This window comes from Symphalangus syndactylus, chromosome 10, assembly GCF_028878055.3.
Source record: "Symphalangus syndactylus isolate Jambi chromosome 10, NHGRI_mSymSyn1-v2.1_pri, whole genome shotgun sequence".
NCBI lineage: Eukaryota > Metazoa > Chordata > Mammalia > Primates > Hylobatidae > Symphalangus > Symphalangus syndactylus.
This window is the reverse complement of record NC_072432.2, coordinates 75188339-75476696: the sequence shown is the minus strand read 5'-3', so window position 1 is coordinate 75476696 and position 288358 is coordinate 75188339. Positions and strand designations below refer to the sequence as shown.

The 288358-nt window shown below is 35.1% G+C and overlaps 1 protein-coding gene, 1 non-coding gene and 1 pseudogene across 4 annotated transcripts; 2 read left to right on the top strand and 1 right to left on the bottom strand.

Annotated features, from left to right (window-relative positions):
* The first annotated feature begins 55630 nt into the window (after window positions 1-55630).
* LOC129492336 (U6 spliceosomal RNA) lies at window positions 55631-55737 on the top strand. Its single transcript, XR_008660799.1, has one exon. It is a non-coding gene; the product is annotated as a U6 spliceosomal RNA (small nuclear RNA).
* A 9026-nt stretch (window positions 55738-64763) lies between these two features.
* TECRL (trans-2,3-enoyl-CoA reductase like) lies at window positions 64764-210759 on the bottom strand. Of its 3 annotated transcripts, none has more exons than XM_055297469.1 (12): window positions 210417-210759; window positions 173003-173054; window positions 124236-124280; window positions 118431-118534; window positions 108901-109016; window positions 104375-104480; window positions 99748-99820; window positions 94565-94608; window positions 84343-84400; window positions 76137-76222; window positions 75711-75756; window positions 64764-65508 (listed from the first exon to the last, which is right to left on the bottom strand). In XM_055297469.1, the coding sequence occupies exons 1-12, from the start codon at window positions 210648-210650 to the stop codon at window positions 65492-65494; spliced, it is 981 nt and encodes a 326-aa protein (XP_055153444.1). In that variant the 5' UTR covers window positions 210651-210759; the 3' UTR covers window positions 64764-65491. The 3 variants fall into 3 exon arrangements, with proteins under 3 accessions (XP_055153444.1, XP_055153443.1, XP_055153445.1); XM_055297468.2 differs by lacking the exon at window positions 64764-65508 and adding an exon at window positions 73039-74863 and having other exon boundaries at window positions 210417-210650; XM_055297470.2 differs by lacking the exons at window positions 64764-65508; window positions 210417-210759 and adding exons at window positions 73039-74863; window positions 198476-198877 and having other exon boundaries at window positions 84343-84442.
* Window positions 210760-256029: 45270 nt separating this feature from the next.
* On the top strand, window positions 256030-276561 carry LOC129492321 (small ribosomal subunit protein uS19-like; annotated as a pseudogene).
* The last annotated feature ends 11797 nt before the right edge of the window (window positions 276562-288358 follow it).

Genomic DNA, 288358 nt, shown 5'->3' with positions numbered 1-288358 from the left:
ATTTTCATGTGCTTATTTGCCAACTGTGTATTCTCAGTGTAATATGTGTTTATATCTTTGTCTCATTTTTAACTGTAATGACTGTTTTTCACTATTGAGTTTTGAAGTTCTTTATATATTAGTCCTTGTCAGATTTGGTAAATATTTTCTCCCAATTTGCACCTTGTCTTTTCATCTTACTTAGAGGATCTTTTGCAGAGCAAAAGTTGAAAGTTTTGATGAGGCTCAGCTCACCAATTTTTTATTTTATGAATTATACTTTTCATGTCAAGTTTAACAACACCTTTCCTAACTTTGACCCAAAGATTATCTATTATTTCCTTTTTATAGTTTTGTATCTTACATTTAAGTCTGTGAACCATATTAAATTAATTTTTGTGCGAGGTATAAAGTTTATGCCAATGTTTATTTTCTGGCCTATAGATATGTAATGCTATAGCATTTTTAGTTGAAAGGCTACTCTTCCACTACTAATTATTTTGCACAGTGTCAAAAATCAGGTAGGCATGTTTGTATGAGTCTATTTTGAGGGATTTTCATTCTTTTTTATTGATATGTTGTATCTTTCCCCCTGTTAACACCACACAGTCTTAATTGCTATATCTATATAAGTTTGGTAGTACTGTTGAGTAGTGATTCTTCTAACCTTTAGTCTCCTCTTTCAAAATTGTAATGCTTTTATATTTCCATAATGTTATGGAATGTTTCTGTCTTCTCAAAATTCAGGTATTGAAGCCCTAATTTCAAATATGGTGGTATTTGAAGGTGGAGGTTTTAAGAGATTTTGAGGTTTGGATTAGGTCATGAGAGAGGAGCTCCAAGATGAGGTAGTCTCCTCATAAGAAGAAGAAAATAAATCAGAGCTCTTTCTTTCTCTGCCATATGATTACACAGTAACAGGGCAGCCATCTGCAAGCCAGGAAGAGAGCCTGCTCTATCTGAATGTATGTGTCTCTCCAAAATTAATATGTTGGAACTTAAACCCCATGGTGATGGTATCAAAAGGTGGGGCTTTTGGGTGGTAATTAGGGCATGCGGGCCTAATTATTTCATTATTAATGAAATTAATACCTTTCAAATAAAACTGGAAGGAACTAGCTAAGCCCTTTTGCCTTTCTTATTTCCATCATGTGAAGATGCAGCCGTGATGTGTCATCCTGGAAGGAGAGAGCGAATCCTCACCAGACCCTGAATCTATTGATGCCTGGCTATTTGATGTCCCAGCTTCCAGAGTGTCAGAAATAAATTTCTATTATTTATAAATTACCCAGTGTGTGGTATTTTGGATAGCAGCACAAGTAGACTAAAACAGAAATTGCTACTGAGAAGTAGGGTGTTGCTATAACAAATACTGAAATATGTGATGGTGACCTGGGGACTGGGTAACTGTCAACTATTAGAGGGTGGAACACAAAGCACTATTCTGGTGTAAGCTCAGAAGATGAGGAGAGCTGTAGAGAGAACCTTAATCTTCTTAAAAATAGTGTAAGTGGTCTCGAACAGAATGTAGTGAAATATGAACAGTAAAGGCCATTTTGATGAGATTTTAGATAAAAATGGGAAACACATCACTGAAAACTGAGAGAAAAAAGTCATTGTGGTTATAGAGTGGCTGAATTGTGTTCTTGACCTAGAGCTTTGTGGAAGGTAGAAGTAAAAATTGATGAACTAGGATATTTGACAGAAGAAATCTCTAAGCAGTGTTCAGGGTGCTTCATAGCCTTTCTTGATATATATTTTTTTTTTTTTGCAGTAACAATAAGACAGAAACAAACTACGGTGGAATTTGTAATCAAGGAGGAAATAGAATGTAAAGATTTGGAAAATTTCCAGTCTGGTCGGATTATACAGGATAAAAACCTGTGTTCAGGAGAGACTACCAAAGGTGTGCCCAATCAAATGTTTGGTGAGATTAGTATGGCTATCAGGAAGCCAGATGCTATTCATCAAGACAATGGAAGAATAATTTTCAGATAACAATTCCATCACAGGCCCAGAGTGCCAGTAATTTGGGGGCAGAATGTATTCAAAGGAGGGCCTCAGGTTATCCACGGAAACTTGGGGCTCACTGCCCCATACCACCTCAATCTTCTGTTCCCTTAATTCCCATGCAGCACTACTTGGCCGCCCCAGCTGTGGCTTACGTGGTTCCAGTCGCAACTTGGGCCATTGTCCATCCAGAAGTCACAAATGGTAACCTTTGGCAGCATCTGCATGGTGTCAATTCAGCAGGTGCACAGAGTGTAACAGCTGTGGAGGCGTGGTTACCTTAATCTACATTTCAAAGGAAGCCTTGGAGAGCCTCAGGATCCAGGCAGAGAACTGCCCCAGAGACACAGCCACTGCAAAGACACCACACTAGGGAAATGCCCCGTCGAGGCAATACAGTTTGGCCCACCAAAGAGAGGGCCCACTAGGACAATGACCAGCAGAACCACAGGGTTGGGGCCACCCCAGACAACCCCTACTAGTGAGGGAGAAGAAAAGGAAAAATCAGTTGGGTAGACAGCTAAGGCTAGTCCTCAGAGAGGCAGCCTGCCTGAAAAATCACAGCTACCGGCAACTGTAGAACAGCCTGGGGAAAACTCAGACTGCATCTGTGAGATAAGGATGCAAGGTCCAGCACAGAGGTCTTTTGTTCTTTGTGTGAGTAACAGTCTCCCAGAAAAAAGTTTTCTCCCTTTTTCAGGCATGTACAGGGTGGGCTCTGTAGGAACTTGCACAGGGAGGAGGTGGGGACTTCCCTAAAACAAACCCACAGTTACACAAATAAGAAAAACTGCACTTTGCGTGTCCACAACTACATAGGTAAGGAGAGTTACACAGACAAATTTACAGGTAAGAGAAGTTACTCAAACAGCTACAGAAATGTAAGGAGTTTCCTATAAAAGCTTTTCAATTTGACTGTAAAAATGGCTACCAACTCAGGCTCCCCTCTCTTCTGAGCAGAGCTTTTTTCTTTAGCTTAATAAACTTTTGCTCCAACCCCATCCTTTGCATCCACAATCCTTAATTTTCTTGGTTGTGAGACAACAAAGCTTGGATAACACTTTAGCCGGTATGGCCATTGACCCTGACCTGTTTCACTAGGGCATGCTTAATAAGTCCTAGAGACAGAGTTGCCTCTGAGACACCAAAACAGTAGAGCCACCAGTGTTCAAAACCAGCCTGGGAGAGTCACAAGCACTTCAACTTCTGAAAGCTACTGTTTGGGCTACACCCAGTGAAGCCATGGAGGCAGGATCACCTAGGACCTCAGGGGCCCAAACCCTGTCCCATTGTGTCTGGAGGGTGAGACAGGGAGTCAAAGAAGATTTTTCTTCAGCCTGAAGATAATGTTAGTTGCCTTATTAGATTTTGGAGTTACTGGGCATCTATTACCCCTTTACTCTTTCCTATTTCTCTCCTTTGAAACAGGGATGTCTATTCTATTCCTGTCCCTCCATCGTATTTTGAAAGCACATAACTTTTTTGATTTCATAGACTCATAAATGGAGGGGAAAATTACCTCAGGATGAATCATACCTTGAGTCTCACCCATATCTGATTTAGATGTTATTAAGATCAGACTTTGTAATTAGACTTTAAAGTTGATGCTGGAATGAGTGAAGTAATTTGGGGATATTGGAATAGAATGAATGTATGTTGTATGTGAAACAATCACAGATTTTATGGGCCAGGGGAATAACATATGTGTTCCTCCAAAATTTCTATGTTGGAACATAAACCACAAGATGACGGTATTAGTTCGGACCTTTGGTTGGTAATTGGGTCATAAATGGGATTGATGCTTTTATAAAGGGACTGGAGGGAACAAACAAGAACCCCTTGCCCTTCTACCTTCCACCATGTGAGCACATAGCAACAAGTTACCATCTTTGAAGCATAGAGTGAGCCCTCATCAAACACTTAATGTGCCTATGCTTTGATCTTGGACTTCCCAGCCTCCAGAACTGGATAAATAAATTTCTATTATTTGTAAATTACCCAGTTTCTGGTAACTTGTTATTACCATGAACGGACCCAGTAGTTAGTAAGAATGATTCTTAGGAGCAGAGATCTTTCTCATGTTTAATATCTTTTATTTGTTGTTTTATTTTTATGTTTTGAGACAGAGTCTCACTCTGTCACCCAGGCTGGAGTACAGTGGTATGATTTCAGCTCACTGCAACCTCTGCTGCCCAGGTTCAAGCAATTCTCATGCTTCAGCCTCCCACTAGCTGGGATTACAGGTGAGCACCACCACACCCGGCTATTTTTTGTTTGTTTGTTTGTTTTATGTAGAGATGGGATTTCACCATGTTGGCCAGGCTGGTCTCGAACTCCTGGCCTCAAATGATCTGCCCGCCTTGGCCTCCCAAATTGCTAGAATTACAGGTATGAACCACTGTGCCCTGCCATGTTTTTATTTTAGGCAGACAACATTCAGTTTTTTATTATTATGATATTAGATGTAGGGTTTTTGAGAAGTTTCTTAACAAGTTAAGGATGTGCACCACTATCTCTACTGTTCTGAGCATTTTTATCATAAATGTGTGTCAGATTTTGTTATTTTTTTTTGTATCAATTGATATGATCATTTGGTTTTTCTTCTTAAGCCTGTTGATACTGTAAGTTACATAGATTTCCAAATATGAAAATACCTTTGAATAGCTTCAGTAAATCCCACTTGATGATGGTATACAATTCATTAAATAGATTGCCGGGTTTGATGTGCTGTTGTTAACTTGTTGAAGAATTTTGAGTTTAAATTCATAGGCAATATTAATTATTAGTGTTTTTAAAACTATACTTTCTAGTTTCAGTATCAGGGTAATTCTGATCTTACATAGAGTTTAAAAGTATTCTCTTATTTTATATTTTTCTGGAAGATATAGTGTAAAATTGGTGTTAATTAGTTTTAAGAAATCTATTAGATTATTGAGTGATTGGAGATTTTAAGCTATAAATTCAAATACTTTAAGGTTAATAAGACTTCAGATTATGCATTTTGTCTTTATGTCACTTTGATTGTGATTGTTGGGGAATGGATCTATACATTCTAAGCTGTTGGATTTATAAGTGCAAGGTTTTTTTCTAGTATTGTAGTATTACCATTTAACAGCTACAGGATCTTTATGTATACATTATCCACTTTCAGTTCTGGTGTTGGTGATTTGTTTCTTTACTCTTTTTATTTATTATTCTCTTGCTGGACATTTATCAATTTTGTTGATCTTTTTGGGGAAACAGACTTATTTCAATGCTTTTCTCTGTTTAACTGTTTCCAAATTCATTGATTTCCATTCTTGTCTTTTTTCTTTCTTTTTTCTGCTTGCTTTGAGAACATTTTGCTTTGCTTTCCTCATTTCTTGAGCAAAGAATTTTGATTATTTACGTTAGACATTTTTATTCCTAAATTAAGTGTTTTGTGTTATAAATTACCTTCTCAGCACAGTTCAGATGCATTGCACATATGCTACACATTGTATTTAAATTTCCTTCAGTTCTATGTGCTTTTAATTACTTAAAATATTCTTTTTGTCTCATTTTATTAATAAATGTTTTATATAATTTCCAAGTAATTTGAGACATTCTTTTATCTTTCTATAATTGATCTTCTATTTGATTTTGTTATGGTCATAGAATATACTCTATGTGTACTCCATTATTTTGAGTATGTTTATGTTTATTTTAAGGGCTATGATTTAGAACCCATTGGTTGATTGGATTCAGATAACGCTGTTGATTTTCTCTCTATCACTTCTATCAGTTGCTGAGAGAAGGACAATGATGCTCCCAATAATAACTGTGGAAAAGTCTATGCTTCTTTCAGCTTCACATATTCTGAGTCTCTGCTATTTGGAGAATATTCATTTAGAATTACTGTTTTTTGGTGAATTCACCCTTTTATCACAATGTAATGTCCATCTTTGCATCTAGTAATTTTCTTTGCTCTTAGTTTACTTTATCTTGCATTATTATACCCATGCTTTCTTATATAGACTAATGTTTGCATGGTCAATATTTTTCCATTATTTTACTTCCTTTTTATTATTATTATTACTATTTTGAGACAGAGTCTTTCTCTGTCTCCTAGGCTGGAGTTTCATGGCATGATCTTGGCACACATCAACCTCCACCTCCTGAGTTCAAACAATTCTCGTGCCTCAGCCTCCCAACTAGCTAGGATTACAGGTACACGCCACCATGCCCAGCTAATTTTTGTGTGTTTAGTAGAGACAAGGTTTCCCCATGTTGGCCAGGCTGGTCTCAAACTCCTGACCTCAAGTGATCCACCAGCCTTGACCTACCAAAGTGCTGCGATTACAGGTATGAGCCACTGTGCCTGGTCCCATTCTTTTACTTTCAAATTACCTATGTCATTGAATTTGAAGTAAGTTTCTGGGAAATAGTTTTGTTGCTGGGTCATTTGGAAAAAAATCTCTGCAAATATTTGTCTTACTGGTAATTATAATATTTATATTTTCACATTTTAGATAATTTTGGTAAGTTACAGCTCAAGTCTGTCATTTTGTTTGGGTTTTATTTTCCCTATGTCCAGTAGATAGTGGTAAGTCACATATTTTAATATCCAGAGAATCACTATAAAGCTATATAAGTTATATACCTTAAAAATCATTAATAAAGATGAATTCTTAAAAATGTCTCGGTAACTCACAGAAAGGCAGTAAAAATGAAACAGAAGAATGAGGAAAATGTGATGAAATATAATCAGCAAAGAGGGTTCAGCTGCTCACTGCTTGTAGCACAAAGTCAAAATAACAAGAATGAGGTGTGATAAAAAGAGCACACTTTGTTATATGCTAGCAAAGATGGAGAATGGGTAGAATTCTTTCCAAAAATTCTCACTTTCCAATCTGTGGAGGGAATACATGAATGTTTAAGGAGAAGGGTTAGGAATGCATGAAAGGCAGCAGGGCTAAAAGGTGTGAGCACAGCGTCAAGTGGTGTGAACTGCTCTGACAGTTTGTCTTGAATTATTGTTCTATCTGGTGAAGAAGCTGGTGCCATCATGGCCTCAACCAGGTTACAAATCAATAGCAGTCAATTTTGCAGTCAATCTCCAGCAGGGAGTGAGTTCTGGCCTTGAAGTAATCTTTTACTGGGGAGGAATTCCAGAGGTGTCTGGTCGGTATCAGGATTCTGCCCCTGAAGCTTCTAAGGAAATATACGACCAGATAAGTGAGCATGATGTGTGCTTAACAAGCATTTAAAGTAAATAAATGTGCATAAGGCATGGGAGCATGAAGTGGGAAGGGGAAAGGAGTGAAGCACACACCCAGACTGCATTTCAAGACAAAAGAAAACACATTTGTAGTTTTTCTCAAAGATACATCTTGAAACTGGGGAGAAAGGAGGAAAAATTTATTTTAGGCTGTAAAACACTTTTGTAGTTTATCTCATAGCTACATATCAAAACTGGGGAGAAGGTAGGAAAGGAAAAAACAGATTTAAAATGTGGTTTGAAGCTAAACTGCTTGGTTAATAAAATAATACTTTACCTCTGTGGTCTTCCACCAAAAATATATCCCTTCGTTCTAATCATGAGAAACACTTCAGACAAATCCTAACTGAAGAAATTTCTGCAAAATACCTAACCAGTACCCCTCAAAACTATGAAGATCTTTAAAGAATAAAAAGGAAAAGTCAAAAAGTTGTCACAACCAACAAAAGCCTAAGTTGATATAATGAGTAAATATAATGTGGTATCTCGGATGAGATCTTGGAACAAAAAAAGGCATCAAATAAGCATCAAATAAGGAAATCTGAGTAAATTGTACACTTTACTTGATAATAATTTATGGATAAGATCTCATTAATTGCCAGGCATAATGGCTCATGCCCGTGGTCCCAACAGTTTTCGAGGTCAAGTCGGGTGGATTTCGTGAGCCCAGGAGTGTGAGACCAGCCTGGGCAACATGGTGAAACCCCATGTCTACAAAAATACAAAAATTAGCTGGGCATGTTGGTGCAAGCCTATGGTCCCAGCTACTTGGGAGGCTGAGTTTAGAGGGTCATTTGAGACTGAGAGGTAGGAGCTGCAGTGAGCCAAGATCGTACCACTGCACTCCAGGCTGTGTGACAGTCTGAGTCCTTGTCTAAAAGAAAAAAAAAAACAAAAGAATGCATTAATTGTACCACAAAAATGTAAGATATTAATGCTTGAAGAAACTGGGTGCTGGGTATATGGAATCTTTGTGTACTACCATAAAACTTTTTCTGTAAATATAAAAATGTTCTGAAAATAAACTTTAAAGAAATTTTTAAAAGTTTCTTTTGATTGTAATATGGAGAATGAAGACAGGAATTAGCATGCTGTTGAAGTAATTCATATGGCAGATGATATGACCTTTCCCAGAAAAATGTCAATAAGGATGAAGGGCTGTTAAACATTTTCCAAAAATATTTAGGAATTAGAGTAAAAATGACTAATTATTGACCTGGGTATAATAGCACAATGTCAAGGAGGCAAGGATTATATAAGTTTCGGTGACAACAAATAGTGATAACATCATTGGATATATAAAACAGGAAGAGAATTACTGGGAGCGGAATGTGTAATGAGTTAAGTTTTAGACAGTTTCCTAGTTTTCATGTACACACACACACACACACACGCACACATATATATATAATAAATGAGGTCTTATGAATCTTCCACATGATTTAAGAAGTAAGTGCATTCAAACATTTTTCTTAACATTAGGCAAGTTAAGCTGAAAAACAAATTAGTGTACTTGGCCAAGGCCTTTGGATTTGTAATGTGTTTACACTAGATTTACCTCTGTCATGAACACAGACTCAAATGAAAAATAATTTTTCACAACTGTTTTTCTCTGTTGAGATGCCTGGCATCAATTGTCTTCCCATTTAAATGTACATACATGGTTTCAATTTTTGAAACTTTCAGATAATAAAATAAAAATAATGCAAATGGGACATAATTTTTTAAATTGAGTCTTGGAGACACTGTTGATATTTATTATGGGCTTTATATGAGACCAAAATAATAAATGATTAAGGTGACAATTGTCTTCCACCTTCCCTCTAGTTTAAGGTGGATAAATCCTGAACTGGAAATAAAACAAATACTTACCTCCAGTAATATAAGGATGCACACCCCTTGCTACAAAAAATTTGATTTATTTTTTAGAATCTTATTTATTGGTACATAATATATATACATGTTTTGGGGGTATATGTGATCATTTGATACATTCATATTATGTGATCAAGTCAGGGTAATTGAGATATCTATCACCTTAAATATTTATGTCTTATAAATGCTTGTTATAAACAGCAAAATAGCTAATATTTCAGTCCATTTTTCACACACACACACATACACATACGCAGGCTTAAAAATCCAGCTATACTAAATTGCAATGTAAAATCTATTTTAGGAGGAAAACATCTTGAGAATATTATTAGAAGTCACAGACATAAGGTACATTTTTCTGACCCAAACAAAATGATCATAACCAAACATAAAATGATTTTATTGTAAATTAAATGACTGTTCGATTAATTATTGGAATCTCAATTCATGCTAAATTAGCTTTTGTCATTAGGTATCTCTTGCACAGAATTAGTGAAAATATGAAAAGTGTTATGATGAGAGAAAAAAAAAAAAAACCTAAAGCAGATAATACCATTAAAGGCATGGCTCTCATTTCCTGAGGTTTACACTATTTTGTTTTACAGTTTTAGGGAAATGTGCAACATCAACTGTGCAACATCAATAATTTCTGTCATGAGTCTTAGACAATGGACCTGCAGATGTGTTTCTTGATGACACATTTTTTTTTTTATTTAGGGAGTAATAGGTTCTGCTGTGAAGCTGATGTCAGCAAACTCTACAACTTTGATCTTCATAAGGTTATGCTTTGGAAATTAATGGGACAGCTGTATATGAAATCAAAATCAATTTACTATTTTCCACAGTGGAGAAAGAATGAATTATGCAATATAAAGTGTGGAGCACTATAATGGCTGCAATCTCATCTCACTATTCTTATGTTTTTTAATAAACTGTTCACGCTTTATTCTTGTAGTTTATGACATCAAAGGGACTCTTCTGTAAAATTACAGCAATAAATTTCACCTTATGCTGGACAGATTTTACTTCTTTTCTGTCTATCTGTCATCCTGTTTCACAAATAATCAAGACATGACAAAATTGATTAAAGATTTATCTTGCCTTCATGAAATAGAATAGCTGCCTTACTTAGCTGAAACATGGCAATGTAAAAGCAGAGCTAAGTTTAGACCAAGTTGCTACCATTTAACACCACTCAAAAGACAAGTGATATTCAGGTAAACCTGATACTGTTGACTTATTATCACTGAATATTTAATTCCTTGTAGTCCAAGTTAAAGTAGATTTCATTATTTACCACTGGCATTTGGCAAAAATTGTTAATCAGTTATAAAAAAAATGCATTGTTTACTACCATCTGCTGTCACATCTGTTTCACAAATAAATGATTCTAAAGAGAATATGTAGAGATTTAATACAGAACAGATATTTCTAGATATATTTTTAAATGTTAAACATTGACTTTGTTCCAAAATATTATACATTTGAATTGTAAAATATTCCTATACATATTTAGGGCCAGGTTTTCTCTACTTCTCCCCTATAACAATAGTTAGTTCTCTGTAAACCTCCCATTCTCATTTTAACTGTTTACTACACACACACACACATGCACTGCTCACTTCCTTTTCATGCTTGCATATCTTATAACAGTTATGCTTACTCTCTTGCAAATTTCTGTCCTATTTTATATTGTAGAGTTCACCAACAAAGAAAGATTTAATCAACATCCTTCACTCACCTGTCAGCCATATTGGGTTACAATACCTGCTGTAAATATATGTGGTATACAGCAACTTTTAAAAATAACATCCACTGTTGTACCTGATATGTCTTTTAACCAGCGCTTTGTGTAACATAATGCTAAGATACAGAAGAGTAGTTTTCTGTAATTCACTCTGCCAGAGCAAGAAACTAAAAGCCACAGAGTAATGATACACAAGTAAGTCAAGAACTGAATATGCTGTAAACACTCTCTTATTAAGCAGATCTATTAAAAATATAAACAAGAAATTTTATAAATTGGACAATTTTCCTCAGGATTTAAGAGAGGGCAATGCAGTGCTGAGCTCTGCCCTCTTTGCATTCTGCCTGTCCTATAGGAACACACCTGCCCCTGCGGCACTACCAAATATTAGCTGTTCCTGAATCTCTATCATATTTCCTAGAGGTTAAGTATGGTCCTCTTTACTCTTCATTGCTACTTTCAAAACATCTCAGAGGTGAAAAGATAGGAGCTAAAGTAGGTAATAGTTAAGTGATTCATATTTAGGATGATAATAAAACTTTCTAAATATTATTCATATTTAGAATAATATAGAAAGTAATAATTATAACTCTGTTAATAATTTATGAAGGAATAATTCAAATATTATCAAATGCTATTTTGCCCTTTGCAAGAAATCTTAAACACAAAAATAGATAATCATAGCTTTAATCTGTTTTACAAAAAATCCCTGCAATGCCTGTGCTTGTCAACAAATCTGCCTATTGAAAAATTCCAATGAACTCTACTAGTATTCCTCAACGTTTTTAAGGTTTCTTATTGAAATTAACCATTATGTAATATAGTGACTTCTTATAAGTAATAAAAATGTTTAAATAACATGAATGCTTCAACAGAAATGCTATGGAATTTAAAATTATCTTTTTATGTCTAAATATTCAAAGGCCCTCAAATTAAGAACCAATTTAAAATGTGTAGTTCTCTTGAGGCTTTACAGTAGCAGGAAGTTTTATAAAATGCACAATGTAAATTGAAGATTCACATGTCTGTAAAACTCATTATGGGAATAGGCATTATGGGAAAAGCAGCGCCCGCTTTTGTTTAAGTTCTGATTTGTGAGTAAGTTTAATCTATTGCACAACTAATCCAGTTACATGCATTTGTATGAAATATAATACATAAAAACTAATCATGGAAAGTTTTGACACAACTATTCCTGTTCTGTTAACCTTTGCCTTTCATTCTCAAGCAAGTATGTTGCGGATAGAATGCTTATCAAAAAACATAATGTTTCATGAAGTTTGTATATTAAAAAGAAATTTTACGGTTTTTTTTTATTTTTATTTTGAAAAACATTTTAAAAACAAAATAAGGAGATGATAATCTGAACATAATTGACAGGATTATATACCACATTAAAAGTAGACGGAGAAAAGTGAAAAAAAATCCAATAACCCAACTTAAAATTATGGATTGTTCCTAAATATAGTAAGCATTTCTATCCAAATAAAAATTGATGAGCACAACTGTTTTTAAATACAGCCCTACTCTATACAGGAATCTGAGTTCCTAGAAAACAGAGAAAGTTATATATAACTGACAGAATTTTAAAGATTAAACAAGACACCCTGTTTGTGCAGCCTGGGCTATATTTAGTGTTTAAAATGTGCGTATGTAATACTTTCCCTTAAATTATTAATTTTCATGTAAAGACATACACATTCTACAAAAATAGGTTGAAGTATGATTTGATAATAAAATGTTTTTCTCAATTTAAATGACGCACTTTTTTGGGCTAGAATGTCATTTTAGATTAAATCATTGATGATATATTTCTAATGACAACATGTCATTCTGGTTCATTTTTAATATTTTGCAAACATGTTCTTTTAATAATTTCCAAATGTACATTTGAAGTAGAGATTACAATGAACCCCAATGAAGTAGAGATTACAACTAACCCCCATGTTAGTGCTTTCTGCTGCAGTAACAAATGATCCACTAATCTCATCCTAATGTCTATATTAGTTTTGACATTCATTCTGAAACCACATTGAGGGATAAAGTTTCCATCTCAGTTTTGAAGCAGAATTTGGAAGGAGCATGGCGAAACCACAGGGAATCTCCTCAACTTTCTCTGCGAAGTGGCACAGCTCAATTTTTCTTACTTTTTTTGGCCAAAGCTGGTGGCCAAAGATGGCCATGTTCAACTCAGTAGGCACAGAAGTATCCTCCCTCAGTGAAGCACTGCAAGTCCTGTGGCAATATTTGGGATGTATTAATTCTTTTCCAGGAAGCACAGTGAATAAATTATAAATTTGTCAGTTGGCTTGCAGAAGAGTGACATTATTTTTTTTCCTGAAAAGAGTCTTCCTATCCAAGGGCATGGCATTTATTTTCAATTTGTTCAAGTCCACTTTGTGTATCTTGGGAAGTTTTCTCATTTATGTTGCAAAACAAAAAAAAAACCTATATATATATATATATATATACTGTTATATATATATATGTATATATATATACTGTTATATATATGTATATATACTGTTACATATATAAACAATATATATATATATATACTGTTTAGATAACTTATCTTTTTTATTATTATGTCAGATAGGACCTTTCTCCTATTGAGTTTTGAATTTAAACCATTTTTATTTTATTGTTATTATTAACTTTTTAATGACAACCTATTTTTTAAAGACACCAAGCGGTCTGAGAGGCAATATAAAATGTGCAAAATAAGTAAGTATGTGTTCCTGTTTTTAAGCAGCTCATAATTATAAAAGACATAAGATATATCTGGGTAGTGACACTTCTAATACTACTTAAAATAGTAGGTAACAAATATATAAAATGGTTTGACTATGAATGTGATTGATTTAGACATATGTTCCTCCATTGAGCAATTTATTTAATTGAACTGAATAGGTTAACACTGTATGGCTCCTTATTGCTCCCTAAATATCTCTCCTGAACCAGAAAATATTATTCAATAATATAAATACACATGTGAAAAAACATTTTTCTGACCAGTGGCATGAAACTTATAGATCTTTTAAATAAATATGAAGTATATACAGGATGCTGTGGAACAGATAAATAATTGATTTAATTCTTTTGTCATAGAGGCTAAAGTTTAATGCAAAATTTTTCATTTTAAATTATCTTTGGACACAGTGTGGGGAACATCACACACCGGGCCCTGTCGTGGGGTGGGGGGAGGGAGGAGGGATAGCATTAGGAGACATACCTAATGTAAATGACGAGTTAATGGGTGCAGCACACCAGCATGACACATGTATACATATGTAACAAACCTGCACATTGTGCACATGTACCCTAGAAATTAAAGTATAATAAAATAAATAAATACATAAATAAATTATCTGAAGATAAGAAATCAATAGTATTGGACATTATTAGAGTAGATCTCAATCATTGGCACTAAAGCACCAGTGATTGAGTTCTACTCTAAAAATTACACATGGTTTAACATGCTTCAGTATAGGTGCTTGATCAAAATTATGATTATTGCTATTCATTAAATATTTTGTTAAAAAAATGGAATTCCTTAGCATTTGATCTTAGTTTAATACTTGAGAGTCATAAAAACTACAATCCAGAAGAAAAATTTTGACAATAATAACTACTACTAAATTATAATATATATCAACCATTGTGTGAAGTATTTTATATACATCATCTAATTTTAATTCAATAATATCTTACAAAGTAGGAGTAATTAATTCATGTTGCAGATGAGAAATATGAGGCACAGAGAGTCTGTATAATTGATCCAGAGTCAAAATTCGAGAAGAAAGGGCTTCAATTCTGGTCAGCGTCTTCCAAACGCTATACCATAGTTTAGAAAAACTCCTCTAAAAAAACCTCCTAAACACTATACCATGGTTTAGAAAAAAAAGAACTTACCTTTTAGTGTTAGTTGTGTGTTGAATAGTTTGAAAGATGGACTGGAGGTTTGGGAAATGGCTATCAAGAAATAATAATATTTAAGAAATCATGTGGTAACCTGAGTTATTTTCAGTGAGATATTGCTTAAAGCCTTAAAAGTGAGTAAATTTCTGAGATGAACAATATTCAATATTTAAAATTGTGCTTTAGCACTACTATTGTAAACAGATGCCAAGCATAGATTTTATTTACAAGCAGCATTGTTTTATACAGCCAGAAAGTTAGTTTAAAAATCATCCAAGAAAAATATAAGATAACAACATTCTGGAATTACAAATATCATGTTAACAAATTTTCAAGTGATGTTAATTATTGACACACATATAATGAATTAAATGGTGGAAATTATAGCAAAAGTAGATATTGACTTCTTTCTTGGTAAATTCCAATAAGTTATGCTTTTTATATTGATTTGATATGATTATATTGCATAACTAGTATCAAGGAAATAACATTTTTTCTAACTGTGGCTTTCCATTTTAATTTTAGATTATTTCTAACTTGAAGGCATGCTTCAGACAATACTGGGTTTATAATTGCAAATATGTAAATAAAACAAAAAGTAATCCTATATTTGAATAAAAAGTAAACAGATTGTTAAAGTAGGAGTGCATCATACAGTTTTCTTTTTGCTTTAATGACACTAAAAGTTAAGAAAAATAAAATGATAAGGCTTTACCTCGTCAAATAATATTATTTAAGAAATACAAATAAAAAGTTAAAAAAATTGTGTCAATACAGTACACAAAGTATGATTTCATATACTAAAATTTTAATTAAAACATTTTAAAGTGAAGATTTAAAAAGTGATTAAACAACACATACTATAGATAATGTATCAACTTTAAGAATAACACTAAAATAATTAAAAAGTTGGAAAAATTAATAACTGACCCTTGAATGGCACATGAGAATTATTTTATTTAGCAAAAATTTCAGTGAACACGTATTCATTGATATTATTTTTGTAGACACTGTTCTAGATATAGATACTAGGAATACCACAGTTAACAAAATGGAAAAGTGATTCCTGCTCATTTGGCTCTTTTATTGTAATACTATCATTACTACTCCAACACATTTATATCACGCACAAAAAATCTCATCCTCATACTTTATTTAAAATCAAATTATGAAACGTGCTCCCCCCATTTTATTCTGTTTTTATTGGCTGTTAATAACTTGTGATCATAAATTGGAAATAACTGAAAAAATCCCGTGTATATTCATGCAATAACCTCCTGAACTGAGAAAGATCAGTAGCCTCTTCTGTAATATTGCATGTGTGCTAAGCTTAGGCAACTTCGCTTTCCTCTATCCCACTTTAATAAGAGCCAATAAGATGCAGGTAATTGAAGGTCAAATGAGAAGAAAAGAGGAGTGAAAGAACAATGGTGTCACTCTCCACTGCCTTTATGCTATCACAGCATTAAGATAGAATCTGCAATAATCTTTGTAATCATTTTCAAGAAGATTATGCATAAAGATAAATATAATGTAGAACTAATGGCTTCCCTTAAAATAATAATTAGCGGTGATAGACCTCCATCTTTTGAATACTTCTTTTGTTACACGGTGATGTAAAATTTAATCACAAAAATAATGTAAACACATAGAGTTTTTAACAAAGGAGCCCCAACCTTGACTGACATTCTGTGTTTTCTGTTCTTCCAGAAGAAAGCCTACTCTCGAACATCAATTTTCTCCAGGGGTCTTGGGTGAAGGCTGCTACAATTGAAAAAATAATTATCTCTCATGGGCTTATTTCCTTCCTAAGCCTGAGGGGAAAAGTAGGAAAGTATTTATTGGCTTTTTCTTACTTGAAAGAAAATTTGGTACAAATTTTAAAAAGATAAAATACCGTTTTTACCAGATCCTGATGACAAGTCAACATTTTCTTAGCAAATATTTTTACGGCAACATATGTAATTTATGCAAAGGAAAAAATTATAACAATATTTATTAAGGACATTTTCATAAACATAGTGACAATTACTTTACATTTTTGTTATTTCCCAAGTTTAAAGAGCAACAGAGAATATTTTAAGAAATTTCTGTGAAACTAGTTACTTTGTTTTTAATTTTTTTTTTTTTTTGAGACAGAGTTTTGCCCTCGTTGCCCAGGCTGGAGTGCAATGGTGAGATCTCAGCTCACCGCAACCTCTGCCTCCTGGGTTCAAGCGATTCTCCTGCCTCAGCCTCCTGAGTAGCTGAGATTACAGCCATGGGCCACCACACCTATCTAATTTTGTATTTTTAGTAAAGATGGGTTTCTCCATGTTGGTCAGGCTGGTTTCGAACTCCCGACCTCAGGCAATCTGCCCTCCTCAGCTTCCCAAAGGGCTGGGATTACAGGTGTGAGCTACCATGCCCGGCCTTGTTTTTAAGTTTTAAAAATTTTATTTAACATTAGGATAAAAACTTTTAATCCTGCTTTATAGAAAAAGGGCAGAATAGCCCCTGTTTATTTGTAGTTTTGATCTCCAGGTTTCAGTTACCCACAATGAACTCTGGTCTAAAAATATTAAGTAAAAAATTTCAGAAATAAAGAATTCATAAGTTTTACATTGTGCACCACTGGAATCACCATGATGAAATCTCACACAGTCCTATTCCATGTTATTCTATTCTGCCTGGGACACACATCTTCCCCTTGTCCAGATGTTTATGTTGCATATCCACACTGTATATGCTACCCACCACTTTAGTCATCAGTATCCTCTGCTCCTGTTATTCAACCATCAACATTGTCATGACTTGATAATCCAGGTCACTCAAAGCAGATAATCTGCCTTTTGACATATTGTCACAAGGTATATAGTAGTCTAACACTGTCACCTTACTTCATCTGACCATAGGCAGCTGTATTAGTAAGTTTTCGCATTGCTATAAAGAAATACCTGAGATTGGGTAATTTATAAACAGAAGAGGTTTAATTGACTCACACTTCCAGATGGCTGGTGAAACCTCATGAAACTTACAATCATGGCATAAGGTGAAAGGGAAGAGAGGCATGTCTTTACAAAACAGCAGGAAAGAGAGAGAGCTAGAGAAGGGGAAGTGCCACACTTTTAAATCATTAGATATCATGAGAACTCAATCACCATCAGGAGAACAGCATGGGGGAACGTCCCCATAATCCAATCACCTCCCACCAGGTTCCTTCCTCCACATGTGGGGATTACAACTTGAGATGAGATTTGAGGGAGTACACAGAACCAAACCATCTCAGCATTTTGTTATCTCAGATCATCACAGGAAAAAGGATGAATACAGTACAATAAGGTATTTTGAGAGACAGAGAGAGAGAGAGACCACATTCACATAACTTTTATTACACTAGATTGTTATAATTGTTCTATTTTATTATTAGTTGTTAACTTCGTAATGTAACTATAAACTTTGTTATAACTATGTATGTATAGGAAAAAACATTATATATAGGGTTAAGTATTATACATGGTTTCAGGCATCCACAGAGAGTCTTAGGATATATTCCTTATAAAAAAGGTAGGCTACTGTATTTCATAATTTGATATTTTACATAATTTTATGCAAATAAAGAAAATTTTATTTTTTAATATTATTCATCAACTATGTAAACCAATGATGATTTTACTATAAGCTGGTTACTGTTATTCACATATTATTCAAGGACATAGTTTTAAATCAGTGATAATTTGGGATAGTTTTGCCATTAAATATTGTGATTTTCTACACTTATTTTTGCTTTTAAAACTCATAAGAAGAGTAACGTCTTACATAATATTATACATTTCAATTGCCTTAAAATCTAGTATTAAAATTTAATTATTAGTGAAAAAATACTATACAATAAAATAGATGGTTTTAGAATTTCTGTTAATATTTTATTCTAAATGTTCAGATATAAAGAATACTGCGTGATAAGAAAAAAGATGTTAGGATGAATCCCTGAGAAATAAGGAAATAAAAAATAAAACTATCTATACATAATGCTCAAGCTATTGTATCAAACTGTTCATGGTAAAAGGAGAGGTCATTTTCATACATACTTTCTGACAGAATGAGGACATTCCTGTTATCCCTGATTAGTTGAATAATGTCCTATGGCATTTTCTCCGTTGATGCAACATGGCAATGACAGTCTCATTTGCTGTTTACCCTGACCTTCTTTTTCTCCTCTTATTATATCCCTCTCCTTTCATAAACAGATTTAAAGTAATAAGTATGTTCCAAACTCCAAAAATAAAATTCAATGTGTTTCTCGCTTACAATTCAAAAGTAAGATAATTCCCATTAACATTCCCACTTACATTTTGCTTTCAAAATGTGCACTTAAAAAAAAAAAAAGAAAAGCTCTGGATTCTTATAAAAATTACTATCCAATTAGGTAAGACTGGGTTTGAATAACAATTCAATCAGAAATGTACTTTATTTGTATTAAATTTTTGTGTATACAAACTGGATCTATGTCTATTATTTGTGTAATTCCACTATATTTATACAATGTAATCTATAAAGAGCAAACAGGCTTTGAGGTATATTTGTAAAAAATATGTGAAATAAATACACAAAATAACATCATGTGTTTTAATTTTCTATTTGCATCATCTGAAATTAATTATCAGAAGTATTAAAAGTAACATTGAAAATCTTATATTTACGTAATAAAAGTGAAACCATTGTTTTCACTCACAAACAAATACAATAATTGTAGTCTGCTTAGTCCCTACTTCAGCTAGGTCTAAGTTCTTGTCCCGCGACCAAGAAGAAAGAGCCAAGTGGACACCCAAGAGTGAGTATAATTGAATTTATTAAGCAAAAGGAAAGCTCTTAACAAAGAGAGGGGATATAAAAGCAGCTTACCAGAAATGGAGCTGAGTTCTGGGTCTTTTAAGAGTTCCAAAGACAAGGAATTCCTCTGTGGGTTCTGCCCAAATGGGAGTGGTAGAATTTCCTCCTAGAGGTATTACATTTGTGCATGCCTGGGATTGGCCAGAATGACTTCATCTTGGTTATTACCCATGAGTGCCTAAGTTAAACCCATGAGGGTGCTAAAACCACAATGCTAATATCATGCTAATGACTTTATAATGAGCTGGGTCAAGTTAATGACATTTAGGGGTTGATTTATTGTACCTGTACCTAAGTTGTGACTGTCCCTTTTGAGCAACATCTTGGCACAAGGGGAAGTTCTTAACCATGGTTCTTCGTATTAGCTGCAGAGGTGGTTTAAGTGCTGTCCCGTGGTTGTTCGCATGAACATTGCCTTTCTCTGTCCTTCTCCCTAGACCCTCCTTCTCTATCTGCCTAATCAGCCCCTACCTGCCTCCTCTTTCCTTCTCCGCTCTGGATTGATGACCCTAACTGCCATTAGGGGATAAGGGGAGATGACCACTCTCGCTTATTCAAGCTGTGAGAGTGTTGCTTGTGTGGCAATCAGGGATCCTCCAGAGGGCAGTCTAGAAGGCCTCAGAAAAAGGACTTCTTCATGCGTGGTTCCGCTTACGTCATCCATCTGGAATTTAATGACTAGGTGAAAAGAAACAAATTTTACAAGAAGGTTTAATATGCAGGTTCCAAAAAGTAGAGCTAACAATCATTATAGAGGTCCTATTAAGGGGAGAAACTATGACATTGAAACATTGAAAGGAGATACCTTTTAATGGTATTCCATGTATCTCCAGCTAAATGGATCTTAGTGTCTCTGAGTCATTTAGCTCTATGAAGTAGCAGGTTGGCTCTAAACTTAACCTCTCCTGAGGGGTTAACATAAAAGCAACAAGAAGTATTTGCTATAGCACATACCCCTCCTTTTTCTGCTGAGGAAAAATCAAGGGCTATTCTATTATCCATTACCTGGTTAACAAGTGAGTCTGATGACGTTTGAGGGCCTTAAGACCTTGACTAGGATCTTCAGCATTTTGTACAGTTAAACTTGATCCATTCTGGATTGTATATGCATTGTAAACAATTCCTCTCACCTAGCTGCCTGTGGATGTAACTGCTGTTATTACATCAAAGGCTGTAAGACCTACTCTTTATTTCTGTCAAGTATATTCCTGAAGGGAAGGGACAATGAGAAGATCCTGGTATATTTGTAGGGAACCCTCCACGAGTAACACTCATCCCAGTGAATACATTCCTCTTAACACTGTGAGGTCTAGGAAATTCAAGGCCCGTAATTTTTGCTACTGGTCTGCACAAACGAACCATAGTCCCTGAGGTCCACAAATGGTAGTGGTGTTACTGAGTAAATTCACTCACTTTCATAAGTCCTGGCTGAATGTTCAGTTTGGGACATTTGATCCAGTTCATAAAGGACACCAAGAATTGCCAGTCCATGCTCTTGTTTTTTGTAAGGCAAAGTGGTTTGTTAAGTTGCTATCAATTGAATTTGCCCACATATGTTGAATGTAGGCATTAACTGTCTAAACTGTTTTGTTCTGACATGTTTTAATACGTCTACTTCCATTAAACATTTGATAAGCAAAATCTGGGAAGGAATCAAAATTTTAAGTAAAGATCCCTGCCCTATGATATATGGTGTTTCATGTTGTTGTTTGTATCCAGGTGGGAACACAAGGTATTGAGGAGTACTAGGGAAATTATCTCTTATCAAGGAGGGTGGACCCCCTGTCTTTGTACCAGACTAGTAGTTTGAATGGTTGGATTTCTGGAACTGCTCTTACATTTCCAGAAAAGTGTCGGAAACATTTAGGAAAATGAGTGGTATTTTTAAATTGTATTTGGCTTCTCAAAGCATTTCTAGTAAATGTGCCAGAAGTGCAAGATATACTTCCTGTGGTAAATGTGGTAATAAAAAAGTTTAATTCTTTACTACATGTATAATTTGTGACATTCCAAAGGGGGTCTTTGCTTTCTTGAGTGTGGCCCCTATCCCCAGTGGTGGACTTCTTATAGATTGTATAAATGGAGGGGCTGAAATGAAAGGAATGTAGAAGCACTGTGGCCACCCTGGAGTTTGTGGTGCCTGCTTGTAAGGATGGTAGACCTTTTAGTAGTCTTTATAATGTATTGCTGCCTCTTCCCATGGAAGGAAAACTGAGGATAATAGTCTGTCAAATTCCTAGTGGTATTTAAGGGGAGACTCATTAGCTATGAAGAAAGATCTCTCTTTCCAGATAGTGGCATGGGCATAGAGGACTAAGAAAGCATACTTAAGAGTCAACATAAATGTTAACTGCTTTCCCTATGCTTAATTCAAGCACCCTTGTGAGAGTAATTAGCTCAGCTGGTTGAGCGTGTGTGCCTGGTGAGAGAGGCAGATTCTTAATAATGTCATTCAGGGTGAACTACTGCATATCCTGCTTTACGGAATTTTTGCTCTACGAGGCGTTTCTGTCCATAAAGAGAATCTAGTCTGGGTTTTCTAAGGGAGTTTCTTTGAGGTCCCCCTTGACCACATAGGTTTGCACCACTAGCTGTGCACAGTCATGCTCAGGCTCTCTAGCTTTTGGGGGGAGGAAGGTGGCTGGGTTTAGACAGGGACAGGGTTTTAACCGGACCGTAGAGCCCTCTAACAGCAAAGCCTGATATTTGAGGAGGCAGTTGTCTGTTAGCCAGAGACTCCTTTTAGAAAGACTGCAGTCCTGCCACATTATTGGTTAAATAACAGGACAGTTATTCCCATAGTTAATTTCATAGCCTCTGGCACCTGCAAGGCTACTGCTGCAAGTGCCCAGAAGCAGGCTGGCCATCCCTTAGCCACCAAATCAAGCTCCTTTCTTAGGCAGCCCATGAGCTGGACCTTGGGCCTGGGTTGGAACTCCTGGGGCCATTCCTTTCATTTCTGATACAAAAAGATTTAATGTCTTCTCTATGGGAAGACTAAGAGCTGGTGCCTTAAGCAAGGCTTGCTTTAATTGGTCAAAGACTCTTTTAGCCTCTGCTTCCTCTCTTTGTCCTGGGTCTCCTCCTGGTCCCTATTGTAAAGGGCCAAGTTTGCTACCTTCAGGAGGTTTTCTAAGGTGCTATTTGATCTTATGGACTGTTCTGTAGCTTCCTCCTGTTATGTTCAAATAGCATGTATGTTGTTATGTCCTTAACAACTGAAAATGAATTTTCTTCATTCAAGGAAACATCCAGCCTTTATAATCGTATTTAAAAAACACTTCAACATGCCTTTAAGTAAATATTTTTTAAAAGAATGGAGGGATATAGAAACTTAATATGACAGAGTGTTAGAAAAAAAGATTCTGCCATAATTATTTTGAATCTTGACTTACACAATATTTGCCTGGCTGGAATAGAGAATACATGAAACTAAACATAGTGGTAGATGCCAAGTCAAATAGTTTTTCAATTATAAGCCTTCTAATATGAGCTATATTTTGCTTACTTTTCAAAAAACTAAACCATAAGCAATCTCAATGTTCTGTAATCTAAAGTTTCCTTGGAAGTTTATATCATATTGCTATTCATTTGACATAAAAATATTAGGGACAATTTTATATTTTCTTCTCTATACACATCACTATATTTGGTTATGTTTACATATTTGCAATTACAGTTAGAGATATTATTTAGATTTATATACACTACATTTCCATATATTTACTTTGAAACAGAGGTATTTTGGTTTTTTTTTCAACATATCTCTTCACACACCTCTCTCTTCCCTGACATGTTCTGACCAACTAATCTTGATAACCGTATAATTACGCATATTTCCTTGCTCACTGAAAATATAGTTAGAGGGATTTCTGAGAAGGAAGATCATGGGGAATAGTTTTTGAATCTCTAGAAATATACTCACATACAGCAACAGAACAGCTAGGGTGGCAAAGCAACATGCGTACAGATGCACACACAGACACTATCTAACAAAGTATCCCTATAACCTCCAAATATATCTTGTTAGGGGCAAACCTCCCACTAAAGCATGACTCCTAATACACCATCATGGGATTAGCAACTGCAGGAGTAGCAGAGAGAGCCCTAAAACCTGAATCTCAAAACTCTCAAAACAACCACTCACTTGCAATAGGAGAGGCCTCTATTGTAATTGAAATCTTAAGTAAACAGGTCAGAGGAAAAAAAAAAATTAACTCTCCCAAGTTAAATGGAATTCAATTGAATACTTAACACCCACAGTGCATCATGAACAGAATATTTTCAAAGAAATTTCACACGATAAGATGCAAATTTTTTCAGTAGAATATTATACAGCAATAAAAATGACCAAACTCCTGCAACACAAAACAGTATGCTTACAGCCCTCAGAAAAATGTCTGAGCAAATGAAATCAAATACAAAATTATATTCAATATGATCCATCCATTATAAAAAAGTTTAAAAGCAGGCAAACCTAATAAATGGTGAAAGAACTTTCAAGAGCAATTTGAGTGTAGAGAATGACATAATACAGGCTTCTGAGAGGCAGACAAATAATAATTTATATCATAATCCATGGAATGGTTATGAGAATATTTTCACTATGTAAAACACCATCAAATGTACACTTATGATTTAATTAAGCTTCAATAGTTTACTTGAAAATAAATGCATGAGATGATCAAACTGAGTCAGTATAGGCATACTTCACTTCATTGGGCTTCATTTTATTGCATTTTACAGATATTGCATGTTTTACCAAATGTGTTTTATGGCAAGTTGTGTTGCCAAGTCCATCGACTGAATTTGTGCAACAGCATTTGTCTCTGTGTCACATTTGGATAATTCTCACTATATTTTTGACTTTTTCATTATCGATATCTGTTATGGTGATCTGTGATCAGTGAGCTTAAATGTGGCGATTGTAATTATTGTAATTACATTTAACCAATTTTCTTCTATACCTTTTCTTTCGCATTCATGACTTGGCTGTTTGACACAGGAGACGTAGCTTTTGACCTGTCTCCGCTTTCAAGGTGCCTTCCTCACTAAGCTTAATAATTTCTGAATTTTTATTTAAAATGAGAGACATGCAATTCTTGGTTTCACTTGAACACTTAGAGGCCATTGTAGAGTTATCAATTTGCCTAATTTAAATATTGTTGGCTCTTAGGGAATAGGGAGGCCCAAGTGTAGGAAGACAGATACAGAAACTGATGATCAGTTAAAAAATTAGAACAAACACAACGTTCATTGATTAAGTTTACCATCTTCTACGGTTGCAGCTAATCCTTTCCCAAAATAATTGTAAGTGCTATTCCAGCAAACATATGAATGATAAAAAAGCAAAACAGCATTATTGCTAATATAAAGTTTTAGTGGTCTGGATAGAGATCAAACCAGCCACAATATCCCCAATTAACCAATTCTTGATTATTCCAATTCCTGGTTATATAATATTTTCCCCTTTTTTTTGATGTCCTTTTCAATTTCTTTCATCAGTGTTTTACAGTTTTCATTATAAAGATTCTTCACTTCTTTGGTTAATTCCTGTGCTTAATTTATGTGTGGATATTATAAATAGGATTACTTTTCATTTTTTTACACTGTTCACTTATAGAAACTCTACTGATTTTCATATGTTGATTTTGTATACTGAAACTACGGAATTTGTTTTTCCATTCTAATAGTTTTCCTTTGGAGTCTTCAGGTTTTTCAAAATATCAGATCCCATCATCTGCAAACAAGTGTTCTAGTTTTTTCTTTCCCATTTGGATGCACTTTGTATCTTTCTCTTGTCTCATTGCTCTAACTATGACTTTCAGTACTATGTGAAATAAAAGGGGTTACAGTGGGCACCCTTTTATTGTTTCAGATCTCATTGGGAAAGCTTTCTCTTTATCCCTATTCAGTATAATACTTGCTGTGAGTCTGTCATATATGGCTTTTATTATGATAGAAGGAAGATATGTCCCTTCTAATCTGTAAGATTAATAATCTCTTATTGGCATGACCTAATAGGAAAATAAACATGGACAATCAATTTATGTAAAATTTGTACTGCCAAGTAATGGGAGAAAAAATAAAAGATTAGTATATGATGTTGGGAAAAATGCCTAAATATAAGGAGAAAATCAAAACAATAAAAACATTAAGTCCTTCCAGACAATACACGTATATATGTGAAATGCATGTGAATTAAGATAGTAGCCTAAATGTAAAATTAAATACAGTGAAATCTTCAAAATTATTTTTGCAACATAGATGCACAAAACTGCTTTATAATAATACTGCATTTGCCATGGCAAAAATAAGCCTTTTAATATAGTAGATTTATTTAATAAATAATATAATTTAGCAAATTTTGTGATTTATATTTATTTAAGGACACAGTAAATAGAGCTAATGAGCATATGCCTCATACAGAAAATAATTGCAAAGTGTGAAAATGACAAAGACGCATTATCTAAAATGTCTGAAAATAGTCAAGTGATGTAAAGGCAACAGAGTGCAACCAAATAGAGCATTTGAAATCTTTACAACAAAAGAAAAACAGCAAACTAAAGATAATATAAAACACTGCTCAAACTAATGGGTAATCAGAGAAATATAAGAATGTAACATCACTTATTAGGCTGAAAAATATTATAAAGCACAATTAATGCTGACATAGAGATTTCCTAGAGCACCTCCTAAAGATGTTATCTTTTTAAAAAAATTGTTTGCCATTTCTTTTAAGGGACATAAAGATACACTTTAGAGTGAAGAACAATAATAGCTGAAGGTTAGGAGGCAAGAAAGAATTTTAATAAGCAAATAGAGTGTCTACTCATACATATTTAAACGAGATGCTGTATAAAAAGGTAATAATAAGTTTAATTATTTTGGCAGTTTTAAAGGAAGAATTTAATTCCTGGAAAAAAGAGCATGTGGCTGAAGGGAACACAGTAAAATTAATGGACTCGCAGGTAACTTAGTTATATTACAATATCACCCATCTAGTTTCTCAAGCCAAAGAAATTAAAGTTTTCCTAAATCGCTCTTTTTTTTCTCATACCCAATCCTCTACACAAGGATGTTCTATTAACTCTGTCTTCAAAATATACTCAGAACCTGACCACTCTTCACTGTCCTCATTTCCAGCACCTTAGTTTTAGTCACCATCTTTTCTGCCTGGATTCCTCTGCTTGTCTCATAATTTCTTCCTTCCTCCAATTCTAATCTCAACAGAGTCGGGAGAGTGAGTCCATTAAAATAACAGACAGGTTATGTTATGGCTCATTATTTTACTCAAGTAAAATCCGAAATCTTACAACACAGCCTAGTTCCATGTTTGTTCTTTGGCTTTCTTAGCCACTACTTTTACTCAGGTGTGATTACTTCACTGCAGCCATGTCAATCTCAAAAGGGCCAAGAGTGCTCCCAAATAAGGGAATTTGTATTGGCTCTTCACTCTGACTGAAAATCATATCCATCTGGCTCAGTACCTCTCATCTATGCCATCTGTGCACAAAAGGTGCCTTTCAAAGAGGCCAAACCTAATCATGTATATAGCTTTGCAGTTGCGATCTATCAATTCTGCCATGCCAGAAAATGTTAATCATACCTATTACCTCATTTTCTCCCCTGCAATTTATCGTTTTTACATTTATTTTTTTATTTAATTATTATGCTGCTCATTTCTCGTGTTTTTAAAATGCCAACTCATTGAAACCAGAATTCTTGTTCATTCTTTTCATTCACATTTCCCAGGCACATAGACCAAGGCTCAGGATATAAAAGGTGCCAATACATGACTTAGATGACTAAGATTATACTGAATAATTAACACAATTGATCTATTGTAATTATTTTTAAAAATAAAATTAACAACTAAAAACTACAAATTCTTTTTAAGCATACTAAAGATATATAAAGTAAAAGCAAACTGGATCATTAAATAAGTTTTATAAATTTAAATAATTGATATTAACAGAATTTGATAGATGTTAATAATGAGCAATAATAAATTTAAACATAATTTTAAATTTGGAAATTTGTAAACATAATTGTAAATACTACATAAATCAAATAAAGTATAGCAATCAAATTGTAAAAATTCATAAGCTATGCTGAAAGAACTTTATAGTTCTGAATATTCACATTCTAAAATATTGCATAATCCAAAGAAGAAGCAATAGTCACAAATCAGATTTTAAAATAATTTGAGATGTTCTACACAGGAAATGTACAGCCTTGAGTGATTATATGAAAAAACTAGAAAGGCTAAAAATAAAACAATTATATTTCCTTATTAGGAAGTTAAAAAAATGTAAGAATTATAAAAAGTGGCAAATTTCATTTACCAAAGGTTGCTGAACTAATAACATTATTTCAACAATGTGACTGACTTTCTTCTCAAAAGAAGCCGTACTCTTTATTTACTCCTCTTCAATCTGGGAAGAAGTGTGTGACTATTTGAAACTGGCCCAATTGTCCCAAAGAAATGATGTTTATGATTTCCTTTGAAAAACCACAGAGATTGACCCTTACAGTCTTAAATGTAAGTTGAGAAAGTTACGTTTGTCTTATCTGAGTTCTTTTCTCAAGAAATCCATCTTCCTGCCTCTCAGATAATATCAGTGAACTAAAACTGCATCCAGACAATGAGATGCAAGACCCCTCATTTGTCATAATTGCTTCACTACCCCTCTCTAATTTGTTTTTCTACCTGACCACCTGCTTCCTGTTTACCAGTTTCTCTTTTTTACCTCTCTCTAATTCCTGTTTTTCTGCATGTAGCTACATTCCTTCCTTGCTATATAAACCTTTAATTTTAGTTGGTCAGAAAGATGGGTTTGAGACTGATCTCCCATCCTCTCAGCTGCAGCACCTGGATAAAGCCTTCTTTTCTGCCAATACTCATGGTCTCAGTGGTTGGGTTTCTCTGCGGGCAGAAGTAGGACCTAGACTAAACCCCTGGTGTTTTGGTAACAGCTTCATTTTAATAAAGGATGACAGAATGAAGCTAAGTCACTTCTGAAAGTTGCTCATAAAAAGGATAGCACTTCCATGTGACTTCTCATCCTCTTAGGTTAGGTGCTATGTAAGCCCTCAGCTTAATGTAAGATATCCAAATACCATAAAATCTCCATGATAGACAAAACACATGTAGAGACTATATAAACAGGAGATGTTCCAGAGCTTCGGCTCTCCCAGTCCTTAACTCTCTGACTTTTCCCAGCACTAAGCACGAGACTTATAAATGAGTATTTGTTGAGGTGGTTTCATCTGCTGGTTATCCAGCTAAAACATATTATGCCAGGTGGAGCAGAGAAAAATCTTCCCTGCTGTTTCCTTTCCTAATGAATGCCTTACAGGATCTGTGAGCATAATAAACAGTTGCCAAGTTGGCCCACACTGGAAATTATCTTTTTCTGAATTCCTCTCTCATGTCTTCACCAAAATAAAAAAGTAAATAAGAGCTGAAAGGTAGAAATAAAGAAGAGGTCATTATTATCAAAAATCTCAGAAACCAAACAGATTGAGAGAAAGACATAGAGGTTTCCAGTTTTGTCCAAAATCCAGATGATCTTTCAAACTACTGATCCTGGCGGCCAGCAGTGAACCCAACCCAAGAGCCAAGCTCTTTGCTCAAGTTGCCTCAAAGATAGCAACTTACATAGATCTGTCCAGCAGTTTTCATTTCATGGTTTTATTTTGAGTGACAGGCATACAGAGGTTCCAAAATTTTCCTTAAAACTCAAATCTGCCCAACTACTGCAGTGACTCAGGCTTTTGCTTACATTTTTCCTCCAATAAATAAATGAGGTTGTTGACTTTGTCTTTCAATTCTCATCTTTCTGACTTTCACTTAGTCAATTCTTTCCACATTTGGTCATATAATGTTTTCAATAGTTCTACTGTTCTAATTAAATACTGGATAATACAAGTATAAATGTATCACTATATAAAATATATATAGCAAATATAAACCTGCTGTTTACTCTCTAGCTAATATTAGAAGATACATAATTGGGTATGAAAGCTTGAACATAATAAATCCACAAAGCAAACAAGGCATATTTAATCTTCAGTCATTTTCCTACCTGTAGATTAGGGATCAGCAATTTTTTATGGGGACAAATAATAAATATTTTATAGTATTTAAAAATGGACCATATGTCTCTCTTACAACTACTCAACTCTGCTGATGCAGTGTAAAATTAGTTATGAATAATACATAAATAAATGACTTTGGCTGTGTTCCAATAAAACTTTATTTATAAAGAACAGTTTGTAGACTAGAATGATCTATTAACTGTATTTTGCTAAATCATGGTCTATAGAATTACAATCTCTTCCATGCTAGACCCTACTCTATTTCAACATATAAAATTGCTATGTATAAAATACATATTTTATTATACTTTTCTACCTCATTCATTACTTCTTAATTTCTATCACATATATATTTTCCTTTTGACAGTATGTAACTTAGATACTATGCTTCAGCTTTTCACATACTCAACACATTTTAAATTAATATCTAATTCCACATAACTACTGCCAAATTATTTTGACTTATGCTCTCACATTCTCTTGTCCATCAGCTAATCATATTACATATCCTCTTGTATTCATGATGGGAATCTGGTAAATGTGTGGGATCTCTTTATGGTAAAGTGAGAAGGGAAATAGTGGCACATGAAATACAAATTGATGGAGTCCCATGGTACTGAAATTTAGTTTGTCAAACAAATTTAAGGATTTATATTCCCTTTGCTTCTGCTAATAATATAATACTTAAGGGCTGAAAAACAAGAAGAATAAATGAAACTAGTGTTCAAAGAGCCTGAAGAATTTGTTAAAATTCTTGGACTTCACCTCTTTCAGGAGATGGAATCAGATTTATTTGGTGGCTCTTAAAAGAAAATAAATTACTGTGACATTCCTGAAACATTTGTAATTGTATCTATAGACAGATGTAAAGCCTTCTTTTCATAAAGCTTTGCATTCTGTAGCTGTTGTTGTCTGTTAAAGTCAGAGTAAACACTACTGACAGCCAGCTGTTCCTTTCTTATAACATGTCCAAACTGCTTAAAGTGGATCATTTGTTGGCTTAAATCCACACACATTATGTATGCCACTCAAAACATAAAAATCTTTATCAGCAAATATTACTAATGTGAGTTTTAAATATTATATTTCTCTGAAGGGAGAATTACTTTTGCACTTACAAAATCCATTCTTTTTTATACAAGTTAAAATATTATTAAATATTTATATCACTATGATTTGACTTTGAACAGTGACTGATTAGAGGAATTTTTTCCTTCTTATGACATGGCATTATTAAAAATGTTAAAGCACTATCGGCTACAGAGGTTGGTTGTCTAAGTACATTGAGAATAAATTTTAGACATTTAAAGTGAATGTCAGCCTCCTTCCTAAGTAAATAATAATATTTTCCACTTAGAAATTTATTCAGAAAATTACTTTGAGTTTAAGTTTCAATGAGATACATGGACATATCTTATCATCCTCAAATTCCTTAAAATGACATGCCTAATTGGGCATGTAACTGTTTTTCTGGTAGTAAAAATGTATATGCATATCCATATATTAAAAAATGGAATCCCAGCACTTCGGGAGACTGAGGCGGGCAGATCACAAGGTCAGGAGATCGAGACCATCCTGGCTAACACGGTGAAACTCCGTCTCTACTAAAAATACAAAAAAAAAATTAGCCAGGCATGGTGGCGGGCGCCTGTAGTCCCAGCCACTTGGGAGGCTGAGGCAGGAGAATGGTGTGAACCCGTGAGGCAGAGCTTGCAGTGAGCCGAAATAACGCCACTGCAGTCCGGCTTGGGCGAAAAGAGCAAGATCTGTCTCAAAAAAAAAATATGGAACCATGAGTCAAAATAAATATTGATAGAAGAATAATTGCTATGATATTAGTATGAAAAATATAACTTTCTTTTTTTTTACTTCATGTAACAGTAACAAGGAAACAACAACATGAAGAGATTTAATTTTATTTTGGTAACTTGAACTTTAAAAATTGTTGTTTTTGAATTGTAAGTCTTTAAGTGTTAGACAAACAATGTTCATGTCACATGAAGAAAGACATTGAATAGAATTTATGAGAAATAACAGAATTATATTTTGACATTAATTAATAAATTATATTTTGTGATGAATAAAATTAATGTAAAACAGAATTTTCTATTATGTTTCTAATAATGACCTGTGATCCTATGGTCCAAGACAGCTGCAAAAACTTTTTTTCAGTGTTGTGATGTCATCAAATTTTCCAAAAGTATTTGCCAAATAGCAAGTATCTTTCACTATGCCATTTGTGAAAGCCCCAATTAAATTTTTGCTGGTTGCTTAATTTTGTTGTTTAGATGATTTTTCCCTTAAACTGTTATTAAAGCACAAACCCAAGCCTTTGCAATATGTTCAACTAGCAAATTGGTCTGGGCTACACAGCGGAAAACTAATAGGGCATATTTCTAATTATCTTTACATAACATTCAGGTTAAAATAGAATGCAGTTTCAGAAGAGTGAATAAAAGAAAAGACATTTAACCTTTCTGTATCTTTAGTTTTATTAATCGAAAATCTCTTCTAGCTTGAAAATTTTATGATTTCAGTTTCAAGGAAAGTCTAGCAAATGAACCATAAAAGCAATACTGCATTGATCAGGATAATGGATTGAATAGGATATAATGAGCATTAGTGATACTTTTATATTCTTGCAGAGAAACCAAGCTATTAAAAACCTAAGGTCAATTTCAGCCATTAGCTACTCATAGATATTTTCACTCCTGCCACCAGGTAGATTTCTTTCAGCAGAACCTGGACCTGTGTACTTGAATCAATAATGTTGTACAATGAATACACTTAGTTACAGTATCTCATGCTAATGAGGCAGACAGCCAATCTTTTCCTCTAGGCTTATTAAATTGGCCTGACAACAATACTTGTTAAATATTATAATTGGGTGTATGATCCACTCTTTACTACCACAGGGCAGGACAAAAATAAAGTTTAGTGGAGATACATTAGAGTGATGAATCTTCTCAAGTGAAATAAATATGTGAGTATTTCCATAACAAGACAGTCTTTTGAAAAAGAACTACAGTGAAACACTTGGCTGCATATTCAATATTGAAACGTGAAGGGTGTTTTACATATGAAAGTTCATTTTTCTTTTGTTTATATGCTTCATACCAGAAAAATTGATCCCCTCCTTTTTCAGTGAAATGGCACAATTAATTCACATTTAGAACCATAATATACAGCTTACAATTATTAACACATTAAAAGCAGGTTTAAGGATGATGATAAGATATTGCATCTACCAAAATAATCTGAAAATAAATGAGCAATTAAAATTAAGAAATATGAGCATATAAAACATCCAGAAAAAAATAAATAATGAGATAGAAATAACGATGACATCCCATCTTTGTCATTATTTATGGTTAATTAGAATGTGCTTTTAGATCTCATTTGCCAAAATAGCTTTAGAATATTTTTGTCTTAATATTATTCTTTAAGACCTTTGAGCATTTTATTTTAACTTTGTGAGGAAGAAGATATGAGTATTGAACATATAAATGACCATATAAACTGAACATATACACTGATTAATGTTTTAAAATCTTACATCTGTTTATATTTTAATAACACATCCAGAATATAAACACACAAATTATAGTAACATTTTTATTAGAGAAACTATAATTTTAAATAGGCCTTTGAAAAGATAAATGAATGAAAGGGATATTTCAGTGCTTTTGCTTTTCACTCTAGCATGCATTTCTAGATTTTATGACCTTTTAAGGAAACTGAAAATATTTTAATTATTTTTATAATATCTTTATAGGTGTCTGTTTTGAGACTTTCAGTAAAGAAAACTGTGAAAAATTGCCCATATAATTGCATATTTTAATTCAGATTGCTAAGAGTTGCCTGAGGTTTTGTTGGAAAAAAAGGAACTTCCTCTTTAAAAACTAATTATTTAGTTCAAAAGCCTCACTTTATATGAGAAAACAGAGGTTCAATAATTGTCTTGTTGTAGAACAAAGTTATTTAACTAAAATGAAAATTCTTCCTTCGAGTTCAGTGTTTTTCCCTAATTTCCAGGTTACATGTAACTAAGAATTTGACACTTAGGAAGCAGGAAGTGTTATAATGTAAAGTACAACGCCCTATAAATTTTGTTTAGATTACCTTGATGATTTTCACATGAGACTAAATTAGCTTGAAATACAAATATATTTGACATAAAATATGTCTTCAGTGTTTTCTTATATGGAGAGGACATTATTTAATTAAACCAGGTGGGATTAGTTGCATGACTTACCAGGTTCTCTTGGCAGAAAAGCAGAAGAATGTGGAAGTTGAAGTTTGGGAGTTGTAGTGACATTTATTATGTGGTGCATTATGGTGTAGGTTGAGACATTCTATTTGGTTAATCCAACACTCAATGTTTCAACAAGCAAATTGCAACTTTCTAGCACTATGGGTTCAATAAATACTTTTATTAACACATTAGGGCTACACATCCAGGCAAAATTTCAAAACCAAAAGAAAATGAAAATGAAGAATAAATAAATATAATGTTGATTAAATGATTTAGAAACAAACTGTGGGGTTGAAGAGGAAAGATTGAAGCCGACTGGGCTAAAGCCCTAAAAATTTATCAATTGGCAAGCTTAAGTGAGAATAATTAAAAAGTAATTAGTGTTATTAAGTACCTATTATGTGGCAGGTGCTTTAGGCATATAAATCTGATTTTATTTAATCTGATAATATTACCATAAATTTGATATGTTAATTCCCATTTTTATAAAATAAACATTTGAAATTCTGACTTAGAGATTATATAAGCTGATTAAAATCAGAGTACTTAAACTCTCATTCAGGGATCAACTTCCTTTTGATTATGATTTGCATATATCTTGTTTTTTATTCTTTCACTATGAATCTGTTTGTATTTTTGGATTTAAAGTGAGTCCCTTGTAGACAGCATACTCCAAGATTACCTTTTAAAATGTGTTCTGCCAAACTCTTTCTTTTGATTGAAGAGGTTAACCCATTTACATTTCAAATAATTACTGATGAAAGGGGACTTCAGTCATTTTTCTATTTGTTTTTCATATTAACTTATAACATTTTTGGCCCTAGTATTTGGCATTACTATCCCTTTTGCATTTGGTTGATATTGAAGTAAAACTAATTTCTTTTTGTGTATTCTATATTGTGTATGTCCTCATGTCTTTTTGTATATATTCTATGTATTATTCGTGGATACCATGGAGATTGCATTTAAATTCTAAAATTATAGTGCTCTAAATTGATATTGTACCAGTTTAAGTTCAATAACACATAAAATCTTCTCATTTAATCCTTTGTATTCATTGATGTCACAAATTGCATCTTTGTACATTGGCGTCTCAAATTATAAACCACAAATTTTTAACATGTCAGTGTCTTACTTATGTAGAAAACAAAACATAAAGTTACAAATCAAAGTCACAATAATAATGGCTTTTAGATTAATAATCTAATAATTTTAATAATGTATTTATCTCTTAAGTTATGTAAAAACAAAAAATGTAGTTACAAAGCATTGCTACAATAATTGTACTTTTTATAATTATAAATTTATTTACATTTATTGGGATTTTTATTTCTATATTTGTCTGTGAGTTTCTGTCTAGTCTCCTTTCATTCCAACTGGCAGGGTTCTAGACTCTCCTGCAAGACAGATCTTTTGACAACAAACTCTCTCTGCTTTCGTAGAGCTGAGAATGTCTTAATTTTTCTCTCGCTTTTGGAGAACATTGTTGGTAAATTAATATTTTTGATTGGTAGGGCTTTCCCCCATTAACACTTTGAATATATCATCCAAATGCCTTTAGTTTTTCAAAGTTTCTAATGAGAAATTCACTGACAATTTTTTAGAGGATCCCTTGTATATGATGACTCTCTTCTCCCTTGCTTTTTTTTGAGACGGAGTCTCGCTCCATCACCCAGGCTGGAGTGCAGTGGCGCAATCTCTGCTCACTGCAAGCTCCGCCTCCCAAGTTCATGCCATGTTCCTGCATCAGCCTCCTGAGTAGCTGGGACTACAGGCGCCCACCACCATGCCCAGCTAATGTTTTTTGTACTTTTAGTAGAGACGGGGTTTCACCATGTTCGCCAGGATGGTCTCAATCTCTTGACCTTGTGATCAGCCCACGTCAGCCTCCCAAAGTGCTGGGATTACAGGTGTGAGCCACCACGCCCAGCCATCCCTTGCATTTTAGAAACATTGTTTCTTTGTCTTTGGCCTTCAAAATTTGATTATAATGTGCCTTACTATGGGTCTTTTTGAACTCATCCTATTTGAAGTTCATGGAGCTTTTTGAATGTTTATATTCTTGTCTTTTATTATATTTTTGTAATAAATTTTAAATGCTACTGCATTTTAAATTATATTTCTTTGAAAATTTATAAAATTAAATATGTTTACATTTGTCTCTTATTAATATTATTTTGAATTTTAAATGTCTACTTCAGAAACCTTCTGATTCAGTGTATTAAAGGGAGAATTTATCAATCCAGGACCGTAGAATTTTTAATGCACACATAACTTGCCAATAAAACAATGTGTGAATTTTACCTTTACATTTTCAGCACCATTTTGGAGGGAAAACATCAAGTTATAATTCCATGAAATACAACAATCAAATGACTTTAAAAATACACAATGCAGATAAACTTTCTGAAATGAAATCTTACTTTAATCACTGATAGACTAGAACTACATATAAATGTATTTCTAGTTAAATTACTACATCACTGTTTTCTGAATGTAAATGTTGATTTGGCAAATATATTGGTGTGTAATTTTGATTCAGTATGGCCTAACACTTTTAGTTCAATGCCACATACATGTATTAGTGTTTTGACACCTTTCAGCAAACTACCTAGTATATTACTAACTCATTAATTTAATTAATTAATCAAATAGCACCACATATTACTATTCTCCTTTGTCAACTTTTCTGATTCTGTAATTGTTTCTGTGTTATAAGCAGTCTACAGATTGTATATGTCAATGATATATTTGAGTGCTCTGAGAAATAGAATTGTATTTCCATTTTCAAAGTATTTCTGAAAAATGCATTATTCACAAAAGATAGCATAGAAGCAGTGTGATCATCCATTATATTCACTCTAACAATGTAAAAATTTAAGATATTTTCTCACATGATATATTTTTATAGTCCACAGGACATAAAACTGCTTGCTTTGATCAGCATTCTCGAATAGCCTATTGTACTTGTCCAGATTTAGTGGCCTTAAATAGACTGAGTTCAAGTAGATGAAAATGATCACTTTTCTAAATACCTACTGAATAACAGTTCAGTTGTCAGTTGCTTAAAATTGAACTTTTCCTCATGTAGCGCTTGCCAGAAAAAAAAAATTATCTGAATTATACTATTGTAGAACAGAAACTGATTTTGCCTTAGTAACTTTTATTTCAACATTCCAAGTTAAAAATAAAAGTAGAAGGAAAGAGCCCTAAAACTAAACTCTTATAGTTATGTCATCTGTAGATTAAACCCTTGTAATATTCTGGAATATTTGCTCATTATAGCAGATACAAAGATCATTAAGACTTAATTCATGCCTTCAACAAATGCACAGTGTACACTATCCACTAAGGCAGACAGATAAGAAGCACATATAATGTTATATATGGTGTATGAACTGCTATAAAAGTACATTTGAATATAATGAAGTGAGTATATTTGAGAGCCCAGAAAAAGTAACAACCATCACTTGCTGAAAAGATGAGGCATATAAAGAATCACACTGGGAAAGTTTTATCGAAAACCTGACACTAGCTCACCTTTAAAGATGATTTTGTAGCTTTATGGTTTTGCTCCTTTGGGGATAAAGACAAACACACACACACACACACACACACACACACAAATTTAATTTCTATGATGACTGGTGAAAGTTAGATTAGACAAATGTCTTCAGTGAACATTTTGAATATTAAAATTTGGCCTCATATATTGCTACTCAGTTGGCTTAGAGATTGGTATTACCAGAAGGCAGATTATCTTTTTCACTTACACTTGAATTTATCTTAAATCCATGTTAATTCAGTTGGACATTCTTAATAAATAGTGACAAGTAATTATAATCAGAGTCATAGCATTTAAAAGTATACATGTACTGATTCAACTGTAATAGGACACATTTATTTAAATCAGAGGGGTAGGTTATCAACTCACAGGAGAAAACTCTTATTTAAAATAAAATATGTAAAATCATAAAATAGCTAAAAGAAAAAATTGTTTTTATTAATTTTGTTTTGCTGTTGCTTTTCCTAACTTGTTTTGGATAGTGAAGTCATTACACTAATAGAGATTATATATATTAAAATGCTGAAAGTGCACCAAAAAATTAGTTAATAGAATATTTTCTGGACAAGTAGAGGATAAACTGGGGAGAAATTTGGAAATGTTTCAGTAGATGCAAGTGCCTTGAGTATGAAGAAATGAGAAATTAGGCTCTAAGTAAGAGCTGCTGTTGTAATGGAACAACTTTATACACTAACAACAAGTTCTCAATTTCCAACCCAGATTTAAAGCTCAGTTTGGCAGGATAATCTGTAACAATATTGAAAGTGGCCTCAGGTATATAAATAACTTTTTAATTATGGCATCAAAAGCCAAGATATAATTGCATAGTGCTACCAACTTAGAATGTCATTTTCACTAAACACTCACGGTGTGCCTATTGATGGTATTTGTGAAATATGTAGTTTGGGGAATTTTTCCAAATGAAGAATTCATGGATACTAATGTATTTCCCCCATGAAATTTTAAACACAATTTTGATATGGTTTTGGATAACTATTAAATACACATAAATATTTTAAAACCTGAAATGATTGATTTTGTTTTGTTTGTTTTCTTATGTACATTGTAAATAATTTGAGGATAGTTGGAACCAGTTCACTACTTCCTAATTGACAAAGTGCTACATACCAAAGTAAACAGATGAGTAATTATAATATAGATGGAGAACCACTTTAAATATGGGAGACATACGTCCAGATTTGATGTGTCTCTTTATCTATCTTGCTGCAATAATGCCTATATCAATCATGAGTTGTTTTAATAATGCCACAAAATGTGAAAGTTATTAAACTAAAGGTAATAGAGTAGAGCAATTTATAACATACCTTTAAAAATATGTTTTGACATATATTTTTGTAAGTAAAGCTTATTGCAGTCTACTAATTATTGACAATGTGATTTTGGACAAAGGTAACTATTGTACATATCAGGGATTTTTGATATTGACACTATTCGTATCTTTTATTTGATGAAATCACTCCTGTTGGAGAACTGCTGTTGTATACCCTCTCTAAACCTCAATATCTTCAACAGTTACATGGGGATCTTAAACAGAACTAGGTGGTTGGGAATATAAAATGAAAACACATTGTTCCTGATTGTCAATAAATGTTAGCTATTCATGTTATTTTTATTTTATTTATTTGTTTGTTTTGAGATGATATATTGCTCTGTTGCCCAGGCTGGGGTGCAGTGGTGTGATCTCAGCTCACTGCAACCTCTGTCTCCCAGGTTCAAGCAATTCTCCTGCCTCAGCCTCCCAATTAACTGGGATTACAGACATTTGCTACCATGCCCAGTTAATTTTTGTATTTTTATAAGAGGCAGGGTTTCACCATGCCTCTTATAGACAGAAGAAGACATGGTTAACTCAAGTCAATAGATACAACTGTGTGTTTTAAGATAATGGATAAAGCAAAGCCCTAAGAGGAAACAGGATTTATTGTGAAATTTGAAGTCTTTGGATAGTACTATTAAATAAAGAGATGGCAATTAGATTAATTCAAATAACTAATAAATGTGAGGTACCAGCCCAGTAGGTCTCAGCCTTATTTTATCCAGCCCCTTAAAGATGGAGTTGCACTGGTTCAAATGCCTCTGACATTTCCCTCCTCTTTTTTAAGAGAATTCTTAATCCTAGGGGTTACAGAGAGATGAATATCCATCTTCTGTAACTTCTTCAGGCTGAATAGGGGCAATGATATTCCTGCCTAACTAGTAGGGTCTATTGTATTCTGGGTAGAGAAGAAAGCATTGATATGTCCAGGGCCATTCATAAGTCTGAGTTCTGACGAAAGGTAACATCTAGAAGATTAATAAGTATTTAATTTCAGAAAACTTTATTCCTACACAAAAAGTACAACAGCAATTTATTCCACAACAGTAAAGTAAAATTATTGCAAGTAAACTAAGTAAGAAATGCTTTCATGCACTGGGCAACTGTTGGAACCAAGATGCTATAGGGTTGCTAGCTGATTCTAATACATGCCAAGAATTAGAATATTAATCCAGATTTTTACATCACTCATCCATCTTGTTTCTTCTAAGCTGCAGCTAGAGATCACTACTTGTTTACGGGAACAAGCAGTTAATCTAAACTGCACGAGAAGATTATAAAACAATGAGAATAGAATCTAATAACAATTTAACCATAGTTCTTGAAACATAATTATTCTCCATCCAGTTTCCCATTTTTACAAAAGACAAATCATGGTAATGAGAGGTGACAGCATGCTGGCAGTCGTCACAGCCCTCGCTTGCTCTGGGCACCTCCCTCTGCCTGGGCTCCCACTTTGGTGGCACTTGAGGAGCCCTTCAGCCACCGCTGCACTGTGGGGGCCCGTTTCTGGGCTGGCCAAGGCGGGAGCCGGCTCCCTCAGCTTGCAGGGAGTGTGGAGGGAGAGGCGCGAGCGGAAACCGGGGCTGTGCGCAGCACTTGCGGGCCGGCTGGAGTTCCGGGTGGGCGTGGGCTTGGCGGGCCCCTCACTCAGAGCAGCCAGCGGGCCCTGCCCGCCTGGGGCAATGAGGGACTTAGCACCTGGGCCAGGGGCTGCGGAGGGTGTACTGAGTCCCACAGCAGTACCAGCCCACGGGCGCTGCGCTCGATTTCTCACCGGGCCTTAGCTGCCTTCCCGCGGGGCAGGGTTCGGGACCTGCAGCCGCCATGCCTGAGCCTCCCACCCCCTCCATGGGCTCCTGTGCGGCCGGAGCCTCCCCGATGAGCACCGCAGCCTGCTCCACGGCGCCCAGTCCCATCAACCACCCAAGGGCTGAGGAGTGCGAACGCACGGCACGGGACTGGCAGGCAGCTCCAACTGCAGCCCCGGTGCAGGATCCACTGAGTGAAGCCAGCTGGGCTCCTGAGTCTGGTGGAGACGTGGAGAACCTTTATGTCTAGCTCAGGGATGGTAAACGCACCAATCAGCGCCCTGTCAGAACAGACCACTTGGCTCTACCAATCAGCAGGACGTGGGTGGGGCCAGATAGAATAAAAGCAGGCTGCCCGAGCCAGCAGTGACAATCCGCTCGGGTCTCCTTCTGCGGAAACGTTGTTCTTTCGCTCTTTGCAATAAATCTTGCTACTGCTCATTCTTCGGGTCCACGCTGCTTTTATGAGCTGTAATACTCAGGGCGAAGGTCTGCAGCTTCACTCCTGAAGCCAGTGAGACCACGAGCCCACCGGGAGGAACGAACAACTCCAGACGCGCCGCCTTAAGAGCTGTAACACACCATGAAGGTCTGCAGCTTCACTCCTGAGCCAGCGAGACCACGAACCCACCAGAAGGAGGAAACTCCGAACACATCTGAACAGCAGAAGGAACGAACAACTCCAGACGCGCCACCTTAAGAGCTGTAACACTCACCGCGAGAGTCCGTGGCTTCATTCTTGAAGTCAGTGAGACCAGGAACCCACCAATTCCGCACACAGTAAGACAAGTTTACTTTATTATACTTGGCCTGAAGATTTGTATGCAATACAGCAGGAATAATTATTTTTTACATAGGCCTTTAAAATTGGCTTCAGTGGAACTCTGTTCCATAGAAGAAATTTCAGATAAGACTTTTTTTTTTAAAGCTGAGACCCTCCATGGATTTGGACCCTCAAATACCTATGAGCTGGGTAAATTCCTCTCCTATTGAGGTTCCAGGATAAGTTGGGGCTCCTTGGCCTGTTAGAAAGTGACGTTCTTTACTTACCACACTTCAGAAATGCTGCACGGTAACTCCGTAGACAAGGTATGAGGCCAGTTTTCCCAAGGGGCTTTTTATTGGGTTTATAAATCAAATTTGATTTCTTAAAGCCTCGGTAAAATAATCAGTTTCTCCAATTGTGTCTTGTTGCAAAAGAAAACAGATTCCTGTACTTATGCAAATAACTATATTGACATAAGTTAATAATATGCACAACTAATTCCAAATTCTGGAGAAATCAGGTACAGAGAAGCAAATATCCTCCAAATTTTGCTCACAGAAACATACTTTACTCAATTGCTATAAACTGTAAATAGCTCAAAGTAAAAGTTTTGACTTTTTAAAACAAAACAAAGATCAGCAATGTATTAAGCCAAGTCACAAGGATTACTTTAGTCTTCTGTTGATTTGGTTCATGCAGTGAACTCCTGTTCTGCTTGATAGTCATGAACATTTCAGCTTTTCATGAGTCCTGAAATTGTTTTTCTCTATTTTATTGTCACAATTCCCAAAATTATAAGAAACCTGCATTTAAGAGTACCTGGGAAAGTCCTATAGCTGATTATAAACCACCTTTTGAAGAGAATTAAAAAAAGACAACAATTATCTGTGAATTAGAAAATCTGTTAGGACATCTAGAGTGAAAAACACAACTGACAAAGAACTTTGGTTACCTCTGTGGCATACAATGATTTCACATGACAATTATAACTATTAATAACATATATGTTACATTAGAATTATAGGCGTTTTCCATAATTTTGAACACATACCAAAAACATATTTATACAAATACAGCCCAAAGAAAGCCAAATACCATTTTATATTTGACAATAGTTTCTGTATAATTTTTATACCAAATAAGCCAAATTTTATCTTTGCATTAGTGTAGTATTAATGAGAAACCCAATTATTAATAAAAACTTATAGACAAATCTATCCAATTTTAACATCTGGGACCATAAGGTAGTATTTTTCATTAACCTTTTATAACTCTTTACAAATTTTTGTTAAAAAGCAGATCAGTGCTGTAAGAAAAAACTGTTCAATCTATGGAAAAACTGAATATTACCATTTAGCTACTATATTCATACACAAAATTTATTTTGCAAGATTAATCCTTTACACATTGTCCCGCAACTTGCTCAAACCTTCAGCTTTATCTTATTTAACTTAAAACAATCCTTTAACCCTTTATTCTAGTCCAAAAAATCATATTCCCATGCCTTCTTATAATCTTTTACCAAAAGCATATTCTATTTTAATTGCACACCTTACATGCAGAACTGTATTTATTTCCAAAGTTTACTAAAGTCACATGAACTAAAAGGCATTATACTTTTTACTTTTCTAACAATATTTGATTTAAGCACCTACTATTTTTAAACCAATTAAAGCTCTTTTATATGTAAAAAATTACACACACAACACCTATAATACAAAGAAAGACAGAAGAGCCTGTAGTTGTAAGGTTTTTCATTTGCCAGTTTTGAAGTTTCCTTTTAAAGCATGCAGTTTTTATGGTCAAATAAGCAGGCACAGCTGGAAGGCAAAACAGATCCCCAAAATTAAGGGTACTGTTTTTATACCAGATCTTAGATCCCAAAAGCAGGGAATCAGCCCATCCCATGGAAGCCGCATCTCTCAGTGCAGGGTGGGAACATCTCCATACTGTCTAGGTGGCCAAGAGCATGTTTCTCTGATCCAAACATGCAGAGCTGAGTATTTCCCTGGAACTGCCATTAGTTGTTCCCAAAAGTATATTTCCTACCTATTTATTACACATCAAAGTTCTCTCATAATGTGAAGTAATTTCTGATACCCCCCAAAGTTAAAAACTTCAGATTATGCCATGCAAAACAGAACAGAGCCTTAGATTTTGAGAGGGATCTCTCCACTTTTAATTCCTGGGGATTTATAAAGAAAACAGAGGGTTTTTTTTTTTTTTTCCCAAAACAGGGTCTGTGGTTCCACCTCTGTTTTTTTCAAGGAATCCCAAGCTATCAAAACTTGAATATTTGCTTCTAATTAAGCTGACTGTTAACTATAACATTCTAAAAAAAAAAAAGTCAGTATTTCTGGCTTTTGAACTTTACCAAATGTAACCTCCCAGGTGCTCAGAGAAAAGAAAATTCAAGATGATTCTTGGAGGGGAAGAGCATCAACAAATGAAAAAGTTCACACAGATATAAACCCAGAAGGGACTCATTCCCTAAGCTAGGAATTGAACCCAGGCCATCATTACAAAATGACAAAGACTTAGCTGCCAAGCTACAGCATTGGTAGTTTCCACTGCTCTTCCTAGAAGGAGCCTAAGCAGCCAGTTTTGAGCTTGCAAAGGCTTTTAACTGATCAAGATAAATTTTAGAGCTAAATATGACACAAATCCCAAACTTCCTGTTCCCTAGACAATGGAGACCAAGAGAAAGTACCACCAAGGGGTTACAAGGTCAAGCTCCCAAGGACGTAACTGACCAGTTTGTTGGGTTGTCTTGAACAGCAGGCTTACAGGTGTCCTGGGCCCACATTCTAACCTAAAGTACCTCTCTTTCTGATAGAAAGATACAGAAAGACAAATTTATAGTACAGAGTACAACAGATTCACTACAGCTTAAGACTAGCCCCACAATTTTTTTTCCAATAAATCAAAACTTTAAAGAGGAGATAAACTGTGATTCTTAACATTCATTTAACCAGTTTGCATAGAGAGAGAAGGAAAGAGAAGGGAGAAAACCATTGCCTGGGGTGGGGTGAAAAAGGTGAAATGCTCAGGGAGGCCAGAGAAAGATTCACCATTACAGTGACATTGAATTAAAAGTTCAGGCACCTGCTTCTTGGTCGCTAAGGGATGTTTTCCAGCAGTCCCATCAGCCCTCAAGTTTTCCCCTTTTAGGGAGAAAAAGGTCCCAATGTTTCATAATCCTACTTATGCCTAATGCTGTCACCCACAGCCAACAGCAAGGAGTGCAAGGCAGATTAATTCAAAGAGAATAGTGGTTAACATCCCATAGCACCAGATCAGTTCTTAGCAGAGAATGACTTTACTGAGAGAGAGGCCTCTAACCCCCTAAATCATAGGAAGAACTCTAAACTTCCCAAGTTTTGGGCCTTGAACCCAGGTTTGGTCAAGAGTTCTTGCCTTTTACCGAGAGGAGCCTTTAACCCTCTCTGTTTCAGGAGAGACTCTAACTCCCCTAAGGTGGGCCTCTAACCGAATCTCATTCTTTATCTGGGTAAAAAAGCACCCCACTTACACAAAGTTGGCCAATTGGTATGCATAAATGATTCCCTTTTGGCTTTGGGGTCTGTATTACTCTGTTTTCACACTGCTGACAAAGACATAGCCGAGAATGGGCAATTTACAAAAGAAGAAGTTTAATGAACTCACAGTTCCATGTGGTTGGGGAGGCCTAACAATTATGGTGGAAGGTAGAAGCCACCTCTCACATAGTAGTAGACAAGAGAAGAATAAGAGTCAAGTGAAAGGGGTTTCCCCTTATAAAACCGTCAGATCTCGTGAGACTTATTCACTATCATGAGAACAGTCTGGGGGAAACCACTCCCATGATTTAATTATCTCCCGCAGGGTTACTCCCACAACATGACAGAATTGTGGAAGTTACAATTCAAGATGAGATTTGGATAGGGACACAGCGCCAAACCATATTATTCTGCCCCGGCCCCTCCCAAATCTCATGTTCTCACATTTCAAAACCAATCAAGCCTTCCCAACAGTCCCCCAAAGCCTTAACTTATCTCAGCATTAACTCAAAGTCCACAGTCCAAAGTCTCATCCAAGACAAGGCAAGTCGCTTCTGCCTATGCGTCTGTAAAATCTAAAGCAAGTTAGTTACTTCTGAGATACAATAGGGGTACAGGCATTGGGTAAATACAGCTGTACCAAGTGGGAGAAATTGATTAAAACAAAGGGGTTACAGGCTCCATGAAAGTCTGAAATCCAGCAGGGCAGTCAAATCTTAAATTTCCAAAATGATCTTCTTTGACTCCATGTCTTTCGTCTGGGTCATGCTGATGCAAGAGGTGGGTTCCCATGGTGTTGGGCAGCTCCACCCCTGTGGCTTTGCAGAGTATAGCCTCCCTCCTGTCTGCTTTCACAGGCTGGCATTGTGTGTCTGTGGCTTTTCCAGGTGCATGGTGCAAGCTATAGGTACATCTACCTTTCTGGGGTCTTGAGGACAGTAGCCCTATTCCCCTCTTCTCACAGCTCCAGTAGACAGCACCCCAGTAGACACTCTGTGTTTGTGTGCCCACCCTGCATTTCCCTTTCCCACTTCCCTAGTAGAGGTTCTCCATGAGAGCTCCACCCCTGCAGCAAACTATTGGCTGTACAACAAGGCATTTCCATACATCTTCGAAATCTAGGCAGAGGTTCCCAAAACTCAATTCTTGACTTATAGGCACTCACAGGCTAAACACCACATGGAGGCTGCCAAGGCTTGGGGCTTGCACTCTCTGAAGCTATGGCTTGAGCTGTACCTTGGCCACTTTTAGTCATGGCTAGAGTGGCTGAGACACAGGGCACCAAGTCCCTAGGCTGCACACAGCCGAGAGACACTTGGCCCCATCCAAGAAACCATTTTTTCTCCTAGACCTCCAGGCATGTGTTGGGAGGGGCTGCCACAAAGATCTCGAACATGCCCTGGAGACATTTTCCCCTTTGTCTTAGTGATTAACATTCAGCTCCTCTTCAAATATGCAAATTTCTGCAGCTGACTTGAGTTACTCCTCAGAAAATGAAATTTCATTTTCTATCACATTGTCAGGCTGCAAATTTTCTGAACTTTTATGCTCTGTTACCCTTTTAAAACTGAATGCCTTTAGCAGCACCCAAATCAACTCTTGAACCCTTTGCTGCTTAGAAATTTCTTCTGCCAGATACCCTAAATCATCTCTCTCAAGTTCAATGTTACACAAATCTCTAGGGCAGGGGCAAAATGCTTCCAGTTTCTTTTCTAAATCATAATGAGTCACCTTTGCTTCAGTTCCCAACAAGTTCCTCATCTCCATTTGAGACCACCTCAGCTTGGATTTCATTGTCCATATTAGCATTTTAGTCAAAGGCACTCAAAAAGTCTCTAGGGAGTTCCAAACTTTCCCACATTTTTCTGTCTTCTTCTGAGCCCTCCAAACTGTTTCACTCTCTGCCTGGTACCCAGTTCCAAAGTCACTTCCATATTTTCAGGTGTCTTTTCAGAAGCACCTCACTCCCAGTACCAATTTACTGTATTAGTCTGTTTTCACACTGGTGATAAAGACATAGCCGGGACTGGGCAATTTACAAAAGAAAGAGGTTTAATGGACTCACATTTCCACATGGCAGGGGAGGCTTCACAATCATGGTGGAAGGTGAAAGGCATGTCTTATATGGTGGCCGATAAAATAAAAATGAGAGTCAAGTGAAAGGGGTTATAAAACTGTCAGATCTCATGAAACTTTTTCACTGTCATAAGAACATTATGGGGGAAACCACCCCTATGATTCAGTTATCTCCCACTAGGTCACTCCCACAATACAAGGGAATTGTGGGAGCTACAATTCTAGATGAGATTTGGGTGGGGACACATCCAAATTATATCACGGTCTCTTGAGTATTGTTTTTTTGGGGGCGTTGTCAGAAAGATGTTACTGGAAAAGGGTCCCGGTCCAGGCCTCAAAAAGGGCTGTTGGATTTCACCCAAGAGATAATTCAGGGTGAGTTTGTGGAGTAAAGTTGAAGCAAGTTTATTAAAAAGTAAAGAAATAAAGGAATGGCTACTCCATAGGCAGAGCGGCCCCAAGAACTGCTGGTTGCCCATTTTTATGGTTATTTCTTGGTTATTTCTTCATTATGTGCTAACTAAACAAGCAGTAGAATATTCATGCCTCCATTTTTAGATGATATAGGGTAAATTTCTGATGTCATCATGGCATTTGTAAATTGTCATGGCACTGGTGGGAGTGTAGCAGTGAGGGTGACCAGAGATCACTCTCATCACCATCTTGGTTTTGGTGGGTTTGGGACAGCTTCTTTACTGCAACCAGTTTTATCAGCAAGGTCTTTGTGACCTGTATTTTGTGCTGAATTCCTATCTCATCCTGTGACTTAGAATGCCTCACTGTCTGAGAATGCAGCCCAGTATGTCTTAGCCTTATTTTACGCAGCCTTTATTAAAGATGGGATTTCTCCGGTTTAAACACCTCTGACAAATGCATGATATATCAAAACTTATGGGATGAAACAAAAGCTGTGTTTAGTAGAATATTTATTATAAAATAAAAAATCATAAATGTTAAAAATTAATGATTATTTGTGCTTCATACCAAGAAAGTTAGGGGGAAAAAAAAAAAGACAAAAAAAAAAAAAACAGCAAATAAACCCTAAAGAAAACAAAGGGAAAGAAAGGAGATAGTGAAATAGTAGAGATCAATGGGGTAGAAAAATTAAATATATCATATACAACAATTAAAAATACTATGCATAGCCCTATGAACAATACTAATCTCACATGCTTAGAAAAAAGGAGAAAATAAATACAGGAGCAAACACTTTATTGTGTTTTTTGCAACACAAAACTTTCAAAATTAATCTATAATGTACTATTAGAAGTCACCATCATTTTTGAAGGATTTTAATGACCACAAGGTAGCAAGAGGCAGGGGACTCTTTAGGATGCTGGAAATTTTTTGTTTCTGAAATAATCTGGATAGGCTTAGGTTATAAAAAATATTTTATAATGTTAATGGAAAAACAAACTCTGTAAATATTTCTAAGAGGTTTATTCTGAGCCAATGTGAGTGACCATTTTCAGGGAACAGTCTCAAGAGGTTCTGAGAAAGTGTGTGTGAGGCACTCTGGTTACAATTTGGTTTTATAAATTATAGAAAAACAGAAATTGTAGGTAAAATAATAAATCAATACATGAAAGGTATACATTGGTTCAGCCTAAAGAAGGGGAATATGTTGATGTGGGGGCTTACAGGTCACAGATTGATTCAAAGATTCTGATTGGTAATTGGTTAACAGAAATAAGCTTTATCTAAAGACTTGAAGTCAGTAGAAAGAAATGCTTGAGTTAAGATAAGGGGAGTTGGGGAGGCCAAAGCCCTTCTTATGCAGATGAAGTGCCATAAAGCCATCAAGCTCTCTGTTAATCTCTCCTAAGCATAGAAAGGGAAGACCTGGCTGCAATAATGGAGATTCTCTACTAACGCAATTTTCTCCCACAAAAGAGGACCTTGTAGGACTTTTCAAAGTATGTCAAAAAGATATACTCTCGGGTAAAATATTTTTATTTCCTTCAAGGTCTGCTGTCATGTGATGCTATACCAGAGTCAGGTTAGAAAGCAAGCCACATTACACCAGAATAATTTTAAAAAATTTTTAATGAAATTGTATGGTTTTTAGGGTATGACTTAACCCTTGCCATGCATTGCCTTAGGATTTGTTTATAAATAGGTACCTTATTTCCATAAATAGTCTGTTTTGTCCATCTTATTATTTCTACATTGACGTAAACTCCAAAAGGGAGGGAATGTAACGAGGCATGTCTGGGAACCCTTTTTCCATCAGGCCAGGAATTCAGTTTTTTAAGTCACTCTGAGGTCCTTGAGGCCAGGAGAGGACCTGTTCAGTCAGTTAGGGATCCTGAGAATTGTATTTTTGGTGTACAATATTTATAAAAATATATAATATTTGATATGTATTTTATATATGAAGCTGAATTTTTTTTTTTTTTTGAGACAGTCTTGCTCTATCACCAAGCTGGAGAGCAGTGGTGCGATCTCAGCTTACTGCAACCTCTGCCTCCTGGGTTCAAGTGATTCTTATGCCTCAGCCTCCTGAATAGCTGGGACTACAGGTGCACGCCACCACACACAGCTAATTTTTATTTTTAGTAGAGACAGGGTCTCATCATGTTGGCCAGGATGGTCTCAATTTCTTGACCTCATGATTCACCTGCCTTGGCCTCCCAAAGTGCTGGGATTACAGGTATGAGCAGCTGTGCCCAGCCATGAAGCTGAATTTTAATATATTTTTTAAAACTCTTAAAGAATGCTTAAATTGTAGAGTGAAGAACATATGTAGAAACTTAGCTGTATAAAATAACGAGGTGTCCAATACATATTAAGTCGATCTGTATTTCTTGAACACAGGAAGTATGAGAAAATATGTTTGAAGATAATACCAGGGGAAAAATATAGGAGACAGTTCATAGAGTCTGGTGGGTTTAATAATTTTTTTCAAACCTTATAGTGGAATAGATTATACTTTTACATGGAAATTCTAGAAAGCATAGAACAGTAGAAAGAAAAAATATATTTTTAATACTCCCAGCCCCAAACAATTGTATATTTTTGGTTATGTCTTTTGTGTGATTCTCTTTTTTACATTATACAATTAATATAAATAACCCTGCTTTTTTTTTCTTTGGTAGTATTATGGTACATAGTCAGACATGAACAGGGCAGGAGAGCCAAATCCCCCAGGAGCATCAGGCAACCGTAAGGTGATGGTCAGGCAGTTGTTACGACTGTCTGTCTAAAATAATAGTTAGTTGCAGCCAGTGCTAGGGAAAGGCGGTCTCCCAATAGATAGCAACATCGAAACTGGTGATCAGCAGCTTCCTGATAAGGTCTCAGGAGCTGGGCGAGTGCATTCGAGCATGCTAACTAACAGAAAAAATGGGAGCGTTCAACTGGCATATGATCTCCCCATAGAAACACTCAACTGGTGAGGACAGAACACCTCAAGTGATTTTATATTAAATAAATATTTTTCATAGAATTTAAACATTGGCTTTATAATATATAATTTTAGAAGTAATGAAAATTGACAACTATTTAAATCTACAATTATTTCTGTAAAAATAGAGAAAAAGTATTATAAGTTATCTAAACATCTTGCTTTACAGATAAGAAAACTCATTTCTAAACAGGTAAACATAGTTATCCAGTGTCAGATAGTTTAGGATAAACCAGTTATATTTCCTAAATAACTTATTTTCTGAGACCCTTACCTTCTTCTTAAAGTAAAAGTACTTAGATTTAAAAGAAAATCTTATTTGAATTATATATCCAACTGTACTCTATTGTATGAGTCAATATAGGTGATTAGATAAAGCACAACAATTTTTTCTGCTTGGAGACTCTGTGAGGAAGTTTGAGAAAGCTTTTGGAAAATGAACCATATGAAGAATTGGTAGTAAGTAGATCATTGATGGAGGAGGAAGGAATTGTGAATATTAGTTTATCAAAGAAATGAGAGCGGCAGGAGGCAAATTCCTAGGCAAATAGGGGCAGGTTTCCCGTGAAACCCCACCTTCTGGCTGAGGACAGCCTGAAATCTGAACCCCAGGCTGCCAGTTCTGTGTAGAATCCACACCCAGAGTGAAAACTTCCTTGATGCCTGTTAGCCAGTCAAATGATGCTTTTTCCAGGCCCACTCACGGACCACTCAGCACACACTTCCTCCTTCCCATAGACCAATGAGCATGTACTTCATTCTGAGCCCATAAAAACCCCCAGACAGCCAGACTTGGACAGACATCAGGAGTGCCCCCCAGCGGGTAGGAGCTACCCACTTTGGGTCTCTTCTCTGCTAAGAGCTGTTCTGTCACTGGGTAAAAGTCTTCTGCCACGCTCACCCTCCAGTTGTTGGTGTAACCTCATTCTTTCTGGATGTGGACAAGAGCTTGGGCCCCACCAAATGGCAGAGGCTGAAAAGGCTGTAACACTTTCCTGGCCTTCTTGCTGAGCTGTGGGCAGGCCTGCAAAGGGCTGTAACACATTCCTGGCCAGCTCGCCCAGCTGTGGGTGGTGACACCATCCCGATCATCGGACTGTGAAAGTGAAGAGGGCCAACACTTCTGGGGGCCCAGACCTCATCAGGATTCCCCAAGCCAGAGCTGTAACACTATAGCCCTCGGTGGCCACACCATGTGATGGGAAGTGATGGGCAGGGCTGAGATAACCAGGGAGTTCTAGGTGGGAGCAAGGTGGCAGGACTAAAAAAGCCGTTATAATCTTAGTCACTTAAGAAACATTTATTGGCACCTTTTATATCCTAAGCCTTGGTCTATGTCCCTGGGAAATATGAATGAAAAGAATGAACAAGAATACGGTTTCAATGAGTTAGCATTTTAAAAACACGAGAAATGATCAGCATAATAATTAACCAACTAAATAAATAAATGTAATTTAAACATGATAAATTCCTGAGATGCCGGCTGTGGGAATGAGAGAGTTGTAGCACCCCGCCCCCCTTGGGGTTCTGCAGTTGCTGGCGTCTCCACCTTTTTCTGTGCCACCACGTTCCCCACATTCCCCTCATCCAGACCCCAGCGCCTGCAGCAGAAACTGCTTGCTGTACGCCTGGTCCAGCCGCAGCCTTATACAACACTGGCACCTGTGCAGGCACCTGGAGCTGCCCGCTGCACCACAGCAGCCACAGCGCCTTGTTGTGCCCAGTGGCTGGATCCTGCACTTGCTCGCTTAACACCCCTCGTAGCCCCGCACTTGGCTCACTCTCAGCAGGCGTGGGTTCCAGGCTGTTAGCGGGAGCCAAGTGCAACCTGCTGGTCCGAGTTGGGGGAACAAGCTCTGCCGGTGCGAACAACACTCAAGCAGAGTCACCACCAGCCACAGAGGTTTCTGGCTGGCAAAAAGTGACACCCAAAGTATCCTGTGACATAAACGACTCTCGCTTACAAGCTGACAGAACAATGGGATAAACCAGAAATTATGTACTGAGATTATTGAGAGTACTTCTTATATTTTTAATAGTTTTATTTCTGGCAACAGACTACGGGATTTCATTTCCCAAACACATGGTATGAAAATGTCTTCTATATTCTCAATAAAATCAATAATTATGCATTTGTTTTGTAAATATTTCTGAACGACTTTTTTTCTCACATTTCAAGAACCATTAGCAAACTAAAGTTAAAAACCCAAATCCCATTTTAGCAGGAACTTTTATCTCAGGAAATGCTGCTGTCTATTTTCACAATCAAACCTCCTCTGAAGGAGGCCTAATTACAGGCTTCATTATGCACCTGGTGAAAATTAACTTTTAAGCAGCCTTTAAAATAAGTTTTTAAATTATCATTATGCAAAAGCTGCAAAAATACCTGTAATTGTATTTACAAGGCAAAATTGTTATAATCACCTCTAACATTCAGGAGCAAACTCAGGATTTTAAATTTTTTAATAAAAATTAAAATAACCCTCATTATTGATTCATGAACTTTTTTTATGAGCACAAATGTTATCATTGACATATGTCAGCTGCTAAAATTTAACATGTACTGAATGCTAGTTCCTTAAAATTGAACTTAAATATCTTGGAAATATGTTTAACTACTGGAATAAAGGTAAAGGTCATATATAAAATAATTAAATATCATTATGAATTTTACTATTTTCTTAGGGTTAGATTTTGGAAATAGTATTTTTAGAGAAATAAAATTGAACATACACATTTTAAAAATGAGACTATTTTCATTTTGTATGCTTCATTTAAGGAGTAATGTTTAAAATTGATCTGTGTGTGTGTCTGTGTATGAGTCAGAGATTAACATTTTTTTCCACCAGTGTTGCTAACAAACAAAATGCACTGCAGTCTATTTTGAGTCACAGTTAGCCAAAAACTAAAAATGCACACATATAGTCACACAGAATTTTTTTTTTTTTTTTTTTTTTTTGAGACCCACTTTCCCTCTTGTTGCCCAGGCTGGAGTACAATGGAACGATCTCGGCTTACTGCAACCTCCACCTCCCGGATTCAAGTGATTCTCCTGCCTCAGCCTCCTGAGTAGCTGGAATTACAGGCATGTGCCACCATGCCTGGCTAATTTTGTATTTTTAGTAGAGACGAGGGTTCTCCATGTTTGTCAGGCTGGTCTCGAACTCCTGACCTCAGGTGATCCACCCACCTCGGGCTCCCAAAGTGCTGGGATTACAGGTGTGAGCCACCATGCCCAGCCCAGAATGCATTTTAAAAGTAACAACTAGAGGTAGAGAAAGTAGAAATTGGAGATAGAAGGGTTAGGCACTGGAAGCAGTTATGCAGTAATTGATGTGTAGCTGCAGCTGATGCATCTCTTTGTTTTGTTTTGTTTTTCTCTCTCCAGCTATTTTTATGAAAATACTGGGAAAGACAAAGATGTGGCATTTTAAAAACACTGGGTTTTTTTTTGACAAATTGTCTTGGGATAGAGAATTAAATCAAACAATTTTTCTAAAAGGAACTACTAGAATAATAATTAAAGGAACTGTTGATTTTTTAAAAATTACGTTATCAAAATCTAGTATTAGAAAACTCTGAGGTTATCAAATCTCATATTTCTTACTATGCTCATAAATTTAAATATTTAAATTACTGGTTACTAGTCTTAAACTCCAAATGGGATGTGCAAAGCTATAGTTTGGCAAGAGACCTCCTGTTTATATTTTCCCACTTTTGCTTGAGATTATTATCAATCTTTGTTTTAAGTGAGACTCATTTCCCAACCTGGTCCAGTCTTTATTTTAGCAGTTTCATCTTCCTTAAGACCCTCTGAACTGACCTATCTTTGGATATGTACAAGAATTGCTAAACACCAAGAAAAACAATGGATAATCTGTGAAGATATCATGGGGCATGAATTTACAGAACTATGCATTTATCTGAAGAAAGGCTTATAACCAGTAATGGTGTATTTTTAGTTTTTAGAGTTTTGTTTGCTTTGTTTTGTTTTAATAAACGACATATTCGGCAAAAGTTATAGAAAAGAAGAGCAAATACAGTCTAAGAAATTATAATAGAGAAAGGGCCTTAGGGAAGACTGAAAATGGGAAACAGATTCATAATTCCATGATTTTTAAAGAAGCATTTACAGGTTGAGGTTATGTCAATCCCTTTATACCCCATGTAACCCAAAGAATAAAAGAACAAAATATGGATACAACTTAATATTGCTTTTAATACACATATTCTAATTGATTTTAATTAATTCTAATTTTTTTCTAAACATTTATATTTTTTTCATATTAAAACTGTTTAGGATATGTAAGCCAGCCAGACTTTGATACCTGTGTTTAAAAAATGAACTGATTTCTACATTACAATAATGCAAATTGTTGATTTGATTCTAATTCAAGGTTTACAGTGTCCTGAGGAAGAGGACAATTTATGGTTTTGGAGGTAAAAGCATGCATACCAAATTAGTTTGATGACAATTATAATTGTATTTCTTTAGGCACAATTACTGAAAAACACTTTTTAAGGACATCTGTCATCTAACAATTATAAATTTGGCAATGGTTACAACAAAACAACAAAAGCTCCAGAATGTTTAAAATAAATATAAGAAGCAGAGGGATACTTCCAAGTGTCAAAAAGAAATATGGGATGGTTTGAGAAAAGCAAAAGTCTTGTGATGAGGCTGACTAAAATGTCCCTCATCATGGGAAAAGTTTCACGCTCAGACTTCTTAATTTTATTTTTTTATTTATTTATTTTTTTATTTTTCTTTTTAAAGGTAGTCAGTGCGTTTACTCAGAACATGCAGAAATGTCAGAGACCCAAAGAGAATTGTCTACTAACACAAATAAGAGGGTACAACTGGTTCAAAGGAGAAGTCAAAGCAAACACATATACAGGCAATCAGAGATGCTGAAATGAATTTACAATTAGAGGCACAACTGGTCAATATGTATAGGGCAGTCAATTGCATCACCACCAGGCACTATTTGCATTTTTATGTATTAATACTAGAATCATTTACGTTAGTATCATTTTTCTACAACATAGCTCAAAGACAATGACAGGTGACGATAACCTATAAAGGTACAACTACAAGACATTTTTGCCCATTTCAAAGTCTTTCACATATGCTTACTTCAGCAGCACATATACTAAAATTAGAACGATACAGAGAAAATTAGCATGGACCCTGCACAAGGATTGCATGCAAATTCGTGAAGCATTCCATATTTTTATGGATTGGATTAAGAAAATATGGCACCCGCACACCATGAAACACTACACAGCCACAAAAAAAAGAACAAAATAATGTCCTTTGCAGCAGCATGGAGGCAGCCGGAGGCCATTACCCTAAGCAAATTAACACAAGAACAGAAAACCAAATATGACATGTTCTCACTTAGAAGTGGGAGCTAAACATTGGGTACTCATGAACATAAAGATGGCAACAAGCTCAGGTGTGGTGGCTCACACCTGTAATACCAGCAACTGGGAGGCCAAGGAGGGACGATATCTTAAGACTAGGAGTTCGAGACCAACCTGGGCAATGTGGCAAATCCCCATCTCTACAAAGAATACAATAATTAGCTGGGCCTGGTGGTGTGTGCCTGTGGTCCCAGCTATTTGGGAGGCTAAGGTAGGAAGATTGCTTGAGCCCAAGAGTTCAAGGCTGCAGTGAGCAGTGATTGTGCCACTGCACTCCAGCCTTCCAGCCTGGATGACAAAGTGAGACCCTGTCTCAAAAAAAAAAAGGTCAGGAATGTAGGGCAGAGAAAGGGGCAGTGGTTAGAGTTAAGTTTTAAATAGGATGGTCAGGGTGGCCTCAATGAGAAGGTGAAATTCAAAGAAAGACTTGAAGGAAGTGAGGAAATTTATCATGGGGAGAGATAAAGGGCAATCCAGGAAGAGAGAGCAGCCAGTGCAAAAGTCCTGAGGCAGGCTCATGCCTTACTTGCCGAAGGAACAGCAAGGAAACCAGTGTGCTGGAGTAGAGTGAGTGGAGCAACAGAGGAAGAAGTAGAAGGTGGTATCAAGGTTGTGTTGAGTGCCAGATAATATAGGGCCTTAGAGATTTTTGAAGGACTTCGGCTTTTACTCTGTGTGTCATGGGAGGTCATTGCCCAGTTTTAAGCAGAAGAATGACAGTGATTTGACCTAGGTTTAAAAAGGATCCCTTTGACTGACATGTTGGAAATAGACCATGGCTGGGTGGAGAGGTCAGGGGGGAAAGTGAGTACAAGCGTAGAAGCAGGTAGACTAGTTGGAAGGTTATTTTGGTAATCCAGATGAGAGAGGATGGTTGACGATGGCTCAGACCAAGATGGCAGCAGTATCACTGAACCGAACCTCACCCAGCACGGTAAAGCCAAACATCTACACTGAAGTTTGCAATGAGAGAAAGGAGGGCGTTTATTTGCAGGGTGCCAAGCAAGGAGAAATAGACAGTTTACACCGAAGATCCGACCTCCTGGATGGCTTACAAGCAAGGGTTTTTAAAGGCAGGGGTACATTTTAGGAAAGTAGAAGTTATAGGCAAAATCATAGGTCAATCCATGGAAACTATACCTTGGTTTGGACCCTGAAATTGGGATATCTTGAAGATCGGGGGCCTTACAGGTGGATTTAGAGATTCTTTGATTCGTAATTGGTAAAGAAAAAAAAAGGGAGGCTTTTTCAAAAACTTGAGGTCAGCAGGAAGGAGTGTTAAGATTTGGCCTGTGGGCGTGACTCTCTCTAGGCCTCTTAGGAAAAGATTTATAATCAAGGGCAGTGGTCAGAGTTGGGTCCTCAGTTCTCCCTTATCTGAAGTCTACTCAATGGTGGTCAGCATTTTCCATCTGGTGGATTCTGGGTTTCTGAAACCAACTCAGGGACATATGTTAAGATGTTATCTTTAGTTTCTATAGGGAGCCAAACATCCTGTGGCTCTAACCTCCTTGGGTGGCTATTATTTTAAGGTATTTTTACATTCCTGTTTATTAAGTTCTTCAGTTACTTCTCAAGGCTAGCTAGGTGCCTGGTATTTCTCTTGAAGGGACTCAAGAGAATCCTTTATTTCCATGTTTGGGGGCGGTGGGCAGAAGCCTCCTGAGACAGGGTGCCTGCTCTGTCTCTGCAGTGATGAGATGTGGCCAATCCTATTCTAATATATTTTGAAGGTTGAACAGCTGATGGGTTGGCCATAGGGTATAATAAAAGAGAAGAGTCAAGGATGCCTCCAGGGCTTTCTACCTGAGCAACTGGAAGGATGGAGATGCCACAACTGAGATGCGGAAAGTGTAGGTGGAGCAACTTTGGGGGACACTCACCCTCTCTGAGTCTTGCCTGTTAAATGGCTGGTTCAGATAGGGTGTGTGAATCAATTTGGACTGCTATAACAGAATACCTTAGACTGGGTAACTTAGAAACAACAGAAATTTATTTCTGTCGGTCCTGGGAGCTGGGAAGTCTAAGATCAAGGCGTCAGTAGATTCAGTGTCTGGGGAGAGCTCTCTGCTTTATAGACAGCATCTTGTTGTGGCATCCTCACATGATAAAAGGGGTAAACACTGTGTCCTCAGATGGCATAAGGGCTGGGGAGCTCCCTTCAACCTCTTTTTTTTTTTTTTTTTTTTATTATTATACTTTAGGGTTTTAGGGTACATGTGCAGGTTTGTTACATATGTATCCATGTGCCACGTTGATTTCCTGCACCCATTAACTCGTCATTTAGCATTAGGTGTATCTCCTAATGCTGTCCCTCCCCACTTCCCCCACCCCACAACAGTCCCCGGAGTGTGATGTTCCCCTTCCTGTGTCCATGAGTTCTTATTGTTCAATTCCCACCTATCAGTGAGAATATGCGATATTTGGTTTTTTGTCCTTGTGACAGTTTACTGAGAATGATGTTTTCCAGTTTCATCCATGTCCCTACAAAGGACACGAACTCATCATTTTTTATGGCTGCATAGTATTCCATGGTGTACATGTGCCACACCCTCTCAATCCAGTCTATCATTGTTGGACATTTGGGTTGGTTCCAACTCTTTGCTATTGTGAATAGTGCCGCAATAAACATACGTGTGCATGTGTCTTTATAGCAGCATGATTTATAGTCCTTTGGGTATATACCCAGTAATGGGATGGCTGGGTCAAATGGTATTTCTAGTTCGAGGTCCCTGAGGAATCGCCACACTGACTTCCACAATGGTTGAACTAGTTTACAGTCCCATCAACAGTGTAAAAGTGTTCCTATTTCTCCACATCCTCTCCAGCACCTGTTGTTTCCTGATTTTTTAATGATGGCCATTCTAACTGGTGTGAGATGGTATCTCACTGTGGTTTTGATTTGCATTTCTCTGATGGCCAGTGATGATGAGCATTTCTTCATGTGTTTTTTGGCTGCATAAATGTCTTCTTTTGAGAAGTGTCTATTCATGTCCTTTGCCCACTTTTTGATGGGGTTGTTTGTTTTTTTCTTGTAAATTTGTTTGAGTTCATTGTAGATTCTGGATATTAGCCCTTTGTCAGATGAGTAGGTTGCAAAAATTTTCTCCCATTGTGTAGGTTGCCTGTTCACTCTGATGATAGTTTCTTTTGCTGTGCAGAAGCTCTTTAGTTTAATGAGATCCCATTTGTCGATTTTGGCTTTTGTTGCCATTGCTTTTGGTGTTTTAGACATGAAGTCCTTGCCCACGCCTACGTCCTGAATGGTATTGCCTAGGTTTTCTTGTAGGATTTTAATGGTTTTAGGTCTAACATATAAGTCTTTAATCCATCTTGAATTAATTTTTGTACAAGGTGTAAGGAAGGGATCCAGTTGCAGCTTTCTACATATGGCTAGCCAGTTTTCCCAGCACCATTTATTAAATAGGGAATCCTTTCCCCATTGCTTGTTTTTGTCAGGTTTGTCAAAGATCAGATAGTTATAGATATGCGGCATCATTTCTGAGGGCTCTGTTCTGTTCCATTGATCTATGTCTCTGTTGTGGTACCAGTACCATGCTGTTTTGGTTACTGTAGCCTTGTAGTATAGTTTAAAGTCAGCTGGCGTGATGCCTCCAGCTTTGTTCTTTTGGCTTAGGATTGACTTGGCGATGCGGGCTCTTTTTTGGTTCCATATGAACTTGAAAGTAGTTTTTTCCAATTCTGTGAAGAAAGTCATTGGTAGCTTGATGGGGATGGCATTGAATCTATAAATTACCTTGGGCAGTATGACCATTTTCACGATATTGATTCTTCCAACCCATGAGCATGGAATGTTCTTCCATTTGTTTGTATCCTCTTTTATTTCATTGAGCAGTGGTTTGTAGTTCTCCTTGAAAAGGTCCTTCACATCCCTTGAAAGTTGGATTCCTAGGTATTTTATTCCCTTTGAAGCGATTGTGAATGGGAGTTCACTCATGATTTGGCTCTCTGTTTGTCTGTTATTGGTGTACAAGAATGCTTGTGATTTTTGTACATTAATTTTGTATCCTGAGACTTTGCTGAAGTTGCTAATCAGCTTAAGGAGATTTTGGGCTGAGACAATGGGGTTTTCTAGATATACAATCATGTCATCTGCAAACAGGGACAATTTGACTACCTCTTTTCCTAATTGAATACCCTTTATTTCCTTCTCCTGCCTGATTGCTCTGGCCAGAACTTCCAGCACTATGTTGAATAGGAGTGGTGAGAGAGGGCATCCCTGTCTTGTGCCAGTTTTCAGAGGGAATGCTTCCAGTTTTTGCCCATTCAGTATGATATTGGCTGTGGGTTTGTCGTAGATAGCTCTTATTATTTTGAGATATGTCCCATCAATACCTAATTTATTGAGAGTTTTTAGCATGAAGGGTTGTTGAATTTTTGTCAAAGGCCTTTTCTGCATCTATTGAGATCATCATGTGGTTTTTGTCTTTGGTTCTGTTTATATGCTGGATTACATTTATTGATTTGCATATGTTGAACCAGCCTTGCATCCCAGGGATGAAGCCCACTTGATCATGGTGGATAAGCTTTTTGATGTGCTGCTGGATTCGGTTTGCCAGTATTTTATTGAGGATTTTTGCATCGATGTTCATCAAGGATATTGGTCTGAAATTCTCTTTTTTGGTTATGTCTCTGCCAGGTTTTGGTATCAGGACGATGCTGGCTTCATAAAATGAGTTAGGGAGGATTCCCTCTTTTTCTATCGATTGGAATAGTTTCAGAAGGAATGGTACCAGTTCCTCCTTGTACCTCTGGTAGAATTCAGCTGTGAATCCATCAGGTCCTGGACTCTTTTTGGTTGGTAAGCTATTGATTATTGCCACAATTTCAGAATCTGTTATTGGTCTATTCAGAGATTCAACTTCTTCCTGGTTTAGTCTTGGGAGGGTGTATTTGTCGAGGAATTTATCCATTTCTTCTAGATTTTCTAGTTTATTTGCATAGAGGTGTTTGTAGTATTCTCTGATGGTAGATTGTATTTCTGTGGGATCGGTGGTGATGTCCCCTTTTTCGTTTTTTATTGCATCTATTTGATTCTTCTCTCTTTTCTTCTTTATTAGTCTTGCTAGCGGTCCATCAATTTTGTTGATCTTTTCAAAAAACCAGCTCCTGGATTCATTAATTTTTTGAAGGGTTTTTTGTGTCTCTATTTCCTTCAGTTCTGCTCTGATTTTAGTTATTTCTAGCCTTCTGCTAGCTTTTGAATGTGTTTGCTCTTGCTTTTCTAGTTCTTTTAATTGTGATGTTAGGGTGTCAATTTTGGATCTTTCCTGCTTTCTCTTGTGGGCATTTAGTGCTATAAATTTCCCTCTACACACTGCTTTGAATGTGTCCCAGAGATTCTGGTATGTTGTGTCTTTGTTCTCGTTGGTTTCAAAGAACATCTTTATTTCTGCCTTCATTTCATTACGTACCCAATAGTCATTCAGGAGCAGGTTGTTCAGTTTCCATGTAGTTGAGCAGTTTTGAGTGAGTTTCTTAATCCTGAGTTCTAGTTTGATTGCACTGTGGTCTGAGAGACAGTTTGTTCTAATTTCTGTTCTTTTACATTTGCTGAGGAGAGCTTTACTTCCAACTATGTGGTCAATTTTGGAATAGGTGTGGTGTGGTGCTGAAAAAAATGTATATTCTGTTGACTTGGGGTGGAGAGTTCTGTAGATGTCTATTAGGTCCACTTTATGTAGAGCTGAGTTCAATTCCTGGATATCCTTGTTAACTTTCTGTCTCATTGATCTGTCTAATGCTGACAGTGGGGTGTTAAAATCTCCCATTATTATTGTGAGGGAGTTTAAGTCCCTTTGTAGGTCACTGAGGACTTGCTTTATGAATCTGGGTGCTCCTGTGTTGGGTGCATATATATTTAGGATAGTTAGCTCTTCTTGTTGAATTGATCCCTTTACCATTATGTAATGGCCTTCTTTGTCTCTTTTGATCTTTGTTGGTTTAAAGTCTATTTTATCAGAGACTAGGATTGCAACCCCTGCCTTTTTTTGTTTTCCATTTGCTTGATAGATCTTCCTCCATCCCTTTATTTTGAGTCTATGTGTGTCTCTGCACGTGAGATGGGTTTCCTGAATACAGCACACTGATGGGTCCTGACTCCTTATCCAGTTTGCCAGTCTGTGTCTTTTCATTGGAGCATTTAGCCCATTTACATTTAACGTGAATATTGTTATGTGTGAATCTGATCCTGTCATTATGATGTTAGTTGGTTATTTTGCTCGTTAGTTGCTATAGTTTCTTCCTAGCCTCGATGGTCTTTACAATTTGGCATGTTTTTGCAGTGGCTGGTACCGGTTGTTCCTTTCCATGTTTAGTGCTTCCTTCAGGAGCTCTTTTAGGGCAGGCCTGGTGGTGACAAAATCACTCAGCGTTTGCTTGTCTGTAAAGTATTTTATTTCTCCTTCACTTATGAAGCTTAGTTTGGTGGGATAGGAAATTCTTGGTTGAAAATTCTTTTCTTTAAGAATGTTGAATATCGGCCCCCACTCTCTTCTGGCTTGTAGAGTTTCTGCTGAGAGATCAGTTGTTAGTCTGATGGGCTTCCCTTTGTGGGTAACCCGACCTTTCTCTCTGGCTGCCCTTAACATTTTTTCCTTCATTTCAACTTTGGTGAATCTGACAATTATGTGTCTTGGAGTTGCCCTTCTCGAGGAGTATCTTTGTGGCGTTCTCTGTATTTCCTGAATCTGAATGCTGGCCTGCCTTGCTAGATTGGGGAAGTTCTCCTGGATAATATCTTGCAGAGTGTTTTCCAACTTGGTTCCATTCTCCCCATCATTTTCAGGTACACCAATCAGACATAGGTTTGGTCTTTTCACATAGTCCCAAATTTCTTGGAGGCTTTGTTCATTTCTTTTTATTCTTTTTTCTCTAAACTTCCCTTCTCTCTTCATTTCATTCATTTCATCTTCCATCAGCGATACCCTTTCTTCCAGTTGATCGCATCTGCTACTGAGGCTTCTGCAATCTTCACGTAGTTCTCGAAACTTGGCTTTCAGCTCCATCATCTCCTTTAAGCCCTTCTCTCCATTGGTTATTCTAGTTATCCATTCTTCTAATTTTTTTTCAAAGTTTTTTACTTCTTTGCTATTGTTTTGAATTTCCTCTCGTAGCTCAGAGTAGTTTGATCTTCTGAAGCCTTCTTCTCTCAACTCATCAAAGTCATCCTCCATCCAGCTTTGTTCCGTTGCTGGTGAGTAGCTGCGCTCCTTTGGAGGAGGAGAGGTGCTCTGTTTTTTAGAGTTTCCAGTTTTTTTGTTCTGTTTTTTCCCCATCTTTGTGGTTTTATCTACTTTTTGTCTTTGATGATGGTGATGTACAGATGGGTTTTTGGTGTGGATGTCCTTTCTGTTTGTTAGTTTTCTTTCTACCAGACAGGACCCTCAGCTGCAGGTCTGTTGGAGTTTACTAGAGGTCCACTCCAGACCCTGTTTGGCTGGGTGTCAGCAGCAGTGGCTGCAGAACAGCGGATTTTCGTGAGACCACAAATTCAGCTGTCTGATAGTTCCTCTGAAAGTTTTGTCTCAGAGGAGTACCCGGTTGAATGAGGTGTCAGTCTGCCCCTACTGGGGGGGTGCCTCCCAGTTAGGCTGCTCAGGGGTGAGGGACCCACTTTAGGAGGCAGTCTGTCCGTTCTCAGATCTCCAGCTGCGTGCTGGGAGAACCACTACTCTCTTCAAAGCTGTCAGTCAGACAGGGACATTTAAGTCTGTGGTGGTTCTTGCTGAGTTTTTGTTTGTCTGTGCCCTGCCCCCAGAGGTGGAGCCTACAGAGGCAGGCAGGCCTCCTTGAGCTGTGGTGGGCTCCACCCAGTTCGAGCTTCCTGGCTGCTTTGTTTACCTAAGCAAGCCTGGGCAATGGCGGGCGCCCCTCCCCCAGCCTCGCTGCTGCCTTGCAGCTTGATCTCAGACTGCTGTGCTAGCAATCAGCGAGACTCCGTGGGCATAGGACCCTCTGAGCCAGGTGCGGGACACAATCTCCTAATGTGCCGTTTTCCAGGGCCGTTGGAAAAGCGCAGTATTAAGATGGGACTGACCCGATATTCCAGGTGCCGTCTGTTTCCCCTTTCTTTGACTAGGAAAGGGAACTCTCTGACCCCTTGCGCTTCCCGAGTGAGGCAATGCCTCGCTCTGCTTCGGCTCGCGCACAGTGCACTTCACCTACTGTCCTGCACCCACTGTTAGGCACTCCCTAGTGAGATGAAACCGGTACCTCAAGCAGAAATGCAGAAATCACCGGTCTTCTGTGTCGCTGGGGCTGGGAGCTGGAGACCGGAGCTGTTCCTATTCCGCCATCTTGGCTCCTATCCGACTTCTTAATTTTTATTTCATGTTCAAAGACATGCTTATTAGAATATTTAAGGTTTAACAGAGTAATTAAGCAAGCAAATATGCAATATTTCAATTAAACTTGAACTTGTTTTGTCTTAAACAAGCAAACTATCTAAAAAGTAGAGGCTGCCTTGTACCTGTTTCCTCTCTCACTGATTAGTTGCCACATCTGAATCTCAATCTCATAAACAAATCCATCAATATATAGAGTATAAAATTTGCATGTGAAATGGAAGTATTTTAGAAATGTTCTCCAGTTAATATGGCTTATAACAGCATCAAATGCGTGCCTTTCACAGATGGCAAAACTTCTTGGCCAAACCCTGTATTGCTTTTATGAAAATATCAAACATATACATACCTTATTAAATTAGAAATGAGGCCTATATGTCTCAAAGCATAGAATTTAAAAGTTGCTAATATTATCATAATATTTATCTTGACATAAAAATAACAACTGTAGGAATTCCACACACAAGAATTTTAGAATTTGAAAATATATCTTTTATTTATAGGATGAGAGTGTTAACTCTGAGAGAACATGGTATAACGAAACATATTTAGGACAGCATATTACTTCAATAAGTAACTGGTAGTAATGTTATAGTTAATTTGTGTAGTGTGTGTATATATTTTTCTGCATTTAAATTTTTCATTAATGTTTTTCCTATGAATATGATCAAATCATGACATCTATCATAAATAAATGTCATATTTTATTTATTTTAATTTTATATTTAAATGTTTTATTTTTCATCTTCTTTCCCCACCAAATACACTGATATGTAAATGTAACTGAGACACCTACAACTAATCTATGCAGTGTTGAATGCTGCTCCTGCAAAATACTCCATAAGCTAAAATTAAGTTACTTAGATATGTGGCAAAAAAACCATGAATATGTGAGATTATATAGATTTGTTTTATATTAAAAGAAATGCACAATTTTTTAGTCAGCAATGCAAACTTATTATTTACATAAATCTTATATATTAGTATCATTAAAGTTTGTAAGTGTGCACATTTACACACCCACCCATATACATAGGCATATGTGTACATACTTATGAATAGTAACTCCTAAAACCTATAAATGAAGGTTAGGTTTTAAAGGCTAAAAATGTGTACATGGCTGCTGCAGGATTATACCTGTAGCATTACTATTGATAACAATATGGTGTAAATTTGTCAGGTTTTTCTTTTGATGTCTTAGGCAGTGAGACCACCTGGAAATAAAAACGAGAAATAAATTTAAAAAACACATTTCATAATTAAGGTATCCTTTAACTAAGGTATGTCTGCCAACAGTAAGGGAATAACTGATATAAAAAACATATGGTGGAGCAACTGGCATAAGGGAATGTAGCATAATGGGAAGAAAAATGTCTGTCATATAGGTACTCCATACTTAAAGACCTTCTAGTCCTACAAGAATGTGCAAACTTCCTAGGTTACTATTTGTCAGGATCCAGTTACAAAAACAGAAACTATTCATAGTCTTTCAAAAAAGGGACATTTATCACAACTAGTTGATCATATAGCTGCATTAGGTATATGTGATTTAATGCATTGACATTTCTTTTTAAGATCGTTAAATGACATCATACAATTTAGCTGAATAGATATTAGGGAGTGAGAATTTTATTGTTATTGTTTCCTCCTTAGAAATTTTAATAGTATGCTTTGGGAATTATAAGGCTTTTAAAGGGCTTTTTGTTATTTCTTTAGTGGCCACATATGTTAGTAATAAACAGCCCCTGCCCAGTGCATATAGACTTACTTTACAATATATTGTCCTATATATATATAGTCATATATGTATACGTTGTCATATATTTATATATTGTCATAGATGCATATAATCTAAGAGCTTTAATGAACATATTTTATTACATATGTATAATCTGAGAATTGAAAATGCTCCACAGACTAACAAATCTAAAGAATCACAATTTAAAAATGAAGCAACTGAAATTTCTTAAATAATGTGTACTTTGATTTATATACATCATCTGTCAAGTATATAAGCACGCTCACATACAAACTCATACACACACACACACATACACATAGGCTTTCAGAGAAGATAAGTATTTTTTTTCTTCTTTTTCCTTTTTCTATTTTTTTATTATTATACTTTAGGTTTTAGGGTACATGTGCACAATGTGCAGGTTTGTTACATATGTATCCATGTGCCATGTTGTTTTGCTGCACCCATTAACTCGTCATTTAGCATTAGGTATATCTCCTAATGCTGCCCCTCGCCCCTCCCCCAACCCCACAACAGTCCCCAGAGTGTGATGTTCCCCTTCCTGTGTCCATGAGTTCTCATTGTTAAATTCCCACCTATGAGTGAGAACATGCGGTGTTTGGTTTTTTGTCCCTGTGATAGTTTACTGAGAATGATGGTTTCCAGTTTCATCCATGTGCCTACAAAGGACATGAACTCATCATTTTTTATGGCTGCATAGTATTCCATGGTGTATATGTGCCACATTTTCTTAATCCAATCAATCGTTGGACATTTGGGTTGGTTCCAACTCTTTACTATTGTGAATAGTGCCACAATAAACATATGTGTGCATGTGTCTTTATAGCAGCATGATTTATAGTCCTTTGGGTATATACCCAGTAATGGGATGGCTGGGTCAAATGGTATTTCTAGTTCTAGATCCCCGAGGAACCACCTCACTGACTTCCACAATGGTTGAACTAGTTTACAGTCCCACCAACAGTGTAAAAGTGTTCCTATTTCTCCACATCCTCTCCAGCACCCGTTGTTTCCTGACTTTTTAATGATGGCCATTCTAACTGGTGTGAGATGGTATCTCACTGTGGTTTTGATTTGCATTTCTCTGATGGCCAGTGATGATGAGCATTTTTTCATGTGTTTTTTGGCTCCATACATATCTTCTTTTCAGAAGTGTCTGTTCACGTCCTTTGCCCACTTTTTGATGGGGTTGTTTGTTTTTTTCTTGTAAATTTGTTTGAGTTCATTGTAGATTCTGGATATTAGCCCTTTGTCAGATGAGTAGGTTGCAAAAATTTTCTCCCATTCTGTAGGTTGTCTGTTCACTCTGATGGTAGTTTCTTTTGCTGTGCAGAAGCTCTTTAGTTTAATGAGATCCCATTTGTCAATTTTGGCTTTTGTTGCCATTGCTTTTAGTGTTTTAGACATGAAGTCCTTGCCCACACCTATGTCCTGAATGGTATTGCCTAGGTTTTCTTGTAGGATTTTAATAGCTTTAGGTCTAACATTTAAGTCTTTAATCCATCTTGAATTAATTTTTGTATAAGGTGTAAGGAAGGGATCCAGTTTCAGCTTTCTACATATGGCTAGCCAGTTTTCCCAGCACCATTTATTAAATAGGGATTCCTTTCCCCATTTCTTGTTTTTGTCAGGTTTGTCAAAGATCAGATAGTTGTAGATATGCGGCATTGTTTCTGAGGGTTCTGTTCTGTTCCATTGATTTATGTCTCTGTTGTGGTACCAGTACCATGCTGTTTTGGTTACTGTAGCCTTGTAGTATAGTTCGAAGTCAGGTAGCGTGATGCCTCCAGCTTTGTTCTTTTGGCTTAGGATTGACTTGGCAATGCAGGCTCTTTTTTGGTTCCATATGAACTTTAAATTAGTTTTTTCCAATTCTGTGAAGAAAGTCATTGGTAGCTTGATAGGGCTGGCATTGAATCTATAAATTTCCTTGGGTAATATGGCCATTTTCACCATATTGATTCTTCCAACCCATGAGCATGGAATGTTCTTCCATTTGTTTGTATCCTCTTTTATTTCATTGAGCAGTGGTTTGTAGTTCTCCTTGAAGAGGTCCTTCACATCCCTTGTAAGTTGGATTCCTAGGTATTTTATTCTCTTTGAAGCAATTGTGAATGGGAGTGCACTCATGATTTGGCTCTCTGTTTGTCTGTGATTGGTGTACAAGAATACTTGTGATTTTTGGACATTGATTTTGTATCCTGAGGCTGCTGAAGTTGCTAATCAGCTTAAGGAGATTTTGGGCTGAGACAATGGGGTTTTCTAGATATACAATCATGTCATCTGCAAACAGGGACAATTTGACTTCCTCTTTTCCTAATTGAATACCCTTTATTTCCTTCTCCTGCCTGATTGCTCTGGCCAGAACTTCCAGCACTATGTTGAATAGGAGTGGTGAGAGAGGGCATCCCTGTCTTGTGCCAATTTTCAAAGGGAATGCTCCCAGTTTTTGCCCATTCAATATGATATTTGCTGTGGGTTTGTCATAGATAGCTCTTATTATTTTGAGATACGTCCCATCAATACCTAATTTATTGAGAGTTTTTAGCATGAAGGGTTGTTGAATTTTGTCAAAGGCTTTTTCTGCATCTATTGAGATAATCATGTGGTTTTTGTCTTTGGTTCTGTTTATATGCTGGATTACATTTATTGATTTCCGTATGTTGAACCAGCCTTGCATCCCAGGGATGAAGCCCACTTGATCATGGTGTATAAGCTTTTTGATGTGCTACTGGATTTGGTTTGCCAGTATTTTATTGAGGATTTTTGCATCGATGTTCGTCAAGGATATTGGTATGAAATTCTCTTTTTTGGTTATGTCTCTGCCAGGCTTTGGTATCAGGACGATGCTGGCCTCATAAAATGTGTTAGGGGGGATTCCCTCTTTTTCTATCGATTGGAATAGTTTCAGAAGGAATGGTACCAGTTCCTCCTTGTACCTCTTGTAGAATTCGGCTGTGAATCCATCAGGTCCTGGACTCTTTTTGGTTGGTAAGCTATTGATTATTGCCGTAATTTCAGAGTCTGTTATTGGTCTATTCAGAGATTCAACTTCTTCCTGGTTTAGTCTTGGGAGGGTGTATGTGTCGAGGAATTTATCCATTTCTTCTAGATTTTCTAGTTTATTTGCATAGAGTTGTTTGTAGTATTCTCTGATGGTAGATTGTATTTCTGTGGGATGGGTGGTGATATCCCCTTTTTCATTTTTTGTTGCATCTATTTGATTCTTCTCTCTTTTCTTCTTTATTAGTCTTGCTAGCGGTCTATCAATTTTGTTGATCTTTTCAAAAAACCAGCTCCTGGATTCATTAATTTTTTGAAGGGTTTTTTGTGTCTCTATTTCCTTCAGTTCTGCTCTGATTTTAGTTATTTCTAGCCTTCTGCTAGCTTTTGAATGTGTTTGCTCTTGCTTTTCTAGTTCTTTTAATTGTGATGTTAGGGTGTCAATTTTGGATCTTTCCTGCTTTCTCTTGTGGGCATTTAGTGCTATAAATTTCCCTCTACACACCGCTTTGAATGTGTCCCAGAGATTCTGGTATGTTGTGTCTTTGTTCTCGTTGGTTTCAAAGAACATCTTTATTTCTGCCTTCATTTCATTATGTACCCAATAGTCATTCAGGACCAGGTTGTTCAGTTTCCATGTAGTTGAGCAGTTTTGAGTGAGTTTCTTAATCCTGAGTTCTAGTTTGATTGCACTGTGGTCTGACAGAGAGTTTGTTCTAATTTCTGTTCTTTTACATTTGCTGAGGAGAGCTTTAGTTCCAACTATGTGATCAATTTTGTAATAGGTGGGGTGTGGTGCTGAAAAAAATGTATATTCTGTTGATTTGGGGTGGAGAGTTCTGTAGATGTCTATTAGGTCCACTTTGTGCAGAGCTGAGTTCAATTCCTGGATATCCTTATTAACTTTCTGTCTCGTTGATCTGTGTAATGTTGACAGTGGGGTGTTAAGATCTCCCATTATTATTGTGTGGGAGTTTAAGTCCCTTTGTAGGTCACTGAGGACTTGCTTTATGAATCTGGGTGCTCCTGTATTGGGTGCATATATATTTAGGATAGTTAGCTCTTCTTGTTGAATTGATCCCTTTACCATTATGTAATGGCCTTCTTTGTCTCTTTTGATCTTTGTTGGTTTAAAGTCTATTTTATCAGAGACTAGGATTGCAACCCCTGCCTTTTTTTGTTTTCCATTTGCTTGATAGACTTCCTCCATCCCTTTATTTTGAGTCTATGTGTGTCTCTGCACATGAGATGGGTTTCCTGAATGCAGCACACTGATGGGTCCTGACTCCTTATCCAGTTTGCCAGTCTGTGTCTTTTCATTGGAGCATTTAGCCCATTTACATTTAAAGTTAATAATGTTATGTGTGAATCTGATCCTGTCATTATGATGTTAGTTGGTTATTTTGCTCGTTAGTTGATGCAGTTTCTTCCTAGCCTTGATGGTCTTTACAATTTGGCATGTTTTTGCAGTGGCTGGTACCGGTTGTTCCTTTCCATGTTTAGTGCTTCCTTCAGGAGCTCTTTTAGGGCAGGCCTGGTGGTGACAAAATCACTCAGCATTTGCTTGTTTGTGAAGTATTTTATTTCTCCTTCACTTATGAAGCTTAGTTTGGCTGGATATGAAATTCTAGGTTGAAAATTTTGTTCTTTAAGAATGTTGAATATCGGCCCCCACTCTCTTCTGGCTTGTAGAGTTTCTGCTGAGAGATCAGCTGTTAGTCTGATGGGCTTCCCTTTGTGGGTAACCCGACCTTTCTCTCTGGCTGCCCTTAACATTTTTTCCTTCATTTCAACTTTGGTGAATCTGACAATTATGTGTCTTGGAGTTGCTCTTCTCGAGGAGTACCTTTGTGGCGTTCTCTGTATTTCCTGAATCTGAATGTTGGCCTGCCTTGCTAGATTGGGGAAGTTCTCCTGGATAATATCTTGCAGAGTGTTTTCCAATTTGGTTCCATTCTCCCCGTCATTTTCAGGTACACCAATCAGACGTAGGTTTGGTCTTTTCACATAGTCCCAAATTTCTTGGAGGCTTTGTTCATTTCTTTTTATTCTTTTTTCTCTAAACTTCCCTTCTCTCTTCATTTCATTCATTTCATCTTCCATCAGCGATACCCTTTCTTCCAGTTGATCGCATCTGCTACCGAGGCTTCTTCAATCTTCACGTAGTTCTCGAAACTTGGCTTTCAGCTCCATCAGCTCCTTTAAGCCCTTCTCTCCATTGGTTATTGTAGTTATCCATTTGTCTAATTCTTTTTCAAACTTTCTAACTTCTTTGCTATTGTTTTGAATTTCCTCCCGTAGCTTGGAGTAGTTTGATCGTCTGAAGCCTTCTTCTCTCAACTCGTCAAAGTCATCCTCTGTCCAGCTTTGTTCCGTTGCTGGTGAGGAACTGTGTTCCTTTGGAGTAGGAGAGGTGCTCTGCTTTTTAGAGTTTCCAGTTTTTCTACTCTGTTTTTTCCCCATCTTTGTGGTTTTATCTACTTTTGGTCTTTGATGGTGGTGATGTACAGATGGGTTTTTGGTGTGGATGTCCTTTCTGTTTGTTAGTTTTCCTTCTACAAGGCAGGACCCTCAGCTGCAGGTCTGTTGGAATTTACTAGAGGTCCACTCCAGACCCTGTTTGGCTGGGTGTCAGCAGCGGTGGCTGCAGAACAGCAGATTTTCGTGAGACCACAAATTCAGCTGTCTGATAGTTCCTCTGGAAGTTTTGTCTCAGAGGAGTACCCGGCCGAGTGAGGTGTCAGTCTATCCCTACTGGGGGGTGCCTCCCAGTTAGGCTGCTTGGGGGTGAGGGACCCACTTTAGGAGGCAGTCTGTCCGTTCTCAGATCTCTAGCTGCGTGCTGGGAGAACCACTACTCTCATCAAAGCTGTCAGTCAGACAGGGACATTTAAGTCTGCAGAGGTTCCTGCTGAGTTTTTGTCTGTGCCCTGCCCCCAGAGGTGGAGCCTACAGAGGCAGGCAGGCCTCCTTGAGCTGTGGTGGGCTCCACCCAGTTCGAGCTTCCTGGCTGCTTTGTTTACCTAAGCAAGCCTGGGCAATGGCGGGCGCCCCTCCCCCAGCCTCGCTGCCGCCTTGCAGTTTGATCTCAGACTGCTGTGCTAGCAATCGGGGAGACTCCGTCGGTATAGGACCCTCTGAGCCATGTGCGGGACACAATCTCCTAGTGTGCCATTTTCCAGGCCCGTTGGAAAAGCGCAGTATTAGGGTGGGACTACCCGATTTTCCAGGTGCCGTCTGTTACCCCTTTCTTTGACTAGGAAAGGGAACTCCCTGACCCCTTGCGGTTCCGGAGTGAGGCAATGCCTCGCCCTGCTTCGGCTCGTGCACAGTGCGCTTTACCGACTGTCCTGCGCCCACTGTTTGGTACTCCCTAGTGAGATGAAACAGGTACCTCAAACAGAAATGCAGAAATCACCTGTCTTCCTGTGTCACTCAGGCTGGGAGCTGTAGACAGGAGCTGTTCCTATTTGGCCATCTTGGCTCCACCCCATTTTTTTTTTTTAAGATAAGTATTTAAAGATTTAAAAATAAAACAAATTTTTTCCACTCTTAATATCCCCAAATTACCAATGTACTTTCACTTTGTAAGTGCATACAATCCATTTGAAATATATATATATATTTGCGTATGTGTATATATATACACACATATGCACATGTACACACATATTTTGAAATATATTTCAGCAGATGTATAAATATAATTTACATATAAATATAAATAATCTATATCTCAAAATATATATTCCAAATGATTATCAAATACTGTACAGAAAATATTTTAATTGTAAATTCCAGTATGATAGAATACAATGTCTATATTATTAATAAATAAGGTACAGAACTAAATACAAATATTACATTTTTAATACAGGTATAATTTCCACAAGAATTTGAACTAATGACATAATACCTATGACACATCTCACTAACAGATTGAACACTAAAATAATTATATTATTGTCAAAATAATGTGGCATTCAAGTAATTTAAATGTCAAAACTTTTAAAAATATTTACTTTAAAAATCAGATGCTTTTTAAATTAATTTTTATTTTTTAAGCGACATAAGAATTGAACATATTTGGGAGATACATAATAATGTTTCAATACATATAATTTATAGAGATCAGATCAGAGAAATTAGAGTATCCATGGTTTCAAATATTTATCATTTCTTTGTGTTGGAGACAAAACCTCCTTTTAGCTATTTGAAACTAAATAGAGTATAATGTTCTTGACTATAGTCATCCTACAGTGGTATAGAACACCAGAAATTATTCCTCCTACCAAGCTGTAACTTCGTATCCTTTAACAAATCTCTCTCTAGTCTCCCTTTGCTGCAGCTTTCCCAGCCTGTAGTATCCTCCGTTTTATTTTTTACTTCTATGATATCAATTTTTTTAGCTTCCATGTATAAGTAATAACATGCAATGTTTAACTTTCTGTTCCTGGCTTGTTTCACTTAACATATGCCCTCCAATTCCATCCATGTTGTCCTGAATGATAGGAATTCTCTTTTTATGGCTGCATAGTATTCTATTGTGTATATATACCACATTTTCTTTATCCATTCATCTGTTGTTGGACACCTAGGTTGCTTCTATATCTTAGCTATTGTGAATAGTGCTGCAGTAAACATAGGGTACAAATGTCTCTTTAATATACATATTTCCTTTTTCCAGTAATGGTATTGCTGGATCATATGACAGTTCTATTTGTAATTTTTGAAGAAACTCTATATTGTTCTCCACAGTGGCTGCTCTAGTTTACATTCCCACCAGCAGTGTCTAAGAGTTTTTTTCTGCATCTTCACCAATATGTTTTTTATATTTTATTTTATTTTTATTTTATTTTATTATTTTATTTTATATTTTATTTTGAGGCAGTCTTACTCTGTCACCCAGGCTGGAGTGCTTTGATTTAATCATGGCTCTCTGTAGCCTTGAACTCCTAAGCTGGAGCAATCTCGAGTAACTGGGACTACCTACTGGCATGTGCCACCATGCCTAGCTAATTTTTACTTTTCAAAATTTTTTGTAGCGACAGAATCTTGATATGCTTTTTAGAGACAGAGTCTCGATATGTTGCCCCGATCTCAAACTTCTGGACTCAAGCATTTCTCCTGCCTTGGCCTGTCAAAGTGTTAGGATTACAGACATGAGCCACCACGGCTGTCATATTTTTTGTCTTTTTGAAAACAGTCACCCTAATTAGGATGAGAAGATATCTTATTGTGGTTTTGATTTGCATTTCCGTTATGAATAGTTAATGCTGAGCATTTTAAAAATATACTTATTGGCCATGTATATGTCGTCTTTTGGGAAATGTCTGTTCAGATCACTTTTTCATTTTTTAATCAGATTTTTTTTCCTGTGATATTTTGTCTTATGCAAATAGTATTGTAAAGTATTAATGAAGTAAGACAATTTTATTCAAGGACCAATCCCATGCAAATACATTCAGAGCTGTTCTTAGTTAATTGCATTTATAATTTATACTTTTTATTACCATGTGCATTACTCTAAATTTAGTGAAATTTTACTATTTTATATTTTTACTCAGCGTATATACTGTTGCTCATGAATTGTTGGAGTATAACAGTTAACTGTCCTTAACTAAGTCTTATTTATTGAATTTATATATTGCCGTTTTCTATAGGAGATAAGATTTTTTTTTACAATATGAATGGAATCATTGCTGATTTTCTATGAATACATGGATTGAATTTTCTCAGATAAATCTTATGTTTCTTTTGTGCCCACAAAGACATCTGGATACTCATCAGAAGTGTAAAAATTCCAACTAGAAGAAAAAAGAAATAATTATTATTTCTTTCTTATTTCTATGAAATAAGTTATATTAGGAAAAGTATCACTAGCATGTTTAGCTTTTAAGACGTTTCTCAAATGTTGCATAATTTCTTATCAATTTTCATTATTCATACCCATTCCCTAGCAATAGCCAATCAATATCACGTGAATGAGTAAACACAGAAAATACATTACAAAATTAAAAATGAATCTACATTTTTTATATACCATTGCCACAAAATACTCCCAAATAAGGATTTATTTCTGAATTTAAAAATTTTCAATAATAGTTACCTATACGCAAATAATACTCCTCTACATGCACATAATATAATAAACCACATTAATTGTGATTCAAAACTCTTGTAAAATATAACAAAATGGATAAAATGGACATTACATATGTCCCTTCTACTACATGGAAATCATGCAATTCAACTTTTTAGTGTGTGTTAAAATGCTCAGTATTCAAGATGAACTCTCATACACCTCAACTCTTCCTTTGAAGACAAAACACATAAACATGCCTGTGCACATGCACAAGAAGAATTTTCAAGCGAAATGCATTGTTATCAAAACTTCTTCTAAACAAAACTTCATTGCTTAATAAATACATTTGGATTACAATTCCTGGCTTGGATTAAGCAACAATTATACAGAGATAAAGAGCAAAAGTACTTCAGGATATTTTAATACTGCTAAAAATCAAACTCAATATGAAACTATAAAATCGTTTTACAATCATGCTATACTTTAGTACTATAATAACTTTTTCTCAGAAACCATTTATCCTAAAGATGCATTTATTTTGATTAATTGTCAGTAAATCTAGGTCTTACCTGGCAGTGTTTGGGTCATGACTGTGAAACTAATCCATGATCCAATCTGTTATATTAAAACTTAAATTAGCATATACATAAATGGAATCTAGTAATTTGTTCACTTGTGGCTTTAATAGGTAATTTTAAGGCTTAAAATATTAGAATACTTATAGATAGGAATACATTTTCAAGAAATAATTTAATTTTTACATATAAAGTCATATGCAATCTCATAAAATGGGATCATATTTATAAGAAAATGAAAGACTTTAATATTTGAAAAAATTGTGATTGAAATGTTCTATTTTGTTATACCATGATCTATGGATAAGACCTCTGTATTTTTCCTGTATATATCAATTTATAATACATGTAAATACATAAGCACATGCATTTAGTATATCATGAATAGGATTCAAGTATTTACATACATAAATTACATACCTCATAGGTGTAGTTAGGACATGAAACCAGGAAAAACATCCATGTGAAGGGGTTATAATTTGGACTTGGGAAACAGGCATTGCTTCCTTTTTCAAAGGAAAGTAAAATGTCAATGATGCTACATATTGCAAATCTGATCATATGCTTATTATATAATACTAAGTTCCCCAAAATAACTGTGTACCACATGAAATGTCATCACATATTTATAGCAACCTATTTCGCAAGTTACTCAGAAGAGACCCAGCTTGAAATGTTATAACCTTTTGACTCAAATAAAATAGCTGTGATTTTCATACCATGTCTAGGGCTATGTTGCTGTAACATTGCAGAGTACATAAGGATAATCAATTCTTTAAGATCTTAAATATATATAAATTATTTTTACATTATAATAGTTGAAATAGTACTACATACTGAAATTATAAAGTGTTTTAACATTTGCCCACCTCTTCACATTCCCCTTTACTATCAAAGAAGATATATTTGTTTGAGATGATTAAATACCTCAAGATTCCCTGTATTAAGTTGGTGAAAGTCATAAGGAACTTTATAAAGATGTCATTTATACCAGAAATGTATGTACACCTCTAATAAAAGGATTACACTGAATATCAGTATAGTTAATATTCTGAGATACTACATTTCTGTTCAGCAGTCAGGATTGATATTTACATCTCTCATTATACTTCACATATTGTCACTTTATTTTTGTTAATTATTTTTCCCCTTTCAATTGTTTTTAAGAAACATTTTAGATAACAAATTTTTAATGATTTCAGGTTGAACTTGGAGCTGTGACATTTGTAAAAGTAAATATGAATTATAAAATTACTGTTTTATTCTCCATACCAGGATTTAATCAGATAACAAATCAGCTAAACTCTTTTACTTATAACTCTAAAGTCATAATAAAATGTCAGTGTGTTGTTTCCAAAATTGTAACAATTGCTGAAATATCAAAGTTAAAAATTATGCTAAGTATTGTGCAGATTTTACAACTGTTCATAAAAATACATATGTAGGCCTTTCGTCGTTACTGATTTTTACAGCATTTATGTAGACACCTTTGTGTAATGTCATATATTAATCAAAAAAGATAATTGAGGAATCTACCAAGTTATAGTCACTGAATTTCAGAGGCAGAAGGTTCAGGGAATCGTCTGCTTCAGAGCCTGTAGTTTGTGAGTGTTCAGCCCCTAGAGGTGGGGAATGATCAAGGGTCTACAAATCTACATTTTTTCCAGATCTAGTTTGTAGATTAAATAATGGATATGCTTTATGACACAGAAAAATATATGTATATAGATAATATTGTTTCAAGTATACACAGTTGCTGTTAACTGTAATATTAAATAAGTTTAGGAGTTACTAATTTAATACTTACATTCTTCATAAATGTTCTCTCAACCTATAGTTATTATAATAGAGCTTCTATTAAATTAAAGTCAGGAGGTTTTTTACATTAAAATGCTGCACCACCAGATTCTTCTTTAGGCATATAAGGTTTATTTCATTGCTTCAGGGAGTGCTACTGGCAGAGAACCTTCAACTTTCAGTACTCCCTATAGCTGGAAGCAACCTCACCCAAGGTCACACTCACTGATTTAGCCTTAATATGGTATTCGATCAATAATGAAAATTGATTAACTCGATTCAGGAGAACATGGATTGTTCATCCCAGTTTTAGAATGTCCCATGCAATCACTGGAGACTTGTTCAGACTATAGTGCTCTCAATTTCCTACCTAAATACAATCTATTTCTTCAATCCATAAAACGATGCCTTAACAATCCTCCTGAGTGTTAATCTCCATCCTAGCATTTGCATTCCAGAAAACCCAGCTTACACAGTTGGCACCAGGAATGGCTCAAAAGGCAGATGTTGGAATGGCATTTTAGAGTTGAATGACTTACCAAAAGGTCTGCAATGAGTACTCCATAGCTGATGGTAGGTGCAGCCAGATAGCTACTGGTACAGGGTAACAATCCACGTGTAAAAACCTTTTACTACTGGTATATTGTTATGTTATAGTGGTTAAAAACAATATTCTAGCTCGTCTAATATTACAAGTGGGATTGAATGGCTAAACAAACACATCTAAAACAAACTGCTAATTGGCAATTAAAAGCCAGTTGTGAAAGTTAGAGGTCCACCTAGATAGTATGCAAAGAGGCTCGAAGAGGGCAGAGAAAGCTAAGGAACAGGTCCAGGTCTTAATTGCAAAAGTAGTAAAACTCTAAAGAATGTACAACTCCAGTCCAATGCAGATCTGTTAAGTCAAGTTTGTTTGCCGCAAAATCTTGGAATGTCTAGGTTTTCATAAATTCCTTGAGCCTGCAGAGGTGGCCCACTCTTCCCTATGAAAGTTGAGCACATCCTTCCTTAAAAGCAACACAGAAGGCACTACACTACAAGAATACCCCCCTTGAAGATCTCCCCTACCTTTTCTTCTAGCCACTACAGCTAGGGTTATATCACAATATAAACTACCTGAGGCTGTTCTGGGGCTGACAGAGAACAAAAAAGATCATGCCCCAAAGGAGCTGCAGGACCTAGCCAGCATGAACCAACAGATTATAGGAGAATACACATGGGATTGGAATCTGAGGGTGTTTGAAAAGAGGGGTAAAGTATAAAATTGAATAAAGATTCGTTTATGTTTTTAGAGCACTGTCCTGGAATATAGGAGTAAATATCCCGCTAAGATTGTACAAACACACTACTGATTTGCACCTGGAAGCGTGAACGAAGCAATGGCCCACAATAAGCACAGAAGAAATGTTAGAATTTCCATGGCAGGCTGGGAAAGAAGGTGCTAAATGCCTTAGAGAAATAGGAATTCTAGAGCAGACAGTCTATGCAAGGCTGAAAAGAGTGCTTCTTTCTATGCAAGGAATTTTTCCCCGTTTCGTGTTCTCAGGTTTTTTTTCTTACGTTCCACGGGAGAGCCAATAGGATGCACCACTTTTCAAAAACACAAGGAATATGGTAGTTAAAGGAACACCATCATCACTAAGATTCGCGTTGGCTCTTTGCTGTATCAGGCTTACTGTAAGTGAAATCATCTTAGAACTGAGATGAACAGTAGTGAATGCGATTAAAGGACCCTTTCCCACACCACTCCCTAGAAAATCAAGGCAGTTCCAAATACAGTACTTAATTATTCATGAGCCAAAATGAGTGGCCTGTTCATAGGAGGCTTGACCCGCAGAAAGTTATGTTTGGCTAGTAGAACACAATGTCTCTAGAAGCTAGATAGTTGGATACCCAACAATGCTATTGCTAAATTTAGACAAACAAAATAAATTATAGATGAATAGTTAAGAGACTTGAGACAGCTGGCGCAATGTCAGATCTACTATTCCTTTCCCAGTATTGGAACATGAATCAGTTCTAAGACTCCAAACTCACTGAGGGAAGAATAGTCTGGGAGGAAAGATACTGTAACACCAAAACAAATGCACATGATAATGATTTCAGTGATCTTTCTTTACTAAAAGGACTTCATTGATTCACGGAAACATATACTAGAAAAAGTGGCATTTTCACATTTTAAGTAATGTTAGACAAAGTGGGTTCACAAAGGTGGTAATTTATCCAGATCATAAATAAATAATAATTGGAATATATATACTTTGTAGTTTGCACAATATCTACATTTGCTGAAGCTTTCTTTCAACTGTCATACCCTCTGAAAAAATGGCCTTGACTAAAGGGAACTGCCTTACAAAGTCTTTTTCTTCCCCAGGTAGACTCACATCCAACTTATCTGTCTCCAGTCATTCCAACTCTTGACACTTCTACAGGGTTATGGTAGCTTCAGATACCCAATAGAGTTGACTGAGTCCATTCTTGTGACTACATCACAGCTCAACTTCCCCTTTGGCATAGTTCTCATTCCTTGCCTCTTTTCCATAATTCCTAATAACCTTCTTTTATACCAATTTCTGCCACCTGAGAATATGACTCATGACACTTTGTACAATCAATATTAAATGGTTCCCTTCTAGACATAACCCATGCCTAAAGCACATCTAATAGATATTACAACAAACTCCAATTAATATGTAAGTGAGGGAATAAAAATTCAAGAGTAGGAGACACCAATTTAGAGCTGACACAGGAACTGATAAAGATTTTATGTAAGGAAAAATAATGCATTGAGTATGTAGCTATTAAGAATTCATAATGAGAAGATGAGAGTTCCCTTTGAGAAAAGATCTGGGACCTGATAGATCAGAACCCTGGATAGGGAGAAATTGAATACAATTATCTGAAATTAATTGAGGCCAGAGGCTGTCATCTTGGAAGACATTGTTTCCAAGAAAGTAAATGATGCCCAGAGAAGTTTGCTCAGAGAGGGAAGGCATCATGTGGAAGCTTAGAAGGGAAGGGAAAGAAGGAAGCATGTTCTGGGATTCAAGGAATTTAGAAAACAAGGATGTTCGAGGATGAGAAGACACAATGAAAAACTTCCTCTGTTTCCAGAACACACTTTGTTTTGTAGAGATTTCTGTAACCTCATCTGTAAAAAACTTATTTTTTTTCAAAGTCAATTCACACATTTAATAATAAATGTAAATCAATCAGCATTTACATGATGCTTCTGTGTCAATAAACTAGAAAGTGTTTTTGTTTGCACACAAAAACTAACCCCCCACAAGGAAAACAAAAAAAAATTTACAGAACACACACAAACACAATTACCAAAGAATGTAACCTTAAGAAATCCCAAAACTGAAAATAGATATGGAAAAAAAACAAGAAGACATAATACAAAATAAGAGTTGATTGTACTCAAGAAATAGTGGACAAAGAAGAAACTTTCCCAGTAATACGAAATACATTTTCAATTGCTTAAGAATGTAATATTCAACAGAACAGAGGATATTAAGCAGATAAAAAGAATAGCCAAAAAAGGGACAAAGATAGTCAAAGAGAAAGTGATAGAGAAGCTAGAGACAGAAGAAGGAACATAAGTACAGTGTAACCCCCCTAATACTCCACAATGTAATAAAACTAATTTTAAAATTGTAATTTGAGGAAATTTTTTAGAACTTAAAAAAAAAACATGGATTAACCTACTAGAAGAGTACCAAGTGATCTGGGGAAATTGGTTGGGAATCATCAACCCTTAGACACTCCCTCAAAATTCATAGACTTTTATAATAAAAAAGTCACCTGCGCATCAAAGCAAAAAAAATCATCATTTGACAAAAGAGAGAGAATTAGGTTGGCATTTGATTCCTCAAGAGCAATATACAAAGCAAGATAAAGAGTGAACATCAAAAGAGGGCGGCCTTCTTACATGAACAATTTCAAAATTACTAGATGACTTAAAATTTTCATTTTCAAATGATGACACCATATTCCAGATAAGAAGCTTGAGTTAATTACATTGCTAGTCACCTAGATAAGACTAAAATTTGTGATATTTCTAACTTTGGCAATGCTAGCATTTTATTAGATTATATTGTGTTTTGCTTCTCTACTAAAAAAATTTAGACTCTCAGATATTTTTCACTTGTGGTTCACATGCATCCAAACAAAATTCAATGTATCTGTGAATTTGGATCAGATAAAAATGGCATTCAATCTCTTAATGAAATATAGGCTTCACTCCATTGCAAATGAGGACCACAAACTACAACAGTATTGGCCTTACGTGTAATTTTTTTTCACCAAGATAAAGCACAGGTATTTTTAAGTCACAGTACACTTCTTTTTAAATCTGCGTATACATAATTTATCACCAATACTCAAAAAGTTGAGTACTCATCACAATATTATGTAATGTGTAATAACAAACATATGCTTATATTATAGCTTTTTCATATATCCACAATTGTTCTAATATAATAATTTTCCGTTGTAAATATATGTATTTTATTTTACACAACAACTATTCTGGAAAATGTTTTATATGTTTCACTAGCCTGCCAGAAGCGTGGAAGGCAAGAAAATGTTAAGAAATTCAAGTTGATGTTGAATGTTTATCATTTCTATTTGAATTTACAGTTAAATTATATATAGGGTTAGCAGTTGGGAATCCCTACATATAATTGAGCCTAAATGAGATGACTGATTTACCAAAAATATCTTTAAATAATGGAGACTCTGTAAACTTTTTCAAATGTATAAGTGAGTATAGAAGTAATTTAGTTTTTGCATTGTTGAAATTTGCTGTTTTATATTGGAATACATTATTAAATAAATGTGGTTATGTTATACAACATTTTATTGGGCATTTCTCACTTTATGTTTTTTGCTAGTGACTTATTTCTTGCTGGTATTTTATGTTTATTTTAGTCTATGGAAATGATGTTAGATAAAAAGCAAATTGGAGCAATTTTCTTAATTGAGTTCAAAATGGGCCATGGGCCAGGCAAGGTGGCTCATGTCTGTAATCCCAGCACTTTGGGAGGCCGAGGCAGGCAGATCACCTGAGGTCAGGAGTTTGAGACCAGCCTGGGCAACATGGCGAAACCCTGTCTCTACAAAAATACAAAATTAGCTGGGCATGGTGGTGTGCACCTGTAATCCCAGCTACTCAGGAGGCTGAGGCAGGAGAATCGCTTGAAACTGGGAAGGCCGAAGTTGCAGTGAGGCAAGACCACACCATTGCACTCCAGCCTGTGCTACAAGAGCGAGACTCCATCTAAAAAAAAAAAAAATACAAAATGGGTCATGAAGCAGTGGAGACAACTCACAACATCAACAAGACATTTGGCCCAGGAACTGCTAATGAACACACAATGCAGTGGTGGTTTAAGAAGTTTTGTGAGAGCCTTGAAAATGAGGAGCATAGTGACTGGCCATCAGAAGTTGACATTGACAAATTAAGATGAATCATCAAAGCTGATCCTCTTAACAACTACAGGAGAAGTTGCTGAAGAACTCAACATCGATCATTCTACAGTCCTTTGGCATTTGAAACAGACTGGAAAGGTCAAAAAGCTCGGTAAGTCAGTTCCTCACAAGCTGATCGAAAATATATATAAAAAAAGTCATTTTGAAGTGTTGTCTTTTCTTATTCTATGTAAGAACAATGAACCATTTCTTGATTGGAATTTAACGTGCAACAAAAAGTGGATTTTATATAACTGGTGATGACCAGCTCAGTGGTTGGACTGAGAAGAAGCTCCAAAGCACTTTCCAAAGCCAAACTTGCCACCCCCCAAAAAAGGTCATGGTCACTGTTTGGTGGTCTGCTGCCAGTCTGATCCACTGCAGCTTTCTGAATCCTAGCAAAACCAGTATATCTGAGAAATATGTTCAGCAAATCAATGAGATGCATTGAAAACTGCAATGTCTGCAGCCAACGTTGGTCAACAGAAAGGACCCAATTCTTCTCCATGACAGTGTCTGACTGTACGTCACACAACCAACACTTTAAAAGTTGAATGAATTAGGTTACAAAGTTTTGCCTCATCCACCATATTCACCTGACCTCTCACTAACTGACTGTACCACTTCTTCAAGCATCTGGACAAGGTTTTGCAGGGAAAATGCTTCCACTATCAGCAGGGGGCAGAAAATGTTTTCAAGAGTTTGTTGAATTCTGAAGCATGGATTTTTATACTACAAGAATAAACTATTTTTCACTGGCAAAAATGTGTTGATTATAATGGTTCCTATTTTGATTAATAAAGATGTGTATGAGACTAGTTATAATGATTTAAAATTCATGGTCCAAAACCAGTTACTTCTGCACCAACCTAAATATACTACTAACTTTGAAATGTCCTCCCAGGCATTGATATTTCAGTGCCATTGTGTTTTTCAATGAAAGATTACCATCATTACAAAAAACAAAACTAAAGGTAATTTAAAATAGTAGGACTGTAGCAAATATTGTACAAATGAGATCAATATTGAGAGTTTAGTAATTTGGATATTCATCAAGTGATTTTGTACTGCTTTTGTTCTTATTCATTAGTTCATTTATTTACATATTTAAGTGATATTGTTGTTTAGTGTATGTGGGGAGGGTGACAGTGTGCATGCACACTTCATTTTAGAGAAATCATTGTTAGAGAATATGACTTGGTTCAAATATTTGGAAAAACTAGACATAAAAGGGAAAATGTGGCATACGTATTTCCGACTATTGATATTTTGATTTTTAAAGATTTTTTGAAGTAAGATTATAAAAATAATTGTTAACATAATTCACTCTAAAGAAAAGAAAAAAACAACTAACCTGTGTGACTGGGATGAGACAACATTACATTGATGAAATGATTCCCAGCTTCACAAATCTGCAAAACATTTTCAACATTTTCAGTGTGATACACCTCTGCCTATTTTTAAAAAAAACATATTCTAGAGTTATATAAAATTTGTATTGTACATTAATCCCAAAGATTCAAAAGATATATATTTTATTCTAATCATAAAGAGAAGTATTTTTTTAATTACAACAATGGAAGAAGCTGTTGCTGGCACATATTGAATAAAAATAATTAGTCACAACAAGTTGGAAATTCTGAAGATATTTTCACACTGTTTGATAATCAAGTTTAAATTGTCTTGTTAATCAGCTTTGTACTTGTTACTGTGGGGAGACTTCCAGGTCATACAGAGACAACTCTTGCTGAAGACCAATTTGGCATAGCTTTATATTAATCTCAGTTCATTAACAGTAAAAATATTTCTAGTGAAATGGTGATTGTTTGATTTCCAGCTAGTTTCAGCTCAGTTTAGAAAACCTACTGTGAGCAGTGCTGCCACCCAAAGAAACCTGCTGCTTATCTGTCATCATGACCTCTTGATCATATGCACTCTACTAGCTGTCCCTGTTAATAGGCCACTATGTCCCTCCAAGATCAAAGGCTCACCACCATCGCCTGCGACTAATAATGTTCCCAGTTTGCAACATGTGTCCTGTGAGGGGAAGACCCTTCCTTTGTCTGCCATGTATACCTTATCTGATTTAACATCAGGTATGTATTTGACATATGATTACTATGTTACTGATAACAGAATATGTTATTCAAAATCGTTATTGTTTGAAGTCATTCAACTTGTAATATATCCCAAAAGTTGAGCACCCATTAAACTCAGTGCCTTTAATGTTATTAATCTCACAAAATATATCTGATTTTGTTCTTTTCAACCATTTCTGTATGCATTTTTCATATATAATAATAGTTCTATGGACTTTAATTTCTGGATGTTTCTCGCAATAAATAACTGGTATATATTTCAACACTTTCCAAATTTTAGGAAAAAATAGATTGAAAGAGAAAATTTAAATCCATTTTCAACATCTAGAACTGTTAGGTAAAAATGCTACTTAAAATAATCAACTTGAATAAATTAATTCACCCAGGACATAATGTAAATAAATACACCAAATATATTAAATCTGTATTTAAAGATCCAGAAAACAATACAAATACAAATTTTGTATCAACATAACTATACAAAATAATTATAGAAAAGGCTTTTGGTTTCTTAAGTTATTAGAAAGACAAAGTGGAATTTTGAATTTTCAGGTAATACTTTTTAAGTTGAAATTTTTACATGTAAATGTGGATAAGTGTATGGGCTTTTGTGGCATGAACCTGCATTCACATGCCACATATTTCATTTACTATGTATGAGAGATTAAGTGAATTTCACATTTGGAATTCCATTTCTTCACCTAAATGCAAATATTAATTTCTGTCTCTAGAGAATTCATGACAATTGAATGAAGTCAAGTACCCTGCACATCCTATTTGCTCAATAAAATTATTGTGATAATTTTAGTTATCAATTTAATCAATAAAAACTTCCACAGATTAACCTACAGTAATCTCACTTCTCTGGACTTCATTCTACCAAATCGTTAGCACTATAAAACCCATAATTACTAAAATAATGGTTTGTTACATTTCTGTTTAGTCTTCGTATCTTTTGTACATCTTTCAACTCAGACAGCTTGTCATATTTGTTTTCCATCACTCACAGTGCCAAACACAAAAATAGAAAATATTGTAAAATATTTATTAAAAAGCAAGTTGTTACCAAAATTTGTGAAAAAAAAATGTTTTATAAATTATAATTCTTCTAATGAAACTGTTTTGAGATTATTAATATTTTCATACTCATTCAAACATCAAAATATTTTCTTCTTCCTGCTTATTTATCACAACAAAACTAAATATTGGAACGTCAATTGTTTAACCAAATAATAAGCCATGAAAAAAATACCATGTAGGTTTAGTTAGAGACTGGATAGATTTATAATAACACCAAATTTATCATTAGGTGAATCATTACGTGCCCCTAGAAGAAAACAGAATTATATACTAAAACAAAAAATATGAGAGAGAAAGGCAGAAAAAAAAAGTGAAGAAGCCAGCTTTTCCATTTTGCTATCTACTGATGAAATGCTTACATGGTAAGAGTGGGGAGAAAAAACAACTATATCTGTATGCCTAGAGATTCTTAAATATCAATTTAGCAACTTCTTAAGGATTTTAAAGAGCAATAATAACTAGTAATTTCAATTTTAAGCACTGGCTTTTACACCTTCAAGTGAATCCAATACAGTTTGCGATGCTAACTTAATTAGATAAAACTGGTGATATAATTTCCTTTTAGGTAAAGGCTAAGCAAGATCAAGAAGCTCAGTCAGTGCTGTAAAGCTCAATGTATTGTTCTATTACTGATTGTAATTGCAGAGCCAATTAAATGTGAAACACCGTAATAGTTCTCAGCATGACACATATTTCTCCTGGATTGATGTTTATCTAAATATATCTTCATTTGGCATACAGTAAGTTTAAAAAGAAATTTCATAAACAAAGTTTGGGGCAGATGCTATAAAGAAGTTTGATTTTACATTATTAAAAGTTAAAATTATCTTACATAATAAAACATGAGATGCTACATATTACCTATGTGTGGCCCTTACGTGACACAGATGTTCAAGATATTCTAGACAATAAACACACAGTAACTTAATAAAAATACTAAGAAAACATTGCCCAGATAAATTCAGAAAGAAATAGTACTTGAACACTACATGTAACAGGCAGCATCATTTTCCTACATTATTATAGTATAATGAATTAAGAATATTAAATGGCTTAATCATTCACAATTAAAAATTTTCAATAATTGTACTTCTAGTCAAAAAGTTTAACCTATCAGATAAAAATGTTTACATTTTCTAAGCACACTCAAAGAACTGTAAGCAACCCAGGGACACTGCGGGAACTGCTTCTGTTGTCAAGAACAAGATGGCCTAGATTGATTTAATGAAAAGTAACCAGGTGCTTGTTACTCTACAGTGTGATTATATTGAACACTAATAAGGTGTTCACTAAAATGGTTAAGACGGTAAATAGTATGGAATGTGCTTTTTCCCCATAATTAATAAAAAATCCACTAGGTGCTAGTGTTTTAAGTAATAATGAACTTTAGGATGATAAATTAAAAAAATTTAAATGAACCTTACATTTTTATGCACAGGTGTGGCTTAAAGCAAATTTAAAAATATTTCTTAGTAGTTACATCATATAATCTTTATTGAGTAATTTGAATACTTCTTGCTTCAAACTAGTATTCATTTGAATAATAGCAGAATGTTAACGAAAGAATAATCCATTCTATTTTCTAGAGCTATCATTATAAGGATAAATATAAAATAAATTGTCAACTAATACAATATTGAAGAATCAGTGTCTACACACAAAAATAATCTTTTGCTTAAATAAATACTTTGATCAAGAAAGTAAATAAAAACACTTACTTTTTCAGGACCTTCTATACTCTCATTTCTCTGACCTATTAATTTCATTTTTAATCAGTACTTCCAAATATTTAACAAAGTTCAGTGTAGGGCAGTATCAAATTAATAACCTACAAAGGACTTTTGTTAATGTATATTATTAGAAGTGATGTATTATGCAGCATACTGTGCTCTACAATTTTTTTTTTTAAATACACCCTGTTAAATCTCACTCTCAGTTTGAAAGACACAATTGAATTATAATATATGGGATTTCAGCAATAAAGTTGTTCATCTTTTACTGTTAAGCATTGTGTCTTGGTCAGTACCTGCTGTCATTGTGGAATGATACCAATTACCAATGACTAAAGCAAGGGGTCGAGGGAGGACAGCTTGCAATGATCCACTTTTACAATATTTAAATACTGTTAATTTTTTACAGGCCTCATCAAGTTGATCATTCTCTTCCTTAAATAAATGAAAATGATGTATCAATAGAACAAAACTCACATGTCCTAATATAGAATTGGTAGCCATCAGTCAGGCTCTGTCATTTTGTGTTAGTAAAATCCTTTTTGTTTCCACAATAAAAATAATCCTAATACTGTGATCTCATAATATTTTCATAGGAATTAAAATGATTTGTTTTATCTTTTAATGTAACTGTTCTCACTTTTATATGCACTGATATTGTTTGTTAATATCATTTTTAATTTTTGGCAGGTGATATATATATATATATATATATATATATATATATATATATATATATATTTTGGAGATGGAATCTTGCTCTGTTACTCAGGCTAGAGTGCAGTGGCATGATCTTGGCTCACTACAACCTCTGCCTCCCGGGCTCAAGCAATTTTCCTGCCTCAGCCTCCCGAGTAACTGGGATTACAGGTGCATGCCACCACGCCCACCTAATTTTTGTATTTTTAGTAAAGACGGGGTTTCACCATGTTGGCCAGACTGTTCTCAAACTCCTGACCTCAAGTGAACCACCCCACTTCAGCCTAGCAAAGAGCTGGGATTACAGGCATGAGCCACCGCGCCCGGCCGGCAGGTGCAATATCTTATAATTTCACCATTGGAGCAATAAGTAATAGTCATTGTATTAATTTAATTGAAATATAGACATTGCTAAAATGTTCCTAACACTACTACTTTTCATCTTTTTCCTTTGCCAAACATTTATTCACTGAAAGAAAATAGGTTATGATGCATCTTTGGCAAAGCATACTTGTATTTTCCTGTTATAGCTAGACATGAAAATATGTCCTAATAGGTACCAATGAGGAAACATGTTGTAATAATATACTCATGGTTTGCTTACACAGGTGTTTCTCTAATAAACATTTGCCTTCACGGACAAAAAAAAAAAGCGTCTGATGAATCTCCAAGAAAGCACACTTACATGTCTTCCAAAACTGGAATTGTAAATCTGTGTAGTATGAACCAATGTAGAAAGAAACGTGGTAATAACATATGCTCAGTTTGTTTAGAGTTTCAGTTATTATTATTTTATCTATAGCAACAATAATAGTAATAATAATTATTATTATATCTTATGTTTTATTTATTTTACCTGAATCAATATTTCAAAACCAAGGATAATTGTAGCTAAATATATTATTACAAAGTTTCACTTAGGAAATTTATTAACTATTCTGATAGTGGACAATTTAATTTCTGCTTTAATAGATAATGCATATCCACAAAGAATTAAGTGCTTTTGACAATATAAGCCAGTATCACAATGCTTCAGCATTTATAAATATTTTATCTTATGATAAAATTATAGGCCTTTTTTTCAATTTGTACTTTCTGCACTTTTATTATGAAGCTCGTTCATACACATTTCTATCTTTAATACAGACATAAGGATAACATGTATTGTGCTTTAAAAGAAATACATTGAGTGTAAATTTTGGGTTTAACCAAAAATACATATACTAACCAATATATTTTCAGTTTTCAAAATAAATAATGTTAAGACTCTAAATAAAAGTTCAGATATTGCATTTATATTATTACATAATGTGAAATATATATTTATATTTTATGAATTTATTTTTTTGCATGAAACAATTATTTTATTGCAAAAACTTTGATATAGGAGATGATGCTATTATCAATCAATAAAAATAATACAAATCATTTGATTTTGGAATTTGCTTAAGGCTTAAAATTATTTCATCTCTACTATGATGGTCCATCTCATTATCACAACCTTGGAAATATCAGAATTATTTTTTAATTTATAGAGCTCTCATGCAATATCGTATAACATAAAAGTATGAAAATATAGCATAAAAATACCACCATAAAGTAAATATCTTCTGAAAGAAAGTTAGTTTACATACACTAACTCTGAAGTAAATGATGATTGAAAACATACACGATTTTTTCACAGGAGTTCTTTTTACATTAAATTTGATATCACATATTCTAACAAATGAAATCTTTATAGTTTTATAATCACTGCTAATTTTGATTTAAATCATTACTCATATTTCTGCAGTTTGGAGTAAGTTAGTCGTAGCTCAAAATAGACAATTATTATAAATTATAATGAAATGAGTGAAGCACAATATCACCATTAATTTTATATCTTTAATTAGTCAACTAGTTTGCAAAATAAATTTTTAATAAGTAGTGATCCCCAAAAATTTAAGTACAAAAATTGATTCCTATGTATGTTATTCTTTATATCAGATGCTTCAGGAAATTTGAGATGAAAGCAAAATGGCAAATGATGAAAACACACAGAGTACTAGACTTTGTTTTCAGTCAATAAGTATAAATCCTTTTACTGGTACCTATCAATGGTAGGTAAGTGACCAGAAAATTTGTCATAACCAAATCTCAGTAGACTGCTGAGAATGAAAGCACTGAACTTTGGCACCCTTTTTTCTTTCATGCATCTTATCCATAAATGCCAAATTTCATAAGCAGTTTCTTGACCTTTCTGTGGTTTATATAGTAGGGCCTTGCTCTCCTGTTTTAAAAGCTATGATACGTTGTTCCCAGCATCCTCTTCACTAATCAATGACCACTTCTGTACACGAGGTTCTTTTCAGCTAAATATTACAAAAAGAGGTGTACCTACTTGATAAAAGCATATTTTTTTTTCTTCTCCAAGACCATTTGCATTTTAGGGATAATTTTAAAACACCTAAGTGACTGAATAATTAATGAGAACACTGAAGACACAGAGGCAAAACTGGGGAAAATAGTTATTTTAATTACTTGGTAAGCCATATTTTATATGTTATTATCAATTTCTTCCATTTCCTTCATTTTTGAAGACATTAAAAAAGGCAAGAAAAAGAGTTCCTTTTTGGTAAAATCCTCATTCTGCAAAGAATTGGCAAACTTTAATTGCTTCTGGAGAGTAAAAATAAAGTTAAGGGGACAAGAAGATAAAATAGGAAGGTTCTTTATGTAAAGTATATTTTGTTTTGTAATTGTGATTTTGGTATTTTTATTTGTTGGCTTTTGGGTGGAATTGGATTCAGAGGATGAGGTGGGGTCATGGAAATATAAAGAGTCTAAATTATAAAATGTATTCACAATATTTACATCAGACAACAAGATAGCATCCAAAATTTGTGTGGAAAGTTATTCTGATGTCTTCATAAATTTGCCTGTATTTGATTCTCCTTAATTTTCCCTGTAGATTTGTGATACCTGAACATATCTGAGGGATCAAACTTGTGTTGAAAGTTAGAAATAATTTAAACCAAGGGAGAGGTGATAGACTATTTATTTGGCTATAATAGAGATAGAAAAAACCTCACCAAAATCAAAGAATATTCCACGAAATAGGAATCTGATTTTACAACATATTATGTACACATTGTAAATTATTTTGTTTTCCTTACAATATATTTTGCTTAATATGTTAGGAAACTCAGAATAGTAGTAGAAAAAATCAGAGGGAGATGAAAATAAATTTATAACCAGTAATAGTCTACAAAATAGATGAATCTGAGATGGGTAATCGAGAATTAACTACAACTCTATTCAACATGGTTCTATTATCTTCTTACTAGGTGATAATCTGATTTTATATAACAACAGGGGCAAAATCAATTTAAGTGAATAATACTTTCTTCATCTTATATTAAAAGAGTACATAGGTCAAAAATAAGAATAAGTTTTGTTAATATAACATTTCATCAGCAAAAAAATAGCATTTAGAATTAAGATAAGTATTTTCTGGTTGAACTGCATATTATATAAGATTGATCCATTAATTTCTCCTTTGTTCTTCTGTACAATATGGATTGCACTATCTACTGTTAGTTTATATTACAATAAACAGTATGTAGTAGAATATAATTTCAAATGCATTGGACTTGACATATGCTGACTATTCCTTCCAAATCATTTGCACATATAGTACTTATAATAACTTTCAAACATACATACACATATATTCAGTTATTATAAATTGAAGAATAGACTTTAAATTGCAGAGTGTTATGCTTTCAATGAATAGCAGGCCTCTTTATGTTTATAGGCAAACTCAATCAACTAATTTGTTTTTGTTTTTATGTCTTATATTGGATTCAGTTTCCTAACACTAATATCTTAATTTCATATATTATTTGTGAAAGTTAAATATGTCTTAACAGTAAACACTACTAAGAAATTTCAGGACTAACAGGTCTTCTTTATTTCTTATGACAATTTATGTGTGTAAAAGAGTCACAGTGGCCACTCTTATTTCTAAATTTTGCTTTTCTATGGAATATAACCGCATTCAATTTTTTCACTTTTAAGTAAGGTTTTCACCTATACTTAATATGATACTATCTATAGTTAAAAGCACAGGTTTTAATTATATTACTTTCAATATTTAAAAAATAAATCTAAAGATTATAGAAATTTAAAGTTTATCAAATTGTTAAATATGTGATTGAAACACAATGCTTGTTATGTGCTTAAATGTGGAATTAAAGTTATCACATTTAGCTACTTCATCTCTATTGGACATAGTCTATTACACCATCTGTCAGTGTTTGTCTAATTTAGCATCTTGTGGTTTATTAATTTTTGCCTGGGGCTCTATGAAATATACTTGATTAATAAAGTGATATGTTAAGAGGAAAAACCAGTAGCTTAATAAGAAAGCAGAATTTTTAAGTCTCTGGGGGAAAAAAGTATAATTGCAAGCTATTAGAATTTTGCTTATGTCTAATTATGCCAATTAACATTTTAAGAAAAATATTATAACATATTTGTAGTAACATAACTTTTTTAAATAAAAGAAATGACTTATTAAAGGTTTTTATAGTATTGTCATACACATTTGAAAAGAGGGAATAAATACACAGCCATATTATATTTGAGAAAAGGGAAGAAATCAATAATATTATAAGAAAAGGGAGTTGTCTTAATTACACAGAAAAAAATTATAACCTATAATTTTTTTGAAAAAGTGGGCAACATCATGAGGAGAAAAAAAGAATAATAATCAGATATTAATCTAAAACATACTGACATTACTAACTAATAAGCGGCTATTATTTTGTTTATCCATGAATTTATTCTTCTCTTCCCTCAGATTTACTGAGTAGTTAATGTCAGAACATTAGTCTTAATACAACAGGGGTTATGGTATGCTGTATACAATGTTGCATAACGCTGTTACAGCACGTGAACCACAGAATTCCTCTCCTTGAACAGTAGGCACAACTGGAAAATTACAAGGCTGTGATACGTTTTCAACATATTGTTGAAGAAATTCCAAATCCATAAATAATCTGTGCCATTTATTCAAACAAGTAATGAGTTCCTGCTATGCCAAACTATATGCTGAAAAGACAAAATAAAGATCTGCCCTTTTCAAAGCCAACACAGTGGAGGATATTCTTACCTAAACTAATAACTAAAGATATGTAGAGAGAGAGAAAGCAAGAGGGGGTCATGTGAGAGCCCCTTACAAAGTGTGGCGGGTGATTTATGACTTGTATAAAATGGTTAGAAATAAGTTGTTGAACACAAACTTTGCAAGAAATACGAACTTGTAGATGAATCATAGGAGTTAACTAATTTATCCATGACAGGGATGAAAGGAGAACATGAACACAGAATGAAAGCGATGAGTTATAGAGCTTATAAACACTAAAAAAAAGTGTCAAATGAAATAATGCATTTTAGAAATAATCAAGAGTCTTGTGTGCCAGATTGATTTTCACACAATTTTAGCTACGTATATGTTTATTTACATAGAACAATCTAAAGAAATTGAATGAGAACAATTTAGAAAGAGCCAGGTTTTATTAAAAAGGCAAACTCTGTGTTCATCTTGAATTAGTTAAATTAACAATTATGCCAAAGTGTTTTTGGGGTGTTTGCCTGTAAGATTTGCAAAAAATTTTTGCTCTTTATAGGTTGGTAAATGTGCATACAGTAGGATCAGTGAGTATATATTTTTCAAATATTTATTGTACTTCAAATAATTCTAATCAACCTTTAGAGATGACTACAACATTTTGATTATAAAATTTAGAGAGCTAAAGACTTGATTATAGAAAGTTATATTATTTACTTCATTTTATATCATTATGTATATTATATAAATATATATCATATTTTCTACATGGCAAATCTTCAGATGCAGTTTGTTTTTCTTCTTAATAATACCAAAATTAGAGCATGAATAGCAAAATATATATATGATACATACCAGAAAATTGATAGCAGATACTGTGATTTGCCTGTTTCCAAATGCTGGAGAGTAGAAAAAAAATATGTCATGCAGGTACTCATAGTTTGGATTGTCAAATATATAGACATAATTCAGGTAGTATTTATTGGGTATAATTATTCTATAATCAATAGAACTGTCTAGTATATAATTCACCTTTTGGGATGATAAATTTTGCAATCTAAAGTGTTGACTTTTTTCACATGTACTTTTTTTATTAACATAATGATATTTAAATTACAAATGGAATATATTATTAATTTGTATTATTAAACTCCTTGAAGGCAGATTTAGTATTTGTCCCATTTTAAAAGCACACTTAAGTATGGCCAAGCATATAATGGCACCACAAAATAACTCTCATTTTTAGTGTTTAACAATAAAAAGAAAAATGCTGATTATAGTCATTTGTTTTCTACATTGATGTTTTGTAACAGGTAGAATTATAAGTATTTTATATTTTTATTATAACAAATATATGATGTATTACTTGTCTGACTTTAAAATAAAGTAAAATATAGGTTAAGTTCCAAAGGGCAGATAAAGAATAATGTAGAAAACACCATTTAAAGCAATGTTCTAAAGGGAGGGTTGCTCACTGTGGAAAAGTTGGAATACTCAATAATAATAAAAATAGAATTATTTGATAAACCTATCATCATGTTTATTAACAGTTGCATTCCTATCTTCTTGTTTTATGTATGTGAGCATATAAATTGTATTTATATAAACATATTTACATCTACACATAAAACTATTATCCCTCATTTTAAAGTGTGCATTTTTTCACCCAATGATATATTTAAAGATTTTTCAATATTAAACACTCATTGTCATAACTGTAATTGAATCTTCATAATAATGCAAGATGTGGCTAGCTCTTAAAACATTAATTATAGAATGGCTGAAAAGGTCACTTTAATTTTATGTGTGATAAATAATACTGCTTTGAACATCTTTATGTATAAATCTTTTACTAAATTTTGTTTTCTTGGGCTAGAAATTCAAAAGCACATTTTAGTTAAAGGTTATATAAGAATTTTGCATAGATATATATTCATAGAATATATATATACAAACCATATGTACATGAATTGGAAGTTTTGTTTTTATGAAGTTTATATATCTAATAGTAAAATAAAATATATTAACAGAGAATATTTAGGAAATAGAGAAAAGTAGTAAGAGAAAAGAAAATGGACTAAAATCTCATCAACCATAGAAAACCAGTGAATATTAGGATTTTCCCCTTTGACATATTCATATATGTTGCACATTTTTATAATATTTGATAATGTTATAACTTACTTTTCTCTTAACATAATGTTATACCAATTTTGCCATATAATTAAACATTCTGCTCTTGCCAAATCACAATTGGTTGATATGCATCTGTATCAGCCATAATTCTTTTATTTATACCTACTATTCATTGTAACTTTACTCATTCAGCTATAGTTATCAAGAATTCTCATGACAGGCACTGAGCTGTGTGCTTGTGATAAAGTACAGAGAAAGCCAAAGAAAATCTTAATTGAACTTACAGTCTGACCTGGAAAAGTACTAATCACATGATAACAAATGGAAGTTTGCAAAATTGGTAAGTGCTACTGTACAGATCTATGTAATATTTAAAAAAATAACTGAAAAGGATATTTTGTAATCTGGGAGATCAGGGAAGATTCTTTTGAGTACACAATTAAGCTTTGATTTATAAAAATGAATAGGCATTAGTATAGAGAAGAGAGGGTTCAGAGCACATTAGACAGAGGGCAGTAAACATGCCTTATTCTTATTTTTAAGTGAAAATGAATAATGATGTGATAAAAACAAGTAACGAGTGAAGAGTCTAATATTTTTCATATTTATTTCCAAAAAAATAAAGTTATAGGTAGTATAAAGAGAAATAAACTTTCTCTTTACATTAGTCACTATAACACTTATTAAAATGTTTAATAATATTTTATAATTTTTATAATGTTTCACATTTAGATAGGTAAAAATAACCTAATAGGCCATTATTCTTTGATTGTGTTGATAGTAGACATTTATATATTAAGATTTTTGAACATATACATTCTGATTTGGGTATATTAAAATGTTCCTGCCATTGGGCAGTTTTACAATTTTGATAATGTATTTCATTTAGTTGTATTTAACTATTATTCAGGAAGTATGGAAAATAAACTCTCTAGTAGAATATATGTTGGAAATATGTATAGAACATGTTGTTCTTCAATTAAGTTAGCTTTTGTGTATTAACATACAGATGCTATTAACTTTATGCAGCCAGATTTGATGAGAATAGATGGTGGTGAGAATTGTGATGAAAGTCAAACACTGTTACCGCAGAGAATTCCAAAAGAAGTGGGAAAAAGACCACTTGGCATAGAGCACAAAAACAGCAGTGTCAACTATGACAAAAAAACAACAACAGAAAACCAGAAAAAATAATAATCATGGCAGTAATGTAAGAAAAAAATCCTGAATTAAAGACTTAATTTTGTATGTTGAAAGAGCATATCTTATATAAGGTGAAAGTACAGAGTATGTGATTAAAGAGTAAACAGGTAAAGTCCAAAAGTCCAATAACTTTTTTTTCCAATTTTGAGGGTAAAATGAGGGAGACTGTGTTGAAAGCATGCATAATTTAATGAACATTTTCAAGAGGAACAATATAAAAATTGGATCCATTGTCTGTTTTGTAACCTTAAGCAGATGGATTTAACGCGGCAAAGTAAGATACATTAAAACAAAAATTAAAAGAATTACTGATTTGTTTAATTGAAGTGTTTCATCTTCTTTAAATATGATTATTTATTAAGATTATACCTGCTTTGCTGAAAACAGCTTTAATATGTACAATTTTCTTTTCTGTTACCTTGTCATAGTTTCTCTGAAATTATTATTATATCTTTTACTATTAAAATAATTTAGGAAGTGTTTTTAAATATCACCTTATTTTGTTTTTTAAGAATTTTTTTGTGCTTATATCATACTTTTAAGGTTTATTTTATCTCACCTAAAGATAATGTAGTTTGTGCTATTTCTGCTTTGTGAGTACAGAACTGAATTTTTATGAGGTAATAATCAATTTTTAAAATTAAAATAAATCTATTAATTATAATCAAAGTTTTGAAATGGGAAAATATTCTACTAAAGTCTTAGAAAGTGATAAGAAATGAAAGGGAAGGTTTTTTGCAGCATATAGAAAAGAGTGAAATTTTACAGAAAAAACAATAAATGGCATAAGCATGGAACAAATTAGAGACAGTCTCTGCGTCCTGTCATTTGTCAACAATGTGTGTTAGGTATCCTAAGCCCATATAACTAACAGTTTAAGGAATAGGAGCCTCTACTACCTGGATCAAAACTCAAGATAAGGGTGAGATGCTTATTTTTGTGAAGGGGGTCTCCATGATGATGTCTATATTTATGTGTCTGGCTGGCTGTGGATTGGCTAACCTCTTGCACAGTTTACTGTCATCTGTATCTATGCTATAGATTATTTTCCAGTTATTTGCTGAGTAAATTTGGAAAATCGGCCTACATTTTCTAAAGTTTAGATATTCATCTGTAAAGTGGGAATACAAACAGTATAATTTTCATGAGGATTCAATGAGACAAAATGTGCCTACTGTTTAGCATTGTACCTAATAGGAAGCCTTAATAAAAGTTAATTTATGCTTTCTCTATTAAAGGAAAAAGCAACTTATTCTATCATATACTGTTTTAGAAGTCACATTATTATTTAGCATGATTTAACTAAAGCATAATAGCTGTATCTCATGTATATTACAACCATGTTAAGTGTGGACTTCCTAGGCAAGATCTTCATTTTCTACTTGTCATCAGTATTAAATTGCTATAATATGTTTTCACAGAATTTGAGTCCTACTTATATCTTATGCATTTAAAGATCTTGAGCATAGTGAAGTTATCTTTTCATGGCATCATTTTTCTAGCCTTCAATGGGGAATATTAAAGCCACAAAATAATGTTTTTAATTAAAAATAAATAGCATATTTACAGTTATTAACAAATATTCAGTTTTCAATAAATGTTTTACACATATTAACAAAAGTAACTACTATTATTGTTTTGTATCCAATATGGAAATGAAGCACTTTTCCAAAGCATATCTTATTAACATAGTCTGGAGCAATACTTCTATGTGCTAACGTTGTAAAGATAATATCTTATAAAAGATTTGAAAAATCAGAAGATATAAGAAATTTTCACTTTCAATATTCATAGTTAAATGTTAGTATTAAGACCAGCTGAAGTTTTAATCATTGAAATCAATGACTCTTCACTTCCTAGACTGTTTTTGGCAAAGACCCTGAACAATGTAATTCTCTATATTAAAACTTCAGCCAAGAAATAAAAGGAAGTTTAAGTTATTTTCTAAAATTTAAAATAAAGTTTGAATATACCATTTATTTCCATTTATTTTAAACTTTGTAAAAACCAGAAATAGCCTGCAAAAATAATTGTCAAACAAATGAGAAACCATTTAATTATTGAGCTTTACATTGCATTCCTTATGTGCTAGAGTAAAAGCTGAAGAGAGAAAAGTCTACATTGAAGGAAGAAAGGAAATTCCTTGATCAGGGCAAACTTTTTTCTTGAAGACTAAGAACCAGGGAATTAGGTTTCATCCAGTGTACATTCAACCAAATTGTTCATCTGAGTCAAGAGCCATGATATTTTAGTAAATCAAATCATAAATAGAAACTAATATGTCACAGAAAAATTGGCCCCTATTTTTTGTTGAATTATATTTAAAAGAATAATTAAATGTTTATCATTTACTTGTAAAATATCTGATAGCTGATTAGTATATTATTGTATAATTGATAATTTTATCTTTAATTGTTGTTTTTTCATTTTATTAGCTGTTTTTTTGGAGGTTTACAACCTACTAATATTTTTGGTGGTTCGTGTAGAAACTAAATAAATAAAAATATATGAGTCAAATTGGTCTTTTAGGCCTACATAAACATTTAAAGAAATATGATATGAAAGCAATTTAAAAATGAATTGTTTCATTTTTTACTTATTCCTTTATGTGCTGCTGTTCATATTATGTATGTCATTTAGAATAGAGTTTTTAGGTTGGTCGTTTAGTATAGGGTAGGTTAAGAAGAAACCCTACATACATGGTGGTGTATATAGTGGATGATTAATGTAGTAGGCAATCCAAGAAGTAAATCCCCAGTAAAAGGCACAACTCTGCAAACAAAACAAAACAAAATAAAAGTTAGGAAAAATATGTAATATATATTTCAATTGTGACATACATTTATATTATATGCATGCCACAATTTGAAACCACTGCACACATTTATATTAGACACTGCAGCATTTATATGTAAAATGGTACAAATTGTCTAAGCTAAATAAATGGAATATTTCTTTACCCAATGTAATAGTGAGAGAGGAGCCATGTAGGGGCTGGTTAGGCAGGCAGAGAGGGAGGGTCTCAGAAGAGGGCCAACACCTGTGGGACTGTGCCTGCACTGCCCCTGTTATGTAGTTAGCAGAAGAAAATATGGTTAAGAATTTCCTGTTATACCAAGATGTTTGCTCAGAAGGGATCTTCCAGCTACTCACAGAGGACAAGGACCGAGGGTGTCCTAAAATGATCCTGACCACATTATAATGCTATTAGCATTGTGCTTTAACCCTCCCTGCTCCATGGGTTTCGCTTAGGCACTCATGAGTAATAACCAAGATGGAGTAGCTATAGCCAACCCCAGGCATGCACAGATGCAACCCCCCCCAGGGGGAATTTTACCCCTCCCCTTAGGGTAGAACCCACAAAAGACTTCCTTGTCTTTGCCACATAAAAGACTGAGGACTCAGCCCCATTTCTTACAACCCTCTTCAGGTCCCCTGTTGCTGCTGAGAGCATTTCTATTGCTTAATAAATGCTACTCTGCCTTACGCCCTCTCCGGTGTCCATGTTCCTTATTCTTCTTGGTCATGGGACAAGCATTTGGACCTCACTGAACTAAGGAATAAGGAGACTGCAACATTTTGGGGGACTGCTTGGGATTGTGGGAAGGGTGAGTAAGAGCAGACTTCTTTTACTTTCATTTTCAAGAGCTCTTGGCTCTCTTTATTATATGAAACCAAACAAAACACTGGGCCTCTGTCAGCCAGTTAAGAGTAGATAGCATGGCTGTCGCTCCTACAAGACTCAGAAGACAAGCGTACAATGAGGACTTTGTCAAAACCTCTTCATCCGTGGGTGTTGGGAATGTTTATTCTGTTCCAATCCAGTTTCCCTTCATGGAGCTGTAGCCATTGTGTGGGACTTAGAAGGATGTCCTGGGGCAACTGAAGGTATCTGGCTGAGGCTACATCTTGGTGTTACACAAAGGCCCTTGGACTGGCTCCAGTCCCTGACACCCCATTAGGGTGTTGGTTAAAGATTTCCAGTATTTTCTATCATATTTTCTTTCTTTTGAGACTATCATGGTTGCTCTCCCTTCTTTATGTTCAATGTTATGAATGTTTTTGCAACCAGGAGAGATAATATTATTGGGAAAATTGAGTACCTTGCTTACTCATCAGAAGTGTAACCCAGAACAATGTTGCTTTCACCTGTTCTTAGAACAAGGGATATACAAAGATTTAGAGTTTCCTTTTTCTAGTCAAGGAGACCCACCGGCACTGTACAGGAGGCTATTTCTCCCTGGGTGACTATTCTCCTCTCCATCTAGGCTGCTTCTTATTTCCATGAGAGAAGCTAGCACTGGTCAGCAAGTATAGAAGTGTGCACTATGTGAGAAATCAATTTTCTTCTCCCAGGAGGCTTATTTTGTGGGATGCCCACCAAGGACCAAACTCCTCTCTTTCAAACCTCTGTCTGAAAAGAATTTGGACAAAAAGTTACAGGCTAACATTCCAAACTTTGTCAAGGTGCCTGACAAGGCAAGGATTTGTTTCTGTGGGGAGCTCGATAGGTCCTATGTCTGGGGAAGCCCTAATTGCCTGGCTACTAGCACACAGAATTAGCCAAGCCAACACCTACATTTTCAAAGACACCTATTCTTCCTCCAAGTTTAACAACCCCTGGGCAGGAAGAAGGGGCTAGTTTTGGAGGTCAGTCACTTTTATTTCCTTGAATGCTATGATCTGGCTCTGTCCATTACCTATCAGTCAAGGGATGCTCTTTAAAGATTTAAGGACAACCCCCTCCATTAATGTTTCTTGCCCCAGTTCAATCACTTCAAGGTATTTTCCAAGTTTCAAGTGGGAAGCTTTGGGTATGAAGCTCAAAAGAAGAAATAGATCTGAGGGACCCCAAAGGTGGTCAACACCGGAGAGCTGGGGTGCAGCATAGGTAAATGTGACTATTCCTACCTTCCAGCCCTCCTGGTCTGTTGTTGGAGGTCACACTTGCATCCACAGGTGACACCTATAAAGGTTGCTGGGACCCAGAGGATACAAGGAGGAGGAGAGGAGAAAGGAGATGCCTTTTCTCTCTCTCTCCCCATCCAAGTTCACCCTAAAAGTGGAAGACAGACTAAAGAATGCCTTTTCTCCCCTCTCCATATGTGTAACAATCCATCGTCAGCTTGCACTCCCCTTAAGAACAACCTGATCACTGGGACTCCTTTTACCCTCAGACCCTAATGTTCACTCTGGGAAAGCTCCAACACCACTCATTTATAGAGGCTTTCCAGAAAGGATGATATGTTACTCTTACTCTTAAATCAAACTCTGACCACTGCTGAGAAACAGGCAGCCTTGCAAGCAGTAAAGAAATTCGGATATGAGCTTCGTATCTCATATAACACCAGAGACAGGGGAAGGCCTTATCCAGTTGGAAAGACAGCAGTACCACTGAACGACCCTAAATAGGATCCTAATGATAATATGGGAGAATGGAGGAGAAAACACTTTCAAATGTGCATACTGGAGGGCTTATGAAGGACTAGAGTTAGGACCATATGAGAATCCCTCTGCGTTTCCAGAACAACACTCTCTCACAGCCTGAAAAAGCCAGAGCAGTTATCTCCCCGTTCCTCCTAATGGCAGTTACGGTTAACATTCCAGAGTGGGGAATGAGAGAGGAGGTAGGTAGGGGCTGATTAGGCAGACAGAGATGGAGGGTCTTGCAAGAGGGACAATGCCTACAAGAACACACCTGAACCACCCATTATGTTATGTAGCTGGCAGAAGGAAATGTGGTTAAGAATTTCCTCTTATATCAAGATGCTTACTCAGAAGAAACTCTCCAGCCACCCGCGCAGATGCAGACAAGAACGGAGATGCATAACTAAATTGATCCTGATCCTGAACTCATAGTGCCATTAGCATTGTGGCTTAACCTTCCCCCATCCACAGGTTTTCATTAGGCACTCATGGGTAATAGCTAAGATGGAGTATCTATGGCCAACCCCAGGCATATGCTGATGCAACAACCCCAGGGGGAACTCTACCCCTCGCCTTATGGTGTAAGCCACAGAAGGCTTCCCTGTCTTTGCCACATAAAAGACCCAGAATTTAGCCCCATTTCTGGCAACCCTCTTCAGGCACCCTCCAGCTGCTGAGAGCTTTTATGTTGTTTAATAAATCCTACTCCGCCCTAATCACTGTCTGGTGGCCATGTGTCTTAATTCTTCTTGGTTTTGAGACAAGAACTCAGACCTCACTAAACTAAAGCATAAGGAGATGGTAACAGTAGCATTTTACGAATACTATTTTGATATCACTAAGAAAATGCATTTCTTTGCTCCACTTGTACTAATATTAATGGATATTTGTGATATATGTCAAGTTAACAGAATATTTTAGAAAAATTTGGTGAGAATTATTTTGTCTAGCAAGTAGTAAATATAAATGAATTACTAAAAATAAAACATAAATTATCAATTGCATAAGATACACTAATATTTTTCCAATAATTAGTGAATTTAAAAAATAAATTATTTGATAATTGGTAGTAACACATGTTGATTGACTGGAATGGAAATGGCTCGGATTTAGGAGCTGTAGTCTGTAATGGTGATCTTGAACTGATTTGATTAATTGTAATATCTTCTATTAAAAAAGCAGTCCTAAATGACTTCTGAGGTCTCCGAATTTCAGAGTTTACTGCTTTATTGCAGTGACAACAATAGAATGGCTGTTCTTTTGCAATATTACAAAGCAGATATTTGACAAAAAACAGGACCCTTTTTGTACAGACAAACCTTTTTTTGAAAATAGATTTTAAATTGAAAAATAAAATTTAGCTTAAATTGAAAACTGAGTTTCAACATGTTGTCTAATGTACTTTTCCATGTCAATATTTTACATATTTTTTCATGTTTTGGTAGTTATTTGATAGTTGATAACTGTCGCATTCACAATTTCTAGAAGAGCAAACACACTAGCATCATATTGACAACTGCCGTAATAATGGAATATAGTATCACCATTTTAATCCCACACAGATATATATTTGTAGGAACGTTCTTATATGATATTCTTCTCTTCAAGTGGCACTCAAAGAATCTGAATTCAATGCTTAATATTACCAAAATTAAAAGATTCCTAGGAGTATCTAGCTTGTCTTGTAATATGAGGTAATGACAAATCTTTCTATAGGGTTAAGTTCAAATTAAATATATCACGCAAAAAATGGCATTTTAGGAAAAGAATGTTTAAGATATGCTTATACAATTAAACATGAAAATCTAAGTTTCGGAAGGAAACAATGATTCAATATTTTTCAAAGGACCCAACATATAAAATGTCTCAATCACTACTAAAAATACAAAGCATCCTCACCATTATCAAATTTTTCAAAGGTGTGTGTCCTGCAGAAACTTTGTGAACAAATAAGGTTTCCAAAAGGTATCGGATGTAGTGTATACAATGACAGAAGCAAGCCAAGCTGGAAAAAAAATAAAACATAAGCATGAAAATCTTTTTGAAATTCTGGCTTGCCTCATGCATGACACATTTTAATTTTTTTAGTTTAACATGCTAGCTATTAGGAAACATTGTTTCTGGTAGCTAAAACACAAATGCTTGCTTTAATATCTTATTTTCACAATTTTCTAAATTTAGTAAAAAAGTAACTGTTATAAGTCTCTATAAATTTACTTCTGATGACATTAGAAATATTTTATAATGCCAGTCATAAACTGTTATGCTCACACCTGTCCCAGGAGTGGGTATAAATATAATAATTGCAAATATGTTCATATCAAAATGCCTCGACTGAAACAGACAATTTACAAGTTTTAAAAATATCCAAAGCCTACTTGGAATGTATTTGACATTTTATAATATTCAGAATAACTTTTTAATTGTCTGGTTGTCCTTTAGCAAGTACTAAGGTTGAGAAAATTTAAATTTCATTTTCTGTGCAGTAATAATGTAGCTTTGTGCTTTGTTTTTGTTTTGTTTGTTTTTTCCTACCTAATATTGTAATATTTTGTCTCTGTGTGTTTGTGTTGCTGTACTTTAAGTTACCACCTCTTCTTATCATTTTTATATAATTACTATCTTAAAAGTAAATGTAAAATGTGATTGATTTACAGCAGTATATTTTTCTGGATATATTATAAACAATGTATTTTTCATTAAGATTTGTACTTATTTTGTTATATATAAAAATGTGAAATTTCAAAAACTTTGGTTGCTATTAAAGAAATCAATACGGATCAAAGAAGACCTACTTTTTGTGTGTTGTTTGTTTTGTTGTTAGAGACAGGATCTTGCTCTGCTGTCCAGGCTTCAGGGCAGTGGCATGATCACGGCTTAAACTCTCAGGCTCCAGCAATCCTCCCACCTCAGCTTCCTGAGTAACTAGACTACAGGACCATGACACCATGCCTGGCTAATTTTTTTGTATTTTTTGTAGAAACGGGTTAAACCTTGTTGCCCAGGCTAGTCTCAAACTCCTGGGCTCACATAATCAACTTGCCTGGGGCTCCCCAAGTGCTCGGATTACAGGCATGAGACACCACATCTGACTGATGACATACTTTAACCAGTAAAGGTTGAGCATAAAAATTAGCATATCATTTACTCTATATAATAATAAAATCAGACATTGAGTTTATAAGTTTGGGAGTTGATTTTAGTGGAAATGATTTCTGGTATGAGTAGGGTGACTTTAGGAAAAAAACAAATAATTAAATAAACACTAACCTGGTTAAGTCAGCAGCAAATTTATCATTATTCATTAATTCATAAAAACAAAATTGTGTACCCGTTATGTAACATAAATGTTTTATGTGGTGCAGATACCTGTAAGTACAATGGCAGACAAACTCTGAAAAAGGTGAGAGCAAGCAACATGAGTATCTGGGGGAAGAGCTTTCTGGAAAGTCAGACAAACAAAAGCAAAAGTCCAGATACAAGAAGCTGCCTTGTGAGTACACAGGGTAGGTAAGGAAATTGGTATCTCTCCTCATTTTATTGTTCTTTTGTAGAAGTAGTTACAAAAACCCTTGAGTAATAAATTTTTTTTTTTTGTTTTATAAAAAAGCAGCAATGTAGCAGAGCCCTAAGTGAGAAATTTTGGTTCAAGCTATGATTTCTCAAAATTAGTACATTCACTTATTTCATATTATACCATGGGAGCATAGAAATCCCCATAGAATGTACAGATAGAAACTTAGTTTATATATATGCCACCATGCACATCACTGCTAACTCACCAAGTTTGATTTTATTTCAAAATATTATTATTATATTTAATTATGTTTAACTTCCAAATACTGATTATTTTTTGTGGATTGCTAAATTAACTGTAAAACCATAAATAGGCATGAATCCAATTCTTTTCCCCAACCAGAGTCTTGATAAAATCTTATTTATTTTAAATCAAGTAAGGTTCAGGATATGAGGGCACAGCACAGAAAAGCGCAGCTTCAACTTTACAAATAGCAAGGGAGGCAATGGCGCTACACCAGGTTTCTGGTTTCTGTTGAAGAAGACAAGGAAATTGTTCGGGTAACAGGTTCATAAGATACTTGATGCGGATACAGTTCCTACAGGAGATATGCCTTTACTCCCAGTGCGTGAGGTTTCTAAGTGATCTGAAGAACTTTGTGGTGGTTGGGTCACATATAGAAATCTGCCTTCTATAGGAACTTAGCAGAAAATTATTTTGACATTATAATATGATTCAAAGCAATTTTGGAGACAACATTTTACTGTGTTTCAATTGGATGTGGCATTTAAGAATTCATCTTAAAACAACATCATCCTGAAAATTAGGTGACAGAAGCCCTGTGATCAGTTTCTAAATCTAGATACCTAAATCTAGGTACCTAAAATTAGATACCTAAACTTCAAAAGTAGTTTGTGTATCTGCTGTGGAATTACTTTATATAAACTTTACATATTTGTTATTTGGGAACAATGTGGCACAAACACATTCATCACTGAGATACTACCAAACATGCTGTATTTTTCTTTAAGGATAGTAAGGTTGGTGCAGTGGTGCATGCCTATAATCCAAGCACTTTGGGAGACTGAGGCAGGAGGATCCCTTGAGCCCAGGAGTTCAAGAACAGCCTGGGCAACATAATGAGACTTCATCTCTAAAACTTTTTTTAAACATTAGCTGGTTGTGATGGTGTACACCTATAGTCTCAGCTACTTAGGGGGCTGAGGTGGGAAGATGGCTTGAGCCCTGAAGAGTGAGGCTGCAATGAGCCATAATTTGAGCTACCGCACTCTCGCCTGGGCTACAGAGCAAGACCCTGTCTCAAAAAAAAAAAAAAAAAAAAAAAGGCAAATATGAGTCAGTTCCTTTGAGAATAACACTGAAGAAAACTTCTTTTTTCATGCTCTGCTACATATCTGGTATATATTACAAATTTAGCCTAAAAAAATGAATGCTTTTAGATTCTCCTTCCAATCTCTTTATCCCAGCCTCTTTTAAAAATAATTAGTCATTCCTTTCACTTACGAAAACGTGAAGAGGTACTTTCTGCCATAATTGTAAGTTTCTTGAGGCCTCCCCAGCCTTGCGGAACTGTGAGTCAATTAAATATTTTTTTCTTTATAAATTACTCAGGCTTGGGTATTTCTTCATAGCAACATGAGAACGAACTAACACAGTAGCTAATCAGGACAAGAAAGGAGGTCAGTGTGGCTGGAGTACTGTAATTAAAGGTAGACAAAACTTGATTCGAGGTAAGACAGTTAGGATGAAATTAGTTCTCTATCTTTTAGTATCCATATGACCTAAATATTTACAATTTGCTTCTTAATTCACTTGGAGTTTATTTAATGCATAAAATTTGTTCAGGTCTTTTTTTTTTTTTCAACAAATTTCTCTCCCCAGATCCCACTATGGCATCCTGAATAAATATTCTCTTTTGATTTAATTTGGCATATATTTCTTACAGAGAGACAAAGAGAGAGAGAGATTATTTTCACAATATGCTAAACACCACAATTATATAGAATACTTTATTGCCTTACTCTTTTTTTGTCATATTCAAAATGGTATTTAATTTTGGATTTTGACATGTAAAAACTAACTTGTGGCCGGGTGTGGTGGCTCATGACTGTAATCCCAGCACTTTGGGAAGCCAAGGCGGGTGGATCACGAGGTCAGGAGATTGAGACCACCCTGGCTAACACCGTGAAACCACGTCTCTACTAAAAATACAAAAAAAAAAAAAAAAAAAAAAATCAGCCGGGCATGTTGTCGGGCACCTGTAGTCCCAGCTACTCGGGAGGCTGAGGCAGGAGAATAGCGTGAACCCATGAGGCAGAGCTTGCAGTGAGCCGAGATCACACCACTGCACTCCAGCCTGGGTGACCGAGCGAAATTCTGTCTCAAAAAATAATACTAATAATAAAATAAAACAAACAAACAAAAAAAGTAACTTGTAAACTTTTTTCTTCCTGTTCATTACTTAGGTCATTATTTCTTTCCCATGCAACATTGCTAAACAAATAAATACATTTTTAGGGAAGAATTTGTATTTTATGTCCTATACATGGTCCCTCAATTTTATAATTGTAAACATCTTTTAACTATATTTCTGAATTTCGCAGTTTCTCTTGACAGCTGTGATCATTGTTAACACAAATTACCTCTATTTTAAGGTATACCTAATAGTTCTTAGTTTACAAATTTGGAAGCTGGTGTACATACACTATTTGTGGCTATCTAAAATACATTTCCATAAAATTATATCCACTTTAATCGCGTTTACTAACAACCTTTATTAATATTTTACCTGCTTACTAGTTCATCTTCCCTTAACTTGCATGTTGTGTGTGTGTGTGTGTGTGTGTGTGTGTGTGTGTGTGTGTGTGTGTGTCTGTGTATCACTTACTGTACCACCGGGTGGCGTAATCTTCTAGCACTCTGTTTTCCATCATATATACACGGGATCCTCAAATAAAAGAGGAGGTATATTAGCAGAGGTCCTGTGTATTCAGCCAAAAATACCTGAAAATAAAACATGATTTAGATTAAACAATAAAAATAGATGTTTTTAAGGTTCATTTGTGTCTATGAGTATTAGCCTACTGCATAAATTGGTGAAACAGGTAAATTATTTTGCAACTAGATTAAGTGATATTGCAAATAACAACTTCCTTGGAAGAACCAGGGAGAGAAAGCCTAATATATGTATAGTTAATTTGGAATAAAAATAAATATTGAACTTAATAAACTGGTTTCTTTCTTCAGATATGGTAAAAAGGAAATTTTATTTTCATAAACAAACCATTATTAATATATTTTTCTGTGTATTTGCCCAGTCCAATACACACTTAATCTTATGTATAAGCTGTCCCTGCCAATAAATTGAATGAGCTAGAGTATCTTTTTTCTTTTCCTTTTTCTCATTCTTTTCTTCCCTACCCTACCTTCCATGGGCCTGTCAGCTTGAATCCATTGATTTGACTCTAATTCAAATGGAAACAATTCAGTCTTCTCTATTAGAAATTTTATACTTTAATTCTAATGAGTCTGGTTGTGTGGTTAAAAGAATTAACTTTTGAGTGCTTGAGCTGAGTGGGGGTAACCATATTTGAACTATAGAGAGACACTAACAATATTTGGAAAGGTAATTGAAAACAAGACCAAGTGATTGCAAAAGATTAATTGGCTAACTGGTGTAAATTTGGTAACTGTTTGATTTTTTAGTGCTAAAATCATGTTAAATTTCCTCTGAAGTATTTAGACAGAGAAGGGAAAGTAATTTGCTTTGGAGTGTTCAAAGAGAAAAAAAATACAATTTAACAATAATAAATTTGACTGCCATTAACTATTTTGTCTTCATCTGCTACCATTTTTTTAAGAAAAAATTTGAATCTGCACGTTTTGCTCAAAAATGCAGTTAGCTGTGCACATTGATTAGAAATCATATTCACAGCTCTGTTGAGAAGATTGTTTGAATAATATATATATGCATGGTTTCATATATATTCATATACATATGTGTGTAATTATTTAAAGGTTATATATATATATATATCATTACACACAAATACATAAATAGTAATTTACATATGGAGGTTTCTTCAGTTATAATTCTGCCTTTCAGAAATATATATATTTTCTCATGTGCCAAGAAAGATTTGTGTGTGAGAAGTAAAAACAATGCAACTTCTGATCAATTCATTATAAAAAGCAATCTCATTTGAGAGACTGTAGTAATTTATGGCTTACAAAATACCTCATTATTCAGATATAAAGAAAATGTTTGCCACTTGTGAATGTGTCATGATAGAATGCCAAAACTCTGGAATAATGAAGACGGTAATTGTTTTAGTACAATAAAAGTTTAAAATAGTTATTTCAACACCAATTGATCTAGTGAAGTCAAATTTGAGCAATTCTCTAAGAATATATCAGGAATATAAAATGTTGTGTACAATAGTTAACTTAGACCAAGTGTCAATCTTTATTAACTTAATAAAAATGCTAACACAGATCTGAAGTTTCTTTGGATGAGAGGAAATTAAACTATAATCTTATCTCAATCATCTCTCAGAAATAATTCAAGAGAGCCTACTAGTATATAAAATATGTTTTAGAAGGCTTAATATTTTATAAAGAATATTTTTCTGCTAGAATATGGAGGGTTATGAATAATATGTCCTGAAAGCACTAGAGAATGATAAGTGACTTTTGGAGAATGCATTTAAAAAATTATTTCAATGCAAATAGAAGAAAGGAGAAAAGATGATTTATTAAACTTAGAAAGTAATCAGAATATAGTTCAAGATGAAGAAAACAAGGGCTAGATAGACAAATATTAATATGGTCTTCTGAAAATGGAACTGGTCTTTTCTACTAAATAAAGGGAAATAAAATCAAAACCAAATACAATCACGTAAACAGATAAGCAGGCATATACAAACCAAGTACATCACAAGAACTTACAAAGACTAGAAACTCCCCTATAATACAAAATTATACTGAAGACTCTATATTCTAAAGAGGCAGATACACCTTCTCCTTATTTTGAAGATAAACACTATATGGAAATTTCAATTTATTTCTATTATCAAATCATATTTATATTTCCTCTTTCAAAAAGTTAACTGTATTAAACTAATCTTTTGTTTTGAATACAAAATTCACTATTTGTACTAGGCAAGCAAGGAAATTGAGAATCTTTGAAACCTCAGTGGAATCTTCAATGTGATATATGTATAAATTGAAAAAGGTAATAATCGGCCGGGCGCGGTGGCTCACGCCTGTAATCCCAGCACTTTGGGAGGCCGAGGCGGGCGGATCTCAAGGTCAGGAGATAGAGACCATCCTGGCTAACACGGTGAAACCCTGTCTCTATTAAAAATATAAAAAATTAGCTGGGCATGGTGGCGGGCGCCTGTAGTCCCAGCTACTCGGGAGGCAGAGGCAGGAGAATGGCGTGAGCCCAGGAGGCGGAGCTTGCAGTGAGCAGAGATCACGCCATTGCACTCCAGGCTGGGTGACAGAGCGAGACTCTGTCTCCAAAAAAAAAAAAAAAAAAAAAAAGAAAAAGGTAATAATCTGCTTAAAAAATACATTGAAACATGAGGCTGCAATTGTGAATTGGTTAGAGCCCATGTGCTTAAACTGTGCTTAATGCATTTCATGTTGTCTTGAAAAAAATATTAGTGCTATCATTATTAGGGCATTATTGGATTTACTATCTCTTTTTCTAAAATTGCTATCAGCAGTTTAAAAATTGTATATTTCAGAATTGTTGAAAATCAAATAAAGTAGTTTTAACCTTAACCTCCTATAGATAAGGGTGTTACATAAAGTTTTGGGAACATTTATCAGTTGTAATACAGTAATATCACTTTGTACTTAATGAATACTGTTGAAGTTAGTATCATGCTATATAAAGATTGTGTTTTTTTCTAGTTTGTCAAATAAATAACATATAATGGAGATTTCTATTCTAGCTAATTCAAACACAGAATACTAATGAGTCTAGTGAGAAAAACTGATCAAAATATTCTAAAAAAGCTTTTTTCAGCCTTCAGAGATTTAATGTCATTGAGGAATTAGAAGGTCAAGAATTTTGAAATGGGTGATCCAGAGAAGAGTTTGAACCTTTCATAAGAAGCCTCATATGAGCCTGATAAGAACAGATTTTTGATGGGGCATGGGAATGAAAAAAACAAAACCAGTTGTTCATCATCTCCAAAGCATGAAGGTGGCCTCATAAAACTGTCTCCACGGATTCTAAAGCTCAACCTAAAACCATTTCAGTCATTGATTGGATCAAGATGACTTGGACCCAATAATCAATTCATTCATTTGGAAGATGGTAACTTATCTTTGAAAGAAGATAAAAATCACCCTAGGTCTCAGCTATCATTAAAATTTTTCACATACATTTTCTGTACTTAGAAATATGCAGGTATACAAAGACCAAACAGACTGTGAGCAAAACCAAGAGAAATAGCAAAAATAAAAAAAAAAAATTGAAGATGCACGCGACAGGAATATCAGACACAAACTTTAACAAAAACTATCTTTTATGTGTTAAATGAACGATAAGGTTGAGATTTTCAGATACGTAAAAACTTTGAAAAGAAAAATACTGAAATGTAATGTAAAATTTAAAAGAAGAATTGAAAGAGAATAATGGAAAAGCAATAGTTGAATAGATAATGGTAGCTAGTTTTTCAAATTGTATGCATGTATGTGTGTGCCCATGAACACATGAAACCACCAACTCAGATAAAACTAAAGCAAGATAAATAAAAATATGATTATAATTGTGCATATCATAGTCAAATTGCTGATAACAAAACCAAACAAGAATTGTTTAGAAAAGACACATTACTTTCAAAGGAGTAAAGCTGACTTTTCAACAGAAACAATGGAATTCAGAAATTAAAAAAATAAAATATTCTAAAGTGAAGAAAAGAGAACTGCCAACATAAACTTATTTTTATGTAAAAATATTCTTTAACAATAAAAGTTAATAAGGACATGTTAAGATAAACAAGAATGGAGATAATTCATCAATGACAGAACTACAATAAAATACTAAAGATGTTCTTCAAGGAAAGGGAGACCAGACGTAAGCTCAGCATTAGAAGAAATAACTAAATTGCAGCAAAAAGGATAAATCTAAAGGATAAGGTATTTGTTAGATAAAATTTTAGTAAAGTATTTGTATTTAAGATATATGGAAAATTATATTATACCAAAACCATGAAAAATGAGTCAGGAGGAGCTCAAATATAAAGTCATTCAACTTTATATTCAATATTTATGAAGTATTTTTACATTAGTAAAAATGTATATTAGCATTTAGTATCTCAAGGGTTCACTCTGTAATCTCTTTGGTAACCCCTAGAATTAGTAAAATAGAAGATATAAATACCAAAATAACACAAAGGTAATAAAAAAGACAGCACTACAATTAATTCAAAATAAGGTAAGAAAAAAAAAGAAAAAAGCGTTATAGAACACCTGAGACAAATTGAAGAAAATTAGATTTAGAGATTAAAAATGTGGAATTTACAATAAAAATAGACTATCATTACAGTGTAAAACATAAAACTATTAAACTCATAAGAAAACACAGGAGAGAAACTCCAGGACCTAGAACTAAGTTGAAGGATTCTTATATATGAAAGTAAAAGTGTAATCTTTAAAGAAAACCTTGATAAATTAGACTGCATTAAAATTGAAAATAATTCTTTCAGTGAAAAGTTCTGCTAAGATGATGAAAAGACAAGTTAAAGAATGAGAGAAAATATTTCCAAACCACATATACAAGGACTCGTATCTACATTATATAAAGAATTCTCAAGACTCAACACTGTATCCCAGATAATTTTTTAAAAAGTTCATACAAATACCCCTAATATTCACTGAAGCTTTATTTGTAATAGCAAAATACTGAAAACCACCCAAATGTAATTCAAAGAGTAAATGGTTAAACTAAGCCCATTACATCCATATAACTGAATACTACTCACCAATGTAAAGGAACCGATTATTGATACAAACAAAAATCAGGATGGATTTCAAGGACACTATGCTTACAGGAAAATAAACATAAATCTCAGAATATTGTTTGAATCCTTTTAGAGAGCATTCTCCACATGACAAAAGTAGGGAGATGAAGAACACATCAGTGGTTACTCCAGGATAGGAAAAATTGTATGTAACTATGCAAAGATAGCAGAAAGTTCCTTCTTAAGGATGAAGCAATTCTCTATCTTGACATTGGTGTTAGATACATGAATTTATACAAGGGATGAATTGCATAGAATTACACATTAACACATAAATATATGAATTAATACAAAAATGGTAAAAACTGCATAACTTTAATTAACAGTATTCATATAATGAGAAATGTTATATTATCATATTAATCTTTTATCCTAAGTTTTTTAGTAAGTCAAATGAAGCAAGATTTTACTCAATATTTTGTAACATACTGTTAGTTGGAGAAAAATATTAAAATCTTAATTTTAACCTTGCTAAATTAGATTATTTCCCCAAAAATCTATGAAATGTTTTATTATAGGAACACATTTTCATATTTTTCAATGAACAAGAATGTCATATGTGGTAAAACATTACTTTTGTTGCATAATTTAGTGGATACAAAATAGGTGTAATTGCAATGTAATGTGTATATTTTTAGCATTTAATAGAACGGACTCATTTGGAGCAAAAGGATGTGTCATCCATGGGGTTGATTTAAAAATATCCAGCCTAGCCATACTGCCCAAGGTAATTTATAGATTCAATGCCATCCCCATCAAGCTACCAATGACTTTCTTCACAGAATTGGAAAAAACTACTTTAAAGTTCATATGGAACCAAAAAAGAGCCCGCATCACCGAGTCAATCCTAAGCCAAAAGAACAAAGCTGGAGGCATCACGCTACCTGACTTTAAACTATACTACAAGGCTACAGTAACCAAAACAGCATGGTACTGGTACCACAACAGAGACATAGATCAATGGAACAGAACAGAGCCCTCAGAAATGATGCCGCATAGCTACAACTATCTGATCTTTGACAAACCTGACAAAAACAAGAAATGGGGAAAGGATTCCCTATTTAATAAATGGTGCTGGGAAAACTAGCTAGCCATATGTAGAAAGCTGCAACTGGATCCCTTCCTTACACCTTATACAAAAATTAATTCAAGATGGATTAAAGACTTATATGTTAGACCTAAAACCATTAAAATCCTACAAGAAAACCTAGGCAATACCATTCAGGACATAGGCGTGGGCAAGGACTTCATGTCTAAAACACCAAAAGCAATGGCAACAAAAGCCAAAATCGACAAATGGGATCTCATTAAACTAAAGAGCTTCTGCACAGCAAAAGAAACTATCATCAGACTGAACAGGCAACCTACACAATGGGAGAAAATGTTTGCAACCTACTCATCTGACAAAGGGCTAATATCCAGAATCTACAATGAACTCAAACAAATTTACAAGAAAAAAACAAACAACCCCATCAAAAAGTGGGCAGAGGACATGAACAGACACTTCTCAAAAGAAGACATTTATGCAGCCAAAAAACACATGAAGAAATGCTCCTCATCACTGGCCATCAGAGAAATGCAAATCAAAACCACAGTGAGATACCATCTCACACCAGTTAGAATGGCCATCATTAAAAAATCAGGAAACAACAGGTGCTGGAGAGGATGTGGAGAAATAGGAACACTTTTACACTGTTGGTGGGACTGTAAACTAGTTCAACCATTGTGGAAGTCAGTGTGGCGATTCCTCAGGGATCTAGAACTAGAAATACCATTTGACCCAGCCATCCCATTACTGGGTATATACCCAAAGGACTATAAATCATGCTGCTATAAAGACACATGCACACGTATGTTTATTGCGGCACTATTCACAATAGCAAAGACTTGGAACCAACCCAAATGTCCAACAACGATAGACTGGATTAAGAAAATGTGGCACATATACACCATGGAATACTATGCAGCCATAAAAAATGATGAGTTCGTGTCCTTTGTAGGGACATGGATGAAACTGGAAAACATCATTCTCAGTAAACTATCGCAAGGACAAAAAACCAAACACCGCATGTTCTCACTCATAGGTGGGAATTGAACAATGAGAACTCATGGACACAGGAAGGGGAACATCACGCTCCGGGGACTGTTGTGGGGTGGGGGGAGGGGGGAGGGACAGCATTAGGAGATACACCTAATGCTAAATGACGAGTTAATGGGTGCAGGAAATCAACATGGCACATGGATACATATGTAACAAACCTGCACATTGTGCACATGTACCCTAAAACCCTAAAGTATAATAAAAAAAAAAAATTGAAAAAAAAAAAAATAAATAAAATAAAAATAAAAATAAAAATATCCAGCCTATTTGCAGAGTTCTCTTTGTCACACAGATGATTTTCCTCTCAAATAAGCTATAATTTTCTAGTACAATTGTCAAATAATTCCACTTTAGTGTGCTTTCTTCTCAGTGCTTATCCAAGTGATGAAGCTGAAATTTCTAATGATTTAATGGTTTAATGCTGCTCACCCTGACACAATTTCTGTAAACAGAGTTCCCTTTTCATCCTAAATGTGGACAAAGACCCTGTGAATATTTGAACCTTTGAAGACCAAACACTCTTTTCTAAAATCTCTTTAAGCAAAGGTCTGTAGACATCACATTTAAGTTCAGTATTAAAACTTTATTTTCAAATGCATGCATCTTCTATAGGTTGTTTTCTAAACATTAAAATATGCTTCACAAGAATTCATAAGATTCTAAACTCAGTCTTCAGTGGTACAAGTTAGTATTCAAAAGCTCAATATACTTTGGAAAATAAATCAACTATTTAATGAAAACATAAAATAGAACTAATTAATTACATGGGAACTATCTCTTAAAAGGAAAGATTGTTAGAAAATATTAACAGATGTACCAATATTTTAATTAATAAATTTAAAATTAAATTTGTGTTAGATTAAAATTAGCAATTAAATATTAATGTATAAATTGTCATACCTTTGTAATACAAAAATTGGTTGTTTAATTGTAAAGAAACAGCTCAAATCACTATGAATGGTAATGTCAATTGTTAATTGTGGCATAAAGAAAAGTCATTTTGAATAGAAAAATATTAAAAGTAATCACAAATGTGGAGTGGAATGTAACCACACAGAAAAAGTTTCATAATTTAAATAATACAAATAACAGAAGTTTAATATAATTGAAAGAAAAGGAGCTCACTATTTTTTGTATATCAAAACTATTTATTAATTCTTTCACTGCCTCTGTTACTAAATATCATATGAACATCTCCTCTTGCTGTTGAAGCTATTCCATTGATTTATTCCATTACCCATGAGTGTTTCAACACTGTGCACTAGTACCAAGTATTTTCACTGCCTCTTAACCCTCTATGTCTTTTCAATGTAGTCCTCATTCTTCTAATGCCATTTTCAAATACCATGATTTTAACACCTGCTATTTTCCTCAAAAAAGAGCCAAAAGAACATTTTCACAGGCTGAAGGAAGTTTACTTTTTCATGGTCAGTTGCCAAAAGTTTGTTTCTCTGCCTGAGAACCTCCTTTTTAACTGGATATTCTATACTGTTCTCTCCAGTGTCAAAAGAGTCTGTGATGTCCCTAGATTACTAGAAGGAAAAGGTAAAGAGATACCATGTAAATAACAAAGCATAGGTAGAGCAGATGAAACCAGCCCGATAGTCCCATAGACAGTTATTTTTGGATAAATGTAGAAATTGACCCTTATTACTGTTAAAGTTTGAAACTTGTATCTGTTCTACCTAAGCTCATTCCTCAGGAAAGAACCTTCAGCCCTCTCGAAAGAGTATCAAAGAACTGAAACTCATCAGATCACCTCACTAGATGCCTCCTTGTCTGTCCCTAGTACCTGTTTTCTTACACATTGTTACATTTTTTCCCTGCTATATAAACCCCTAGTTTTAGTCAGTCAGGCAGATGGATTTGAGACTGAGCTCCCATCTCCTCAGCTGCAGCTTCAACTGAAGACTTCTTCCGTGGCAATACTTGTCATCACCATCACTGGCTTTCTGTGCAGTGAGCAGCAGGACCTAGACCCAACCTCTGGTGTTTTGGTAACAAAGTTGAAGCTTCCAGTCATAGAGTGCATCGACATTAAAAAAAAAAAAAAAAAAAAAAAAAAGGAACTCATCTTCCTTTTTCAAAACTGTGGTTTTCTATTGCTCCAATACTTGAGTAGAACTTTGGCCACTGGTCATAGTAAGAATAGAAAATTAAAAATGCCATTCAGTACATTTTGTTTTGCTATGAGTTTATTTGATAGAATTAGTCTGTCAATGAATTATTTAGAGCAAAATATGAGGCATGTATGTTACATTTCAAATTAAAACTTACTGTGGTCCAACTGACTTGTTGACCTAGGTCTGTAGCATACAGTGTGACAATGGAGGAAGCTGCAATACTTTGAATGGTAACATAGTCCTTCAAAAAAGGCCCGCCTAAAACAAAAATAACAAGAAAATGTTATTTTAATACAATTTCTTAGCATAATGTTAAAGAATGTCTTAGTGCAAAATCAGTAAAAGCTAACGATTAATTTAATGTGGAAATTACAATGTACAAGAAATCTTCAAAGTAAAACAAAATGTGAACAATGCCATTTTATAACATATATCTAGCAACTTTTCAAATGCACAGTGGTTTCCCAATACCATCTAACTGAAGTTTAGACTACCATTAGTTACTATCTTATTATTTCTGAGAACATGTCATATTAGGACTTAAACGAATAACATACAGGAATTTTTTTAAAGTGTAATATTAGGACAAGTGTGAAGGCTCACATCTGTAATCTCAACATTTTGTCGAGCTGAGGTGAGCAGATCGCTTGGGGCCAGGAGTTCCAGCCATCTTGGTGACATGGTGAAACCCTGTCTCTACAAAAAAAAGAAGAAAATTAGCCAGGTGTGGTGCTGTGTGCCTGTAGGCCCAGCAATTCAGGAGGCTGAGGTGGGAGGATTGCTTGAGCCAGGGACGCCAAGGCTGCAGTGAACTGTGATCGCTTCACTGCACTCCAGTCTGGGTGACAAAGTGAGACCCTGCCTCAAAATGAAAACAAAACAAAACAACAAAAAGTATAATTTTGAGTGTTAGTAGAACTATGTCTCAACTAATTTCTAAATGATTTTATAATAGCATAAATTAGTGGTGGATAGATGAATGGTCCCTCCAAAGCACCAGGAGAATGGCATAATTTATCTTTTTGAAATATATTCTGGATGTTGTGTGAAAAATAGAAAGAAGGGAAGCAAGATGATTATTTAGGAGACATTTAAAATTAATCTAGCTGGAGCTGATGTTTGTTGGGCTTAAGGTGGTACTGGCAAAAATGTTAAAATGTATCAATTGTAAATATATTTTGAACATAGCCTAGATTCAACTTCTTGATAAACTGATGGAAAGGAGAAGATTCAGTGAGGTAAAGACAGTTAGATTTCTGGCCTGAGTACTTAAGTGCATTGTAATGTCACTAACTGACATGAAGAAGAGTACAGAAAAAGTAAGATCTGAGGGTAAAAATTAAGAGTCCTTAAGGTATTTTAAGTGTGTGGTATCTCTTAGACATTCAAGAAAGAACTGACAAATAGGCAGCAGGGTAGAAGTGTGTGTAGATATTTGAAGGTCATTAACATTTAAAACCATGGGGCTTCATGAAATTGTTTGTGTATTCAGCATGGAAAGAAAGGAATGAAAACACACTAAGGTTTCCGGTATTACAGACTTTAGACATAGTAAGACAAAGATATAGCAAAGGTTACTGAAAGGAGCTACTCATAAGATAGATGTAAAATAAACATAATTGACTCCTTTCTTAAAAATAACCATCAGACAAGTCTGGAATGTGTATATGGGAAGATATGTAAAAAAAAATCTTTTTAAGCATTATTTATAATAAAATATTTGAAAAAACTTAAATATTATTTAATAAGGTAAGAGATAAATATTTTGTTTTATTTAAAGAAATGTATACCAAGCAGGAAGAAAAATGAGTAGACTAGAGTTCATATACAAAAATGGATTAATCTCTCAAATATAATCCTATTATTCTTGTTATTATTATTGTTATACTTAACATACGTTATTTGTGATTTATATTATCTACATCATTAAAAGGCATCATTCCAGTCTCTATTTTTGAAATAAATAAAAAAAGTTAATTTGCATCTACCATTAGATGATCTTTCAGAATCCAAAATATCTACTTACATTTATAATTAAAGGTCTTTTAAGAGGAAATGAAAAATATACAATTATTGTATATTACATTTGAAGGCGGAAATTTGATAAATCCACTTTTAACAGCCAGATAATTCAGGTGGTCATGTTAATGTATATGGTTCTCTGGGTACTTTATTGGAAACCATTTCACAGTTATATTTTAGAAATTTCATGCAAATTGATTATTATTTGTAAAATACATATATATATATACATAATTACATATAATTTAGTATTGCTTTGAAAATATGAATGTAGTCCTGTGTTTACCTAAGAACACATGTGTGGTAGGCAGATTTCTTAGATAATCCTCAGGATTTCTGCTCCCTGTATAATCCCTGAGGTTCTGCATATGATAGACTATTACTCTGTTGATTATATTGCATGGCTTTAAAAAATGAGATTATCTAGGTAGTCCTGATTTGTTGCATGAGTTTTTACAATCTGTGTGCAGAAATCAGAGACAGAGGAATTCAGAGATTCAGTGCATTGGGAAGATTCACTGTGCTATTGCTGGCTTGAAGACGGAGAAGGTCAATGTCAAGGATACAAGTGGCCTTTGAGAAAAGACAGCTACCTCTAGGAAGTGACAGCCAGCAAGAACACAGGAACTTCTCTTATGCAACTGCAAAGACCAAACAAACAGACAAACAAACATAAAATGCAAAAGGGTGCTCTCGCCATTATTCCATCTGTGATGAGCACCCTTTCTGTAGAAAGTAATAATTGCCTTGCTGAGAGAATTAAATTTATGTTCGAGTGCTATTTCTTTGTGGCAATAGGGAACAAGCATTTCCAACACAAACTCTTCCAATAACACAAAAGAAGATGGAAGTGGCTTTTTGTCAAGAGTTTTCACATGAGAATTCAGCTCAGTCAACACTCTGATTCCAGTCTTACACTATCCTAATCAGAGAATCAAGCCATAATATGGCTTCAATCTAATAAATGATAGTTTTTTATACTGCTAAATTTGTGTAAATTTGTTACAAAACTTTTGCAATATGGATCAAGCTGAAGGCTTTGATATCAAAATTGTCAGTAGTATTATGACAATTATGTACAAGAACAAGAAAATGTTAATAAGGACAAAAAATTCAGCTGGCCTTGTATCACTTGAAAGTGTGCTGAAAATATGTTTCCAATATACATCTATTAGCACCCTTAGAAAAGGGGTTAGTTTCTACCATTCTATCATCCTTGCCAACTTCAAAGAACAGATCATTGGCATTCTATTTTTAAAATGTGGTCCCATCAATATGAGATTTTGAAAAAATGACTTGATAAAATCTAGATATATCATTAATCATAGTGTTCAGACTCAAGAAAAAGGAATCATTGTCTTCGGCTTTCCATGATTATGTCCCTTATCAAAGGGAGAGGAATATGTGGGGCCAAGAGGACAGGATGTGCCTAACTAGATCCCATGACATATCTTTCTAGATCATGCTTCAGCCACTTAAGGGCCCTGAATTTCCTGACCAAATTAACACAAACACAACCTGGTCTTTGGATATTCCCTCCCAAGTATGGGCCTGGAACTGTGGTACACAACAAACCTAGTGGTTTGTCAAGACTATTGTATAAAGGATGTGGATGGAGCTTTGATGTATTGCTTGGAAACAGTGATGGAAAAAAATCTATTTTTTCTATGTAGAAATCCAATCATTTTAAACATTAGGAATTTTCCCAGTCCTTCCAGGACATTATAAAGCATATTAATAAAGGTAGGAATATACAAAATATTTTACTTACCAGATTATATGACAGATTTATTGTAAAAATTGCTGAAATTCTTCACCATATGCACACCATATACAGTATGACTTTGTAGTTCTTCTCAGTGATAGTTGTCCTTATATTCCCACCCCTTGAATATGGGCTAACTAGTGACTTTCAGGACAAGTGATCATTTGCTAGTTCCAAACCTGGGCTTCAACAATTCTTTAGTACCTCTGCTCATTTTTATACCTCTACTCCAGCTTGTGAGTAGACCAAACTATTTTGCTGAGGGGTGAGAGACCACATAGAACAAAGGGAATTTCATGAAAGTTGTGGTTATTGTAGACCAATCACTCCCTAACAGCCCAGCAGCTCACTGCAGCTGCACGCATGAACCTAGCCAAGTTCAGCTAAATATAGCGCAGCTCAGCAGAGACACAGAGCTAAAGAACTGGTTAAAGTTTTACCCATGAAAATCAATGCTTCTATTTTATTTGTGTTTTAAAGGTTTCTTTTGTGTGAGGAAACTATAGAAGTCTCTAATATTCATATAAGATCAACGATTCTAGTAAGTATATTTTGGGAGCAAACGTATAAATATTAAGACCCTGCTTTGTTTTGGTATTGTCTTCTGTTCTTCTTAATATTAATAGTTATGACTAAGATTGATGGAGCAACTAGCCTGTGCCAATCATCATATGCATTATAAACAAACAAACTCTAACACTTTAAAAAGGATTTAAGTGTTTTTTTTAGCTCTGCCATATAAAAGAAGACCCTGTAGGCAAGTAAGTATGAGAGTCAATCAAATGTAGAAATCTGAATCAATCCAAATAAGCTTTGGATTTTGATTTCTTTGTACCATATCTCATTAAATCAATTGACTTTTCTTTCAAACACATCATTACATTTCTTTTTACGGACACTTAGACAACTATATTTTACTCATCTCACACCCCATCCCGGTACACTCAACTAGGTAAATAAATCTGGGAGAAAAGGAATATGTCATATTCACCAGAACACTGAACTAACAGAAATTTATCAGTGTCTTATAGTGTCCTTCAAATGGAAGTTACATTTGACAATGTTGTCTGTGGCATTCTTTGAGGCTTCTTTGTGTAAGAGTCAATTTCATTTCATATATGTCAACATCCATGTATTGAAAGGCACTTATGTGCTGACATGTGCTAGGCCTTATGAAGGCAAAAATAGATGAGACAATAATTTTTCTTTCTTAAACTCTAGGTAGGTGGGAATTTGTCTTGAACATTTGAGCAAAAATAAATTTGAGAGAATCAAAAATGTGCAGCTCCTAGAAATCTTGCATATTTCTTTGTTTTGAACATACAGGTCTCAGAGAAAGATTAAATGTTTAAGACAGCAATGAAAACAGTCATAACAGTTTTGAGAGACTCAAAGAAATAATCATTTGTCTTTAAGTGCATGTAATACCTAAGAGAGGACAACCTAAATATTAGGCAAAGCAATAGAAAAAAAAATTCAACTCATTATTTATGAAAAATTGGGAGATTGAAATTCCTTAAGAGGTACCTCATATAGATTTACTGTTAAAGGCTTTTTCACTCTATCCTGAAAAAAAAAGTACACGCTACCCACAGCTTTCATTAAAATTTAAAACTCCAAATTTAAAATAAAGTTGATGTAGTGTCAGTAACAGTAATTATTGGTAGGAGCCATTTTTAAGTGCATTTATTGATAAATTTCTTGAGATCATAGGGTTTAAAAATCTGAGAAATTTGAGGTTTAATAGTGGGCATAATGCTTCTTCTCCAAATTCATTAGTTTTGTTCCTTAGGTCACTTATTCTGCTTTATAACAGCAAAAAGAAAAAGAAAAAATTGAAAAAGCTAAGCATTAACCTTAAGAATATATTATGGGGCAGTAGAATGAGAAGGTGACCAGTTAAAGCTTCACAGACGACCAGTTAAAGCTTCACAGACAAAAATATTTTCGTTTCAGGATCTGCTTCTAAAACTCACAGACAGTGAATATGTAAAAAATACCTATTTGAGACTAAATTATTCATTTATAAAAGTAGAGCTCTAGTTTGTTGGGAGAATCAATTAAATAATACTAATATTTGTATATTTACTAAGTGATAAGTGAATGTCAGATTTTGAAAATAGAAAAGGGATTCTAAATTAAATAAACACATCAGTGAAAAATGCTTCTTACCGCATTCCAGCTGCAGACCAACTCGAGAAGGGTACCACTTTGGACCTATTCAATGAAAAATAACATTTAATTGTCAGAAAAAGTGTAACTATAGCTTATAAAACTAACTGTTTCCATGGGAAGACAATTTAGATCTAGGAAGTAAATAAAATGGGTTATCTAGTGTCAGAAATAGAAATAGTGGTTACCTTTTGTAGGTTGCTGACCAGCAATGATGGATAGTGATGGAGAGAAAGCATGAGGAAAGCTTTAAAAGTGGTCAATTTCTGCTTTTTTATTTTGGGGCTTGTTACATAAGTGTGTTCAGGTTTTGGACATGCATCAAATAGTATGACCTATGACTTGTACACTTCAGTCTATGTAAGTTTTTCATCAATAAAAAGCTGGAACATATTTAAAATTGGGAACTTTAATCTCATTTAAAATTCATCTAATATTTGCACCTGAAATTGGGTTATTTTCTCTATCAAGAGTAAATACTAAGATGTATATCAGAATTATATATATCATTGACTTTTAATATTATAAGTTTATTGGTCATAGCAGAAGCATCACTTGAAATTTTCTCTTTGTACTACCATTAGGAATAAAGAGAGCACTAAATAATTCTATCTCTATAGAAAAATCAAATCATCTTTATATACACTGCCATAATGAAGAGTTGATTCACAATTATCAGAATATAACTTTATCTTAAAATAAATTCTATACCATCGTTTTAAAGTCTCCATTAAAAGTTTACTTCTTAACTTTGAGATTAAACTTTAAACAAATTTACCACATATATAATAAATTTTTAAAAGAGTATTTTTAAAGGAATTTTCCACAATTATCTTCTCTTTTTTTTCAATACATTCATGAGAGAAAGCAGAGATGACTCAGGACTAGAAAGGCATGAGAGTACTTCATGGAAATGAGAAACCATGGACAGAGCCTCTATTCATAGGTAATATATTACTAGTTGAAAGAAAAGTAAAAGGAAGGTCGGATGAAAAATGTATGTGGGTAATTTTAAGAATATATTGTATCTTTTACCTTCTAAAGTCTATTATGTGTGGGTATTGTAAATGCATACACTGAAGTAAATTTAACTATCTAGAAAGTATGTTATTTTCCTAAAACTAGTAAATCAAAACATAAAACATAGCTGAGAGATGCTATTTAGAGATAATTAGCTCCATGACTTTCTATAGCCAAGTAATGTTATTGGTTAAAAATTATATCGCTTTGATTACAACTTTTCAATGCATTTACAATAATAATAAATAAATACCCAAAATATAGCCATGATATGAAAAGTCAAATTAATATACTCAATTATTAGTACTTTTTAAATAACAAATATTTGAAAGATTGAATATAGTACAATAAATGTTGAAAGTCCACAGAATGATACATAAAATTCTTATTCTATTTTATAAGGGAAAACTGAGGGTTCTACTTTACTATTTTTCTGTACTGTTGAGGAAGGAGAAAAAGGAAAAACTAAAAATGAGGAAAAAAATCAGAGAAACATCTATCATGGCTTAAAGTAACCAAAATATGTTTATATGCTATCTGAAATAATAAAGTCATAAGGTGCTGCTTAGCAACACCTGATTACGCATTGAATGCAACAATGTTAGAAGAACTGTGAAGTGTCTGGAAGTCTTAACAGATTTACAGAAATAAAACCTGCCAGTCTATTTTCTGAAATATGAACACTAAAATGAATTAAATGTTGTCTCTTGTAATTCTAAGACCTTACAAAGCTCCTGTTTGGAACAGAACATTAGCGACCTCTTAAGGATACTTAATGATTGACAGGATATATATGGTCATTGCACATGTAGAAATTTAATTCAATATTGATCAATTGTTCAAATGTTGATAGCCTGTAAGGTGGTGTTAACATTAAAATAGGAGTAAAATATATCTCAAGTAAAAAAGATGTTCATTAATGTTAAACTTTAATTAATCAGCTGAGTGTGGTGGTTCACACCTGTAATCACAACACTTGGGGAGGCCAAGACAGGAAGAATACTTGACCCTGGGAGTTCAAGACTAGCCTGTGCAATATAATGAGACTCTGTCTCTACCACAAATAAAAGTTTAATTAATCACAAAACTTTATCCCATAGAAAGAAATAACAAAGGTGAATATCACTGAATTCACGTTAGACCATAGCTGATCCTCCCCCCAAATAAAGTGATTAATGGGAGAAAACATTCTAGTTGTCAAGAAAAACAGAATTATATTTGTTATTAACTAAATTTGAAGCATGCAGTCAATATAATAAGAATGGCAATTCTATTCTAAACAAATACCACATCCTAAAGATGAACATATTTTATTTCTGGCAATATAGACACTGCATATAATTATTATTCTTAGATAAAATATAACTTTTATGCATAGAGATCACAAGACAAAAAAGGAAAACCCAATTATAGGAAATAATCAAGAACCTGAGAAATAATTCAGTAAGTTTTGGGGTTTACACAATTTATTTGGTTTTCTTGCACATTGGGAATCTATATAAAGCCTAGGCCAGTACTAGTGTTGGTATTGATTCCTATGCACAGATAAACATCTTTAATTAAAAGAGAGAACTAGAAAGAAATTCACCTCCAGTACAAGTAAAATATGTCAATCTCTGCCTGTTCAAAGATAGAAAATAGATATCTCCCGAGAATTTGTAAACAGCCACTGGTTCCATATTAGGTTTTGATGCTCAAGTATATGTTATAATATTACTGTCAGGTTTTTGGAATACTTTTATTGAAACTTTAGTAGTGTTCCACTAATGGTGGTCTCAAGCTGTAATACTTCTGGGACATCTGGCCCTAGGAAAAATAACCCACTGGAGGACTATCCATGCAGTTTAGGCAACATAGCTTAAAACCCTCAAGTAGGTAAACTTACAATTTAAGTTTTAAAAATCATATAAAAACTAATCTACCATCAGACAGTGTCCAGGGACATGATAAATAATAAGATTAACTCCAGAGAACATCGGAAATATGGAATCTCATAGAAAGTCACCTAAATCACTTAAAGATGATTGGAAGATTTAAAATAAAGAATCAAAAATATTAGAAAAACATGGTACTGCAAAAACCTACAGGATTTTTTGAGAAAAGATCAAGTAAAATTTACTGAAATAAAACCTTTTGTACCTTATGATTAAAATGTAATGGAATGATAGTGTAGTCATGCAGAACAAACAGAAGAATTAGTCAATGAAAGGATGAGCCTGAAGAACCTACTCAGAAAGCAGAAAGGGATTAAGAAAATATGAAAGACAGATTAAAAGAAATAGGGACCAAAATTAAATGATATAACATATGTTCACAGGCATCCACAATGATAAGCAAAAAAAGTCCATTAATTGCAATGACAAACTACATATTCCATCTCATCCATCCCTCCTGCTGAGAACAACTGAAAAAGTATGAGAAAATATTTTATCAAAATCTCCACAGAGTGGTTAAGAAAAATAAAAAGAATTAGGGAACCAAGATCTGGGAGACAGGAGAAGCTCAGAAAGCTGAGTCCAGCAACTACCCTTAGCCTCATTCCCCTAAGGGTACCTGTTTATATTGGAAGAAGGAGCTAAGAGGCGAGGAAGCTAAGCAGGGCTTTTCACACACCTATGAGCCTAATGGGACAAAAATCAAACTGTATGCACAAAGAGAAGCCCTGGTACAAGTTCACACTTTCAGTCGTTACCCTTAAATAAGGATGAATCAGAAATCAATCCATTCTTAAAGGAAATTAAGCCCAATTTTGAATCATCTCCATCCCTGTTTGAATTAAAGTGATCTGTAACCTCCAAAGTTCAGCCTTACTGCCGGCAGAGGCAAATGTAAATCTTCTCTGGAAGGAGATTGTTTCTTTATTCAGACCCTATAATTACCTCTAAATTTTTTCATATGTAATACCAGGCCTCAATAAAATATAACGAAGAATGCTAGAGGACAAGACATGATGAAAAACCAGGGGGAAACTAAAAAGGTATTATAGAGATTCACCAACAATTCAGATAGAGTTTTCATACACAATTAAGAATAACTATGATTGAGATAAACATAAAATACAAGACGGAATTATTTGGAAATCTAGAAACTATGGAAAGAAACAGAAATTTTGGAACTGTAAAGTATAGTAAGTGGGTTTATGAGATATCATTTCATGGTAGAGAGAAAAATAGTGAACTGGAATTTAGAAGAAAATATCCCAACTAAAGCAAAGAGAGATAAATATGTGGAACGGGAAAGGTGTAGGATATATACATGATGAACAATGAAAAAGTACATCATTCTAATATATGTGACACTGAAGTGTGAGAATAAAAAAGTTAAAGAAAAGTGAAAAAGCTATATATTGAATGATATGATGGCTGAGAGTTTTCCAATACTGGCAAAATATACCAAGATAAATATTAAAGAATTACTGTAAATAACTATATAGATATATCAAATAAAATGTACATATACACATATATTGATATATAATTAAAGACATATGATGACAAGATATATATACTGAATATATATGTAATGAAAACTAGATGTAACTATATAATTGCTAAACCGTTTGAAACAATAATAGAAAAATATTTTTAAAAAACAGATTAAAAAACAACAAAAAATGTCATAAATATTACCAACAAATGAATGGCAATTAAACGAATAGAAGAGTTCTAAAGAGCAATATAAGATATTGGCCAAATAGCTTTTAAATAAAACACTATTGAAAGAAAATGTAAAATAAGGACAAGTTTAATTAGACTAACAAGTCTTACTGTCAATAGAACACTTCTTTCTATCATTAGATTAACATCTAAGGGACCAATTTGATAAAAAGAAATTGAGTTCAAGAGAAAGGAATGAGATGATGAGATAAATAAAACAATATTGAGGAAATTCTGGCATGCATATGGATAATTCCATATAAAAAAGCAGAATATCTTATAACTTGATTATATACAATATGATTATATTACTACTAATAATGTATGTGCATATACAAAAAATATATACAACCATAATGTACAAAATGAGAAGTATTCTTTGACTTTAAACCATCCTGTAAATTTAGGAAGAATGTACAAAACAAAATTAAGGAATAGGAAGTATTAATTGGGAATGGAATGCTAAATAGGAAGTGTCATAGCATGAAAGAATGTCCTGTGTAAATTGCATTGTCACTTTGAATATGTTATTTTATTAGAATTGTTATACTCCTTCTAAACAGTGGAAGCCTACAGACCTAAGAAAAGGGGCAGGCACATGAATTCTTGTCTTTCTTCTTAAGAAATAAACATCAAACATTACCCAAAATTCTTCCTTGATGTGCTAAAGATACTGGCTGCTGATTTAATATTGTTAAATTAGCTGGGTTTATTTTGTTAAAAATGATTCATTTAGTACAGTACTTCACTGGGATTAAATGGACCGTTTTATTCTCTGTAAACCATTTCTTTGCAGTCTTATAAATGCTACCTACATAATTAAGTGATCAAGCCAGAATTAAACCAAGGATGCCAGGGAGACATTTAATGGCTTAGTACAAGATGTATGATAGTGTTTATCTATCTGAAAAATGAGAAAACTGTTTCCGCTCTCATTCTCAACAACTAAAAGTGTTTAACACTGAAACCAGCACCAATCAATGTCTATAATTTTGCTGACCTTGAAAAACAATGCAACTGCTAAAGAGTTTACTTTTACAAAGATAGAGTACTCTAACACAATACAATCAGCAACTGCAGAAAAAAGTTTCTGTAGGAAAACAAAGACATGCTTCCAGAAATGGAAAGTTTTAAAGCTGCACAAAATCTCTGAATTATACAATAAAAAATAGGATGAAGGAAGGATGCATAAAGCAACAAGCTGGTTGCTTGTGATCCAAAGCACAAAGCAAGAATTATGTGGGGCAGGAAGACCGACTGCAACCAGACTATTTATTTATGCTCACTGGTTACAATTTGTAACCGTTTGCACATTGAATTACCCACCATCATCTAAGCAAGAAGCAAGATTGGTCATCATACCTATGTCCCCATTTACATTAGATACTATCCGCCGTATAAGTCTTCCACAGGACCCTTTAACTCAGTGACACTCCTCCCAATTTTGCTTTGCAGAAACGCTAATCAGACCTGATGGTCCACCTCTTCTTACCTTCTCAGATTTTCCAATATACTTTAAGGCAGGGGTCTCCAACCCCCGGGCCAAAGACCAGTCCTGGTCCATGGCCTATTAGGAACCTGGCTGCACAGCACATGGTGAGTGGTGGGCATGTGAGCGAAGCCTCATCGGTGTTTGCAGCCATTCCCCATTACTCGCATTACCATCTGAGCTCTGGCTCCTGTCAAATGAGTGGCAGCATTAGATTATCATAGCAGCACCTACCCTATTGTGAACTGCGCATGTGAGGAATCTAGGTTGCATGCTCCTTATGAGAATCTAATGCCTAATGGTCTCTATCTCCCATCACCCCAAGAGGATACTGTCTAGTTTTGGGAAAACAAGCTCAGGACTGCCACTGATTCTACATTTTGGTGAGCTGCACAATTATTTCATTATATATTACAATGTCATAATGATAGAAATAAAGTGCAAAATAAATGTAATGTGCTTGAATCACCCTGAAACCACTCCCTACCACCCCCAGTGTGTGGAGAACTTGCCTTCCACAAAACTGGTCCCTGGTGCCAAAAAGGTTGGGGACTGCTGCGTTAGGGCACTCATGATCTCTCTTCTAAATCATCAAATTCCACTCCAAAGATTCCTTCATTGTCCTGCTATAATATAAAACTTTTCTTCCTCTTCTTCAACTGGTATTTATACTTCATAATAAATTCACACGATTGTATGTCAGAAAGAGTGTTAGGAGTCATTTTTCTTATTAAATTCTGCTTCAAAAACATTTGTTTTCTTTTTCGCATATGTTGAACCAGCCTTGCATCCCAGGGTTGAAGCCCACTTGATCATGGTGGATAAGCTTTTTGATGTGCTGCTGGATTCGGTTTGCCAGTATTTTATTAAGGATTTTTGCATCGATGTTCTTCAGGGACATTGGTCTAAAATTCTCTTTTTTGTTGTTGTGTTTCTGGCAGACTTTGGTATCAGGATGATGCTGGCCTCATAAAATGAGTTAGGGAGGATTCCCTCTTTTTCTATTGATTGGAATAGTTTCAGAAGGAATGGTACAGTCTCTCCTTGTATGTCTGGTAGAATTCAGCTGTGAATCCATCTGGTCCTGGACTTTTTTTGATTGGTAAGCTATTAATTATTGCCTCAATTTCAGAGCCTGTTATTGGTCTATTCAGAGACTCAACTTCTTCCTGGTTTAGTCTTGGGAGGGAGTATGTGCCCAGGATTTATCCATTTCTTCTAGATTTTCTAGTTTATTTGCGTAGAGGTGTTCGTAGTATTCTCTGCTGGTAGTTTGTATTTCTGTGGGATCAGTGGTGATATCCCCTTTATCATTTTTTATTGCCTCTATTTGAATCTTCTTTCTTTTCTTCTTTATTAGTCTTGCTAGTGGTTTATCAATTTTGTTGATCTTTTCAAAAAACCAGCTCCTGGATTCATTGATTTTTGAAGGGTTTTTTGTGTCTCTATCTCCTTCAGTTCTGCTCTGATTTTAGTTCTTTCTTGCCTTCTGCTAGCTTTTGAATGTGTTTGCTCTTACTTCTCTAGTTCTTTTAATTGTGATGTTAGGGTGTCAATTTTGGATCTTTCCTGCTTTCTCTTGTGGGCATTTAGTGCTATAAATTTCCCTCTATAAACTGCTTTAAATGTGTCCCAGAGATTCTGGTATGTTGTGTCTTTGTTCTCATTGGTTTCAAAGAACATGTTTATTTCTGCCTTCATTTTGTTATGTACCCAGTAGTCATTCAGGAGCAGGTTGTTCGGTTTCCATGTAGTTGAGTGGTTTTGAGTGAGATTCTTAATCCTGAGTTCTAGTTTGATTGCACTGTGGTCTGAGAGACAGTTTGTTATAATTTCTGTTCTTTTACATTTGCTGAGGAGTGCTTTACTTCCAACTGTGTGGTCAATTTCGGAATAGGTGCGGTGTGGTGCTGAGAAGAATGTACATTCTGTTGATTTGGGGTGGAGAGTTCTGTAGATGTCTATTAAGTCCACTTTGTGCAGAGCTGCATTCATTTCCTGGATATCCTTGTTAACTTTCTGTCTCATTGATCTGTCTAATGTTGACAGTGGGGTGTTAAAGTCTCCCATGTGCAAATCAATAAACATAATCCAGAATATAAACAGAACCAATGACAAAAAACACGATTATCTCAATAGATGCAGAAAAAGCCTTTGACAAAATTCAACAGCCCTTCATGCTAAAAACTCTCAATAAATTAGATATTGATGGGATGTATCTCAATATAATAGGAACTATTTATGACAAACACTGAGCCAATATCATACTGAATGGGCAAAAACTGGAAGCCTTCCCTTTGAAAGCTGGCACAAGACAGGGATGCCCTCTCTCACCACTCCTATTCAACATAGTGTTGGAAGTTCTGGACAGGGCAATCAGGCAGAAGAAGGAAATAAAGCGTATTCAATTAGGAAAAGTGGAAGTCAAATTGTCCCTGTTTGCAGATGACAAGATTGTATATCTAGAAAACAACATTGTCTCAGCCCAAAATCTCCTTAAACTGATAAGCACCTTCAGCAAAGTCTCAGGATACAAAATCAATGTGCAAAAATCACAAGCATTCTTATACACCAATAACAGACAAACAGAGAGCCAAATCATGAGTGAATTCCCATTCACAATCGCTTCAAAGGGAATAAAATACCTAGGAATCCAACTTTCAAGGGATGTGAAGGACCTCTTCAAGGAGAACTACAAACCACTGCTCAACGAAATAAAAGAGGAGAGGACACAAACAAATGGAAGAACATTCCATGCTCATCGATAGGAAGAATCAATATCGTGAAAATGGCCATACTGCCCAAGGTAATTTATAGATTCAATGCCATCCCTATCAAGCTACCAATGACTTTCTTCATAGAATTGGAAAAAACTACTTTAAAGTTCTTATGGAGCCAAAAAAGAGCCTGCATTGCCAAGTCAATCCTAAGCCAAAAGAACAAAGCTGGAGGCATCATGCTACCTGACTTCAAACTATACTACAAGGCTACAGTAACCAAAACAGCATGGTACTGGTACCAAAATAGAGATATAGACCAATGGAACAGAACAGAGCCCTCAGAAATAATACCACACATCTATAACCATCTGATCTTTGACAAACCTGACAAAAACAAGAAATGGGGACAGGAGTCCCTATTTAACAAATGGTGCTGGGAAAACTGGCTAGCCCTATGTAGAAAGCTGAAACTGGATCCCTTCCTTACACCTTATATGAAAATTAATTCAAGATGGATTAAAAACTTAAATGTTAGATCTAAAACCATAAAAACCCTAGAAGAAAACATAGGCAATACCATTCAGGACATAGGAATGGGCAAGGACTTCATGTCTTAAACACCAAAAGCAATGGCAACAAAATTAACAAATGGGATCTAATTAAACTAAAGAGCTTCTGCACAGCAAAAGAAACTACCATCAGAGTGAACAGGCAACCTAAAGAATGGGAGAAAATTTTTGCAATCTACTCATCTGACAAAGGGCTAATATCCAGAATCTACAAAGAACTCAAACAAATGTACAAGAAAAAAACAAACAACCCTATCAACAAGTGGGCAAAGGATATGAACAGACACTTCTCAAAAAAAGACATTTATGCAGCCAAAAGACACATGAAAAAATGCTCATCATCACTGGCCATCAGAGAAATGCAAATCAAAACCACAATGAGATACCATCTCACACCAGTTAGAATGGCCATCATTAAAAAGTCAGGAAACAACAGGTGCTGGAGAGGATGTGGAGAAATAGGAACACTTTTACACTGTTGGTGGGACTGTAAACTAGTTCAACCATTGTGGAAGTCAGTGTGGCGATTCCTCAGGGATCTAGAACTAGAAATACCATTTGACCCAGCCATCCCATTACTGGGTATATACCCAAAGGAATATAAATCATGCTGCTATAAAGACAAATGCACACGTATGTTTATTGCAGCACTATTCACAATAGCAAAGACTTGGAACCAACCCAAATGTCCAACAATGATAGACTGGATTAAGAAAATGTGGCACATATACACCATGTAATACTAAGCAGCCATAAAAAAGGATGAGTTCCTGTCCTTTGTAGGGACATGGATGAAGCTGGAAACCATCATTCTCAGCAAACTATCTCAAGGACAAAAAACCAAACACCGCATGTTCTCACTCATAGGTGGGAATTGAACAATGAGAACACTTGGAAACAGGATGGGGAACATCACACACTGGAGCCTGTTGTGGGGTGGGGGAGGGAGGAGGGATAGCATTAGGAGATATACCTAATGTAAATGAGAAGTTAATGGGTACAGCACACCAACATAGCACATGTATACATATGTAACAAACCTGCATGTTGTGCACATGTACCCTATAACTTAAAGTATAATAAAAAAAATATATATATAAAGACAAATATTTGTTTTCCACTTTCCTTGTGGAATGCATATCACTAGACTTTACTATCTAATATTATTTCTTGTAATTGCTATCTCTAATGTTCTTTCCACCTAAATAACTGATCATTTTAGCACAGAACATCCTCTCCTCCACTATTTACTTATCAATGTTGATGATTTTAATATCACTTTAATTTTCTGTCCTTTAGGTCCTTGATCTACTCAAATCTGAAGATTCTCAGCTCTGCAACTCTTTCCCAGAGTCTTATACTAAGAAATGCACTACCCCAAAAATAGAGATTTCAAATATCTTACTTCTTATAATCACCATCTCTCCTTTCTGCTTATTTACACTAATAATTCTCTTTAAAATATTCCTTGATTTTCCAAGAATTATTCTACTATTTTCACGATCATAAATTCCTCATTTCTCCTAAATTTCATGCTATTCTGGACTAAATTCTAGGATCCATAACAAATCACAACCTGAGGAACAGACCTACTTTACTTTGCCCTCTTCTCTCTTAGTCTCACTATGGGCAACCGTAAACCTCGTTTTACTCAGCTATTTGACTTTCTGAGTTACTGAATTACTCTTAACAGAGAGAATTTTCCTGATACTGATGGCAGCAGCAGGTTATCTGTAGAGGCTGTTGCCATCATCATGCCAGCTGCAAAAGGGAGGTGAGGCCAGGACTGCATACTCCATGGAGCTGTCAGAAGCCAGGAACAAGTGGGAGTCTCACCCCTTTTGAGTAGGGGCAGGAGTTCCCTGGGTTCTGCTGCAGCCATCCAAACTGTGGCTGCAGACCCCAGCCTCTCACTTCATGGAGCAGGCATGACAATCACCCCACCGAACACAGCTCCAGCCACCCAAATCATGGCTGCAGGCCCAGGAATCCCTGCACTCTCAGAGGTCTGGGGAGGCCCTGCTGCCTTCACAGGCTTGGAAGTGTCTGCTCCAGCTGTCTGGCTTCTCTCTGCTGTCAGTGCCCACTCCAATTTCAGAGCAAAGTTGGGACCGAGCCCAGGCACTGTGACAGCCTGACTGGGTTTGTGCACACTTGGAGCAGTGCTGACATACCAGCCCCCTGCTGCCTGCTGCTTCAGCCCCCTCTGGACTTTGGGCACTGACAAGCAAGGGAGGAAAGCCACAGGGGTGCTAAGGGCAGCTTGGCACTGGCCTGTAGATGCCCCTTGGCATGAACAGCCTGGGCACCATAAACAGCAGTAGGAAGCAGACAGGCTCCTGGGCAGAGGGGGCCAGTTCCTGGTGAGGCCCCATCTTCAGGCCAGGAAGTGCCTAAAGGATGGGGACCTGGCTGCCAGTCTCACAAACTGGAGTGCGAACTTGCGGTGTCTTTTCTGGGCCCTTCCTTGACTGCCCATGGACCAATCAGAATACACTTCCTTCCATCTGAGTCCCGTAAAAGCCCCAGGCTCAGGCAGAGCTGAGCAGAGACAGGAACTACCAGCTGCAGAGAGGAACAACCCACTCCAGGTCCTCCTCTTTGCTGAGAGCTTGGAAGACAACAGGTTGACCTGCATGCAGAGAAGAACAACCCATTGCAGGACCTCCTCTCTGCTGAGAGCTGCAGAGATGATGGGACAACCTGCCCATGGAGAGGAGCTTCCCACTCTAGGGTCTCCTCTCTGCTAAGACTTGAACACTTGTTGGGAGACCCTGGTGGCAGAAAGGAGCTTCCCCTATAGGTTTTCTCTGAGCTGTTCTACTGCTCAGTAAAGCTCCTCTTCATCTTGCCCACCCTCCACTTGTCTTCATACTTCATTCTTGCTGTTTGCCAGACAAGAACACAGGATCACCAAACAGCAAGGCTAAAAGAGCTATAACAAAAATGGAGCTGAAGGCCAGGTGAGGTGGCTGACACCTTTAATCTCAGCACTTTGGGAGGTTGAGGTGTGGGGATCACCTGAGATCAGGATTTGAGACCAGCCTAACCAACATGGCAAAAACCCATCTCTACTAAAAATACAAAAATTAGCTGGGGGTGGTGGCACATGCCTGTAATCCCAGCTATTTGGGAGGCTGAGCAGGAGAATCACTTGAACCTGGGAGGCGGAAGTGAGGTTTCAGTGAGCTGAGATCACACCATTGCACTCCAGCCTGGGCGACAAGCGTAAAACTCCGTCTAAAAAAATAAATAAATAAAGGTGGGGCTAAAACATGCCCCTTGCTTGCCACGTTGCATGTGAAGAGAAGGAGGGTAAAGCTGCAGCGCTTCAGGGAGCCCAGACCTGGGAGCTTCCGGAGCCAGGCCTGTGACTTCCTCTTTGGGCCCCTGTGGTTTCTGGCATTTCTAAGCTTCTGGGTGCCATCACACTCCCTCGTGACAGCTGGGGAAGCAGCTTGTGGTGTGCCTGGTCCAGCTGCAGCCTCACAGAGAGCTAACACCCATGCTGGCACCTGGAGGTGTCCACCCTGTAGCAGGAGCCAGCATGTCTGACTGTGCAGTGGCCTGATCCAACACTCACTCACACACCCGTTGTCACTCCACACCTGACTTCAGTTTCCCTTCGAGGCGTGGGATCCAGGCCAGCAGCATGAGCTCAGTGCAGCCTGCCAGGCCGAGTGGGTAGAGTGAGCCCAGCAGGACCAAGGAAAACTCAGGCAAAGGCATCACTAGCCACAAGTTTCCAGCCAGAAAAGCAACACCCTAAAAATCTCATAAAAATACTGCCAGACGTAGCAGATCCTAGTATTTTCCACCTGTTATTGTTTCCCCACTTCCCTGTTTCTGGTCTTTATATCTGAAATTACTTATGTCTATTAAGATTTTTAGTGTCCATTTCTCATCACTGTTGTGAAATCTCCATGAGAACAAGTACTCTGGATCATTTTGATCACCACTAGTATATGCAGTGATTGGAGGACTGCATGACACTGAAGAATGTGTGATGTGACTTTATAATATTTAAATAGATGCATGGCCTTTTTTAGAAGAGGACTTGGTAGTAGTTTTATATATACGTGTGTGTGTGTGTGTGTATGTGTGTGTGTTTATTTATATTTATATATACCATGATTTTAGTTAAATGTGAGACTGTTACTTATAATCCTTTCCCTATCTGAAGAGAAGGTGATTACTGCTTAACCACCAAAGTCTGTCCACATTCACTGTGCTTAAAATCTGAAATTATACTCTGTTGTTGTTTTATTATTCTCAGGTAAATGACTTCCATGAATCTTAGGGTTGTCATCTGTGAAACAAACAATTAAAACAAAAATAAATGGAGGGCACAAAAGTATCCATCTATTCAGGACATTGTGAGGAATAAATGTAATAATCTGTCAAATTACAAAAAAATTATTAAGAACTCATTAAACATACTATTAAATTATAGTTTTAAAGCAACATTAAAGACTTTTGGTCATTTGTATTGATGGAAGCATTTCTGCTAAAACATGATATATGCATTCCTGAGACACATTTTCTGAAAAAATAACACTATGAAAATACAGCGTTATAAAAACATAAAGTTAGGGAAAGATTAGTTAAAATCTTTACAACTCTGTGTTGTGATCACTAACAAAACCAGCAATAGTCATAATAAAAATAATAGTACAGTTAAAATTATGTTTCTAATAAAAAATTCAACAGAAAATACAGTTCGCCTTCTTCAAAAAAGGGGAATAAAGGGTGATGAAAATGTGTGTAAGAATGATTTTCCAGTGCTTAAATTAACAAAGATAAAGGGAAATTAGACAAAATACATTTCTAAGACAGAGCACCTAGCCAAAGGAGCTTGGTAAGAAATAGATATTGTGATACAGTGTATATTAATAGCTTATATCTCTCCGTGTTTATGTTGTATAGTTTGTGCTCAGCTAGTGTTACTTGGTGGTGCAAAATGATATCATGCTCAAAGAAAGGTATATAAACAATTGTAGATTCCACATCATACTGATACCATTACCCTATTTACCAATTTTGCATGAGTTAATTAAAGTTATAGAGACAAATAAAGCCAACTATATAACCAAGTAAACATATTCTTATAGTCAAATGTAGTTGTTGCTCAACGGGAAAGAAATCAAAGAAACATTTATCATGATATCCCTCAAAGCATTAAATGGATATTTATTTACTGTCACTAAGATAAACATGCACACATACAGAGACACACACACACACACACACACAAACACACACACACTTACTTAAGACATTCTTTCCAGGCAAATTTAATGCTTTAACAAAAGTAAATTCTGGTAAATAGAATTTTATTCATCTCATTCAACCTTGTTATGGGGAAAATACTTTCTTGCTACAAATTATTCAACGGTTAGATTTCAACTCATGAAAGAATGCTTTTCTTTCAAAATCTTGCTGGTTGATTGTTGATACATTAGTTTGCCAAAAGATTAACCTCAATCACACACCTTAGAACCACGGAGAGAAAAAATAAAGTATGAACAAAATGTCATGGCTTGTGGAGAACATTTTATCCTGCTTTCATTTGTAATCTATAGAAAGCTTTTAAAAAAATACATGAAAACATAAAATTTTTAAGAAAATAAATACTAATAGATGAGAGGAAGGGGTCTATCCTCAACCTCCCCCACAGTAATCTGTGTATAAATATCTGTGAAACGTATAAGTGAATCCAATGCAAACCAGCTAGGTTACCATTTGCATTGATTTTTTTTTAATTATCAGCATTTAGAATAGGGAGTAATAGGACAAAATCATAGGAAAAAACTCTCTCTATATATATACACACATCTATACATATATATTATAGCTCCATATATAACATATTTATACATATAAGATGATACAAATATAATCTCTGTTTATATCTCTATATAACCTATGTCTATATCTATCTATAAGATTCTATATCTATATATCTATGAAATTTTATTGATATATGATAGATATAAAGACATGATATTTGATGTTATATTTGTTTAGTTTTGATATAGGAGTCTGAAATTCTTGGTGCATTTTGAGAAGCTCTGTCCTTGTGAAAAAAACACAATTTATGACATTTTATATAAATTATGAAAAGGCAGCATCTGGAGTTATTTGCATTCAGATTGGAAAATAGAATGAGATGAGAGACTTTACACTTGCCTACTATTCAAATGCACAAACATTAATGGTGAGTGTTGAAAATGGTGCCTGCCGTTTAATTTAAACTTAAAACAAAGTGTAATTTAAAATTAAGGTGTAATTTAAAACAAAGCTCCTACGTGAAATGTAATGGCTTTAAGGCTTTGAATGAAACTACACGCTACCAACCATAGCTCTCAGCAAAGTGGAATTGGTAAGAGAAAACAGAAAAACAAAATTACAATATGAAAATGTTTCAGAAAGATTTTTATTCTCCATCTTGTTTTTTGTTTGTCTGTTTTTATTGTCTTAAACAGTAAGACATTTATTATTTCACACACCAGGCCAATGTGAGTCAGGTAACTCTTGACTGAGTGACATGGAGGTTAAAGGAATCCATCACAAGTCAAGTGAGATTAACATTGTCCATAAAGAAGTTAAAGGTTTTCTGGCCATCAGAGAAATGCAAATCAAAACCACAATGAGATACCATCTCACACCAGTTAGAATGGCGATCATTAAAAAGTTAGGAAACAACAGGTGCTGGAGAGGATGTGGAGAAATAGGAACACTTTTACACTGTTGGTGGGACTGTAAACTAGTTCAACTACTGTGGAAGACAGTGTGGTGATTCCTCAGGGATCTAGAACTAGAAATACCATTTGGCCCAGCCATCCCATTACTGGGTATATACCCAAAGGAATATAAATCATGCTGCTATAAAGACAAATGCACACGTATGTTTATTGTGGCACTATTCACAATAGCAAAGACTTGGAACCAACCCAAATGTCCAACAATGATAGACTGGATTAAGAAAATGTGGCACATAAACACCATGGAATACTATGCAGCCATAAAAAATGATGAGTTCATGTCGTTTGTAGGGACATGGATGAAGCTGGAAACCATCATTCTCAGCAAACTATCCTAAGGACAAACAACCAAACACCACATGTTCTCACTCATAGGTGGGAATTGAACAATGAGAACACATGGACACAGGAAGGGGAACATCACACTCTGGGGACTGTTGTGGGGTGGGGGGAGGGGGGAGGGACAGCATTAGGAGATATACCTAATGTGAACTGACAAGTTAATGGGTGCAGCACACCAACATGGCACATGTATACATATGTAACAAACCTGCACATTGTGCACATGTACCCTAAAACTTAAAGTATAATAATAAAAAAAAGAAGTTAAAGGTTTTCTAAGTCACAAGCAGACCCCAGTTAAGGTCCTGTTGAACCTAATGCCTTTCTCCTGTGTGGATTAACTGATATAGAAGAACTGTATGGTTGCAGGTAATCTTTTCCACTTTGACTACACATTGTAACATCTTCTTCCACTGTAATAAGACTAACCCAACGCTGCTGGGTGCCTCAACAGAAAAAAAAAAAAAAAATTTATCATATCCCTCAAAGTATTGAATGGATTTTTATTTACTGCCACTAAGATAAATATGCACACAGAAGCACACACACAAGAATATAAACACAACACACACAAACACACACAGGCTTACTTAAAACATTCTTTCCAGACAAATTTACTCTTTAACAAAAATGAATTCTAGTAAATATAATTTTGTTCATCTCACCAGATGTTGTTACGGGAAAAATACTTTCTTGCTACTAAATATTCAAAAGTCATCTTTCAACTCATGAAAGAAGCATCTGTGGCTTTTCCAGGTGTACGTTGCAAGCTGTCAGTGGATCTACCATCCTGGGGTCTGGAGGATGGTGGCCGTTTTCTCACAGCTCCACTAGGCAGTGCCCCAGTGAGTACTTTGTGTGGTGGCTCCGACCCCACATTTCCCCTCTGCACTATTCTAGAAGAGGTTCTTCATGAGAGCTCTGCTCCTACAGCCAACTTCTGTCTGGACATCCGGGGGTTTCCATACCTCCTCTGAAATCTAGGTGGAGGTTCCCAAACCTCAGTTCTTGACTTCTGTGTACCTGCAGGCTTGACACCACGTGCAAGCTGCCAAGCCTAGGGGCTTGCACCCTCTGAAGCCTAAGCTGTACATTGGCCCCTTTTAGTGATGACCAGAACTGGAGCAGCTGAGACACAAGGCAACAAGTCCTGAGACTGCACAGATCAGGGTGGCCCTGGATCAGGCCCACAGAACCATTTTTTCCTCTTAGGTTTCCGGACCTGTGATGGAAGCAGCTGCTGTGAAGGTCTCTGAGATGCCCTGGAGAATTGTCCCTATTGTCTTGGTGATTAAGTGTGGCTTTCCCTGAATATGAGTGGCCTGGTACTGCAGCACTGGACTGCAAGTTTCTCCCAGTCTCCTGTATATGAAGGACTTTTTTCATGTTTGTTTTTAGTTTCTTTACAAACTAAGCCCTGTCCTTACTTCTGAAAAATTAATCGCTACTGTTTTGCTTCTTGTTCTGGTGAAAATTTTGCTGAACTTGAAGCCTGTTCTGTGTGTGCCTACGTCTGTACAGTTTCTACCCAGAATTGTGTTATTTGACATTCAGTCAGGTGAAAAACATCCTTTAAGTCAAGGACAGGTATCTCACAAGAGTGGGCCATATAAATGCACAGATCTGCCTTTACAATCCTGAATTGTGACATTTTTACATAAATATCCTGTTCAAAAAGTTGCTTCTTCATCCTCCACTCCATGCCATTAATGCAGTGAGGCCATAGTGCAAAATAATCCATCATTCCAACATAATACAGGAATCTTTGAGTCACATAAAAGAACACTGACTTATCTGGAAAAAAGTAAATGGCCATATCCTCAAATACCACACAGCCCTTCCTAGAGTTCATAGGCATTTCTGTGGCATGGGAATGTGTCCAGCTGCCCATGTGACAATTTTATTCTCGGACATCTCAAAATCAATGTGTTCATAAATTTAATGCCTAATGGCCTTAAAATCTACTCCTTTATGACTTCCTATATTAGCTCATTTTCACACAACTGTAAAGATAATACCCAAGACAGGGTAATTTATAAAGGAAAGAGGTTTCGTTGACTCACAGTTCTGCATGGCTGGGGAGGCCTCAGGAAACTTACAATCATGGCGGAAGGCAAAGGGGAAGCAGGCACCTTCTTCACAAGGTTGCAGGAGAGAGAAAAAGAAAGCACACGGGAAATTGCCATTTATAAAGCCATCATGTCTCATCATAACTCATTCACTATCATAAGAACAGCAAGGAGGAAACCGCCCCCATGATCCACTAACTGCCCTCTCTCTGTATATGGGGATTACAGGTCCCTCCCTTGACATGCAGGGATTACAATTGAGATGAGGTTTGGGTCGGGACCCAGAGCAAAACCATATCATTTACCCCATGGCGCCTCCCAAATCTGATGTCTTTTCACATTAAAACCAATCATGCCTTCCCAATAGTCTTCTGTCATTTTGGCGACAACCAGTCAGCAAGTCTCTAGGAAGTTTCAAACTTTCTCATATCTTCCTGTCTTCTTCTGAGCCCTCTAGACTGTGTAAACTTCCACTCATTACCCAGTTCCAAAGTTGCTTCCACATTTTCATGTTATGTTTATAGCAGTGCCCCACTCCGGGTACCAAATTACCATAGTAGTCTGTTTTCATACTGCTATAAAACATTACCCAAGACTGGGTAATTTATGAACCAAGGAGCTTTAATTGATTCATGGTTCCACATGGCTGGGGAGGTCTCAGGAAAGATATAATCATGGCGGAAGGCAAAGGCGAAACAAGGACCTTCTTCACAAGGTGGCAGAAGAGAGAGAAAAAGAAAGCACAGAGGAAACTGCCATTTATGAAACCATCAGATCTTGCGAGAATTCATTCACTATCAGGAGAACAGCATGGTTTCAAGAAAAGCATCCCCAGGATCCTATCGCCTCCCGCCCTCAACATGTGAGGACTACAATTCAAGGCAAGATTTGTGTGGGTACACAGAGCCAAACCATATAACTTCACCATTGCCATTCTTCCAGATATTCTGGTAGGTAAATGTGGAAAGTTATTTCACTCTTTATTTTTGATCCCACCTCGCTTCCACACCTAATGCAGTAGGAATTCTTTTTTCCGGTGCTGTCATTTTGATCTACCCAGAATCTGATCACTTCTGTCTCATCTACTGACATCAAAGTGGTCTATACCCCACTTTAGTCTCGTAGAGTCTGTTCTAGCATATTTCTTACTGTGTCCCTGCTTCCACTATCTTTCCCAATTCTAGTCCATTCTTTGTCTGAGCAATCTTTGGGGTTTTTAAAAAATTGTAGCTCAGAACATGTCTCTTCCTATATACAATTTTTCGTGGTTCCCAGTGAGATTGACCACTCTACATCCCGGGAAAGTGATGCTGTACTCAGGGAAAATATCTAGTGCCCACTGCACAGGTAATGGCATGGAAGAGATCCCTCCTCTTTGTTCCAGTTACCTCAGTCCTGAGAACATCTTGGATTCTTCAGGATACAATGTCTGGTGCCTCCAATCAGGAGAACAGATTCAAGAGAAACAAAATTGCAAAACTCCATCTTGTCTTCAGATGTAATTCCTTTACTAGAGGCTTTTTGGAGATTACAAAAAAAAAAAAAAAAAACCCTAAAATTTTCATAATTTTTTAAATAAAATGTGAAAATAATTTATAAAAACTTTTTTTTTCAGATGGAGTTTCGCTCTTGTTGATCAGGCTGTAGTGCAATGGAATGATATCGGCTCACCACAACCTCTGCCTCCTGGGTTCAAGCAATTCTCCTGCCTCAACCTCCCGAGTAGCTGGGACTACAGGCACGCACCCCTACACCAAGCTAATTTTTGTATTTTTAGTAGAGACGGGGTTTCTCCATGTTGGCCAGGCTGGTCTCAAACTCCTGACTTTGTGATCCTCCCGCTGCGGCCTCCCAAAGTGCTAGGATTATAGGTGTGAACCACCTCCCCCGGCCTGTAAGATCCTTTTAAGAATAAGCATATCAGGGTCCCATTGCTTTGATCTTGCTTTGAAATATGGAAGAGTTTGATTACCCTGAGTGAAAATCCAAAATCCTTGAAGACATCATTCCTGAAGATGAACCTAGACTCTAAGCTTTAACACAATTGCAAATGCTGTGTGATGTAAGCGAATTATAACTCAAGGCATAGTTTTAAATATTAATATTACTTAGCATATAGTGATTGAATATAGTTAATTTAATTGTGAACTATGGAGTAAGACTTAGGAATATATCACATTACGTTGTGGTGCACAGCCAGGCCTCGAAGAGATAATACAAGAGTTCGACCCATGAATTGAATTCCAACATTTCCAGAAGGGCAATTTCATTATAGAAATAAGTTGACTATACATCAAAAATAATAATGGAATTTACATGTGAAGAATAATAGTGTGGTTGAAAACAAAAAGACTACTTACCAACTTAAGCAGACACTAATTCAATTCTCAATGATTTTTTTTCAGGGTTGATTTCTCAGATAATAAATGCACTGCTTATGAGAAATTATAAAACACTTAACATTATTTAATGATTCATGTTTAATGAATATGGAGTGTGCTTTTCTGCATTTTAACATAAGGAAAGAATCAACATCTGTCTGTTGACAGAAACGGTGCTAGGCATTTACTTAAATAAAAAGTTGTCAATGTCCCACAGAACTGTATCTTAATGTATGGCTAAACTGAATCAGAACACATCTTTTTAGTTTCAATTTATTCTGTAAAAACATTGTCATTGATTTATTTTCTCAAAAAGAAAAATAATTGCCAAAATAGTAGCATTTTCATATTTTATTTAGCTTACAATGTTGTTGTCATTGTGATGCTTTCAGAAAAACGTCCTGTGGATCTCAGCTCTGAATGAAGTAGACAGAATAATGCAACCTATTTCCCTTAATAAAAGTTCAAATTACATAACTAGGTGTGAAGGTTAATTTTATCTGATGAATTGGCTGGGTGACAATTCCCAAATATTTGGTCAAACATGATTCTGGATGTTTCTATGAAGGTGTTTTTTTGAATGAGATTAACATTTTATTATATTTTATTCTTGGCAAGTTTTTATTGACTAATATTAAGATTATGTAAGTTAAGAGATTAACATTTAAATAGGTGGATTTTGAATAAAGCAGATTGCCATTTGGAATGTGGTGGAGCCATATCCAATTAATTGAAGGCCTCACTTGATAAAGACTGATCTCCTTTGAAGAAGAAGAAAATTTGCCAGCAGACTGTCTTTTAACTCAAACAGCAGTTTTTCCCTGAGTCTCCAGTCTGCCCGCCTATCCCATCAGTTTGGACTTGCCAAGCCTCCACAATCACATGAGCCACCCTCCACATTCTTTTGGTTCTGTTTCTCTAGAAACTCCAACTAATTTAATAAATATGGTAATATAGTCAGATTGTGTGAAAAGTTTTAAAGAAATCAGTGATTTTAATAATCAGTTTCAATAATTAACCTTTTAAGCTGATAATTTATGTAAGTACCCCCAAGTAAAATATGGGTTATGGTGGATAACACCAAAGTAGGAACTGGAGATCATTATAACAAGTGAAAAAAGCCAGACACAGAAGGACAACTTTCACAGTTCTCACTCATATTTAGAAACTAAAAAAGTTGATCTCATGCAAGTAGAGATTAGAAAGATACCAGAGGTTGAGAAGGGTGATTGGATGGGAAAGGGGCATGAAGAGAGATTGGTTAATGGATACGAATATACAATTAGACATCAGGTATAAGCTCTAATGTTTGATTGCAGAATAGAGTGACTGTAGTCGAAAACTGTGTATTGTATATTTCAAAGTAGCTAGAAAAGGGAACTTTTTTTTTTGGCAGAGTCTCATTTTGTCACTGAGTCTGGTGTGCAGTGGCATGAGGATGGCTCACTTCAGCCTCGAGCTCAAGCAATCCTCCTGTCTCAGCCTCTGAAGTAGCTGGGAAGGAGACACATACCACCGCACTTAGCTAATTTTTAAATTTTTAGAAGGATGAGATCTCACTATATTGCCAAGGCTGGTCTCAACTCCTGGACTTAAGTGATCCTCCTACCTCAGTCTCCCAAAGTTCTGGGATTACAAGAGTGAGTCACTGTGCCCAGCCAAAGGGACAACTTTAAATTTTCCCAATACATATTAATAGAAATGATAAATAAGGTGATGTATACCATAAATACCCTCACTTGATCATTACAAATTCTATGCATGTAACAAAATACAACATGTACTCCATGAATATGTAAATTATTATGAATTGACAAAAAAGATTTTAAAACATTGTATACGACAAACATTTGTAATAAAAAGAGTGGCAGTCTAGTTGTATAATAAATGGTATATGTTATTTATGGAGGGCATTTGTGAACTACACTTTATAAATTAGTCTAATGCAGTATAGAGCAAAACATGCCTAATACCAATTCATTGAATGCCTTAAATCTTACTAATTAATCTGCTCAAAGCACTGACATCAGATCCTTATTGAAAAATAAGCATTTAGGTTAAGCATTTGGATCAAGGCCTAACTAGCCCTGAAAAGAAAAATTGAACTAATATTGATTGCCTTATCATTTTCCAATTCTTAAAACTATTTTTGTTCAAATTCTAAGATAAATATTTAAAGAAATATTGATGAATGATATTATAAGCTAGCTGTTTCCTGGTGTCAATAATAATAAAGTGAAATACACAGTTTATTACTTCAAATACCTGAGTCTACCAATAACAGACACACAAAAAATTCAAAGTACAATATTAGTGCATTGATGAATAGGCTGTACAAGCACCAAGGCAGATCAACAATTTCTCTTGAAGAAACTAGGATAAGAAATTAATATTGAACAGTCTTGAGTCATCATTAGAAGACAATTATTGTATTCCAAATCTGTCCTGAGAGAGGAATAGATAGATCGATAAGTGGATTGATAGATTAGACAGATATATAGATAGAGATAGTATCTACATTTTACAGGAACACTGCATGATTCATAATAATATTGCTTTTCTCCAAGGAAGATGCTGAGCTCAGATAATTTCAATTACTTTTTCACCAAGTAAGAACAGTAAAGGGCAGAAAATTTTATTGTTACATGTATCACCAATATCTTATGTAGATGTTAATTTGTATGTGAATTCTGGCTAACTTCTGTCTTTATTTTTTAACTATAGCATTACTTCCTCTACAGTAAAATTGAAGCTGCTGTAAAAGCGTGTATAATGTATATGCTCATGCACATACATATCCAAACACACACACACACCACATGTAAGCACTTCTATGTGTTTAGGCAAATGCATAAGAAAATATCAGATTCAAAGTATGTTATTGTCTTCAATGCTCATTATTTACAGTACAGATGACAAATATATCTCTAAAAAAAGTATAACTTGTTTTGACAACGTTTTTCTACTTTTATTTATTTATTATTGTTTTTACAGATGGAGTCTCATTCTGCTGCCCAGGCTGGTGAACATTTTGAGCTCAAGTGATCCTCCTGTCTCAGCCTCCTGAGTAGCTTGGATTACAGGCACAAGCCACTGCACCCAATTCAATACTTTGTTTCTAAATCACAAATTTTTATACTATTGGGCTAGTTGTATTTTTCTAATGATGAGCCATAATAATTATATGGTAAATACAGATAAATAGTGTATACCTATTTTTCTTTAGTAAATTACAGTTTAGCAGTGTGGAAAGCTGAGAAGTGAAGATATAAACACAGAATAATGTAAGAAGTTCTTGGAAAGTAATAAATACCATGCTGTTAAAGTAAAAATTGAAAAATTCAACATAGTTAATACATAGTATGCATATATTATGAGGGCTGATATATCATAAGGAGCTTCAACTTGATGCTAGAGGTAATAAAGAACGGATAAAATAAGAGAACAGAGCAATACATGAATAAGGCATCCAACAGGAGACTATTATAGGTATACAGATTAAAAGGTATAAAGACTTGAACTATGGTTGTTATAAGTAAGGTAATGTACTGATTGCAGATATAGTGTGGTATAAAATTGATAAACTGAGTGGATAATCGGATATAGAACATAAGAGAGACAGTGGTGTTTATAATGATACACAGATTTCAAGATGGAGTATTTGAATTAAATTAGTATTCATTGAATAAGGAAAAGAAGAACAAGCTCAAGAAAACATGCTGAAGTTGAAGTATCTGCAAGATACTAATATGTAAGATATCGAGATGCCACACTGACAGATTAATGTACAGTAGAAAGTTCTGGGAATCAGATAGTTTTGATTTCATTTTTCAGTTATTTTACACCATGATATTTTTTAAACCATGCAAATGTTTGAGAGCACACCAGAAAAAAAAAAAAAAAAAGCAGAATTAAAGGGGAAGATTGTTGAAAATGGAATCTAGGCAATCCCAACATTTAAGAGACCAAAAAATGATAAAACGCCCTCAAAGAAGTCTGAAAATGAGAGGCCAGGAGAGACAAAGTATATACTACAAATCAAGTGAGAAGAGACAGTTAAAATCAAACAATCAAACAAACAAAACGAGTCAAAGAAAGGAATGGTATGCCACGTCAAATGCAGTTGAAAGTTCAAGCTAGACATGCTCAAATACGGATTTATGCTTTAGCACAAAAGAAAGTGCTGATGACCTTAGAAAGGTCATTGGCATACTGACAAAGAACACCATTTTGAAGTGAGTGTTATATGATAGATAGAAGAGGAAGTGATGACATTGCTATCAGTGGTTTGTAAGTTGGAAAAATTTTGATAAAAGAACAATTTGAAAGGTAGAATTTGAAGTTGTAGAAAAAACAAGATCAAAAGAGGAAATATTCTAGGATATGGAGAGGGAAATCATAGCACAAATAGATAATCATTTACAGAATAATTTGCTTATCCTACTTTAAAAGTAGAGAAGCAGAGGATGGTAAGTAATATAATAGAGGGGAATGAAATTTTTAATGAACTAGGAAACAAATCTCTCTTTTACAATAGGACAAGTAGCTTGAATAACATGACAGATTTCAGGAAAATTTTTCAAATTTGCCCAAAATAGGAGAAGTAGATAATCTTAAAGATATTGCTAAAAGCCCAAAGTGATATAGCAGAGAATGAACAAATTTGCTGGAGGGGCATGATGGTTGTGATTTTCTTTAATAGAGCTCTAGTGAAGGAGTTTTTATGACAAGAAAGAATAGGGTTAGATGGAATGGGGTCTGAGGTTTGCACGGTAAAGCCAAGCATCTGTATTGACCAACTAGTAATAGAGCAGTTGATAAAATATGAGATAAACTAAGCTAGGTGATAAATCTGAAGAAGGAAACCTTCTAGGCAATATATACCTATGAGCTCTAGAAGCCTGGAGTCCTGGAGCCAGAGAATGAGACAATTAGAATGACAGATGGTCAATTGACTTTGTTCAGAGTTTCAAATAATAAAACTCAGTTTTAACTAGTGAAAAGAATCATGGTGTGGATTAGTAAGTAAACTATTTTCCTTTAGTAAAAAGAATCATGATATGGTAAGTGAGTAAGTAGAGTGGAAGTGAATATTCCAGGAAAGCTAGTAGTTTTGAGATTAGCCTACTGGATATATCATCATTTTAGAATTATAATTTCACTTATTTTCATTGTAACATCAAAGCTTAGACTGGGGAAATCTTTAAGCTGCATTTCAGAGGCCTCAAAGGAAACAGAGAAAAGTTGGATCGGTCATTATAAAACAAAGAAGAACGAAAAGTAATACACTAGAATGACACGAATCTCATAGTAGGTGGAGTTTTTATGTGAGTGAAAATTTAATGTGTTAAAAATTAAAAGGAAATTAGATGAATAATGTACTGTAGATTGTCAGAAAATATGTACATTTCACCCTAAAAACATTTGGTCACATGAAGATGTTGCTATGGAATTTTCTACCTAAAATATTTTTCTATATTAAGTTTTGTACTTTCCAAATGAAAAAAAAATTACATTAGAAATGACCAACATAGGTTTTAGACTCAAAAGATTATGTAAAAGGTAATTAAGAAGTTTTATTATTAAGAATAAGTTAAAACAGACCCGGCGTGGTGACTCACGCCTGTAATCCCAGCACTTTGGGAGGCCGAGGTAGGCAGATGAAGAGGTCAGGAGATCGAGACCATCCTGGTGAACACAGTGAAACCCTGTCTCTACTAAAAATACAAAAAAAAAAATTAGCCGGGCGTGGTGGGGGCGCCTGTTGTCCCAGCTACTTGGGAGGCTGAGTCAGGAGAATGGCGTGAACCCGGGAGGTGGAGCTTGCAGTGAGCCGAGATTGCACCACTGCACTCCAGCCTGGGTGACAGAGTGAGACTCCGTCTCAAAAAAAAAAAAAAAGAATAAGTTAAAACATTAATTATAAAAATATCTTAAAAATATATACGTGGTATAGAGTTCCTGAAAACAAACGTAGGGAAAAGAAAGAGAGATCAGGCTGTTACTGTGTCTATGTAGAAAGGGAAGACAGAAGAAAGTCCATTTTGACCTGTACCCTGAACAATTGCTTTGCCTTGAGATGCTGTTAATCTGTAACTTTGCCTCAACCTTGAGCTCACAAAATCATGTGTTGTATGGAATCAAGGTTTAAGGGATCTAGGGCTGTGCAGGATGTGCCTTGTTAACAAAACGTTTACAAGCAGTATACTTGGTAATAGTCATCGCCATTCTCTAATCTTGATAAACCAGCGGCACGATGTACTGCGGAAAGCTGCAGAGACCTCTGCCCTGGAAAGCCAGGTATTGTCCAAGGTTTCCCCCCATGTGATAGTCTGAAATATGGCCTCGTGGGATGGGAAAAACCTGACCATCCCCCAGCCTGACACCCATAAAGGGTCTGTGCTGATGTGGGTTAGTAAAAGAGGAAGGCCTCTTGCAGTTGAGATAGAGGAAGGCCACTGTCTCCTGCCTGCCCCTGGGAACTGAATGTCTCGGTATAAAACCCGATTGTACATTTGTTCAATTCTGAGATAGGAGTAAAGCCGCCCTGTGGCGGGAGGCGAGACATGTTGGCAGCTATGCTGCCTTGTTATTCTTTACTCCACTGAGATGTTTGGGTGGAGAGAAACATAAATCTGGCCTACGTGCACATCCAGGCATAGTACCTCCCCCTGAACTTATTTGTGACACAGATTCCTTTGCTCACATGTTTCTTTGCTGATCCCCTTATTATCACCCTGCTCTCCTACCGCATTCCTCTTGCTGAGATAGTGAAAATAGTAATCAATAAAAACTGAGGGAACTCAGAGGCCGATGCCGGTGCGGGTCCTCCATATGCTAGGTGGCGGCCCTCCGGGCCCATTTTTCTTTCTCCATACTTTGTCTCTGTGTCTTATTTCTTTTCTCAGTCTCTCGTCCCACCTGACGAGAATTACCCACAGATGTGGAAGGGGTGGCCTCCTTCAACAATGAGTGTACATTAAAGAAAGTTGGATGGAGAAGATTAATTCACAGAGGCATTTGATAATTTTCTAAAACCAGATTATCTCTACACTTTCTCAACTCTATAGTAGAAAAGGTAAATATTTTACTTATATGTTTATTTTATGACAATGTTCTACCATGTAATCACACACACAAATACATATAAACTAGCACCCATAATTGAGACCTATATATTAAAATGCAGATAGTTCTTATATAACGCCATACAATATCACCCTCCTATGAGTTAAATGATATTATGACTAAAAGCTCTGTCAATGTAAATGTATTATAAGAATAAATTACCACATTTGGCCGGGTGTGGTGGCTCAAGCCTGTAATCCCAGCACTTTGGGAGGCCAAGGCGGGCAGATCACAAGGTCAGGAGATCGAGACCATCTGGCTAACATGGTGAAACCCCGTCTCTACTAAAAATACAAAAAATTAGCCAGGCGTGGTGGCGGGCACCTGTGGTCCCAGCTACTCGGGAGGCTGAGGCAGGAGAATGGCGTGAACCCGGGAGGTGGGGCTTGCAGTGAGCCAAGATTGCGCCACTGCACTCCAGCCTGGGCGACAGAGCAAGACTCCATCTCAAAAAAAAAAAAAAAAAAAAAAGAATAAATTACCACATTTCAAGACGTAAAAAATAGTACTCATTAAAATAAGTCATGGAAAGATAAGAATTCAATACAGCATCATATTGGATACCTATTAAAAATGAAATATAACTGTATTATATAAATATTTGGATTAAAATACTGACAAAATAATACAGTTCTGAGAATGTTTGGTATTCAAGTTTACCCTGAAAAATAAATAGAAGAGATATCAAGAAGTTATCTGATCACAATTTAATTATCAGGTTAAAAAATGGACAAATCACGTTACAAAATAAATGATCGTGGAAACAATTTTTAAAGTAGAATTAATTCTCTGATATTCAGATATTATTTTGAAAACAAAGAAATTAATATAAGTTTATCTGAAAAAAGCTGTCACACAAACTCATTAACAATTATAATAAAATTTAAAACTATAAAAAGAATAGTTATAATAAAAATTATGAGAATTTTATTCATTCCTTATGCCAAAATAAATTATACTCAGAAATTTTATGTAGAAAATAAAACTAGAAATTACAAGCACAAATTCTATTTTAAAAATTAGATGAAAAATAATTATTTCTAAATAATCCATACAAAACCCAAAATATAAAATATGTAATAGATAAATTTCGATGTCTGAAATTCATTTTTTTCAGAAGAAGTAGAGGAGGAAAGTATCTGTGACATATATATTAATTCATAAAGACATTATATATTAGGAAGAAAAATGAAAGCATCCAAATGAAGAAGAATGTGGGTAAAGACCATGAATATGTGATTTCTACAAAAACCAAATATAAATAATAAGTGAGAAAAAATGTATTCACTAGTAATCCAAAATAGAATCTAATACTAAATGAAGTCTCTTTTCTGCTCACCAATTATTAAAAATTACTAGGCCTGTGAATATCCAGTATTATTGAAAAAATGAAAAAAAAAAGACATTCTGAATTATCATTTTCAGTCTGTAAATTAGGAGATAAAATTCAGCAATGTATGCTAAACATTAAAATGAGCTTATTTATGACAGCATTTGTTTTGCATCATTCTTACAAATATGACTGAAGAAGTTCACAAGGACAAATGGGCGTAGCGAATATTTTAACGTATAATATATTATAAATGTTTACGAAATATTTTTCAACATCCAACAAATACTGTTACATAAATAATCATCATATTGCCTTCTTATGGAGGCAGTTAGAATTTATATCTACAGGATGTATATTGCATGTCAAGCAAAAGTATATTTCCAGTAATATTATTTGGATCAATATATATTTATGTGGAAATACATATAGAAATATTTTGATAGGACAAGGTATTGGAGAACAATAGGTAAAATTTGTGTCTATCAGAACAGAGGGGTCATCATATTAATGAAAATGCTAGCAGTAAGTATATAATACTTTATTCTTTGTAATTTTTTGTATTTTGGGAAATGTATTTGGTATATATATCTTATGATATTGAAAACTGAGGACACAGGAAGGGGAACATCACACTCCGGGGACTGTCGTGGGGTGGGGGGAGGGGGGAGGGATAGCATTAGGAGATATACCTAATGCTAAATGACGAGTTAATGGGTGCAGTACACCAACATGGCACATGTATACATCTGTAACAAACCTGCATGCTGTGCACATGTACCCTAAAACTTAAAGTACAATAATAATAAAATTAAAAAAAATAAAATTGCAATGTGCAGTATCATGACTGTAGGAACACTAGTAATGCTAATAAATTGTTCCTAAAAAAAAAAAAAGAGAAAAAGAAAACTGAAGCTATTATTATCTTTCAAAAATAAATTCATTGTATTGAATCTGATGCCTTCCCAACATAATATGTACAAATTAAATTTTAAAAATTGTTTTTATAAATGAGGCATTGACACAATATTATTTTTGGAATGACAGAAAATATTGACATACAATATAGCACGTCTGAAATTAGCAATGAGATTCCGTATATTTTCAAAAGATTTATCACAGGCAGAATCTAAATAACTTTGAATATGTCCTGTTTTAGGAAACGTGAAAAATAAATGATATTTTAAATCAACTATATTGATGAGAATATCCATAAGGACCAATAATTTATGATATTTTCTTGTAATAATGAAGTATTATTAATAAAGCATTTTAAAATCTCATGTATTTATTTTTAGATTGTTTACATGGAATTCCATTGTGATGCATTTTATGGTTTTCTGAAAATCTTTTTAAAGAGAAAAAAAGATTCTCTAGCATTTTTATATTACTCGTCATACACTAGTCCTGTTAACGCATGCAATTAAATCAGAAACACCAGCTGTTGAAAGGAAAAGTATGCGTGCTTATTAAAGTTTAAGAGTCTTTCTTTGATTATAGTAACAATATTTTTATTGCCTGCGTGTGTTTGTGGGTATATTTTTTAAAACTCTTATTATTGAGAGCATTCTTTAGAATGTGATGACTACTTTTTCTCACCGTCCAGATATCTATCTCCCATTGAATTGTAAATGCCATTATACTGTGGCATATTCTAATAGAATAAATGATTCTGCTATAAATAGACTATATTTTCAAATAGTGATTGCATTTATAATGTGTTGCTCACATTAAAATATTGCTAACCCAACCATCTAGATGCTTGATGATTATTAAAAAAATGTCAATAATATCAGGCTTGGAAAACATCACCATGTCATGAAAGATGAATCAAATAACATTGACACTGCACAGCAGTACATAGTTTTAATGCTGTGCCATAATGACAAACAAAACCATTCATAGAATCACATTTCATGCACTTCAAGAATGATTAGTTATGACAGTTTTATTACATGAACCTTGACTGGCAAAATGGCTATCCCTTAATAAGGGTTTGATCTCCTACAATTTTACAATCATATATCACATAGGTAAATAGAATCTCACCATTTATATGAGTATCCGATGACATTAGTATATAGCAATATAAATTTGACTAGTATTTTAAAGTAGTAACAGTGAAAATAGGTTCATTTGCAATGCCAAATACAGCTGAATAGTATATGTGTTACTTTTTATTGAAGCACAAAGAAAATACCAGCTTAAGTAAGAAATTTAAGTGATGTACTTAAAAGACCTTTTAGTGAAACCGTCAAGAATCATAGAGACAAGAAAATTTTATTCTTCTATATATCATTAGCTGAACTTCAAAACAGAAATGAGAAATCATAAGTAACCAAATGTTCAAAGTATGATTTATTCGTACACTTTTTGATTGATAATATGTCTTACATCAGATATATTTGAAATGTAGATTTCTCCCAAAATAGTATTATCTCAGTATGTTTGCAGCTCTTGATAATATAATGGGATAATGGGAGATAAATGCAGTGGGAGATACACACTTAATTTTTTTTAATCTCGGATAGTCACTTGAGGCAAATGAATCATTAATTTATCTGCAATTTTAAAGCTGAGTAATAATTTCTTCAGAATTACTTTTTCTAAGATTTGACAATTCTTTTCATTAATATATTCAAGTTGTTGAACTATTTTGAAGTATGTTTCCGCAAAGGTAAAATGAAAATGTACAGGCAAACTTTAAAATCAAGAAAACCTCTGTGAGCATAAAGAGTAACATTAGCTAACATTAATTTAAAATAAAATTGTGGGGAACAGCCAAGATGGCTGACTAGACGGAGTCAGGAAGAACTTCTCTCACCAAGAGAGACCAGACCATCAAGTAGATTAGCACGCTATAAACAGATCTTCAGAAAGAAGGAAGGAATTGAGTGTGAACAGAGGGAGGACACAGATCCTGGGTTAAAAGGGGAAGGAACTGGGAACGCTTCATGGGGTTGCCAAGCATTAGGACTCATTCCTGGCCCTGAATGGCTCCTGGGGAAGGGGTGAGTGCAATAGGTGTGGAATGGCCCACTGTCGCCATGGAGTTCTGGAATCCCAGTGGTGAGAGACTGTATACTCTCCATGGACATCTGAGCTGCCAGGTAGAACTTCCTGGGGGATTGGCAGAGACAGAACTCCAGCCTGCACAGGGCACAGAAGGTTTGGTGCAGGAACAGGCACAGTGGAGCACAGCCATGGGCACCCATCCCACAAGGCTCAACAAACTCCACTAGGTGGCTTTAGCCTTTGTTATCTGCTGGACTAGACAGAGCGGGGTGGCCTTCCCTACGTGACAGGGCCAGTCTGATCTAAGCAGCCCTTTGTCTGTCAGCCTCTCCAAGGGTCTCAGCATGACTGCACCCATGTGCAGCACAGCCTCAGCTTGTCAGTGGTCACTGCCATAGCTTTCACCAGCCGACCCTGACTATCCACCAGAGTGCTTTTGCAGACAGACCTCTGCCAGCATACACCCACACACGGCAGTCCTCCACCAGTGCACACTTGCCTGCAGCCTTCCACCTGCCACTTTACTGGCTTATACGCATACACGGATCCACAGAAAACCTACCTGATAAACCTGTCATCATCCCACCAATGTACACGTGTGCGTATATCTACGGGTGTGCCCACATGCATGGACCGTCTGCCGTCACCTACCCAAATTGGAGTGTTGTTGCCAGAAGACTGGGAACATCTTGGACCCTCCAGCACATTACACACTTAACCTTGAGAGGTCAAAGAACAAAGCTGCAGGCCTGGGCCCAGCCCTCCAGTGTTAAAACATGCAGCCCAGGAGTGCTGAGCTAAACCTACATTGCCTGAAAGCAACCAGAAAGAAAATCAATAAACTAAACTCAACTTATTCCATAGCCAAACCCTCAAGGTCACCAAAGAACACAAAAACAAAATTCCCTGAGAGACAACTTCAAAGATTAAGGAAACATCAGCCCACACAGATGAGAAAGAACCAGTGCAAGAACTCTGGCAACTTTAAAAGCCAGAGTAACTTCATACCTCCAAAAACCTGCACTAACTCCCCAGCAATAGTTCTTAACCAGGCTTAAATGGCTGAAATCACAGACATGGAATTCAGAATCTGGATAGAAAGGAGACTCATCAAGATACAGCAGAAGGTTAAAATCCAATCCAAGAAAAACTAAAATGGTGCATGTATTAAAAGATGATATAGCCATTTTAAGAAAATAACAAACTGAGCTTCTGGAAATAAAAAATTCACTACAGGAATTTCAAAATGCAATAGAAAGCATTCATAATATAATTGACCAAGCTGAGAAAAGAATCTCAGAGCTTGAAGACTGCTCATTTAAATCAACACAGGCAGACAAAAACAAAGAAAAAGAATTTTTAAATATGAGCAAAACCTCAGAAATGTGAGAATATGCAAAGAGACCAAACTTACAACTTATTGGAATCCCTGAAAGAGATGGAGTGATGGAGCAACTTGAAAAACATAGTTGAGGATTCTGTCCACAAAAATTTCCCCAACCATTCTAGAAAGGTCAACATGCAAATTCAGGAAACTCAGAGAACCACTGAGGCATGCTATGAAAAACAACCATCCCCAAGACTTTTAGTCATCAGATTCTTCATAGTCAAGCAAAAGAAAAAAAAATTAAAGGCAGCTACAGGAAAGAGGCAGGTCACATTGAAAGATAACCCCATCAGGCTAACACCAGACCTTTCAACACAGATTATACAAACCAGAAGGGATTGGGGCCCATATTCAGCACCATTAAAAAAAGAAATTCCAACCAAGAATTTAATATCCAGTCAATTGAGCTTCATAAGCAAACAAAAAATAAAACTTTTTTCAGAGAAGCAAATGCTATGAGAATTTCTTACTACCAGACTGCCTTACAAAAAGTTCTTAAGGGAGTGCTAAACATGGAAATGAAAGACCAAAACCTGCCACCACAAAAAATACACACAAGTACATAGTACATTGACTCTAAAAGCAACTGTACAATCAAGTGTACATAACAACCAGTTAACAACATGAAGACAGGATTATATCCTTAAATATCTATATTAACCTCAATGTAAATGGTCTAAATACCCATTAAAAATCACAGTGGCAAGTTGGATAAAGAAGCAAGACCAAACTGTAGGCTATGTTCAAGAGACCCATCTCATATAAAAAGACACTCTAGGATTAAAATAAATGAATGCAGACAGATATATTAGGCAAATGAAAAAAAAAAGAAGTGGTTGCTAGTCTAATTTTAGGCAAAACAAACTTTAAAACAACAACTATCAAAAAGGACAAAGGAGGACATTATGTAATGATAAAGGATTCAATTCAAAAAGACTTAACTATCCTAAATATATATTCACCCAACACTGTAAACACCAGAATAATAAAACAAGTTCTTAGAGGTTTATGAAGAGACTTAGATAACCACAGAATAATGGTGGGAAACTTCAACACCCAACTGACAGTTTTAGGCAGATCATCAAAGGAGAAAACTAACAAAGATATTCATGACTTAAACTCGACACTTTATGAAATTGTTTGAAATGCTCATTCCCCAGTGCCGTAAAGAAATGGCACTTGAACATAAATTTAATTTACTCAACATATATTTAATGTACTTCCTGCAGAAAGGGTACACTACCCATTAGTTTTGCCACAAGAGTACGTCGAACAAAGGAGACAGGGTCATTTATAACCTGACGCATCCACCCTACTGTTGTGTCTGGTTTCCATTGGCTGGAACAGGACTTCCCATTCTGTATTTGTCCCGATTTGCTAGCAACTTAGAACTTTTTAAAAGAGGAAAACAAAGGAAGTAGGAAGTAACTTGTGGAATGCTGAGAAAGGTAAAAACATTTTTAAATAAGGAAGAGGAACAGGCTATCACCTAATGCTTGCTTGGACCAGTATAAGCATGTCAGGACAAATATTTAGGCTAAATTGTGGGAGCTAAGAAGATAATGTACATTGATTTCTTTATTATGGCTAGCAGATATTTAAGAATGTTAGCACAGGTCTTTGAATAAATTTTGCTTCTAAGAGAAGTTACTGTTTATTCCTAATTAGACAGGGAGGAAAGTCTTCAAAGAGGAACCTCTACTTTACTTTTTAGAAAATGAACCTAACAGATATCTACATAATACTGCACCCTTAAAAATATACATTCTTATTTGCACACCACACATAATCTAAGATCAACCACATACTTGGCCATGAAGCAATTCTCAACAAATTATGAAAAACTGAAATTATTCCAGTTACACTCGGAGCACAGCACAATAAAAATAGAAATCAACACTAAGAAGATCTCGCAGAGCCATATATCTACATAGAAATTAAACAATCTGCTCCTGAATAACTTTTGGGTAAATAATAAAATTAGGGCAGAAATTTAAAAAAAAATCTTCCAAACTAATGAAAACAAAGATACAACATACCAGAATCTCTAGGCCACAACTAAAGCAGTATTAACAGAAAAGTTTATAGCAAAACATCTACATCAAGAAGTTAGTAAGCTCTCACATTAACAATGTCACATCTAGAGGAACATCTAGAGAAAAGCAGTGGCAAACCATCCAAAGCTAGTAGACGGAAAGAAATATCAAAAATCACAGCTGAACTGAATGAAATTATATGTTAAAAACCACATAAAAGATCAACTAAACCAAAAGTTTACTTTTTAAAATAATAAATAAGATTGATAGATGGCTAGCTAGACTAATGAAAAACAAAACAGAGAAGTTCCAAACAAACACAAGCAGAAATGATATAGATAACATTACCGCAAAGAAATACAAAAAGAAACTCAGAGACTATTACAAACACCTGTGTGCACAGAAACTAGAACATCTAGAAGAAATCGATAAATTCCTGGAAACATACAGCCTCCCAAGATTGAAATTGAAAATAAGAAATTGAAATCCTGAACAGACCAATAATAAATTCCAAAATTGAATCAGGAATAAAAAACCTACCAATGAGAAAAAGCCCTAGCCAGACAGAATCGCAGCCAAACTTTACCAGACTTTCAAAACGAACTGGTACCAATGCTACTAAGACTATTTTTTTTAAACTGAGGAAGAAGGACTCCTCCCTAACTCATTCTATGAGGCCAGCATTATTCTGATACCAAAATCTGGCAGAGACACAACAAAATAAGAAAACCTGAGGACAATAACCCCGATGAAGATATGTTCAAAATTGCCGACAAAACTGTAACAAACTGAATTCAGCAGCACATCAAAATTGGCCATAGTAAAATAGGCTTCACAGGATAATAGGTGGTGTAAAATGCAATTTATCATATAAACAGAACTAAACCCAAAACTCACATGATCGCCTCAATAGATGCAAAAAGGCTTTTCATTAAATTCAGTATTGCTTCCTGTTAAAAAAAAAACAACAAACTATACACAAAAGGAACATACCTCAAAATAATAAAAGCCGTCTTTGCCAACATTGTACTAAACAGGCAAAACCTGGAAGCATTCCACCTGATACAGAAAACAAGACAAGGAGTCCTACTCTTACCATTCCTATTCAACATAGTACTGGAAATCCTAGCCAGAGCAATTAGGCAAAATAAAGAAAAAAAGGGCATCTAAATAGGAAGAGAGGAAGTCAAACTATCTCTCTTCATAGAGGATATGATTCTGTATCTAGAAAACTCCATAGTCTGGGCTCAAAGGCTCCTAGAATTAATAAACCACCTCAGCAAATTTTACAATACAAAATCAATGTACAAAAATCAGTAACACTTCTATACACCAATAGTACCAAAGCTGAGAGCCAAAACAAAAATGCAATCTCATTCACAATAGCAACAAAAATATAAATACCTAGGAATATAGCTAATCAGAGGTGGATGATGTCTACAATGAGAATTACAAAACACTGCTGAAGGAAATTAGAGATGACACAAAGAAACAAAAAAAAAAATTACATGCTCACGTATAAAAAGAATCAATATTGTTAAAATGGCCATACAGACCAAAGCAATGTACAGATTCAATGTTATTCATGTCAAACTACCAATGACATTTTTTTCACAGAATTAGAATAATAAAACTATTCTAAAATTTATGTAGAACCAATAAAGATCCCAAACAGCCAAAGGAATCCAAAGCAAATGAATAAAGCTGGAAGCATCACATGACCTAACTTGAAACTCTACTACAGGGCAATAGTAATCAAAACAGTATGGTACTAGCACAAAAACAGACACATAGATCAATGGAACAGAATAGGGAGCCCAGAAAAAAAGCCACACAAATACAATAATCTGATCTTTGGCAAAGTTGTCAATAACAAGGAATGGAGAAAAGAACTCCCCATTCAATAAATGGCACTTGGATAACTGGCTAGCTATATGCAGAAGATTGAAACTGGGCATCCTTCTTTCACTATATACAAAATTCAGCTTGATTTGGTGAATTAAATACTTAAATGTAAAGATGGATTAAAGACTGAAATGTAAAATCCAAACTGTAAAAACCCTGGAAAACAAGATAGGGTAATACCATTCCAGACACAGGGAACTGGGAAAGATTTCATGACAAAAATGCCAAAAGCAATTGCAACAAAAGCAATGATTAACAAATGTGATCTAATTAAACTCAAGAGCTTCTGCACAGCAAAAGAAACTATCAACGAAGTGAACAAACAACCTACAGAATGGGAGAAAATATTTGCAAACTATGCATCTGACAAAGGTCTAGTATCCAGCTCCTAGCAGGAAATTAAACAATTGAATAAGCGTATAACAAACGACTCCATTAAAAATGGGAAAATAACATTAATAGACATGTAAAAGACGATATACATGCATATGAAAAAAAAGCTCAGTGTCGCTAATCATTAGAGAGATGAAAATCAAAACCACAATGAACTATGATCTCACACCAGTCAAAATGGCTATTGTTAAAAAGTCACCATATAACAGATGTTGGCAAGGTTGTAGAGAAAAGGGGACACTTATACACTATTGGTGGTGGTGTAAATTAGTTCAGTCACAGTTGGAGATTTCTCAATGAATTTAAAACAGAACTATTGTTCGACCCAGCAATACCCTTACTGTTTATATGCCCAAAAGAATATAAGTCATTCTACCAAAGAGACACATGTACTCACGTTCATTGCAGCACTATTCACAATAGCAAAGTCATGAAATCAACCTAGAAGCTCATCAACAGTGGACTGGTTAAAGAAAATATGGTACATATAATGCCATGGAGTACTATGCAGCCATAAAAAGAATAAAATTATGTCCTTTGCATCAACATGGATGGAGCAGGAGGCCATTATCATATGTAAATTAACATAGGAACAGAAAACCAAATACCGCATGTTCTCACTTATAAGTGGGAGCAAAGCACTGAGTACACACGGATACTAAGAGAGGAACAATAAACACTGGAGCCTGCTTGAGGGTGGACCGTTGGAGGAGGGTGAGGGTCAAAAATCTACCCATTCGTTACTATGTTCACAACACGGGTAATAAAATCATTTGTACACCAACCCCAGCAACAGGCAATTTACTCATATAACAAACCTGCACAAGCACCCCCTGAACCTAAAAGTTGAATAAAATAATAAAATAAAGTTCTCCTAATTTTAAAACTAATGCAATCATTAATACATTCCAGAATGTCTTTCAATTTGTGCATGTATGTGGGCAAAAAACCAAGACAAAATACAAATACAAAAAGTGTCATATATCACATAGAATTCTCATCACTTATATGAATGTCTAATGACATTAAATATACTGAAAAATAAATTTGACCAGCATTTTATTGCAATCACACTGAGTAGACAATTTTTAATGCCAAATAAGAAAGTTTTTGTTACCAAATAACAATGACCTTCAAAATCATAATGATCTTTTGTCTAAAACTGAAGAATAATAACAATATATGGTATAAAATTGTCAAAGAATGTATGTAGTATGCTAAATAAAGAGTAGAAATTTTTAAAATTTTTTCAATTGTAAATTGGTAAAATATGATCCATAAAAATGCTTTCACTTCTGCTGAAATATTTATTTCAAGTCCACAGAAGATGCTGATGTATCTCTTTTATGATGCTCAACTGTGGGAAGGGAGTTCATAATTCAGTTTCTTTGTCTCCAGTGGGCACATTTGTTAAGATTTCCTCCATAACAAGGGCATCAACACTAACAGGTTTTGTGAACACATCTCAGTCTTGAAAGCCACATATACTATGAAAAAGCTGGTGATATTGCTGCCCCATAATAAAAGGCCTTATTGGACCTTCCTGACTAAAGTTCCTAGAAGGTTCTTAGAATGATCACTTGTGTATATAGCTTTCATAATATATAACCATGTCTGTTACCAAAAAATGTTACAATGTTACCAAAAAATGAATATGAATAATTTGGCAAATTATCATAATTCTCCATCTAAAATGTTGACAAGGATCATAACTGTTTTGTTTGTTTGTTTTCTTTTTTTGTTTGTTTTTTTTGAGACAGAGTCTTGCTTTTGTTGCCCAGGCTGGAGTGCAAAGGCACGATCTTGGCTCACTCAACCTCTGCCTGTGAGATTCAAGCGATTCTCCTGCCTCAGCCTCCTGAGTAGCTGGGATTACAGGCACACCACACCCAGCCAATTTTTGTATTTTTAGTAGAGACGGGATTTCACCATGTTGACCAGGCTGGTCTTGAACTCTTGACCTCGTGATCCACCCTCCTTGGCCTCCGAAAGTGCTGGGATTACAGGCATGAGCCACTGTGCCCGGCCTTCATAATTGTTTTTTAACCCAACAAACTAGAGGGAGAATCTTAGGTACTTTTCGAGTTAGCAGTAGAGGAGATTTTATTTTTTTTAAGCATTCTGCCACTTTTTTCATTGGTTGCATTTATCATTTTTCTGGCTTTTTTTGTTAAGAGTTCAGGGAATTCCACAGCCTTGTCCAGGGGGCTGCTTCGAAATTGCTTAGAGAACACTCATTATTTTCTACTATATGTGATAAATCCTCCTGCTCTGCTATCTTTGTCCTGAGTTATTATCCTTGAACCTTTCAAAGTTTAGCATTGTTTGTATCCCCCAGCATTTTGGCAAAGATTTATATGCATTCCAACTGTCACAATAAATTATATACCCTTTCTTGTGGCTGAAACTACAATTGTCCTGCTAATTTCATTGTTTCTTATTTTGCTTTGTTCCCCATGGTTCTTTCTGGGAATTGCTTAGACAAGTAGTCTGATAGACAATAAACATCACTAAAACTTTGTATGGTGTTTTCAACTAATAGATAACACGAAAGTCATGGGCAAAGTGATTTTGCTTTTTTTGTTCAGAAACTTATGACACTGAGTCAGTGTACAGATTATACTTCAGCTGTTAATCATTCATTGACTCTTTCAATTTATATATTACTACTTTTTCGAAAAATCTCAAAGGAGAATATTTCATTAGCAATTTTAAGCCATATTTTCACTCTTCTTCTATATTCATATAAGCTGTTGTTTTCATTAATAATTTAGTAGTTTTTTTTACACTGCCATATGACCTTAGACAGGGATTTCAGTTATTGTAACCAATTGTGAACTATGCTCAGATTTACTGTGTTATTATTCATTACATAATTTCTAAAACAAACTTTGTAGTTTTCTATTTGAAGATAAGGATTAATAAATAACCTTTCTCAAGTAAAATAACTGGGTACTACTGGGACTTCTGCCTGAAGAAATTGACGAGATGTTTTCAGGAAAATAGAGAGAATGGAGGTTAGTGGTCACAGTACAGGGTACAGAGTCATGCTGCCTGAGTTTAATTCCATCTTTGTCACTTATTAGTTGGGTGACCCGGGGCAAGTTTTTTATTTATTTATTTATTTATTTATTTATTTATTTATTTTGAGACGGAGTCTCGCTCTGTCACCCAGGCTGGAGTGCAGTGGCGCAATCTCGGCTCACTGCAAGCTCCGCCTCCCGGGTTCACGCCATTCTCCTGCCTCAGCCTCTCCGAGTAGCTGGGACTACAGGCGCCCGCCACCACGCCCGGCTAATTTTTTTGTATTTTTAGTAGAGACGGGGTTTCACCGTGGTCTCGATCTTACAAGCGTGAGCCACCGCACCCGGCTGACCTGGGGCAAGTTATATAATATTTCTTTAAAGATTTTTATCTGAAACATAAAAATTATAATTGTACCTAAATGATCATAGTACTGTCACAATTATTTTAAAACTATGCTACAATAGAAATATTTTAGGTCCGTGGCACAGAATCAATTTTGAAAAAAGTTAATTGTTTTTATTAGTAGTATTATAAATGTTAATGCAAAATAGAGTAGGACATGTAGTGATATTATAAGACATTGTATTTGACAACTAGTGCTACACTTTGTGATTAACTATAATTTTTATATTATATAGAAAAAATGAGAGTATAGATTGAAGGAGTAAGGAAAATTTTCGTAGCACAAAGGCATATATATCTTGATAATTAAGTGGAGGTTTTTAAACAGAGAAAGATGATTCTTACTGGTATAAAAAAGATGTGAAAAAACATGGAGAAAGGTATAGGAATACTTTGCATAAGAGACAATTTAAACTTAAAGAAAAATGTTTTAAAGGTAGTTCAAATGGTCAAAAAAACAAGAAATAACGATGCTATAACACTGGTAGAAAATAAGAAATTTAACAAATAGAAATTCATTTGAAGAAGAAATATGGATGTTAAGTATGAGGAGACAATCTTTTGGAGATAAACTTTGTAGGTTTACAAATAGATTTTCCAAAAAAAAAAAAAAATAGATTTCACCAGGCGAAGAATGCCAGTGAAAGCTAAGAGAGTTATGTTTCTGAGGGATAATATTTGAAAAGCACGGGAGGCTAATAATTTCTCAGAGACATTTAGATTTGAGAAAAGAAAGAAAAGCAATAACAAGATAAATTTCACAAGCAGGAAGTTTTTTTCATATCTTTACCTTTTCATTATTATCTCTAGTTATCTTAAATGCAAATATTTTTTATCAATTTGACTAATATGTTACTAGTCCACACAAAATCAGTGAGTAGAAAAATTCCATGTAATATTATCCTAATTTAATAAGGGTGTTATTTCTGAAGTTTCTCTCTATTTAATCTTTAGTCATCCTAAACAATTTTGGTAATATAGAAAGAAATGTGATCTAGAAATCCTAAAAAGTATTTACTACTTAAAAATTGCCAACAAAGGGCTAATATCCAGAATCTACAATGAACTCAAACAAATGTACAAGAAAAAAACAAACAACCCCATCAAAAAGTGGGCAAAGGACATGAACAAACACTTCTCAAAAGAAGACATTTATGCAGCCAAAAAACACATGAAAAAATGCTCATCATCACTGGCCATCAGAGAAATGCAAATCAAACCACAGTGAGATACCATCTCACACCAGTTATAATGGTGATCATTAAAAAGTCAGGAAACAACAGGTGCTGCAGAGGATGTGGAGAAATAGGAACACTTTTACACTGTTGGTGGGACTGTAAACTAGTTCAACCATTGTGGAAGTCAGTGTGGCGATTCCTCAGGGATCTAGAACTAGAAATACCATTTGACCCAGCCATCCCATTACTGGGTATATACCCAAAGGATTATAAATCATGCTGCTATAAAGACACATGCACATGTATGTTTATTGCGGCACTATTCACAATAGCAAAGAGTTGGAACCAACCCGAATGTCCAACAACGATAGACTGGATTAAGAAAATGTGGCACATATACACCATGGAATACTATGCAGCCATAAAAAATGATGAGTTCATGTCCTTTGTAGGGACATGGATGAAACTGGAAACCATCATTCTCAGCAAACTATCGCAATGATAAAAAACCAAACACCGCATGTTCTCACTCATAGGTGGGAATTGAACAATGAGAACACATGGACATGGGAAGGGGAACATCACACTCAGGGGACTGTTGTGGGGTGGGGGGAGGGGGGAGGGACAGCATTGGGAGATATACCTAATGCTAAATGACGAGTTAATGGGTGCAGCACACCAATATGGCACATGGATGCATATGTAACAAACCTGCACATTGTGCACATGTACCCTAAAACTTAAAGTATAATAAGAATAATAAAAAAAAAGAAAAAAAATTGCCAAAACATGTAATAAAAGTTTTATCTCAAGTAAGGATCCACAATATTTATGATGAATTATCCAGAAAGAAAACTATTAATCATGTGCTTAGTAATATGCTAATCTAAACTAAAATATCACATAGTTCATACTGTACATTTTGTATGAGCTTTGACATAAGCTTTGAAAATATGTTCTGATATAATTTTGAAAATATTTAATAAAGGGCATGATTTGCTACTGCATGAAGATTGAACCTCATTCAATGTTTTCGCACACTATTTTTTTCACCCAACTTCAAACCTGTGATTTTAATTGTAATTATAGTGTTTACCCACATTGAATAATCACAGAAGTGGTCATCCATTATAACTGATGGATAGCTGTAGAAACTGTACACGCTATTTGGAGCTCCATTTAGGACATCTTATCTTGTGAAAACAAATCACTTTTAACAACAAACCCAGTAATAATAATACATAATTACTTTTATATTAATTATATTGTAATTTACATTGTAAATTATAAATACAATTCAATAATAAAATACAATTACCTTGTCATTATAATTAACTAAATTATAATTATAACTAAATTGTAAAACAATCACAATTATAATTAATTACATTTAATCAAAACCAAATAATTATGATAATAAACAATTAAATAATAATTAGAAATAATTTTACAAACTGTTTTTATGCAAAATGCTACCTTTATACATGTTCATACAGTGCTATTTCCGAATCTCTGTTAGAGATTTCCTGGCTTACAATAATTCGTGCTGCAGTTCCTATGGAACATATTAAATATACCTTCGCTTTATCAATTTTTCAAAGTATTTACATAAATATATTTTTTATTTTATTAACGCAAAATATCACATTCATCTACTTTTCTGTGGAAACCTAGACTATTGGAATTTTTCACTTTTCTTTGGAGGCAGAAACATTTTTCTCATTCCTGCTCCAGGTAGCCGCTTTATAAAATCAACTGTTCTGTCACGCTTATTGAAGCTCTTTTCTACTTACGTCTTATCTAGATAAGATACTGCCCAATTTATAAGTAGCTAATAACCATCAATTATTTCTTTAAATGAAATTTGTTATGATTTTGTTTTCAAACATGTTCTAATAAAATCATATTTTATCCCAAGAGAAAAGTAGGTTATTTGTTGACCTGGGTAACAATAGAAATAGAGTGGTATTACTCTGCTAGAATAAATAATAAAGACACAGAGAAGTTTTAAAAATCTCTTAAAAATGTTAAAAAATATTTACACAGTTTTAGTCAGAGTGTCACTGGGACTAATAATTCTTTATTTTTCAGCTAGGTTTTTAAAATACTGTACAATTCCTGTATGGAATACTTGTGAGCAGATGAACTTGATAGAGCATGATATAAAGAGACATTAGCATGAAAATTTCTTAAGCTCTCTAGAAGAGACTTGAAGATGCAGACAAGAACAATAATTACAGTGTTAAGAAAAAAATAGATCAAGAAAAAGAAAGATCAGTTGAGGATTTGCAGCTGGGGACATTTCATGCATTTTTGCTGCATTAAATGAGAAAAGCATAAGAAATGGGTGAAATTATTTGTTTGTATGTGTATGCATAGATCCAATTTGTAGTTTTATATGCTTCTATTTTTCATGAAAAACATTCCTGTCTCCTTGCCTTAGCAGCTAACTCATGAATAGTGGTTTTCTCTCTTTCTGTTTCTTCACCGGTCTGATTGCTGTGGCATTACTAGGGTAACCTAAGAGATTATTCTTATAACAAAGCAGAACTTAAAAATTATAAACCTTGGGAGAACATTAAGATTGTCATTGTATAGAAGACATATTTTTTTAGAACATAAAAAAAGTTCTAAAATAAAACAAAGAAAAATGTAAAGCTGATAAGTCTGAGAAATCGTAGGAAGACAAAATATCAAGATTGATCAAAACGAGAACAAAAGATAGAGATAAAAGACATATAACAAGAATTCTGCCTTCAGGAAATAATGTCTTCTGATAAGATATTTTTTTTTCTTCCCAAGATTAAATTCCCACTTCAGGGCCTGAAAACAAACAATGTCAGAAATGTCATAAAAATTAATTTGGTGTCAAAAAGTAAAGTTTTTTAAAACCTGACAAATGTGGCTTTGTAGGTATATGAGTAATCTCTTTGGTATATATTTATGTACTTTAATAAGTATTCAATGTTATCTAGTTTTAAAATATGCTAAAAAGATAAGATCCTAAGGCCATTGAGAGAGAAGTTATTTTTACTGATGTCCATGTGTTTAAAGATTTTTCAGGATTAGCAAGATTTTTCAATGTCTTTCAAAAATTGGCAAATACATTCTTTTAAATACTTTGTATAATGCAATGCAGCAAAAAGTGTTTTTCTGTGTCTTCAATTTGTAAAACCTAAAGATCAATAAAATTTTGAAATGCACTATGATATATGGGAAAATGCTGAAATATTATTTTTATATTTTAGATGATTTAAATAATATCAAAATAAAGATAATTTTGAAAAAGTGAAAAAAGTCACAATTTAAGTAAAGCTGTTAAAGATTAGTACTTACAAAGGAAAATAAAATAATAGCTATCAATAATTATTGTCCTGATATAGCTATTGAAACTAGACTATTGTCATATTGTCAGCTATCTACTTTTGCAACAGGACATTTCCAGGATTTTTTGTAAGCTGCTTGACTTCAGTTTCCTAATTATTAGAAGCAGGCTCTAAATCACATCAACACAAAACGCGTTCCTTTAAAAGTTTAAGATTTCAAGTAATTGTTATGTCTATTAGTTGACATAAATTATTATAAAAATAATACTTTTTTGTCAGGGTGACTGCACATTCTTTTACACATAAATTCGACTTTGATTCATTTACTCATTTTCCAACAATAGAAATGACTTTATTATTGTTTTACACACAATCATCTTGTTACCCTTTTCTACTTTATATTAAAAAGTCATTTTCCAATGTCTTCCTACTTACTACTGTAATCTAAACTTTCTGGAGCCACTTTATTAGATAGAATTGGTCTAAGTCATTACAAAGGTGGCAATTCAATTACTAGCTTAATGAGATCCATGTTTTATGCTAAGATAGAAATAACTATTAAAACAAATTTATTTTAAGTAGAAATACACCAAAAATACTTATAGAGATAGAGTAACATGGCTCATATAGATTATGTGATTAGATAAAAATGAGTTTGATAAAAAGTTCAATATATTAGAAAATACTGTTATAAAACTATAGCTAACAACTATAATGCAATAGTTAGAAACTTAATCCACTATATGTATACTATATATATACTATATATACACACTATATATATACTATATATATATATACAGTATATAGTAGATATATATCTTTTTGGTTTTGTTCTTTGTCCCTTACTATAATGCTTTTCTGGCACTTTTCAGCATAACCAATTCCTATATGACTTTATAGCGAAATAAAAATGTCACCTTCCTCAAAAATTTTAAACAAAGTAAGCATATTTCAAGCAATTATATTCCTTCCTGTGTAGGCTTTCTGTTTCATCACAAATTTTAAATAGATTGTACTCAAATGTTTATAAATTTTAGGTACATTCACTATTTGCAATTTATTTCTATATTCTTTAGATGATTATATTGTCTTCCACATAAGACTACTTTTTGACAATTTATGGCACATTTTCTACCTTTACTGAATTAGTCTTTATGTTTGTCATAATGCCATATGTACAGAAAGTACTCAGTAGTTATTCTGTTTGTCCTAAAATAAAGTAATATAAGAGTTCTACTTATTTACTGTGAAATATAATTAATTTAAGGCATTAAATTATGAGTTTCATGATTATTTTCACAACATAAACATTGCTCAACTAAATCTAAAATATTAAAAATGTTCCCTACCAAGACTCATAGAATATACAACATCAACAGTGAACCATTAGCAAAATTCCAGGGATTCAATCTAGGTCTGGGTGCTGGTAGCACAGAAAGCCAGTAACTGAGACTACAAGTGTTGCCAAAGAAGAAGGCTTTAATTGGGTGCTGCAGTCGAGGAGATAGGAGCTGTCTCAAATCTGTCTCCCTGACTGACTAAAACCAGGGGTTTACATAACAGGGAGGAAATGTAACTGTGTAAGAAAACAGGAACTGTGGAGGGGAAAGGACACAGTTATGATGAATGAGGGGTCCAGCATCTCCTTGTCTGGATGTGGTAATCTGGTGAGTTTTAGTTCTTTGATACTTTTTGAGAGGGCTAAGGGACCCTTTCCTGAGGAAAGAACTCAGATAAAATAAAAGTATAAAGCTTTAAGAACAGAAGGGTTAATTTCGTTGTTTATACAAAAATAACTGTCTATGGGACTATTGGATCAGTTTCAGAACTTTAAACGATAGAATTTTGGTTACTATGGTCTGCCAATGGACTCACTGATTTCAACAAATGTGCCAGTCTGTTGAGGGATATTTATAATGCGGGAGGCCAAGCATGTATGGGGACATTGTTATATGGGAAATTTCTGTACTTTCTACTTAATTTTTTTCTATGAAACAAAAACTGCTCCAAAAATAAAGTTTGTAAAAACAAAATTTGCCAGTAATTATAGACATTTTTATGTTTAACATTTGGAGTAAACTTTATCAAGAAGGTATACAAATAAAAATATAATTGAAATACATCAAATATAAATATTTTTAAGTAAATAATAAAAGATTAGTTGAAGAGGTAAATTTAATTTACCTATTAATTTTAGGTCTATTAATAAAATTAAACACTATAATTTAGATGAACAGTGTGAAGGATTTCTATGTGAATGATACTTGGCCAGTATAAATACATGAAGCAAACATTTGCCTAATATTTTGCTTAAATATAAATAAATACTTGCATCAATTAATGTATTTAACATATAGAAAGTTTCCTGTTAAAATAAAATCAAGTTTAAATATAAATTAAAACAACTCTGTGAAGAAAAATTGGAAATGCTGGAGATTAAAGGATCAATTAGAGTTAAATGCTAGAATATTTGTGCCAAAGAAATAGTAAGCAAACTATTGTTTTTGAGTTCCTTGTAAAACTATGGTTTTCATACACTCTATCGTATATTGCACTTATAGAAAAATTGAAACCTATTTGAAAATAAAACTTTATGATGTAAATTCTAAATAATATATAAAACTTACATGTTTTGTGAAACTTTTGCTTAACATCATGAATAGTAGATGATTGTGTCACCTGAAAAGGAAAAGAAAATAGAGTTATTTTTAAAAACTGTTAATTTGTTTTCTATCCATTTAAGAAAAAAAATTTAAATATATCATATAATTCTTACACAATAAGAATTTTTGCTTCATTTATCTTTTTAGTGATTACTATTTAGACAAACTTGAAATGTTGCAATCAGTAACAATATAATTTTTTTAAAATTTTGTTTGTATACAACAGTAATAGCTTTATTACATTGATTCAATCCAATTCGTGTCCCCAAGATATATTTTTGAATTTTCTTTGTCCAAAATAGTCAATGTATTTTTCCACATCTCATAAAACTATTAATTAAAAATATGCTTTAATACACAGGAATGTAAAAGAATGTATAGCACAAGGATGTGAAGTTAATTTATATGGACAAATGAGAGAAATGTTTACCTCAGAATATTATAAGACAAAAGTCACCTTAAGCCCCCTACTAACATTATTTAAATCCCCAAATAAAAGTACTAAAGGTCTATTAAAATGCACGTGAGATATATTTTTTGGATTCCTTAGGTACATAGTAATTTGACAAAATCTTTGGTACTAAATTACTAAAACTCTATAAATTAAAAAATGAATAAAATATTTTTTATTCATCTAAATTTAAAAATTATTGAGTACTAAAGTTCCATACAAACACTTCAAGCCATCATGATGCTTTTTTGACTTTCTGAATTTGTCTCAAAAGAAATTTTTAAGATAATTCAAGAAAATATATTTCCTTTCCCTGAATAAGCATATGATACTAGTGAAATTTATTATAATCATATGTCTACATGATTTAATTATGCTACACTAAAATCCCCTTAGAGCTGTTTTGAAAGGGTTAAATAAAAAATGCATAAAATGTTGGTGCATGATAGTCCATAAGAACCATGTAGTTCTTAACATTGTTACATTACATTTGATGTTTTATTATACACTGAAAGTATAACAACAAATACATTTATTTTAACATATTTCACCTCCTACTTAACAGGATTGTGACTAAGCATTCAGTATACTGTTCAGAATTTTTTTATGATTTCCTGTGTGTATATGATTTACTAAATAAGACAGTTATAAGATTTAAGCCCTAAAAAGTAATAAGAATTCTAATTTGTGTTATGCTGTTAATAGAAAAATGATCCTAAAACATTGTGTATATAAAATTATAAATATTTCATGGCATTGCTCTTCTCTGAAAGATGTTAGAAAAAAACTTAAAAACAGTTTATAGAGAGAGTAACATATATTTATACACTTGTGCATATATTTTAATTTTGGTTATTAACCTTTAATATTTAAATTTAATTTTTAAAATATTGTTTTAACAGTGTCCATTGTTTAATCTCAATGTTTCTTATTTATTCAGCACCTTTATATGTTGCTTTCTCTGAAAGAGTGGAGTAAAGGCCACGTGATATTCCCTAGAGTAACAAATATTTGTCCATTAGTAGTATCAAGGGCCATGTAATTTTAAACAAAAAATAATTTTCATAATCAATAATCCCTCAATTTGAGTTTGATACGTGTTCCTCTAGCACTTTATGAGGGCACATTATCTTCTATTATGCATTGGTTGTTTAATCTATAGAGAGCTGAGGATAATGACCTAGTGTTACTTTTGTTTTATCATGTAGTACACCACAGAGCCTATAATAGCTTTAATTAACTTTTGTAGAAGTCAAAAATAAAGCTGTGAGTACAAACACGTAAAAACAGAGTAAGATCAAGGTTTCTTAATCTGATATGCAAAAGCTGTATGCTATTCTCCACATCAGAATAATGCAACAGGCAACCTTCTAATTTGATATATGCATTTTTCTTTGAATTTCCTTATTTTCAAGACTAACATTGTTTTCTTGAAAGAAACCTTCATGTGGAATAGGGATGTATTATGAGCTCTTAACATTTTTAAAAATTTTCATTTGACTTTCACGTGTTAGAAAAGTGCTGATGTCGAATAAATCCTTGAGAACTGCCCTTTCTGCAGTAATTTTGGACAAAATAAATCAGAAAGAAGTTAACTCCTAAATGATTCACACACATATTCAATTAGCCCCAGGATTGTGCTTGCTCTGTTCTTTTCAGTCCTTTAGTTGTACTGAAAGCACGAAGAGAGGAAAATATGATAATTAACTGAGCATATAAGAGCTTCTGATGACTAAATTGATGTCTCAGTGGCTTCATCAGGGAGTTTAGTTATCATAACTTCCACTTTTTAGTCAGTTTTACAACATCTTAAAAAGGATAAACGATCATCGTGATAATTTATTCATTTCCATAATTATACAGATGGGAGTTACTTGAAACCCTACATTTGAAACCTTAATATTCCCTTCATTAATGTTTCTTCCTCTTAAAAGAAAATGAATCTTAAAATAGTGAGTAGGCAAGGCAAATGATGTTAGTTAAGCCAAAAATTTACTTCTAAATTTTAACTGATTATAGTTAAAATTTGAGTTATTATTACTTTACCCTACATTTAAGTTGATGAAAACAAAAAAGCTTTTTCATTCAAGCATTTAATCTGGAATTTGTTTGAATTTGCCCAATATGCATTTACTACAGTTTTTCACAGAAACGTTTTTTTGTAATATTGCTTCTTTTTAAAACCGTATTGTAGCCATTTTCACAGTAAATTCTTTTTTTTAAATTTATTATTATTATACTTTAAGTTTTAGGGTACATGTGCACAATGTGCAGGTTTGTTACAGATGTATACATGTGCCATGTTGGTGTGCTGCACCCATTAACTCGTCATTTAGCATTAGGTATATCTCCTAATGCTATTCCTCCCCACTCCACCCACCCCACAACAGTCCCCAGAGTGTGATGTTCCCCTTCCCGTGTCCATGTGTTCTCATTGTTCAATTCCCACCTATGAGTGAGAACATGTGGTATTTGGTTTTTTATCATTGCGATAGTTTGCTGAGAATGACGGTTTCCAGTTTCATCCATGTCCCTACAAAGGACATGAACTCATCATTTTTTATGGCTGCATAGTATTCCATGGTGTATATGTGCCACATTTTCTTAATCCAATCTATCATTGTTGGACATTTGGGTTGGTTCCAAGTCTTTGCTATTGTGAATAGTGCCACAATAAACATACGTGTGCATGTGTCTTTATAGCAGCATAATTTATAATCCTTTGGGTATATACCCAGTAATGGGATGGCTGGGTCAAATGGTATTTCTAGTTCTAGATCCCTGAGGAATTGCCACACTGTCTTCCACAATGGTTGAACTAGTTTACAGTCCCACCAACACTGTAAAAGTATTCCTATTTCTCCACATCCTTTCCAGCACCTGTTGTTTCCTGACTTTTTAATGATGGCAATTTTAACTGGTGTGAGATGGTATCTCACTGTGGTTTTGATTTGCATTTCTCTGATGGCCAGTGATGATGAGCATTTTTTCATGTGTTTTTTGGCTGCATAAATGTCTTCTTTTGAGAAGTGTCTGTTCATGTCCTTCACCCACTTTTTGATGGGGTTGTTTGCTTTTGTCTTGTAAATTTGTTTGAGTTCATTGTAGATTCTGGATATTAGCCCTTTGTCAGATGAGTAGGTTGTGAACATTTTCTCCCATTTTGTAGGTTGCCTGTTCACTCTGATGGTAGTTTCTTTGCTGTGCAGAAGCTCTTGAGTTTAATTAGATCCCATTTGTCAATTTTGGCTTTTGTTGCTATTGCTTTTGGGGTTTTAGACATGAAGTTCTAGCCCATGCCTATCTCCTGAATGGTATTGCCTAGGTTTTCTTCTAGGGTTTTTATGGTTTTAGGTCTAACATGTAAGTCTTTAATCCATCTTGAATTAATTTTTGTATAAGGTGTAAGGAAGGAATCCAGTTTCAGCTTTCTACATAGGGCTAGCCAGTTTTCCCAGCACCATTTATTAAATAGGGAATCCTTTCCCCATTGCTTGTTTTTGTCAGGTTTGCCAAAGATCAGATGGTTGTAGATATGCAGCATTATTTCTGAGGGCTCTGTTCTGTTCCATTGATCTATATCTCTGTTTTGGTACCAGTACCATGCTGTTTTGGTTACTGTAGCCTTGTAGTACAGTTCGAAGTCAGGTAGCGTGATGCCTCTGGCTTTGTTCCTTTGGCTTAGGATTGACTTGGTGATGCGGGCTCTTTTTTGTTTCCATATGAACTTTAAAGTAGTTTTTTCCAATTCTGTGAAGAAAGTCATTGGTAGCTTGATGGGGATGGCATTGAATCTATAAATTACCTTGGGCTGTATGGCCATTTTCACGATATTGATTCTTCCTACCAAGGGGAATGGAATGTTCTTCCATTTGTTTGTATCCTCTTTTATTTCATTGAGCAGTGATTTGTAGTTCTCCTTGAAGAGGTCTTTCACATCCCTTTTAAGTTGGATTCCTAGGTATTTTATTCTCTTTGAAGCAATTGTGAATGGGAGTTCACTCATAATTTGGCTGTCTGTCTGTTATTGGTGTATAAGAATGCTTATGATTTTTGCACATTGATTTTGTATCCTGAGACTTTGCTGAAGTTGCTTATCAGCTTAAGGAGATTTTGGGCTGAGACGATGGGGTTTTCTAGATATACAATCATGTCATCTGCAAACAGGGACAATTTGACTTCCTCTTTTCCTAAGTGAATACCCTTTATTTCCTTCTCCTGTCTGATTGCCCTGGCCAGAACTTCCAACACTATGTTGAATAGGAGTGGTGAGAGAGGGCATCTCTGTCTTGGGCCAGTTTTCAAAGGGAAAGCTTCCAGTTTTTGCCCATTCAGTATGATATTGGCTGTGGGTTTGTCATAGATAGCTCTTATTATTTTGAGATATGTCCCATCAATACCTAATTTATTGAGAGTTTTTAGCATGAAGGGCTGTTGAATTTTGTCAAAGGCCTTTTCTGCATCTATTGAGATAATCATGTGGTTTTTGTCTTTGGTTCTGTTTATATGCTGGATTACATTGATTGATTTGCGTATGTTGAACCAGCCTTGCCTCCTAGGGATGAAGCCCACTTGATCATGGTGGATAAGCTTTTTGATGTGCTGCTGGATTCTGTTTGCCTGTATTTTATTGAGGATTTTTGCATCAATGTTCATCAAGGATATTAGTCTAAAATTCTCTTTTATGTTTGTGTCTCTGCCAGGCTTTGGTATCAGGATGATGCTGGCCTCATAAAATGATTTAGGGAGGATTCCCTCTTTTTCTATTGATTGGAATAGTTTCAGAAGGAATGGTACCAGCTCCTACGTGTACCTCTGGTAGAATTCGGCTGTGAATCCATCTGGCCCTGGACTTTTTTTGGTTGGTAATCTATTGATTATTTCCACAATTTCAGAGCCTGTTATTGGAGACATCTGTCCATCTTAAGAATTTGCCAAAGTAAATTCTTAAGATGGACAGATGTCTCCAAAATACTGCTCATCCTGATTAGAGCAATAAAAATTAAATTGTAAGAAAAAAAAGCAATCACTTGACATTCATTTGATGGGGTTTTTGTAGTATAAAAACCTAAATTTGTCACTAAACTTTATTAAAACAAAGAACTTGTCTAAAAGTAAAAGTACAGAAATAAAACCAAAGTAAAAGATAAACTGATATAAATAATTAGATATAGTGGTGTGAAAATGCAGACACAGATACACAGAGAAATACAAAATGCCAAATGCAGGTTTCCTAAGTAAACAGTGCTATTTTTGAAGACAGAAGGAAGAAAATTGCCAAAAGAATCACATGTTAAGCTTGATTAATTCAGGAAAATGGAAAAAATAGCTCTGAGAATTTCCATTAGAAGATTTTAGGCCAGACTTGGTGGCTCAGGCTTGTAGAATAAACACTTTTGGAAACCAAGGCAGAAGGATCACTTGAGCTCAGGGCTTCAAGACAAGCCTGGGCAACAAGGCAGAAATCCCATCTCTCCAAAACAAAAAAAAAATTAGCAGGGCATGAGGGGTGTGTCTGTAGTCCCAGCTATGCTGGAGCCTGGGTGACAGAGGGAAACCCTGTCTCAAACAAACAAACAAACAAAGATAAAGAATGTAGTAGATTAGCAAATAGAATGTAAATTTGCATATTTTATTCAGAATGGACAAGGATTTTCTCAGTAAGCAGATGTTATTTTACTAATAAGTAACATTCAGATTGCTCAGATAAGTAGGTAATCTATAGAAAATAATTTTTATACAATCAAAATGTGTTCAGTGTTTTGTAGAATAGGAAGAATTTTCACTATGAATAAAATTGACAGCACACAGTGAATCTCAAGAAATATGAGTTTTAACAAGGTTTAAATGTTTAAATTTAACTGAATTATACTATGGTTTCTCTTCAGATCATATAAATCTTTCGCCTTTTAAATTTAACTGAATTTTATTTATCTAAGAAATTGAAATGTTTTATAGTGTATCAGTTTTATTTATTTATAAACTCAATCATTTAAAATTAGTTCTTTGTTAAGTAAAACTATATGTATATACATATATGTGCATGCATACACACATATCCTGGTTTTGTATCATACAAAATGTTTCTTTTTATATTGCAATAACAATTTGGTTAATATCAATTATGCCTTTTCTATTGAAAAATAATGTAAAAATTAACATATAAATTGATTTTGTTAAAGTATTTACCAAAGAAAGTTTTTATCCTAATAATGCTCTTTCATGTGAAAATTTTTATTTCTAGGAACTTATGTGTAAATTTTATTTAGAAGTACAGCCTAAAACATTACTGGTCTTTTATTTATGCACACACACACACACACACATACACACATACACACACACACTTGACCCTTGCACAATGCAGAGGTGACAACCCACCATGTAGTCATATTTTAAGACAATTTTTATTGATATCTAATAATTATACATATTTATGGGGTGTGTGTGCTATATTGATATGTACATAAAATGTGATATGATCAAAACAGTATTTAGAATATCCATCACCTTAAACACTTACCATTTATTTGTGTTGGAAGCATTTCAAATCCTCTCTTCTAGCTATTTTGAAATATACAGTGTATGTTAATTGTTAATTATAGTCACCCTACTATGCTATCAAACAGTAGAAGCTACTTCTGTTATCTAACTGTATGTTTCTACCCATTAACTAACCCCCCTTCATTCCTTCACTGTTGTTCCCGGCCTGTGGTAAATTTTATACTCCGTATCTTCATGAGATAAACTTTTTAAAATGTTAAACTTCTTTTTAAACCCCCACGCATGAATGAGAACATGCAATATTTGTCTTTCAATGCCTGGCATTTTTCAGTTAATATAATGACCTCTAGTTCCATCTATGTTGCTGCAAATAATAGTTGATTCTATAGCTTGGTTATTGTGAATAGTGTTGCAATAATCATGAGGATGCAGGTATCCCTTTGATATACTGATTTGTTTTCCATTGGATAAATACCCAGGGTGGAAGTCTGGAATTTATAAAAATTTTATTTTTGTTTTCTGAGGCACTTCCTACTGTTTTCCACAATGTCTGTACTAATTTCATTTCCATCGATAATGTATAAGAATTTCCTTTGATCTTCATCCTCACTAGCATTTGTTTTGTCTTTGTCTTTCCATAATATCCATTCATATCAGGGTAAGATAATATCTAATTGTAGCTTTGATTTGTATTTCCCTGATGTTAGTGATGTTGACCACTTTGTTATATATCTGTTGGCCATTTGTATGTCTTCTTTAGAGAAATGTCTACTCAGATTCTTTGCCCAATTTTCCATGGAATCATTTGTTTGCTTGTTTTTATGCTTCTGGGAATTGAGGTATTTTAGTTCCTTATTTAGTTCTGAATATTAGTCCCTCATCAGAGGAATAGTGTGCAAATATTTTCTTCCACTCTTTTGCCTCTTCACTCTGTTATATCCTTTGTTATGCAGAAGTTTATTATTTTAATTATGTTCCCATTTGTGTATTTTTGTTTTTGCTACCTATACTTTTGAGGTCTTAGTTATGAATTTTTCACCTAATGTCCTGAATCATTTCTCCTATGTTTTCTTTTAGTAGTTTATGGTTTGGGGTCTTAGCATTTAAGTTTCCAATGAATTTTCAGTTGAGTTTTAGTGTTTGATAAAAGATGGGGTCTAATTACATTCTTCTGCATATAGATATCCAGTATTTTTAGCACTATGTATTAAAGAACTTGTCTTTTCTTCAATGTATATTGTTGGCATCTTTGAAGACAATCAGTTGACTATAAATGCAAGGATTTATATCTGGGTTCTCTGTTCCATAGGTCTATGTCTATTCTTGTATCAATGCAATGCTGTTTTGGTTACTATAGCTTTGAAGTATATTTTAAGTCAGGAAGTATGATGCCTCCAGCTTTGTTCTTTTTGCTCAATATTGCTTTGTCTATACAGGGTCTTTTGTGGTTCCATATAAATTTTACTATTGTTTTTCTATTTTGTAAAGAATGTCATTGGTGTTTTGATAGGGAATGTATTGAATTTGTAGACTGCTTTGGGTGGGATGGTGTGGATATTTCAACAATATTAATTCTTCTGATCCATTAGCATCAGATGTCTTTCCATTTGTTTGTGTCCTCTTCAACTTCTTTTATCAGAGTTCTGCAGTTTTCCTTGCAAAGTTCCTTCTCTTTCCTGGTTAAATTTATTCAAATTTTTTTTGGTACCTATTGTAAATGAGATAAAATTATTTATTTAGTTTTCAGCCAGTTTCTCATTGGTGTATAAAAATGCTACTTATTTTTGTATGTTGATTTTGTATTCTGAAAGTTTACTGAATTTATTTATCAGTTCTAAAATATTTTTGGTGGTGTTTTTATGTTATTACATATATAAGATTATGCCATCTACAAAGGACAACTTAACTTCCACTTTTCCAATTTGGATGCCCTTTTTTTTTTTCCTTTTTCTTTCCTGATTCCTCTGAATAGGATTTCCTGTACTATGTTGAATAAGAGTGGGTATCCTTGTCTTGTTCCAGTTCTTAGATAAAACACTGTTGGTTTTTTTCCCCATTCAGAATGATGTTAGCTGAAGGTTTGTCATATATGCCCCTTATGTTGAGGTATGTTCATTCCATACCTAATTTGTTGAGAGGTTTATTTTTTTAATCATAAAGGGATTGAGCATTGTATTAAATGCTTTATCTGTTATCTATTACAATAATCATATGAGTTTTATCTTTCAATCTGTTGATAGGATATATCATATTCATTGATTTGCACATATCGAAGTATACATTTATTCCTGGAATAAATCCTACTAAATCATAGTGTATTATCTTTTTGATGTGTTGTAAGATTTTATTTGCTAGTACTTTTCGAAGATTTTTGTGTCTTTTTTCATCAGGAATATTGGCCTGTAGTATTATTTGCGTGTGTGTGTGTGCACACACGTGCGCGTGTGTGTGCAGGGGGATGTGTGCATGTGTGATCATATGGTTTGGTTTCAGGATAAAGCTGGACAATGGAATGTTACAAAGAATTCCTTTCTTTTAAAATTTTTGAAATAGTATGAGAAAAATTATCATTAATTCTTATTTACAAGTTTGATAGAACTCACCAGTAGAGCAACCCAGTGCTGGGCTTTTCTTTGTTGGGAGATGTTTTATTACTGATTCAGTTTTGTTACTCATTATTGGTCTTCAAATTTTCTATTTCTTTCTGACCCAATATTAGTAGGTTGTGTATGTTCAGAAGAAATTTCTGTATATATATACATACACACACATATACACACATACACACACACACTATATAGTGTTGTTAGGTATTGTTAGGTGTTTGTTGTTAGGTGTATATATATTTAGAATCGTTATATCCTCTTACTGGATTGGCCTTTTCATCATTATATAATGACCTTCTTTGTCTCTTTTTAAGTTTTTTATTTACAAATTTAACTAACTTAACTAATACTGTCTTCTTTTGGTTTTCGTTTGTATGGAATATCTTTTCATCTGTTCATTTTCATTCTATACATGTTTTTACAGATAAAGTGAGCTTCTTGTAGGCAATACATAGTTGGGTCAAGTTTGCAACCTAATCAACCAATCTGTATCTTATAAATGAAAAATTTAATCTCTTTATATTGTAGGTTGTTACTTATAGGATACAACTTATTCCTGTAATTTTTATAACTGTTATTTTATTATTTTGTATGTCCTTTGATCCTTTCTTTTTTTTCTTATTATCATTGCAGTTTGGTGGTTTTCTGTAATGGTAATATTTGAGTCCTTCCCTTTCTTATTGTGTCTGCTCCACCCAAGAGTTTTTTTTTTTTTTTTTTTTTTTTTTGAGACGGTGTCTCACTCTGTCACCCAGGCTGGAGTGCAGTGGCGCGATCTCAGCTCACTGCAAGCTCCACCTCCCGGGTTCACGCCATTCTCCTGCCTCAGCCTCTCCGAGTAGCTGGGATTACAGGCGCCCGCCACCACGCCCAGCTAATTTTTTGTATTTTTAGCAGAGACGGGGTTTCACCGTGGTCTCGATCTCCTGACCTCGTGATCAGCCCGCCTCGGCTTCCCAAAGTGCTGGGATTACAAGCGTAAGCCACCGTGCCCGGCTCACCCAAGAGTTTTATCCTTTTTTGTATTTTCATGGTGGTAGATATCATCCTTTTGCTTTCAGATGTAGGATTCTCTTAAGCATTTCTTGTAGGATCAGTCTAGTGGTAATGATTTCTTTCAGTTTTTGCTTATCTGGAAAATACTTATTTGTCCTTGATTTTTGGAGGATGACTTTGCTACATATGGTATTCTTGATTGTCAGTACTTTTAATAGGTTATCCTATTCTCTCCTGTCCTTAATGGTTTCTGCTGAGAAATTAGCTGTTTGTTTGATGAAGCTTCCTTTATATGTGACTTGATGCTTTTCTCTTGCTGTTTTTTTAGTATTCTCTCTTTGTCTTTGATTTTTGACAGTGTGATTACAACATGTCTTAAATAATATCTTTTTGGTTGGATATATTTGGGCATTTTTAAGCTCCTGTATCTGGATGTCTATATCTTGCAAGATGGGAAATTTCAGCTATTATGTCTTTAGGTGGAGTTTCTATACTTTTGTCTGTCTCCCTTCTGGAACACTCAAACTTTGAATATTTGGTTGCTTTATGATGCCCCATATGTCAGGCAGGCTCTGTTCATTCTTCTTTATTCTTTTCTTTTTGTCTGTCTGGGTTATTTCAAAAGACATGTCTTCAAGTTTAGAAATTATTTCTTCTGCTTGATCTAGTCTACTGTGGAAGCTCTCCGTTGTATTTTTATTTAATTAATTGAGTTCTTCAGTTTCTGAAGTATGGTTTAAATCTTTTTTATTATATCTATCTTTTTGTTAAATTTCTAATTTAGATTACAAATGTTTTTGATTTATTTGTATTTTTTTGTGCTTTTTTATATCTCACCAAGCATCTTTAATATTATTTTGAATTTATTTTTAGGGATTTCATAGATTTCTTTTCATTGAGATCTGTTGCCAGAGAATTATTACATTTCTTGCCACGATTTCTCGTTTTATCATGTTTCTTGCCTCAGTATGCTGATATCTGCAGATCTGATGTAGCAGTTGCTTCTTCTAATTTTATGGATTGGATTTCATGGAAAAAAAATTTCCTGTAGATGTCCCTACAGTGTTCGTTGGGCAGGGCACTTTGCCTTTGATTCTTGGTGGGTGCAGTATTCTAGTCTCTGTATGATTTATGCTGTAATAAGCATCAGTATTGTCTGTGTGGTACTCAGAGGCTTAGGCTGCACTTGTAGGTGAAGGCTGTGGTGAGGCTTTACTGGAAATTAGAACATAGGTGGGTAATCCTTAGACATCAGTGGTGTCAGCAGCAGGCTATGTGTGCCAGTCATTGGGTGCCCAGGTGGCATATGCAGGCACCTAGGTGGTGTATTCCAGATGGGATGATTCTTGGGCCTCTTGGTGGCTTCTCATGTGCTTACAGTGACAGTATTCAGCTGGGTAGGCAGGTGGGTACTCAGGCCTCTTGCTTTGGGGTGTTCATGCCAGTCCTGTCTGTGGGCCAACCCTTAAGACCTCTGGTAGCATGCACAAGTGTCAGCAGTGGTGGCAACTGGATGAATGGGCCAGTCCTGAGGCCCCAAGTTGGCATATGCAAATGAGTGCTGTTAACTGTGGTGGTGGCAGGCTGGGAGGGGCCATCCTCAGGCTTTCAAGAAGCACATGCAGGCACTGGTGGTGACCGATGGAACAGGTGAATCCTCAGAGCGCTCGACAATGTGCGCAGTCATCAGTAGGCTAAAGTCCCATTCTCAGGCCCCCTAGAATGCATTTATAGGTACCAGTGGTAGTGGATGGAGGGGTCAATCCTTACACCCTTAAATGATGCATGCAAGCTTTCGTAGGGACAGTGCCAGTTTGTATGGACCTGTTCTCAGGCCCCCTGATGGTGTGCATGGACACAGGTTGTGGCTGATTTATCTTCATACCTCTGGACATTGTATAGGGCCCTGACAGCATGAATAGGCCAGTCCCCAGCCTCCTGGAAGTTATGCTTGAGTTCTTGTGGCTTCAGCCCCCTAGATAATGTGCACAGACACTGGAAAAGGTGGTCCCAGGTTGGGTGGGCCTGTCCTCAGTTCTCCCCAATGTTATCTGCAGGCATAGGCTATGGTGGGTGAAACAGGCCTCCAAACAGTGTGCTTACATCCAGCAGTGGTAGTGGTGGGCCGTGCAGATCAGTTCCCAGGCCCATGGATGATGCACACAGTTAATGGCTGTGGGTGGGGTGGATCTGCTGTCAGGTTTTCCTGATGGTGTATGTGGGTACCAGGGACAGACAGACGGGTGGGTCAATCCTCCAATTCCTGCACAATCCTCATAGAGGCTGGTGGCTCTGGTGACCAGGTAGGCCAGTCCTCAGGCCCCTGATGGTTCACATGCTTACTAGCTGTGGTGGGCCAGGTGGATTGATCCTTAAGCTCCTGAACAGCATGTGTGGCCAGTTGTGGAGTAGTATTGGTGTGTGAGGCAGGCCTGTCTTCAGGCCCCAGGATAGTGTCCAATTTGGCCAGTCCCCAGACACCCTGGAGCATGCAGGTTTGGAGCAGCCTGTTGCTAGAGAGGTCACAGTGCAATGTTGCAGTGGCTGCAAACAGGCAGCTCTCAGGCTTGTGGGAGTGTGTACTTTAACTCTCTTTGTCCTGGCAGCCGCCTCCTCATGCGCTATGCCTCCTCATGCACTATACCCCCTCCTGTTTCTTGGGACACAGGATACTGCATCGGCTGGGTGCTGAAGAACCATCCGAGCTGCTATGTCCATCTGGTGTCACGTTGCCATAGCTTTCTAGGTGGATATGAGGGGATGTCAGTGGGGCTCTAGGAATGTGGAGATGCAGGGGTTGTTGGGCCTCAAGGCAGGATATAATTCATTGGGGACTGAGCTCTCAAAATGGAGCAGTGCAGCAGCCAATTTGAGTCTTAAGAGATGTGTGTAACCCAATGTGAACGCCCTCTCTGGAATAATGTCATTGTGTGGACTCCAGGCAGCTCCTTATACTAGTCTTGGGGCCCATGAGGGCTGAGGGGCTATCCCAGGGCTAGGATTAGAGGAGTCCATGGTGAAAATGTGGACCATTTAATTTAATCTGCTCCATAATAAATAGGTCTTTGAGGAAAGCTACAGTTCTTCCACCTTGGTCATGTCATATAAGTGAGCATTAGACTTTTGTTATTGTACATTATTGATTACTTGGAGTCATTGCTTATTTTAAACTGAGCAGTCCTCTTATTAATTGTATATCGTCTATATTGTCCAAGTGGTGTGGTTTTTTTTTAAGATAACTAGATTAAATCTACTGATATAAAGAAACCTCACATCCTATATCCCTGAGAGATAACAGATTTAAGATTGATTTCAAAAATTTAGAACACTTCAAATTTTGAAGTGATGGTCATATATTTATTTTTCCTACTTAAAGATTTATATTACAGTTTTTAAAATACGGCAAATATGAAATGAGTTTCAAGCAAAAATAATTAGGAAGGAAAATCAATTTTAGAACGTTCATATTACTAATGAATTGTTTGACATCAAACCACAGAGATAGAGGCTACAATTATTTCTGCATCATTGGCTCACTGTCCTCATAAATGCTACTACATATTGCCAGCCACTAAAAATGATTGCATTACTTTTTAAATTTAACTATGTGGATTGCAGGCTCTTGGAAGAATTTGTCCTCAACATATAAACAAATTCAGAGTATCTGACATTATAGAGAACAATGAAAATTTTATCATTACGTAGGTCTGAAATTCTAAAAAAAGTTTGATGATTAAATGAACCATGAAGGTTCAACACATAATTGAATTGCTTTGGTGATCCTATGTAAAAATAGCTTATGTTTTATCAAGGAAGTTGATCTCACTCATTCCCATTACTTTGAATGCCATATATTTTCATATTCTCAAATGTATATTACCAGCACCAACTTGTTTTCACAGCTGCAAACTTACACATACAACTGGATGTTTAACCAGTCTGCATGATTGTCTTAGAGTAATTTCAAAGTTAAATGACCAGAACTGAGTACTATATGTATTAGGCAAAAAACTGTGTCTACCCCATTAATAACATCAACACTCAAACAGTTTTTAAGCCAGAATCTTTACGTCAACTCTGATCATTCAACTTAATTATCTAAGAAATCTCATCATCCTTTTGATACAACTTCATATATTTAAGATAAGCTCATTTCTGCTGTCTTTATTCTCAATATTATTGACTAGAGATCCTAGTATATAGGAGGTACATTCATTGAAGACATTAACAGAGACTGGATAGATTAACTCATATAGCCAATTTATTGAATGGTCTTATGTGAACAATAAAACACGTTATAAATATGCCTTCCATTTTTAAATGAAATATATGACATAGATATACAAGCAATAATTTAAGAAGAAATATGTTACAATGATACAGAAAACTGCTCTCACACTCTCTTTGTTATAGGTTCTTCTAATGATTGAAGGATCTTTAATAATAACCTGACAAAATCACAAAAGCTGTCTTTAATTCAAATTTAATTGAATGCACCTGCTAGAATAGTCTAGGTTGTGTTGCAAAACCAGTGGTTTAAAACATCCCATGCTTATTGTCTACACATACTGCATATATATCACAGATTAACTGGTGTATCTACTCTGCATTCTCCTCACTTTAGAATCTATACTGACAAAACAGAAGTCATCTGCAACATTGACTCTTTCTAAGGCAAAGGCTAAAAGAAAAGGTAATTAAATTAGGTTAGGTTCTTCCAGCTTCGGTCTGCTAATAAATGTATGCCTTCCACCCATATTTCACCAGCACAAAACACGTTACCTCAGGGAGGTAGGTGAATTAAATCCTACCATGTTCCTGTATGAGAACCAGTTAAAAACCATAATAAAAATAGTAATATTTATTAGGGTCTACACTTCTGGTCATCAACTATTTAGTCCAATCTCCTTTACATTTTCAAAATACACAACCATATCCTGAAGAAACACAAAACCCCTTCTAATCATGACATTGAGCTCAAACTCTAGACTCTCTGAATGATATAAGAGATGCCTATTTAACCTAGCAACGTGTGAACTAAAAGACATTATCTGCCTTCCTAGAGCCCATTAGCTACCCCCAAGCATTTGGGGAGAAAACGATAATTTTAAGGCTTATAAAGTAATTTTTTTAGTCGAGGCTGATAGATATTTTGAATTTAAGATGTAAACTCTGCTTTTATATTTATTGTCGGTCAGCTTTGCAAGTTTTCATATAAACTCTTCTCTCCTGAAATGCGTTGCTATAAGCATCCAACTTTTATTGGATACCACAGGTGGTATTAACAACTTTTTTCTAGATCAGCAATTTCATCAGGTCTATGCTGTACTTTATAAGTTACTATCCACAGCACTTTACAAATTACCAAAGCATGACCTGGATTTTCATCTTTCCAGCTTCTGATGTTTTTCTCACCACTCAACAATGAACAATTAAGCCATCTCTACATCGTTTAAATATGTCTTACAGCACCACCTCATTCCTAGCATCAAGTTATACACTAGTCACTCTACTGTCCTGCTTAGTACATAACTCGGTGCTAGGAATGAGGTGGTGCTGTAGTGTCATTTGTGCTTGACTAACAAACCCTGAAGTCCCAGAATCTGGAAATAATAGTGATTGGTTGATGATGCTACATTTCTACCAATAGTTCAGTCTGTTTCTATTACCAAAATCTGTGATGTAATTGATAGTAAGGCTATTACCTAGAAGGCTTTTGGCATCTAAATTAGAGGGGGGAAAATATTCCGAATTCTCCCTGACTGAAATCTTTGGCAAAAAAGGACATGCATCACTTAGTTTTACATTTTCTTATTTGCAAAAGCATGTGATCATATTTAACTCCAAAGGGATAGAGGTGATTCCAAATCCAAACGTGATTTTGACTGCAAAGGGGGGAACATGAATTCCTTCCATGTATATGGAAAGATAAATAATGCTCCTGCCTTATCCATTACAATCCCGCAATCACAGAGATGTTCGAATGGAAAAGTTACTTTCAAAATTATTTGTATAATAATTTTACAAATTCCTCCTTGTAAGAGGAGTTAAGTTGCTTTGATTATGCTGCCCTCCTAAGGACATTAAAATTGAAAACAATATGAGGATATTTTAGTTTCTTAAAATATATTTTATCAGACTTAGAGTTCATAGCTTTCCCATTTCTGCTTCTGTATTGAGTAGTTATACTATCTTACAGAAAATAAGTATTAATATAATGAATATAATATATTTATTGTTAATACATCATATATGATTGTATTTAGAAATTATGGATTCAAGGAAGAATTGTTAAAATTTAAAAAATTATTATCTGGAGTATTCAAGAAGATCAGAGTCCCAGTTACGATTACAATATTTTCTCTGAGTCTGAAGTAAGAATCCATCATGCATATTATTTTTCTTTCTGAAGAGCTAGCTAGCTAGATAAAAATACAATGTTACATACATATTTTAAGCATTATGTATATGTCTAAATATACATATATATATATATAATGCTGTTGGAAAATTCAGACATTTTTGGAGGAGGAAAATATGATAAGAAATGTAATTTAGTTTTTCCTTCTTCAAAATATGTTCTCTCCGTCCTTAACCAACACATTCATTTCTTGGGCAAAATAAGATAAATAAAAATGGTCAGCTCATCTGATGTTAAAAATATACTATCAACTATTTTGTTATGTGAATTATGATGTCGCTTTCATTACCAACATGACCTGCTATGTATAGTGACTGTAAAATCATCGTTGCAGATAATAATAAAAATTTCCTCTCCACTGCAGTCTGGCAGGTAGCTTAGCCTCTGCTCCTTATAGTATAGAAGAGACAACTATTAGACATGATAATAGCACCATTTTCCTCATTGTTGAGCAGCTAGATTTTTAAAAATTAATTTTACTAGTGTCTTTTGAAAGTGGAAAGTGTAATCTTCAATAGTTGTAGTGGACATACCTTCCATAATGTATTCATTTCACAGACTTTAATGTAGAAAAGGCAGCCAAAGGTACTAATCCAAGAATTTTATCTTTATTAAAAAATTTAATTCACTCACAATTCCCGTGGCTTAACATATATATTTTGCTTACATTTTACAAATGAAAATACTGTGACCCGAAGTGGATATTAACAAGGTTAATAATTAACAAGGTTATTTAACAAGGTCACACAGTTAACAGTAAAGATAGGATTTGAACACAGAGTGTTTCCATACTTGTCCTTAACCACTATACTACACTACGTGGTGGAAGAGAGTAAAATGGAAATAGGAGGAGAAAAATTTATTGGGCATTTACTCTGCAGCAGGTACTACTTTACTACGTATACAGATAAACATTTGATCATCATGAATAACCTTGTGAAATAGGAAATACTGAGCTCTTTAAAAGATAAAAAAATTTGAGATCATGAAATATAAATATTTTCCTAATGTTACAAGTCGACAAATTAACAAACATGATTTTTTTTTTTTTTTTTTTTTTTGAGACAGAGTCTCACTCTGTTACCCAGACTGGTGTGCAGTGGCACAATCTCAGCTCACCACAACCTTCATCTCCTGGGTTCAAACAATTCTTCTGCCTCAACCTCCTGAGTAGCTGGTATTACAAGCACCCACCTCCACACCTGGCTAATTTTTGTATTTTTGGTAGAAACAGACTGGCCAGGCTGGTCTATGTTGGCCAGACTGGTCTCAAACTCTTGGCCTCAGGTGATCCTCCTGCCTCGACCTCCCAAAGTGCTGGGATTACAGACATGAGCCACTGCTCCCAGCCAAATGTGAAATTAAATAAATTAAGTATTTCAGCCAAGTTATATTTAAATACTTAATCAATTGTATACATGGACCTTTAACCTAAGTTATAAAAGTTACTTAATATTGTCATAAATAACTGCTCATTTATTAAATACTAATTTTATGAGGAAAGAAAGTTGTCACTAGATAAGTTTGAGCACAAAACCTTAGTGAAAAAGAACAATTAACACAATCACAATGTGTTATATTTAAGTACACACTAAGATCATAGAACCAAGCTAGCTAATGATTTGATAGATTCATTGTCAGGCTACCAAAATGTATCAATATCATGAAATCTGGACTTGACTTCTAAAATAAGTATCAAACAAAACCATAAAAAGGGCAAACTGATACTATTTCCCAAAAATACAAACACATTATATAAGAAAAATCTTTATCATCTTTTTCTATTTAATTTTTATTGTAGATTGAGAGGGTACATGTGCAGGTTTGTTATGGGGGTAAACTGCATGACATAGGAGTTTTAGCTTAGTATGAAACAACCCAGGTAATAAACATAGTAGCCAATAGTTAGTTTTTTTATTCTTATTCTCCTTCTACCCTCCACCCTCAGGTAGGCCCCAGTGTCTATTGTTCCCTTTTACGTGTCCATGTATAATCAATGTTTAGCTCCTATTTATAAGTAAGAACATGCAGTCTTTGGTTTTCTGTCCCTGAGTTAATTCACTTAGGATAATGGCCTCCAGCTTCATCCATGTTGCTACTAAGGACATGAGTTTGTTTTTTTATGGCTGTGTAGTATTCCATGGTATACATGTATCATGTTGACTATATCCATTCTACCACTGATGGGCATTTAAGTTGATTCCATGTCTTTGCTATTGTGAATAGTGCTGTGATGAATATACATGTGCATGTATTTGTCTTTCTAGTAGAACAATTTATATTCCTGTGGAAATATGAATGGAATTTCTGGGCTGAATGGTAGTTCTGCTTTAAATTCTTTGAGAAATCTCCAACTTCTTTCCTCAATGATTGAATGAATTTACATTTCCACCAGGAGTACATAAGCATTCCCTTTTCTCTAGAACCTTGCCAGCATTTGCTAATTTTTGACTTTAATAGTAACCATTCTGACTGGTGTGTGATGGTTTCTCACTGTGGTTTTGATTAGCATTTCTCTAATGATTAGTAATGTTGAGTATTTTTTCATATTCTTGTTGGTTACATGTATATTTTCATGTCCTTTGTCCATTTTTAAATATGGTTGTTTGTTTTTTTGCATGTTCAATTAAGTTCCTTATAGATCTTGGATATTAGAGTTTATCAGATGCATAGTTTACAAACACTTTCTTCCTTTCCATAGGTTGTCTGTTTACTCTGTTGGTAGTTTCTTTTGCTGTAAAGAGCCTCTTTAATTTCCATAGGTCCCAGTTGTCATTTTTTTCTTCCACTGTAATTGCTTTGGGAGTCTTCATCATACAATCTTTGCCAGCTCCTAGTTCCATGATTATATTTCTTAGTTTTTCTTCCAGGGCTTTTACAGTTTTAGGTTTCACATTTGAGTCTTTATTCCATTGTGAGTTGATTTTTGTATATGGTGACAGGAAGGTGTCCAGTATCAGTCTTCTGCATATGGTTAGCCAGTTATTCCAGCACTATTAAGTGAACAGGAAGCCCTTTCCCCATTGCTTGTTTTTGTTGGCTGTGTTGAAGATCATCACACTATCTGATTTCAGACTGTACTACAAGGCTACAATAACCAAAACAGCTTACAAAACCAGACACATGAACTAATGGAACATGAGAGAGAACCCAGAAATAAAGCCACACATCTTTATCTATTTTGTTTGAACTCTTATATTATAAAATAACAAAAAAAATTATCTTGAACTTTTTTGCTAATTAGTGTGTCATGCACATTTTCAGGTTTCTATATAGGGAGATTGCCTTCATTCATTGTATACTCAAATGGTAAAATCTAGGTTAAACTAAATTTAACTAAAATAAGTGACGATGGAATATCATATTTATTTTCTCTGTAATACCACACTCTAAATTTTATTACCCCTGGATATATAAGTTTGCCTAACCTATGTGGCTGTAAGTATCTTTGAAAGGAACTATGGTACATTTATTAAGTTTTGTTACATACATGGTCCTAAGATGAATGTTTAGCTCCTCCTAAAACTAATATGTTGAAATTTTAATGCCCAGATGATGGCATTGGGAGGTGGTGCCTTCGTGAGGTTATTAGGGATTAGCACCCTTACAAAAAAGGCCTGAGAAAACTCCCAGGCTACTTCAGCCATGTAAATACACAGGCAGAAGAAGGCCATAAACTATGAACCAGGAAGCTGGCCCTGCTTAGGTACTGAATCTGCTGGTGCCTTAATTCTGGATGTCTCAGTCTCTTGAACTATAAGAAATATTTTTTTCTGTTTTTACTAACCAGAAGAAAAATACAGAACACTTCACAAATTTGTATGTCATTGCTATATAGCAGCCATGCTAATCTCTTTATTGTTCCAATGTGCTGCTGAATCTAGCACAGATTTCTGTTGTTTATAAGCCACTTGGTATTTTATATTTTTGTTACAGTAGCTCAAACTGACTGAAACACAGGGTTGGTGTTGGGTGGCGCAGACACGTAAGGTACCACAAGATGGCGACAGTTCCGGGTTCTTCCTCCCTCTCCACACCTGACGCAATGTTAAACCCCCCAAGAAAGACCCAATAAGAAAATAACACCTCCTGCTCACCCCGCTCATCCCCAGGCCCGCCCCCCAGACCCAATCATCGATAACCACGTAGCCCTAAGCGATATAAATATCCCATCCCAACAGCACTCTCTCTCTCTGTGCGACCTGACCTGACTCTGCTAATAAAGATCTCTTGACTGCGTTTGGCGTGCTCTGGGTCTGCCTTTACTCTTTCATTGGTGCCGTGACTCGGATCGGGACTCCCCACCCTTCAGTGGGATCCCGATCCTTTTCCAGGCCCGACCCAGACCCCAAACCAGTCTTCACCCATTTTCCTGTTCGCACAACACTGGCCTCATTTCGGTAAGTCTTCCCCTCCGGGGCCTACCTTTCAGGCAGACTGTTAGCATAGCCCTTAGATCCCTACCCTAGCCGCTCTCAAAACAGACATAGCTCGCCGAGGGCCCTTAAGGCCACAGTAGACCCCAAGTTACCCAACCCAGTCTCGGCCTCCAGGGAACTGAGTTTTCTCCCTCCCTCTCACTCGCCCGGCCTGGGCCCCTCCTTCTCACTCACTAAAATCCTGGTACCAGGTGGACCACGGCCCTGGGCCTTCCAAAGGCCCATCAGTCCTTCCGTTTCAGTGACGATCGACTCAGAAGCTCTGACTCACCACATGGTCGATCAGCTAGTAGGGGACGCCCTACCTAGCCCGACGCCGTATATTCTCCACCTTTAATAATGGGAGGCTCTGCATCCCTGCCGGCCGACTCCCCTTTACAATGTCTCTTAAACAACCTATCCGCTCTAGGCCTCGCCTCAGATATCAAGCCTAGATGCTTGAGCTCTGCACTCAAAATTGGCCCACTTATCCCTTAGACAACCAACACAAATGGCCTGCATATGGGTCCCTTGATCCCAATCTCCTTCAAGATCTCTACAACTATTGTGAGCGAACAGGAAAATGGGTAGAGATCCCATATATTCACCGCTTCTTCCTCCTACGGGACAGACCTAACCTCTGCCTCCCTTGTGAACCCCAGCAGCTCCTTGCCACTCTTTTTTTTTTTTTTTTTTTTTTTGAGACGGAGTCTCGCTCTGTCGCCCAGGCTGGAGTGCAGTGGCGCAATCTCGGCTCACTGCAAGCTCCGCCTCCCGGGTTCATGCCCCTTGCCACTCTTAAACTGCCAACCCCTCCCTCTGCCCCGGACTTTGACCCAGACCACGAGCCCCCCCCCATACCACCACCCTCTGCCTCGCCTTCCAGCTGCCACCCTCCCCAACTCGCCCCCCCTTCCTCCCCTTCTTCCTCATCACTTCCGCCGGCCTCTCCCCCACCATCATTTAGCCCTCCCAACACCCACTCGAGATCTCACCATCCCATTCTCGCCCCCCTTAGAGAAGTAGCTGGAGCAGAAGGTATCGTCCGAGTCCACATTCTCTTCTCCATAGCTGACTTATCCCAAATCGAAAAACGCTTAGGTTCCTACACCTCCAATTCCGCTTCCTACATTAAGGAATTTCAGTACCTTCTCCAAGCTTATAGCCTCACCTTCCATGACATCTACACAGTCCTCTCCAACACCCTTCTCCCTGAGGAGCGTAGACGAGTCTGGGAACAGGCTCGCACTTACACAGACGAGGTTCACCAAATGACCCCAGCCTTGCCACTGGGGCGCAGGCAGTGCCCGAGCGAGAGCCTAACTGGGACTGTAACACCCAAAATGGAGTAGCAGCCAGAGACCATTTTGCTACCTGCCTAATGGCTGGACTACACAAAGCAGCCCAAAAGGCAGTTAATTTTGAAAAACTCCATGAAACAATACAAGACAAACATGAAAACCCATCCGCCTTTCCAGACCGCCTTACAAAGGCACTCCAACAATACACCAACATAGACCCAGAAACCCCCGATGGTAGACAACTCCTCATGTCCCATTTCTTTGCACAAAGTTTTCCTGACATCAGACAAAAACTAAAGAAGTTAGACAGAGGCCCCTTCACCCCTCAATCTGAGATATTGGCAATGGCGTTCAAGGTTTATCATAACCAGGACGAAGATCCCTTTTTGGATCTCCTATAGTCGGGGTTGGAGGCCAAACCATACGTCCAAGAGCCACCCCTCCTCTCTCCTGCACCTTCTCCGGCCACATATTTTCTCACTGGTTCCTAGTCATGCCCCAATGCCCCCTTCCCCTACTAGGAAGGGATATCTTCTCTAAATTCAAAACCTCCATCACGTTCCATTTGGAAGGAAAGAGGACTCCTGACAACCAAAGGAACATCTATTACTAATGCCACCCTCATCACTCGCCTCCTCCAAGCTTCCTTACTTCCTACTAAAATAGGCATCACTCACTGCAAGTCCCACCAAATTGACTCGTCCCCAGTGACACAAGATAACAACAAAGCAGATCAGGAGGCCAGACAGGCAGCTTTATCAGCTCTACCCCCCACTCTCATGTTAACCATAGGCGAGCCATCAAGCCCTTTACAACTCACACAGCCACCGCCAACACAGTCGCCTAACCTCTCAAAACACGCCCTCTTCTCGTACCTTCACTCTATTTTCCACACAAATCCTCAAACACTGAAAACCTTCCTCAACTCCTTCTTCACCCTAGATTCCTCTGACCTACAATTCCTTAAACAGCTCACATCTGCCTGCTCCATCTGTCAATGAACAAATCCACAAACTCCCTTAAGGCCAGGACTCTTCCCGACCCATCAGGCCAGAGGACACATTCCAGGCAGCGATTGGCAATTTGATTTTACTCACATGCCCTCCATAAAAAAATTTAATTACCTTTTAGTTCTCGTTGACACCTTCTCCGGATGGGTTGAGGCTTTCCCAACCACGAATAAAAAGGCAAGTACCATTGCCTCATTCCTCCTATCAGAAATCATTTCGAGGTTCGGAATCCCCACATCCCTCCAAACTGACAATGGTCCTGAATTTACATCCCGTGTCTCACTAAATATAGCTGCTGCTCTTAACACCCCGTGGCATTTCCACATCCCCTATCACTCCCAATCCTCTGGAAAGGTTGAACACACCAACCGTCCACTCAAGGAAACCCTCACTAAACTGTCATTAGAACTCCATCTAGACTGGATAAAGTTACTCCCTACAGCCTTATTCAAACTCCAGGTCCTCCCAAAGAAGCCCACCCTTATATCCCCCTTTGAAGTCATGTACGGCCGCCCAGCACTTCCACCCGGCATTAATCCCACCTCCCCAGCAGCCCCACAACACATAACTTCTCCCCTCCTATCATTCATCCACTGTGAACTATGGAAAAGACAAGAGTGTCTCCGGCCGGATGCCAGTAACACAGAAACCACCTTTCCCCTCACACCAGGTGAATGGGTGTTTTACTTACCGCCCAGTCACACTCAGCCAATATCTTTGACCCCAAAATGGAAAGGGCCCCTCCAAATTGTGCTCTGCACTCCCACTGCTGCCAGACTCCAAGAATCTCCAGGACAACTAACCCCCTGGCTTCACATTTCCAGGTTGAAGACAGCTACCAACCCGGATCAAACGAGGAGCCTACCTGCCTCACACCGTCCTACAAACTATACCTGCACACCCATACCAAACAACCCCCTCAAGATCCGCATCTCCAAAACACCTCCTCTTCCCCCTATTCCAGAAATATAAACTTCATACTCCAGGCCCTCTCTTCTGGCTCTCCGCCTCTTATATCCTCCTCCATGGACTTTCCTCCCCTAGCAGTCTCTCATCACAACCTTATTACCTATTCACTGTAAAAGAAACCTACAACGCTCACAGAAGGTCACACACAAATGTCATCAGCTACACTCGGTGCCCCATTAACGCGTCCTCAGTTGATACCCAAGCAATGCCTGGTCCTACCCAGCACAAACCCTAACCATCACCCACACACTCAAAACTAATTCTCAACAAGCCTTGTCCCAAGTCAACAAGCATATCTCGCTAGGTGAGACTGAATTACAGTCACAACTACAATCACAATTACACTCACCAGTCAACACCATCCCCATACACTCCTCTTGGCAACTATTCCTCAATCAAGGACTACTTGTATTTAATGTCTCTCAAGTTCCCACTTCCGACTGCTTCAAATCCATCAATTCCTCCCTCCCCGGCCCCTGTATACCTACCACTCTAGTCTCTCAACTCACATTACTCTCCTTCTCTGAAGGCCTCCGGGACTACCAGTTTGATCACCCTGAGTCCAATTCTCTCACAGGCCCTCGACAAAAATGAGCAATCTTTTTACCCATCATGCTCGGAATCTCTCTAAAAACTTCTCTCTTAGGCACAGGGTTAGCAGCCACTTCACTAGGATACAGTGTGTCCCAACTTTCAGACTTACAGCCCAATCCCTAGACATTTAACCAGCTTCTCCTTAGAAATTATCAACTTTTAGCTACCAGTGAAGACGAAGCAGGCTCCATAGACGGTCTCACAGCCTACTAACGGCCCTTCAGTCAAACTTCAGTCTTCGAAATGACAACACCACACTGATTCCAGCAGTTCCTCAATGATCTCTGCACTGACAGCTGGCTCTTCGCTGATCCATCGTTACCGCTCGGATGGCTTACAGCATTAGAAGATCTGTATCTTCAAGGGACCTTCACAGACTACACCGCCCAAGAGGTGTTCTCCTATTATACCCATCATACCCCGTGTCAAACCTCCCTAACAGCCCTCCCTAAAACTCTCTTTCCCTCTTACAACGTCCCCACTCAGCAGGAAGTAGCCAGACGAATCACGACGCCCCTCAACCCCCTCTTAAAGAAAACAAAAGGGAGGACTGTTGGGTGGCGCAGACACGTAACGTACCACAAGATGGCGGCAGTTCCAGGTTCTTCCTCCCTCTCCACACCTGATGCAATGTTAAACCCGCCAAGAAAGACCCAGTAAGAAAATAACACCTCCCGCTCCCCCCGCTCATCCCCAGGCCCGCCCCCCAGACCCAATCATCGATAACCACGTAGCCCTAAGGGATATAAATATCCCATCCCAACAGCACTCTCTCTCCCTGCGCGACCTGACCCGACTCTGCTAATAAAGATCTCTTGACTGCGTTTGACGTGCTCTGAGTCTGCCTTTACTCTTTCAGTTGGTGTTCTGTAAAAATTAAGATAGAAAAGAAATGTTCTGTAAAAATTAAGATAGAAAAGAAATGCGTGTGTGTGTGTGTTTGTGTATTTCTAATAGTTTCAAGTGTGTCCTAAAAAATGTGTCCAATGACTTATATTTAACTTGAGTTGTTTTATACTTATTCCTCAAACACTGTTTATAAACACATATATTAAAAAGTAATTATTTATCTCTAACAATTTTATTACAATGAGTACTTTTCATTAAACATTCCTTTATTTTATAGTTTGATAAATTTAGTGGATGTGAGAATTTTCATGTTATTATTTAACTTGTAAATTTGAATTTGTTATCTATGTCCTAATTTATTCAAGGCTCTGTGCCATAGCCATTTCCTAGGCAAAGTTTTCTTATGGAAGGTTGTATTTCTCAGGTGCCTGTAATGAGAAAACTCATATCATTAAATCATATAGTTTGGATGTTGTCCCTGCTCAAATCTCATGTTGAAATGGAATCTCCAATGCTGGAGACGTAGCCTGGTGGGAGGGAATTGAGTCATGGGGGCTGATTTCTCATGAATGATTTAATACCATTCTCTTGGTACTGTCCTCAAAATAAGTTGAGTTCTCACAAGATCTGGTTGTTTAAAGGTGTGTCACATCTCTTCTGTCTCTTTGCTCTTATTTTCACCATATGATACACCTGCTCCCTCTTCACCTTCTGTCATAATTGTAAGATTCCTGAGGCCTCCCCATAAACAGGTGTCATGCCGCCATACTTCCTGTATGGCCCACAGAACTATGGGCCAATTAAACCTCTTTCCTTTATAAATTACCGAGTCTCAGGTATTTTTTATAGCACTGTGAGAACAGCCTAATGCAGGGTGAAGTATTGCACACCTGAGAATCTGGAAGTAGCTTTGGAATTTGGTAACAGGTAGAGGTTGGAAGACTTTCGAGAGTTCAGAAGAAGAAAGGAAGACGAGGGAAAGTTTGAAACTTAAAGACTGAGTAAATGATTGGGACCAAAATTCTGAAAATGATACGGACAATGAATTCTAGGCTGAAGATGTCTCACATGAAACTGAGAAACTTATTGGGAACTGGAGAAAATGTCACTTTGTTATACAATAGCAAAGAGCATGGGTGCATTGTGCCCGTGCCCTAGGGATCCGTGGAACTTTAAACTTGAGAATGATGCAAGCGTGCCCAGCCTGCCTTACTTTGTTGTTGCTGTTTTATTTTGTTGTTTTAGGCTTGAAACAGCCTGTAGACATGGTTTTAGTTTCTGTCTCCAGTGATAAGCAGAAAAGAGAGATGAAGAAGAGGCTTTACTGGCCCAACCAGAAACAGAAACTCAGAACCTACGACTGTATTCTCTCCCTGGGACACCTCTGGTTGTGGAAGAAATTTCTAAGCAGCAAAGTGTTCAAGATGCACACTGGCTACTTCTCATAGCCTTATTTCAGATGCAGTAGCAAAGGAATAACTTGAAGTTGGAACTTACATTTAAAAGAGAAGCAGAGCACAAATGTTTGCAAAAAAAAAAAGTAGCCTGGCCACCTGGCATAGAAAAAAAATAGTTTTTTGAGAAGGAATTCAAGCAGGCTACTGAGCAACCACTTGCTAGAGAAATTTGTGTAACTAAGAAGAAGGCAAGTGCTGATAGCCAAGACAATGAGAAAAAGGCCTGGAAGGCATCTCAAATAGCTAAGAGGCAGCCCCTCCCACCACAAGCCCTGAGGCCTAGGAGAACAGAATGGTTTCCTGGGCCAGGTTTTGAGCCCTGCTGCCTTGCCTAGACCCAGCACACTGCTTTTGCCTCCTGGCTGCTGGAGCTTCAACCATGGTGCAAAGGGACCTATGTACAGCTTGGGACGCTGCTTCAGGGAGTGTAAGCCATAAGCATTGGCAGTTTCCATGTGGTTTTAAGCCTGCAGGTGCACAAAGTGCCAAAGTTGAGGCTTGGGAACCATTGCCTAGATTTCAGCGGATATATGAAAAAGCCTGGGTGTCCAAGCAAAATCCTGATGCAGGGGTGGAACCATCATGGAGAACCACTACTAGGGCAGTGCAGAGTGTGAAGTTGGAGTCTCCACGCAGAGTCCTCACTGGGGCACTGCCTCTTGATGTTGTGAGAAGAGGGCCACTGTCCTCCAGATCCCAAGAATGATATATCCACCAGCTTGCAATGTTTGCCTGGAAAAGTTGCTGGCAATCAATGCCAACCTACCAGCCTGTTAGAGCAGCCATAGGGACTGAACCCTGCGAAGTCACAGGGGTGGAGCTATCCAAGACTTTGGGAGCTCACTTTATCAAACCAGTGTGTCTTGGATGGGAGACACAACATCAAAGGAGATTATTCTGGAGCTTTAAGATTTAATGATTGTTCTACTAGGTTTTAGACTTGCATGGACCCTGTAGCTACTTTCTTTTAGTGGGTTTCTCCTTTTTGGAATGGGAATGTTTACTCAATGCTTGTACCTCCATTATATCTTGGATGTAACTAACTTGTTTTTGATTTTACAGGCTCATAGGTGGAAAAGACTTGCCTTGTCTCAGAGAGACTTCAGACTTTGGACTTTTGAGGTAACACTAAAATGAGTTAAGACTTTGGGGGATTATTGGGAAGGCATGATGGTATTTTGAAATGTGAGAAGGGCATGAGATTTTGGAGGGACCAAGGGCAGAAAAATATAGTTTGGGAATTTGTCCCTGCCCAAATCTCATGTTTAAATGGAATCCCCAGTGTTGTAGGTGGGGCCTGGTGGGAGGTGATTGGATCATGAGGGAAGATTTCTCATGAAGGGTTTAGTACCATTCTCTTGGTACTGTGCTCTTCATAGTGAGTTCTTGCAGGATCTGATTGTTTAAAAGTGTGTGCCATCTCCCCTTTCTCCCTCTTTTCTCCTGCTTTGGTCATGTGAAGTGCCTGCTCCCCCTTAGCATTCTGCAACAATTGGAAACTTCCTGAGGCCTCCCCAGAAGCAGATGCCACTAGGCTTCCTGTACAGCCTGCAGAACTGTGAGCCAATTAAACATCTTTTATTTATAAATTACCCAGTCTCAGATATTTCTTCATAGCAATGTGAGAATGGCCTAATGCAACAAATATAAGGGAAAACATGGTAAGTTTGCCCAGTGTCACAACCTGGATAAGTGTGTGAGGTGGCTGAGTGTCTTAAAGCCTAAGCAGATCCCAATACTATCTTGCCTCCCAAATGTGGCAGTCTTGAACAAGCTCACTCAAGATTTCTTCTCCGTTTTACAGAACTGTCTTCAGGGTTTCTACTACACATTTTATATTCCATGTAGGTGACAGATTTAACTCCTGAAAGGCAGATCTAAAAAAAAATGATTACCCTGTTCAAAGACAAAATAGTCTAAATGCCCTGGCAAGGCAATCAGGCCCTTTCTCATCAGTCCCAGCTGTAACATTTTAATCTCAGTTTGCTCCATGTTGAAGTATCACACCATGTACTTAATTACACCAGCCCAGGAGGCTTGGCTTATTACTTACCTGCCTCTTTTTTCTCGGATATGTTAAATTTTCTTCCTAGGTTGCTCTTTCGACCTCAACCAGGCTAACGTTCTATACTATATATTTTTTAAGATCTTTTCAAGTGTCATCTTCAGCTATGCAATTCTTTGACTCTCATACTCATACCTAAATTTCTTTTACATAAAAGAAATATTTCCCTGGACTTCTCAGTATAATTCGTGTTAAACTTGTGTATGCTATTTATTATACTGTAATTTGTTTTAAATGTGTTATCTGTCTTTCCAATTAAATTCATGCATTTTAACGTTAGCGAATACATTTCATTATAAGCTTCATGTAATCTAAACTATTTGAATAACAAAGCAGGCATAGCTCTCTCAAATGTGTATGTCTCTCTTGATATAGTCACCACTTCACTGATAGTTTCTGTAGACAGAAATGTTATCTAAGCTTTATGTATGTTTTTAAACAAGTGTTTCCAGTATTAACTTTATTCATTCAATCTTGATTTAATAGGAAATAGGTTTTCTTTTATTTGCACAATATGCTCCCCTTAATTTTATTCCTTTAATGGTTAGCATTTCTTTGTTTACCTCATCTTCTCAGATTTACTATTTTAAGTAGAAAATTTCCAAAGAAAACAATTTATTCACTTTTCATTGGTCTGAAAAATTTAAGTCATTTTTGCTATTTTTTATATGTACAAAACAAACATTTGAGAGTTACTTTTCCCTTACCTACCAAGGGAAATGCAAACTTTAGAATCAAATTCAAGAAAAGCCTGGATATGACCTATTCTTTTTTTTGAACCCAAGATATTTTTATTGTAAAATAACATTTAGATGACTTTCGTATGTTTAAATCATGGCAGTTTTAAAAATATTTCCATGTCATCTAATTTGGTGCTTCTCAAACTATGTAAAGTAAATTTTTTTAAAACTTCTATTTTGTCATGGACTGATACATTTGTAAAATACAATGAAAATAAACTATTAGAAAAAATACTCATATATCATATATAAACCTCACTATTTTATGATTAAAATATTAGATTGGGCAAGCATAAAATATCTCTTTTAAATGTCTATGATATGATAGCTTACAAATGCCCATTCCTAACTGTTGGATTATATATAGTAATAATAGATATTTGAATCATTACTGGGATGAGGAGTGCATCTGCTTATAGGAGATCCTAAGTGGCACATAAAGGAGTTGTCATCTCTTTTGGACAATACAGAATGAATATAAACTATACATATTGTGACGGAGCACACTCCAAGCAAGGGAATCAAATTTTCCTGAAACTTAAGAAATAAAAATTACAAAATGTGTTTTGAGCCTGATAAGTAGTATAGAATGTTGACACATGTAGTAATAGAGAAGAGCTAGAAAGTAATCTCAAGAATGTGAATTGGGGTACATAAGAGACGTATAAAGTTGAAAAATGAAGGGTAAGTCTGTTGAAAGATCTGCTACCTACAAAAGAAATGCCTTCCAGTGAACTCACGTGTCTTATCTCCCATTGTTTATAATCCCCCATTCCAGATTAGAGTTCTCCCTAAATCACTCTGCCTAAAGTAGTCTAGTTAAACTCAATGAACGTCACACCATTTAATATAAGGGATACTTATTGCATTTCTCTGTGCTTCTTAGCCATATTTGACACAACTAATCTTGTCCTTTTTACTTAAATTATCTTGCTGAGGTTTCTGTGATGCAACATTCCCCGTGTTTCTATCTCTCTGGTACATTCTCCTTGTTTTCCCTTGTCATCTTCTCTTTATTTAAAACACATGCTGAAGTTTCTCAGGCCTCCCTAACTGGTTCTTGTCTCTTCCTACTCGTTACATTGTTCTTTACAAATGTATCTTCTCTCATCCAACAGCTACAAAGATCACCTATACATTTTAAATTTCCAAATCAACATATTTAACCATGACCACTCTCCTGAGTTCACAGCCAAAGGTCTAGTGGTTAACTCTGCTTGGATATCTCACAGGAATCTCCAACTCAAAATGAAAAAAAAAAAAAAAAAAGGATGATTTCTAACTTCCTGTCTACTTGTCTGCACTCAAAATAAGAAAGCAAGCTAGCAAGCAAGCAAGCAAACAATATTCTTCCCTCCCTGCACACACACACACACACACACACATAGACTTGGTAAATTATTTTAGCCTCAGGCATATCTACCTGTTATATTCTTCTTATAAACTATCTAGGACACACATAAATATAACTTCTCCAGGAAAGCCCTCCTGTTCCATAAAAAATGAATAAAAGTCAGAGATACCAGACCATGGCTAAAGAAAAAGAAATCACACTCTCAGATTTATACTAATATACTAGACTTTCTGAATTCAACTCGCATATGCTTTTGATTAATTCTTATATCATGAAACATCATAAGAAATAGGAAAAAGAGGAATGAAGGGGCATGAGGAGGAGGAAAAGGGGGGTAGGAATGTGAGGAGGAGGCAGAAGAGTAGATGGAACAAAAGAGAAGGAAAAATGAAAAGACAAAAAAAAAAAAGATACTGTCATTTGCATGTACATGAAATTCTGAAAACTGCCACGTGGCCATTCTAAGGCAGATACTATTCCCATTTTACAGATGAACAAACTAAGGCATAAATATGCTAAGTATCATGTACGAGATAAAGTATTAAAATGGCAAAGTCAAAAATTAAGAATTGTCAAAATTTCTAAGGTTACAAAGGTACAATTTGTATGCACTCTTACTATCCTATAATTATTTCTACTGTTTTCTGAGGACAATTGTTATTTTTACTATTAGAAGAATTAGAGAATTATTGAATGCTTTATTTTATTCATAAGAAATATTTAAAAAGCTTTTGAGAGTTTTACCAAAAAAAAAAAAAAATAGGAGAAAGAGAGCTCTTGAGGTCAGGTTACTTGGAGAAAAGATTGAAGAAAATAGAATGAGATGATATTGGAAACATTTACCATTTATCAGCTCAGGCTCTTAGAGTTCTTGCATGCTCTTGAATCATTGACTTATCAGTAGATAAGCTTCTGACATTTTACAAGAAAGAAATGAGACAACAGCAGGCAGCAACTGGAAATGATTCATTGTTATATTTACAAAATTTATTTTTCCTACAATCTCATATTTTTAATGTCCCAACAAATACTTGAAAATGGTATTCAACAATTATTTTAAATCTGCTCTCCATTTTGTTATCCATGATTAGTTATTTTAATCATTCATGGGAACTAACTAAATGAGCTAAATAAATATTCCCATCTGCTTTATGAAAATCTTATTAAAATTGTCAGCAGAACATAACTGTCTATTAATGAATTATACACTAACACAAAGTTAAATTATATGTATTTGTTTTCAGGATAAGCTGGGGAAAATTTGAGCATTTGGTAAAATGGTTTGAGAGAATGTCTTTTTATGTGAATGGATGAAAAAATATTCTAACAATAATTTGATATGATATAGAAAATAACAAACTTTATTTTCAAATATTATACTCCTCCATCTCAAAACTATCACTACCAAACATGAATGCTGTGTCAAATTCACATATTTCTTGAACAGGAGTGCACTTATTCAACACATATTGTTTAAACACTTTCTGTGTTAAACATTGCTCTTAATGCTGAAGATACAAGTGTGTAAAACAAACAATCTGATATTTTTGTGCTTATATACTAAGGGTAGGCCAAATAATGAACTAAAGAAAGAAAGAAAAATAAATAGTAGTTTAGTTGGCAATAAGTTTAGTAAAGAAATAAAACAAGGAAGCATAATAAAAAATGTTGGCTAGCTTTGCTCTCTTAGTAGTCAGGAAAAGCCTCCAGGAAATGTTAACAGTTAAGACCTAAAGAAAAGCATTGACTAGTTTTGAGGAGCAAATGATATTATCTGCCAGGATTTAACAGGCTAGTTCTTGTTGTTAGTAGGGGATATATTGAAAGTGATAAAGACACAAGCAGGGGGAAGAATCAGGAGTGCTAGAAGTAGAAGGGTTGATGTATTTTGAAGCTATTGCCAAGAAGATGGATTGTATGTGAGGTGTGAGATTAAAAGACAAGTCATGATTTCTCCAAGTGTTTGGCCTGAGCTATTTGAAGGATGTAGTTACCACTTATTGGCTTAAGTAGCTCTGTGGAAGATGTTTGGGAGAAGACCAAGTGGTCAGTTTTAGAGATATTAAGTTTGATATGCCTGGTAAACATCCAGATAGCTCAATAGATTAAATCGATATATAGATAGGTAGATTTACAGTCGAAGGAAAATAATAGGTTACAGTGTATATTTATGAGACATCACTAGGAAGTTTTTTTTTTTTAATTATGGAACTGAATAAAGTAAATTATTGTAAAGGAGGAGAAGTTGTGATGACTCAGTTCTTGAAAGTTCATTCCTAATAAGTCAGATGAAGAATCAGCCATAAGGAAAGGGAAAAGCCAATGAAGTTGGTTAAAAAACATGTATATTCTCCTGGAACTCAAATAACAAATGCCAGTTAAGGAGGAGGCGATTAACAGTGGAAAATGTTGTTGATATACCCAGTAAGATAAGATGTGAGAATAGACCTCTGCATTTAGCAAAGCATTTGCCATGCCTCACTGGTGACCTCAGTAAGTTCAGATTCTGAGAACTGATGGAAGAGAATGCCCAAATGAACTGGGACTAGGATACAGTGAGAGGAGGCAAATGAAAGCTGACAATGTGAATACCTGAGGAAAGTAATGAGAGAAATGGGCAAAAACTAGAGAAGACAGCAGAGGCAAGAGAAAGTTTTTTTATTTGTTAGGTGCACGCGTGCGTGTGTGTGTGTTTGTGATTAAGTTAAAGAACATAATAAATATATTTTCTTTCATCCCAGGACTTTTCTCAAAATGTTTATCTCATGCATATTTTGAGTCCATACTTTGTCCATTTTAAAGTTTGAGTAATAAACATAAAACAAAGTTTCTGTTAGAACATATATTACTAAGATAATACATCTCATTTAAGATATTTGAAAAATATTATATCTATCCTAAGCATTATAACAAATCATGTCAAAGAATAATTAAATATTAAGAAGTCAAATTTAAATTCTTAGCCAGTTATCAAAAGGCTCAGCATTTATTATTTTTATATTTTTATGTACATTACTTTCTCTCTCCAAATGATTATTAAAAATAAAATAATAATAATAATTTTGTCCATATTATGGTCAAGGCACTATTCTAAGCATGTAACATATATTATCCCTACTCTACTAGACGTTTCCCAAGTACAATTTATTAACTTTACTGATATGATTTTATTAACCCATATTCTAAATAAGGGTCTTGGGAATGAGCAATTCAGTGACTTTCTTAATCCTTGATAGACACAAATGATGTAACAGGGATTGAGTCCAGATATGCTTAATTCCAAAGTACATGGTATGTAATTTGTACCACTTTACAGCATAGTAAGTATTGAAAGACAGGCACTAAGTTATAAGCAACATTTCTTTTGTACACTGGGTAGAGCCAGGTACAATGAAGGGCACTTAATATGATCTTACTATGAAGTTGTTAATTTGTCTAGGAAAAATAACATCAGGAATAATAATAATAAAAAATAAATCGGTCTTTTTTATGTTTACAAATTCAAAATGTTAGAAAACAATAAGCAAAAAAAAAATTAATCTAGAAGACTTTTTTCTCTCAAGTGTCTCACCACTATTATGAAACAGTTTATCAATTTACAAACTAAAACAAAACACAACAAGATCCAATTCTACTCAGACGTCAAAGATTTGAATGCAGCAAATTGCACATTATATAGGGCTGATTGTGCAATAAAGGATTATGAGCAATCCAGTGTTAATCCTCTATTTAGCCTGCTAAGTTTCTATAAAGATCTGCCACTTGAGATGCAAATGTCAGGACTCTCATAGTTCAAACATGAGATTCCCATGCAAAATTGCAAAATTCTTATCTCTAAATAATGAATACTTAAATTTCATTTCTTCTAAATGTTTAATTTTTTTCACAATTTAATTAACACCTAAAAATATAAAAATCCCTGTCTTACCTTCAAATAAAATATGAATAAGAAAAAATTTAAATGAGGCAAATAATTAGAAACTCATTGGCGTGTGTGTGTGTGTGTGTGTGTGTGTGTGTGTGTGTAATTAAGTAAAAGAACACTTAAACATCATTAGTTTTTCATTACTTTAAGGTGGATTACGTGTCAGGGTCTACACACATGTCAGAAAGGACACAATAACCAGTATCATTTTAGAACCGTAGTCTTTGGAAATCCTTGACTTATTTGATTTTCATTCCATTTGTTGCACTGTGTCCTTGAATTTAACTGTGTTTTTTGTTGTAAGATTTGTGTTTTTCATAGTGGAATATTGTAAACATTAGCAACTTCTGAAGAGTAATTTTATTTTTTTATTTTTATTATGATATTTAAATATTAAATATTTGTGTAATATATTTGAATATTAAATATTTTGTATGATATTTAAAAATCTCAAAACTTCACCTTGATACTAAAATAAAAGTAAATTATAGAAGTCCTGAAACTAATATATCAAAATTCTATTTTATATGATATATATTCACCGCTTATATATGGCCTCAGTAGAACTATAGAAAAAGCATATGATTTAAAACTGTACGGAAATGGTTTTAGATCTTTTAAGTTCAATTCATGACCTGTGTGCACTTATGAAAGGTCTTAATCTTTCTTTTCCTTCTATGAATTAAAGTTAATGTAACTCAATTTGTAAACTGCTCATAGTGTTATAATTACTGAATAAGAAATTATATATTATGTACTTGGCAATTATTAAAGAGAGGACTAAACAGTTTCTTTTTTCCTTTTTTCTAAAGACCTAGCTAGAACGTGGAAAAATTGAATGAGTGAGTGCATTTTATTTTTAGAACACAGCAACAAAAACGTATTCAACATTTTTGTAAAACAAGATCAAGCTCTATTTTATTACCTGTACAAATATGCCTTTCGTATATTAAGTTAAATTAATAGTACTTTTCAAATTTATTAAAAACTGAAAATGCTTGGAATATTACTTATGCATATGTTTATCTAAAATATAAACACATATTTATAATTTAGTTTTCTAACCTAAGAAGAGTATATTTTCTCATTCCTTAGTGCAACATCTGTGAGTATGGATTTGGATGAGTAACATTTCAAAACATTATTTTCATGAACTTAAATAGTGTTTTTGAGGCAAGTAAACTTTCATAAAAAGTGAGGTAGTCACTTTTTAAGAAAAATAATAAAATCAATTCAAAATAATGCTTAAATGATTAAATTTTTTCAGACATATTACATGTTACTTCTAACAACTACTGTGGCTTTTGCTTACTATTTTCTATAGAAACTAATCAAACTCTATGATAATTTGTATATACAATGAAGTACATGAAGACAAAAACCTGGAGACATTTTACATGTAGGAAAATAGGTTGAGCATTTGTAATTTTACCTGTGGACAATGGTCAATGACAGCATAAAATTCACAGACCAATGACAGAACCGCATTAGTATCTACCATTTAATTAATTTAAATTGAGTATGAGAGATGCATTGAACATCTTCTATTAAAACAATGCATAAAGTATGCACCCTGTTCACCACAAAATTAAGGTAGAAGTCAGAAATGTATTTCAGAACAGTCGTGTTAGAATTTAATCAAGCAATCAATAATATTTGGGGCAGAGAAGAAACACTTAAACAAACAAACAAACAAATAAATAAATAAATAAACTCACCTTATCCAGAATACATATCTGTTTCCTTGTTTGAGCATCAAGTATTTCAATCTCAAAGTGAGTCGTTTTTGAATGTTTGACTGCTGGAATTGGTTTTAGAGGCCCCGCTGAGAGTACAAGTTTTGACAAAAAGTGAAAATTTCTCATATCATCCTTCAGTATGAACCGTGTAGCTCTTTGGGAAAGTAATGCTCTCTTGCGTTCTGAAGCGAGGGACTTGTGCCTTTTGAACATTGTGTGAACTAAGAGGAGGGTCTGTCATATCAAAAGTAGACAATTGCAAGTGTGTTCCTTTTGCATCAGTTAAATACTGCTAGAGAACCTTCGAAAGGTCAAATGGTATGCCATTCCAAGAGTTCAGTTTTATTTAGCAGGCTTGAAAACAATGACTGATTTCTATATATAACACGCTATTGTGATTTGCTGTGTAGAGTATTACTTTACCAGCAATTGAATGATTTCTTGCTTTCTCCTTTTATCTCTGCTTTGTAATATGACTACTCTTATCTGAAATTCCAAAGCAAGAATAGACAGAACATTTTCATTATCTCTGAGTTCTGGATGCACTAATCTTCAAACACACACGCACATTTGCATTGAGATGTATTTAACATTAGCAAAGTGCTATCTTAAAGTTAAATTTTTAAAAGTCCTAGTACATTACTATGTAACATTTAAAAAATGCTGTCTAAGGTAAAGAGAAGTGGCATATATATGTTTATATATGTTTTATATATAAATATGTTATATGTGCATGTGCATTTAAAGCATTCTAAAATGAAAAATTTATTTTTGTCAGTACTAATTATAAATCCCAACTAACTTAAAATAACTGTTACACAATAAAAAATGATGAATTCTTCACTTCATATAAACATTGAAAAGATAGCAAACTATGAGATTAGAATTTGATAGAGAACAATTTTGTAACTTGGGGAAAAAGAAGTAAACATTATTTTAACATTGTATGTCTTTGGAAATCTGTTGAACTGATATACAAAATCTGTAGTAAGCATCACATTTTCCATAACACTATGTTATGGAAAATACAGATAGCCTCAGAATGAAAAATGAAATCTGAAAAACATCCTGGCAAAAGAGCTTTTAGAAAAACTCCTAGTCCTCTGAGATATGTAAATCTGATGAAGAAACAACTGAAAAAAAAAATCCAAAATATATTATCACTGATTCAAAATGATATTAAAGGAAAATATTCTGGAATGTGATTTTCAATGAAAACATAAAAATAAAATGACACAACATATATAGGGGAGGAAACTGGTTATCTCCCTGAGGCTAATCTTTACTTTTATAAACAACTAAAATAATGTATTCATTTTTAGTTTTATTATACATTATGCCCTAGAGATTCAATTTACACTCTTCAGTTAGTATGCTCACACTTAATATTTTATATTACATTACACTCAATATTTTATATTTTCAAAAATATAAATGATAGGGATATGTGTCTGTTTTTACACACATGTGCGGGCACACATTATGCAACTTTATCATCTAGTTGTTCAGCACTTCGAACTTGGAATCATCTTTAACTTCTCCATTTCTCCCACACCTCACATCTAATCCATCAGAGATCCACTACACAATCTGTTCACAGTTACAATGCAAGCATGAATCTCACCTGTACTGCATATCCAAACTGCTCTTCCTACCCCAACACTAGTCAATCAACGGTCTATTTTTAACCCAGTAACTAGAGTGACCTGGCTCTCTATTAAGTGGGTAACTTAATCTGCTCAACACACTGCAGGGGCTCTCTATTTTATGTTAAAAAAAAAAAAAAGCCAAAGACCTTCGCAGAGGTTTGCAAAGTTCTGCATCACCCAGCACCCTATGACATCTCTCTGACCATATCCCCTAACCTATTTACAGCATTGAGAACAGGTTCTAACATAGACTGGTGATCCATAAACTGTATTAAATAAATTAATTAATGACCAAAAAGTGTAATTTGAATGTGTAACAGAATGACGTGGTGCTAAGTTATTGCATTATATTGAAATGACCTAAACACTATTCATAGAATGTTTCTCCAGATTTTTTTTTTATTTAAAAAAAGGAATAGTTGGCTGGGTGCAGTGGGTCATGCCTGTAATCCTAGCACTTTGGGAGGCCGAGGTGGGCACGTCACATGGTCAGGAGTTCGAGACCAACCTGGCCAACATAGTGAAACCCCGTCTCTACTAAAAATACAAAAATTAGCTGGGTGCGGTGGCGAGCGCCTGTAGACCCAGCTACTTGGGAGGCTGAACTCAGGAGGTGGAGGTTGCTGAGAGCCAAGATCACGCCACTCCACTCTAGCCTGGGTGACAGAGCGAGACTCCGTCTCAAAAAAAAAAAAAAAAAAGAAAAAGAAATAGTCAAAAGAATTCAGAAGCCAATTTGAAAGAGCTCTCATAGCCAAAGTTTGAATAATTCGAGCAACAAAATAAGTACTAATAATAATGGGTTCAAATTCACAAAACAGTATACCTAGGAGTTCATACCATTATAAATAAATGATTGAATACATAATAAATAAATTAATAAATGGTTTTTGCTAAACATATCACAATGAAAATAACACTGAATTAATACTCGTATTGTACTAGATAATGGATATCATTTGGTAAACTATATTGCAATTTAAAATATATTTAAAATTAAAAAATAATAAAAATACACAGTCACAAGATGGAATCTTCATTCCGGTTGCATTTAGTTGTTAAAAACACCGAACAGAAAAAATTACATTATATTCAATTCCTATTTTTTATATTTTTTGACAAAAAGCATTTCATTTCAGATTAGTCTCCATTTGAGGTGTTACTTCTTTTCAGCTCATTTCTAACATTAACAACATGCTTAGAGCAGTTTTAATTTACAGAAAAATTGAGCATAAGGCATAGATTTTCCTAATAATCCCTTGCATATCCCCAACATCAGTTTCTTTAATTATTATTTAACATCTTTCATAGTGTAGTACAATTTTTGTAGTTGAAGAACCAACATTGATATATTATCATTAACTAATTTCACTAGGTTATTTTACGTTTCCCAGTTTGTGTTTTACTGTGTTGTGACAAATGCATAATGGATCCACCATGACAATATTATACAGAATAGTTTTGGTGACCTAAAATATTCTATCTACCAATTGTTCATCCCTCCATAGCCCCTCTAAGCCCTGGAAATCACTGATGATTTTATCATTTTCATAGTTTTGCTTTTCCCATAATGTCATTAGTTGGAATATGTAGTACGTAATGTTTTCAGACTGGCTTCTCTCACTTAGCAATCCACATTTAAACTTCCTCCATGTTCTTTCATAGCTTAACAGCTCATTAATTGTTTTTAATTGCTGAAAAATACCTAGTTGTATGGATGTACCATATTTTGCTTGTCCTTCCTATTAAAGGAAACCTTGGTTGTTGCTATAAGTATTTGTTTGCAGGTTTTTACATGAATATAATTTTAAATTTATTTGGTAAATAGCTATAATTGCGGGAATGAATGGTAAGCTTATGGTTAACTTTATAAGAAACTGCCAGAATGTCTTTTAAAGTGGTTGTATCATTTTGCATCTCACCCAGCAATGAATGGGAGTTGCTGTCACCCCATGTCCTCTCCAGCATTTGGTATTCTCAGTGTTTTGGGTTTTAGCCATATCTAATTGATGTTTTGTGGCATCTCTTTGTCTTATTTCATAATGATATGTGATACTGAATATACTTTAATATGCATATTTGATAACTGTATATCTTCTTTGGTGAGGTGTTCATTCACATCTTTTGTCCATTTTGTAATTAATTTGTTTTCTTATTTTTGAGTTTTAAGAGTTCTTAGTACACTATAGATATAGCTCCTTCATCAGATATATGTTATGTGTTACAAATACAAACTTCCAGTCTGTGGTTTCTCTTCGAGGACCTCACAATAAAAATTGTGTTTTTAATCTATGCTAAATGCTACCCAAATATATGCTGGAAGACACTGAACCTGGGGATGGGCTGGTGAAAGAGAAAACAAAATAGGACTGTAAAGGCAAACCACTTGCCCTGTATTATTTTGTGTTAGTATTCATGCAAAAATGTTACATATTGGATAAAAAGAATTGGAATTCAGGAATTTACGTAATGAGTAGATTTTCAAAATACTGTATACATCAAGCTACATTATTGTTAGATGTAGGCAAACACATAGGTAAGAAATATACATATAGAAAATGGCATCATTTACTGGAAATTGTATGGATTCAAGAAGCTCTTTCTTCTAATTAAAGAGTTATATGATCTCAAGATTTCTATTAACTGACACATTTTTATAACATTATGAATCTTATAGGACTTTTATGAAATCTAATAAGAAAATTCATATAAACAGAATTTTTTTGAAAACAGAAGGCTTTATATATATATATGAACAGATTATATATATAAACAGATCTATGTTTTTCAAATCAGATTTGTGTGTCTTTCTTCTCCCCACCACCCTGCTCAAACATTAAAATTACCTCTGTGCTTTCTCTTTCGAAATTTACATGGTTGTAATACATTTAATAGTAATAAGTATACTAATAGGCAAACTGTTTTAATAGGTTTGGGCCTTGATCCCCAAAGACACAATCTTGAATGCCATGACCCTGGATGCTGAAATCCCAAAAGATAAAAATTCCTACAGTTTAAAACTCTGTAAATCAAAGTCCTGGAAGATCAAAATCCCAAAAATATAATTCTGAAAAAAAGTATTTAAAAATTCTATAAAATGTTTATTTATATGTTTAAATAGATTTACTTCAGAAACATTAAAAATATGAAAGAATACTTCATGGACCACTTTACATAATAAATTAGGAAATAATGACATGCATATTTTTGCGAGTATAGACACTCGTATACTAAGAACTGTCACATCACTATAAAGTATGAGCAGATGAACCATATTCATAAGTAAATAGGTCAAAAAGTAAAATGTATAAACACATAGTACTGTAGTTGGCAATTTTGTTCACCCAATTTTTTTAGCTTTTAACTGCAGTAATTTAAAGTACCATAATGGACTACCTAATTGTTCTAATAAGATTGATCAAAAACTGTGACGGGTGCAGTTGCTTAAAGAGCTAAGATCTTGAGAAATTTTATTGTGTGCAAATGCAGATATACAAAAGTGACACCTCTTAATTTACTGAGGAAATTTCAAGGACTTTCTTCTGTATTTGCACAACACTAACACAATGTTGTGATAATACACTTTCATGAAATCAAATTTGCAAAAAAAATGCATAAAACAAATTAGAATGATCTAAATATCTTTACACAATATATATCCCCCCAGTATTGAGAATTAGGCAAAGACGGAATACATAGCATAGTAAATTGGTGCTATATGTGAAGAGGAAAAGGTTATATGATATTAAATAATTTGGCAGGGAAGATTTGTTGTATTTTTTGCCTGAATTTTTTACTTCTTCTGCATTCTTTGAAACACTCACTGCACTTATATTTGGAGAATGGTTGTGGCCTACTAAATCTGTAAGTATATGCTGCCCATTGGAATATCTGGTTATTGCACAGCCACTGCAATTAAAAAATTCTCTGCCTTCGAAACACTGATAATAATGACCTTTAAGACTTCATATTTCACCATTCAGTAGTCTAGTAAATTTAATTTTAATAGCATTTTGTGAGAGAACAATTTCACTAGTCTCTTCTATTGTATTGTAAGAAATACAGTAAAAAGGAATAATATTTGGCTTCCCCAATACAAAATCTATATTATGGTTCTCCAGAGAAACAGAATCAATAGGATATATAGAGAGATAAATAAAAGAGGACTTGATAAGGAAGTTTACTCATGCAATTATTGTGGTTTTGAAGTCCCACAACAGGCCATCTGTGAGCTGGAGACCCTGGGATGTCAGTAACAGGGCTTTGTCCAAAAGATGGAGAACCTGAAGATCTGATCTCTAAGGCAGCAAAAGAAAAGTCTGTCTCAGCTCTCAGAGAAATATCAAGCATCCTTATGTATTCATTTTCTCTGGGAGCCCAGTTGATTTGATGGTCCATGGCAACAATGAGGAGAGATCTATTCCACCTGGTCCACCCAGACTTACACAGTAATCTGCTATGGAAACACCGCAGAGTCACACCCAAAATAATATTTTATAAGGTTTCTAGATACCCTTAATCCAGTAGACACTTAAAATTAAGTCCACAATTCCAACCTTTGTCAACCTGGCCACCATATTCATCTCCTTAAATCACACTTAATTTCCAAATAAAGACAGTAACAAGGTAGTAGTTTAATCTAACATGATGCCACTAACACGATGCAACTATCCTGCATACAACTGAAAACACACTAATCTCTTACCTAGCATTTAGCATTCAGGGTTTTGACATTTGGGATTTTAATCTTTTGAGATTTAAGACATTAGGAATTTTAGACTTAAGACATTAGGAATTTCAGACTTTGGGAATATTTATCTATAGAGATTGTTTAAAATCTTTTGTGATTTCAGGATTATGGCATGTAGGATTGTATCCTTTAGGTTTATTATTGGCACTGGGTTCTAACCAGGTCAACTGACTCACAGAAATATCTTCAAGTACATTATCCTCTTCACCCATAAAGTTTATATAGTCTCATTTCATTTCTTTTTCCAATTACTTTTTTTTTTTTTTTTTTTTTTAGAGATTGAGTCTCACTCTGTTGCCCAGGCTGGAGTGCAGTGGCATGATCTGGGCTCACTGCAACCTCCGCCTCCCGGGTTCAAGCGATTCTCCTGCCTTAACCTCCTGAGTAGCTAGGATTACAGGTGCACACCACCACGCCCAGCTAATTTTTGTATTTTTAGTAGAGACGGGGTTTCACCATGTTAGTCAGGCTGGTCTCAAACTCCTGACCTTGTGATCCACCCACCTTGGCCTCCCAAAGTGCTGGGATTACAGATGTGAGCCACTGCGCCCGGCCTTAGAGATCTTAATGACACAGAAATAAACTATTTTCTGAATCTCAAGCTTCTGAAATAGCTACAAAAAAAAAAAAAAAACTATTTGACCAATAAAATTAAAAGCACCAGTGTTAACATTTCAACTAATACATAATAATTACAAAATTATTTTGGTTACTTGAAATATATCCCTTGTAAAAGCAGAAAAGGGAGAAAAGGTAAAAATAAGCGTTGTTACAATGACAAAATATCAGTTTTAAAGTTTTGAACAACGAAGCAGAATTTGCTGACCTAAAATGATTATCAATAAGAAACAATAATAAATAAATCAGTTAATGTCATTATACATAAATGATATTGCTCTTCTAAAAAACACAGTGTAGCCGCAACGTAGAGCAAAGGGCTTTGGAGTTAAAAGTCAGATATGGGAATTATTTTTCAAACTTTGCCAATGTATGATGTATGATATTGAATAAACCGGGTAACCTGGCCGAACACAAATTATCTAATTCATAAAATGAAGTCATCCTCAACATGATTTCTCATGACCCTTCTATGATTTCTAACCAATTTTTGAAAGTTTGTTTCCTATTTAAAATCAGTGTTAGCTAAAAAGTTAAAACTGCACAATAGATAAAATCTGCACAAAGCTCTTCCTTGAGAAGATTATTGTACAAATTAATATCTGTAAAAATATACTATGACTTTCTACGACCATATTAATAATTAGTACATCAGACAGAGGTGGAAGGCTCTTTACTTAAGACTATGGTAAAATTAAATGGTTTCCTGTAGAGAAAATAAATCAGACTGAGATTTAATCTTTCTTTAAGAAAGCTAGGGAAAATTGTCTCATCTTGTGTGTACAAGATTCAAGTTACTTGTAAAATTAACAGATGTATGGAAAAGGGGGAAAAAAAGAGGGAACAGAACTTTCTTCAAAGTCAATTTGAACCAAGCCATCTAACTTGATTGTCTTTTGAAAATTTATATGAATATTTACAAAAATGTTTTCTTAGAACAGTTTATACAAACTCACTACAAATCATTCAGTCTATCTTTAACTCAGCCCTGCCTGCTACATTCTCCTTAATTGCATGCTATTCTTTTATTAGGGCAGTTGGCTCTACCTTCTGTGTTCTCTGAATCATTCCTGGAGAGTTTCCAGACCATTCCACTCTGCCCTTCCCGAATCTGAGCCTTGCTATTGCAGTTGTTCCCCTCTTTGTGTTGGCACATGCTGCCCTTTATTTTGGGAGCTGAGGCCATGCCTATTTCTTCTTTTCCTTTCAGGGATTTCTTATCACAAAGAGTTCCTTTACCAACATTGAAATAACTTAAAAAAAAAAAAATCCCCTTGCTCGAGATCCACACACATAGAAACAAAACTACACATTTCTTATGTACCTTGACTTCTAAATAGTTTGGTAAGTTGTGAGAGAATTACAACCCAAAAAAGTTAAGACTTAATTTGAGAATCAAGAACTAAGTTTACTTTTATTAAATTATATGTAGCTGTTTTTTTTTCATGGCAGTGAGGGGATCAAGGACAGTACATTTCTTTGTTTCATAGATATTCATGAAAACTTAAAATATACCAGTCAGATAAGAATGAAACAGTACAGAGTGAGGGAGCTGACATTTCTTCTCTATAATTTAAAAAATCAATATTATTTTTATTCATGTCAATATGCACATATCAAATAATTTTAGTAATATAATCTTGGATGTTTGATGTATATTTATCCCTAGAAGCAGAGATATTGACTATCATTATACTATGATCTTGCCTTATGATTCTGAGAATATTTTTATTTTTATTTTGAAATATACTTTATGCCACAAGATTTGCATAGATCAATCTACATTTTAAAAAGTTATGTCTGTATTGAAGTACTCATGATTCACATAACAATAGTTAATGCTCATGTGAGGCTTATTATGGCTGAGGCAATTTATGCAGTGCTTAACCACCTAACAACTCTGTAAGGTAGCTATTATTACAGACGCAGAAGCTAAATGTTACAGTGTTTGAATAACTTAACCAAAGTGATAACATTCAAAAAGTGGCACAACTAGTCATGAAGAAGTCTAAGCTGTTAATCACTTCACAACATCACCTTTTATGACCACACAAATATACACAGCTAAATACATATGCGGGTGTCCATTATTTATCATTATACTTAAAATCATTGTATGCAGAAATATGCATATACTATCAAGATATAATTGGGGGCCAGGCATGGTGGCTGGCTCCTGTAATCTCAGCACTTTGGTAGGCTAAGGCAGGGAGATCACGAGGTCAAGGGATGGAGACCATCCTGGCCAACATGGTGAAACCCCGTCTCTACTAAAAATACAATAATTAGCTGGATGTGGTGGTGCGTGCCTGTAGTCCCAGCTACTCGGGAGGCTGAGGCAGAAGAATCGCTTCAACCTGCAAGGTGTAGATTACAGTGCGCCAAGATCGTGCCACTGTACAGCCTAGCGACAGAGCGAGACTCTGTCTAAAAAAAAAAGGTATAATTGACTCCGTCTAAAAAAAAAAGATATAATTGGGACTGCAAAATAGAAAGTAGATACATACATTTTTCAATGACAATTTTTAAAACCCAGGGATCCTTCACACACAATGTCTTCCATGTGTGACTATCTTTGTGTGTGTATGTGTGTGTGTGTGTGTCTGTGTGAGTGATTCCTTAGGAACTAAGAACTTAGAAACATTAGTGATGCTTTTGACAAGTTTGCTCTTAATGAAATAGAAAAACGTGATGCTTCTTGACAGGTAAATAGGCTCATGTTTCTCTGACCTTCAATAACTCTAAATTAATATCATCGGTCACTTTTTCTGCAATTCCTACATCTCAAACATTCTGGGATTTACAGGGCCAGAGTTAGTAGTTAAACTCAGAGTTAGACAGTTTTCTTAAACTCTGAGTTAACAGTTAAACTCAGAGTTAGACAGTTTTCTTAAAGATTGACGAGGGCCCTCACAGGTTCATTATGTTTACTACATAAGGAAATTAAGTCACACTGTACTGAACAGCAATGTACTGTAACAGTGTATTTTGGTATTTGCCTTATTATAAATATTTTTTTTTTTTTTTTTTGAGACGGAGTCTCGCTCTGTTGCCCAGGCTGGAGTGCAGTGGCGCGATCTCGGCTCACTGCAAGCTCCACTTCCCGGGTTCACACCATTCTCCTGCCTCAGCCTCCCAAGTAGCTGGGATTACAGATCCCTGCCACCACGCCCGGCTAATTTTTTGTATTTTTAGTACAGACGGGATTTCACCGTGTTAGCCAGGATGGTCTCTATCTCTTGACCTTGTGATCTGCCTGCCTCGGCCCCCCCAGAGTGCTGGGATTACAGGCATGAGCCACCGCGCCCGGCCAAGATTGTATTTTTTAAAATCTTAGGATTTACCTTACTTCATCTCGTTTTTAAAGAGCACAGCACAGTACCTTATGCATAGTATGGTCAACTTTCAATAAAGTTTAGTGAATAAATGTATAAATGTCAACATAAAAATTATGCTTAAGACAATGTAGTAAAAATATATGAGTTAAATGTAGTTTTATGTTAATAAATACAGTCGCTGTCAGAATTGAATTAGAGTCTATGTGAGACCAGAATATTCCTATGATTTCATAAGGAAATAAAGATCCAGTCAAGAATAGTGCTACCTAGATTCGACTGTGTCTGTCTCCTGGCAGAATGGACAAACAACAGATAGAGAAAAAATAATCATATATATGGAAGATAAAAGTCTCAGGTATGTTTTGTATGTCCTGTCTGTCCAATTATAAGCTCAGAAATAGTGAACAAAGGCAAAATATTTGTTATAGAATATCAATTAATAAAAAAATGGCATCTCAAAGACAACATTTTGCTACCACTGTAGAACAAATTTTTCATGCAAGATTATTCAGTGGACGACAAAACAAGATATTTACATAGTTCCAAAGTATCTCCATGTAGTATAATTACTATTTACTGAGGAAAAACTGGGAATATCATTGAAACCAGGGGGCCACAACAATGACCATGTGATTTATGTTAATATCAACAAGCACAGGATAAACTGGTATCTTGTATCCCTTGATATAATTCACTGAATAGGATATAATATGAATTCCGTGTCATTCTTGTGAAAAATAAAGTTTACTCTAAATATAAGTAAATGTCAGATAGTAGACAGTCAACTGGACTAAATTCTTCAAAAATTGCAATGGATAAGACAAGTAAATAATTATTTTATATTAAGGGAGACTAAAGAAATGTTAATAATAATATTTATAATTAGATCCAGGGCCAAGCAGAAATTTCTGCAATGCTATACAGAATGAATTTGAGGTCACTGAAGTAAGAATTAACTATATATTAAATAATGTCCGTGTATAAATATTAATTTTATTATAGTTTTGCTGAGTTATTTAGGGAGATATGGCCCTGATATCCAGAACTAAATCTCAAATAGTTTGGGAATAAATAATATATTCATAAATGTCAAAAATGTGTTAGGGTTAAGGATATTAACCTGGGTTAAAGATATTCACTTTGCCTTCCATTCTAACTCCTTTTTCAGCTTGTAATTATTTCAAAATAAGAGATATTTATTTTTACAATGAAGAGATCCTCATATACAACATGCAAAAGGGATGAAAAGTAAATATGTAAGTAGATAAGCCCGTAGTTTTCCATGTTTTTCTCATTTGTAATGATATCAAATGTAGGAATCTAGAATTTTACTTTCTAGATCCATGACACCTCGTGGCTAACCTTCAGAACAAGGAGTTTCACTGTAATGATATTAAATGACATATTGTCATCTGTGTAGTCTACACAGAAAGGGCACTCAATCAAGTCTGAAAAGGAATAATCACCATAAAATTATTACAAAACACATATTGCAATAACTATTTGACACCAGGAACTCTGAGAAAATGCCATAAAAATCATCACTGTTTTTCTCCTTATTTTAGAGTAATTTCTCATGATTTTTCTTTTCTTTGTAAATATTAGTAAATCTGCAGGATAATTATATTAATACAAACAACCTAAAACTGAATTGCAAATATCATATAGGTCATTTGCTAAGTGACAGTGATAAATGTCAGTGTGCTTATTATATAACTCTAACTGATACAATACAAGGTAATATATCTACACATATATATTTTTTCTTTAGTATTGTTTTAACTTTATTCGTTGATATGCCAAACTAGTGTTATTTCTATGAACTACTGTGTTGATAAATATTATTGTTATGCTTGTTAACCTCAAAGTCTCCAAGCTGAAAAAACACTGAAAATTAAATCAAAACTATTAAAGGTTAAATACTGATGAAAAAGAAATGGTTAGATACAGATGAAGAAAATGTGTATATATCCATATATTAAAATATTCAACTATATCAAACCATATATGAAAAATCATTTCTTAGTAATAAAAGTAAACAGAAAATTGTCTACTATAAAGTAATTTATCTTTTGTTCAGTATGTATAGGACCATACTTTGTTTGGAAAGAGCTAACTCTTACATTAGAGCATGTGGTCCTGTACATCTGTATTTAGCTGAACATATCTGAGAGTCTGAGGATTTCTCTTCTTCATTCTACTTTCAATACATTTATCCCCATTCCTTTCTCTCAACTGTTGACTTTTTTATATTTCAATAAGAAAATATAGGCAATCATAGGAAATTTTCATCGATCAATAAACCTGATATTGTGTTCATATAGTCCTTCTATGTACTTATACTGCATAGATGGACTATTTTCCCACCTCAAGTCAGAGCCCACTCTGACCTAAGACACCACTATCTCTCATTTGAATATGGCAATAACGTTCAAACTGCCATCCCTGCTCTCATCTTACTCCCTGAAAGCCAATTTTTACAGAAACCAAATTGATCTTATCGCCCTGAGAAGTAAGCACCAAGATTATATTATACACGACAGAATCTGCTCTTGCTAGAGCTCCAGTCTTCTCATGTCTCTTCCCACTGTTCTCGTCGTTCTGCTCCATCACTCTGGCCTAGCTCTTTCTAGAACACACCAAGCTTTTCCTCTCAGGTTTGCACTTTGTTTCCACCCTTCTTGGAGGGCACTTACTCCGATTTTTGAAAGATTACACTTTTTTTCAGGTCTCTGTTAAATATAACATATACAAATAATGCTTTTGAGAGGAGCGGCCAGCAGTGGGCCGAGTGAAATGAGTCCAGTTCCCACCCATGAAGAAGCGTCAAGGTCAAGGGAACAATTGTGTGTCATCTCTCCTTCCACAGGTAAAAGAAGACACATAGGAGACTAATCCGTCTCTCAGCATATGCCTGCAATTCTGTCTTTATTCTTCTTTATTTATTTTTAGCACGTATCACCATTTGACATGCTGAATATACCTTTATTTGTTTATTTGTTTGTTTTCTTATCCCCACTCCCAGTGGAAGATGAGCTTTACAGAATAGGGATTAGTCTATTTTACTGTTGTATCTTCAACACCAAAAATAACTGCCTGGCATGTGATAGGTATGTGAGAAATATTTATTGAATGTTTTTGAATGAATTAAGTATGAAGCCAAGCAGGCAGTTTAAATGTGCTGCAGTTCATTGTAGCTGAAAATAGTCTTAAGATTTAGTTGTTGAAAATATCAGAATCATTAAGGACAAAAAGACACAGTAACATATCTATTCTTTATATCAAGAAAAACTCTCTAGAACAGAAGTTACTCCTGTCATACCTCTGATCATATTTTCAAAAGAGTTTCCTAAGATTTTTCATTGTTGATCCTTCAGACAGACTATATCATTCAAGATTTAGAGAAGAACATAGAAGTACTAATATTTTTTGGCTGTCAATCTGAACAGATATCTTGAATTATTAATAAAATGAGTGAGAAAGAGCATGAATTTAGAAGATGATGGTTTTCAGAACAGGCAAACAGAAACTAGTTAGTGCATTTAGCAGCTGTTTACATTTTTTAAAGCTTATCTTTCACAATTCTAAAAAATTGTTTATAGTAATAATAAAATAGTTTCTTCAATCACATTATGCATAGATAATGCAATGCATTATCTCTTACAGCCTCCCTCATTTTTCATTAATCCACATCATAATTATATAGCAGTACTTTCCTCAAATTTCTAAATATTTATCTTTCTCTCTAATTAAAATCAACCTTCATAACTCTTAAGAATTTCATACTTTCCATATTAATTTTTATTGGATTGGAAAATCTAAGTAATCTACTCATCCAGTTACTCTGATAAAGAATAATACTGAAGGGAACATTGACATAAAAACAGAGAATTCATATAAAAAGGAAAGTAAATATACTATTAGATATAAGAATTTACACATGATATGAAGCCCTTTCCCTAACATTAAAAAATGATTTCTTATATTTTGTAGATGTCAATATTATATTTTTAGAGTTAAAAACTAATAATAATGGCTGGACCAGAAGACTGAGATTTGGAGTTTTCACTTTAATATTGCTTTCCCTTATGTACTCAGCTAATACTGGTTTTATGATGTATACTGATACTATGTTACATAAAGTGGTTTTCCATCAGTAAAACAACATATTGATCACACATGCATGTTGCTCAAAATTACATATTGGTATTACACTACTTTTCAGTTCAACTTCATAAAATTTATCTAATTTTTAAGATAAATTTTTAGATAACTAAAGTATTTAATGGTCATTTATAATACTTTTCAAATATATAAATTATGTGTCTGAAGAGAATCCAGGAAAGGATACTTCAAAGTCATAGGATCCTGCTCTCCTCGTTCAAATTTGATTAAGAAAAAAAAAAAAGTTTCTTTTTCAAAATTTTGCTTAATCATTAAACTTGGTTATACACTCTATTTCAGTGAATATATTTTGAAAAATTGAAATAAATATTTTTTCTGCCTTTCCACTTAATAATTACATAAAATTTGGAGACTGAGTCTCAGATTGAAACAAGTAAGTTGACTCTTTAATTAGTTCTTTGTTGCTCTCATTAGTCATAATCTTAAACTATTTGTGGCAGGTCATGTGCATTTTTGAAGCCTCCATTGGAGGAAAAGCTCCTAGAGCACTTTTGTTTTTATTATGTCATCATTTTACCAAATGCCTGTCACGTGCTATGAGATAATGCTTGTTTAATATAGAAGAAGAATAGTTATGCTCTTGTTTCTAACTATGCTAATACAATTTCAAAATATATTTTAGAAAGCTTATAGATTTGTACACATATCACTGAGGTATACCAGTGCTAGAAACCAAAAAACAAATAAAATTGCCATATTTTTTGTAGTGACATTTTGTATACTCCTGATAATCTTACTTTCTCCTCAAAACAGTCACGTGTAATTGGTTTTAATCTTCGTTAATTAGAACTGAGTACTGGAAAACAATGTGATTAAGCACACCAGGCTTGAACCTTGGTCTTCTGAGGACAACTCAATGACTGCCTGATGAAAAGTATTTCAACCCAATAACTTTGTTAAACAGTAGAAGTAAGATGAGCAGTGAAAATACACTTTTTAAAGGCAAAATGAAGGTTTCCCTATATGGTGGAAGATGTATGTTAAAATTTAACCCTATCGGGCACCAATCTTTGTGCATCTGCATGTTTTTATAGTTTTAATGGATATTGTGTTTGTTATGTATACATGCATATATATATGAAAATGTATATATTTAAACATGTGATTATATATGACAGTTTCATCAATTTTATTTCTGAAATACATTATGAAAAAATAGTGTATATAATATAGCTTTAAAGTTTGAAGAATGTTAATAAAACAAGCATCATGACATAGTATTAAAAGATAACATTAAAAGTCCTGACCGTGCCCGTACATAAAAGCATACTTTTTGATCCTTCAGTTAATAATTTTTCTTAGTTTTTGATTATTTACCCTAAAACAATTATTCTGTGGAGTTTTGAAGGCCGCTTTTTGATATATATCTAAATAGTGCTTCTACTTCTTTGATTTGCCTATTCTCCAAATATTCTATTTTTGAGAATCAGATGTATTCATGCATGTTATCAGGAGTGATTACAATAAAAGAAAATATTCACCAATTATCAGACCTAACATGCCAGACTATACCATTTCATTTAAAATTTATGTAATTGTGGTTAGACATTTAATTTTTTATTGAATGTCTGTCAGGGTTTTTTAAAATTTCTGTTTTTTGTCTGTCGCTTTTACCAACAATTCTGCAGTAAAAAATTATATGCATCACCCTTGGTATCCACATGAAGTATTCTGTTACATTGAACTCCTATAAATACAATGACTGTCACAAGTGCAGGTGTGTTCTGTTGTACTGGATAATGAAAATATTTTCTCAAAGTTATTCCATAAATGTAAAATTTCAGGAGGAATGTCTACAATTTTCATTGCCCCAGAAACTTTTCAGCACTTGATATTGTTAAGCGCTTTTTCATTTTTTTCCAACACGATGTGTGTAAATGTTTTCTCACTCTGATTTTAATTTTCATTTCCAAAGTATTACTGAAGTTTTTCACGTTTACATAAATTCCATGGTATATTTATTTCCATTTAGTTAAATGAGTTCAAGATTTTTGTTTGTAAATTTCTATCAGATGGTTTGCTCCTTCAAATAATTTGTACAGCCTCTTTACTGTTTCCATATTTAAATCTTTATTGATCATATATATTGATAATATATTCACCAAACTTTTGACTTGTTATTTATCCTTTTTATGACGTACTTAATAAAAAAAAGTAATATTAATGGAGTCTAAATTTTCAAACTTTTTTCTGTGCCTAACTACTTTTTAATCTTAAAAAAATTGTATTTACAGAACTAATAAAGCTTTTCCTCAATATTTTAAAGGTTTTCAAATTGTGTCTTCCAAATGTAACCTAAAAATTCATTAGTAATTTGTTCATTAATGTTATAATCCAGGTTTTATATATTTTTTTCTACATGGATAACAAATGGATCCAGCACCATTTACTTAATACTCAATCATTTCCTGCTAATATGCAATGTCAGCTTTGTATATACAAGGTTTCCATATAAATGGTGATCTGATTGTTTTTCATATATTATAATTAATGAATTGCCCATTCCAGTACCATTTCTAAAGGAATTTTATTGCTACAGCTTAATAAAAAGCCATGACAGGCCGGGCGCGGTGGCTCACGCCTGTAATCCCAGCACTTTGAGAGGCCGAGGCGGGCGGATCACGAGGTCAGGAGATTGGGACCATCCTGGCTAACACAGTGAAACCCCGTCTCTACTAAAAATACAAAAAATTAGCCGGGCGAGGCGGCGGGCGCCTGTAGTCCCAGCTACTCGGGAGGCTGAGGCAGGAGAATGGTGTGAACCCGGGAGGAGCCTGCAGTGAGCGGAGATCGCGCCACTGCACTCCAGCCTGGGCAACAGCGAGACTCTGTCTCAAAAAAAAAAAAAAAAAAGCCATGACATTAAGGAGGAGAAATAAATCCTTCTTCATTGTTCTGTAGGTTTAACTTTTATATGTTTGACTCCTTACTCTTTTTTACTAATTTTAGAAATTATGCTATCAAGTTTCCTGAAAAAAGTATAGAAAATTGATTATTCTTATAAATTGAAGAAAACATTTGAATTAATTTTAATAATTTTTTATGATTCATATTTTTTCTCTGAATTATCTTCAAATTATATTGTTAGACCTTATTTGCTTTTCTTTTATATTTTGCTTGTTAGAAATTATATCTTAATTTAAAAAAGAAGTGGTGATACAAAACATTGTAGCTTTATTTTTTCTGAATCGATATTAATATGTTTCTAAATACTATTTTATTTTTATTTCACAAGGGTTTTTCTAAATTATATATATGTGTATTCATATTTATTTTTGTGACAAAGTCTCACTTTGTCATTCAGGCTGGAGTGCAGAGGAATGATTTTGGCTCACTGTAGTTTTGACCTCCCTGGATTAGGTGACTCCCACCTCGGCCTCCCATAACTGGGACTGTAGGCACTCACCACCACCACATCTGGCTAATTTTTGTATTTTTGTAAAGGTGAGGTTTCACCATGTTGCCCAGACTGGTCTCAAACTCCTGGGCTCAAGTGATCCACCCACCTCAATCTCCCAAAGTTCTGAGATTACATGCATGAGCCACTGTGCATGCATGTAATTAAAAATTTGTCAATTTTTAATTGACAAATAATAATTATATATATATGATTATAAAAAGGATTAAAGGTAATTGTTGGTGAGGATTCAGTATGGATACTTTCAATTGACCCTTCTTTCAGTTGAACAATCTTGATTTCAACTTGGTTGAAGTGACTGTCAAACACATCTATTGAGTTAGTATTTTTTAGATGCACTATATTTTAATTGAGAATATTTAATAGATTATTATAGTTCCAAACTCAGAAAATGTCATGTAAATTCTTTTACTCTTTTTTTAAAGAATTTATTTTACTAAATGAATCATTTGTTTCAAAAAGACTTAAATATTTGGATATACTCTACAATATTTGGATTTACTCTACAATATTTGGATTTCTACTAATTTCAATATTTAGATGACACATAGTATGGTTTGGCTCTGTTTCCCAACCCAAATCTCATGTTGAATTGTAATCCCCAATGTTGGAGGTAACGCCAAATGGTAGGTGATTGGATCATGGGGGCAGATTTCCCTCTGGCTCTTCTCATAATAGTAAGTTCTCACAATATCTTGTTGTTTAAAAGTCTGTGGCACCTCCCCATCACCCTCTTCCTCCTTCTTTGGCAGTGTAAAACATGCCTTCTTCCCCTTCTTCCATCTTCTGTCATGATTGTAAGCTTCCTGAGGCCTCCTCAGCCATGCTTCCTGTACAGCCTGCAGAACCGTGAGACAATTAAACCCCTTTTCTTTATAAATTACCCAGTCTCAGGTAGTCCTTTATAGCAATGTGAGAATGGACTAATAGGAAAAATTGGTACCAGGGGTGGGGCATTGCTATGAAGATACATGAAAATGTGGAAGTAACTTTGGAATCGGTCAACGGGCAGAGGTTGGAAAATTGTGGATGGCTCAGCAGAAGACAGGAAGATGAAGGAAAGTTTGGAACTTCCTAGAGACTTGTTGAATTGCTTTAACCAAAATGCTAATCGTAATATAGACAATGAAGTCCAGGCTGAGTGGTCTCAGATGGAGAGGAACTTATTGGGAACTGAAGCAAAGGTCACTTTTGTTATGCATTAGCAAAGAGGTTGGAGGCCTAGAAATCTGTGGAACTTTGAACTTGAGAGAGATCATTTATGGTATCTAGTGGAAGAAATTTCTAAGCAGCAAAGCATTCAAGATGTTATCTGGCTGCGTCTAAAAGCATTTACTCATATGCATGAGAAAAGAGATTATTTGAAACTGGAAGCTATATTTTTAAAAGGAAAGAAGAGCATGAAAGTTTGGAAAATTTGGAGTCTGGCTATGTGGTAGAAAAGAAAAACACATTTTCAGGGAAAGAATTCAAGCCAGCTACACAAATTTGCATAGGACAAGCCAAATGTTAATAGTCAAATCAATGGGGAAAATGCCTTGAAGTCATTTCAGAGACCTTTGTGGTAGCCCCTCTGATCACAGGCCCTAGGAAAGAAGAATGGTTTAATGGGCAGGGCCAAGGCCCCTCTCCCCTGTATAACCTTGGGACACTGCTCTCTGCATCCCAACTTCTCCAGCTCCAGCTATGGCTTTAAGGGCCCAGGTACACCTCAGGCTGTTGCCCCAGAGGGTGCAATACCCCATAAGCCTTGGCAGCTTCCACAGTGTGTTAAGCCTGTGGGTGTGCAGAGGACAACAGTTGAGACTTGGGAGCCTCTGCCTAGAGTCTAAAGGATGTACAGAAACACCCGAATGTCCGTTAGAAGTCTACTGCAGGGGTAGAGCCCTCATGGAGAAACTCTACTAAGGCAATGTAGAGTGGAAATGTGGGGTTGGAGCCCCCACACAGAGTCCCCACTGAGACGCTGCCTAGTGGAGTTCTGAGAAGAAGCCACTGTCCTCCGGACCCCAGAATAATACATCCACCAACAGTTTGCACCATGCAACTAGAAAAGCCACAGTCACTAAACATCAGACTGTGAAAGCAGGCATAGGGACTATATCCTGTAGAACCACAGAGGCAGGGCTACCCAAGGCCTTGGGATCCCACCCCTTGCATCAGTGTTGCCTGGATATGAGACATAAAGTCAAAGTCAAAGGATATTATTTTGGAGCTTTCAGATGTAATGACTGCCCTGTTGCATTTCAGACTTGTGTGGGGCTTGCAACTCCTTTGTTTTGGCTGATTTCTCCCGTTTGGAAAGAGAGTATGTATTCAATGCCTGTACTCCCATTGTACGTTGGAAGTAACTAACTTGTCTTTGATAATACAGTCTCATAGGTGGAAGGGACCAGCTTTGTCTCAAATGAGATTTTGGATTTGGGACTTTTGAGTTAATATTGAAATGAACTAAGACTTTTCAGGACTGTTGAGAAGGGATGATTGCTATTTTGAAATGTGAGAAGGACATAGGATTTGGGAGGGGCCAGTGGTGAAATAATATGGTTTGGCAATGTGTCCTCACCCAAATCTCATATTGAATTTTAATCCCCAATGTTTGAGGTAAGGCTAGGTGGAAGTTTATTGGATCATGGCAATCACCAAGAACAGCAAAGAGTTCCCCTTTACTGCTCTGGTTGTTTACAAGAGTGTGGCACCTTTCCCCTCACCCTCTTCTGCTTCTCCAGTCATGTAAGATGTGCCTGCTTCCCATTCACCTTCTGCCATAATTGTAAGTTTTCTGAGGCTTCTCCAGCCATGCTTTCTGTACAGACTGTGGAACTGTGAGTAAATTAAACCTCTTTTCTCTATAAGTGAGCTGGTCTCAGGTAGTTCTTTATAGTAATTTGAGAATGGACTATTATAACACATAAGTCTCTTCATGTTTTATATAGTAATATTTTTCCCTACAAAATAAACCTTTACTGTGATAGTTTTGTACCATTTTCAGCTTCAGAATTTGGACTCTGAATATCCTCATGTTCAAATTTGCCACCATAGCTCATGGTTCCATGCAGAGTTCTGCTAGATTCCCTTCCCACGAAAACTAGCCTTCTGCCTGGAAAAAGCTGAAGCATTCACATTCTTGGCCAAATTAAGATCCAGAAAAAAGTCCAAGACAAAGAAAATAAAAGTCATTACTTCAACTTTGAGAGTTTCTCCTCTCTTTGCAAATGTATGCATTTGATGCCTCCTCATTTCTTCTATAAAACTATGATGTCTTTGAAGATAAAATACCTACATTTTAAATTAGTTTTTTGATTATTCTAAGTATAACAGTTTGTCTGACACAAAATGCACTATACTACCCCAAAGAAGAAATCTCAAATATGATTTTTTAAGAATAAACTAAGTAGAGTTTGTGAATGGAGAAGCATTCCTGTACACCAATAACAGACAGAGAACCAAATCATGAGTGAACTCCCATTCACAATTGCTTCAAAAAGAATAAAATACCTAGGAATACCTAGGAATCCAACTTACAAGGGACGTGAAGGACCTCTTCAAGGAGAACTACAAACCACTGCTCAATGAGATAAAAGGGGATACAAAGAAATGGAAGAACATTCTATGCTCATGGGTTGGAAGAATCAACATGGTGAAAATGGCCATACTGCCCAAGGTAATTTATAGATTCAATGCCATCCCCATCAAGCTACCAATGACTTTCTTCACAGAATTGGAAAAAACTACTTTAAAGTTCATATGGGACCGAAAAAGAGCCTGCATCGCCAAGTCAATCCCAAGCCAAAAGAACAAAGCTGGAGGCATCACGCTACCTGACTTCAAACTATACTACAAGCCTACAGTAACCAAAACAGCATGGTACTGGTACCACAACAGAGACATAGATCAATGGAACAGAACAGAGCCCTCAGAAATAATGCCACATATCTACAACTATCTGATCTTTGACAAACCTGACAAAAGCAAGCAATGGGAAAAGGATTCCCTATTTAATAAATGGTGCTGGGAAAACTGGCTAGCCATATGTAGAAAGCTGAAACTGGATCCCTTCCTTACACCTTATACAAAAATTAATTCAAGATGGATTAAAGACTTACAGGTTAGACCTAAAACCATAAAAACCCTATAAGAAAACCTAGGCAATACCATTCAGGACATAGGCGTGGGCAAGGACTTCATGTCTAAAACACCAAAAGCAATGGCAACAAAAGCGAAAATTGACAAATGGGATCTAATTAAACTAAAGAGCTTCTACACAGCAAAAGAAACTATCATCAGAGTGAACAGGCAACCTACAGAATGGGAGAAAATTTTTGCAACCTACTCATCTGACAAAGGGCTAATATCCAGAATCTACAATGAACTCAAGCAAATTTACAAGAAAAAAACAACAACCCCATCAAAAAGTGGGCAAAGGACATGAACAGACACTTCTCAAAAGAAGACATTTATGCAGCCAAAAAACACATGAAAAAATACTCATCATCACTGGCCATCAGAGAAATGCAAATCAAAACCACAATGAGATACCATCTCACACCAGTTAGAATGGCCATCATTAAAAAGTCAGGAAACAACAGGTGCTGGAGAGGATGTGGAGAAATAGGAACACTTTTACACTGTTGGTGGGATTGTAAACTAGTTCAACCATTGTGGAAGACAGTGTGGCGATTCCTCAAGGATCTAGAACTAGAAATACCATTTGACCCAGCCATCCCATTACTGGGTATATACCCAAAGGACTATAAATCATGCTGCTATAAAGACACATGCACACGTATGTTTATTGCGGCACTATTCACAATAGCAAAGACTTGGAACCAACCCAAATGTCCAATAACGATAGACTGGATTAAGAAAATGTGGCACATATACACCGTCGAATACTATGCAGTCATAAAAAAGGATGAGTTCATGTCCTTTGTAGGGACATGGATGAAACTGGAAACCATCATTCTCAGTAAACTATCGCAACGACAAAAAACCAAACACCGCATGTTCTCACTCATAGGTGGGAATTGAACAATGAGAACACATGGACACAGGAAGCGGAACATCACCCTCCGGGGACTGTTGTGGGGTGGGGGGAGGGGAGAGGGACAGCATTAGGAGATATACCTAATGCTAAATGACGAGTTAATGGGTGCAGCACACCAACATGGCACATGGATACATATGTAACAAACCTGCACATTGCGCACATGTACCCTAAAACTTAAAGTATAATAATAATAAAAAAAAGAATGGGAAAGGAAATATCAAGCGATCATATTCATAGGTAAATGTTATTCATATTTCTACTCATTTAATTATAAATGCCTAAACATGAAATGCTGTGTCCAAAGATATGTACATTTAAAATATTTTGCTGTCTATTGTCAAATAACTTTCCAGTATAATTTCTACTAAATTATGCATTCCTGAGCAGCACATGTAACTATTTTTCTTCACACTCTTGAATACTAGTATTGCTCTTTTTCAATTGCTGTAAATTTTGTGACTAAAAGTACATCTGAACATTAATTTAATATGCTCTTTAATTAGAATAAATCAGCTGGGTTTTAAGCAAACTTAATTACAAATACTTGAGTGAAATACCACACAGTTTGATTTCTCCCTGCTCTCTACATTAATCTTTATTATAACTTGCTGCCCATGTTTTTCATTTGTCATTTCCTGCCTATAGGACACTGAAATTCTCTTATAAGTTTTGGGGATTCTCTATTATGTTCCTTGAACATTGGAACCTGAAAGGAGAATATTTTCTGTATTTCCATTGTCTGGCAGACAGGAATTGGTAGGCTACATTTTTTGAAACGGTCTCTCTTGCCAACAATTCAGGTTCTTGATTGAGTGACTCAACTGGAAAGACAGAGTAAGTTGTATTTGCAACATGTACTGAACATGGTATACAAGCATGGGTAAGGAACCTTGACTAAGTGCTTTAAATAATGAATTACTATAGACATACTAAATGTGGCTCTATCTAAAAGCTACTTCTCCAGCCTTTAGTAATTCTCTTCCACCCTTCATATTTGTAAAATAATTCCATTCTTTACTTCCTTCAGCCAGAGTTGCTAGTATGCAAGAACTCTGACTGGTATTAACTGAAATCTCTATTAGGCTCAAAATAATTGTTGCACATTGTTGTTGCTTAATACTTTAATAGAGCAAGAATATTATTATTTGCCTTTCTCCGTGGTCCAGGATATGTAGCCCTCCTGTTCCCAAATACCACCAGGTGTCTGAAAGTGAGCTCACTGCAACCTTGGCATTATCAGTACTGCACAGAGCCCTCTTCAGCATACCACATAAACACTATCCTATAAAACCCCAGCAAGCCTTTGTTCTTTGCAGTTAGCCCCTTGTCTGCTGATCCTGTTCATTGCATCCTCACAAAATATTTTCCTAGTTTCTCTAATAGATCTACTTTGCTATAACTAAAACTGTCTTGGTAAATTCTTTTACCTCTGCACCACCAGCCCAGATAGTTGTCACTCTCCCATGACAACAAACGCACAGGAAATTTAAAGTAACTAATAACCCTTCATATATTTTATTTAAAGATTACTTTTCAAGATTTTATCTTTGTCATTTGCACTCTTTTTGTCAGAAAAATAATTAAGGAATATCAAAATCAAGTCTTGGGTGGGAGGTTATTTTATTTAGATTATTTTGGGTCATTCCACATATTTTCAATGACAATTTACTCTTTTTTAATTTCTTATTTTAAGGTATATGGCACATGCATATGAAAAATTTGCATGGAAGTTAAATGTTATGATTTATGTGGATCAGAGTATCTTATTCTTTCCACAAAATATTTTTTCCCAGCATAAAATTTTATATCTTGTATTGGTAAGTACTATTTCAATTCCAAGTGACTAAAAACAACTTTAACTGGGTGAGACCGAAACAAACAAGCAAGCAAGAAAGCAAACAAACAAACAAACAATTACCCTGAGGGGTCAGGGTAATTTACGGTTGAGATGTCATGTAAAGGAGAGTTGAGCAGGAAGCTTCTGGATAAGGAAATTTGCAGCTGAGCATCTAACATCCAAAATTAGGGCAGGAGAATGTTTGGGTTTTGGGTTTTCCTATTCCATTGGGATCTCCACTCCTTGCTGAAGGTCTTTTCACTCTCATTTCTTGCTATACACTAGCTTCCTATATCTCATGGAAAATTGGTCTACCAAAAGCTGCCAATATTTAGAATCTAGCCACTTTGAGTAACATACAAATCAATTATCCCTTGGCCTTCAAGATCAAGAATCCTGAAGAAAGAACAAACTCTGCTAATGTTCAGGAAAGATCACACGCATATAAAATATTTTTTAAATTTTGATGTTATCTACAACTTAGTAAATCCAGAAATGATTATTATAATGCAATTACTATTAAATTATACTGTCTCTAACACTGTAGTGTAACATATATGCTGCGTATTTTAGGCAGGGCCTGAGTGTGAATTTTCCAATAGATTAGTTAAAAAGAAAATTTCATGAAATACTGTTCATATTTTAAAATCCTATAAATGCTTAATATAGTGTCTAGCACAGAGAAAATTCTCAATAAAATGCAGAAAATTCTGAAAAATTAATTTTGCTAAAAGTCCATTCAACTAAAATTTGATTTTAAGAATACTGAATATAATCTGGTTAGAGTTCATTCAAGCTTCAGCTGATTATACATCCACTTAATTTGTATTCCTGAAAAGTTTTATCTCCCACAAAGTTTTGCTTTTCCTGTCTGCATTCTCTAGAATTAAACTTCTCTGTTCTCAGACTCTGAAGGCTGGGATCAAGACTAAACTTATTTCATTGAAAGCAGGAGTATTCAATTAATTGGTTGGATCAGAGATGTCGACGAAAAGAGCAAAACTGTAAAATATTTGAAGAGATTTATTTTGAGCCAAATATGAGTTACCATGGCCCGTGACACAGCCCTCAGAAGGTCCTGAGAACATGTGCCAAGGTGGTCAGGGTACAGCTTGGTTTTATATATTTTAGGGAGGCATGAGACATCAAACAAATACATTTGAGAAATACATTGGTTTGGTTCAGAAAGGCAGGACAACTAAAAGTGGGGGCTTCCAGGCTATTGATAAATTTAAACATTTTCTGGTTGACAATTGGTTGAGTTTATCAGAAGATCTGAGATTAATGGAAGAAAATGTTCAGGTTAAGACAAAGGATTGTGGAGACCTAGTTTTATTGTGCAGAGGAATCTCTCAGATAGCAGACTTCAGAGAGAGAGAGCAGGTTGTAAAATATTCCTTATCTGACCTAAAAGAGTTCCTGGCTCTTAATTGATTATCTCCTGGATCTGGAAAGAAAGGAAGAAAAACAAATGGGGAAGAGGATTCTCTAAAGAATGTGGATTTTTCCCACAAGAGACTTTGCAGGGCAATTTCAAGGTATGGCAAGGCAATATACTTTGGGGCTAAATGTTTTTTCCTTGTCTTATAATGTTATGCCAGACTCAGATTGAAAAGTAAGTCACGATATGTAGGGTCAAATAAAACCCATCTGATGAGAATTTCTGGTTTGTAGGGCATAAATTCCTGGATCCCTTAAGTAGGAATTTGGGCAAGATAAAAAATCAGAGCTTACTCCTCAGTCTCCCCTCTTGGCCAAAAAGCATTCCAAAGAATGCATATGCAGGCCAACAAAACAGAAACATGTCCCATGGCACTAGGAGGCTCATTCCTAGAGTTGTCTGATCTGGTTATTTGCAAGATTCCAGAGCACTAGGAAGGCCCATTCCTAGAGTAGTCTGGTTGATGGGAATAGTTTTAAATATTTGCAATTTGGGTCACAAAATGACCTGATGTAACAGTCAATAGTTCAAGGGGTGAGATGGAGTCAGGCTAGGGTTTAGTCTATAAAAAAATCCCACATCATCTATATTTTGTGAGCTATTATGATCTGAGTCTTTAATTGTAACTTCTTCCTTTTGCTATATCTGGCATAACATTTACAAGAGATACATAATGCTAATACAGAGACAAATACCATAAAGATAGCAAGGATTAGTGTCCAAGAAGGTTATAGGTAGAGTCAGAGGGCAGTAAACAACCTAACCAGCTAAAAGAACCACTGCATGCATCATCATATTCTTTGATCAGACTCACAATGTGTTTACCCTCTTTATCAAGGGTCATTTGAACCTTATGATACATCTTATTTGAGGATTGTAGGACTGACACTAAATCAGAATCCAACAAATTTAATCTCTCTTCCTGCCAATTTATCTCCATGGGTATAACATCCTAAGGAGGGAAAAATCAAATGCAAGGAAAGCCTGGTCCTCAAGTCTAAATTGTCATAGGACCTGTTAGCTGTGGACAAATATATTTTCCCCATCACTTTTTTGTTGCACCATATACTGGTATTTGGGAAAGAAAAGGAGAGGTATTGTCACAGGAGGAGTCATGTAATTCTGTGGTGCTGTTTTGTTGCCTTGCCCAACAGAAGCAGCCCTTCCCTATATACCAGATGCTATGTCCGATGGGAGTGGATATCAGAGGCAAAATTTGGGAAAAATCAGGGTTCCAAGTGGTTTGAGGCATAGTCATTCTCCTTTTCTGTTTTAACAATCTGAAAGGTATATGGGATGCCACGCGTTATTACCAGCTAAAATAGCACAACTGTTTCCCAGGCAGAGTATTCTTGTATGGTTTAAAATAGACCCAGTTGGACAACAGAGTACCTTTGGGCCTCATTTAACGTCAGTGTATGTGCTCTGAGAAAACAATGTTTAAGGTCACATTTACCATCCAACAATCTCCATAAGTTTGGGGGACCATATATTTTACACAGGTGTTTGGATTGTGCCTCAGTACTGAGGATTGTAGGCCATTGCTTAGTAGCCACCTCAGATTCCATTTGCAATAAAATAGATACGAGCCTCTGTTCGCTAAGAGGACATGCTCGGCCAGGCATGGTGGCTCACGTCTGTAATCCCAGCACTTTGGGAGGCCGAGATGGGCAGATCACAAGGTCAGGAGATCGAGACCATCCTGGTTAACACGGTGAAACCCCATCTCTACTAAAAATACAAAAAATTAGTCGGATGTGGTGGCGGGCACCTGTAGTCCCAGCTACTCGGGAGGCTGAGGCAGGAGAATAGCATGAACACAGGAGGCGGAGCTTGCAGTGAGCCAAGATCGCGCCACTGCACTCCAGCCTGGGTGACAATGCAAGACTCCCTGTCAAAAAAAAAGAGTACATGCTCATTCCCATCTTTGAGTTTAGGAGTATGTTTTCATGGTTTGTCTGGTTTCTTCTATCTATTTGATGAGTGCTGCATTATCTTTTAAATATATCCACTGACTGGTTGGGTTGTTTCCTGCCCTCTGACTCTACTTATAGCCTTCTTGGATGCCTAATCTTTGTTGTTGTTATGGTATTTGTCACATATTAGCATTGTATATCTCTTGTAAACGTTATACCATCATTACTTCTATCCATTTGATGAGTGCTGTGTTATCTTCTAAATCTTTTCACTTCCCATCCTTTTCCCTCTTCCTGGAATAGCATTTCTTCTATGTGGCCTTTTTTTGATAGGGAACTTTTTTCTAAAGAAAGTCTCTCTTTATTAGTCATGAGCTCAGCTTGCTCCAATATGCCTAGCCCAGCTCCAATTCCTTCAGTGAGGTCACGCTTTAGGTTTTTTGGGTGGCCAATTTTGGTGTATCCACCAGGAATTATGTTGCCATTGTATACTGTTGGCATTTGTACAATTTGGATAAATGGAACCAATCCAGAACCACTGGGTATCCTAAACCTAGTTAGGTGGGTGGAGGTTACCCTTGTCTGGGTATTCCAAAAGGCTTCCCAGAGGCACCCTGGTCTTAGAGTGGAATTTGTGGTATCAGGGACCTCTGTCCAAAATTAACTCCCATAAATAGTTCTTTATGGGCAGTGTCAGTGTGTTTGGTGCTGGATAGGCGCATCCAGCTGTAAGCACAGGGCAGGTGGTTATTTAGCAGGCCATGCTATGGCAGTTTACACAGGAGGTAGCTAGATTTTTCCCATTATAACTAGGCAATTGTCTCAACTGATCACCCCCAATATCTATCGTTATGCAACAGTCTACCTGGTTAGACCCCCTCAGTAATCGTTCTGAGGCATTGTTATGAGTCCTTTGTCTAAATAGTCCTGAATGATCGGTTTGATTCCTAGTAAGGCTTTAGGTACAAGGAGATATTGCCTTACATTTGGCAGAGGTTTGGATTTATTTATGGTTATCTCTATAGGGACTGCTGACTGAATTCTTCCATTATCTGTGGAAGAGCTTGCCCATAAGGAGTCTGGTACCTTAGATAAGAAAGGCTCTAATTCTTCCTGTGCAGAATCTTGATTCACTTTCACAAGCAGAATATTACATGTGGACTATTGTAAGTCTTCTGTGTCTCCCAAGTGGAGAATCTCTTCTCCCTTCTATGAAAATGAGATGTGAGCATTATGGGTCTCTAGGAAATCCCATCCCAGCAGGTGTATGGGGGCACTATGTACTATAAGAAAAACGTGATGCCCCACTAGTTATCCTAATTGAAATAGAAGGGGATGTGATTTAAGGGCTGTAACAGGAGAGTTTGAAAACCTTACCATTTCCACTTTTTCTTTACTCTGAGGGAGAGGGTTCTAAATTAGGAAGAGGTGAGGACTGACAGTGTAGCACCAGTGTCGACAAGGACTTTGGTATTTTCCCCATTTGTGGGTATTCTACTCATAAAGCATTAGTTAGAAGTAGAGGGAAAACCCTGTGTATTCCCTCAGAGAATCCCTATTCTGAATTTTGTTGTTCTGTTGCCTTCCTCTGGGGACCATTGCCCCTTTGTGCTAGCACCCATTTAAGTTGTTTGCATTCCTTTTTTAAAATGTTTTTTTTTTCTTTTTGCAATAGTGGCAAAATGCTTCCTCTGAGTTGCTTAGATTTCTGGGGACCGTGGGACCCTTGCAAACTCCCAACTTGGTTACTAAGCTGTTTTAGTTGTAAACTCATAATTTTAGAGACTGTTTTCTTTTCTTTCTTAATGATTGCGACAATTGATCAGCTTGGGTGACTAGGTGGCTAGTGGGCAAGAAAGCCTAAGCTGCATTATTCCTCTTTATTAGGGTTGCTAACTCCTTATCTAAACCTTGAATAAAGCCAGAAGTTAGTAAGTTGTCACTTCTACCGTGCTCAAAGTTTTCAGGAAATACTCCTGAAAGCTGTTTGAATGTCTTTTCAAACCTGATGTAAAAGCCAGACATGGTTTTGTTAGGTTATATTCTACATTGTTGCACCTTTGCCCAATCTATAACCTTGGGGAATATCTGTGAATAGCTTCACAGAGGTGATTGAAAAGCTCTCTGCATTTCTCTCTTCCAGTTGTATCTATTCTGTCAAAATCTTCTAAAAGCTGTTTCCAATCTGCTACTTTAAACCATTCTTCAGTTTTGTTTTTGGGAACCAGTAACTCAATCAGCTGATACAGGTCAGAGAACCCTGAATCATAAATCTTAAGTGTTAATTGGAATTCCTTAGCAAATCCAAAGGAATCTTTAGTCGCATCAGGGAATCCAGATACCAGGGCCTTTAACTCTGGTTTTCCTGGGGGTCTATATTATGTTAAGATCCCTCTGCCTGTGGGTTTTACTCTGAAACGAGCAACTACTATATTATTTTCTCCAGCTATTTCTGGTCCCCCTGTGGCTTCAGGCAAGTGAGTACAGGAAGGAGAAGGAAAAATGAAATTTTCCAAACAAGGAAGTTCAGAGAGCAGAGGATCAGGAGGAGCAGAAGGGGAGACAGTTTCTGGAGCCTTCCTGATTTCAGAAGTGGCCTCTACTAATTTCTTTAATTCTGAGACAGTTTCAAAAATTTTTATATTAACTTCCTGGAGGGAGGCAAGATTATTTTTCCCTCTTTTTGATGATTCTAGGTGCCAGCTAAAGTACAATTCCCATTCATTTTCTTTGATTTGAGAGGCTAACTTTTCCAATCTAGCACACAAGAAAACTAATTTAGGGATATCAAAAGGTCTCAATTTTGAAAACCTAAGACCTAGGTAATCTTTAGTAAGATGTTCCCATTTATATGAATACTTGCAAGTAAAGGTGCCGTAATTATTAAACATAAACCTAGCTGGGGTGCCCATAGGGGCCTGCTGTCCTTTCCTTTTCTCTTTTTTGGAGGGTTTATTTCCCATACTCTTTTTTTTTTTCTTTTTTTAGAGGCACTTACCTGTGGCTTAAGGTTTTTGTGTGGTGGATCAATATGTGCTACTTGTGGGCTGGACTTCACAGTGTGTCACTCCTGAGTCATTTGTACCTTCTTATGTGCCTGAATTTCTCTTTTCAGAGGTCTACTAACTCTGAGAGGGCTCAAAACATTGGGTGATCAGCCCTTAAATGCATTTCCTGGACAAGCCTTTTTAAATTAATATTTGTTGGGAAGTTTCTTATAGAGTCGCTGCACGTTGTGGAGGGTCAACACCTTAGACACTCCCACGAGGCCCTTGGTCACCTAACAGTGCTTTTGTGCTGGGAGAAGCAAAATGCCCTTTCTCTGCAGAGCTGAGGAACTCAGTCTCTCATTTACATGTGATAAATGACAGCTCAGTTCCTCATGCAAAGTGTGCACAGACAAACAAATTGAGATTAATTTTGAGACAAAAGGCAATGGAGAAAGACCCTTTTGAATGCACCTCTGAAACTAAAATTAGGATTTTAACCAACTTCCTAGGAGAAAAGAGATAGAAAAAAAAAACAGCTAAGAATAAATAAAGGACCATCAACCAAACTCAAGGGCGGGGGTTCAGGAGGACTTACCAGTTTCACCCGAGGAAACTCCGTGAGGTTTTTAAGGTACCCTTCTGGTACCATAGCTCAGGTTTTGGGCAACTCTTTCGTGGCCCTGAGTATTCTCTGATGCCCCATGTGTTTGGGTGCCAGATTATTGTCAACAAAGAGAGTCAAGCTTTTAAAATATTTGAAGAGATTTCTTCTGAGCCAAATATGAGTGACCATGGCCTGTGACATAGCCCTCAGGAGGTCCTGAGAATCTCTGCCCAAGGGGGTCAGGATACAGCTTGGTTTTATATATTTTGGGGAGGCATGAGGCATCAATCGAATACATTTAAGAAATACATTGATTTGGTGGCTCACGCTTGTAATCCCAGCACTTTGGGAGGCCGAGGCGGGCAGATCACGAGGTCAGGAGATCAAGATCACGGTGAAACCCCGTCTCTACTAAAAATACAAAAAAATTAGCCGGCCGTGGTGGCGGGCGCCTGTAGTCCCAGCTACTCGGAGAGGCTGAGGCAGGAGAATGTCGTGAACGCGGGAGGCAGAGCTTGCAGTGAGCCGAGATCGCGCCACTGCACTCCAGCCTGGGTGACAGAGCGAGACTCCGTCTCAAAAAAAAAAAAGAAATACATTGATTTGGTTCAGAAAGTCAGGACAACTAAAAGCAGGGGCTTCCAGGCTATACATAAATTTAAACATTTTCTGGTTGAAAATTAGTTGAGTTTATCTGAAGACATGAGATTAATGGAAAGGAATGTTCAGGTTAAGATAAAGGATTGTGGAGACGTTGTTTTATTGTACAGAGGAATCTCTCAGATAGCAGACTTCAGAGAGTATGTTGTAAATGTTTTTTATCCGACCTAAAAGGGTGCCTGGTTCTTAGTTGATTATCTCCTGGGTCTGGAAAGAAAGGAAGATAAACAGAGGTGGAAGGGAATTCTCTATAGAGTGTGTATTTTCCCACAAGAGACTTTGCAGGTCAATTTCAAGGTATGGCAAGGAAATACATTTGGGGTTATATATTTTTTCCTTTTCTTATAATGTTATGCCAGAATCAGATTGAAAAGTAAGTCACAAAATGTAGAGTCAAATAAAACCCATCTGAGGAGAATTTATGGTTTGTAGGGCATGACTCCCAACATCTCTTAGGTAGGAATTTGGGCAAGATAAAAAATCAGAGCTTACTCCTCAGATATAACAGGACAGAGAATTGGGAATCATGATGGGCACCAAGAAAAATAATGGAGTCAGAGGAAGCTCTCCAAGAAAAAAAAAAAAAAAGAACTTAGCAACTTAAGATTATAACACTGTCTTGTCTTTGTTTCTCCCAAATTGAACCATGGTATCGTTTTTGCAGCTTTAATGGTATGTACATAGGTAATTGATAACTACTTAATGTGCATAGTAATTATTACCACAAAGAGGTACTTTTGTAAAGACTCCTTTGAATATATTAGCTGGAAATAGTAATAATTTTAGCTAAAATTTTATCTATCAAAACATATCTTATTACAGGTAATTAGGCATGAGCAGGGCAGGAGAGGGCTCTCCCGCCAAACCAATGAAACGTTAAGTAATGGTTCGGCAATTATTGCATTGCCTCTCTAAAACTAATAATTTGGCAGCCAGGGAGAGACAATCTCCTGACAGTCCACATCTGTTAACATTAAAAGTAGTAATTCAATGCCGGCCCCAGGAAGAAGCAGCTTCTTGGGTATATGTGTTAAGAGAAAAAAGTGGCAAAGTATAATGTTCTGGGGGAGCATGCCACTGGTAAAAGAAACAAAGACTCAGATCAGTAAACCTGTAACTCCGTAAAATACACTAACTGTGCTCAATTCCAAATGGTAAAGAAAGCACTGCACGTGCAGAAAGCCCACCCTAGGGGAAGAATCATGGGAAAGAGGTGAGCCTTTAAGGTCCCAGGATCAAGCTTAAAGAGGCTCTTTTCTCTCTTTTACTGTCAGGCACCCACTTGGATCTTTTCCAAGCGTTCTTTCCTTTATTTTCTGTGCTGAAGCCTTTTTAATAAACTTCCTGTGTCAGTCCATTTTCACACTGCTATTAAGACATGCAAGAGACTGAGTAATTCATAACGAAAAAAGGTTTAATTGACTCACAGTTCCACACGGCTGAGGAGGCCTCAGGAAACTTGCAATCATGGCAGAAGCGGAAGAATCACGTCTTACATGGCAGCAGACAAGACAGAGTGAGCAAAATCAGGAAAAAAACTGCCTTATAAAACCATCAGATGTCATCAAACTTTTTCATCACTCACTATCACAAGAACATCACGGGGGAAACCACCCCATAATTCAATCATCTCCCACTTAGTCCCTCTCTTAACATATGGGGATTATGGGGATTACAATTGGAGATAAGATTTAGGTATGGAAACAGAGCCAAATCATATCACTTCCCCTCCTGCTCTGAAACTTGCCTTGGTCTCCTTTTCTGCTTTATGCCCCTCGATCAAATTCTTTTTTTTTCTTTTTGAGGAAGCAAGGACTGAAGTTGATACAGACCCGTACTGATAGGCCACTGGTAATATGGGGTAACTCGGATCGCTTCCACCAGTCACAAACTCAAATGTTAATATGCCTTCTTCTAAATTCCTGGTTTTGCTGCATATTGTTTATGAAACTAAATGCCCCAATTTCTTTATTTCTAAACATCTAATTTTGCAGCATAAGATTAGAAATTCAAAGAAGCTAAAAAGAAACACAACACTAGACTAACATTTTATATCCTTTTAAATACTTTATATTTTGCTTTAAATTTACACAAAATATATCAGTACATAGGTATTTTATATATGTTTTTCATACAAGCTTACACAATTGTACTAATAAAAATTTAATTTCTTGTCCTTTTTTTACTTCTTGCCAAACAGTCTATCATCAGTGAAAATTCATGAGATGAGTCATCTGGCTATTTTCTTATAAAAATACACTGTAAAAGGAACTAACTGCCTGCTAAAACATGCTCTCATGTGCATAATACATATATTAGTCATGTTTTTCCACCTCAGAAGTTTTATCTTTTTTCATCATAATATCAGTATAGAAATAGGGAAAATATGGCCTAGCACAGTGGCTCACTGCCTATAATCCCAGCACTTTGGGAGGCCAAGGCGGGCAGATCATGAGGTCAGCAGATGGAAACCATCCTGGCTAACACGGTGAAACCCTGTCTTTACTAAAATACAAAAACTTAGCTGGGCGTGGTATTGCATGCCTATAGTCCCAGCTACTCAGGAGGCTGAGGCAGGAGAATCACTTGAACCCGGGAGGCAGAGGTTGCAGTGAACCAAGATTGCACCCCTGCACTCCTGCCTGGTGACAGAGCAAGATTCCCTCAAAAAAAAAAAAAAAAAGAAAGAAATAGGGAAAATATGACTCAGTGAATGTAGATACCAAAAAGCCCCTTTCACAAAGCCCTTTCAATTTTTAATGAAAGGTTCTGAATAAGAAAAATATCTCTGGGCATGCAAAAAGAGAAATGCGCATTTTAGATTCCAACAGAAATTCATTTTATATTTCTTGTTACTGGGTAAAAATTCACTGCATATGCAAATTTCTTCACACCCAAATCACAATTTCATTCTCTCAATTTGAGGGACCAGGAAGCCATTCATCTGGGTTTATCCGTACTTCAGATCACCAACACAAACTGCAACCCTGAGAATCCTTACAGAATTTTTAAATTATGTCAGTTTATTTGTTACGTATTTATGTAAAATTTTCCAACTGGTTGATAGAAGTACATAATTGAATCCTAAAAGATTAAAGGAGAGTAAGCCTATACCAGAAAATAACAAATTTAAAAATTTAAATAAACTTATCCACAAAGAACAAAACAGAAGAAAAGATAATATGTCATAATCAATATTCCTATTTCAAATAGAATCAGATAAACATTTATATTGAAAATTACATATAATAGTATTCGAGCTAGATTTTATAATTCTAAAGTACCTAGAGGAAAACAAAAATTATCAAAAGAAAACATATTGCTTAATGTAGGTTTAAGAATTTTTTTTTTTTTTTTTTTGGCTTCAGATGGAGTCTCCCTCTGTCACCTAGACTGGAGTGCAGTGGCACAATCTGGGCTCACTGCAACCTCTGCCTACTGGGTTCAAGTGATTCTCCTGTCTCAGCCTCCCAAGTAGCTGGGATTACAGGCACCTGCCACCTCGCCTGGCTAATTTTTGTATTTTTAGTAGAGACAGGGTTTCACAATGTTGGTCAGACTGGTCTCGAACTCCTGACCTCAGGTGATCCACCTGCCTTGGCCTCCCAAAGTGCTGGGATGACAGGGCTGAGCCACCGTGCCCGGCAAGAACTGTTTTTTAATAACACTAATGACTCATTTCATTTGTGAATATAAAATAATTTAAATAAAACATCAAGAAATTGGATATTAAAATGTCTTCAGTAAATGTCACAGGTTAATGCTATATTCTCTTCTCTCACATTAGGGAAAGAAATGAAATTATTCTCAATTATTTTTCCTCTTACATAAAGCCAAGCCAAAGAAGCTTTCTGAAAGGCCAGACAGAATTTGATATTAGTTCCCTGAAATCTGCTTACAGAACTAGGATGGGTAGATTTATGAGAATTTCTTGAAAAATAGAACCAGGAAAGATACTTCATGAGGACAGCTCCTGGAATTTGTTGTAACAAGGAATGCATAGGTCTGCCTTCTGGGGATTAAAAAGGACTAGAGGACAGCCATTGTTTTCTCTTTGCATGCATTTATCCCTTGATCTAACTCACCACCACTACAACCACTGCCACTCACTGATTCATCAAATATTGGGTAAATAATGATCTTATTTGTTTTTATTAGCCTTTCTTAAATGCATATACAGCTCCCATTTATTTCATTGTTTAATGTTAGAAGTGTTTTTGGTCTTTTTTCATAAATTCGTTGATGTTTTGTGGTCAGAAATATGCTATAGTACTTAAGCCTTGTTTATGTCAATTAGCCTGTGGTAAATTTCCTTTTGTTATATGTTGTTTTGCTTAAAGTCACAGTTTCCAAGAACCTATTAAGTGAAGACTTACTGTATATGCTTTAATTAAACCTCACAATAATACACCATAAGAATGGTAGAAAAGGGAAGAGGAAACTCTCTCTAATATCTACAATGGATCCAAATCTAGGGAAAGAAAAATTATGTCTTCTACAGACAAAATTATCTCATATTCAATTTGAATATAAAAAATGTACGAAATTTCATTCAGTTAAGCCTAAATAATGGTCAACTGCAAATCATAAGTACAAATTTAACAAGGCAGAGGAAAATGCATCAAACTTCTGCCTGGACATCCAGGAATTTCCATGCATGCTCTGAAATCTACGTATAGGATCCCAAACCTCTATTTTGGCTTCTGTGCACCTGCTTGCTCAACATCACATGGAAACTGCCAAGGCTTGGTGCTTGCACCCTCTGAAGCGATGGCTGGAGCAGCTGGGATGCAGGGCTCCAAGTCCCTAGGCTGCACACAGCAAGGGAGTTTGGGCCTGGCCCAAGAAATCATTTTTTCATTCCAGGACTTCAGGACTGTGATGGGAGGGGCTGCCATGAAGGTCTCTGACATGCCCTGGTGACATTTTCTCCATTGTCTTGGTGATTAACATTTGGCTACTTTTTAGTTATGCAAATTTCTACAGCAGGCTTAAACTTCTCTTCAGAGAATTGCTTTTTCTTTTCTAATGCATTGTCAGGCTACAAGTTCTCCAAACTTTTATTCTCTGCTTCCTCTTGAATGCTTTGCTGCTTAGAAATTTCTTCTGCCAGATATACTAAATCATCTCTCTCAAGTTCAAAGTTCCACAGATCTCTAGGGCACAGATCAAATATCACCAGTCTGTTAACTAAAGCATAGCAAGGGTCACCTTTGCTCTACTTCACAACAAGTTTCTCATCTCCATCTAAGACCATCTGTGCCTGTACTTCATTGTCCACATCACTATTAGCATTTCGGTCAAAGCCATTCAACAAGTCTCTAGGAAGTTACAAACTCTGCCACATTTTCTTCTCTTCTTCTGAGCCCTCTAAACTGGTTCCAAGCTCTGCCTGTTATGCAGTTCCATAGTCACTTCCACATCTTTATAGCAGCACCCCACTCTCTGCAGTACCAATTTACTATTTTAGTCCAATCTCACACTGCTATAAAGAACTTCTCGAGACTAGGGTAGTTTATAAAGAAGAGAGGTTTAATTAACTCACAGTCTTGCAGGGCTGGGGAGGCCTCCAGAAACTTACAATCATGGCTGAAGGCAAAGAAAGCACATCCTTTTTCACGTGGCGGCAGGAAGGAGAAGTGCCAAGCAAAGTGGGAAAAGCCCCAGGTAAAACAGTCAGATTTCATGAGAACTTAGTATCCCCAGAACAGCCTGAGGGTAATGGCCCCTATGATTCAATTACCTCCCACTACGTTCCCCCATGACACATGGGGATCATGGGAGCTACAATTCAAGTAGATATTTGGGTGGGGAAACAGCCAAACCATATCACTATTACATTGTTTTTCTACTATGTCATTCTGATTGAGCAAGCAAATAATATAGATATAATAGCAAAAGATGCTAGAAAATTTTCTATTTTTTAGAATGCTTTATAAAACTTACTATTTTTTACCTACTAATTTTTTTTTACCCCTTGAAACCAAACTTCTAAAAATATTGTCACACACTTTCTTCATTTCTTCACCACCAGTTATTTCTTAAATCTACTCTAATTAGACTTTCATGGATACCACTTCAAACTTGAAATTTCAAGATTGCAAGCACATTCTATATTGCTAAATCCAATACAAAACTTTTAGCACTGAAAGGTTTGATGCTTACTGAAATTATCAGGAGCATCACTTCATTCTTCTGCATAAACTCTCTTTATATGATTTCTGAAATACCATTCTATTTTGTTTTTTTCCTATTTCATGGATCACTTTCACCCAGCTTCTTCTGTAGGTCCTTTTCTAAATTTTCATGATTCAGACCTAAATATTGGAAATGGCTAGAGCTTGAGAAGAGATCTTTTCTTATTTTATTTTACACTCAACATTTTGTGAATTTTTGGAGTCCCATGGATATAAATATCATTAACATCCTGAGGATTTCAACCTTTATACCTTCAAACTGTACTCTTGCTTGAAACTCAGGCTTATGTGTCAAACTGCACACATGACATTTCCATTTAGAAGCTATTTCAAACTTAATAAATCCAAAACAGATGTTGTGCTCTCTGTAAACTCTACTCATGCAGTCTGCCACTATGATTGATAGAAACTGCATTAACTAGTTCCTGTGGTATGCACACACATACACAAAAACACGATTCCATCACTCCCCCACTGCTATGTAGAGACTAAAAGATCAGTCTCCACACAGAAATCAAAAACAAAGTCATATCAACGGTTCTCACAAAGCACTGTGATGGCCTCTTACCTTATTCAAAGCATATTTTAAAATCTTTATAGTGGTCTACAAAACTTGATGTGATCTTCTCTACACCATTGTACGATCCTCTGACTTCATTTCACCCTTTATTCCTATTGCTTACTCTCTCCCAGTAAAAATTGGTATGGACCATACCAAGCACTTTCTTGTTTTGAAGACTCTGCACTTGCTATTTTCTCTCTATAAGCCCCTTCTTACACCCCTGCAGTTGCTTGCTCTCACACTTCTTTCTGTTATTTGCTCTAATATGACTGTCATAGAGGCTCAGCCTGATCATCCTCAATAAAATAATCCATTACACCTAAAATGATTTAGCTCTCATACCAGGCATCACATAACTGCAAACCATATATGCTTTATTTGTTTACTTTTTACCCCAGCTGAATGTGAGGCCCAGGATGGCAATAACTTTATTTGTTCTTAGTATTGATATATTCTTGCACTAGAAACATCAACTAACACACAACAGATGCTCAAGAAATATTGTTAAAATGATGGATGATTGGATGGGCAAAGGGATAGATGAAGAAATAGGTGAATGGTATATTACACTATCAGAGATAGAAACCCTAAAACCCACTCCACAGACAAAACACCAAGGAGGAAGTAAAACTTTTAGAAATACTTGGGGGATTTGAAATATAAGATATGCCAATTCCTAGATAAAGCTCCAAAAATAAGGCAAGATTCCAGAAATAAATTGGTTTGCATTTATGAAGAGAGATATTAACTTCACAGGATATGAAGTGCTGAAGCAGGAAAAAAATTATCTTAAACATAAAAGTAGCATAGCAATAGAAAAGAGAGCTGATGGACCTGAAGGTACACTAGGAGGAGGAGTGGTTATAAGGGACATTCCAATGAAAATTGCATGAATTAACTATGAAATTGAGAGAGTGGGGAAAAAAGGAGGTAATGAATTTCTCAGAGAATCACATCAGGTGTTGATAGTAATAAGTACAGCTGAGACACTTTGCTTTCAAGCTTTGACACAATAAAAACAAATTTTCCAGGGTATAAGACCAAATGGCAACAGCCTTTTCATTTTTAATGTCTTCCTGTCAAATTGCAAAATGTTGATGAGAGGCCTCGCTAATGACAATAATTTTAATTAGCTTGATGTAAACCCCCAATCCTAATAGATTTTATGAAACTACAAGATTAAAAATTTAATACTACTTATCGCCATATGGAGTGGCCACTGTGAAAACACTGGCTACAGTAGGGGAGGTGTGGCCAGGGCTGTGTGCTGCTTGGGCCAGCAGGAGCCGGGAACAGGTGGGAGTCCTGGCACCTATTGAGTTGGTGACGTGGGGGCCCCACATTCCTGTGTGCAGTTGCAGCTGGCCAGCTGCTGCTCCAAACACAGTCATCCTTGTGCTCTCAGGGGCCCAGGAAGGCCCCCTGCCACCACAGGCTTGAAATTGCTTGCTTCTGCTTCTCCTTACTCCCAGCACCCACTCTGATTTCAGAGCAAAGTTGTGTCCAAGTCCAGGCACTGTTAAGACCCACCCAGGTGTGTACACACTTGGGGTGGTGCTGACACACCAGCCCCTGCTGCCTTGGCCCCCTCTGGACCTCAGGTACCAACCACAAGCATAGAAGGCAGACTGAGGAGGAGTCGAGAGTGGCTTGGCATGGGCTTGCAGGGACCCCTCGACATGAACAGCCTGGATGTTGTGGATGACTTATTGATGGCCGCAGGAGAAAAACAGGATCCTGGGCAGAAAGAGACAGGTCCCTTGTGAAGCCCTGCTTTCAAGCCAGGGGTGGCCTAAAGCCTGGGATCAAGGCTGTCATTTCCAGGTGAAATCTGGTCCAGAGTGAGAACTTACATAGCTTCTTCCTGGACCACCTATGGCCACCAATGAACCAATCAGCATGCAGTTTCTCTCTTATAAACCCATAAAGACCCCAGACTCAGTCAGCCTCTAACAGATGTAAGGACTACCAGCTGCATAAAGGAGCTATCCACTGCAGGTCTCCTCCAGGCTTAGAGTGGGACACATGGACAACCTGCCTGTGGGAAGGAGCTACCCACTGCAATTCTCCTCTCCAGATGCTCATCTGGCCACTCATTGGGATGACCTGCCTGCAAAAAGGAGCCACCCACTATGGGTCTCCTGAGAGCTGTTCTGTCATTCAGTGAAGCTCCTCTCCACTTTGCTCCCCCTCCAGTTGTTCATGTACCTCATTCTTCCTGGATATGGGACATGAGCTCTGGACCTGCCAAATGGTGGGACTGAAAGAGTTGTAACACAAATAGGGCTGAAACATGTCCCTGTGCCTGCCATGTTGTGGGTGATGCGGAGAGAAGAGTTGCAGCCCTTTTGGGAGCCCAGACCTAGGGGCTCCCTGAGCCAGGGTTGTGACACCTTCTTTGGGGCTCTGTGGTCCCTGAAATCTCCAAACTTCTGAACACAACCACATTCCCCTCATCCAGAGGTGGGTGCCTGCAGCAGAAGCCACGTGCAGTACATCTGGTTCAGCTGTAGCCTTGCATGGAGCCAGCATCTGTGCTGGCACCCTGAGCTGCCTGCCCTGCTGACCAGCCAGCATGCCTGGCTATGTGCAGTAGCCAATCCCTGTGCTTGTTTACTCACACTCTCCTTGCTGCCCCACACCTAGCTTGCCTTGGCAAGTGTGGGATCTGAGCCAGTACTGCAAGCCAAGTGCAGCCTGCCAGGCCAAATGGATAGAATGAGCCCAGCAGGAGCCAGCAACACTTAGGCAGAAGGTGCCACTGGCCACAGAGGTTTTCAGCTGGCGAAGTGACACCCCAAGGATCCCATGACACTACTATTTAAATTGATCACATGGCAACTAATATTTTTTTTCTTATATTCTAAAACTCCCTTCTGACATTTTGCTTAAGTTAATAACATTACTTTTAATACCATGGAAATATTTGGCATTTTTCTATTTGTCTCCTTTCTGAATCACAGTGATTTCTGTAATGGATTTAAAATGAGTCATATTCATATGTGAATTAATTATTTCCAGAGAATATTTAAGATAAATTATGTTTAGAAATTAGTTACAGAATCCTCTACAGATTTGAATAGGGGATATTCTATTAGATTATCTCAAAGATTTTTTTTTAAAGACTATGTAGGGGTTCAGAAGATAAATAACCAGAAATGAGTATGTCCTTACAAATATTTTCCTACCCAAAGGAAATTGGTAGATGGTTTTATTTGACAAGAAAACAGTACTATATTTTTCATCAGATGTTTTTTCTACATTGCTAAATATGAGATAATACTACTCCCTTTGTTTTAGAAACAGTATTTTCTCAATTATACTAAAAACAAAGGTGTTATAATCATACTATATGTTGGTTTTCAACCCAATAACCATTCTTTGGTGATAACCCTTTCACCTTGAACTGAACAAGATTTTATCCAGAACTGTTTAATTTCATAACAGCAGAGATAGATGGAAAAATTTAATGAATGTAATCTGACTAAATAAATGAGCTTCTCATTTTCAGATCTATACAAAAATCCCGACTCATATCAGACAAAAATTAAAATTGTCTGTAGGGGGCAGAAGGACTTCTGATTCATTTTATGTTTATTGATTAATAGATTTCTCATTTTTGCCAGGAGATTGCTGCAAAATTGCAATCTATGTGAGTAATTAATTGGATAGTCTTGTTTCCCTAACCGAAATGAACAAATGACACCTACATTTAGGTGGGATAAATAGGCTTCTTTTATCATCTTGCTAACATTTTTCCACTATTTTTATTTCAATTAACATGCAAATGAAAGTAGCTTCCCTAGTATTACAAAACAGATTTTTAAACAAAAGAAAGATGTTTTTAGCAACTTTCTGGTGTGCATGAGAAACAATTTTTACAGCTTAGAGAAAATAAAGGCAATATTATATATTTCCTTGTTTAGTACAAAGACCCACTAGAAGTTTAAATAAAGTTGGCTTATATTGGATTTATTTACAAGTGTTATAATAGAGAAATTGTCTGTTGTCTTTTACTGAGCAAACCAATATACAGCATTTTCATTTAAAATATTTTCCTAAAATGTTGATTTTTTTTAGAATATACAAAATAAAATTACTGAGTTAATTTAAAAAGCATATTGTCTAAAAATACTGAGGAGGCTGTATAGAAAATTACTTATCTATCACCTAGTCATTTCCAATAGCTAAGACATTTCCATTAAAACCTATTTTGAGCATGTGTATGTTTGTTTTATTGCAAATGCCTTTTAGTTTCTTATACATACATAATATAATTTATTCTATATTGTAATTTTTAGTTTTTTTGGTTGCTTAGCTAGAAACAGTTGAAAACCATCTGTTAAAATCCAGGTGAGCATTTCTTTATTTATTATTTTAATTTCCAACTTTGAAGTTCAGGGGTACATGTGAAGGATGTGCAGTTTTGTTATACAGGCAAATGTGTTTCATAGTGGTTTGCTGAACAGATCATGTCATCATCTAGGTATTAAGCCCAATGACCATTAGCTATTCTTGCTGATGATCTTCCTACCCCACCCCTCCCCTCCTCCAGGCCCCAGTGTGTGTTGTGCCCCACCATGTGGCCAGGTGTTCTCATTATTCAGCTCCAACTTACAAGTGAGAACATGCAGTGTTTTTTTTCCTGTTGTAGTGTTAGTTTGCTGAGGATAAAGGCTTCCTACTCCATTCATGTCCTTACAAAAGACATGATTTCACCTTTTTATGGCTGCATAGTACTCCATGGTGTATATGTACCATATTTTCTTTATACAGTCTATCATTGATGGGCATTTAGGTTGATTCTATGTCTTTGGTACTGTGAATAGTGTTAAAATGAACATACATGTTCCTATGTCTTTATAATAGAATGATTTATGTTCCTTTGGGTATATACCCAGTGAAGAAATTGCTAGATCGAATGGTATTTCTGTCTCTAGGTCTTCGAGGAATCACCATACTGTCTTGCACAATGGTTGAACTAATTTACACTCGCACTAACACTATAAAAGCATTCCTTTTTCTCCACAACCTCACCAGGGTAAGATATTTTTGGCCTCTTAATAATAGCTATTCTGACTGGTATAAGATGGTATCTCATTGTGGTTTTTATTTAAATTTCTCTAATGATCAGTGATATTGAGCTTTTCTTCAAATGTTTTTTGACCACACATATATCTTCTATTGAGAAGTTCCTGTTCACACCTTTGCACACTTTTTAATGAGGTTGTTTCTTTCTTGTATATTTATTCAAGTTTCTTATAGATGCTGGATTTTAGACCCTTGTCAGATGCATAGATTTCAAAAATTTTTTCCTATTCTGTAGGTTGTCTATTTACGCTGTTGATAGTTTATTTTGCTGTGCAGAAGAAACTACAGAAATTAAGTTAGACAATCGAATTTAATTAGACCTAATTTGTCAATTTTTGCTTTTGTTGCAATTGCTTTGGGGATCCTTGTCATGAAATCTATGCCCTGGCCTATGTAATGAATGGTATTGCCTAGGTTTTCTTCTAGGGTTTTATAGTTTTGGGTTTTACATTTAAGTCATTAATGCATCTTGAGTTGATTTTTGCATATTGTATAAGTAAGAGGCCCAGTTTCAATTTTCTGCATATGGCTAGCCACTTCTCCCCACAACATTTATTAAATAGGGACTCCTTTCCCCATTGCTTGTTTTTTTCAGGTTTGTCAAACACCAGATGATTGTAGATGTGTAGTCTTACTTATTGGCTCTCTATACTTTTCCATTGGTCTATGTGTCTGTTTTTGTACCAGTACCATGCTGTAAATGTGATTCATCACATAAACAGAGCTAAAGACAAAAACCACATGATTATCTCAATAGATGCAGAAAAGACCTTGGAGAGAATTCAACAGCCCTTCATGTTAAAACCTCTCAATAAACTAGGTATTGAAGGAGCATATCTCAAAATAATAAGAGCCGTATCTGACAAACACACAACCAATATTGTACTGAATGAGCAATAGCTGGGATCATTCCCTTTGAAAAACCAGCACCAGACATGATGCCTTTTCTCACCACTCCTATTCAACATAGTAGTAGGAGTTCTGGCCAGGGTAATCAGGTAAGAGAAACAAATAAAGGATATTGAAATAGGAAGAGAGGAAGTCAAAATATTTTTGTTTGCAGACAACATGATCCTATATCTAGAAACCCAATCATCTTGGTCCAAAAGCATCTTAAGCTGATAAGCAACTTCAGTTAAGTCTCAGAATACAAAATCAATGTGCAAAAATTGCTAGCATTCCTGTACACCCACAATAGGCAAGCCAAGAGCAAAATCAGAAATGAATTCCCATTCACAATTGTTACAAAAAGAATAAAATACTTAAGAATACAGCCAAAGCTTTTCTAAGGATCCGGCAACATGGCAGAAGTAGAGCAGAAGAAGAAGCGGACCTTCCGCAAGTTCACCTACCGCGGCGTGGACCTGGAACAGCAGCTGGACATGTCCTACGAGCAGCTGACGTAGCTGTACAGTGCGCGCCAGCTGCGGCGGCCGAACCGGGGCCTGCGACGGAAGCAGCACTCCCTGCTGAAGCGCCTGCGCAAGGCCAAGAAGGAGGCGCCGCCCGTGGAGAAGCCGGAAGTGGTGAAGACGCACCTGCGGGTCATGATCATCCTGCCCGAGATGATGGGCGTCTACAACGGCAAGACCTTCAACCAGGTGGAGATCAAGCCCGAGATGATCGGCCACTACCTAGGCGAGGTCTCCATCACCTATAAGCCGGTAAAGCACGGCCGGCCTGGCATCGGGCCACCCACTCCTCCCGCTTCATCCCTCTCACGTAGTGGCTCAGCTAATAAAGGCGCACATGGTTCCAGTCAAAAAAAAAAAAAAAATACAGCTAACAAGGCAAGTGAAAGACCTCTTCAATGATAAATACGAGCCACTGCTCAACGAATTCAGAGAAGACATAAACAAATGGAAAAACATTTTATGCTTATGGATAGGAAGAATCAATATCATGAAAATGGCCATACTGCCAAAAACAATTTATAAATTTCATGCTACTACCATTAAACCACCACTGACTTTTTTTTTTTTTTTTTTTTTGAGACGGAGTCTTGCTCTGTCTCCCAGGCTGAAGTGCAGCGGCGCGATCTCGGCTCACTGCAAGCTCCCGGGTTCCCGCCATTTTCCTGCCTCAGCCTCCAGAGTAGCTGGGACCACAGGCGCCCGCCACCACTCCCGGCTAATTTTTTTTGGTATTTTTAGTAGAAACGGCGTTTCACCGTGTTAGCCAGGAGATATTCTTTATAGAATTAAAAATACTATTTTAAAATTCATATAGAACCAAAAATTAGCTTGAATAGACAAGACAATCCTAAGCAAAAATAACGAACTTGGAGACATCGCTCCACCCAACTGCAAACCATACCACAGGGCTACAGGTGAGTATTTACCTGGAAATTTTAATTTTCTTTCTATTTTTGAATTGGTGACATTAAAATGTATTTATAATAAATATTTCTAGTAATTAATTGCAACAGTTAAAACTAATATTGCAACAGTTAAATATTGCAACAGTTAAAAGTAAAAATTGATGGTGCTTGACTTTTTTTTTTTTTTTTTTTTTTGAGACAGAGTCTCGCTCTGGTGCTTGACATTCTTAATGAATCAAACGGCCAGGCACGGTGGCTCACGCCTCTAATCCTAGCACTTTGGGAGGCCGAGGAGAGTGGATTGCCTGAGCTCAGGAGTTCAAGATCAGCCTGGGAAACGTGATAAACCCCGTCTCTACTAAAATACAAAAAATTAGCCGGGCATGGCAGCTTGCACCTGTGGTCACAGCTACTAGGGAGGCTGAGGCAGGAGAATTGCTAGAAACCAGGAGGCAGAGGTTGCAGTGAACCAAGATCATGCCACTGCCCTCCAGCCTGGATGGCAGAGCAAGACTCCATCTCTTAAAAAAAAAAAAAAAAAAAAAAAAAAAGAATGACTCAAGCATAAGTTTTCTATATTTAAAATTCTCCAGGTTACCTGAAATTCATGCAGTGATATGTGCAGAAATTATCATACACCTTTGGGCCATATTTAGAAAGATGAAGGTGTCAAAGGATGAATATGTATTTGTACCACAACTAATTACAATAGAACCTTCTGATAAAGGATCAGAAGCAATTATGGCTATAAATACAGTAGTAGATGTTTTATGATCAGAGCTCTAGATTAATAATTGGGAGATTGGGTCTCTGGATTTACTTCACTTCTGATCCACATTACCAAATAATAAGCCTTATATAAATGCATTTCAAAAGCATGCAGAAGTGAATGAATGAAAGCTTGCGGATTTATTTCCTCATACAATGATATAAAATACAATTCTGAAATCATTGTCTCTCATACTTATTTTCTTTTTTTAATTGTTGTAAGACAAAATGGAATGTATATTGAGTACATCTGTAATTGTTGACAATAAAATTATATTCACAAATAATTTGTATTATTTGTTAACAAAAGCAAAAATAAAACTTATCTCTCATTAACACATTGAAGTTTCAATGTAGAGCCAATGTGCCATAAAAGTTGTCATCTATTCCTGATAAACTAATGTAAAAATATAAAAAGAAATAATGAGAAAAAAATGGTGCCACATATTGAATAGTCTCTGAAGGAAATATTAAGACTGTGGGTAGGCACTCTTGGATTAATATTCTCAAATATTAATAAACAAAAAAGGATTAACCATTACTTAATGAAGAAATGTATTTAATTTCCAATTTAGACAAGCAAACAAGAATAAAAATTCAGAAATAGAAATAAATTTTTAGGAGCTGAACTAACTTTTGGGATTGCCTTTAAACTGTAAAAAAAATCTAAATTTTATTTTGTTTGCTTCTTATTTTCACTTTTGATTGATTTCCATGGATGATTTATATTTAGCAGGTTTATTATGGTAGAGAATAACAGACATTATGGCTATCAGGAAATGCTAGAAGTAAGATGGATGGCAGTAGAATTAATCGTCGTGATCAAAACCAAACCAAAACAAAAACAAAAACTGTGAGATAAGGCTTCAATCTAAAGTTAAAGTAACTTAGGACAATACTGTATAGGGAAAAAGATAACCAGAGCCAAAAAGACTGCCTGAACCATATAAAGAAGGCCAGGGTTCTGAACAATGCTGTAATTTAAAGAAAAACTAAAATGTAAACCAGAAAAGTGAGACAAGCATCAGTGTAAGTATCAGAACTAAATGGCAGGCCTCTAACTTTCCTGGGTCACCGCTGAGACATTCGATACCAGGTCTGCTACAGAGAGGCTAAAACCATCTATAAACCAAAATCATACCACAAAACCAGAACTGAGTTCCTAACATACTCCTTGTCTGATCAAAGTTGTTTAAGGAACTTGGCATGTGTGAACCAAGTTAAACTTTTCCTGTTTTCCTTAAATCAAACAAATGACTCATAAAATAGCTATTTGGTTTGGATTAAATCAGCATTCTCAGTTCCTCACCAGTCTCCGAGTGTGATCTGTTATGATTTTGTTTAGTTAACTTGTTTTTTCTTCAGTCTTTTAAAAATATATTGAAATAGTTTTTGGTATAACTTTTCAAATAAATGATTTATAAATGAGGGACCAACAGTACTTGCATCATTAATAATATCTTCAATAATAGCACCAATACACCATTCTAAATGAGTAACTTTTCATCTAAAAAAGAAATATATATTAAAGTTTCTCTTAATTGTCATATAATTACACAGTACTTGTGTTTTATTTTATCACATTGGCTTTCACATTTATGAAAACAAAAGAAAATATTTCAAAGGCTCTATTGATATACAACTTACTCTGCAAGAAAATGCAAACCTGTCTTTATGCAGGTTTGCAACTGTTTTATTTTCTTTACCTATTTGACCTACTGGAAAAGAGCTGTTACATTTTTGCATTAATCTCTGTGTGATAGCACCAAGAGAAAACTGTTCCTGGGAGACCAAAGCAGTAACAAACAGTTGCCAAGACAAACAGGTAAGCAGACTGTTGAAAGGGAGCACTAGACACTCGCCATGCCTGAAGAGCAGCATGTCAGTCTGTACCTATACCTGTCCTGAGAGTTTAAGTATAAGACCTTACAGTTAATTGTTCAGTCTATTTCATTCAATTGCAGAACAACAACAGCAGCCCTTAACTGTAAGCTGGAAAGCAAAAAAAAAAAAAAAAAAAAAAAAGAAAAGAAAAGAAAAATGAAGCTTATTTTCTTTGTCTTGATAACTCTGATCAAGATGATAATTTGTCCACATGCATATCTCCTTATTTCTTTGAAATTTCTACAGAAGTGATCCTCGAAATACAAATAAAACACTAAACAAAATCAAGTAAAGAATGTTCATCAAGACTAGAAACTAAGGGTTAGAATCATAGTCTTTTCAGAATCATTGATGACTGTTTTTTTTTAGAGAGCCCACAGGTGGAACCAAACTAAAAGAGGTCTGTGTAAAATAGGGGGTTGCACAAGGAATAAATATGAGAAGCATCCATTCTAATTCAGTCAGTTCATAGGATAATCAGGTGCCAACTCTATGAACAAGTAACAATTGGCTTCTATTAGTACTGATGAGAAGATAAAGTCTTAACATTTTATTGTGCCCAGCCTCTTCTGGCAAAGGCCAGAGATTACAGGTTTTTTTCTTATTGTGAAAATCATACCAAATTCAGAGAAGTAGCAGAACCATAAAACTGTACACTAATTACTTTTAATAACACAAACTTCTGATTCAACATAGACTATTTAGTCTCTTAATATTGTACATTTATGAGAATATATATTCAGGCCACCACCTCAACACTGGCATACAATTTTGAGCAGAAATTAGCAAAATATCAGCCAACATCATGCCAATATCCACCTGACTGTAAACTAACTCTGAGTAAAGATTAATCTTTCTGTTTAAGTGGCAGAAAAAAAAATCAATGGATATTTTTAAAGACTATGGTTCAAAATCACATATTGAATTGAGAAGACTGACCATATGAAATAAAAAGAATAAAAGTAAAACATGTTTAAATGACTAATTTCAGAAAATTCAAGGCAACTATAAGCAAAAAAAAGCTGTGTGCAAGCATATGCACAAACACACACACACACACACACACACACACCCCTATTCAGATCCTATTCAAAGTAACAATATTATCACATAGGAAAAATGTAAACAAAATATGTAAATGGTAGGAATATAATTACAAAACATTGTGAAAGTTAAGAAAAAAGTTAACTCATTTCGTGTAATGTAATGTTTCCTTCTTTTTGAAAGACACCAATATTCTACATAACAGTAAAATTATAGAGGCCCAGACTTGAAGATGCTATTATATCATCAATTTTAAATGTGTCTTGTATCAAAATGTTATTTGCAAAAGTATCTTAGAATCAGTGTAATACAGTAATTTTGTCAATATGCCAGTTTTTCTAGGATGGAGTGACATTCTCATAATTAGATCAACTACTTTAAAATTATGTCTAATAATAGACATATATAATATAAACACACATGTATTTGTTGGCATATGACTTCAATTAAAACTCTACACGTATTGACATTAGAAACATTCTTTTGAAAGAATAAATTATGAAATAAAATAAAACGAGTTTCTATTTAATTTATATAGAAGGACAAATCAGTTTTAATCTAGTAGATATTAAAATATATACAAGAACAATTATTATAGGAGGGGACTATTGGAATGATAGTATCCAATGAATAGTAAAATAGAGTAAAATCAATGGTCATGAAATAAAAATAGTGAGTATAAGAAATGAATACACAAGCAATTTACCAACTTTCAGTGAGGAGTAGAGGAATCATTCCAAAATATGCCAAAGGGGGCTTCACCCGAAATTTTAGAGCTGTGATGGCCAGTGGCAATACGTCAGAAGCAAATTGACTTTTCTGAATATTTCATCCCACTTTATTTTTGAAAATTAGCTACAGTAACAAACACTTTTTAATCCTTTATTATAAAGTAGGGGCAGTATAAAATAGTCTGATGTTAATATGCAGGACAGAGAACTCAGAAATTCTTAAAATTACTGAAAACTCAAATGAACATGCTATTCTTTAATGGGAAAAAATCGCTTGAAAATGCATATAAATACGTTCTAAAATGTTTTCAACTATAGCAAAAAAGTTCAATACATTGAAACAAAATGTATTTCATTGCTGACATGTTACAATATGTGTATGGAAATTCCCTTTCATATAACCAAACCTAGAAAGATATTCAAAGTGTAAAAATTCAGATGCTGCAGGTCTTTTAAATATAAGAGATTTGGAACCATGCAAAATGTTTATAAGATCATCTCACTCCAAAAAGTAGACAATTAAATTAATTATAAATATTAAATAACCAACTTAAATAGCATAGGCTTTACAGATAATTTGAATTGCATCAGACCACGCAAAAATAAATTTATTTTATTTTATTTTATTATTATTATACTTTAAGTTTTAGGGTACATGTGCACAATGTGCAGGTTTGTTACATATGCATACATGTGCCATGTTGGTGTGCTGCACCCATTAACTAGTCATTTAGCATTAGGTATGTCTCCTAATGCTATCCCTCCCCTCTCCCCCCACCCCACAAGAGTCCCTGGAGTGTGATGTTCCCCTTCCTGGGTCCATGTGTTGTCATTTTTCAGTTCCCACCTATAAGTGAGAACATGCAGTGTTTGGTTTTTTGTCCTTGCAATAGTTTGCTGAGAATGATGGTTTCCAGCTTCATCCATGTCCCTACAAAGGACATGAACTCATCTTTTTTATGGCTGCCTAGTATTCCATGGTGTATATGTCCCACATTTTCTTAATCCAGTCTATCATTGTTGGACATTTGGGTTGGTTCCAAGTCTTTGCTATTGTGAATAGTGCCGCAATAAACATACGTGTGCATGTGCCTTTATAGCAGCATGATTTATAATCCTTTGGATATTTACCCAATAATGGGATGGCTGGGTCAAATGGTATTTCTACTTCTAGATCCCTGAGGAATCTCCACACTGACTTCCACAATGGTTGAACTAGTTTACAGTCCCACCAACAGTGTAAAAGTGTTCCTATTTCTCCACATCCTCTCCAGCACCTGTTGTTTCCTGACTTTTTAATGATGGCCATTCTAACTGGTGTGAGATGGTATCTCATTGTGGTTTTGATTTGCATTTCTCTGATGGCCAGTGATGATGAGTATTTTTTCATGTGTTTTTTGGCTGCATAAATGTCTTCTTTTGAGAAGTGTCTGTTCATATCCTTTGCCCACTTTTTGATGGGGTTGTTTGTTTTTTTCTTGTAAATTTGTTTGAGTTCATTGTAGATTCTGGATATTAGCCCTTTGTCAGATGAGTAGATTGCAAAAATTTTCTCCTATTTTGTAGGTTGTGCGTTCACTCTAATAGTAGTTTCTTTTGCTGTGCAGAAGCTCTTTAATTAGATCCCATTTGTCAATTTTGGCTTTTGCTCTCATTGCTTTTGGTGTTTTAGACATGAAGTCCTTGCCCAGGCACAAGACAGGGATGCCCTCTCTTATCACTCCTATTCAACATAGTGTTGGAAGTTCTGGCCAGGGCAATTAGGCAGGAGAAGGAAATAAAGGGTATTCAATTAGGAAAAGAGGAAGTCAAATTGTCCCTGTTTGCAGATGACATGATTGTATATCTAGAAAACCCCATTTTCTCAGCCCAAAATCTCCTTAAGCTAATAAGTAACTTCAGCAAAGTCTCAGGATACAAAATCAATGTACAAAAATCACAAGCATTCTTATACACCAATAACACACAAACAGATCGAAATCATGAGTGAACTCCCGTTCACAATTGCTTCAAGGAGAATAAAATACCTAGGAATCCAACTTACAAGGGATGTGAAGGACCTCTTCAAGGAGAACTACAAACCACTGCTCAATGAAATAAAAGAGGATACAAACAAATGGAAGAACATTCCATGCTCATGGGTAGGAAGAGTCAATATCGTGAAAATGGCCATACTGCAAAAATAAATATTTAAAATATGGCATATTTGTTATATATCTCCTAAAATAATACAAAATAAACCTAGTAATCATATATGAGGTCTTTTACATGTGAATAATTTTAATACTCTCCAAAGATCAACTTTATCTCAGATAAGTTTACTTTTCTTATTTGGGGACCAATTTAAATTAGTGAGAACTGCTTAATAATATAAACTACTAACAAAGTATTTACTATTCGCCATACAAAATCTAAGAGATAAAGAAATATACTGAGTGGATGTGTTGTAACAAATGCAGACTCTAATCTATGTTTTAAAATTATAGTCTATAATTTCTTTAAGTTATATCTTTTTTCATATTTCTATCACAATTAGAGAAAGAGATAAAAATAAAATAAGGAGGAGGCTACTAGAATTCAAACCCTCATTCAATTGAATTGCCATTACAGGACATATTATTTTTTTCAGACTATGATAAAGAAATTGGCACTCAACTAAGGTTATTACACAAACCTGTATGCACATTCCCTCTGCTGTGATGATAAGCAAGTTAATCCATCTCACTAGGTGACTGACACCTGGCTCTACTCACGTGCCACTCATGAATGATATTAGAGTTTTAGTAAAATATTTTAAGGTAAATGAAAAATTCTTCATATAGGTTTATTTCCAAAAGTGAGATGTGCATACTCAGAAGATCAGCGTTAAGTATGAAAAACTTTGTGAATTTGATTTTGAAATAGGAAGAATAATCAGTTCAAATTGTGTTCATTTATTAATCAGAAGTCATTATTATTTGCTATTGCAAAGGAAAAAATACTTGTAAGGATAGAAGTGTGTGAATATCATGAGGATTACTAAGAAATAGACACAAAAGTCAAATTACTTATAGAAATGTAGAGAAAGTAAGTGCTTTTCAAAAAAATAAACATCAGATTACGGCAAGAATTTGAAAAGAATTAAAAATACTAAAAAATCTCTTAAAAGACATGACTAGATGAAGCAAAAGTAATGGGTGTTAGAGTAGCCTACATGTTATTTAAAATAATCAATGTGATATCCATGAATCGGTTAGATTATTTCACATAGATAATTCAGAAGCTATTTAGAGAATAGATATAAAAATGTCTAAAGATGTGGAAAATAAGTTCCACAAAAGCAGGCCCGATAGTTCTCACTTATTTAAACTATGAGTTTATGCCAACTATTCTGGGATCACATAAAACTTAACAAGGACTAAGTTTACTCACAATTTGTCCCACAGTTTTTGACCATATGATATTAATTTATAATTTATAATATATTTTCCTGTATCAGCATTAACATAATCATTGATCAATAATCTTTCACTATTTTTATGATATTAAAATGTTTTACTTCAATTTAAACTTATATTTATGATTAATTGTTTTTATGAATGGATTATTTTAAACATTTGGTAATAGGACAATAAAAATATAAATATTGATATTTATCGAATGTTTATAATTTTTTGTATTAACAAAAATACGAATAAGTGATAATTATTGTAAAGGGAAACCATCAATTCAGAAACTGTTAAGCCAGGTTCAGGATTGTCTATCTTTTCTGAAATTATTTTTATCAAAGAAAATGGAAAAATGTCTACCAATTATAAATGAGAAAAGTGTAATCTCCAAACTTGCTAGAAACAAGTTGCCTTTATATAATGCCAATTAGTTATTTTTTCTAAAATAATTATTAGCCTAAAACATATATAACACATATTATTCTTGAAATAGTTAGTCACATATATATAAGTCTATATATTACAGTCCATGCCTGATCCAGTTGTGCCTAATTAACTCCCTAGATTAGTAAATTATAATATATGACTACTCTAATTTTATTGAATATTTAGAAATATTAAGTAATAAAGAGGCAGAATATATAAATGCAGCATCTTTATTAGTTAAGGTAACACAACCTGTGACATTCCAGGACAAGTAGTAGAACAAAAATACATAATTTCTGACAAAATGTAAATATACATATAAGACTTTTGATTTCTACAGATTAACAGCAAAGTGATATAAGATCTAAATGTTTTGAAAGGAAAAGGAAAATGTATGGACCAGCAAGCATCATGAGTCAGCAGAAGTAACAAAGGGTAGAAATACATGACAGAGACTTGGCTATTCAATTACACATAGAACACATAAAACAAGTTGAAAAGAGATACACATAATAATAGATGAAGGATCATTTAAAAAATATGAGCAATGATCAAGAGACCTTAAAAATTACAAATTACTTTGAAAAGAATAAAGAAGATTTTTCTATACTATAATTACATATTTTATAATTATTCATTAAAAGAATGTCTAAAAGAACAGAGCAGATGCATTCAACAAGAAAATTATAAATTAAAGTATAAATTTAAGTCAATAATAATTACAAGAAATGTCAATGTAGATTACAAAATTGGGTAAAAATCTGTGTACTATTTATCTAAAAGGTATCTAAAAATTAGGATATGGATAGCTTGAAAGTTAAAGTGTTGTAAAATAATGTGCATGGGAAAGCTAAAAACAGAAAATATGTGAGGTCATGTTAATACTAAAAATATGGAATTCATTGAAACAACATTATTAAACAAATAGGTACCTAATACTTTATAATGTTTAATTCAACAGTAATAATATTTCAAAGTATACATGCACCTAATAATATACCATCAAGATAAAGCATACACAGTTTTAAGATAATTATGCATACCGGTTGACAAATTCTCTGTCACAGTTGAAGATTTTAAATATATCTCTCCTGTTATTCAACAAGTTAATCAGTCCAAGTAGTAACAGGGTTAGAAAAATTTTGAGTGACATAATAAGATCCAATACATACATACAAATGTATGTACATATATACATAGAAAGTTTTACATAAAAACAATTTGAGAGTATGTATACTTTTGAAGCACAGATGAAACATTTGTGAATATTATTTATTTATTTAAAAAACTAAACTCTAGGCTATTAAAAAAATCTTTATCATTTTCTTTTTTTTTTTTTTTTTTGAGACGGAGTCTCACTCTGTCGCCCAGGCTGGAGTGCAGTGGCGCAATCTCGGCTCACTGCAAGCTCCGCCTCCCGGGTTCCCGCCATTCTCCTGCCTCAGCCTCTCCGAGTAGCTGGGACTATAGGCGCCCGCCACCACGCCCGGCTAATTTTTTGTATTTTTAGCGTGGTCTCGATTTCCTGGCCTAGTGATCTGCCCGCCTCGGCCTCCCAAAGTGCTGGGATTACAAGCGTGCGCATTTTCAAAGAATATGTAGCATTCCATGATTTCTGACCACAATATAAGCAGTATTGAAATCAATGGCCAAAGGTTTGCTGTTTGAAATATATTTCACTTTCATGAAGAACATTACTTTTTAAAATACTGGCCGGACATGGCAGCTCATGCCTGTGGTCCCAGCTACTCGGGAGGCTGATGCAGGAGAATTGTGTGAAGCTGGGAGGCGGAGGCTGCAGTGAGCCGAGATCGCGCCACTGCACTCCAGCCTGGGTGACAGAGTGAGACTTCGTCTCAAAACAACAACAACAAAAAACAAACAAACAAACACAAAAAAGATTGACCAACATTAAATAAAGTCACAAATAAACAGCTTAATCATATTAATGAATAGAAAGACGATAGAATAAATGTGTGGAAGTTCCCAAAATTTGTCTATGAAAACCATGTAACTTCAATAAATAATATCAACCCAAATTTTATACTAAAACTGAGAGTTGGTTTTATAATTTACATAGAGATTAAAGGTCTTAATATAAAGAAGATGGAAAATAAAAGGGGAATTGTCCTACCATATATGAGAATATGCTATGGTAGTAGCGATTAAAACTTTACGCCATTAGCACCAAATTATATAGCAAATTAATAAAAGGACACATAGAGTGAATAAGCAGACTCATAGCTATAACTATTAATAAAAGGGTACATAACGTTGAGAAGCAGACCCATAACTATATAATGTGATGCTACAAGATGAGCTCTGTGAAAAAAGATAGCCATTGAACTACATACACAAAAATTATTTTATATTGATTAAATTACCTAAATGTGAAAAACATCTTTCTTAAGCTTATAGCATAGATAAAAAAGCAATTTTTATTATTTCGAATAGCAAAAACCAGATTCTTTTATAGGACAAAAAAATTGCAAAATAAGTGTAAGACGGATATATTACATAAATCCTTAAAGCTTTATAAAGATACATCATAAAATGTGAAAGAAAAATATAACAGCAAGATATTTGCCATTCATATATATATAAAGAGCTACATATCAAGTCAAAAAAGAAGAAAGAATACCCACATAGAAGGGAAATTCAAAGAGGTAGAGACATGTATGATCCACACATACATTAAAAAGTGTTCAATATCACTAATAGTCAAGGATACACAAATTGAATTGTAGGGTCAATTATATACCATTTAAGGCTCAGAAGATTGCCAAAAATTAATATTTGCAATCTCAAATGCTGGTAGTAATGATGAGAAATAGGAAATAGAATATATTAATACTTTTCTAAGCATGTAAATTTCCACAATTAAATTGATAACTAATTGACATCATTAAATAGGGTAGATTTGCAAAAATTATGACCCAGCTCCACTCTCAGTTATTCTTAGCCCTAGAGAAACATTCACATGTTTCTGTGAGAACAGCTGGACACAAATATTCAGAACCTCATTATGTGTTGTGTTAAAAAACTTTTCTCAATAAGAGTAAGGACAAATGAATTATGGTTTGTTTATATAATGAAATATTATTAAACCATGAAAATAAATGAACTGGAACAATACAAATAACAAAGATTATTGTCACAAATATATCAAGCCAAACAAAAACAGCAGCAGCAGCAAATCACATAGCAAAAGAAAAATTAAAACACATAGTATAGTTATCATTCTTATGAGTTTTCTTAATATACAAAGCAAAACTGTGCATATTATTTAGACGCACAAACATGCAGTAAAACTTAAAGAAATACCAATGAATATAAGTTGCTACTTCTTAGGTGACATCAAGAGGAAAGGAGAAAAATTATGAACAGTATACTTGAGGGTTTTATTTTTACTACAAGGATGTATTCTTTATGTTTACTAATATATAAATTAGTGTTCACTATTTAATTTGATATACAAATATATAATACATAGAGATAATGTATTCTATATTACTCTTTTATGCCTAAAGTCGCTTATTAAATTTTAAAGTAAAAGTCATACAATCTTACTGACTGAAAAAGAATAAATAAAATAATTTTATAAAGTACACCAAGTAAAGACTTTTAAGAACTTGGAGTTAAATGTTCAGCAGTAGTAATTATTTGTGCTGGACAAGTTACTTCTTCAAATCTCACTTTCTTAATTTGTAAATCAGGGATAATAACAGAATCTGCTAAATAAAGGCTGCAGATTAAAGCACAAATTTAGGTAAACTGTTGAGCATGATGCCTAGGCCATAGTATTTGCTCAAAAAATATAAACTGTTAATCTCACTATTATCAATAGCATATTATAAATATAAATATAATTATAAATGATGGTCTCTAGTAATAATATAATTTAAATAAATCAGAAAAATAGGAAAAATGTTGCTTAGAAAAATTTTAATATGAGTATAGAAAAAAATTAAAATATGGAGAGGAGAAAAGAAATAAACTCCCACATTTTATAAATGTCCCTTTAAAAGTAAAAGATAGAAATGCTCTTTTGCAGCCAATTCTCAATGTTGGTTACAGTTTAAACTCAGTTACTTTTACTTTAATCTCAGTGTTTCAACTTACTGTAATGAATTCTTGAACAGAAGAAAAGATTTAAGTTATCTGTCCCAAAAACGTGGAAATAATATGGGGTAATGATAAATATGTGGTTACCTATCCTTCCAAAAATCATATTGGAAACATATGCCATTCTAGATTATATCTGTGTGCAATGCTTCACAAATTATCAACATCATGGAATATTTTTCTTAGAGTTATCATTAACTGTTACCATATTTCCAGAGAGTGATTTGGGTTTATGTGCCACTTGTTACGTATAAAGTTGTTAGAAATTTGGTAGTGTTTCAAGAGTGTTATTATTTGAATCTAAAGATAATTTCTAAGTAAAGGGTTGGAATTATCTGAGTGCCTAAGGAGTATTTTATTCGATCTTATATTTTATAAGGAGGTTCTCTTAAAAATTCTTATTTTGCATAATTTTATTCCAACTAATTTAAAAGAATTAGTTTCAGGCCTACAAGGCAAAACTGTCTTTGGAATTCAGCTGAACTTCCAGATACTGTTTAAATAACATGAAAGTAATTATATAAATTTTAATTAATAAGGCATCATGAGCTTTTTCTATTTTTCTTACTAAATAGGCAAATGCACATTGGAAGTATACGCCTTTTAGAAGGATAAAATAATTTTGGGCAAATTATTTGGTATTTTAAATATATGCCTGCGGGTAAATAAATAGAATTGAAAGTCAATGGCACTGAAGGAAAATTGAAGCTAATCTTTTCCAGATGTACTAAAGAGACACATTTAGGAACCAGAAGTTGCATTTATATTGATATATTTTTCTAGGTTTGAGAAGTTCCCTGTTATTATCTCTTTGAATAAACTTTCTACCCCTAACTCTTTCTTTACTTCCTTTTTAAAGATTTCAAATCTCTTTATAGATTTTAAAATTACTATTTAATATAGTGATGTGAATGTTTAACAATTAGGTGTTGTCTTATTTTTATTTTTAATCAAATTTAATTTAATATTTGAGGGACTATAGTAAATAATATTTTTTGACTAGAACAATAAATGGATTTATATATTATTTTATTCCTTATGTTAACTAATATTTTTACTAATATGTTTACTAATATTACTAATATGTATATATTAGTAATAATATCTGTACATATTAGTAATAATATATGTATATATTAGTAATAATATATGTATATATTAGTAAATATGGGTAATAAAATAAAATATATTAAATTAAGTTTGGTTAAAAATAAGACAAAAGCTAATTGTTAAACATTCACATCACTATATTAAATAGTCATTTTGAAATCTATAAATAGATTCATTTTGTCTTACCCACAGGCGTATATTTAAAATACCAAATAATTTACCAAAAATTATTTTATCCTTCTAACAGGCATATACTTCCAATGTGCATTTGCTTATTTAGCAAGAAATGAGATGATACATATGCTATGAAGTAGAGAGATAAACATGTATAAAATGTATATGACATTTTGTAATAGAACAATAAATGGATTAATATATATTATTTGAAATGATATATAAGCTATGAAGTAGAAAGACAAAAATATGTACAAAAACTTTGACATTTTGTGATCTTTTCTGAAACTTTAAAATTAGCATTTCCCCTTAGATTACTAGCAAACTGATAATATCTGAAATTCAATTGCACTAATTTAAAAAATGGACATAAAGTGAGATTTTTTTTTAAATATGTAATCCTGCTTGGCTCTTTGAAATATTTTTAGTTGAATTATTAATTCCTTTGTCAACAATAGTAGTTAGTATTGATTATAATCTTTCCAGTTGTATGTTACCTTCACACTACCTCTTTCATTCCCATAGTCTTGTGACTATATACCACCTTTACCAGTCCTACACTGTATACTAATTTTCCTCATAGGAATGTCATAGATTTTAGAGCAAGTTCCATTTAATGACTGCAAACTTTTATATAATCCCTTTTAGAAAATCCCACCTGGCAACAGACTCTAATGGAAATGACTGTTGTACCGATTAATCATTATGAAAAGAATTTATAAAATAAAGGTGCATCAATGCTGCTGGTATGTTTTCATTTTAAATATAAAGAGATGAAGCCTCTCAACATTATTGTAGTAACTATAGTATTCACCAGAAATTAGAAATATAATTTTTTAAATATTGACATTTTAAGCCTCAAAAAGAATGTCATGTAATTAGAGCTGCAATACATCTTAACTGCAATAAAAGAACAATTGCTTGAAAATAAATCTCAGTCTTTAATTGAAAAGAAAGAACCAGATAGTTTGTCTTTGCAATTTTGAGGAAGGAGGTATTTAATTAAATTCTGCATGAATACTACTATCACCATATATAAAAGAATCAAACATTTACTGATCATTTAAAAAAATATTTTTAGACTTTATTGCATTTAAATCAGGCAGTTTATATATTTTTTAAAAAATACAGTAAGCAGGCACGTCTTTTGGAAAGATTTTTACGAGGGAAAGATTTGTACTAAAAATAGATACTTCTTTTTTTGAAATAGTGAAGTTTGGATAACGCATTGAGGATGTGAACATAAAAGTATGTGTAGAGTATAATTTACGTTTATTAAGTACCTGTAATATGTCATTCACTGTTCAAAATATATGTTATACTTTCTCTACCCCAGCCTTCACCACAACTCTATATTTACCTGTGAGAAATCAGACTTTGACAGATTGTGGACACAAAATTAGCAAATAACAAATTTTGCTAAATTCTCAATGCCAAGACCTTTGTATAATATGCCATGTTCTCTCAAATTATTAAAATTATTAAGATGTGTGAATAGACTGCACATAACTCTATGTAATAAATTGTATTACAATATGGGAACTTCTTTAAAGAAAAATTCATCAGAAAACTAAGAGTGATAGTGTGGGGCAGACGACAGGGGGTTGTAAGAATATTTTATTTGACCAACCTATGTAACATATGGCTTTATAATAATGATCTCAAGAGATATGATAGGTAATTTAGCACCTCAAGCGTCAACTTGAAAATAAAGTATATGCCGAAATATGTGTTATAAAATGTGCCTTTAATAGTCAATAAAACTAGCAAGAATCATTGCTTATTACCTGATAGCTAGTAGGTTTTCAAATTATAAAATTCATCTGTTACACTCCACTTAGCATATCTATAACTTTCTAACAAAGGTTACAATCTTCAAGCAATTACTTTAATGGGTGAAGGATGAAAGGCTAAAATAAGAGACAATAGAAGGGAAAATGAAAAACAATTGTGTATTGTCTATTAAGACAGAGAAGGAGATCACCTGGAGATGCAAATCTGTTTTCTCAAATGACTGTATTAACAGCATATATAAAAACTGAAAAGCAGCATATATATATATGCTTTATTAATGGTATATATAAAAACTGAAAAATTCAGACAGTTTCAGATGTAGTCACAGATTTTTTATATTTGTGGTATTTATTATAATTAACATAAAGCAACATGCAGAAACCACAAGAGTGATTGTCATGACTCACTGAAGCAACTCTATCTACATCCATATAGAAATATGTCTCACTAGCCGGGCGCGGTGGCTCACGCTTGTAATCCCAGCACTTTGGGAGGCCGAGGCCGGCGGATCACGAGGTCAGGAGATCGAGACCATGGTGAAACCCCGTCTCTACTAAAAATACAAAAAATTAGCCGGGCGTGGTGGCGGGCGCCTGTAGTCCCAGCTACTGGGAGAGGCTGAGGCAGGAGAATGGCGGGAACCCGGGAGGCGGAGCTTGCAGTGAGCCGAGATGGCGCCACTGCACTCCAGCCTGGGCGAAAGTGTCAGACTCTGCATCAAAAAATAAATAAATAAATATATATATATATATATCAATATTGAAAATGTTCAAAATTCTTTCCGATGCTTAGAGGGAACTAAGATCAGATTATATCAGTGTTTGAATATGCCAGTTGAGAGCTCCAATATTGATTCCCACTGATAATCCTCAATGCATAACTAGGAATTCCCAAAGTGAGTAATAGGAACTCAGAGAGCAAACTTGGTTTCTGGCTGGGTAATTTCTAACTTCAATTGCTTTTATTTTTAGTACTTCATCTCTTCTCTGGCCACTGCTGTCCTGAGATTTCCTGTCAACGCTCACCCTCAGTTCACTCCTCTGAGGTGAGTCCATCAAGGTAAAGCTGTTCTCTGCTGAACTCAACAAGAGACATCTTCAGGCTGTTGCCTCCAATTTTTATGGGGCCAAAAAGCCAGGAAATCTCTTGTAAAGACTTTTAACCAGTTGCAGAGATTCCCATGAGGTTTTTCATAGAATTCATGAAGTGACACATGAAATTACACAGCAAATGTCTGTAATACAACACAAAATTTTAAAAAGTGTATATATATTTTATTTGGCAAGAAAAAGTTGATAAGGCACCAGTGATATTAGAGTTAATATTTCACTCAGCAGAAGTTAATACAATGTGTAATTTGAAATTCTGTATTGATCAGATTTGAAATGAAAATTTCTTATTTATATTTTTAAAAAGTTATGTTTATATTTCACTGAAGCTTACTTATTGAGTTATACATTTTAACTGAGTATGTATTTCTCTTATAGACTCAATTAAAATTAATTGACTACCTATATGGATGCTAATTAAAAAATTATTACTTACAAAATTATTTATTATTTACGATATTATTTACTATGTCATTTTTATATTAAATATTATGAATTTATGATATACTATTTTGTTATTAAAATGTGTTCTTTAAAACAAAAACCAGCCCCCATTCATAAAACTGAATGGAAGAGATACTAGTTCAGCTGACCAATAGTAAGCTGCAATTATGATAATAAAAATAACAATGTAATAATTAATATTTATATGGTAAATTCAATGTGCTGGGAACTGTTCTAAATAGCTCACATATTTAGCTGAGTACTGCCATTTAAGAAAAAAAAAAAAAATGCTGACGCCTAGAGAGGTAAAGTAAGTTTCCCAAAATCATCAAGCTGTGAAGTGGAACTGCAATGTAACTTTAGGTACTGTGTGAATTTAACTACTGTACTTTAATTGTTTAATAAATATATTAAAATATGTTAAATGATACTTAAGTTATTTTAAATTATGTATTTTAACATGAAGTACAGGAAGATGTTAAGACTGCCAGGCAAGAGTCATTTTTTAATTAATCTTTGTATCTTCAGTGCCTAGCCTAGTGCATCACTTAGAGTGGTGTCAGAAAAACTAAACAGTTCTGTTCGCAGGGAGTTTTAATACAGGGAGTAGAGACTTATACATCTTTTGGAAAGTTGATGGAGAAAAGATCCCAAAAGCCATTGTTAGAAGCATGTTGTTCACAGGTTCTACCCCAGAAACTGGAGAATCTCTTAGGGGTTAGTGTGCCTGCCTCCATTACTGTGCACAACTGGCAAGTCAAAACTGCGTGATTCCCAAGAACATTCCCTAAGAGTAGCCGTGTGAATCTTGCTTATAGCCTTTAACTATCTGCTCCCAATGATCTCCAGAGAATAATGGTTCTTCAGTTCTGCCTTGCAGATCTCATGCTAGTTTCCCTCATAGAAAACTGATAACGCATATCTATATGTTAAAGGACATTCAGAGAAATAATTCCAGACATCACTGTTATGAAACAGAGGAGAAGGTGAAAGAGGATATAAGAGGTGTCAAGTTGATAACAGGCAAACTGTAATAGCCATAACCAGATATAAAGTAAAGTTTATGCATTAGTCAGCGTTCTCCAGAAAAACAGAAACAACAGAATACACAGAGGTACAAAGAGATTTATTATGAAGGATTGTCTCAATTATTGTGAAGAAGTCCAAATTCTTCAGGGTAGGCCAACAGCCTGGGGACCCTGAGAATAATCGATGTTGTGGTTCAAGTCTGAAGGCAGCCTACTGACAGTATTTCCTCTTTGGGTGGGTTCAGTCTTTATTCTATGAAGACCTCAACTGATGAGATCAAGTGCACCAACATTATGCAGGGCATTCTGGTTTACTCAAAGACTACTAATTTAAATGCAAAACAATATTTTTATAGACACATCTAGCATCCAGAATAATGTTTGACCAAATATCTGGGAATTACGGCCTAGCAAGTTGATACACAAAATCAACAATCACATCCTTCACAAATAATTTTAATGCAAATAATATAATAATAATTAATGTTAAATCCAACTATTTTTTATTAACTAAACATTGTTTTATATATATATATATATATATATATATATATGGCACACATGTATATATATGGCGCGCACACACTGTATATAGATATGTGTGTTTTCTATGCCCTTGCTGCAAGCTTCCATCTGAACAGATTCATAGCCTATATTTACAGGTGGAAATATAGTACAGCTTGAGGTTGTGCAAAACAAAAACCTCAACATTTTTTCACATAAAAATAATGTTTTTTATGTGTCAGTAAAATTCTTAATTATCTTCATAGTTTTATCTAGTTCATACTTGGTTTTGAATGGAGACTTCAGAAGATTCTATTACATTAGAATGTAACAGAAAAGGAAACAGGATCTGATTGAAATTATCAAGTGCCATTTTCTGATCCATTCTGTTTCTGATAATGTGGTCACATGCTGCTTTGTAAATTTCTGTTATGTAGAACTAGAATTTAACACTTATAATTGTAAAAGTAATTGCATATTTTCTGCATGAAAAAGATCGTCATAACTGCTGGCTTTTAATCAATATTTATTGAGCCTTCATAGGATGTATTAAAAAGACAGGCTAGGGATTATGTGTTTGAATTACTAATCAGTTGGATAATAAACCTTTTTTGTTATTATTATTATTGTGTGTAAATAATAGAAAATAATGGATTTTAAGAAAAGATAATAAACTTACAACACTACTGTAAAGGTATCTGAAAAGCACACACAGAAATTTTGTTTAAATAATTTTGCTGAATGTGTTTCTTCATTTTATTCACAGGTTCTATTCAAGTAGCGAAAAATTATGGCACCAGTATCTGTCATTTATCCCTCCTGGAAGCAGTAAGATGCAATTTCATTTGTTGAAAGTCAGGGATGTACTGGCTTGTTGCTAAATATTGGAGAAATGCACTATGACAGTAGCATATGAAATCATACAGATATTTCTGTGTCTAACATGTCTGTTTTCTCATTTTAATTTGTTTTCATCTCAAGAATCTGCCAGTATCCCACTCTTCTTTTATTTCCACACTTTAAATAAAAAAAAAAAAAATAGGACAGAGTGGGAAGAACATTCATGTGTCTCCAAACCACTACTGCTATAACCATACTTCATTGTTTCTCAGGCATGAGTGTTACGACCAAATTTAGGGTCCCCTGGGACTCAGCTTCTATACAATAGGATAATATGAATAAATTTTCCAGCCTCAGTAGTTGTTCTATACAAGAGGAAATATGATAATTTTTTCCCTCTGTGACATAGGAAGTTGAATATAATATCATCTATAAAATTATATGATTAATTGAAAATGGATCAGAATGTAAAAAAAAAGTCAGTTTATCTCTTTAGGACAGCTACATTTTGATAATAATTTTATTTTTGTCACAAATACATTTCAACAATTAGGAATAAAAACCTATAGAGGATATAGAAAATGTGTGTATTTGTATGTGTGTATATACATATATGTATATATTCTTTATGTGTGTGTGTATGTGTGTAAAATCCTATTGAGGGGGCTCAAAATGCAGTTTAGAAAACATAAAATTAAAATATGAAACAGGGTACAATGGCACACAGTATATAAGTAAGCTGGAATATGTTTATTAATGGATCCTTCAATCGGAAATAGTCTGCTGTTTCTACTTCCGGTTTTATACATTAATGGATGCCCAGAGTTTCTCAATGTCAGTTTTCTTAGACAAAAGCATTAGTTTGAGAGAACCAAGTGCCATAAATATGTTGTGGAGAGCTAAAATATCCATGACATGTCTTCTATATATCCTATATTATTCTAATGAACAAATACATTATAATAAAATGTAATCAGAGAAAGTACATTTGTTAATATATAATTATTTATAACCGTCATTTTAGGCTCAAAGAATGGAAGAAAAAAACAATATTAATGTAATTACTGTACTGAAAGTTCATATACTATAACCCTAAAAAGTCAACAAACAAATATTCATCTATATAAAAAAGGGATAGTATGCTATTGATCTAGGTCCCCAGAGAAACTGGATTCACCCCAGAGGATTCAAATGAAAGTATTTCAACAAAGAGATCTCTTTCACAGAGATAGTCAGGCTTAAGGAAAAACGCAAGGGATTGTGAGGTCATCAATAATTAGGAATAGCAGAAAGCCAAAACCATCTGAGGGCTGAATGGACAAAGGAAAGGAGGGGATACTGAAGCTCATTGAGAACCAGAACTGTGGAGAAGGGGCTGCAGTCTAGGAAAGGCACAGCCACTGCTAGAGATGCTATGTAAAACAATATCCTGACACAACAGACAAATAGTGCTGACAGGAGGGAGCAAAAATGTTTTTTAAAAAAATTAAGAACAAGAACAATAAAAAAATTTAAAACACCTCTGCCTTTTCTGTGCATCCCATCACCTGTAGGTGGTTCCCACTGCCTGAACTTCCAGGAAGCCAGCTAATCAGGAAATAAATTGGGGGAGGTTAAGAAATTTGGGCAAGAACCCATTACCATCAAGAGACAAAGCTATTTCCTGAACAACACTCTATTTACACAAAGGCTCATTTTTGTAACAATAATGCTTTGTTTCCTCTCTTAAAGTATCCGTTTACCTAATGAGGCTCCAGCTAGTTTCAATTAATTTTGTAATCATAACTACTTCTCTCTAACATAGTTTTTATTAATTTGAAAGTAAAAAAAAATACAGCCTCAGAGACAACAGTGTGTACTATGAAATAGAACTTCATGGAATCTAACTATGATGATCAGTTCTTTTTACTATAACCTGTGGCCTATAAAACATTTGGTTGACAATACAAAAAGAAATCTCTATAAGAGAGCTACATATGATTTCAAGAACCACTGATTTTCTGTCACCTGGACAATGGTGCTATCCTTGGGTGCTGACTAGACTATATTGGAGGGAGGCCAAATCTGAGTCACAGTTTAGCGTCAGGATGTTTAAGACCCTACTATCAGCACCTACGGGAAAAAGGGAAAGAAAACTAGACAGAGCAGGCACTACTGTTTCAGCCAAACCTCCTCAGAAGCTCTGGAGTAGAAATGGCTCATCTAACCTGTCCTGGGCTGAGCAGGAATGAGTAGCCCTTATAAATGCCTCTTTTTTCCATTTTTCCATCTCTTCTCCTTCCTCCAGCTTCAATTAACCATTAGTTATTTGCCATCCTAACAAGGGGATGGCTTTGAGCAAGGTATTTCTCAGCAACAGAGGCCATCCTGAAAGTGTTGATGGCTGAAGGCTCTCATCAGACAGCATTCTTTGAATTAGGACAATATTTCTTCTTTGAAGGAGCCTCTCCATTGTCCCTCTTCATATTCATCACAGATGCATTTTCTCCTGAGATATACAAACTAACTTTGGCAATGATTCATTCTTTCTGAACTTAAATAGATTTATTTTTTTAGAAGTACTGGATCCATATATGTCTGCACATTATTTATGTCTACTTAACCTGTCTCCTTTCTAAACTTTACCTAATTTATTATACATATGTCATTCTTTCAGGCAATTTCAAATCAGTTTTTGAATTCTCACTCAAATATAGTTGCCAACTGTAAAAACTCCTCTTTCTGCTTTCATAAACACCAAAATCAAAAGTAAAAGAGCTTTCAGATTTACTCTTAACCTTCTTCAAAATGCATGGTGGGTTTGTGGTAAATTTGTGACATTTCAGACAGAACTTCACTTACTGGCTACAGCAGTTGAAAATGAAGCAGAAGGCTGTTACAATCATCAGACCCTGAAAAATCCCATGCACCATTGTTAAAACAACATGGCTTCTGTCTTCGGGAAAAGCTCTCACTTTTCTCTCTCTAGCCAGCTAAAACAGAATGTAATTAGGACAGAGAATGGAAATCTAAAGCTCAAACAAAAGGCTGTATTGTTATGAAGTTTAAAGGTGAGTTTGTACAAATATCAAAAACTAATTAAGCAGAACAGGTGATATTTAACTACTTTGAGACTTCAAAAAAGGAAAATTGATTTTTGTCTCATTGGATTAAATTACATTTTCATACTGATTGACACAAAGCACTTCTGTTACTTCTCTTCCAGACAAGGTAAACACACTAGCTGCTATTTATTCATGAAACTCTGTCTCTCAAAATTTCAGGGAATGTTATTTTAGCATTTTATTATAGAACAAATATTCTGACAGGTGATGATATTTTGGAAAATAAACAGAAATATACACCCAATCACTTCCACTGTGTAATTTAGACCTAAAAAATAAGCCATAGAAGTGGTAGAACATATTCACAGGTCAATCCTTTCTGTCTGATATAATTAAGATCAATCAAATCAATAAAACATAATTAGATTTTAACCATTAATATTTTTGGCAGTCCCAAAACTAAGGTATTGACTAAGTACTGCTAGTAGTTCAATTATCATTTCATTTACTTCCAGGAAGTTATAAAATGACTAAGAAAAAAAGATGTAAGAAGCCCAATAGAACCATTAAGCAACAAGAAAGTTAAGAAAAGTTTCTTTAGAAAATGGGGCAGGGAAAAGCATGAAAATATGGAAAGAATCTTATTCTGTGAGTCACAAAATACTCCCCTCCACCTGCAGAAAGACACCAGTTTTAAATAGTTTGCCTTGCTTTGCTTTGTTTTATAAAGTAAATAATGTGGCCAGGCGTGGTGGCTCACGCCTGTAATCCCAGCACTTTGGGAGGCAGAGGTGGGAGGATCACGAGATCAGGAGATGGAGACCATCCTGGCCAACATGATGAAACTCTGTCTCTACTAAAATACAAAAAATTAGCCAGGCGAGATGGCGCATGCTTGTAGTCCCAGCTACTCGGGAGGCTGAGGCAGGGGAATTCCTTGAACCTGGGAGGCAGAGGTTGCAGTGAGCCAAGATTGCATCACTGCACTCCAGCCTGACGACAGAGCAAGACTCTGTCTCAAATAAATAAATAAATAAATAAAGTAAATAAATAATGTGATAAAATGCTTGGAAGGAGAGGGGAGGTTCAGTGGAACAATTAAAAGTTAACCTTTAAAAACAAAATAATTGCATGGTCACCGTTCTAGGCTTTTATTGTGTTGATAGGAGGCTAAAACAGCGTGGACATTCCAGGGACAGTAAAAGGATTTGTAGAATCTCTGTGGGATAAGATCTGGAGAAGAAATGAAGCACATTTAAAAATGAAAAACAAATACAAAAACCAAACACAAAGCCTCATAAAAAGATCGGGACTATCATGGGGAATTTTATTACTGTATTTTGTATCCTCACTTTCCTCCTCAAACTAAAATTTCAAATGGCTTTCCTTCTTTCCTTAAAATTTAAGATGCTTAATATTTTCTAAAGATCTTAAATGATTTTACACCTGACTACTTTTCTGATCTTATTTCCCATCATTCTTCAGAATGGCTCATTCTGCTCTAGCCATACCAGAATCATCACAATTCTGTGACTATTCCAAGTATACTCAAAACTCAAGCCCGTTGCCAAAGCTGTACCTTACATTCCAGATATCCACATAGCTTGCTTGTTATTTCCTTCTGCTCTCTGCTGAAATATCAAGGGGGACTTCCCTGACAACCCTATATCAAATTTCACCACCCGCTGTGATCTGTTTAACCTTGCTGTTATTTTTTTCCACAGCTATGGTCACTTTACTATGGTCATTAAGGAAGTTTCAATAAATATACGCTGAATGATTAAATGTATCTTGGTACATCCCTACAAAAATCGTTAGGATAAAATAAACTTTCACTTGTGGGTTATGAAATTGGACATCCTTTAGGGGATAAAATGAAGCACTTAATAGAGCTCTAAGATAAAGCAGGGTTACAGCTAACAAATGCCTCCATGGTAATTATTGAACTAGTCAGTTACTCTGAGACAGCAGAAAAGGATCTCATAGAATTATATTTCTGTGTGAGTGAGGTACAGAGAAAAGAAAATGAGAAATTTCAAGTATTTATTATTTAGTAAAATGATGGCGATATACTATAAAGGAATTTTGTTAAATTCTCTATGTTGGAAACTGTATCATATGGTTCTGGTACATGGCTTTATGGTGATTTGATGTGCCTGAAAGATAGACAGTAAGGGAACCAGATGCCCTATGTAGATAAACAGTTTATCAAAGGTATTCTTCCTCACTGATGAGCTCTTATAAGGAGCTACAGAGCAAATAATTAGAAGCTTAAAATGCTGGAGAATGTAAAATTTCCTATATTTAATAAGGAATCATATTTGGCTCATTCCAAACTGTTTTAAAAACTTCATGGATAAACAAAGCCAAATATTTAATACCTGGCTACATTTCCTACTTTTCAAGTCTCTCTCTCTCAAAAAGCATTTTTTTAAGAAAAATAAGAACAAATCTAGTCTTAATATTTTTCTAACTGTAGAGGAATAAACTTTTCCTAGAAATATAGAAGACCCTGAGGGAATTCAATATTCTCTTTCAGGTCACTAACGTTTATTCAATAACAATGGAAATGAGAACCACTAAAAAGAGAGGAGACACTTTGTTCCAGGCCATGCCACTAAATCTTTGGTTCCATTTATTAAACAAAGTGAAAAAGCGTCTAGTTGTTCTAGACTATTAGTTATTAAAGACTACAGTGTTTTAGAACAAATATGTAAAAGGGATGTAATCCACCTCTGAGCCTGAAATCAACCTTTTGATGTGAATGCCTCTGTTCTTCATTATTTCTGCATAGATTATATCAGAGTTTGTTGCACACTTGGTGATTTAAAAACATGTTGAAGGGTTGATTGAATAAGTCAATACGTGAATTAGTGTGCTCACTAGGAAAGAAGCATATTTTAACTTCTGTTATACTTATTAATAAGAACATTAAAAAGTAGGGAGATCATTATGTTCTTGTGACAAACTAAAACAGAACTAAACATCTTGAATTACTTTTCTTGAATTAAATTAATACAAAAATTTAAAATGATATTTCAAGTTACATTTTTCAAATCTTTTTAAAATTATTTTACTGCTTTTTTATTTTTAAGTTCCAGGGTACATGTGCAGAATGTGCACATTTGTTACATAGGTAAATGTGTGCCATGGTGGTTTGCTGCACCTATCAACCCATCAGAAGTGAAGTAATTTTCAAATTCCATGTTACTGATTTCCCACTATGATTATGTGTCATAGTAGAAAAATTTTAAAGTTGCTAAAGAGTAATCTAAACCAATAATGTTTCATGAAATATTGTTCACTGGCCACTTGTATAATGTACAACTGTGGAGACTTTTAAAAATGGTGAATTTAGTCCAACCCCACAGCTGGCATGCTATCAGGACAGACAAAGATTTTTGACAGATTGGGCACACAATGTCCACATCAGAGTTGCTTGAAAAATAGAAAAATATTTTTACTCATCATATGGTTTAATATGGTTATAATGCTTCAACATAATGTGTGGGAAGAACAGAGCACTCTAAGTAAATGCTTCTATTAGTACATTTTCATGCTGCTGATAAAGACATATCAGAGACTGGGTAATTTATAAAGAAAAAGAGGTTTAATGGACCACAGCTCCACGTGGCTGAGGAGGCCTCACAATCATGACAGAAGGTGTCACATCTTACATGGCAGCAGATGAGAGAGAATGAGAATGAAGTGAAAGGGGCTTCTCCTTATAAAACCATCAGATCTCTTGAGACTTATTCACTATCACGAGAGCAGATATGGGGGAAACCCCTCCATGATTCAATTATCTGCCACCAGGTCCCTCCCACAAAAAGTGGGAGTAATGGGAGCTACAATTCAAAATGAGATTTGGGTGGGGACACAGCCAAATCATATCAATGTTGCATCCCAGAATATCATAGTTTTTCATATCTGGTTGGTTAGAACCTGTCGCCTCACATAACTTAAAGGTGGTAGAAGAGTACACTTATGCAGGCACTTGGAATAAAAGAAAATAACAAAACTACAGAATTCAAATCTCTGGGTAATGGGGCTAAAAAACTATTTTAAATACTTTTAACAAGTTCAATAATTATGACGAAATTTATAACCACTACTCTGATTTAACTTCTGTAAATGTGTTAGAGAGATTTTGATTTGAACTATTATGTTTAATTCCTTTACTCATTTAATTCAATAATGTAATTGAAAATATTTGGTTCTGATTCAGTTTGTTACATAAATATAATGCTCTCCTAACTTTTAAAGTTTCTGTGAATGTAACCAAAATTAATATATACATCTTTCCTAGTTAAAAATGTTTATCATATAACATCAACAAAGCATAGCACTTATTAATATTTTCATTCTGCTTATTGACTGTCTAAAAAGATGAAGTAAAAAGTAAATGCCAGGGGAAATGCATTGCTGTTTGTGAAGTTTCTGAAAAAGTAAGCTATTTTTGCACACTGCAGTATTTGATGAAATAGTCATCTCAACTACCACAGCCAGTTGAAAATCTCATTCCCTGCATTTGGAGACTTTTACATTTATGTTTATAGAGTTGTCTCAGGAGCTAAAATTAACAAGAAACTATATACACACACACATGTACAAACACAAACACATATATGTATGTGTGTGTATATATATATAATATATATATATATAGAATTTCTTAAACCTGAATATTAAAACTAAATAGACCTACCAGACAACTAGGCTCAGTAATAAATAGGGTCCTTTGATGATTCAGTGAAATTTGTAAGATAATATAATAGTTATGCTAATAAGCAAAAAAATGTGAAACAATCTTATGCCAATCAAAAATGAGCCTCATCTAAATCTGCCATTGTCTTAGATGTCTATGAGAAGAAAATATAGTATGAAACAGATTTTATGTGAATTACCAGAGGGGATTACAAAACTCTGTCACTTAAGGTGTTTCTCTCTTCTCTGTGAGGGGAACAGCACATCATACTGATTTTTTGATTGAGCCATTTGACAAGCTGGATGGCAGGTCACAGCTGAAAAGACAGCTGGTGTTAGGCATTACCCATCACTCATATGCCAAAAAATATTGTGAGCTCAACTTTGCAATGTTCAAGCACATGCTGATCATGGTCTGTATCTAACATCATATCAGGAAACAGAATAGAGTGTTTTCATCGGCAAAATTGAGTACGTCCACATATCCTATGGGATATTTTGAGTTATATTGCCAGAACCGATAATTTGACCAATGCTGACAATCAATTGAATAATTCAGATACATTTAATTTGAATCAAGAGAGAATATTGAGGTATACAATTTAATTGATATAGTTACCATAATGATTGTCAATTTTCCACCTCAGTTTGTTACTATATGTGAGCAATTATAGCTCGGTGAACACTAATTTCTGAATCATGAAGATGAATACACATATACCGAAAGAAAGAAGAAAGAAAGAGAAAGAAAGAAAGAAAGAAAGAAAGAAAGAAAGAAAGAAAGAAAGAAAGAAAGAAAGAAAAGAAGGAAAGAAAGAAAGGAAAGAAAGAAATTGGTATGTAATACTGTTTTTTACTAAAATGCGTAATCATTTTTATCCTCTACATCTTGCTTGACAGTTTTGGTGTATTATCTGTATTGACTAATTTATTTTCTTACCTATTTTCCCTAATATAGGACAGAATGAAAAGGATCTTTTAGAGCAAAGCATTGCAAGGGATATTTGATTCTTTTACATAGAGTAGAAGAACCATAGTTTATAAAGGACACGAATGTTATTTATAAACTAGATTTTAAACAATTAAAGTGATTTATTGCAAACTATTTCCTTCTATAGGTTATCCTGAGTGAGGTTTTCAAGCACAAACAAAGGGAGAAAGAATGGATGTTTTTGAAACTTGACATTTCAAATAAATATATAAATAAGCTGTCATATATTGTCATACCTTGTCAAAATTAGAATAAATAGAATCCTATTTTATGCCAGATATGGAGATATAATTTAAATTGCATATGGAAAGAGAGAAATATATATCTTTTTATAATCATTTAATAAAGAATAAAAGATTCTTTTTTAACTTACTATTATTTACATTTTAATTGATGTTTAATACAACTACCAGACGTTAATTCTATATTTTATTTATTACACAGAAATACATGCAATCAGTACATATATATTTTACTTATTATGCCAATATTATTGTTTTATATGTCAAACGAAAGGATCCACTTAAATGTGTTGAGTAGATGATAAATTAAAAAAATGTATGCAGCTGGGATAGACAAATTAATGTTATAATTAGTAAGAAGTTGATAACATTAATTTCCCATCCATAGCAATTACTAGTACATACTAAAACCATAAGCAGTAATGTTTGATTTATAATGTAGTTACTTTGAAAGTCTATTAGAGAAATTAATCAAATGTTATCACCACAAATCTGGAATATTTTGAAAAGCTCTTAGAAATTTTTATTTAGTGGTAACACTTTTTTTTTTACAATCACAAGGTTTAAAATTAGCTTGTCTCATTCATGCACATTGAAACAATACTCCCCTCAGATGACAGCATCAAAGAATCAGTCTTCATGTGTGTGGAATAAACGTCAAGGTTAATTTGGGCTGAAATGTGCACAGCCCTCATTAATGACTTTCAGGAAAACTTTAGTGTGATGGGATTTCTTCTGGGAAAGCTGTACATTGGAAAGGAGGTTTAGAAGTCCTCAGAGACATTTATCTATCTCACTGAATTCCATTCCTATTATTGTAAGAAACCATATTATTTTTAAACCTCCTTAGCAACTGATACTCACCCAAAATGAGGAAAACATTTAGTGATAATGTGAGTAGACAACAAATAGTATTTATTTTAAAAATACTAGCACCTATTTACTTAAAGTGTTTTTTTCTTTTAAAGCTAGTGTTTTTGTTGTTATTACAGAATTTATATACTCCCTGCTGCACTGTCATATTCAAACTGCAGAGGCAAATAGTAACGCCAATTTTTAACTTTAAAAAATATTAAAAATTTAACTTAAACAAAAATAAAGAAGATTTAACTACAGAAAATTTCCAAGAATAGTACCAAAAACTCCCAAATACACTTCATTCATTAAGGTTTTCCTATTGTGAATGTTTTGCCACATTTGAATTATTATTTTCTCCTGCTTTCTCTCTCATCCTCACATTTGTGTTTATATAAAAATACATACACAGTCTCACACATATATATTATTAAGAACCATTTGAGAATAACTTGGAAACATCATGAAACTTTTCTTTTAAAAACATCCATGTATATTTCTTAAGACAGAAGCATTATTTATATAATTATAATAAAACTATCAAAGTCAGGAAATTTGACATTGATGTATTGCTATGATCCAACATACAACTTTACTCAAATTTTGCCAATTTTGCCCCAAATTTTTCTCATAGAACTTTCTGATCCAAGATCAACTCAAGGATACACATTGCATTTACTTTTTATGTCTTTTTTTGTCCTCTTTTAATCTGAATTGATTTATCAGTCATTCTTTGTCTTTCGAAACTTTAAAATTTTTAAGACTGTTTTTTGGAGAATGCCTCTCAGTTTGTGTTTGTCTGATGGTTCACTAGCTTTTGGCTTAGGATAAGCATTTTGGAGAGTAATATTGAATAAATATTCATCTTCAGTGCAATACATGAGGAGGCATATGATAATCATTTGTCTCCTATTAGCTATGTAAACTCTGAACACTTGTTTAAATGGTAATCTCCAAATTTCTCTCTGTAAAGTAACTATTGTTACTTGCATAATAACTAAGTAATTTGAGGGGAGGTTATTTGTTGATAATGTAAATAACCTGCCCATTATCAAAATTTTATTCATTAGTTTTAACATCTGTTTTTGCCATAATCTGTTGTTGCTGTGATTTTTGCATAATGGCAATTATTTCTTCCACATGTATCAATTGTTAGTCTGTTGTAAAAAATATATTATCCTTCTTTTCTATTATTTTTTATGTCCTGCCCAATGCATTTTACTTAATTTGGTGAATTAAAATCTATTACTATCATTATTTATGTTTACTCCCAAATTCTTCTAGTTTAATCAGTGTGAACCCATTCAACTGGCTTTTTTAAATTTTTGACACATCTTTATCAGTTTTTGTATACTTTATTTTTCTGTCACAAAAAGATATTCCAATCTTATATAAAGTACTTCTTTTCTTCCCCAGCCCTGCAACCATCCATTTCTCTAAGAAGCAATGATTCTATATATCAAAATATTCAGAAAATGATTTGCTCAAGTAGTGTAATTTTAAAATTATTTTTAAAAATTCAAATTTATATAATCAAGAAAATTTGAGAGACATAATATTACATGTTTGTCAACACAAAAATATAATTTAACCTTGGGAAATATAAAACATATACTATTTTATTATAAAGCAAGATTTTTTAACACATTGTGATTTAGAAAGCTATATATAATATACTATTAAAAATAATAATGTTTTCTCAAATGTACTGACTAGTAATACCACAGTGAAAGGTAACATAATCTTCCAGGTAAATTTGGAAAAATAAAAGAAATATTCAGAGTTAAGAACAACAATAAAAATATTATTTAATTAGGGCTATTTATATCCCACCAAGGGAATCCCAGAAACTTGACACTTCGGCAGTTCACAACCTCATCTTATCTAGGTATATCATATTATAGTCAAACTCAAGTTTATATCACTTACCTTAGTACTTGAAATAGCTAAGTATGTGCTAATTCACATTTAATGAATAAACAAAGAACTCATAAAGGTAAAAAGGGTAGATAAAAATGAATTAAAAAATTAGAGAAAGAAAATTTAG

What these genes read in the sequence shown, in the direction of transcription:
- TECRL (XM_055297468.2), bottom strand. Translation starts at nt 210,650, where the DNA reads ATGTTCAAAAGGCACAAGTCCCTCGCTTCAGAACGCAAGAGAGCATTA. An exon ending in AGATATGTATTCTGGATAAG is followed by an intron (nt 173,055 to 210,416) that starts GTGAGTTTATTT and finishes TTTCCTTTTCAG; the next exon opens with GTGACACAATCATCTACTAT. An exon ending in TATCTGCTATCAATTTTCTG is followed by an intron (nt 84,401 to 94,564) that starts GTATGTATCATA and finishes AATGTTTTGCAG; the next exon opens with ATTTGTGAAGCTGGGAATCA.